This window comes from Thunnus maccoyii, chromosome 7 (assembly GCF_910596095.1).
Source record: "Thunnus maccoyii chromosome 7, fThuMac1.1, whole genome shotgun sequence".
NCBI classification, from domain to species: domain Eukaryota; kingdom Metazoa; phylum Chordata; class Actinopteri; order Scombriformes; family Scombridae; genus Thunnus; species Thunnus maccoyii.
The window spans coordinates 7540623-7748618 of NC_056539.1; the positions used below are offsets into that span (position 1 = coordinate 7540623).

Genomic DNA, 207996 nt, shown 5'->3' on the forward strand with positions numbered 1-207996 from the left:
TTTACACTGAATTTCTCACATTATGTGTAATTTGAGGTTGATTGGATTGATTTTTCGTGGAGGGTGAGCTGTCAAATGTAAACAACTGAGCCTAAGGCCGAATTCAGACCAAATCAGGTGGTGCGGCAAAAACGCCAGTCCTCCCCCTTCATTTGAATGGGGGTAGTGCATTTTGGCTGTGATGTTGAGTGTTGGTAGCTGCCTGCAGCCAGAAGTTGAGACAGAGTCAATTTTTGGAGAAACGCAACCTGACGTCACTGTGGCTGAAGGCTGCGGTGGCCAATCACAGCTGGAGATCAGACTGATCAGAGCTGTATAACTCTGCCATGAGGGAGTACAAAGACATTACTCGGAGGAGGGGAGGACATTTCTCTTAGTTTGATAATGTTAAAAGTAATGTAAGGCTTTTCTATCGGCTTCCACTCATTTTAAAAAAGACGAGAGAAAAAGTGAAAGAGAAGCTGTGATCAAGCAAGCTGAAGAGTGAATGAAGAGAGGGAACGGTGAGAAAGCCGGTGAATCAGATCAATAAAATGTTATTTTCTTATTGTTTCACAGCAGTTACATTTCAGAGTACAAATAAACACGCCCACACCCCCACACGCCTTCGCTCAACCCTGCACCACCTGATTTGGTCTGAATACGGCCTAATTCGCTATGACAAGGTGAGTCAACTCCACAGATTTAAGATGTAGAAAGGTCAGACAGGTCAGAGACTGCTAGGTTTCCTGGAAAACTTGAATCCTCAGGCTGAACTTTTAGAAAAAAATGTCCTTTTATTTTATTTTCTCTGTTGCTTATTTTGTATGACGTCTCTGAGTGATTTGAAAGCCGTGCAATTCTAAATATTCTGTACCTGCTTCAGCTGCTGGTAGGATTTTTTTGTGGCTAAATAGTTTTTAAGAAAATGATAATGAAATGATTTGCAGTCTTTGTGCAAATGCAAGCTCAAAGTGGGAGGTATGTGTGAGTGTGTCTGTGGAGCAGGGGAGTCAGGGAGCAGGCTAAGCCAGACTTCGTAAGAAAAAGGTCAGAGGTTCAGAGGGAATATTTGAAAATAACTTGTGAAAATGCCAAATGACATTAGTGGAGTACATTAGTATTCATTTGGAGTTATGTCTCTGGCATCCTGATGAATGTAAGTCCACTATTGACTCTCCTTTTAGCTCTGTTTTGTTCTCCACCAACACCTGAGGGAAATATCTGGCTCTTTAGCTACTAACAGCTCAGCTATACTCATTAGCTAGTCGCTAACTGTCTCTGTGGCTTGGCACTGGTTGGTTTTTAGAGCTGAGAGTGAATCAAAACAGTGAATTCAAAAAAAAACAAAACAACAAGCTTAAAGACACTATAATAGCTTGGTAGAAGAAAGAGGAACCACAGAGTCAGGTGGTGAATTTCTGTGATTCTGTCACCACAAGCACCTTCCTTTTCACATACAAGTAGTCATATGATCCATTGTCAACATGAAAAATATGATTATAGCAGTTTTAAAGTTAGTTTATTTGAATGGCTGAAGTGTGAATTCTGTTATTATATTTTTTACTTAATTAAAATGTCTTTGTCCGCTTAACAACTTTTATAACTTTTCTCATCGACTGATTGCAGTTATGTAATGAGTGAGATGAGTTAGAAGCACAAGTCTCTTGTCTTTACATCATTAACGTTCCTTTCACTGGGCAAAAAGGAACAAGTAGCTCTATTGTAGAGCAGAGACCCACCATCCTTTAGTGCTGATGGAGCCACAGGTCATAAAGATTATACAGGTTTTTTTTTTCAGTTACCGCAAAGTATAAAGCATATACTGCACGCGTGAAGGTATAGGACCTGGTTACAAATGTACTTTGTCACACAGTAATATAAATTCAACCGTTGTTGTTCCACAGTAACACAGAGGGAAGTTAACTTGCCCTATAACAGCTGAGTGATTCACAGCGCCTATAAGCACAGCATGAGGTCAGTGGATGAGGTCAGCTACAGTAGACTTGTGGTCCATGTTCACGCAAAGGCTGCATGAATTCAACCGGATTACTGCTCACATGTGAGTTTACAGGAACTCACATGTGATGTTTGAGCTCTCTGCATTAATACCTCTTTGAGGAGTGAGACTACAGTCCTGTCAAGAGCCGGCACAGGGTCAAACAACTGATCCTTCAAACAATTGCAGCAATATAAAAAAAAACCCTTAAGTGCTTTTCTCTGGTGGAAAGGGAACAAGGAGAGTTTTTTCTGGGCTTGTACCAGACATATTCAGGAAGGCATCAATTATATAGTCATTATAAACCATTTACACATAGTTCTGATTCATAGACACAAAAAACAAAACTCCTCTTAAGTTACTGAATGACGCACAGTTATTCTCAGATTCATATGTAACTTTTTTCTAATTCAAAACACTGTTTGTGTTCTGGTTGCTCATGCCATTTAGTTTTATTCCATCTCACATAATAGCCTTGTCCAATGCTTGTGACGTGCCTCATCAGAGAGAAGAATGATCCTTTTTACATGACATCCTGCCTGTGGGCTGTGTGAGACTAATAACACAAACTACTTTCTTAAGTTTTTCCACCCTTGTTCGCAGCAATTAAAAAGTCAAGATGAATGCCTTTAAACAAGTGCAGCAAGACTGAAACTACATCAGATTTAGTTAACCACAATGCTCAACACTACTGTAACAAAAGGATTATACGTGTCAGGTGTGAGCCACATCCCACATTATGAAGGCTTTTTTTTTTCTTTCAATATTCAGTATGAAAATATATAGCATAATACAAAATACAGTATTTAGGATACAGTAGATATGTCCTCTACCATTTTCGTGAATTTACATATTAGTAGAATGAAAGGGATTTTTACAAAGCTTTTGTACTGTATAGGAGTATTAGGACATAATGCTTAAACTCCTTAAAACAAAGCTCACTAGTGTAATACTGTGGAGCAAATCCACTTCACACAGAATGAAAAGAAACTGAAGCAAATGTCAGCCACTAACTTCTAAATTGAATTCTAAATTTAATTTTGAACAGGAGAGACAGAGATGAAAGTGATCAAACTTACCTCGACAAACGTTCTTCTAGATGATATGGTGAAAATGATGATGATGATGATGATGATGATGATGATGATGATGACAATGATGATTGATCAAGTTTGTGATGTTAAAACGATGAACATCCAACAGCAAAATCGCAAGAGATTCACGTTGACAATCCTGATGTTTGCTGCTGATGCTGGTGCAGATATTGGGATTGTTTCTCTGGTTTTTGCTGGTATGTTTGAGCACAAGGGTGTGATTGAAGAAGAGAGAGGTCAAGGTGTTTCTTCTCCTCTCTGGTGCTCCCCAGCAAAGGAGGAAGATGTTCCTGAGCAGTCTGCGTCTAGAGGAGCTCAAGGGTGGTGGGGTGGGGGAGGAGTGGCACAATTTGCTCTCCACTAATAGCAGCTTAACAGAAAACTTTCCCATTCAAACCCACACAACCAAACTCTCCACGCTGCTTAGCCGCCTCCCCCCACCACACTGCAAACCCCCTGCACTCCAAATCCACTGATGAAAAGAACTTTTCATCACAGTTTATTCACTAAATAAATGCCACACTAAATAAATACAAGTTTTAGTTCTGAATTGGGGTAAAATTTCACAATTGATGCAATTTTATTATAATTTCAAACCAGATTGTATTAAATTCTGATAGATAGACAGTTGAGGGCAGGGAAATTGTCATATAAATATGTTAAAGTTGTTGTCATGTTGTCATAGGGTTCCCAAAGCCTCCTAAGCTTGTAAACATGACTCAGATAGGTAATGATATGGTAATATTAAGCATTATTTGCAATGTTATTTTGTGACTTTACACTGAATTTCTCACATTATGTGTGATTTGAGATTGATTGGGTTGATTTTTCTTGGAGGGAGAGCTGTCAAATGTAAACAACTGAGCCTAACTCGCTATAACAAGGTGAGTCAACTCAGCAGATTTAAAGTGTTGAAAGGTCAGACAGGTCAGAGACAGAGAGGTTTCCTGGAAAACTTAAACCCTCAGGTTGCACTTTTAGAAAAGAACGTCCTTTTTTTGTTCCTCCATTGATTATTTTGTATGACGTCTGGCTGTATCTGCTTCAGCTGCTGGTAGGAATATTTTTGGGCTAAATAGTTTTTTGAAAAATGATAATGACATGATTTGCAGTCTTTGTGCAAATGTAAGTTTTAAGTGGGAGGTTTGTGTGAGTGTGTCTGTGGGGATTTACCAAGAGTCAGAGGGTCAGAGGGTCAGAGGGAATGTTCAAAAATAACTTGTGAAAACTGCCTAATTAAAGTTACAATTCTCATCCAAAAAGGTCCCTCTTGTATTAGAAAGTACTTGTATCGTAAGGTTAAATGTAATAGAGTCTCACATTTGAAATACGGTTACTGATTAGCTACCCATATGACCTTGACTTTAATCAGCAGAGAAAGTTAATGTTCAAGCCCAAATCCCCAAAGACCAGAAAGAATGAGTGTAAACCCGAAGCACTTCATACTTTCCAAATTCAGACTTCTGTTGATGCATCAGCACCAAAAATGTTTTAATTTTATAAAATAGTCAGGAAACACCCAGAGCTAACGCCACAGATGTATGGTTGAATTTAATAACGTGTAATTTTCTTCGTTTTTTGGACTTCCAATCTGGAAAATGTATCTTTAAAAATGCCTGCACCAATCACAGAGACAACTCGAACTGTTAAATTTGTAAAACACAAAAATAAACGTGGATAAAATTTGAGGATTTGGGGGATGCTATTTTAAAAAAATCAGTGAGTGTATCTTTAATTTAATCTCTTAATATATTTGCCTTTGACCCGACACAACTGAGCAGATTAGGATTTGAACATCCTGCCATTCATGAGTAAAAGCCAGTGAACCTGACTAACAGGATCAAAATAATTATAAACTCGCACCACTAAAACCTTCCCCTATGAAAATTATCTGTCCAGTCAACTGAATCAAATCAGTGACAAAAATATATTTTCATTAACTCTCCTTCCCAAATTAATCTACATGCAGCGATTACTGTCTGGAATTCCAGCATCTACCTGCTTCATTGTCAGAAGGTGTAGAAAGGTCAGACAGGTCAGAGACACAGATGTCAAGGAAAACTTAAACTCCCAGGCTGCAGAGTGTCGTAATTTTTTTCCATTGCTTATTTTGTATTACATCTCTGAGGGTATTTGGAAGCCATGCAAATCTTGATATATCTGCTTTAGCTGCTGGTATGATTTTTTTTTTTTTAGGTGCCTAAATAGCATATATAAATGTCAAAACTCTCCCCTATAAAAATGATCTGTGCAGTGAAGTGAATAAAGCCAGCGACAGAAATATATTTTCATCAGCTTTGCTTCCCAAAGTGATCTTTGCAGCCCAGCGATCACTGTGAGATTCCAGCATCTGCCCTCTTCATTCTCAGAAATCAGCGAAGACAATGTTTCCCATTGAGCAGATGGAGTCACCTGGTCTGGACTCACTGTTGCCTGTGACACCAGAAGATGAAAGCTACACAGAGAAGATGTCCAGGGGGGAGACTGCACACGGGTCTTGTGGGCTGATGTGTGATATAGTAAGAAGAACAGAGCAATCACATGTACAAGAAGGAGAGGAGAGCGAGCCAGTGGCTTTGAATGACGTTAGTGTCACTACGGCTCTGTGAGTCCACTGCTATTAATCTCATCCATAACAACAAAGTCATGTGACGTGGGATGACAGAGGACAGAAATAATCATCATCCTGAGGTGAATTTATAGTTCTTTGGGGAAAAAGTGTTGAATGCTGCATGTGCATGAATGCTGGTGGTCATCTAGAGCTGTAGTTACTCCTGTAACTCATAACCCATAAGACTGGATACTAAAGAACTCCTGCAGACATGTTTTGACTAATAATTTGTGTCCAAAAAAACCTTTTTAATTCATGAAATTACATCTACTCCTTCTCCCTCATTGAAAAACCTAGAATCTAAGAATATGCAAATATTTTTCATTGAAAAAGTTTAAACTGCTGGATACAAGATATCTCCACTGTAAAGTCCATTCTCAGTGTTTGTGCACTGGGTTTGATTAGATTTTAAAGCCCTTCTAAAGCTCTTCTTTCATTAATAATTTGTATCTGATATAGTTTTTCCGCAAAATATTCCGGTTATAGTCAAAAATTCTTAAAACTACATCTACTCCTTCTACCTCATTGAAAAATACAGAGGCTATGAATTTGTGAATGTGATTGCTTTTAAAAGTTTAACTACTACTACAACTGGACACAGGATGTCTCCAACTTGACTGAAATGTCCAGTCTCAGTATATGTGCACTGGAGGTTTCAAGTTTCTACATTTTATTTGTTATTTATGAAAAGTTTAACAGTCAAAAACTAGCTGGTAAACTAAGCTAATCTGCTTCATCAGGACTGTGTGGCTGCGGTTTGATCCAGTAAGAAAAACAAGTAAAAAACAAAACAAATGCAGAAACATCTCTTTGGGAGTTGCCTTAACTATTACCTAACTTTAAAGCCATTTATGCATTAAATTGTGAGTTAATGTGCAACCCCATCACTCATAGTAAGTAGTGAAAATGGCAAGAAGTCTTTAAAGAACCAGTGTGTAGGATTTAGTGGCATCTACTGGTGAGATTGCAGATTGCAACCAACTGAATATCCCTCCCCCCACCCACCCCTTCCAACTGTGTAGGAGAACCTGCGGCGGCCAGGAAAATTGCGAAAAACGCGAAAGGCCCTCTCTAGAGGCAGTGTTTGGTTTGTCCTTTCTGGGCTACTGTAGAAACATGGCGGTGCAAGATGGCAGCCTCCATGTAAGGGGACCCGCTCCCTATGTAGATATAAAGGGCTCATTCTAAGGTAACGAAAACACAATGATTCTTAATTTCAGGTGATTATACACTAAACATACTAATATTATATTCCATTTCTGCCAAGTCCGTTACACTAGATGCCACTAAATTCTACATACTGGTCCTTTAAAGCCCATGTGCTATGATCAAAAGCTCTAGAACAACTTCTAAACAGACCTTCTGGTAAGATTGTTTTCTCAACTGATATTTCCCAGGTCAAGAATGAACTTCGAGCCTCAGCTATCGCCAGACTCCTCATCAGACTGGTGAGAATCAGATGTTGGCTCAGTTATAAAGCTTAAGGGCCTTGACTGTAATCATTCTCTTCCCTCTCACTGTACTGTAGATGAGCAGGATCATGTGCCGCCAACTCAGTGGCCTCTTTGCCTCAACAGATAGCTAGCCAACTGTTTTGAGAGCATCAGTGAGCAAGTCCTTAGCCACCACTGCCAGTTCATCAGGGCTCTGGCACACATGGCTCACAGCCAAGCAAGTCATGGAGCAAATTCACATACATATTTCTCAAGCTACAGCCCGAAGAAAGCCGTCTTAAACTAAACGCCTCACTGCCCCAAGGGGACAGCTTCTATGAGAAAGTCCAATTAAGGAACTCACAGAGGTTGTGGGTTTTATGTTACTAGTCTTCCCTCCATTTGTTCCTGACTCCAACCTGTCAATTTGAACTGGTGCTTGTAACTTCAAGGCTAATCTGCTGTTGTCCATCAAAGACTGCAGTAATTGCACCATGCATCGTTTGGGCGACCCTTCATCTCTCTCACACCAACCACAACTTAATTCATCCTTTTTCACATACAGCAGCCTATTGAAACCTTCCACGTAAACATAAATTCAAAATCATCAAGACCACTAGTCCTTCAGTAGCAGCACAGATCCCCTTTTTTGTGAGAACAATCCTGGTCTCCAAGGTCAAGACATGTTTCTGCATCAAGGTTCATATATGGTAAAGGAAACAAGGTCATTCAAATCATCAGTAGCTGCCTTAGCCCTGTCAAAAAAGGCCATTTTGGGAGCTATTACTGTGCAGGATTTCCTCAGAAGGGAGGTCGTTATTCTGTTTTGGGGGAGACATGATGGAATTTGGATGATAGTCTGATCCCACTGAATATTTACAAGCCACCCTCAGAACAGCTGAAGTGCTTATCCGTTGGACAGTGTGGCAACTGCCCATGGGTCAATAGTTTAAGCTTCTCAGTAGCTGTGGTGGTGCTGGCATGAATTTCTTTTTAGGCTGCTTCGAGGCCTAAGGTCTTGCTCCCACGATCCTCTGATCCTTTAGGGGTGCAAAGAGCAGCTCTTTGCACCCCTAAAGGATCGGTCAAGTCACTCAGAAGACTGCAGACAGGACACGTTGTATGAAGCTTTGGGGATGAGGTTATTATGAGGTTGGATCTTACGTTAGTGATGTGACCCATGCAGCATGAAATTATTTGTTCACAGATCATTAGCAGCTGGTACAAGCCTTAAAGACTCCATGAAATTGTGTATGAAATGTGATGACATACCTGTTAGGACAATGACAAAGTAACAGATCAGTCTGCACTGTAAACCGATGGGATATCAGCTGAGGAAAGAAAGCCTGTTTGATCTGATATCTGTAGAAGAGAATGATTTCACTAACAAGTTCACAATGACAACACTACCATGCTGATGAATAGCAGGATTCATGTTTACCATGTTTGTTATCTTAGTTAAACCTGTTAGCATGCTAACAATTAGCATTAAACGATAACTGCAGCTGGGGATGATGTGATGTCATGTTTGCAGGTAGGTCAAACAGATAACTAATGAAATTTCCATCAGCCTCAGCTGTATTTTGTGTTCATGCTAACACGCTAAACAAAGATGATGAACATCAGAAATTGAAGCTGTAAACTTGAGTGTTTGTCCCTTAAAAATAACTGACAATGTTTAAATGAATATTTATGTTATATAGAAGATTTGAAACCAAGTCTTCAGGGACTTTAAACATTGTGTATTTGTGTACCTACTGTATAACAGACCTTATATATACTCAGTTTTGGGTGGTGAAGTCTCATTTCTCATCGCACCACTGAAGAGTTAATCCCTTACTCTGCCTTTCCAGGAATTCATACATAGTTCACTGGCCATCCTTCCTTTGGCCACAATATTATGCATACTTTGATCATGTAAGTTGTACTGCACTTATGACTGATCCACTCAGTCCAAAACCAATGTTCATAGTAACCCATGCAACATCTAAAACTGAGCTTCAGTTTATGGATATGAAAAATATTAGGCCAAAAGGAACAGAATTTCAGTGGTTTCAGTGGTTTTAAATACAGCTCGGACAGTATTTACTACATACTGTACATCAACGATTTCACTACTTATCTCTTTAAAATAGAAACGGTCCTCTCAGCCACAGATAGTAGTTACGACACTGATTTACAGGGCACATAAAAAGGAGAGGCATGAATAGAAGGACAAGGAAAGGCTTTCTGAAAGTTGCAGACAGGGTCATCATGCTCTTTTGTCTACCTCCCACATGCAGTCACATGCTGCTGCAGACCCAGAGAGCTGCCTACTCTCCCTGTGTCTGTCTGTCTGTCTCTCCCTCTATCTGTCTGTCTGTCTGTCTGTCTGTCTCTCCCTCTATCTGTCTGTCTGCCTATTTGGCTAAACCATCATGAGCCGAGCAGTACCCCTCACACCCGCCCTGCATGATCCAAACGGAGCAGCCTGAGACTTCTCAGTTACTTTCTAATACTATAATAAAGGGCAAAAAAGGAAGGTACACATTAAACATGAAGTATTTCATGTACTATGTTACATTCTCTGAATGTACAATATTGATAAATTAAAAAAGGAAGATTTCAAATCTGCATGATGTGTATCTATATTACCTACATATGAACCACAGGTTTATGCAGTAATATCACAGTTCTCTCCAGCAGTGTCTTCTATTAACTATATCAATTTTAACTTCCTGCATACAGTATAGTATAGTATATCAGTAGTACTTATCGTAATTTTTAAAAATAGCTTCACCTAGATGTAGGGGGCTGAGACACTGACCATGTGATCACATCCAGTTTGAGTTCCTGTTTGCATGTTGATCCCACCTCTCTATCATTCGCTCATTTCCTCTCAACCCCCTACTGCCTGCAATCAAAGAAGGGAAAAATGGCCCCCAAAATAGCTTCACCATCTAATTTTCCTTTGAGAATAAGTAAAATTTCAATGTGTTCATATCTGATGAACAAGCCAATCAATATCAACAAAATGTCTCTTCAAACAGCAGTGGTAACTTCTTGGAAGTGAATCTTTAAAGGCACGTTGACATTGTTTCAAGTCTGTCTTTAAACATTACTCACATGCCCATATGTACGTTGAGAGTTGCTGTGTGCCACGGTAACTTCAAACTAATGATAAGAGGTTATAAAAAAAAAAAACAAACACAAATGCAGAAATCTCTCATGTGAAACAACCGAAGCTGGTCTAACTTTGGCAGCAGGTTTTGTGTTCACGCATCGCTTGTACTGTAATAGGAAGCTGACAGAGAAAATAGGTTTTCAAGGCCTTTAAGGGGGTAAATTGCTACTGTGCTCATAAGCTTTGGTTAAAAACATGGTGACTGCAGGGTGGAAACAAACTAAATGTGTTTTTATTGTTATTTAAGGATGCAATGTGACATCCACTCACATTGTGGGCTTGCTGACTGGTTTTATTAACATACTATGTAACACAGCCACAGATGAAGGAGACTGTTCATTCCCAGTCTCCACTCTCCTCCCTCCCTGCCTTTAGCCTGGACTGTATTGAAAAGCACCTGACTCCCACCAGTGTAATGTACTTTGTGATTATTACTGGGGGAAAAAAGCACTAAGTCTACAAAGAATGCTAATGATTTTTAAGCCAAATCAAGCCTTCATAAAACAGAAGGGTTTTTTTTCCTTGTGCCTTTGAACTACAAAGAACTATGCATGATTTTACATGAGTGGAGAAGTAGACGCAGATGACACACACACACACACACACTTGAGGGAGCTCACTACAGCCAGCTACACTATGAGGAATGTGTAGTGGGGTCTGCACGAGTGAGTAGGGGTCTTAAGACCTACATCACATCACCATTTTTCCCAGCACGTGAGGGAGGCACGGCCCCTCATGATACTCAAGCGCTGCTGACAACAGCACGCCACAGAGGCAATTACTGGAGATTTCTTTAATCCCACAGACCTGCAGGCTAACAGCAATGTCCGACATCAGGGCAACACTCCGCCGCCATCCTGCTACAAGCTTTGTACCATGTATTAAAAAGGGACGGTCAAAGAGAGAAAAAAAAGAAAATCTGATTTGATTTTGGCTAAAGCACCGCCTGGTGAAAAGAGGGAAGAAAGCCAAAATGAACCTCTGACCTAGTTTGGAAAAATTCAGTACAATGGTTTCATGATGAGGAGCACAGCCTCTTAACCCTTTAACGCATTTAAATAATAACTTTAATCCAGACTGCAATGTCTGATAGAGCAAAAAAAGAAAAAGAAACCAGGAAATGGATATCATTTTGAAATCATTAACACGGCTTGTATCAATTTGTCTTACTTGCTGAATATTAGATTCTTAAAACAACAACACATAATCAATAGTCACTCCAGCACAGAAGATTTTCCATAATTTCAACAAAACAAAGAATGTTTCATTCTTTTTTCAGTTGAATTTATTAACAGAAATGTATTAACATTTAATATGCAGGAATGAGACCTGTGAATACATGGCACAATCATATTATATACATTCTTTAAGGAGACAGTGCACAAACATGGTGGGGGGAGGGGTAAATACAGGAATCTTAAAATGACCCTTCAGTGGGCTCTGACTGACGTGAGCCAAGTGAGAAACACTGACTTTTTAAGTTAAAAATGTTGTTTTTTTAATAATAAAGAAACATGGCTATTACCAACAAACAAAAAGTAATACTACTGTTTTGTTGCACATCAATTTCTATATACAAACTAGGGACAGGTAATTCACACAAACCAGAGGGAGAGATCTACCACAGTGCTAGGCTGGAGCCTTTTTTTTTTTTTAACTCTGTAACTATAATAATATACATAATTCCCATGTAACACAACAATCACATGTGCAGCTGATCACCCCACCTTTTTTAAAGAAACTAAATAAGAGCAAACCTGTCTTTGTTCCTCTCTTTAGCTTATAATGCTTTTAAAGCTCATTGCACATTTTCCCCCCACAGACGTTTGTGTCGTAGTAGAATGCCTGCATGAATGTGTGTATTAATAGGTGAGATTAACGCAGTCTCTGTGTGGCAGCACCTGTACTCTTCCTGGACTTGTTGTTCTGTAAAGGTCAGAGGTCAGTGTCCTGTTAAGTAGTCCTGGGTGGAGTCTGAAGCAAAGGAGTCGGCGTCCTCGTTGTCGGAGTCTTCGCTGCTGTCGTCAGCGGCGGGCTCCCCAGACAGGGCGATGCGGGCGTAGTCATCAGTGTCGATAGACTTGCAGAAATGAATGGCGTATTTCAGTTTCTCCTCCAGCACCTGTTTACATGAGTACCTGGGCAGCTTAAGCAGGAAGAAACATGTGTAGGACTCTGGCAGGAAGTGGTCAGGTGGGTTGTACTTGTCCAGCACCTAGAGACAGAGAAGATAAAGTTAGCAGGGTGATATTAGAGTGTCTAATGTCAATACACAACAAATAACTTTGAATTTAACGGAATAGTTTGACTTTGAGGGAAATATGCTTATTCAGTTTCTAACCAGAGTTACGTATCAAGATACCACTCTCATATCTTTATGATAAATAAAGCTACAACCAGCAGCTGGTTAGCTTAGCTTAGCATAAAGACTAGAAAGAGGAGGAAACATGGTTCCATCCAAAGGTATAAAAATCAAACTACCAGCACCTCTAAAAAGCTCACTTACATGTTTTATCTCCTTTGTTTAATACTACCAAAAACTGAAGTCTAAAAATGACAAGTTGCGCTTTTACTGGGAGTAATGTGCTGGATTATTTCTTGGCCCAGTGCAGTGACTGGTTGCTTGGCAACCTCACAGTAAGGACAAGCCTCTGAGAAGTCACTGCTCCCAGCTGAGAAGTAGTCCAGCACATAAACCCCCTGTAAATCCAAATTGTAGCTGGAAGGTGACAAAACCAGGCTAGCTATTTTCCCATCTTTCCAGTCTTTATGCTAAGCTAAGCTAACCAGCTTAGCTTCATATTTAGCAGACAGATACAAGTATGGTATCAATCTTCTCATCTGACTCTTGGCAAGAAAGCAAATATGCCCATTTCCTAAAATGTCAAACTATTCCTTTAAGCCGTTAGCTTTACACTTCTTACCTGCACGACAAAATCCCGTCCACGGAAGTCAGCGATGGTGCGAGGCAGACGTGTGCGACCCCAGACGAACCTAAGGAAGAGGGACCTCTCCGTGTTGGAGAAGGACTCCATCACTTCCCAGAACCACTGGATGAGAGGCGCTGTTGGCTCTACCCCCTTGTAGGTGGCCACTGACTTCAGCAGGTGGAGCGGGATGTCTGGGCTTCCACACACCTGAGGAGAAGGAAACATTTACTGTAAAAAATCTGCACATAGCCACAAGCGACTTCACAAGCTAAAACTCCGCTCACTCACCATAGTTTCAAGTTCGTAACCAGTGAAAAGTGACAGCAGGGGAACAGGAACCACTCGAGCCATTCCCTCGCGCACTGCAGATACCTGTTCATCAAATTCATGGAGCCTGCAGGGTTAGGGAAAAAACAAAAATAGAGAAGGGAGGGTAAACAAAAACACTAAAAACAAACATAAAATGTACTTTTTGTTCATTCAGTGTGTTTTCTCACCTGTAGTTAATTGCCAAGCGGACATATTCTGCACGGTTCTCCAGGGTGATGTGGGAGTACTTGGAGCTGAGCTGGATGTCCTGCCCGCTGGCGTTGGGCACTGTGAAAGGCAGGGTCATGGCCTCAAACTCCTCAGCTGTGGCCTCGTTGTCCCGGATGTACATCAAGCCGGGAATAAAATCCTTATCAACCTGAGAGGAGCAGAGCAGATCATCGCTACATAATTAAACAAGAGCAAATGGTAATTTCACCTGGTATATATATATATATTCTTCATAATGTGCGTATGTACAGCATGTGAGTGTGTGTACGTGAGCGTGCCCTTGCCCTCGTGCCCACAACACTGATTCCTGTGAGCTCCACAGCGATGCACTCTTTCTCAAGTCTTGTGCTGAATTCATTTCCCATCTAACCTTTCTAATATCTCAAGGGCAAAACCGCAAAACAAGAGGAGCTTTGTGAGGAAAAAGGATGCTTTTTTCTGCTCCAGTATTCTCCCGAAGATGGCTCAGGAGCTCATGATCACAGCGTGAGGGCAGGAGTAGACTCACGCCAACCCTTACACAAAAGCCGAGGTTGTGGCTCACAACTTCCACTAAAATGAATGTGGATGTTAACCTTTGAAGAACAGGTACATTATGAGTTTATATAAATGTTTCTTACTGTAGCATTCTGTACTTCATGCTGTACCATTCAGTCCCTTTACAGTGAGCAGGGAGCTGATGGGCTTAAGGTTTAATCCGAGAAGGAATGTATAGGAATGTGTTCTTTTTGGTGGTTATAATGCAGATCATGAGGGTTAGAGGTGTTACATAATATCTGACATAAAGAGAGGCATTCCTTTTCGTAGCTGGAGGGTGGCGATGTTAAATTGCACCGAGACAATAAGAGCTCATGTGATGTTTCTTGGGACTGTGAAGTAATAGGACGTTAAATAATTTTGCAAGTTTTATTTTAAGTTGATGAATGTCACCTGTTCATGAGAAGGTGCATGTTTGTGTTTCCATTTAAGGCTACTCTGCTCTGTTTGTGGGCAAGTTTCACAAAGAAAAAAAAAAGAAGTCAAACAAGAACAAAAAGAATAATTTCACACCAGGAAGTTTTAAGACCCGCTGCTGGAAATCAGCAGATGAAAACATAATGAATGTAACGGCGTCAGTAGTCATATTATGGGACCCTGAAATAATGAGAAAACTCTACTACGAATGTCAACAATGTGTCATCAGAGCAGCGCTGTACTGTGAGGGAAATCAAGAGGGAATGGTTCATGGTTGAAGTTAGATACTAAAAAACCTTCCATGACTTAGATGGGAGGAGCTCACAGGGACGTAACAGTCATGGAGGAAGATGAAAGAATATTACACAGTAGGGGATGTTACAGCACTGAGCGCAACAGAGGATGTTCACCTGGTCGGTGACTTGAATAAAGACCCCGAGGCAGCTGCTGTAGTGAGAAAAAAGTTCCTAACAGCTGTATACTGGAATTATAAATTGCCATGCCAAAATATGCTTAAAAAAAAGTTGTGACACTTCTCACTTAGTCGCCATGATGATAAGGATGATACAGTAAAGTTAACATTTTACTTAAAGTCCCCCTATTTAGCATTTATAAGGAGTATATCAACAATTAATAAAAGGTTTATAACACACTAATGTTCTAAGGAGCTCTGATTATTAATGTAGTTGTCAACATCTCTTAACTCCTCCTGTGGGCACCCACAGATGGGTGCTGGCATATAAACATATAATGAATGACAATATAGGAAAATACAGCTGTAATAATATCATAGGAGGAATAATATTTCATGCATTGGTAACATTATATTAATAAACACTGAAAAATGTCCTATATATTGGGTTATAACTACATTGTAGTCTTGTGTTATAAACTATTTATTACATGTTTATATACTGCTTATAAATGCAAAGTAGGAGGTTAAAGAAAAGTGTTCCCTGTGAACAGAACATTAAATTTGAATCAAGTTTATTTAAGTTATTACCATCATATTTACCATATTTAAACTACATATCTTGTACGACAAGCCTGGAGCATTCATGAATCTGTCTGTTCCAAAGAGAAAATTCTGAATATAAGAGAAGTGGTGACTACAACAAATTCTCTGAGATGACTTGTATGTCCCACTTAAGAACAAATCTGCACACGAGTGGTTCTCGCATGAGGTCCAGGGTTTGAAATGTTAGTTGTATTTTCAGACTCAATCAATCATCAGTTTGTACTAGATAAACACTGAGAGCCCCTTTGTGCACAGAGGAACCAGGCTGCATACGTACCTCACTGAGGTCAGCGATGGTCAGGTTCATGCCTGCCAGCTGTTTCCATACTGGCTCTGCCAGATTCAGACTAAGTGGACTTCCAGTGCGGATTGCAATGCCAAGGAGCACTCCTACAGACACAGCAAGGCAGAGCACATTACACACAGTTCAAACGTAAACAATCACTGTGTTGTGCAAAGTCTGTGCAGTGAGAAAATGAGAAATATCTATATTAAATGAAGCATGCTCAACAGATTGGGCCGGTTGTTTTATCAGCAAAAATGCACATGAAGCATTTGCACATTTTGAAATAAACATGCATATTTTCAGTTTTTGTTTATCTAGGATTAACACCCCAGAAGACCTGTCTGGGAGATTAACTGGATTATACCTAGGAAGCGGAACATGCTCATGTGAAGAGGGGACTTGGCTGCGGGGTTGAGCAGGAAACAGTCCCTGTTGGCGCCTGACTCGTCTCGGCCGTTGGGGGTGACTATGAGCAGCGGGGTCAGGGCGTTCTGCAGCTCTTCGCACATTTCAGCAATGGACTCGCTGTAGCCTCCGCCGCAGTCATCTACAGACTCCCCTGAGGACAAAAGTAGAGCAGAGTGTCCTGAAAATGCACACAGGCCTTGTTTTTCCTGATAATTAAGGGTTACTTTTAAAGAAAAATAGGTGCACACAGGAGACATTTGGGTAAGGGGAAGACATCGAGTTCCCTCCAATATCACAGTGTGGCCATGAACACCTACCCACAAATTTGACCTTCCAGACACGATGAGGGAGCAGCAGGCTGTCTGGGCTGAACGAACTCATTTTGGCACACATCTGACCAAATACAGACTTGGTTCCGTCAGGACCTGCCAGGCCCCCTTTGCTACGGGAACGCTTCACCTGCAGGGTGAAGAGAAAAAAGGAAAAAAAAAAAATCAAAAGAGATTATGGGTTGATGTGTTTCTATTCTGTGCTTAATAACTTCCTCCCAGATAGAAAGAAAACACTGACGGGCATGAATTCCTGGATATGACAGCTCTCTGCACCACAGATACAACTGGAGTTACACACTACAGGAGTGTGTGTGTGTGTGTCTGTGGAGAGGCAGTGGCCCGAACCAAGACTATGTGGAGTAAAGTCTAAGAGCTCAGACCAGGAACCCCTACAGACAGGCTGGAGCGCACACAGACGAGAGAAAAATCCCCTTATGAAAGACATCACATGTAATGCTCAGGAGCCTGTCTGGAACATAGCCTCACACTGAAAGGGGGCGGGGGGGGAGGGGGGTGCTACAGTAAGAGTGAGAGTAGAGGACTTGAAAAGTGTTGTGAGATAGATTATTAATGTTGTAGATGTTAAAAATGTTTGTTGCTCATGTGTTTTCTACCGTACCTGTATCCTGTTCAGCTCCACCACAGGTCCATGCTGTCTGTCCCTCACCATGGTAGCTTGAACCACCTTCCTGAAAGCCGCTTCCTGTTCACAGAACGGGAGAAAAAGTCCCAGCAGATAAAAACATTGCTGTGTACATTTCTCATGTATGTTTCTGGGTTTTAATTCTATATTATCCCCACCTTGCCCTGGGAGATGAGGATGCCCCTGAGTGTGTCAAAGCCCACTGAGGGTCCATGGCCTGTCTGGCCCAGCCGACCCTCCAGGTCAAACATGGGTATGCAGGGGCAGAAGAGCTCAGAGATGTGGTGCAGCAGCAGCAGCCTGTTTCTCAGAGCCATGATGGGGATCTCCTGCAGGTGGTTGTACTCCATGGGTACCTTTAAACACATCGCACAGTCAGAGATTGACACCTCGATAGGCATTTGTAGGTCTGTGAGGGAATAGCTTTACTGCCATCTTCTGGAAGCTCTGACCAGAGAACATTCTGCCTTCTCACATACAAGGGGTTCAGAAACATGCAAAAAAGTTCCTTGTGAAGCAGGGGTCAACACTGTACCTGTGCAGGCAGTTTCCCAGCGTTGGTGGGCTTGCTTGTGGACCAGGCGAGCGTGTGAGCGGATCCACAGGCCACCCTGTTGATTTTCTTGCCCTGCAGCGCAGCCACCAGTCGTGGCCTCTGGATGGCATTAGTGGTCCCGTCTCCAAGTTGGCCCTCGTCGTTGTCACCCCATGTGTACACTTCTCCTGAGCCAAACACAACAGCAAAGCTTTCTGTGAAGCTGCAATCCAACACGACTTAGCTCAACGTTTGGAGCTCATTGATAGTAAATGGAAAGATGGCAAAGACTACAATAAACTGATCCGAAATAAACAAATACATCTGTGGGGTGCGAGAGAAGGTGATTAACAACAAAACTCATGCATAAAATGGCCCTTCCTACCATCCTCTGTGCAGCAGACGCAGTGCAGTGACCCTGTGGCGATGGCGATGACCTTTTTCCCTTGTAGCCCCTGAACCTGTCTGGGTCGTCGAACGTGGTCATCAGAGCCGTGGCCCAGTCGATGGTAGTCCCCTTTCCCCCTTCGGATGACAAACATATACCTGAGTCTGCTCCTCATTTCTTATATTTGATAGTGATACAAGAGGCTGTGACAGATTCACTACTCTGTACTGTGCTGTACATACCACGTGTAGACTGCTCCAGACTTCGTGAGAGCCACAGAAAACTGAGAGCCACACTCTACTTTGACCACTCCGAGGCCAGTAAGAGAGTCGATCTGAGGACAAGAAATCAATTAATCAATTAATTAGTCATTTGATGAATAAACATGAAACGCATCATTTTCCTTTGAAACAGAGCAGAGTGAATAACTTTTGAACATATAAAGCATTTTCAGACTAGTCCTGTTGGAAATGTTTCCTAGAGATACTACAGTATCAGTCCAAAGAGAAGAAGTCCAAAGGTCTTATCTCTCATAAAAGCAAAATAGGAACTGAAAAGCAGAATAATAGAATAATAATAAGAAGAAGAAGAAGAAGAATTTTCTGGGGTTTTTTTGCATTTTTGTCTTCTGAGATCCTCATGATGATATTCAGTGACCCCAGTCTGTCGTTGGTGGACACATAAAACCTGTTTTTACTCATGTGTTTCTTCTTCAGTGGCAGCAACACCCCCTTACAAGAGCCCTCAGAAGCTTCCTGAACACTTTTAGGGATGACTAACTCTAAAAGACACACCATAAATGGACTTGAAAAAACTTGATAACCTAGCAACAGGGCTTACAAAGAACTCATAACGCAACAGTCTCTGTAGGAGTCAATGTTGAGCCGATACCCCCTGCATTCAAAAAGAATATCTAATGCTAAGAATATTAAATGGTCTTCTCCTGAATATAATACAAGCTCCATTTTTTCCAATTGTCAATTTCAGGGGAAAAATTGAATCTTAAATTTGTGCCAATACAGTAACAGTTATGGCTACTGATCTTACTATTTTAAGCATGTTACTCTTTTTCTTAGCTTGTAGTTTTCATGTCTCAGTGTTTCATTCCTGATATAAAATAAAGAAAGAGATTATAAAGTGACGCCTATGCTGACTTTAAGGGCGCTCTGCTGTGTAATTTGTCTTACCTTCATAGGTATTTTGCAGCCATCACTGCCTCCCCGACCTAATTTGCCGTAGTCTCCGTCTCCCCAGGACCAGACCATGTCATCATCTGTTAGACACAATGTCTGGGCGTCCCCGCTGCCACAGGCTACATCAATGACCCTGTGACCCTGTAGTGCATCCACCTGGATAAACCACACAGACACAAACATGAGCTTTACCTTGCCGTGATTGTCTGGGAGACCTTGTCAGAGGAAGGCAGAGCAAACGTTTTGAGTCTTGTCCAAACACTGAGACATACTGTCTGTCATAAAGGCTGAAAGAGAGTTATTTCTCAAGTCTGCCAAGTGTACTGACAAACCTGGAGTATGCTATGTATACAGTACAGTACATAGTGCTCACTGACCAGTTTGGGTTTGAGTTGGTCCTCGCTGTCTCCGTGACCCAGTCGTCCATAGCGACCCTTTCCCCAGGTGAACAGCTCTCCACTGGCGGTAATACAGGCACTGTGTGCTCCTCCAGCCGCAATATCCACCACTTCCACTCCTCTCAGGGACTCAATTACACGAGGACGATCACAGGGGCTAAAGTCAAAAGGAGTTACACTTAACTAAAAAGTACAACCCTTTACTAGGTCATGAGATGAGATGAGAAAACTTAATTGTCACTGTTCAAGCAGCACAATGACAATTAATCCTTCATTCTTACCATGAAATGGATCTGTATTGACAACGTGTGTTTTATAAACTGAAAACTGAAGGTGCAAAGTGTTATGATAGATGCAGTCCTGACCTTCTGTTCCCGTGGCCGAGTTTTCCATCCTCAGCCTCTCCCCATGAGTAGACTTCTCCCTCGGAGGACAGCGCCAGGCAGTGCTTTCCTCCAGAGTTCACAGCTACTTTTCTAATGAAGACGTGTTGGATGGACTCCAGCAGGGTGGGGGTGGACACAGATTCGGTGCCTCCGATACCCAGTCTGCCCCCAGCTCCATATCCTGTTGCGTACAGCTGAGGATCAAGATAAAATATATTAGAACAGCATTTTCCTGGAAGTCATCAAATTGCCGTTGTTGATCTATGGCCGAGCCAGGTTGTGTTACATAGTGTCTGAAAAAAGGAGACAGAGTGGAGTCCAACATTTGGACTCACCTTTCCATCAGCGGTGACAGCAAACAGAGTCTGCTCCCCTCCGATTAGCTGCACCGGGCGCAGTGTGGCGAGGGCTTCGGTGGGGGTGGGCACTTTGACCTTTGCCCCCTCGATTCCCCCTAGCTGACCTCTGTGATTGTGGCCCCAGCCGTAGATGGTGCCACTCCCCCCGGCGGAGAGGGTCCAGTCATCTGGCCGTCGGTTCATCCACTGTACAAGCTGCTCGTCGTGCTCACGCTTGAACAAGTCGTGACTCTCGTGGAGACCGTTCATGCTCTCGTGATCAGCCATAAGCTCGCGAATTTTCTTTGTCACCTTTAAAGGGGATAAGAATGATGGACGGCAACAGATTAAGGACAATTCTCAGGTCAAAGTGTTAGGAAGGAAAGTGAAGGCGAGCACAGACAGCACAGCCTGGCACACTCACCTCGTCCAGGAAGGGCCTTGGTAGCGAAGTCCTTTTGTCTAGTGCCACAGCCACTCTGGAGGCAGTGCAGTATCGGCGGAACCATGCCCATTTGTGGGTTTCAGCACAGCAGGGTAAGGTATCGAGCTCAAGGTCGCAGGCAAGAGCAACCAAGACCTGAAGGAAACATAAACATTAGCTTCTGACAGAAAATTGCATCTAATAATATGTGCCAATCCATCACACTCCACTGTGTAGATAACGACAGAATTGTGAGCATACCTTGAAAAATGGACTGTGAAGCAGCTGCTTCCCTCCTCTGACGATGGGGTCCTCGTACTCATATTGCCTCTGCAGAGCCTCTGGTAGCCCCTTCACTAGAGCAGCCAGCGCACTGCCTGTGAAACTCTGAGACAAAACAGATTATTTTATTATCATTAAAATGTGGGCTTCAATTTACTAATAAGGGACTTGGCTCTGCATTGAATATCCCTGTTTTTGTTCTTTGTTACATTTCTCAAAGAATTACACAAAGCATAATAGAAAGATGAAACACAAGGGGAAGGAAAGAAGGGTTATGCAGAGGAGGGGAAAACTAAATGCATAACAAAAAAGGTGCAATTGTAGGAGGGAATATGTAACCAATAAGACAAATAGACACAAATCCTATCATAAATCATAAAAATATAAATAATAATGAACAAGATCACTACTGAAGCGACAGACAGGGCCAGAGTAAACAACAATGGCAGTTCTACTACCACAACAACACTAAATCAATTGATAATCTGAATTAATCTGCTCGTGCATATGGTGGATCAACAGATATGAAATGTATACTGAAAAGTCAATAATGAAACACAGAGCTGCATCAAAATTAGTTGGAATGACACACTTCTGTTAAATATTTATTGTGTTTTTAAACATACACAACATATATCTCAGTTGAGCCGTTTGCCCAGTGTCTCCCATCTGTGCGATTAGACTGTACTCACCATAGAGCGAGCCTCGCCTTCACTGTCTCCCAGCAGCCTGTTTATGTTGATGGACTGACCATACTCTGTGGTAAGAAGCTTTCTTAGTCTCTGTAGAGCCCACATTCTGTGTCCAGCAGCTGTACAAACAGAAAGTAATGATTAAATCAGCATGAGGCGCAACCAAGATTACATTCTTAGTACACTGGTAAATTAAGTATGATGGTAAAACCTAATCATGGTTAAACAGGATGATCATACCTAATGCACTTAGCTGGGCACAAGCAGCAAGAGATGCAGCTAGACGAGGCACAATGCTCCTGTTAGAGGCAAAGTTGAGCCTGAAGTCCAGGAGACATGTAACCAAGTCCATGGAAGGGCAGGACAAGATACAGCGATCAGACAGCAAGTCTTTGGGACCTGAGGAAGGACACAAAAAGGTTCGGTGTCACAAGTCTAGACGGTGTTTGTCAGAATTGTGTGAGAGGTTCCATATCTGGTGTATATGTGCTATTTCAGATGATGATACATGGGGTTTCTCTTTTTCTATCACTCAGTGCAGTTTAATATCTACTGACAAGACTGGTGTCAGCATTGTGTTGTATGTGTTAGATGTGGCTCACCAGCAGCAGGCATGATGGGATAGACAGTGAAGCGCCAGCCCCAGCCATTCACCGAGCCATCACTAGTAAATTTCCATTTGAGCTCGTCTCCTGGAATCCTTAATTCACTGGACCAGTCGGACCACTCCCGACCTGAAACACACACACAGCATGCCACTACGTTAATTTTTGATCCCTTGGCTACATTTGATGACAATTTAGTTTTCCTCTCATCACCTGATCTGACAGAGACGATCCTGTTGGCTCCATCCATGATTGTAAGCGGGTCGTGGCGTCTTTCGGTTGAACACTGTCGGTCAAACTCTATCCTTAGACCTTCAGCACCTACAAAACAAAATAAGTTGAATTGAAGACACAACATCCTGAAAATGATCTTGCTCATTCAAGTTTCTCAGGAAGGTTTGTGCATTACTGTCCTTTTTTTTACCTGGGATTTTTACAGTGCCACTGGTAGAGGTGTCATCTGTATACGGATGGCTGCTCTCCACAACAACTGGCTGCGAGGAAAGACGGCCACTCTGCGAGTCGGTGGCAACGTCCTCAAGCTCAGTGACACACAATTCCAGCAGCATGTCAGCAACCTGCACACCACAGAGACCCCAACATGTCAAATGTTAATAAAAACACAGGCCTACATACACGTAGAATCTAACAGAGAATACAGTAAATTACCTGAGGATAAGCTGTACCCATGCCAGACAGCACAGCAGACAGCACCTCCTTGCCCTTCTCCCCAGAGCGACAAGACACTGCCAGCTTGAGCAGGTCCACCATTACTCGTGTGTCATCAGGCACAAGCAGACTTGTGAACTCATCCAGGTACTGAGGCTCTGGACCAACCACTTTGCTCTGGCTCTCAGAGTCCTTGAAGAAAAATGCGTAAAATAAGAAAATGTAACTGCTTTGACTGAGTCAGGTCCATAATGTCGGAGATAAAGACTTAACAACCCATTTTAATTTATGTGTTTTAATCATTGGACAGACTAACCTCTTTTGTTTTAGTCATAGTTTCAGCTATGATGCTGGCTGCTCCGGGGTCATCAGTGACAGGGATGAAAGGACGTGAGGAGGCACCGGAGGCAGAGGGAGTCACAGCTGATGATGGGGTGACAGCATCTTCTGATGAAGGAACCTGCTCACATACACAAAATAACACACATGGTAGGGTCATGATCACACAATAACATTTTGTTCTTAACTGCCAGAGCCTGTTAATGTAAACTAAAAACCTGTATGACAGTGTCAAATATACTTTTTGCTTGTTCTTGTTCTAAGATCTAAATTATTTTATATGGAGTTCTACATTGAGCTCTACATTTTTATAGCCAGAATTCATTTTCCATAGCTGGGAATACATTCTAGATGTCTTGTGCATTACACGCATTTCCATGGAATTCAAAATGTCGTATTTGGAATATTTGGAAATCCAACACTGTCTGTGGGATTGAGGAGAATTTGTACCAAGTGATGTTCCTGATGTTAAAAGCTTTTAAAGAGCACAATTAATATCTACCACAAAGAAGTTTCCCTGCTTCCCTGTGTAGTCAGCCAGCTGACATTTTATTACACCCAGAATGAAAATGGGAGAAAGTTGCAGGAGAAAACTTGTAGAAGAGTTGTAATTATGATCAAAGCTCTGTCTCGTTGTTTCCAACTTGGACCCAAATATAGTTTGCTGATGGCTGCAGCTGCACACCTGATTATTATGGAGAGGTCCACTGTTTTCCCGTAAATCAGCACAAAATGCACTTGAGGCAGCACTTTCATGACAAAAACGCCAAACAGCATGCGACCCCCCCCCTCACTGACGTTTATTAAATGATCAGCTTTTTCAGAGACGAAGTTGCCAGCACATATTGTGTTCCTTACCTCTCCCTTCTTGTCTTGCCAGGGATTAGGGCTGACCCGTTCCTCAGTTTCAGGAGGGACAGGAGGGCCTTCTTCATCGCTCACGCTGGATGAGGACGAGGAGTCTGATGGGGGAACAGGTGAGCTGGAAGGGCACTCTGCTGGCAGAATCATGCTGGCTGGCATCAGAGCACCAACCACTGCATCCCTGGGGGACACACAAAACATGTCCTGTCAACAGTAATAGCGACTAATGACAGTCAACAGATTCAATTATTTCGAGGTCGTACACACTTTGATCTCGTCCTGTTTAGAATTCCTGCCTCAACAGTACTTCACTCATCTCTAGTTTGTCTATGCAGCAATTAGGATTTTAACTAATGCTAAACAAACAAACTGTAATCCTATCCTGAATCTTTACATGTCTTAACTGGTTACATGTTTAGTTCAGAGACAGAAACTTTATGATCTTACTTATCACAATACAAGCACATGTATATGTAGCATCTAGCTACATTACAGACTTCTTTACTCTGGACATCTAGTATTATTATTATTATTATCCTGTATTCTCAGCCAAGGTTCCTTTACAGTCCGACACTCAAAATTAAAAGTAACATTGAGATTCCAAAGCACCTAAATAATACACACTTGAACAGATTCAATGATTGTTCCTACTTTAAATTCTGTAATATTTGGTGTTATTTGACTGTAATTCCTCTTTGTTATCCTTTTTACAGTATTTGCAAGGCTATTGTGTGCTTTGATGCCTTTCGCCACTCATTTTGTCATTATGTGTAATTTTTGTATTTTATTAGAGGGCTGAAGGGGAGGAATAGTTTTTATAGACCGATCTGATTCTCCTAAAAACTTACAATTGTCTGTTTTATTTCTTTTGTGTGGCTTTATCCTTTATGTTCATTTGACTGCATTCAGTTCAGACTTGTGCCATCTTAAAAGTGCTAGGAAATGTTAGTAGGTCCGACCTAATCAGATTGCAGGTGTGACTCGGGTGCTGATTCAGACCTGAGACCAACATGCTCAGTTCAGATTTATGTAAAGTGGTGCATGTCTGAAGGGGTCTTAAGTCCTTTGAGCCACCAGGATGGATATTTGGAATCCTGTGGATAACAAACCTTGCATGCATGATTTGGAGGGCTGACAGCACATGAGACAGAGCTTGCTGTTTGGCCAGGTTGCCGTCCAGACTGAGGAGAATCTTGGCCAGTGAGGGTCGATTAGGCTTCACGCTGCTCTGCCCGCTCATCTTGTTGCTCACAGCTGATGAGTCACTGTCTGACTGGACACCTGTGGTGTACAACACCAAAACAATGAGACACACTGTCAATGATGTGAAGTACCCTGAACCAGCCCCAACCATCATCAGCTAATTGCAGAGCTGCAGCGCCAGCAGATTGAGACCTGCAGTTCTAGTCCAACCTGTGCCACCTGTTGGTAGGAAAATCAACTGCAGCAGCAGTTTAGACCTACAGATGTAGACATGCCGATGTCTGCCATCTACAGGCAAGGAAAGAGACACCTTCTGCAACTTTGACAAAGGTGCCAGATCTAAAATGTTGCTGCTATTGCTTTTCTTTCCTGCACGTGGCACATGTTGGTATGTGTAGAACAGGCTGGACAATGACTGAACAGCTTCCCCCCCGGTGGACGCTCTGCAGCCGAGTTAGTGAGTAACTTACAAGCAGTTCCAAGAGCTGCTTCACATCTAAAAAAAACCCCCTATATTTATAACCTCTATCATCAGGTTTGACAAAGAATGTGTGAGTAAGTTGTGTTAACGTGGACAGGGAGGATTACCTAAATAGGATGCACCGAGGGAGTCCCTGGCAGTCTGGAAAAGGACTGGCTCGTGAACTGAGGGTGTGGTCACATCCACAGTGGTCCAGGCCACGCTGTGGGAGGAGCCGCAGGCCACTCGAGTGATCTTTTGTCCCTCCAGACCCTGCACCAGGGTGGGCTTCCTGTTAACTGTGGTGGTGCCGTTCCCCTGTTGTCCATGGTCATTGTCACCCCACGCAAACACCTGACAGAGAATCACAACTTGGATTAGAGTTAATTTTGGTCAGTGTTCAGTATAAAACACTGTTAGCTCATGTGTCTCAGAACAGCCCAAAGAAAACGTTAAATCACTGCTAAAACATGTAGGGACCCATGAGCTAGGGACTAAAGAAATGACACTGCTCCAAGCTCTCAATCTTAACAACCTCTTAAAGTACCTCAGCTGCTATTAAACATTCAGTAGCTGCCTCTCATCATAGTAATGATGTGTTAACATTATTAAATTTGTTCTGATGAAAGGTATTATACAATGTGAATGAAGCTCTCTAACAGCAAAGGTCAGAGGTGCCTGGAGAAGTAGTTTGAGAGTCGATAAATGAACTCTCAGGGCGGAAGGAGAAATTCACATATCTGGAACAGTGCCATGGCAGTAAGTGCAGAGTACTTGAACGATATGCTCTGTTGGTGGAGGTCAGTACAAACCTGTCCTGTATCTGTAACAGCTAAACAATGTAACGCTCCAACAGCAACATGGACAATCTTTTTGCCTCTCAGTCCCTCCACCATCTGAGGCTTCCGCACATGGACATCAGTGCCATGGCCCAGTCGGAAATAGTCACCTTTGCCCCTGTTTGGAAATACAAACAGTATATATATATATCCATACTATAGCTATAGATGGCAGATTCTGAATCATTGCGTAATTGTTCATTCATCCATCTTACCAGGTCCACACTACTCCAGATTTGGTAAGAGCCAAGGAGAACTGAGCTCCACATTCGATTTGGCAGACACCCTGCCCGTTGAGCCTCTCTATGTTCTGAGGGATGTTGCAGCCCTCGCTGCCTCCACGACCCAGCTTCCCAAAATCCCCATCACCCCAGGAGAACACCAACCCTGGGAAAACATAAAGAAAAAATACATTACCAACGAGAAAATGAAACATATCCATCAGCACCAAAACAAAACCATAGAAAACTTCTAACAAGTATTAGAGGTTTTGTTTATATTTAGGGTTTCTCACTAAAATGCCACAATGCCCTTTGTGTAATATTAAGGCATCAGACACATGTTGAATTTCTCTCTTGATAAAACAATTACAAAGCCTTTCTACATGTTTTAGAGCCTGCATTGTTTACACTGCGTTGCACCTCCATGCTTGGTCAAAAACTCCACAAAAGTACCTTTGAGTGCATTAATAGAAATACCTTCATCAGTGAGAGCTAGAGTTTGAGCATCCCTGCTCCCACAAGCCACCTGGATAACGCGGTGCCCCAGAAGCACTTTCACCTGGATGACGAAGACAAGGCAAGCAGCAGCAATCAGGAATGGAGGCAGCAAGGATTCATGGCAGTGAAATATCATTAACAAATCAAGTTCTACATAAAGTACATGTAAGTTATTGGATGTAAATATTTGCCTTTCTTGAAACGATGATGATATGAAGCAGCCAAAGTAAAATTACACTCTCCGAGCTTTCACTCAGTTCCTATTATAATGTCTAAGATCTAACTTCAAGCCGTCAGTGTTCCTGTGAAGTAAAGAAATGTTTGCGGTGGATCACACACATACCAGTTTAGGCCTCAGCTGAGTTGTGTTGTCCCCATGTCCGAGGCGGCCGTATTCCCCTAAACCCCAGCTATACAGCTCCCCACTGGAGGTGATCGCTGCACTGTGAGAGCTGCCGCAGGCGATGTCACGGATTCGTTTGGTCTTCAGTGCTTCAATCAACCGAGGCTTGTCACAGTTCCTAAGAGAAAAATCTTACTGTTCTTTAATTGTGAATAAAAAATTGTCCACAACACCATAACTATGGAGATGGATTCACATTCTGGACAATAATGACTGACATTATGATCTATCTAACCATTTAAAAAATACCCAAACTGAGATTCATACATTCTGCTGAAGTGTCCCAGTTTGCCATCGTCTCCCTCTCCCCAGGAGAAGACCTTCCCATCCACAGTCAGGGCCATGGCATGTCGCCCTCCTGAATGCACGGCGACCTTCTTCACCACATAGTTACTGAGAGCAGTGATCTGACGGGGGATCGGGATGGTCCCACTGGACAGTCCCAGGCCTAACCTGCCGTTCGTAGCCTCTCCACAAGCGTAAATCTTCCCCTCCACCGTCACTGAAACAGTGACACGTTGGTTACATACAATGTATGTGCATGTTGTATAACTACATACACTCCAAAAGCATTGCTCACCCACCTGCAAAGAGGCTTTTGGAACCACCAGCGACTTGTACCACATTGAGCGCAGAGAGAGTTTCAGAGAAGGAAGGCACCTTGATCTGTGAAGAACACAAACAAAAGTGATTAGAGAAAGCAGCAGCTTCTGAGCTTTTTACACAGGATGCATCTGGTCCCCTCTTCAGTATATTCTCTACAACGGTGGTTATACATGTTTGACACATCCTCAAATGTGTTTATCATACAGTAACCACAAACTGTTCAATAATCACAAGACAGAGCATGGGCCTGTGTGGCAGATTGGATACAATGGAGTCACTGGTGAAAAGTAAGTACATTTACTTAAGAACTGTACTCAAGTACAATTGAGTATTTCCATTTTATGCTACTTTATACTTTTCCTTCGCTACATTTTAGAGGAATATATTGTACTTTCAACTCCACTAGATTTACCTGACAGTAATAGTTACTCGTCACCTTACAGGTCCTTGCAAGATACGTGGTTATAGATTAAATTATCGAATAGTAGGTTAAATAGTTAAAATTACCTCCGGCTGGACCAGACATAACATCAATATGCTCCTTACATGTGAATACAGCAGGTATAATAATCCAATTATTTAACATAGAGTAATTTACTACTCTGAAAGGGGCTTTCTGCTGCATGAGGAAAACTTTTACTTTTGATAATAGAAGTACATTTTGCTGCTGAGACTTTAATACTCTTACTTGAATAAAAAATTCAATGGAGGACTTGTACTTGAAATGGAGTATTGTGTTCCAAACAGAACATATGGAAATTGACTTTGGGAGAAAGTACACTAATCAGAAGAATATATTTGTGCAAATTGTATTTTAAAAAAATAAAAAGCTAGTAAATATAATGACTGGCATCTAACTAGGAAACACTTAAACACTTGGTCATATCTGTTCAAGCCTTGAACTTGAATTATTTGATTTAGTGGCAGGCTGCACCTTAGAACCCTTCAGTCCGCCCAGCTGGTCCTTGTCATTCAGCCCCCAGACAAACACTTTGGTCCTGATGGTGGCTGCAGACTCCAATCCTGACGACTTCTTCCTAGCAAGACTGAGAAGGAAAACAAATGCACACTGAGGTCACGCATATGAGTTCACTACATTTTATTTTTTATTTCCTTGTCCTGATTGTTTTTCAAATGAAGAAAGAATACAACTGTGTCCTACTTAACTTAGCTGTATATTTATAGCACACAAACAAATCAAAGACACTCTTTTAGCAATGATGTACTTGATGCTTAATGTTCTTGTAATCTTTCAGCGAGGCAGTAAAGAAGGTATCTGAGTGCATATACTTAGAAACCCGTGAAAGTGTGTCAGCAGACACGTGCTCTACACCTTCACTTTATTGGTACACTGATAAAACTAAAATTTAGAATCAAATAAGGATGAGCAGGAGCAGCAGACACCTCCTGTCAGATTCCTCATGTTTTCTAAAGATAGGGAAAACATCCTGAATTTACAATATTCTTCAAATGTGAAGAGCATTGGACAATCAGCACTGAAAAATTAATCTGTTGGACCATACCTCCCAGTGACAGTTTTGTCATCGTCCTCCTCTTCATTGTCAGATGCCAGGAAAGGCACTGTAGCGAGGTCTTCGTCCTCTGCTCTGATGCGTCCCACAATGCCAAGTCCATGAATCTTGCAGTCTATCCCAGAGCTGCGGCACTGCTTGATTGCAATCTCAATATATCTGTGATACTGGAGGGAAGACATTCAAGTTATTACAATAATTATTACAATAATCAAAAAATAATTAATAGTTGATGTGAATTACAAAGTCTTGAGCCAACCAACCTCAGTGCAGTCACTAAGAAGAAGGACGGTGGTGTCTGTGGGGTTGATGTTAATCGTCTTCAGCTCAATTAAGTTGTTCAAAGAGCTTCCGCCTGTATATTAAGTGAAAAACGTTACTTCTGATGATTAAAAACTTCTTGCTCTTGTTCAAAACACCATGTTGAGAAAACATGATAAATGTAACTCACCTGACACCACCACTAGTGAGGGCATGTAGCTGCTGTCTGCTGGGTCGACAATCATCTTCAGCCTGTGCACAAGAACGTCTGGAAAGAGCTCAAGCCGAATCCAGTGCTGCAGAGAAAAGATGATGCATTACATTTTAATAAAGCAAAACTACAGTAAATTAACTGTCATTCAGGCTATTTAGGGGCGCAATTCTATCTCCCACCTTTCCCTGCGAGCCAGACGACTGCCAACACTGATCACTGCAGTCAATGAGGCGTGAGGCCTGGTTAACCGACGATGAGACATTGAGGCTCTTGACAGCACGAGACCAGTCGTCAATCAGCATCCCACGCTGGCTGCTGTGATGCTTCTTGAGCTGTTTTCCTGAGCGGCCGCAGAATGCTGGAGACTGGCCTAATTGCAAGGAAGATAAATATGAGGTTTTCCCATATGCATGCACATAGAACCATCAGGCATACTATCTGAGTGAATGTGTGACTAACCGGGTTCGTTGATTCTGCCAAAAGAATGCCTGGTGTTGTGTTTGCGAGTTTTGAAGCAGTTTTCACAGAAGTCGAAATCGTCACAATTCCTGCACTTGAACCTCGGGCCATTTATAGGGAACATCTGACAGCCATCACACCTTCAGGGAACATAAGAGTGTGCACATGAACAACATGTTGAGATACACAGCTAATTGGGCAGACAGGAACCTTAAACATATCCCTACCTCACTCCAGGGTGAACGCTTGGCACCAGTTCCATCTCAGACAACAAACCAGTCCAGTGGGACTGCTGTGGGAAGTCTACTATCACATCCTTTCCATTGGCACTGAAAGCTAAAACAAACAATTTAACTCCATTAGAACAGAAAACAGAGGATTCAGGTGACAGCATCTTTAATTGAGGTATTTGTTTAGTTTATAAACAGAATAAAAATTGGAAAGAATAATCAGTTTAAAGCCTAAAAAATCACTTACCTTTCACAACACCAACACTTCTGTGAGTGACAGAGCCCCATTTGTACTTTGGTGTTGTGACTGTGGGTTTCACTCTGACTTTGTCACCAATCTTTATATGGGAAGGAGAACTTTGTGGTGGGAATCCTGGAAAAGCAAATAATAACCAAAAAACATGTCAGAGTCACCAATTCCAGCATCAAGTCACTTCTCAATCATGTCAGCCATCGACAAAGCTTACCAAGCAGCTCGATGTGGATGTAGCGGACCCAGTAAGTTCCACCTTTTTGCTGCCAGTCACATTGCACATTTAAGTCATGAAGCCCATCTCTGTCCAGCTTAATCACTTTCCCGACATCTCCGTCATACACTTCCTCGTACGTTCTGCAGCACTTCACCATCATCCCCACCTGCGGAAGAGTCAGAACAGAAAATTAGTGATCCATCACTTGTGTCACACTTCTTTATGGCCGTTTCAGTCGATCCTGAAAGGCTCTTACCTGAATGTTCTCTCTCACATACACAGCATAATCATCGTTGCTCTGGAAATCTGATCTTTTCTTAAATGTCTGGCTTTCAGTCACCACTGCACCTGGAGGCTAAAGTAACATACAGGCAATATTATAATTGAGTTATTATTAATTATGTCATAAGAAGGATTTGACCAGCTGAGGGACAAATAACTTGGTCTACTACTGAGTGGGTTACATCAGAAATATAATGTGAAAGTGATGTACCACAGGGAATGTTGGCTCAGTCTCTTCCAGCTCCTCCAGAACCTCCTCATCAGAGTATTCATCTGACACAGTGTCTGCGTCCGACAGCTCGATGACATGAACGTCTGGATGGTCCAGCAGCCAGCTCACCAAAGCCTCCACACCTGATGTATACGCTCAATTAGTCTCTAAAAAGTATCTCTCAAAACATGATATCGCTTAGAACTGGGATATAAACTAGCAGACACATCGCTGCAGTGACAGCTACATAATTTAAGTGACAGTGTTTGTTTAGAGGGAGAAAGTGTCATTAAAAGTGTACTCAGGTTTATGTCCTACCTGGGACACCAGACGCACTGCCTGTAGTTCCAGACAGTGACTTCAAGGCAAACTCAATGTTTTTCCGTGGGAACCCCATCTCCATTAGCTGGAGGACTATGGGTAAAGGAGGCACAGGGGAGGTCTTCTGTTTTTTCTGTTTGGGTGGTCTGACATGCTGTATGGTCACGGGTGTGGTGGCCTCACTGGAGCTGCTCTCCTCAAACAGTGGAGAGGACGGGTGGGCGGATTCCACAGCCAGGTATTGACACACTGCCAGAGCTGCCGCCTATATACAACGATACGCAGATAACACTGAGGTCAAACTAAACACACCAGCTCTAATGTATGCAACACAACAACTAACACTGATGTAACACCAGCTTTCTAAAGTTTAGTCTGTCGCCTCACCTCCATCTCCTGTCTGTCAAAAATGGCTTTGATGGGGGAGGGCTGAGTGGCAGCGGACAGCAGCTGTTGCAGGAGGATCAGTGGAGGCAGGGGACCCTCAGGTGACAGGTCTCCCACGTCAGGAGAAGACACAACTGGATCCTCTGCAAACAAAAAAAGAAAGAGATACAAGATAACAGTCAACAAAGATACATTTCGTCCAAATCTAATGAAACATTATTGGCTAAGATAACAGCAGAATGGTGTTTCAAAGTTCTGTTAATAAAAGAATGTTTGTATAAACTCTTATCAGCAACTCAGTTTACATCCACCCACATGTAATCTCAGGGAAACCTCCAACCTGTGCAAGGTAAGCAGTCTCGTTAATCAAACACTGCAAAGTTTCTCTTCCCACACGGTAGCTATTGTGTTGTATCAAAAGAATTGGTATTTAATGTGTAAACACAGCTCTTCGTGACCAAACGCTCACCCAGTCTCACTGCACAGCAGACAGATGGGAGGGTCACTACACTTAATGAGCCCAAATTATTTGTACCTCATAAAAATGTTCTGACATAGGCAACACTCACAGGAAACATTTTTTGTTTCATAATTCCATAGTTTTTTCTTATCTCACTTTGTCTCACAGACAGCAGCCCTTTATTGGGGGAGATCTTACCACTGGGGTTGGGTCCTATGTCCGCAACCGCCGGCTGGGAGAGAATCTGCCTGAGTTTGTCCTGGTGAGAGAGCAGGGCCCGTGCTGCCTTTAAAATATACAGCCGCAGCTGCTGGCACCGCAGCAAATGGATGTCCACCTGGTCAGCTGGAAACACAATGGCTTTGATTAAATTAATTCAATATCAAAGCATCCTCCACAGCTTGAAACCGTTTTGTCGTGGTTATTATTTGTAAAGAAGAAATGAGACCAGCTATCATTTATCGTTAGAACAAAGTCTTGCTTATTGCCTGAACACTTCAGCAGCCATTAGTCTAAATACAGTAAACAGTATTTTATTTTCTATTATGTTTATGAGTCACATGTGAGTCCATCAAGTCTACAACATTTGTGTTGTGCTTCTCAGCAGTTTCTGTACCTGTAAGTCCTCGACTGAGGGACTTCTTCATGCGCTGTTTCTCCAATTTGCTTCCAGCCAGGCTGACCAGCTGGGCCCAAACTGCCAACATGGGCTCAGTGAAGGGCAGGTTCTGCACACTGAAGGATACTGCCGGCAGCTGAGGAAAATGACAACAAAAAAGATAATCAGTATTTTTGTCAAATGAATTTGCCTAAAGTGAAAGTAGAGCTAATTTGAAAGTTGTGTGTACACACATGGGCAACTAAACACTTCCATACCGGTTTGAGGTGGCTGAGTAAGCAAACCCTACAGGTCCTCATCTCATGAAACTGGACAGTGATGCGTCCTTTGGGAGTGATGCGAGTGACTGTTCCCTCTCCGTACTCCTCATGAACAACCTGACCTCCTAGCCTGAGGCGCCCATCAATCCCTCCAATCACTGCCAGCACTGCCATTAGACTGCCCACTCTAGGACCCTCAGAATCAGGAAAATACTCCTCCAGGAAACACTGAAATTAGGAAAGGGGGCTTTTATAATCACCATTAGAAGAGAATGAATTGTATAAATGTAGGCAGAATGAATGCATTAACACGCACAATAACTGGATCCATAATAATGCAATCATTCTTACTGCTTCAGACTGGCAGCTTGCCATAACATCTCCAATGGAACTCAGCTGAGTGTTGATGTAATCATTTATCAGGCTGTTCCACTGGCCAAGAGAGTGCAGAGTACGCAGGACAGCAACAATCTCTTCAGCCAGAGTGCTGCTGTGAGTGGCCGTAAGAGATGCTTGAGGGCGTGACTTCCTCCTTCGTAGGGAACCCTCTGCAAGGGGGAAGTGGCAAATTTAAAAATTCATACTACAGAGAAAACACCAGATTTTCACTTAAAGCCTGAGTGTGATTTGTAAGTGCACCTCTGAGAAGTGGCAGATCTGAGGAGCAGGTGCTTAGTAGGCTTCCCAAAAAGCTGAACAACTTCTCCACCAGGAACTTCATGTCCTGAGAGCGCTCCATCTTGTCCCACGAAGGCAGGACTGCCTGCAGGAGACGTAGGGCCAGGATCTGGAAATGCAGAGAATGCACAAGACAAGTAGGTGTTACTTCTAGAGATCATCCTCCTTTCTACAACATTATAAATAAATGAACACTGAAATTGCCAAAAGAATAAAGTATTTTAACTATTTTTCATCAAGAGAAGTTATGAAGAAATGCCATCTTTGGCCTCTTCAAGGAATTTTAAATGGATTTGGGGTGCTGGATTAGCTCCTCATCCTCCTTTTCCCTACAGAACCTCTATAGTAAAATTTGTCAATGTTTTCACAGAAACCGCATCATGACAGCAATACGACACGCAATCATGGTAACCCACCTGTCTCTGCAGAGTGATGGCATTGAAGGACTGGTGTCCCTCGACAATTCGGATGAGCAGGCTGATCCACGCAGAGGTGCTGAGGGTGCTGCACATTTGGGGCATGAGAGCGATGCTGCGTATGAAGCCCAGTGTACACCAGCTCCTGTGCTGCTCCCGCGACACCAGCCTGTGGGAGTGACAGCCTGAAGAAAAAAGATGGGTCACGTCAGATAATACCGAAATAAACGTGTTTTGTAAAAAAAAAAAAAAATGTCTTATTAAAATGGCAGTTCAGTTACCTGTCTTGTCATTAGCTCCACTTTCCACGAGCATCCTCAGCAGCCCACACAGAGTCCGTGTGGCGTCAGTTTGCACCACGTCTGCATAGATCCCAGACGATAGAGACAATGTCTTCAGCAGGTTGACGGTGCTGGTTAGCATCATAGCTGTCGGGTGGCTGCTCTTCTCCATCAGCTCACCTTCTGTAACAAGGAGGAGAGATTGTTGATGTCATTGCTCGAACCTCACATTTTGCTTGTACCTGTGGTGATTTGCACTAAAGCAGCGATGCGAACTGACCCGTGTCATCCTCTGTGTCTGAGTCCTCGGTGGGGGGCTGGGTGGCTGGTGGTGGCTCTGCCAGTTTTAGGTCATACTTGCCCTCTTTGCCCATCCTGTAGGAATTGGTGCTGCTTGTATCCCACTGGACCCTGATCCAACCATCCTCGCCCAGCTCTCCAATAACCCTGCCAAGACCTGGTGCTGGACCATCCTGCACAAAGCATGTAGAAGGTCACATACTGAACAGTGGGCTTTTTCACTCCACTTTAGTTTTACAAAACAGTAACCCATCAACTGTCAGAGTGACTGAAAAATGGATTCAGGTACCTGATCTCCCCATTTCCAGTCGACTCCCCTCATGACCCTGGTGCCTATCTTCATCATGGCAGCCAGCTCAGGGCCAGAGGCAGGTAGTGGGGTGGGGGCAGCCTCCTTTCTGGACTCCTCCAGTACTGTGGCTGAGCCTCCGTGTGCGCATAAACTCAGGTCCTCCTCACTGCTGTCTGTGCTCGGTCCTGGAAAATAAAAGACATTGAACACTTTAATATATTCTATTCATGAATGCGCACAGGTGTTCACTGTTTCTGTTCTGGCTATGACTGCTGAGCATTTGATTAGACAGCACTCACCTACAAGCCTGAGGATACTCTGTGTGAGGGCCAGGATGCCAGAATTGAGCAAGAGACTGAGACTGTTAGCCCCATGTTTGAGGGACAACATATGTATCATGGCCAGGAGGAAGCGGGCTTGTGGAATGGTTCCGAGGCTTGGTCCCGCTGGGTTCTCATTGGTGATGGTTTGCAAGGGAACAGGCTGCACACCTGGTTACGAGAAAAACAAGTTAATATAACTAGTTATAGAAATATATCACAATAGTAGCAATTTACCCCACGTCACTCACCAAGCTCTTTGAAGCGGGCGCTGGCCTCAAGCAGGATGTTGCGAACGTTCTGGATGGCCCAGGAATACAACTTGCCGAAGGTCACCTCCAAAAGCATACGGTTGAAGGGAGGGATCAGATCCACGTCCTTCAGGCAGTCAGACAGGGGCTCTCTGAAAAAGATAGTTGAAACATAACTAAAAATATCAACATCCAAGAGCTAATACACTTGTCATCATTTTAACATTATTAGTGGATGATTTGCTTTCACAGACACACAAGATCACATGAATTGCTTTTGTGATGTCCTTCGGTATAAAATCACTAGAATCCTTTTTACCAAAACTCCAAAAATGTTGACCTACCCAATGTTGGTCCCTTCTGGTATAACCCTTTGCCAGCCACAGAGCATTGCATACTGCACAGAAGGCAGCAGGAAGCTTTTGGAGGCCAACTTCAGCATGGTGTCGATGCCCTCCAGCCTCACCTCAGCCCTCTCCAGCTATAATGAAACAGAGTTAACATGTGTCATGCTTTGTCCAGTTTCCCAAAGTTGAGAATGACTTGTATCCCTGACAGTAATTTGCATACTTCTTTATTTGCCTCTATATGTTTTGATATAATATCACACTGACTACTTGAAGATAGTGATGATTTGTTGCTTTCCAGTCACCTGCTTAAGAAGACACTTCCTCATCTTCTCCACATCCAAGGGCTCCTCCTTCAGTGCAAACTCCACTATGGTGCCCATAAGGCTGGACTGAGAAAAGGCACCCTGAACACTGTGTTTCAGCCAACGGTACTTGTGGACACTGGTGACAGTGTTAAGAAGCGGCTGCCACTTGTCCTGCTGGAAAGGAATTAAACAATACAGGGATGTTAAAATATACAAACATAGCCACTGTGTTGTCTTTGCTATGATATTTTGACTGTATAAGGGAACAATCAAACACAAAGTTATCAGTTTATCATGCACAGTTAGCTCAAACTAATGCAGTCTAATACAGCAGCCCTGCATTATATTCTACCTTCATGGCTATAATCTTCAGTTTATATCGAAACTGATTTACAGAGGTGTTAATTCAACTTTATGGTCATTTTGGAGGCTGTTGGATTGTATAACTGTAGAGGTTTTTCTAATACTGTCTACCATAATTGATATAAATAAGGTGGATATATCTTTTTACATTTATATCTTTTCAATATCTTATGAAAAAAATGATGAAATGAAACTCAAGTACCTTGGATGTCTTGCTCATGGGTGATTTCCTATCAGCAGGTGTGGGGCTGATGTGAACATTAAGTTCTTCTTCATTGGTCCCTTCATTCTCCAGCTTTGGCTCTTCTATGTCAGCAGATTCTGACTTTTTAGGCACTAAAGAAAAAACAGATAACATACATACATTTCAATTCAGAAGTAATGAACACAAAAATAACACCCTATTACTATGGTTTATCTTCCTCTTTCTCTATACCTCTCCATCAACATTCTCAAAGCAAACATTGCATCTATAGTGCTCTTTGCTGGTATGAAACCATACTGCTGCTCACTAATCATCACCTCTCCTCTTAACCTTGCTTCCACTTCTCTTTCCCATAACTTCATGCTTGGCTGATCAACTTTATACCTCTGTAGTTACTACAGCGCTGCACATCACCCTTGTTCTTGAAAATCGGTAGCAGAACACTTCTTCTCCACTCCTCCGGTATCCTTTTACTTTTCAAAATTGTGTTACTATGGTTTATAAGTTTTCCAATAAAGCTAGTTTAGAATAGCCCACCTCTTTTTTTCCTGCGGTCCCTGATGAGTTTTTGGGTGATCCTCCTCCAGCGCGGCTGAGAGCTCAGCAGCTTCAGTTTGGACACTATAGACAGGTCGTTGCTTACAGCTGGACGCAGCTCATTAAACAGGAAGCGCAGACGCTCAATGACAGGAGCACACACCTCTTTGTAAGAGCGTCCTTGTTCTTGATGGGTCTAAAAATAAGCAGGACAAAGAATACAAGTCCAAATTTAAAGTCCCATTCCTCCTCATTTCCCCCTCCTATAACAAATTACCTTCTCAATATTTCATTATCATAATCAATGTCTATTTATTATAGTACACAAGTTAAAAGCAGGAATCATACCTTGATTAAAGAACACTTTGCCTGGTAGACCATGCGGCACACATCAATCACAGATTTAGGGAGGGACCTCTGTTTCCCTTGGTCCACACCCAAGGCACATTGACTGACAAGTGAGAGAGCAATGTGACCTGTGACAGGAAGAGATGTTATACTTAACTGCTATACAAGTGCAGGTCATTACAGATATAATGATTTTCTTTTGTTGGTAGTATAAGTGCTGGACATTGTGCAATTGCAAAAGAAAAAACGATGTAATTGCATCTTAGCATAACTAACAATTATGAAAAACCCATTTCAAAGCTCAAGTGAGCTAAAATTGCTCCTAATTCCTCCTCAAACAGCCTGTATGAGGCCAGTTGCTAGGTTACCGAGGTCTTGATGTTTGAGCAGGCAGCAGAGCAGCAGGCGGCCGACCTCCTCCACAGGGTGTTCCGGGGGGAAGGTGATGGGTGTAATAAGATGGTACTGCTTACAGCAACGCTCTATTTGGCATAGGAAGTCCTATAGTGTCACAAATAAAAACAAAACGTGAAATCATTTAGTTTCACACCCAGTGTGTGGCTACTATCTCCAATCTGGAGTCGTTCTTCTCATGCTTGTACCTTCACAGTGTGGTCCTGAGTGTTGTTGTCAGCAATGGCCTGCAGGAAAGGCTGTGCGTGGTCGCTGAGGGTTATTCTGCGGGAGTAGAGTTTGGCCTTATCTGGAGTGGTTGTACCCAGGGAGCTGCAGTGGTCTTCATCCTTCTCTTCATTGTAGTTATAGTGGATTTGACTGGTCTGCAAGCCCCCAGAGAATATAGAGGACTGGAGCCACTCTGTGCAAAGAGATAAAAATTTGATATTAAAATTAAAACCAATGCAGAGTCTGGGAAGGAGCAACACCTGGAATATGAAAATCATTGAACCCACTGGCACATTCAATTTCCATGGGGGACAGGGGGGTGCTCTTGGCTAGGTAGGAGGCATGGAGACCCAGCAGCAACCCCAGGTTTCTCTCTGTGTCAATGAGTGGGGAGGACAGACTGCTGAGGTCTGGAGTGGTGACTGTCTCCTGGTTAGGCTGTAAATGATAAACATTAAAATATCAAAGACTATAACCAATTACAAAGCAAGACATTTCATTTTCGAAAATGTATATTTGGATAGTTGGTACCTCCATATACTGGCCAACACAGAAGGCCTGCATAGACTCCCTGGTGTCCTCAAACTGCAGGGCAGCTTCCAAAGCAACCACAGGGTCCTCTCCTGCAAACTGAGCTGTAAAAGGAGATATTTTATTATACCATAGTACAAATTTATTCTGACTAATACATCACATTTCACTGCAAAAAATATTTTTTACCCTTACCCAGTATACTGTTTCCTGTTAATGACTGGGACTGAGCCTGGAAGTCCTTGATGTCATAGACCTTTCCGTCAATGACTGTCCAGAAACCACCATCTTTGTTGTGATTTTCCAGGTCAGCCTTGCGGATGAGGGACACCTCTTCATTGTTCTTGGAACTTTGCCCTGTGAAGAACGATCCTGCCACAGCAGAAAAGGAGCTAGTTACATTCTAAACCATACTGTGAAAAGCTTCTAGTCTTCACCCCTTATATTTATGATCTAAATACTAAAAAATCCTCTTCAATGACATTTTAAGACACAACTGGTGTCATACCCATAATACCCGGCCAGGCCAGATCTTCATTATCGTCCCTCTCATGTCCTGGAGCCAGGTGATTAAATCGGTCAAGATGCTCCAGGAGACCAGCCAGGAGAGGGATAGAACCTGTCTCCTGCATCAGACCAGCGTCAATGGTGAGGAGGAGGACGATAGACACCACCAACTCAGGCAGGAGCACTCCTGCAGGAGAGAAGACCGCAAGTCATCCACAATTTATGCTGCATATACACACTCAGCAACTTTTGAGAGAGGGAATTACCGGTTAGATCTCCTTCAATAACACGAGATACTTCAGCAAAGTGGCGGCGACCGGTAGAAGCAATACTTGTTGCCACTGGGAGGATGTCTCCAATGTGAGTGCACAGCAGGGCAATGTACTTTTTCAACAGGGAACCAACACCCAGAAGCTCAGGATCTACAAAACAGCAGACAAAACTGTCCATTTAGGAGTAATTTTCAAACTTGATCTCTAGTTACTCCAATCTGGAAGACTAGAAAGGTCATTTCAAAGTTGAAATACACAACTTACTGTATCCGTTGACATTCTCTGTGCCATTAACTCCGAGGTAGAGCTTGCTAACCAGCAGCCTCTGGAAGCGGAGCAGCAGGTCCAGAGATGCAGAGCGCTCCTTGCTCACATGCTCTGCCTCTAAATAGTTGGAGATACGCCGAGCTACGTCCTTCAGTCGTGCAATGGTCTGGGATGCGATATTCCTGCAGAAAACAAATCAATGTAAATCTGCTATAAGCTAATCATCCACAGTAGACAGCAAGGGGTTACTCTGTATAGTGGCATAAATGTAGCATAACCCAGGCAAAGTACAGGTACCTCAAAAGCTGCTGTACAAGCTGCACCAGAGGCAGGATTTGTTTCCCTGCTGACTCGTAGATGCCCGTGTTGATGAGGTCTTTATCTAGCATGGTACGACAACGGTGCATGGTGGAGGCATTGGCCTCTTGCTCATCTATCTCCTTCTCTTTCTGAGCCTCCTTCTTGGCCTCAATATCCTGTCAAGAAAAAAAAAAATACAAAGTGTGACCCCCTTGACCAGTGAGCAGGGTTATGTCAAGGGTTCGGGGATGCGGAGACCATTAATGTCTAATATTCTGTATTAGTTATCCTAATAGTTAAATAAATATGTCTTAAAATTGTCAGGAAGAAATCAAATTCAATCAATCACAAAGTTTATCTAAAGTTTCAGGCCGGTTCTGGGAAAAAGTATTTAAAACCAAGAGTACAAGTAATTTAATGCAGCCAGAACAAACAGTCTCGTAACAAGTAGTTTTATGACCCACTAGTCCAACAGGACCAACTAAAAAGATTTTGTATCCTGATAGTTGGGGACTCGGTAATTTTAAATTCAAGCGGAATCTTATTCCCAAAACAATTTTTATCTTCATTTTGTTACACAAACAGACGAGGCAGTTATGAATATATTATGTAAGAAAGGAGAGCGAAGTGGTGACTCATGCATTAAACACTGACCTGTATCTCAGCAGTAATGGCTGCATTCAGTGCAGATTCCAAACCTCCGTCAGCCATTAAGCTGCTGACCAAAAGGTCGATCATAAAGCGACGTCCTGGGCTCACACTCATCTCATTTCCGGATGCTGGGAGAAAAAGAAAATTAAAACCTATCTCCTTGGTCCAAACCATGTTTACAGTTCTATCAAAAGGAACAGGTTTAATGGACTATGAAGCGTCCATTATTGCATTTAGTCAGTGTGAGCAGATTTGCACTCACCAGCATTAGGCAGAAGTGAGGATAATGCCCTCGCCCTTTCCTCAGCAGTGGGCAGCAGCACTGACCAGCCACTTTGGAGGACAGCTTGAGCAGCTGCTTGGACAGTGTTGAGCACCCCAGCATTGCTAGCTAGCACAACCACTGTTTGTTTGAGGTTGTTAAGGAGGACACTGCCGAGCCCCAATCCCAGCTCCTCTGGATCCACCTGGTTACTAATGGCTGCATGGAGCTGAACACACATTCAGTAGAGAAGGTTTTAGAGATATGATGATGAGATTACAATCAGCTGTCCAATTAGTCCATAGTTGGAATTTTAAACTTGGCATAAAAGAAGGTGTGGCGATACCAAACGTTACTGTTGAGAAAATCGAGAGGTTCCAGGAGCATAAATAAGGGCCACATTTGCAATAAAACATCTGTTGAGAGACCGCTGCCTACCTGGAGCCTGAGCAGGTTGAGTGTGGCGACTACCATACACTCCTTCTCCTGTGGTGGAGGCCAGTCTGAGCTGCCATCCATGCCATCACTGACCTGCCGCAAGAGCAGGTCCAGCTGCTCAAAGGTCATGGGGCATACGTCCACAACAAAGGGCACACGCTGCCCAACAGACCACTCTGAGCACGAGGACCAGGCAAAGCTCTGAAAACATACAAAGTGTGTTAAATATATCTTCTATCATTGGGAGAATTTTAAAATCAACAATGACAGTTCTGTATGTTACCTGTCCTGGGCCACAGGAGATCCCCACTATGTGTTTGGAGTTGAACCCCGGGAGTGCTTTAGGTTGCTTCTTGTTAGAAAAGAGTGTATCAAAGTGTTGTAGTTTATCATTACTGCCCCAGCTGTGCACCTCTCCGTCGTCAGTGAGGGCTAGGCAATGTGTAGACCCCACAGCCACATCCACAACTTTCTTCCCTGTTTGCAAATATACCAGACAGAGATTAGTTTTTGTATTCTAAAAGCTTCTGAGGATATATCTTCACATAGTCAACTCACCCTGTAGACTGTCGAGCAACTTGGGATAGCGGACATGTTCATCAGTACCATGACCTAGGCGTTGATTGTCTCCCTTTCCCCAAGTGTACACTTGGCCATCTTTGGTAAGGGCCACTGAAAACTGGCTGCCGCAGCACACCTTCACTATGTCCAGATCCTGCAGTTTCTCTACCAGTTTGGGTGTCTTGCAGCCATCACTGCCTCCTCGGCCCAGTTTTCCATAGTCTCCGTCCCCCCAGGACCACACTTGACCTGTAGCGACACAGAGAAGGTGAATAAAAATGCTAATAGCTTCTATGGCCAGAATTCAAGCCAAAAAAGGATTCTTGTTCTTACCATTCTCCGTTACAGCAAGCGTCTGTGCATCACCACTCCCACATGCTACATCCATCACCTTTAGTCCTTTCAGTGCTGTCACCAGCATGGGTGTGGTCTGGTCCTCACTAGAGCCTAGAAACACAGTCAGAAGACATTTCATTTTCAGTGATAAAACAGACATAGATGAGACTGTGTCTGGCAGCTTTAAAGCAGATGGAGCTTACCGTGGCCCAGGCGACCATAGTTCCCTCTGCCCCATGTGTAGAGCTCGCCATCAGCTGTAATCGCAGCACTGTATGTGCTCCCACAAGCAATGTGCACCACATGCTTTCCTGTCTGTTTCCCATTGAAGGCTGCAATTATTGTAGGCTCTTCTAGATATCTGAAATAAAGTAAAAAGTAGTATTGATAATGGCATACAAAAATGCTTCTCTGACAGATTCAAGAATTAAAAAAAGAAGAAGCCTTTCAGGAACATTTCTGATCACGGTGAAAATTAATAATTTATGTTTTAAGCATTCTTTTAGGAAATATTAATGCTGCTGATTCTGTTTAAAAGAATTTGTTAAGGTTGGATGTTTTCATCTCTGCTAAAAATGCAGTCGGTGGCAGCTGAAGATCTGTGGTGTATTAGCATAAAACATTAAAAGGAATTTCCTCGATTTGGGAAATAATGCAGGGAATATTTCAGATCGATCATTTAATTTAACTAGATTTCCAGAAATTTGATTCTGTGTCCCAAATGCCATGATTGCCAAAGTCCTTCCACTTTGAAAGCACCAGAATTTCCAGGTAGCTTCATATTACAATATCATGATACAATGTGAAAATATCAAACTGGGTTGCCCAGAAATTGAATATCGGCTCGAGTCCAGTTACTTACGTGGTGTCTCCATGTCCAAGGCGGCCACCATCGCCACAGCCCCACGAGAACACTTCCCCGTTGGATGACAAGGCCAAGTAGTGCTGCCCATCTGGATGAGCTGCAAGCTTCATAATCTTTCTAGAGCTAAGACCGTGGATTAGCATGGGAGCCTGCAACAAAATAATTCAGTGGCTCAATTTACAGTATGACAGGAACTTCCATTCTCATCTTTTAATTATTTTATTAAACAATAAACAGAAAAAACTGTACAACAGAACTGACCAGGGTTGTGCTCTTGTAGTTTTGGGTGTAAACAGCACCACTGCTGGACAGAATGAGAAAGCCCTTTTCTGAACAGACTATTTGTGAGACGCCAAGGCTGGACAGGGCTTTACACTGAATGGGACCATTAACATTGGCATAAAGCTTCCAGCCCAACAGGCCCCAGGCAATCACCTCCTGCAGGGTTCCCTAAAACAAAAAGAGATGGACATGTTGACTTCTCACATTTCTTTAACAACTGTCCAAGTTTTTCTAATGGAGGAATCACATTTGTTAGGCCAAATGGCATGAGAGTTGGAGAGTTGGAAAAAAACTTCAGATTTAAGATATGTCTGAAGGAAGGAATAGCATTATTGACCTTTAAAAAGAAAAACCTAAAGCATTTCCAACTGACAGAATGAGTCATCACCTTGTGCGACGTTGGGGAGTTGCAGTGTGGAGGGCTGCAGGGAGAGGCCAAGCGGTCAAGGTGAGCCATGATCACCACAGCTGTTTGCCGAAGGTCAATGGCCAGGTCATTATCCTGAGGCAAGGTTAGGTAGCGCAGGAAACTCTCATTTGGACTCAGAGGAGCTGCAAGAATCTGTAAATCACAGCAATCAACCACAAAGTACTAATTAGCTTGATTCTCATTCAGGAGTAGGAGAACAGTGGTATTTTAAGGCAGGTGTTTCCAAACAACACACAAGGCAACGGACCTTCACTGGACAACATTTTGTCTGAGAGGATTCTTGATCCCTCATCTTCAAATGATATTAAAGTTAAATAGTTCAATTTCTCATATTTCCTATTCATTGGGTGCCACTGAATCACTGCTAACTTTGAGAAAGGCAATTTTCACCTCTGCTTCCTCTTCAGGGATGGGCTCTTCCTTGCTGCTGTGTATGTTTTGAAAGCGCTGCAAAAGGGGTAGGAGAGGAGCGCTGGTGCCCTGTGTGGAGCGCTCGTTGTCCATCTCTCTGGTGCCGCTTTCCCACAGACGCAGCAGCAGCAGAACAGCAGACAGCAACTGACTGGAGAGACAAAATGACGTAAAGGCCGAGTGAGCGGTGGGCAAGCGGTACATTTCAACTGCAATAGAATATCAAATAAGCAGCTTTAAAGGGTATCTGGGTACCTGAGTGTGCCCCTCTGCACAGCCAACTCTAGCAGGATGGCCAGGGCTAGGTGCTGGTCCTGAAGAGGAATGTTGCCTTTGGTGCTGGCACTTCCATGTACATCACTGTTCCCAAGGAAGACAAGGATTAGGAATCACACGATTATCCATCCAAAATACAGTATCTTGTAATGTATATAGGTAGCAGCTGATCAGTAAGCGACAAACCTGAGGAACTTGGTGGCCCTCTCAACGACCTCGAGCCACACTGATGATACAGTTCCCTCGTCAAACAGCGTGGCCTCTGGCAGAGCCCGCAGAGCATCCAGAGACTCCTGGAGAAGCTCACTGCAAAGATCTGCATCATCTCCTGTACCAAAGCACAAAGGTCATGTTTTATAAAAGAACTGCAGTGGCTACAGTACACTACACAGAGGGTATGCAAAATATACAATTTACAGTTTGCTCAGCCCAGCAATTGGAGGTTTCTGCTATTTTCTTGAATTCATAGTGAACAAAATCATGCAGCATACACTACTGCAATGCACATGAGCATATAAAGATATTAATAGTACAATACAAATTTTCCACAATCTGGTCAAACACAGACTTTCTTATTAACAAAACACCAATAATATTCAGAAAATGGGATCAGAGAAGTATTTTTACATCAGTTATTGATTCTGACATGGCTGATGAATATGAGCCCTGGTGTCAACCTTGCATGCACCAACAACCTTCAATCAACAATCTTTACTAGTAACCAAACAGACTGAATGCTCCTGGTCCAGGCCTTTGCAGGACCTGCAACAATAGAAAGTTCTATAATAACTATGATTCGTACATTTGTTCATTCAGCAGGTGGCGAGTGAAAGAACACACTGTTTCACCTCTGTTTTTCTTGCAGTGTATTCCAGGAACACAGCTAGAATGAGGATGAGAAGCTTAACTCTGTGTGTGTGTGTGTGTGTGTGTGTGTGTGTGTATGCTGCTCATGTTACAGAGGAGAGGGCTCTTTGTTCCCACCCAGTCCCTGTGGACAGGCAGCTCACTCTCAACATAAAAAACATTGAACACAACAGAAACAGCATCTTTACTTGCAAAGCTGAAAACAAAGAGCTTCTAAATGTGTACTGGATTGCACTCTGTTGAAATTTGTTCCATCATTATTTATAAAAATCAGGGGAACTGAATATTAAAATCATCTTTTGATACAATGCGGTCCATCAGAACAAAACCACAAACTACAGCCTCAAAATGACCACAGAGTTGAATCATCTCCTTTCTGATTATAACATTCCCAAAGTTAGGATTTATTGTTGTGCTATTGATATACTGCATTGATTTAGATCACAAAGGTCGCCTCAATAAACAAGAACCCAGTGTTTGATAACCAGACTGTAGAGTATAATATATAGCATTGAGATAGCTAGAAGTCTGGTTGTAGATTAGGGTTGATATGATTAGAGAAATAATAACAACTACTTTGGTCAACTCATCAACTCATTGTGTCAATCATCTATCACCTACAGATAGTGAAAAAATGTCAAATATATCTGATTCCAGACCCTAAAACGTGAGGATTTGCAACTTACCTTTGTCATATATCACTGTAAAGGGAATATCTTTAGGTTTTGGACTTTTTTGGTTGCACAAAACAAGACATTTAAAAATGTCACCTTGGTCAATGGGAAATAGCAATATATATTCACTATGTTTATTAAGACTAACGATTAATTGATTCATCAAAAAATTATTGGTAAATTAACAATACTGAAAATAATCATTAGTTGCAGCCCCATTATAGGTAACAGACAGTGGTTATAGCTAGTAATTACAAAACTGGACAGCTGAATGTTATTTTAAGGTAAGAGGAGGTGAGAAGTTTGTTCCAAATTCATCTGTCTATAGAGGGAACTTCTATATTTCAGTGGTGCTGATCAAGTGTCAGCCTCAATCCAGTCCAAATGGCCATTTTTAATGTTGGGTTTATCTTATCCCAAAATAGCAGGAATGATACCAACAAGTCTCCCTGGTCCTATCCCAAACACTCCTGCAGTCATTCATCTGGCAGACACCACTGGCTAAGGCTAAAAACATAGCATTGCGAAATGAGTTGGGTTGTTTACTTTGTTACTTCACTTGTAACATGGTGCAACACATCCATCAACAGCTGTTAAGCACAGTTCCATTACCATGACAGCAGCCATCATCACTGCCGCTGAGGGACAAAACGTCTTTACTGTTAGTATTCCAGGACATTCTTACCTGACCTCCAGGCCCGGCGCAGGAAAGCAAAGGCGAATGAGAGAGCTGCCCTGGAGCCGACTCTGGCCAGACCTTCAACACCTTTGCTGGCTGGACGAGGGCTGAAATAACAAAACCAAACACACAGGGAATCAATTAAATCTCCATGTCATCTCTTCAGTGACATTCAAAATAAAATATATTCATTGCTGGGAGACCATAGCCACGTCTTGGTTTGCCAAGTAAATGTCATTTGTTGCTTATTGTAAAGGGTTTTGTGCAAGGGATTACCAAAATGAGAGCCAAGTTCTGTGTGTTTGCTGGTTGGTTTGGTCATGCAAATTATCACCATTCCCTCAAAATTACGATAAACACACACTGTCACAAACAGGGTGTGCTGACTTGGCACACATATAAAAACTACAGTAAAAGATAACCATGCAGTCCTGGTAAGAAACTGAAGAAATTCGGATGCGTATGTAAGCAGTAAAAACCTTGAGGACAGATTTTTAAAACAAACCCTACTGAGGTGTATAAGTACAAGTTTGGAAGACAAATACAGAGTACAGTAGACTACAAGCAAGTGCAACATAGGTTATGCACACAAGAAGTGCGTGTTTGAGAGTGTTTAAGAGGCCTACATAAGGAAAGCTGTGTGCATTTATACACCAAGCTGTAGGGTTTAACTCAAACAAGCATGAACAATCAACATCAGTGTACTGTACAAACCAGGAGGAAACCATACAGAACTTTGTACTTTGTGACTGTACTCGCTCAATCTATAGATTCAAAAGATACCTTGTTCAGCAGCCTGTCAATATACATCTTCAGTAAAACTCAGTGGTCAGTGAACTCTTGCACAGGATTTTTGAGAGATCCATCCATTCATTGTCTATCTGCTTATCTTGTGCAGTGTTGTGAGGGGCTGAAGTCTGTTACAGCACACAATAGGCAAGAGGCTGGGTAAACCCACAACTTGTCCCCAGTCATCACGGGACTGACCACATGCACACTCACATTCACACCTCCAATTCACTTCATCTTTGAACTGTGGGAGAACCCTCCCGCAGGAGACGCATGCAGAAACAGGAATAACATGCACATTCCCCAAAGGGCTCAACTGAGCCAACAGATTTGAACCCTGGACCTTCTTGCCATGAGGTGACAGCACCATGCCAGCTTCAAATCATCTCTAGCTTTAGTATTCTTACCTTTTATTGTCAGCGGCAGGGAGTGGTGGGCTGGGAGGCGTCTTCCAGCGGACCTTGTACTTCTCCTCCATCATGCTGTGGCTGAGAGAGATGAGGTAGCGCTCCAGGATGACCAGGCGCTGGCGCAGACGCTGGGCTGACAGGGTGCTTTTGGCCATCTGAGCCGAGAGCTTCTGCTGGTCGTCAACCAGGACCATGAGACAGTCCTTCAACTCAGTCTCATCTGCACACACAAGGAATGTGCAAAGAAAACATTTATTTGTTGTCACAGATAATTACTACTCATAGAAAAACTGTAAAACATGAATATTCAACTTTGTTTAGAGCGCAAAATTGTTTAAAATAGAAATAAATAAATTGACCACTCTCATGTCATTTTCTTTATGAACAGACACACCAAATGCATTATAAATGTTTTATTAAGCATATATTATTTATGTTTCAAGTTGTTTCTTCGGCGATTCGAAACCAATTTCTGGCAGCTAAAGTCATCTTAAAATATATGTAAAAATGTAAATGCAGTTTATATTTTAATAAAATCACCAGAAATCTTGAAAGGAAAAGGAAAAGCCACAGCACTATGTGTGGCTCTGCTGACACAATGTTCACTGTAAGTTTAGAAAATATTTCATACTACTCATAAAAACTCACATTTTGATTTGAAAATCAATTTTAAAATATCAAAAAGCAGATGATACGGGACAAACAAAAAATGTCAAACAGTAAAATCATTTTCGCCATTCTGCAAAGATACTGCTGCTTTTTTAATAATTTATGTTGCAATCTCAAACAATCTTAAATTTTTAATATTTAACCTTCAAGGTTCTGTACATTTCTGTTTACCAATACTAAAAAACCACCAATAAAGAAAATATATATCTATCTACAATACGTTTCATTTCATGTCATCATTACGTCACAGCTCTTCATTACACTGGCAGAGATGTGTTTTGAGAAAGGGTCATGAGACTCTTCAGCATTACTTGTGCCCTTGACTGTTGTTTTTTTTTAATGTGAAGAAAAAAAAAATCCCCATATTCAGTATTTTCCCCCCAATGGCCTTCATCACTACAAATCCTTTATTCTGATTTGGTTCACGAGAAAAATGTCTTATTATGTTGCTATACAGCAGCGCTGCAGGGAAGACAAGATGGGCCAAAATAGCAGGTCTGAAATCCACTTAAGCTTTATGTAAGCCAGACTGGCCTGAGGTTGTATGAGCCACAATACAGTCAGCTGTGCATAGCTGTCAGCACAGATATGTATCCCAGTCAGACAAAGTCTCCTACTATTTATTATACATTACGCTTGGCTAAAAAGTAACTTGTACGGGAGAACTACCAAATTCATAAGGGTTGATCAATACTTAATAAAAGATCTAACATGGAGAAGAAAAAAAAATACATCCACTGCAAGGAAGCAGAGTAAATCTGTCATGCGTCCCCTGCATCAACCTGATCTGAAAACAATAGGTTGGGTCTGGGCCCTAACTGCTGACATCAACATGTTCCAGATATCGGACCACTCAATGGAAAAGCAGGAAGTATGCTGTTTGAACTTTAAGCATCAATGACAGAGAACTCGTCCATGTAGCGATCCGGTTACACTCGCTGTACAATCAGATCAGTATGTTTTCCTGGCTCAGTCAATTAAAAAAAAAACAGAGAGAAGCAGCCAATTAGCTACTAGCAAACCCTACATATGCTTGGCATGTCCCCCGACCCCCCCGCCCAAAAGCTTATCTCCCACCACCATAACACCGTCCCACCCAGTCCCTCTAGTAAACACAGCTTGGGTTAGAGACACTACCCCACACTGGACCGAAACTGTAACGCCTACCAAGATTACACTCCGGAGGGGTAAAAATAACCACTCAAACCTGCAGACTGCAAGTTGTCTTTTCCACACCTCACTTGCCAGCACATGCATACACCAGCAGGGCCTGACAGACATAAAATTGATAAACAGAGAGACTGGCCATGTGTCAAAATGGTCAGTATCACCGTATCTGGTCGACATTTCCGTGTTGTGAAACTGTCTGCTGACAGCAAGGTATTAAGTCATGTACTTGGAAACTGAAGGGTGTAAAATAACAGAGATAATAGATAAAATAAAGAGAAATAAGAGCCACAACAGGAGTAATAGTACGCCACAACAAGATATATTGTAGTGCGACACATCACAACCTTGTTCTGACAGTGCTCTCACCTGGTTGCCGCCCCCAGTCCCAGGTCTCAATGATGGAGTGATGTACTGATGTTGACGTCTCCTCCTCCTCTTTCTTCTCTTTGTCGTTCGGTTCATCCTTCTTTTGAGTTCCAAAGCAATCAGTGCAATCTTCTGAAAGAGTCAAAAGATATTCTGACATTAACGTTAAAATGCTACCCCCCCCCCCCCCCCCCCGGCTCAGGTATCATCCTTTGACAGTGTGTAGAAACGTAGCATGTTGTCCTAAACGAATGGCAGTGAAGTGTAACACAGGTAACACAGGAACACAGGTGGTAAATGAATGCAGTAATCTCACAGTGCCATACCTGGGTGAGCTGATTCTTCTCCGTTGAATGTTATCTCCTCATCTTTTACCATTTCATTCCACATCTCACTCAATCCCTCTGGAGAGAATGCCCGCTGCAAGAAGAAGGAAGAAATCAACATCACTTACCAAATTTCAAACATAAGTATGTCACAGACAAGCTTTTATCGCATTATGAGGGTTTTATAATTGCAGCTAAAAAAATCCAGGGTGACCAGTGGCTCAGCTTGTTTTTGTGCTACAGTATCAGCTCAGAATGTCTCCTCACACAGCTGCATTTTTGAATAATAATTTCAATGTGTGTTATCTTGCCTGTATATCATTCCTCTTTGAATTCTTCCATCTGTTTCATTTGATGAAAGAAATCTGTTGTGCAGTTTCATAACCCAGCTAAGGAAATGAATACTGACTAGACTAATATCAATAGTAAGTGAACGATTAAGACTTCAAAATAGCTGCATCATCTCCTAGTTTCCAACTGAATCAAGGAAACATCTGTAGTAAAGTTTGGGTCACAAGCCTGGTAGTAAACCATTGACGCACAGCTTTGCTTTGCTGAGAAATACACACAGATGGAAAGCCAACTCTTGCTTTCAAGGAATGTAATGTCTCGAATGTCAAAAACATGTTAGCTCAACAGACACAGCTGGACACCAGACCAGATACACAACACTAAAGCTGCCTTAAGCACCGGAGAGAGCTCTAACGATGAGAAAACTTGACACCCTTCTCCAATTTTAGTCCTGGTTTGGTAGTCCAAACCCATTTTCAAGTTCAGAGTGAGTCCAGACAAGCTTCAATTTAGGAAGGAGAAGCAGACAGCTCGCTGCACTGCCCATTTTGTAATATGAGACAGTCGAGTCAGTTTCTTGTGTCACCATCTTCTCTAAATCCATCCTATATTAACACGCTTTATAATTACTACCAACATGAGGTTGTTTTCACAACATAGACCTTTAAAAAAAAATACATTTTCCCTTAATTTACTGTGTTATTATAGGTTACACCTCTTTTCAGAAGCACACATGGAAAACAATAATCATCTGTGCAAAAGGCTTGATACAGCTTGCAGGTCAGTGGATTCAGATATGCCTGAAGAGATCTGTTGTGTCAGGTTATTGCAACAAATGTAGCCCCTATAGTTCAACTCTATGTTTGACTCTGACTATGTTATGATAGCAGAAGTCTGGATGTTTTTGCTGAATAGTTCTGAGATAGTGATAGATGTGACTCATTTAATCGATTCAGAAAAGAAGAATTGAATCGACATTCACCATCAGAGAGGAGGCAACATTTAGAGGTTTTGCAGTAGTCATATGTGACTGAGCCCACACAGTATCACGCTGTACTTTTAATCTGGAAAAGTATATATTTTCCTGGGATCCTCTTCTTTACTTGGGTACACATACCTGTAAGTCTATCTTCAGCCATTTGTCATGAAATCTCAGCTGAGCATCGAGGGTAAAAGATGGAGAAGGCATCTTCCCCTCTCCTCTCCTGGCTGCAAACGCAGCCAACCTGCAAGATAAAGAGATGAAAAGCTGTGTTACTAATACAAGTCAAACTTACAACGTCACCATTAGAGAAGAATCATAGTTACACAATTATATACCTAATAGTGTGAGGTTGGTTAACATCAGCATGCACTTATCATAGCATGTTTCCAGTTTGCTTTGAATTGCCACAAATGTCAACATCTATGTTTTACAATGGAAACTTACACTAACATAACCTCAAACTAGTGAACTGGCGGATTTACACAATCAGAGAAACCACAGACAGCTGATATTATAAACCAAATGTAAACAAAAGGGTTGCCCACCACTAATTTCAGAAGCATAGCACTGAACCACTCCCAAATTCAATGACAGGTGTTCAATACACAAGCTGACATGACACAGAAACTATGTTACGTCTAAATGTTGCTGCTTTCCATCATGCATGTTTCAGTTGCGAAGTTAAGTTACACAAACTGCTTTATCATTAGCTAGGTGAGCCATTTCAGTTATATGTGTGATCGTAACTATAATTATATGCTCATAAACTCACTACTATGACTTCATTTACATAAATAACGCTCGGGTTTAGGGCCAGAGATGTACCCTTAACTGTAACGTTAAATGACGTTGGGAGTATTAAAATGCTAGCAAGGGCACAGTCTCTCTTAACGTTGATACCGTAGTTACAACAAGGTTATCATACATGAACTAACATAGACACCACTTCAGCAGTTAATAACATACTGACACAGCATCAGTACGCTCATGAAGCAAAACATATTGCAAGGTAACGTTCACGTTAGCTTGGCGGCTAGGCTAACTAGCTTGCTAACGCTGAACCAGCTCTCATCATCCAGGCAGCGATGAACAAGCTTCTGTGACACTGAACCGAGAGAGGTGCAGCGTTTAGGAAAGTTCAACAACATAACGGATATCTGAATTTTAACGACAGATTTCTAAATTACCTGCGGTCTCTTCTTATGCTATTCTCGTCCCCTCAGCTGCTTTGCTGCATTAACAGGACGTGCATAATGGGCTTGATTGACAGGTCGCGGACTAGGGCACGAGGCATGGAAACAAATTACGTAGTCGTAACTGTGAGAGTCGAAGCGATGGATATGTTTCACCACATCCTGCGGAGGCGGGGTTTCACTGCACTGTGGTCGCTTGGACGGACTCTACTCCGCCCGCTCCTACTGACGGGTTTACTAAACGGGCGCTCCGTCTGTATCCGAGGCGGGACATAGGAGGGGCGGGGTTGGCCTGGAATGAAGGCCGCTAGGGGGCGGTTCGTCTCGAGGAAAAAGTGGGAGTATTTATTTGACAGTCAGGGCTGGCACTAAAACACTTAGTGGCCCCCCTCCGAAAACTTAGATAAATAGATGAATACATGTGCAGCAATGGTTCTGAAGACAGAATGATGCAATATTAACAATATTTACTAAAACAAAACTAATTACAATATGTTACTAAAAAACATGTCAAAATCAACAAAAACACAAGAACAACATGCAAAATTCACAAAGGGGAATCATAAATAGACAATATAGAATTTAAGTATAAATATAATTTAAATAGATCTTGAAACAGAACTGAAATGTACTTTGTTTGGAGACACAATATATACAAAAGATTCATGAGTAATAGCCAACACAGATACAAATACAGTCTCAAAATGTGTAGATTCTTTTGAAACAAATACACAACTAATAACTACAACCTCTCACATGACATAAATTAAAACCAAAACATATCAATGCCCTGGGCAGGCACCACAAAGCTAGTGCGCATGATAGGGGCACTGGGAGCATGTTAACTGCAGCTCATTCCAGTGCATAGTGAAACTGGCCCCCTATGCGGTTGCCTACATTGCCCACAGCTAGGACCGGGCCTGTTGACAGGTTACATATTTTATATAATTTTATGTATTATTCAGTTATAGTGATTATTATTTTAAAATGTGTTTGAATGTCTTTTTAAAATCATTACCATGCTTTGGAAACAAATGTAACATTTCATGTCAATAAAGCCAAAAAAAAAAAAAAAAAGAATGGGATGTTTTTGAATTGAATATTGTTTAATCTGCCTGTATAATTTGGCTTCACTTATGGTTTTATCTGAGCGTTTTGAGCATGGCTATATACTTGTGTACTCTTGTTATTTTCTCTATTAAATGTAATATGTTTTTAATGCTGTAGCACTCTGACATTCACTGTGAATGAAAAGTACAATACAAATTAAATAAATTTATTTATTATTAAATCTCAACCCAACCGGTCAAAGCAGATGGCCGCCCACCAAGAGCCGGGGTCTGCTTGAGGTTTCTACCCGTTAAAGGGGAGTTTTTCCTTACCGCTGTCGCCAAGTGCTTGCTCATGGGGGAATTGTTGGGTCTCTGTAAATTAAAGAGTACGGTCTTGACCTGCTCTATGTGAAAAGTGCCTTGAGATGACTTCTGTTGTGATATGGCGCTATATAAATAAAAATTGATTGATTGATTGATTGATTAAATGCATTGTTGTCACTATTATTATTATTACACAGTCATCAGAAATGTGGGTTCCTTGTCTAGTGTTTTTTGTTCCTATGAAAAGCAACACACCTGGGATCACCTTCCCCCATTGTCCACCTGGTTTAGTCTTCTGGATGTAGAACAATATTTTAAAAGGCAGATTAGCCAAATAGCTAAATCTGTTAACTCAAAATGTAATCAGTATTATTTCAGCAACCTAACCTAGACAGATTACTGAATGTGACAGAGGCCCAGTTGTCAGGGGACCAGTATGCCCAACCCCATGTGTGAAGATATCTCATTACAGACAGATACAGTAACATTTCCTTTTGACAAAATGAACAAATGGCATCAACATTTACTTTAATATTATGCTATCATGTCACATCAAGAAGGAGTGTTTATAACACTGAGGTTTCATGCAGAAAGTTAAGTTGGGGTTCAAGTTGTGTGAAGTTCAGTTAGGCTCAGAGTGACACTATACCATATGAGCTCCACATATTTGCTGGAAAAACTATATAACTCTGTTCTTGGGCATTTGGTGTCTTGCTCAAGGAGACTCTAGCAGCAAGGCGGACGCATGGGGAGAGATGTAAGAGTGTATATTCAGCTCAGTTCATACTGTGTTAGCTCAAGGGGATATTTTTGCTTCATCAGTCAGGAGGAAGACTGTAGGCAGCATTCCAGGATTAATAGCACAAAAGAGCACAGTGTGGTAGATGTTGTTTTAATGTGTTATCATTGAGATGGGTTTACAGTGAGATCTTGAGTCGCATTTAATTGATTAAAATGAATATATACGGATTGGCAATAATCAAAGAAGCTTTTCTATAAGTCGAAAATTTCAGAGGTGAAGAAAACATGCGCCTTGTATCAAACTGGATCTCATAGCAAAGGGGTATTTGCTGTTGAGACACCTTATTTGGTGTAAAAAGTGCCAAGCATGAGGGCTGCTGCAGCCGGGTGCCCCATAGAACGGCGCATGCGCAGTGTCACACTTCCCAATCCAAACAGTAACGGTGGGTTGTTGACTCTCAGTCATTCTGCTGTTGAACCAAATGAACTATAACCAGAAATGGCGTTTGACTCGGAACTAAACGCTGTCTCCTCGTTGCCAGTTGCTGGAATAGTAATAGCAGTAATATCAAGTTTCATCAACGGGTCGACATTTGTGCTGCAAAAGAAGGGAATATTACGCTCCCGCGACAGAGGTAGACTGAAACAGCAGATAAGTAGACCAACACAACATTTTCTTAAACAATGCTTATGTGAGAAGAAGTAGTAGAAGCATATCAATGATATCATGAAGTCGAGTAAAGCCCCACAAACTAAACTCTTCCTGTATTTTCTCCAGGAGGGTCGTACCTCGGGGATGCCGTGTGGTGGAGTGGCACACTGGCCAGTGAGTATAGCGCCATCTATTGACTCGGTCTGGATGTACATTTAATAAGAAATCAGCTTCATCATTAACAGAACCTTATATTTCGTGCATCTTTAAGGTAAAATGTAACAATGTAACGCTAACAGTCTGAACAAATGTACAATATGTGTATAATATTAACAAATGTGTCAAAAAATGTGTTTATGAATCTCATTAAGTGATCGTTGGTCAAATTGGGAATTTCCTGGCGTACAATGTGGCCCCTGCTGTGATAGTTACACCTCTAGGAGCCCTTGGAGTGTTATTTGGGTAAGTTTAAGACAGAATTGGATTCTCTTACATTGCTTTTATTAAGCGTTTAGCTTGACATTGTGATATATGGTTTGTCTAGACGAGAAACATCATTACATACAGCAACAGCATTTAAGACTTTAATCAGAATCTGTAAGTCACAGGCATTGGATTTTTTTTGCTTTATAGTTTATTTTTTAAAAAAATCCTATTTAATTTGTTTAAAACAAAACGAGAATGTGATTTGTCATCATTTTAGTGTTGGACAGTGAGTGGACAGGTTTGATACCTCAAACGCTGTAAAGTTATGGTTAATTATCAATCTTTTTCACTGTCATTTTAAAAACTAAAATTATTCATTTTTAATACAATTTTGTTGCCAAGACATTAGGTTTAGTTTAGTTTATTTGTTTGACACAAAAAACATAATTCATTGCAGGGGTACAAAGGATTGTGCAGGTGAGATAAAAAAAAAAAAAATCCTAAAGAATTGAAGACAAAAAAAAGAAAAACTGAAGCCTATCAAAGGAGAAAAAATATCAATACATGAGCACAAACAGAAGAAAAAAAATGAAAGCCATCATGAAGCGTTTTAACCTCATTGTGTCACTGTATCATTTCACATCAGCAAGCAGAAACGTGCTTAGTGAAGACATAAAACTGTTTGTATAAATACCTTCAGGACTATGAATTGCCTTGGGTGTGTTGATAAAAGAGGCTTTTTGTGTGATGCAGGGCTGTGCTGGCCTCTTGGATCTTGGATGAGCATTTAAATATCCTGGGGAAGCTTGGCTGTGTTTTATGTTGCTGCGGCTCTGTTGTGCTCATCATTCATGCCCCTAAAGCAGAGACTGTAACGTCGAGTCAGGAGCTAGAGGAGAGGATATCGGACCCAGGTGACTAAGTCAAGGTTTTTTTTTGCCTTTAGTTTACTTTAGTAACTGATAAATGTGGAATTATTAAAGATGAAGTACACTGTAGAGGTGCAAGCAGACAAGTAGTCCATGTGCAATCCAAGTAATATCAGTTCTTTCATTTTTATATTACTAAGTCAAAGTAAACATCTTTTACATATATAATCGAATGCTCTTATAAATGAAGATATCACTAAAAATGTCCATTCTCATCCTGCAGTGTTTGTAATTTATGCTCTCTTGGTGGTCCTGATGCTGGTCGTGCTAATCGTGTGGATGGCTCCAGCTCACGGCACATCAAACATCATGGTGTACGTCGCCATATGTTCCCTCTTGGGAAGCTTCACAGTTCCGAGCAGCAAAGGACTTGGCCTGGCAGCACAAGACGTCTTTGGTGAAGGGCCTTCAAGCAGCAGAGCGCTGGCTCTCTTCCTGGGCTTGCTGGGAACACTGGCTGTCAGCATCTTTATACAGTTCTACTTCATCAATAAGGCCTTGGAGTCCTTCAGCTCCAACATGTTCGAAGCCGTTTACTACGTGACGTTCACATCCACCGTGATTCTTGCTTCTGCTCTTCTCTTCAAAGAATGGACTGCACTAACTTTAACTGACAGCCTTGCCATGCTTTGTGGTCTGACAACAGTGTGCGTTGGGGTGGTTTTACTCCGCATATCCCAGGAGGCCTCGCTTACTTGGAAGCAGAAGGGCTTACGGGAAAAGACAGACTGATTCACATGCCTTTTCATAATTATATGACTTTTGTGCCATTCTGCATTTTTTTATAACACAGAGCCTATACTTGAATGACCAAAGTTACAATGTGTTTATATAACTGGTTTGACTTCACATTTACTTGAATCTTATTGCAGTTTCTAATGAAACAGTTCTTAGTTACTGTGTAACCCACTAACATAAGTCTTTTTTTTCTTTCCTTCTTTAATTACATTTATACTCGTGAGTACAACTGCCACATGACCTCTCACAGCTTTTAAACAGCATACTCAAATACAGGTCGGGGAACAATTAATTTGTCAACTTCATGTTTTTACTCATTTCAAAAAGACAATGTTCCTCTCAAGGGTTTAATAGGCCTCTTGAATGGTCTCCCTTTCTCCCAATGCAAGGCTGTCTCAATGTAGAATCACCTGCACTTTAACTTATTCATTGAGTCTCTGAATTATTCAGTGTAATTTCAGCAGCAGTCACTTTAGTGCAGGAGTTGTTTAGCAGATGAGTATCAATAATGACTAGGTGTTTTGGTCTAATGGGAAAATTTATAAAGCTGATATACCAAAAAAAAAAAAAAAAAGATCAGCTGTCTCACCATAAATCTTAAATTGTTTTGTCCAACTAAAGAGTGTAAGACACTGTTCTTACCAGATGTTTGATAAGTATTGATTTCCAAATAATAAAACTAAATCATAGTAGTTATATGTCAGCATTCCCTGAAAAATATTTTGGCTTTGCCTGTCCTCGTACAATGATTTTCTAGAGATCTTTAATAGACTTTCAGGTTTCTGGGGTAAGAACATCACAAAGAGATGCTGAAGACAAGGGCTGCAACTCGCCTTAAGTTTTTTCCATTGATTAATCTTTGATTAATTTGCCAATGATCTTTATCGAATTCTAGTCTGAAAAATGTCCATTATAATTTCTCAGAGCCCAAAGTGCCTCATTTTATTTTACCAACTGCCCACAACTCAAATATATTCAATTTACTGTCATAGATGATAAAGAAAAGCAGAAAACCCTCACATTGTAAAAGCTGAAACCAAGAGCTAACAGTTTAAATATTATGAATTGCAATCTCCAGTTTCCCAATGATACCTGCTGAATTTAAGACATTTTCTGTTAGACTAGAAAGCAGATTTAAAATAAATGCTTCCTTTAAATTATTTACTGAAACTTTGGGATACATAGGATTAAACTAAAGTTTTGGTTGTTGTGATGTTGTAGTCCTTATTATCAGTACTGTACATGATTTGCTTTTTAATAAACAAGGATTTTTAAGTCATACTACTACCTATAACTTTTGTGTTTTTATAAGTTATTGTGCATACATAACTCCAATAAAAAATCGTGTGATAAATACTACAAGAGTCGACTTTACATTGAGGTGCAGTATTTTATCTGAGAGATGAACATGCTGGACTTCTGCCTGCGGAGGGCACACAGCTCATCGGTCGCATCCCCGGTGATAAGCGGAAGAAGAGGCTCGCAGTGCGGCAGTCGTCCAGCGGAGTCGGTGTTGATAGGATGCGGAGAGCAGTATGTGATGGTTAGCCTCAGAGCCAGGAAGCAGCCGAGCTACTAGCCAACCTCCAGCTGCTACCGGAGTCTTCTTTTTGGGGGCAAAACCAAGCAGCTTTTGGACAGGTATTTAACTCACATTATTACTTCTCAAACCTCGCAAACAACCAGACACTCAGATTCTTAGTTAATGCTGATTGACTTCGCTAGCCAGCCAGCTAGCCGCCGCGCTAATAAGGAGGCTAATGTGGCTAACGAGCATATATAGTAGCTAGCAATTAGCTACTCGCAAAGTTATTGAAATGTACAATGTTGCCATAGTCACTGCTACTGTCTGAGTATAGCCTAGAGCAGTGTACTGACATATAATAGCCGGGTAATTATAAAACTACAACCCCGTTAGAGGGCGACTTTGGCTTCAGGCTAGCTCGTTAGCTGCACCTAGCGTGCCCAGGTTAACATTAACCTCATTGGTTGTAACTTCCTGAATTCCTTTCTTGACATGTGGATATTGACATAGCAGGGGAGCGTCCCAAGGCGTCAGTGTTATATACATGCAACACCCAGCAATAACCGGCTATCTATACAACAGTCACTCCTGTGCGTTTGTTTGGGAACAGCTGCTAGTGAAATTAGATGCACCTAAATGTGCTGTTACTCATGGATTCTTACTACTCATCAAGTTATGGTTTACCAGCCTGTACTGTCTCCTGTGGAAACGGTAAGGCATTGTTGTTAAATTGATGTTAAAGACGCGACTTTCTGACTTTTCACAACAGCTTATGAATGCCTTGTTGTGTTTCATGTGCTCTGCTCTCAGGTGTGTGGGCTGGCCAGAACTGCACTTTTGGTCAGCATCTGCACTGTTTGGTCGTAAATGTGACAGACCACACCAACACATCCAGCCTCACTATGGGTCAGGACAGGGGGAAGTATGATTTCTACATCGGTCTGGGATTGGCCATCAGCTCTAGCATCTTCATCGGAGGCAGTTTTATCCTCAAGAAGAAAGGACTTCTGAGGTTGGCGAGGAAGGGATCCATGCGGGCAGGTAATAACCTTCATGACCACCAAAGAACAAATGGTCCAACTTTGTCAGCTGAGTTGAGACACTCCCTGCTCTACTTGTGCAACACCAAAAGCCAGCTATGAAGTCGAACCAGTGGGGACTGCCAATTAGCACACCTTATTACACCTTCCTTACATTTCAGGCTTGCCCAGTTCTGCTCACGTGTTGGTGTTTGTGTGTGTGTGTTTGAGTTATCAGCACTTTCTTAACACCTTGTAATCATTAACTAGGATAATTATATCATTCAGACTTAACTCACACTCAAGTTCTATCATTCATATAAGTTCACATGTTCTAAAATATGTATTCTTTGCTCCTCAGGCCAGGGTGGTCATGCATATCTAAAAGAATGGCTGTGGTGGGCTGGTTTATTATCAAGTAAGTGATGACACTCTATGTAGTTGAATTAAATTAACTTTTGTTCAGCATCTTTTTAACTGATGAAATATATCAATTAAAATGTAGTTGAAACCATTATATGCAATCTTTACATCCAAAAAACTGATGCTGACAACCAGCTGTAATTCAGTTTAAACCTAGACTCCTACATGTTGTTTGACTTGCAAATTTCCAAACCCAGGTTTACATGGAAGGATGTCTTTGTACTCTGTGTTGCAACCCACTTAAACCTTAGGCAGTATTTCAGTGTTTACAAATACCTCTGCCTCCATTACAACATTAACTTTGCGCTTCTGTCCTTTATAGTGGGGGCTGGGGAAGCAGCCAACTTCGCAGCATATGCTTTCGCTCCTGCTACTCTCGTCACTCCACTGGGAGCCCTCAGTGTGCTTGTCAGGTACAGATTACTCACTGCATGAACTAGGCAGTTAAGCCTTGTCTGAAAGTACATTTCCCTCATATTTGTATCTAAATTTGTGGAGTGCAGTCACTGTGGCTGACCATTCTTTAAATGTATTACGTTGCAGTGCGGTGCTTTCATCGTATTTCCTGACAGAGCGGTTAAACCTGCATGGGAAGCTTGGTTGCCTGCTCAGCATCCTGGGCTCCACCACCATGGTAATTCATGCTCCACAAGAGGAAGAGATCAGCAGCCTTGAGCATATGGCCAGAAAACTGGTTGACCCAGGTAAACAACCAACTAAACATCAGAGATCCTGTCCAAATATATTTGCTTTACCTAGTTTAACTTCTTTGCCACACTTCATAACTTGAAGTATTGAAAGGTGGAAGTGAAATACATGAAATATAGCTGTTCCGTATCAGAGTGTTGCATGTTTTGTTTAAGACCAAATATTACCAATAAGTTCATATTTTATTCTTTTAAATTCATGTGAAGCCCAACTTGACACCCGCTTCCTCCCTTTTTCTTCTAGGGTTTTTCGTCTTTGCCACTCTTGTCATCATTGTGGCTCTCATCTTTATATTTGTTGTGGGTCCCCGCCACGGTCAGACCAATATCCTTGTGTACATCACCATCTGCTCAGTAATTGGGGCACTATCAGTGTCCTGCGTCAAAGGACTGGGCATTGCCATCAAGGAAGCAATCGCTGGGAAAAACATAGTTAGCAACCCGCTGGCATGGATCCTGCTTTTGGGTCTGGTGGCCTGCGTGAGCACTCAGATCAACTACTTGAACAAGGCTCTGGACATATTCAACACGTCCCTGGTGACTCCCATCTACTACGTGTTCTTCACTACATCTGTGCTCACCTGCTCCGCCATCCTCTTCAAGGAGTGGGAGCACATGGGCACGGACGACGTGATTGGCACCCTCAGTGGCTTCCTCACAATCATCGTGGGCATCTTCCTGCTCCATGCCTTCAAAGACATTAGCGTTAGCTTGGCTACTCTTGCTGTTTCCATGAGGAAGGAAGAACGGGCCTTTCCTGCGGCCAACGGCATGGCGTCCCACAGTACCTATGAACTACTACATAATGAGTCCACTGAGGACTTGGAGGACAGAGAAATGGGTTTGCCTTTCGATAGTGTTTCCAGAAGAAATGGGGCGATGACTTCTTCATAGGATGATCATGGAACTTTTTGCAGCCCCCTAATGACTCACCAACCATGGGATTGTTATAGGCACGGTGTATGAAAACAATAAGACAATCACCTGAAAGGGGGAAGTGACTCGGACAGACCAGTGGATTGTACTTAATGTTTTAATTTGCCTTACTTTTCTCAGAATATGACCCGGTCGTATTCAGTTAGTTAGAACTTTATTTCATTCCTCTGTAGCGCTGTAAATATGTTTTTTTTTAAAGAAATGTTTTGTTATATGTACATGCATATTCATGCACTGACTTACTTTATATAAATCAAATGTTTTAATATATATTCTATATGAGGTCCTGCTAAAAATGACTACATTTAAAAGGACTGTCACTATGATTTGAATTCTCGTGATACTTGAAAGTAACAACTATTTTAGTTGGAGGTCATTCCGAACTTTTTTTTGTAGTGTTTACATGAAAAGTTCTCGAGATGAACCAACAGATTTGTTACATATTTATTGAATTAAAATGATTAAAACATTCGAAACACAAGGCACAGTGAATAAATGCTTAACATGAGTATGAGCTTTGTTACATTTCCATTTCCTTTAAAATGTTTAGCATGCATGTTGAACAATATAGAAAATACAAATTTACCTTCACCCCCACTTAATAGGTTACTGTTCACCCTTAATATTCCACCACTGCAAAACCTTAAATATTTCTGATAAAAACTAATTTCCCCTCCCTGATCTATAGCTTTCTGCAAGTATAAAACAAAGAATAGTTCATCCGAAAAAGGGGGAAATATCTATTAATTTCCAATAAGGCACAAGTGAATACAAAAACAACTTATTCTGACAAATGTGGCCCAACTTCCTTACATTTAATGGTCCTTTGCTACTAAAGACCTAAAGTAAATGAAGAGGAATATTTGTGGATAGTCTGGTAATGCTGACAGTGTTTGGAACTTCACGCTGGTCTGCAGTATCGACGGTGGCTGCAGCACCTCAGCTGCTGGCAAGTGACTGGTGTATTGGTGGCTGGAAGCATCGGACGTGTTCCACCGGCATGTTCTCTCCGTCTCCGGACTTCAGGTACTTGTTCAGGATGGCAAAAATCTCATTGTTAAGGACTTGGAATTTACGGATTCTGTCCACCATCTTCTTCAGTGGCTAAAGAGAAAAAGAACAATGTTTGTGTCATTTAATTGTACTTAAGTTTTTTTTAAAATGGCTGGTCAGGGTTCTATGTATTAACTTGATATGGATTCTGGACTTTTAAGAGATAGTTTAACATTTTAGGAAGTACACTTATTGGCTTTCTTGCCAAGAGTTAAATAAGAAGATCAATACCACTCTCATTCATATTTAGCATCAATCTTCTCAACTGTCAACAAGAAAGAAAAGTGTAATTCCTAAAAAGTTCAAACATTTTTAAAACTATATCCCCTGTGTGTTTGTTCTGTATACAGCTGAGAACTGATAGCAGGTTTTTACCAAACATTTCATGAACTAAAGTTGACAACTCAGGGCTCAATATTTGTGGAATGCATTGCTTAAAAATTCCTGTGCTCATTTTCTTATTTTACTTTACAAAACGACCAACTCGGAGGTAATACTACTGGAAGGAACAATGTGAACTCAGTGCCACTTATTCACAGCGAGCACTTCCAGTCAGCCACACAGCGAAAAAATCTGCCCAGTCTGAACTTATTTGAGAGAGAAACAGTCCAGAAATAAGCACTCGTGTATCAGATTCATATCATATATCAATATATTAAATGGAATGGTTCAAAATAATGTGATACAGCTGATATGAAGTGATAAACACACTCTAGTTCCAATTTGAAGTCCCCAATTCTATGATAAAGTCGAAAAACATGAAATTTAACAATAAACATCAGCGGATTGTGAGAAAGCTGATATGCTCTGTTTCCCCTCTGCTCAATGACATTAAATATGAGGGTAATGACAATTAGAAAATGTAACATATCAAGCCTGTCGCCTGATCAAGTGACATTTTAGAGGCTGTGTGTCAGCACTGCTATTCCCTCGTCTCTCCGACTCACCACACTCTTGATGATCTCATCCTTTCCGTCGTGCTTCTGCACCTTGAGAAGGTGGTAGCTGAAGTCGAGAATGTCAAAGCGTCTCTGCTGTCCCAGTAGGGCGATGATCATGCAGCCCGCCCAGTGGAGGCCGTCCCCGAAGCACTGCCTGGAAAAGAGGAATGGCGTGCATGAGTAAAGACGTGGCAATGACAAATGACATGTGGTGAGAGTCTGTGGTTTTCTGCTGCACTCACTCCACTGTGAACTCGTGGGCTCCTACAGGGATGCAGTACACAAACTGCATGGCACTCCAGAGACGGTGGAACTCCACGCACTCGTCGACGTGCATCACGCCGTTGCTGGGCAGAGGGCCGCGCCAGATGGGGTCTTCCAGGAAGCCGCGTACACGTGTGAGGATGACCTCGAACATGGACAAACCGCAGCACAGCCTCTCTTTGGTTAGAAGGTCGCCCTCACGAGCGATGGCGATTTGCTGAAAGAAAAGTGAAGCAGGAGACATGTAGGAGGATTTAAGTCACAAATACTGAACCTTACTCGGTTAAAATCTTTTACTTGTAAGATCATATAACAACGCTGATTGTGTTGACAGCTTCCTGTCCTGGTATATTTGGACATGTCATACCTGTGGGGTGCCGAGGCGCTCAATCAGTGGAACCAGATGCAGCGCTGTGTATTTGGCTTCCAAGCGCTTCATCTTGGCATCAAGGCGCTCCCCCTCTGCATTATGAGGAAGAGAAATGTGTAAGAGCATATCTGGTGATATTCTATATTTGTATATTTGTCAACAAATCCCCTTAAAAAAAGACCAAAACCAAAAATTAATTTAGCCAAAGTGTCCAAAGCCTGATGTAGATTATTCTTCTGTGTCATAAAGCTGCATTGTTGACCAAAAACTGTTTAAAACACATCAATGCACAGCACTGTTGCCCTGGGTGACCTGTTCCGTCATTACCATAAACACGGGCACTGTGGTTTATCTTGACCCAATCCCACATACACAGTCATGCTGCTGTAAAAAAAATACTGGCGCAGCAAATGTGTATTAATCCATGGCTGAAAACAGTCCCCAACAAATGAACTATTTACTCCCATTTGAGTAACATTTGCTAAAAACTACAGTGACCAGCTGTTTTAGGAAATTATTTTATCTTTTCTAAATGTGAAAGCATATATTCATGACCTGTTTTTTAAGATTTACATCTTCAGTATGAACCAATAGCATGTGGGCTGTGATTCACAAACAGGATCAGGAAGTCAGAAAGTTGATTTTGGGATGTGTCTGCAATCAACTAATTTACTTCTTCCTTTACTTGATACTTGTCAATCATCATCATCGATTGTTCATTTTTGCATCTAAAAACTGTGGTGCCTTGAACTGTAGGATTAGCAGAAAGTAGTGTACATGCCATAGATACTAACTCTTGACATTAAATTGTGGGAATTTTTACAGTATTATAGAAAATATATGAACTAACACACCTAGAATTTGGACATTCAAATAAAATGGCAGACAGACAATATAGTGCACTAGACAGCAAATAGAGAGTGATTTCAGACAGCCTCGCAGCCTTAGGTGTTTTTCTTGAAATTTGTTGACAGACTTTTTTCCTTATAAATAATGTTTTTCTTGTATTTACCTTTGACATGGACTCTGGGAAGAATGTTCTGGAAAGGTGCAGCATGCAGCAAATCACAAACTTCTTCCTGTGACTGGGAGGAAGATACAGCAGAGGTTATAATTCCCATCTATCCTCGTTAATACCAGAAGACTGGTGTACAGACACCTGATGATTGTACCATGGATGTGATGTCAGTGCTTGACTAAGGATGGCACTCATAAACTACAGCATTAAATTCTGTATTTTACAAATGATGACCAAGAAGTATTTGTTAATCTGCAGGTATAATCTAAACAAGGTGTTGCTAGACTGTGACACATACCAGACTCTGCTCGCTCAGCAGACAGAAGAGGAGGGCATTGCCCACTTCCCTCAGGTTCTGGAAACACACCGTCTTGAGCTCGGCGTACTCAACAATGTCCTTCAGCTGGTGGTGAAAGAACTCCAGGATACCTGAAAGGAAATACAGCCCAATTATCTAATCTTCCAACCTCATTTCATTTCTGTCACACGGTTTAATAGCCCTCACCTGTCCATCGCAGCAGTAGGTATACCCTATTCAGTTAATAAGCACATGCACTGCTGATGTGGCAGCATGGCGAATTTTATTAGATGCCAGTTCTCTGTGTAAAATGAAGGCACTCAGTGTGACTCATTCCTGACTGTTCTCCTGCAGTTTTCTCCTCTGATTTAGAAAAAGCTGAATAGAAACAAATTGAGCCAAGCAAGTATAAACCATGGTATTTGTTCAGCTACTTCATGGTGATTTGATGCCACGTTATTTGCTGTAGCTCTAGTTTATAGTCTCCCCAATGTCGGAAAGCTTCAATTAAAACATTTTGCTTGGTGGCTGCAAAGCTTGGTCCTTTTAACTGGAGTGGTGCCTCCTCCCGGCTCACAGCATCTGTGGGACATTTTTGTGACCAATTCTTTTTGTAGTTTTTCATAACTCTACTGTAGTTAACAGACAGAGTGAGATCAAAATAAATGTTTGTACATTTCTTCAGGGAATTCAAATGGGAGCTGCCAATAAACTTGGAATTAAAAGAAAAAAAATCCTTTTCTTTTTTCTCTTTTTAAATTCAAATTAGATCAATAAACTGATTCATGTTAAATATATGCAGAGGTCAAATTTCCACTAACCTGGGGAGCCGTACTCGTGGCGGGGGAGTCGGCAGATCTTGGGCATCACCTCCATCAGGGTCTTCACATACTGCATTATAGTGCCCTGAAGCTATACACGAGAAGGAGAGCATTAACCTGAAGCGCGTATGATTAATCATTCAAGACACAAGAGAAACACATACAAACTGAACCAACAAATATTCGCATTTCTCTACTGTGTATTTGGTAGCAATGACATCACTCTGATTCATAACTAACAAAGAGAGCATCCTCTTTCAACCCCTCCACACAGTGACATCCTCTGTTTTGCAGCAGCAGTTCTAATTATGCCTCCCACACACTCTTACCGATTACTGTCCCACTCACCAGGCTTTTAACGACCTTCAGCAGCTCCTCCATCACCACAGCGATGCCTTGGTAGCCCAGAAGTCTGCACATGACCTTGATGTGCGGGGGACCCACGAAGTTCCTGTATGAGCTAAATATGCTGCTGTACGCCAGGTTCAAGGTCTACATTCAGAGGAGGAAAGGTGAGGACAAGAGAGAGTTCAACTCAGAGCATCAGCACTTTTTTAATTACTTAAATAAACACTGTAATTTTCAATCATCCATGATGCATCAGGGAGTGAGGATGAGTATTTGAAAGACAAATGACAAACAGATTGTGTTTTCTGTTAAAGCCACTGCTCACTACTATCCTCTCCCTCATGACCAAATGGGTTCTGAAGATAAATTCAGCCCCCATGAGTCTACTGGTGGCTACAGCAGGGCTGACTCACAGTGAACACTTTCAACACATTATCACCACAGGACACACCAAAAAACATTTTATGTTTGGGAAATCAAACGAAATACGTTTAACACACATTAGCACCCTGTAGAGGCTGCGACGCTCAAGAAACCCCCACTATACAGAAAGTACTGGGACAGAATGTACAACGTCCAGACAATTTTGTAATTCTTAGCGCTAGTGTGGATAAAAATGTCAATATTCTGCTACATGGGATAATTTATTAAAAATGGATAATCACGTCAGTGGCATGATTGTAGTTTGAGATATTTTCTGTGCAAAATGAGACTTTGACCTCAGGGTGCTGCTAGAGAAAAGCTAATGGAGACATTTTATACATGAAGTTCAGCTTTATTTACCACAAGAAATACTACTCAGTCTCTAAAAACTGTTGCATAATGTCTTCTGTGACTCTGGAGGGAGCTTTCCAAAGTTTGAAACAAGACTAAGAGTCTACAGCCAATGAAATGCTAACATGCTGAGGTTTAGGAGGTACAATGTTTATGTAACGTTTATCATGTTCACCATCTTAGTTTAGTGTGTTAGCATGTTAACATTTGCTAATTTACCCTGAACACAAACGTACAGCTGAGGCTGATGGGATTGACATAATGTTTGCAGTTGTTTGGTCATAAACAAAAGAATAAAAGTCAGGAGATCATCAAAGTCAAGAGGTTAGTTAGGATTCATCCTCTGGTGACCAAGAATGTCTACAAAATTTCATGGCAATCCATACAATAGTTGAGACATTTCAGTCAAGACCAATGTGGTAGAACAACTGACCGACCAACATCACTATTCCACTAACCTGGCAAAACAAGTCCTAACATGACATCCTCAATAAAAACGGGTTAATCACTTTAAATTTAATGGCAACCTCCCTGGTAGATTATGAGATAGATTGTGTGCAAAACTGAGATTTTGGCCTGAAAGAGGCCCAAGAGGAAAACTCATGGAGTGTCAAAGAAGCAATGGATACATTTCACAGCTTTCTGACATATTTTGGAAAAAGGACGTTTCTGAAAATGTCAGTGTAAGAGGATCACCAGAAACATCAGGAGTCATCCTCTGGGGACCATGAATATCCCACAGTAAATTTCATGACAATCTGGCCAGCATTGTTGAGAGATTTTGCTCTGGACCAAATGGTTTGACAGATGGAGAAACAAAATTTCAGCTCCCACCTCCCCTGACAGAAGGCGCACTGCGTTGCTAGTTTTCCGGATTGAAAACCATGGCATTCACCAAAGTGTTGCTCAAGGGTTTATGAATGATTAATCTCACCAGATGAAATATCGAGGCATATCAGATAATTTTTATAAAAATCAATTGATAAATAATAAGCCATTTGGATGTTGAACTGTTTCAACCCGATGCACTCTTTTCTAACATTCACTGCTGGAGATTTCAGCTCCCTCTCTCCCCTGTCGGCAGAGAGTTGAAGTCGCTGCTCTAATCCAGCAGCACTCCCACTAGTGTGGCAGCAGTGGAGACAAGGACACAACGATCTCTGGTCCACTCCTGAGGTTGAAAACCTACACAGCAGCAGCCTCCAGCATCAGAGCTGTTGATACAGTGACAGTGGAATAGATGCTAATATGACTCATGGGTAGCTGGAGCGCAGGATAATCTGAACACGTCAGGCACTACAGATCGGTATGTTCAACAAATACTGGCACCGTTTTCCCGGTAAGTCTTCCCTCCAATCATGCTTTGAATGGATGACCACTAATGACTATCTTAACATGGTTTATTACCATATAGACCAGTATGTTTTGTTGCTATGGGTTACTGCTGGTGCAACAAAAAAAACCTGTGAAGGGACGCATTTACTGAAATTAATTAGTGGAAAAAATAGAAGTATCTCTTAAGTGACTTGTGCTTTTTAACTCACATGTAAGCACTCTGGTTTGGTTTAAACTAAGAATTCTACAACGGACTTAAAACCTATTGTTCTTGTGAGACTATCTGTATCTGAAAAATGTATCTGCCTTATTCATTTCCATGATGGCTTAGTTAGAAAACCCTGTTGAAAAATAAGGACCATTTACTTTGAATGTGCACCACACCCACTCTGCATTACTTCATACGGGAGGAGGCAAAACTTGCATTATTATTATTATTTCACACCACTACTTGACAAATGACTTAGGTCATAACTGAGCTATTATTTTGTATTCCATAATAGAAAAAGCTAAGTTTCAATAGATATTACAAATAATGCTCAAATCAAAGCTAAAACCACACTGTTCAAACCTTTTAACTGCTCTTCAAGGTCAACAGATCGTCACCTTTCCTGTAACAGGTGACTTAACACCACAGATGAGCCTCGTCACAAATCATTCTGCATTATGTAATTTGCCGAACATCTGTACGTACGCACACGTCCCCTCCCACCACTGCACTTTGTCCCAGATAATCCTTTCTACAATGCTTATTATCTTCTGATGTTGTTATTTCTTCTTTTATGCTTGATGTAATGTGGGATGGGTGGGTGGCCATGATGTTTTTGATTAATTATGTTTAACATTATCCTCTCTGAGCGGGAGGTATAGGATGGAAGCAATTACATTTTTTAAAGGGAATCTGCTTTTATGTTTAGTTTGGCCACAGGCGAGTCTGGATTCTCATATTATTGTGCGTGTGCCATCAGAACAGAAAAGGTGCTGTAATCAAAGCGGTCAAAAGAGTCTGTAATCACATGAAACAAGCACCACAAGACCAACAAACCTGCTATTTTCATGCTGATTTGATGACAACTTGGTGGAGACTCAATGTAAACAGCCGGGTGGAAATAAACACAAAAAAATTATTGTGCTTAAAATGATCTTTTCTGTCTGTCTTACTTTGTTTATGTTATCTCTCTTTCCAGCCCAATTTAAATTGTGAGCTCACAAAGACTATATCTGAGGAAACACTTCCCTCATTAACACAGCTCCAGAAGCAGACAAACAGACAGACAGACAGACATCATGGGTATTGTGGTCTACAACATCTCCACCACCTCCGCTAGAGTGAGCTGGCCGTCGTTCCCCGGCTGCCTGGATACTTTCTACAGCGTCATGTACGACCCCAACTGGAACAGCCTGCTGATGGGCTACAAGCGCAAAACTTTCATGCACGAGGAACGCATCCCCGTCAGTCAGACCAGCACGCATCTGGCCAACCTCCTCCCACAGACCGCCTACTTCTTGTGCGTGACGTGTCAGGCCGCCAATCCTGTTCGCGACCAATGCCAGGTGTTCAGCACTCTGACTGAGAGCAGTGAAGGCCACGACAGGGCCGGCTGGGAGCTCGCCATGGGTGTCTGGCTGACCTGCTGCATCTTGCTCTTGCTCATTGCCAGCATCCTGTTGTGGGGATGTCTCCACAACATCTGCTCCATCCCCAGCCAGGCCGCCAACAGCTGCCCTGTGGTGGCCAACGCAGCCCGCCAAGACACCTCTGGATCCAGACACCTCTACACTGCCAGAGGAAGTAGCAACAACAGCGCCAAACATGCTGCCGTCATACAAACCCCGCTCCTTTCAGCTCAGACCACTGGCCACATAATTACCCAGGACCATGAGCTGAGAACACTTGCTAAGCTGTCTGGCAGCGAGCCAGTATGAATCAACTGGATTGAGGTCATCACAGTATTGTTCTGCATGGACTGAATTGTCTGTCGAGTATTTTTACCCACTGATGAATTCCTATTTGTGTTTAGGAGAAATAGAGTGTTTCCATTTAAAATTAAATCTTGCTGAACTAATTCAAAGTTTTCAATGATGTTCAAAATGTTTTGTAATTGCGCAAATAATCGATCCTGTCTGTATTTGTTTGTTCTATTGAATGTGAATGTTTCTCTCATAAATAACAAGAAGCTCATGAAGGACTTTTTGATTGATTATGTACTATGAATATGAATTGTTTTCCCTTTACTTTGCACACACAAGACATTTCACACATAGTTACCCATAATGATGCTTTTCTAGAAATCTATCAATACATATATCAATAAAGTAGTGAATCTGTGGCTGAAAATGTCGACCATAGGAGAGCTCATACACTGCCAGTCGAATCATGCCAAAAATCAATAAAGATCATCCACTAATGGAATAAGAGAAAATGAATTTAAAAAAGGACAATGTTCTCTCTGTGGGTGATGATGAAGAAAAGCGTACTGACCTTTGATCCGTACAGATAATGGGGTTGAGCATTGGGCGGTTTGTCCCTCTGGAACTCCTGAGAGAAGGGCAGGATGGTGCGCACAAACCTGAACACAGATAATGATTCTTCAAACATGTATCACTAACGTCACCAACATCAAGATGCACATGATCAGAAATAGTAGAAGGTTTAAAATACATCCAAACACTTGTAAATCTTTCCTCTCCAGTCCTGCTATAGATAACCTTGCTGGAGTATTGTGTTGGAGTGTTAACAGCGTTGACATCAGAGATACAACAAAACAAACAGCGGGAATAAAATATGAACAGACCAAACATGAGTATTTGCTTGTTTTCTTAGTCTCCTGTCTTTGGGTTTTGGCATGTTGGTTGGACAATACAAGCAATTAATGTAAACTTGGGCTTTTGGTAATTATGAAGGACTTTTTAATCATTTTCAGACATTTTGTACAATAAACGATTAATTGATTACTGAAGAAAATGATTGGCAGACTAATTAACAATAAAAATAATGTAAATTGATGTAACTACCACATGAACATTAATCTTGATCGCAGCATGCTGTCTGATGTTCATGTTTTGAAAAAATAATTGGTTTCCGTTCTATTTTGTGTTATATGTTTGTTAAACAAATGTCAGAATTAATTAGCTAGTTTACCACCAACAGTTCCTGTAATGTGACACAGACAGTGGTCCAAACTAACACACCTGTTGGTGGAGCCGTTGTAACAATAGTTGGGCAAGAAATCATAGTTGAGTTCCCAGAAGACGTGCAGTGTTATCCGTCCGTAGGGGGCCGACACGTTGTGGTTGGCCTCGCGGAACATGGCGTCAAAGCTGTCCAGAGTCAAGAACTTACTGAGGAGCTTGTGCGTCAATCGGTTGATGTCGAGAAGACCTTCCAGTTCCTTTAAGCAAGAAAGAGACATAAAAATAGTCAATACAACTGTGCACCAACACTCTGTTCCTACTCTCCAGGGACAAACTTTACATCATGAAAAGCTCACAAAGTCTGCCTCTAGAAACACACACAAAGAAGCAAAAGTAGCTAACACAAAAATACTGATAGAAAAAGAGAGGATATTGTTACTAAGACTAAAATGGCCGTACCATAATTGAAGTGAGGTCCTCACTCTCAAAGCGATTGATGGCCAGCTCTAGAGACTTGTAAAGGGCAGCTGAAACCCTCTGAGTGATGAGTCTGTTCAGATCAATGGAACGGCCTAGAAGCTGAAGTTCACAACCAGTTAGACAGGCAGAGACAACATGACGCCAAAATAATGGAAGTGGCAACAGAGAGGTACAGTATATGAGCATGACTGGTAAATACCTGGACGTGTCGCTGCTTCAGCAGAGTCTCGTAGCGGTTGGATGCCGGCCAGGGAATGTTAGCCCCTTGGTTCTTGCAGTCAGTTCTCAAACGTTTGTCAAGCAGAAGACTGAGGGGTTCAAATGAATACAGGAAGGGTCACGTACAGAGTGAAGTGTGAATTTGCATTTTAAAACTATTTGTTCTGAAATGAAGTGCATTACAGCAGTGGTTCCCAGTGTTTTTTACCTAATGTTACCCCACATCCCAATCAGATACTCACAAATGGATTTTCACTTACCTTCCTGCTAGAATCTTGTAGTAGGCAAATATTTGATCAGCCAGCTTGTAGACGAACTGATCAAAGCACAAGTTCACCTGAAATCACAGAAGTTCAAATTAACTCCACATATATACACACCACCTTTTTGGAACAATATTGGTTGCATTTATATTAACAGTTACATAACTAAGAAAGCACTGAAATAATAGCAAATACTATGGACATGTGACTGAAAATAAAATTGGATGCATAACATTTGTTTTTTGACAAATAGCATACACACAATACTTTCACATTAGAAAGGCTAACTTGTAAAATTACAACATGATAAAAGCCAAACACTCATGTTCATGCCAAATATTTGAATCTATTACCTCAGCTTCTATTTCATCGTAGAGGAACTGCTTCCTGAATTTGGTCAGGGCGTAGTGTGCACTGTCATTGTACAAATCCAGGGGATACAGCACGTACCTGGAGGGGATTCAGGCAAAAAAAAGCTTTATACCAACGTGTTTTCATTTGGATTCAAGAGTGAAGAAGATGTCTCTACAGATGAACTATGGATTTATTCAACAACACGAACACAGGCTGAGATGGGAATATAGCAACTTGGAAAAGAATAGACAGAAAAAAAGATGGAAGGCTAATGGAAGGAGACAGTAAGGCCTCTATATTGGGCACTGGGCAGAAACACAATTATATCTGTCAAACAGATAAACCCTATCCTGATGTGTCATTTAAGTCTTTTCAGACATAAGCACAGAAATGGAAAACTTAATTAAAATAAATGACAGGAGAGCACTGCTACACTGTCAATGTGATTCACATTAGCAGAACTCAACTGTTCCCATATCCTGTACAGTTAGCAGAGATATTTGGTCATAAATTTAATTTGATTTCATAAAATCATTACTGTCGCCATCACATATCTATATGGTTAAAATACAGACTTCTTAGCTATTTGGGGTAAATTAGTGTTTTAATTCCTGCTCATTTGTGTTTAATGGATTATGCAAAACCTGCCTCATCAAAATAATCCTGCAGCAAAGATTTAAAATAGACATGAAAACATTTAAGGCTCATCCCAATTTTTAGGATTTTACCTGGGGTCCTTTTTGAAAATATAAGGCAAGACGAAATAAGCACTGAAGTTGCTGAATGCCTCTGATCAGTCACAGCACTGATAATGTCACACAGCCAGAACTTTGGCTTAAATTTGGCTAGAAAAGGGCAAAAACACAGTATGGTGTCTTAGTTCACCCAAACTTTAAATTACACTACAGAGCACTTGTTTGTTTCATAGAGAAAACAAGCAGTGGTGCCATTTCTTGACACTGACATTTCTAAATCCATAGTTACTGCTTCACTAGATCCTAAAGTCTCATCCCAGAGTAAGACAACAGTTTCTCCAGACGTCTGTGAACTTTAAAAGACAGAGGTCTGATAACAGGAGACGCTCCAAGCATCCATCTAGCTTACCACTGCTAGGTGGATGATTCACATTAGATAATTGTGAAGAGCTAAAGAAAGGCTCCTAGAAAGAGTAACGTGTGTGGATGTCCAGAAAATAATGCGATGAAATTTGGGGTGAGAGGGTGACTGCAAGGCTGCATGATTCTAGACAAAATAAAGATCACAATTGTCTTCATGTAGACATAAACAATATGACCATTAGATACTGAAGGATACACAGCTCATATGCTGCTGCAACTTGCTACATTTAAGAATAATCAACCAAGTCTGTCATCTACTCTATAAAGAACACTTCTGAACAATGTTTTCCTGTGTTCATTTTTTAAAAAATTATAAAAATTGTAACTAGCACACAGCTCACCTTTAGCCAGGTGTAACATGTGCCTCAAAACACTGAGGCCTAGTCCAGTTATAAAAGGAGACTGCTTTCATAATGCTAGAGCAGTTGTTATGCAAACCATGTTTCCATCTTCAAACTCCAGCACTTATTAAGAGCCTGTTCATGATAAAGTCATTACTAATAAAAATGAATTGTCAGGCTCATGTTTGATTCCATAGTTCATCTGCTGTGGCCTCAGAATGATTCATCTTTTGTTTTCTGCCTCCACTGCTGCTCAACACCTAACGTTAGTTAACGTTGTTTCATCACATCAGGTAGCACAGCGTGAATTTGCAAAAAAGCAATGAGTAGAGTTTATCTCACAAAGCATTCATTTCCTGGTATTAGAATCCAGCTGAGCAGCCGGCGAGGATTTTTTACAGCAGTTTTCCTGCCTTCTTGTGACATTTCAGGTGGTTGTACAAGTTTGCGGAGTTACATTTACTTCCAAAGTAAAATATCTGCTTTTAACTGTCATCATCATCTTTGAATCTGGTTCCACACAGCACAACTTTTTACAGGCTCAGTGTTTTTGTCAGAACTGGGGGTGGAGGAATGTACTGTATTTGCTCTTCCTCACCATTGCTGGATTCTCACAACTCCTACCCCCTTTGTCCTGCACAGTTAGTCACATGGAGTAATGCACACTTGTCATTTGTTGATGCAACTTACAGAGAAATTAGGAGCGTTTGTTTTGATGCAATGAATCTCTAAGCTAATGCGAACACTGTAGAATCACTGTCATAAAAGATCAAAGATTGTAATTTTATTTTGATTAATTGTGCAGCCTCAGATGAAGATCTTTAATTATGTGAATTTAAAGTGTGACCCAGTTGAGAGTAATAGAAAAATAATGTTTCCCACACATTCCCTGCAAAAAAAGAAAAAAAGATAAGCATCCTTACTCCATCATGGAAGCTTCCTTGGTCTCCAGGATGTGGTCAGTGAGGATCCAGGGCATGGACATCTCAATGGGGAACTGGATCCTGCGGCCCATGGTAAGTTCCAGGAAGAACTCCCTGAACCAGAGCTGGGAGAGGTCGCAACACTGCTGCAAGGTTTCTGCATGGAAGAAGTGGGTGGACACAGGTTTTATTACAGATTTTACATCACAGAGCTGTTACACAGCACACAAAAGGCTCCCAGGAGCTACAGATTTCTCCTTACCACTGAAGTTTAACAGATGAGTATAAAAGAAGGACTCGCGGTGAAACTTCTCAATGTCCACGATGGTGGGACCTTCCAGACTGCTGCGCAGAGTCTTCTTAGAGCCACTTTTATCAGCGATGAGAGACTCCAGCATAGTCCTCACCATGTAGAGCTGCATATAAAACCAAAGCAAGCCCGGTAAGTGATTTTTTTTTTTTTTTTAAGAAGAGCCACAAGGGGACTGATATCTTATTAATGCCAGCACAGCGGTGGTTTTACTAGCCACATCAACCGCAAACATCACAGATCCTTCAAATACCGGTATTCTAATCTCATAGGTGGGTGGCTCGCATAAAAGCTCTCCTCTACATGTCACAGAAAACTATCTCATTAAAAAACCTGCACGTAAAATCTACCTGAATATTTACCAGGAGTGTGAAATGTCTTCTTTTTTTTCCTAGTCTTTCCACAACAGCACATACACATCAGCAGGGAGGCTGTAGTACATTTTACTTTTGATTATAGCTCAAAATAGGCTCTGACTTCACATCAGTGGGGAACATTTTCTTAGACCCATTTTCATAATCTCTATCATCTACTACTGAAAACACTGGAGTTGAAAAACTGTTGATTCACTGTAGATAAACACAGCGGGTGATTGTGTAGCTGGGCTTTATAGTCCTGTACCTGGAAACTAGATTAGTTCTTGGAACTGAGCACTAAGCTGATAAATCTGGTTGGTTCATGCAACATAAGGTATGCTAATACAAAATGAAAACGTGTGATATATAACATAATTGCACAGATGATTACTATTCAGTACTGTATGTAATTAATTAAAGGGATAGAGGGACAAGCTCTGAGAGAAAAGGCTTATTAATAGTCCTACAGAAACAATGCAGAATGCAAAACAGGCTGGTTTATGAGGCAGAACAGCCTTGCAAGCTCCTATTATCTGCTCTATCCAGAGGTGGTTGAGCTTTGGCCTGACATGTTGAAGACCTCAGCTCAAATCAGGTGTGCTACAGGGGCACTGTGAGCTTCATAAGCCCGATTACTGTTGACTGGCAGCTGCCTGGGTCACAGTGTGTAAGACTTCAGGGGTGTGGATAATGAGAGGAATGATAAAGCAAGTTGGGGTAGAGAACGTGTTCATCAGCAGAGGCGGGAAGGTGAGACCTGTGTACTGGAGGGCCCCACGGCACGGCGAGGAACCTTGATGTCAAAGCCACCCTTAGGATCCTTTTCCCCACGGAGGGCAGGATCGTTGTGCGGCTCCCGGCCGGTCTCCCAGTCGCAGATTGTCTTTCGGATGGCCTGGAGGACGCTGAAGTAAGAGAACAAATATGGTTATGACTAGTTGTATAAGCAGGAACGGGGTTGTGGGGCCGTCAAACATCGGCTAGGAGGTTTGGATACAAGCACAAACAGTTACGCACACAGGGATAGCTGCATTCAGCTTCCATTGTGAATAATGAATGGGATAAAGTATGCAGAACATGAAGGCTTTGCCACGAGGCCTTAACAGCTCAGTGGGGTTCAATCTATTATACACTACAGAGATTTAGCTGCACAGCAGTTTACTAGAGCTTTCAGGGAAATCTGCAGGAAAACAGATTCACAATCACATTTACAATAACCATACAGTGTCAAGCAGGAGGACATTTTCCAGTAAGTATGGTTATGAAAATACCGCAAAATACCAATTCTAATAAAATATCTTTTTATCATTCACTCCTCGGAGCCTGTAAAGGGACATAAAAGCTTGTATTCACATCTCTCACAGATAAATTAGCCTTTAAAAGTGGCAGAAATTCTGCAAAATATTCTTTAGTTGTTGACGTTTTAGGGCAAAAACAACTGTATTAATATGCACATATAGTCACACAGATTTAACAACAATGGGATTCATTATAAAATGAAACACTGTTGTCCAACACGCAAAAATATTCTAATTATTATTAATTATTGATAATCTAATATTCTAATTGTAACTACATTGTCATATTTGACTGTATTGCAACACAACATGTAAATATGTTCAGCCATCATGTCAAGGTTTTCCAAATGAATGTATATTTAATACATTGACTTTCTTTATGTAAAAGGACTTGTTTCCCCCCAAAAAACGAATGAGAATGTGGTACGGAGTGAACAAGGTATGTAGAAGTGATGTGCTGACTAGAAGGCTGATTTGTCATGTGATCTGTACCTCTGGATGACATTTTTCTTCTTCTTAATGGCCTGCCGCAGTGGGTCACGCAGAGTGACTTGAGAAAAGTCCTGCAGAGCCGAGTAGATGGTGTGACGGATGGCGTGGTTGAACACACTCTCCATGCGTCCCATCAGCACCTGCAGCCCCTTTATCATCGCCATCACCTGCCAAAAACAGAACGTTCACCGATGACGAGACTGCTAGTTGTTCAGAAATGTACGTATGTGGTCGAGTGATCGGATAATATCAAACTGAGGAGTCACCACTGACCTCCACGAGGGCAAACTTCTCCTCGCTCGTGTAGTTGTATCTGGTGGCTCTTTCGTATTCCTCAGCATTGTCAGGACACTCCTTGTTTGAGTACTTGTCTGTCGGATGAACCAGTTTCCAGGAGTACTGCGGGGAAAGTCAAAAAGTTTAAAAAATTTGATCAGACAAAATTTATTTAAAAAAATCAAGCAATCAAGGAGTGATGAGCTATTCATTAAAGCCACCGGTACAATATTTAACCTCTGCAGCTTTAATCAGTGGCAAAAAAAATTAGACAAAATAAAAATCAATACAGTCTCAACTAAATCAAAAGAAATCATTCACTCCATGTATTTTCTTCTCAGTATAATTCATCAGTCCTCACCACTTCCATGACGTGGGCGCTCCACTGGGAGAGCAGCTGCATGCCCTGCAGGGCCAAGTCAAACAGCTTCCTATACTCAGCATCTGTCTTCTGGGCTTCCTGACGCCCTGATCCGGTTACCACCTACATGGACACAAATTAACACACTTTTTCAGAACACAGAAGGCCCGCTCTATAAAATCCTGACTTACTCATAGTGCAAGTTAGATAATTAAACTATTCAGTGCCTTTAATGAAACAGACAGAGTGAGAAAACCCTGCACAAAATAGCACCATGGGAGATGTGATCATTAAAATGACTTTCCCCGTTCTAGACATTTCTGTTTCCAGCACATCAGTGATTCTGATCTGCGAGTCAGTCGGTTAAATTTCCAGTTGAACCACACTTGATTGTGACCCTTGAGCTTTGCCCTGAGCAGATGTCTTGTCCCCCCCCCCCCCCCCCACTGGGGCAGATGTCTTGGGGCAGATGCAACATCTGCTGAAATGTTTGTTACATCATCGCTGGGAATTCAAATGTCCCACACGTAAGAGGCCGCTTTTAAAGCCTACTATAGGTGATTGTGTGACAAAGCAGCCAGGTGTTGGATGTACTGTTCCCTTTTTTTTTCTCCTTTTTTTAACAAGAAAATATCTGAGTGCACATAATGTACTGATCCGCTCTTCAGCACTGTCAGCATGTGCTTGTTTTAAAGACAATCTAACACCTCACTGATAACCAATTTTCAGCAGCGGCGTACCTGGGTGTCTAATTTGAAACCTTATTACATACTAACCTCACTGTTACTGTAGCGAGCCAGCTCCGAGATGAAGCGCATATGATCCTCGCGGATCTGAATCATCTGCTCACAGATGTTGTACTGGGGGCTGCTGGATATAGATGTGCAAGTCCACCTGGGGGGTAAGACAAATGTGGATATGTTCTTGTTAAGAAAGAAGATGTGCTGACACTGATAGAAAGAAAAAACACCTGAGGATTTAAGGAGAAGAAGAAGAAGAAGCAGCAGGATGCTATTTAATCGCAAGATAAGGAAAGACGTGTTGGTTCAGTGTGGCTACACAGACAATACATGATAGTTGGATAAATTCATTGTTGTTTTTTGTCTCTCCAGGTGAGTTGTTTGTAATAATATTTTTTTGCCTAATTCTTTAAAAAGGTATGAAGTGGTTAAACAAAAGAAAAAACAAGACTTTCATTTCATTGGTAATTTGACAATCATATCAAAGATCATCTTTATTTATGAGGATATGACGGACAAATAGGTAGAAACATTCATCGTTCAACAGCCAGAAATAGTTTCAAGCTGAAATGTGGCCTTTAAAAGGACAGGTTGACAATTTATCAAGTCTGTCTTAAAACAACAGTCAGATGCCCAAATTAACATTGAAAGGTTTTTTTTTTGCTATAATCATTCCTCCTGTTCATACTGGTTATTAGAAGTTCCCTTCATGACGCACTTACAATGTAAGTGATGGGGGACAAAATCCACAGTCCTTGTTTTGAGAGAAGATATACTTAAAAGTTCATCTGCAGCTGATATGTAGTAGTAGAGGTAGATATCTTTCAATGTTATAGTCTTTTTAGTGCCAAAGTCACTCTTTTGTTTTTTGAAGAAACACAAAGAGGGAAGTTTATGCTAAAAAGACTGTCACTGTGGCAGATATCCACTTGATATGACAAACTCAGGCTGCTGAAGCTGCTGAGAGCACATTTGAAGTCGATCTTTTAACAGCCAGTATGAACAGGAGGATTACACTGTTCCTATGGACACCTGACTGTTGTTTTAAGACAGACTGGAAAAATTGTGAACCTACTCTTTGAGAGCAGGACAAGACAAAGTTTGAGCTTTATCAACATTATGATGACCACAAATCTTTTATCATTATCAATATGGATAATGCTCTAGCTTGAGTTTGAGATACTCTACATTCCACCTGAACAACAGAAAATGATTGATGGTGATTGATGATGATTTGCTCTTACCTGGATTTGTTCTCTTCAAAGTGAGCGCTGGTCTTGATGTACCTGGACAACTCAATCTGCATGTCACCGAACAGAGGAACCACCTGGAGTTGCTGTGAACACCAATGACATGAGGAATGTATGTTTAATACCATATTAAACAACAAAGTTCCAGGTCAAACTCACTGAAAAGGTGAAATGAATGAAAACAAGGACAAAAACACATTTTGGTTTCCAAAGAAGATAAATTCAGGGACTGATTAAGAGAAAAAAACCAAATGAAATGACATTAATTTCAAAGGAACACTCTGCTGTAAATCAAGCATTTAGAGTTGTAGGTGTAGGTAGGAGTTGTAAGACATAAAACTAAAACTGGAACTTGTGGTCATTAGTTTGTTTTTTTTTGTTCTATTAAATTCTGAGAAATTGCACAGGATGAATATTAAGGCCTGTCATGCAAGACTTAGCATTTCTAGAAATTCTTTCTTGGTGTGCAAAGCCTTATTTACCACAAAATGATTGTACATTTCTTTACCAAGTCATGATTTGCTGGACACCAACACTTCCTTCAGTTACTCAGCATTACTGTCAGGTTCAGGGTTATACTCCTCTAAATGGAAAATCTGGATCAACATGTAATAGTGAAGAGAGGGATTTTATGGATTCACTTCATGGCCACCAGACATTAGGTACACCCTGGGGTTACTGAGGATTCATATCATTTAAGAGGCAATTATAATCAAAAATCTCATTACATGGAGATTATAGTTTTTGCACGAAATACAGTAATGACCAAATGTGTCTAATGGTACTTGAGAAACACGGACATTTAGTGTTCTCATTCCCTTTTTTCTTTCTTTGCTGCATTATGGCTTCTTTAGTATCTCTCTTATTATTTGTATTATGATTATACTGCAATGTACTGTAATGTCATTAATTACACATGAACACATATATTTACCACATGTATACACCTCCATACCTTAAAAAACTTGTCTATCTTGGTGAGGTTAATTCTCTTCTTGGCATCTAGTTTGTAGATGTTGCTGCTGTTTCCGTCCATGAGGTACAAGCCAAAACCCATTACCTAAGAAGTGGAACAGTGGTTATATATAGGATGTCCATTACTGCCAACAATACTCTGGTAAATTGTTTAGAATGAGCAGGATCACACAGGCAATCATTAGCCAATCCACACTGGCAGGTGTGGGGCTTACTTACTTTGAGCAGCATGTGCTTCTCACTGGGAGTGAGGTACATCTTGTTCTCGTAGTAATCGACACACAGGTTGACAATGTCGGCCAGCAGCTCTTCGTATCCATTAATCACTTCCAGCTGCTGCTGCAAAGACTGGCAGACGGTACAGAACAGACAATTAAATGGTAAATCATAACACAACCAATCATTTGGTTTCAATCGATTCATTCCCCATTTTAATGTTCTGTACATTTACTTGCAAGTGTTTTAGGTTAAATGGTTTAATCATAAATGTTGAATGAACAGTGTGATACATATCTGACCAACCTGAGTGATTTTGTTGTGGTTTGCAAGGAACATGGACAGGTTCTGAGACTCCTGAATGGACGAGGGCTCAGACATTTTTCTGAGGAACTGAGCAGCACTGAACGAAGGCAAGACAGAGATTTTGTTTTAATAATTTAAAAAAAATAACACCACGCAGAATATAAGCATCTTTCATCAGTCAGTGAGGTAAAAGAGGGCAGATAAAGTATTCCTCAGGGATGCTGACTGATGCTGCCATCTAGTGTCTGGTAATTACAGTGCTAATATCTTGGGGGGGGGCAGGGGGGGTTTCATCAAAGTTTCTGAGTACCGTTTGTAGGCGGAGTGGTCATTCTTGACGCTGCATTTCATGTTCTTCAGCTCATCCAGCACAGCGAACATGTTGATGAACTTTCCCAGCGTTAGCAGGTACGCCTCGGAGACAAAGTCCTTTCTGCGCTCGGTGTGACAGAGACGACGCACCTCCCCGCAGAAACGGTCGATAGCTGTGCGCTGGAAGAGACAGAGAGGAAGAGAGAGAGAGAAGATTGTAGATTAGGTTGAGGCAGCGGTTAAGGAGAATCCCTGCTGCTGGTAAAGTGACATTACCTGGAAGTACATGAAATTCATCAGCTTGGTGACTTCAGGCTCCAGGACCTCCACTGTCTTCTCATAGATCTCCACTCTGTTGGGCTGTTCGTTGCATTTTACCTACAGAAAGAGAGAAAGACATAAAGAATTGCTAAGGTAAAGTGAACGAAAGAGAACTTTTGTTCACAGAGATATTATCACATTAAAACACACAATGGTACCAGAAAACCATGACTACCTGTGGTATCGCACGCGAGCAGCTCCTCCAGGTGTAGAGCATGATGGCGTACCCCTGCCCCTCCTCCAACATTTCATTCTAATGCAAGAAACAAAACTTAAGTTAATACTCAGTCACATAACTGTGCTGCCACCAGTAAAATGTCCAAACTGGCTCACATTTAACCCCCCCAAAAAAATCTAAAACACAAAACCACACACATACGGTAAACATGCATGCACTGTTGCTTCTTTTGTAAGTCATTTATTCCCAGTGGGTGGCAGCGAGAGCGAGTTGCTTTCAAGCCAGCCCTGCCTCCGCACAAAAAGTGCTGTTTGATTCAGACCCCCAATAATTATCCCTCACTAATTAGACACAAAGCCTCACTATTCCTGCTAGAGATGGCCCCAAAAGCATCCGTTTGTCCTCGGGCCATTTGAGAGTCTCGCTCCTGGCCCCAGATCCTATGAGCTGCCTGCTAAACAATGCCAAATGCTCTGGTGGGACAGGCAAGTCCCTTACCAGGCCTCGTTTTCAACGAGCCTTTGACCCCATTCTGGTGAATTTATTCTCTCCATCAAGTCATTACTGAGGTGAGAGAGACAACTGACACTCGAGAGGAAGCGCTAATCAGTCACTTCTCATATATGCGACCCTGCTACTGTACCATGCTGGAGTGGACGGTGGCCTGCTCGATGTATCTGGCGATGCCTGTGACGAACGCATTTCGGTCCTCAAAGTTGGTGTTGAAGTTGGGCTGTGGGAAGAAAAATGACGTTTATGTAAATGACAGTGGTACAGATATTAAGCATATAACAGATGAAATATAGTAATGCTTACATTAATGCTACAAGTGATGCCAAAAATATAACACATGATTATAATACTATGCTCATATCTTTTTAATGTTGCCTATCCAAATATTTGCATTCATTGTTTCTTGCTTTAAGAATCTAGCATGGAGATGATGGGTGTTAACTAATTGAACAGTTGTTCATAATGAAACTGCTGTATCGAGAGTCAGTTCGAAAAGAAAAACAATGTCTCTGACTAGAACAATCATTATGAAATAATTGCATGCCCCAGAGGAAGTGTGCTCTACAAGTCTGCATGGATGAGAGGTTGGACAGCTGCAAAACACAGCCATCAGAACTGACCTGGTACATGACCGAGGAGGGGAGAGGCTCGATGCATGGCTGCTGGTCCGGGAGTGGCAGCTCCTCCAGCAGGTCCACGTTGGAGAGAGCATCCTCTAAGGTCACAGTGGACGTCATGCTGCTGAAAAGGTCAAAAAAAAGAATCATGTTTACAACTTTTGTCGCAAAACGCAGGACCTACAGTTCATGTAATACTATAGAGCAGAAGAGTTCATGCCATACCACAAATATGAATAGTGTTCATCCTCTGGGTACCATGAATGTCTGTACAAAACTTAATGGCAATCCATTCAGTCATTTTTGAAATATTGATGAATAATCACCATATCATTTTGGTTAAATAAACAATTGAGATATAGCAATAGAGATCCAATGTTACTATCCAGTAGAGTAGAGGGATATCTTACAATATGGATAAAAACCTCCAGTATCATGTTTCATCTTTTCAGGAGGGCTGATAAAACAAACTCTTCCTTAGAAATTAACTGAGTTGGAGATGTTAGTGGATTAAAGGCAAGTTAGGCAAGGACATGGGACTTCAGCTCCCTATACTACGACTTTAGTAGTCGTTCTTGAAATATTTCAGTCTGGATGTTGGTGGCCAACCAACCAACCGACACAGATGAAATCCCTTGAGCCAGGCCGCTAGCACGCCTAAAAACAGCATAATGCATTTTTTTGGTTTGATAATATGAGACAGTGTAGGAGGGGGCAGAGAGACTTTTTTTGGGGGGAGAAGGAGGAGGCTCGGGTGTCAAGCATTAATCAGCCTGGAGGCAGCAGCAGAGCAGAGGATGGGTGGGGGAATTAAACTGAACTTCATGCTAAAAACCCGCCACAGACAGAACATCTTTATCTCTGAAAAATCACCCATATTCTCTGCACTGTGCTCATGTACAGACAAGCATGTCAAGAAACTGCTCAATGTACAGTTATTAGTGTGAATATGACAGGAATTTCCCCAAAAGTCATGAGTATGATTGTGTCATCAATTTGTATACTAAATGCTAATAAACCGATAAACCATTTCAGAGCAGGAATGATGGTGAAGAGTCACTCTTCAGTTCTTTAGGGAAAACCCTGATTACAGCAATTAAATCACTGAAAAAAAACACCTTTCTCCCATTTATTAACCGCTATCAACAAGATCATGTTTGAAGTCAATAAAAATCAGTTAAATGCGAAAAGATTAGCGCAGTATCAGTCAGAGGCGTGGTATGCTTTGGTTTGCATTCTCACGCTGCTGCTGCTGACTGCTGACAATCAAAAAACCTATTGCTATCAGAACTGACAGTGAGTCAAACAATCCACAGTGACTATCCACCGACACAAAAGCCTGGCAGTCACTGCGTGCACAGACCCGGGGTCAGAGGAGGTCACTGACCTCCTGCTCTGTAGATGGAAGTACGGCACAGAGCACAAAGAGGAGAAAGGATCCATATAATTGAAGAACTACTACAGGATACTGCATTTTAAAATTCAGCCTAATATTACACCTGACACACTGACAAAGTGGCTTTCATGTCTCTTATAAAACATTCACAGCAGATTACTTGTACAGGAGGTCATCTGAGAAAAGAAATGACAGTTGCCATGGTACTTTCAGTTTGGAGATTGCAATGGCAAATACAGAGTCTCAGTCCCACCCATGTGACTCAAGGGATGTGGCTGTTGAATAATCACTGCATCATTTTGTTTAAATAAACAACTGAGATATAACAATAGAGATCCAATTTTTACTATCCAGTAGAGTAGAGGGATATCTTATAATATGCATATAAAAAACTCCAGTATCATGTTTCAGCTTTTCAGCAAGGCTGATAAAAACAAAGTCTTCCTTAGAAATAAATTGAGTGAGAGATGTTAGTGGAACAAAGGCCAGCTAGGTGAGGACATGGGACTTCAGCTCCTTATAATATAACGTTAGTAGATTTTATGCAAAGAATACAGAAGACAGTAACTGCAAGCCCGAGCGTGCAATCTACAAAGATCTCTACAAAGTGCACAGTGACCACAGCAAACTGCATCCCATTACAAAAGCAGCTGTAAGCTTTTGATGATGAAAATGAACCTTTACCTCTACCTTTAGGACCTCCATGCATTAATGAGATTACATAAATTAAGTTATTTCAAATGCCAAAAAGATGTATAGTCAAATTAGTTAGTCAAGTTACTTTTTGAGAGACTAATAGTTTCACATGATTTCACTGATCTACCAGTGGCTGTGGCAGAGAAGAAGAAGGCTGCAAGCTAGTGAACATGGATGTAAACAATGTAGGATTTAAAATACTTTTTTTTTTTTTTTTTTAAATTGGCAAAAAAATCCACGGGGTACCTTTAAGGGCATTTCTTAGTACATTAGGCCATGTTACATTAAATGTATAATTCTGAAAATGACTTTTTAATAGTACAACACCATTCCATCATTTTTTTAAAGCACAAGAAGGTCTACTGGGGGTCAATAAAGCATCTTGCTCTGAACAACAGTATCATATACCTGACAAGTAGATTTATCACCTCATAAACGTATAAACAATGAAATGCAGTTCCTATTTTGGACAATGACACATTATTCCAGCGTGATGAACTTGAAATGACACAATGACTGTACATATTGGGTGAAAAGTGTAGGAACTGCAACCTTTTTAATACATGTCACAGTTCCTCCACTGTTCACTCAATAACCTTTAAATTAAAGCTGTAAGTCAGAACTTGATCCTCATAGTGCTGCATTTCATATCCAATGTGTTGGAGTACAAAGCCAACGAAACTAAAACCGTGTCATAATAAACTTAGAGAGTAAATATAGCTGTGGTTAATTGCAAAATGCAGCTTATGAAAGAGGGAAGGAAGTCAAATGGGAAGATCTATGTAAAGCGGTACTCAGAGTGGGCTATGTCTCATTAATGACTTAGCCAAACATCTTTTTTTAGGTTGCCAAACTGAACGGCAAACAGTCAAGCAAGCAGCATGGAAGACTGCAGATCAGTCATCTCAGCAACAAAACAGGGAAGTATGAGTCCCAGACAATGAGAGCATGTGATGTGGGGTCTTCTTCACGACAGGGGAAGGACTGAAAAACTGACGTCCAAGAAACTGAAAGTAGCCGATGAGATATAAAATAAATGTTGTGCTTGGATACTGTTTGTCAGAAAATACACAGAAAATAAAATACATACAGTAGATTTGACGAAAGGTCTTACCGCAGCAAGGACAACTATTGTTGAGCCTTTCGGTTTTCTTTAACTGAACAAAGAAACCACGTCCATTATCAAAAAAAAAGGGAACCCTGGTGGCTTTTGCTTTAGAGCACAGTTCCTCTTAAGACTGCAGCCTCTCGAGCTGTCTCCTCTTGTAAAACTAAGAGCCAGACAAGAGACAAATTAGAAAAGTCATGCCTCTTAAAAGAGTTAATTTAGCCTGCCAGGTTGTTGGCCATTACGCCCACTGCTGAAGTTGCACACCATGTGTTTGTTGCGCTCCCTCAGTAATTACACGGTAAGGAGCTTAAACCAGCCTCAAGTAGGTAACCTAGGTGTGCGAAGCGGAGGGCATACACAAGGCACCACCACACAACAGTAACAATGATACCACTAATAGTTGATTTAAGCTTCTTGTCACTTGTGTGAAATCACACAGTTTTATCAGACAAGATAAAATTACAAAATTGACCAAGAGACATAAAGTAAAGTCAGATGAGTGACGAGACTACTGTCTGCCATATGAAACTGCCACTCTATGTGGTAGAATTATGTAGGGCTGCAACTAACAATTTTCATTATTGATTCATCTATCATTTATTTTCTCCTTTGTCTGGTCGATAAAATGTCAGAAAATGGTGAAAATGTCAGCTGTTTCATAAAGCTCAAGGTGCATCCTAAAATGTTTCATTTTGTCCTGACCAACAGCCCACAAGCCAAAGATATTCAGTTTACTGTCATAGAAGGCTAAAAAAACCCAGAAAATATTCACATTCAAGAAGCTGCAAACAGAAGATGCTTGCATTTTTGCTTTCAAAATTACAGATTTATTTTCTGTCGATTAATCGCTACAATTGTTGCAGCTGTAAAAGTATGAATGCAAACTTGTCCAAACCAACCTAAACTCTGACTGTGCAATATCCACTTTTATCTAATGAATAGCATAATAATCTGACATGGAGGTATGGTAGACAATAAAGGTCGGGAACCACTGATCTAGACTAACGAGGACATTGTTCCTTAAGACGTGCTGCTGTTTAGTCTTTCAAATGTCCTTTTTTCTATGCTGTCAGTGACACAAATAGAACTCCATTCACCTTCATTGTAGTAGAGTGGCAGCAGGAATGTTAAAGACCGATAGCTCAAAACCTCTGAACCTATCAGCATGGCTGGATATCCTCACAAGTACGAAGAAAATATGGGGTTTTTGTCATTTGTGTAACTGACCTTTTAAAAAGGTAGATACTGTAGGAAAACAGCAGTCACGCAGCATTCTTTTCAAAAAAGGAAACGTCAAACTGTAGTACAGTATGACTTGCACCTGCGTCATGTCTGACAGGGCTGAATAATTTGACACTTTAGCAGGTTCTGCTACAAACAAATACCAGCACATCACACATTCATAGGTCCTTTCACATCTGAAGATGCAGAGGAAGCCACACATACAATACAGTCCTTTCAAGTGAGAAACAGAAGCAACAGCCACAAGCTGCACAACATTTAGCTTTCCTCAGAAGGTGGCAAATAATTGCACCGAAAAACACAAAACGTGACTTCATCAGCTAGTTGCCGTGTGCCAGCCACACAGTCCTCTGAAGAAGTTTGTTTGTTTATTTAGACCGAGGTGTGATAATAATTTTAACACCCTGACTTTAAACACGCATTTAGGAGGATGTCGCATCATAGTTACTTCCCTATCAAAGCAAAATAAATCCAGATGCAGTCTAGATTTGGTTTGTCTTGATATATTTGGTATAGAAGGCAAACAGGGGAAATTGACAACATATTTTCTTTGGACTCATATCTATTAAAAAGGAAACTCTAAATGCATTCTCTACACAAGTATAGAGTGCTGTTCGATACTTAAAACTTAAAACTTTCAAGCCTACTTAGTAAAGTATTCAGTAAAGCCCTCCAAACAAGCATTAGTTGAGCCCTCTTAAGAGATTTGACCAATCTACATTCTCACAAAAGTTTAATTAGTGATCAATACAGAACAACTGTGGGAAATGGGAACCTATTATTCAATTTCAGTGTTATCATCGCTCTGTTATAAACAGTACACTGTAGCTCATCACCTGCTAAAATTGACGTCACTGCATCCTTGAAGTAGAGGTTCAACCGCAAAGAGAGAAAAACACCACGCTCACCAAAGTAACATCAGATGTGGCTTTACCAACAGTATCTTCATTTCATATTACCCTCCTTCCTTCCTTCCCTTGTATCCTCCCAGCTAACAATGATAAGAGAGCAGTAAAAGTAACAGAGCAGCAAATGTTGCATGTTTGACTCCTCATTTTACCGTACAGGCACACACGTTTCCAAGTGTTTTTGATGGACATTCAACTCAACAGTTGCCACAATTTGCCCCTAAAATGACGATATATTCTTAAGATATCACTAAAAAGAAATGTCTCCAAATATCAAAGTGACGTACATTTTTAGAAATGTTTGAAACTGCTCCGGTATTTACAGTGAATAGCTGTGCCGTGAATGCAACATCAAGAAGAGGGTGCGGAGCGCAGTCGGGGTTCCTGAACACAACATCTGTCCTGCTTACTGTCATTCTCAAAACAACAAACAAAATAGAAAGAGACAGCATTCCCAGCAAAATCATAAAATGTTGAGTTTCACATCTTTTCAGTCGCTGACAGTGAAAAGTTTTTACTACTGAGAAGTTGGAGTCTCTTTGTCCCTGTTGCGGCTATCACACCTGGCGGACACTGCTCACTTCTAACACTAGTTCAGATAAATTCACCTAAAACGAACTTCTGAGCGAGAAAGTTGACCTAATTTGGAGCCTTTGATGTGGAAAAGGTGTGGGAGGACCTGCCTCCAACATGTAGCCGTGGTATGGCTAGTTACAGGCTCGGTGCCGTGGCCTGAGATTAGTCACAGCTCGGGCCTGTGAGCCAGGAAAATGGCTTGGCAAAGCAACAAGCTGTTAACCCCCTCAAGCTTTTAATTCTGCCAAACATTTGATAAGAGTTAGTTGTTTTTTTAACGGACAACTTAACCAAAACGACGTTAGGAAGACTACACCCAAAGCAACGCCGCACAGCTTTTTTTTCCTCCTCCGTGGGGGAGTTAACTAGCTGGATATACACTCTGAAACCAACTTGACGATGAATCACTCCTACTCACCCGGAGCTGTTGGTTATCAGGGAAAACTTGTGCGTTTATTGACCCGATTAGAGAGCCATTTGGCCGGATAGTTGACTCCTTCCAGCGGCTGCTAAGTCCCGTCTTCGGAAGTCTTCAACTCCAAGTTTTTCCAGTCGTCGGCCAGCGGAGTGTTTCCTCGGTGGGTGTTATTATCATGGGCGGGGGAGAGAAGTCGAGCAGGGAGTTCCTGTCCCTCAAACAGGGAAACTCAACAGGAAACTCTGCTGAGAGCTGCGGTGCTGGCCTCCTCCACTAGGGCTGGGACGCGGAGGATAAGAGCTAAAGTCACAGGAATGTACAGTAGGAACGTGCCCGGGGGTATGGAGGGTTATTAGTGCCCCCTCCCCCCCCCCAAAAAAACTATCCCCATCAAACACAGCGTAGCATGTGGAATCATGGCAAAACCTTTAATTAAACCAATTCAAGCTTTTTTAGTAGCCTAATGACCCGAAAACAATGAGAATTAAATTAAATATTTATTAGATTACAACGTTTGGGTCTGTCCGAACTTTTAATCAGGTATATGGGCATCACAACAGTCCCTATATATATACACACACAGAAGCTGCCGCAATCATCCAATCAGAGCACCTTAAATTTACTCATTGCGTCACCAGTCAGAAAATAACATTAAAAAGATTAGAAAGATACGAAATGACGCAATATAATGATAGCAATAAATCTAAAGCAACATCCATGTAACCGCAAACCACTCCAAAGGTTAAAAAATAGAAAAGAACAAGTAAATTAATAACAAACATTCTAATATGTATTATGAATCTTAGTGTTATTCAACCTATTAAATCCATTCTATAAAAAAAGGCAAAGGGGAAGGTAAATTAGGGACAAAAGTCTCAATTTGTCAAAAAAAAACCCAAAACTTTTTCAATGTCATCACAAATTAAATATATCTACCCCCAAATGGCATTAGTCATAGTTCAAGGATGTACAATAACATACATAAATAACATAATTAAGTGCATGAATGCCAATTTGTCAGTGAATCTATATAGTAACATCCTTATAATTTAAATAGAAAAAGAAACATTATAGAGGATAGGGATAAAATAGTGCAGAGAACCAACAGACTTGATCAATGCATATATGTTATTCAAAAAACACTGTAAGGATAAGAAAAAGACATGAATCTAGACATATTAATAAATGTATTGCAGAACAGGGAAGACTAAATTATGATTTTTTGTTAATACCTAGCTCCAGAATAGGTATTTGTCTAATAAATATAGCAACACATTTCATTTGTACCACACTTTTCATTCATAGTGAAACTCAAAGTATAAATAACATAGAACATACAACATAAAGAAAATATTAATAAGAGTTAAGATGAAAAAGCCTTCCTGAATAGAAAAGTTTTTAGGTCTTTTTTAAAAGAGTCTAGGGTCTGTGCTGCCCTCAGATGGTTAGGAAAGCTGTTCCACAAGCGTGGTGCAGTAGAGCAGAAGGCTCAATCACCCATCGTGCAAATTGTTGCAATTGTTGAATTTATGAACTAGTTGATAAATTAGATTTTTACCAGTTAGATCATCAATTTATTAGTTTATCTTAATTGTTGTTGGAGCCATGTTTGTATCATGTTCATTATGTATATGCAGCAGTATGTTTTCACCTGTAGTAATTCCCTTTTTGCACAGTTGCTGGTACGTGGAGTATGAGGAAGGTACACATAGGTGAGGCAGTAATCACAGAGCAGGTGTGTTGTTTGCTGGATGAGACAGTTTTTTGACCTTACAGGTGTAGCATGCCATTGAGTCATATTTGTTGTTTGCACACAAATTGTTAATTGATATTAATTGTGTGTGGTTCACAGTCTACACTGTGGATGGACCTGATTGTGTACAATAAATACTCTTAAGTATGGCTAAAATATGGATGTTTGAATAGTAGTAGGTAGATGCTATTGTCATTATAATCATTCTTTCTCCATTCATTAAAAATGCCAAAATGTGACCATACCAAGGGCTTGTTTTGTATTATTGTATCAAATAAAGAAAATTGACGTTAATATAACAATAGGCATTAATATAACAATGTAATTTAAAGTTACTAATATTATAGTAACCTGCCAAAGAATTATACTATTACTGTATAAAGAAGGAAAATCACTTTCAATAACTTAATTTTCAAAAAGGATAAAAGGCAAATACATTTTTAATACAACGTTCAAGAATACACACATACATACACTTCCATTATTAGTTAAAAATACATCCATCCATCAGTTTGTCAAATCATGTACATGTAGTTCAAGGTTGTGGAGTTGAAGCGTATCACAGGACACAAAGGGCAACAGGCTGATACACACAAACATATTTAGAAATGTTTTTGTTTTTGGGCTATGGGAGAAAACTTGAGCACCCATCACAGGACACTCACACACAAAGACATGTAAACTCTAAATGCCATACAGCTGATGATCCACTGCGCCATCCTTTTTAAAACTATAACCATTGAAATAAGATAAATAAGAACAGGATAAAGATAATTTCCCTTTTATACTAGACATACTAGATGAAAAAGAAAGAATGAGAAAATTCCATGTTGTGCATATTTACCTAAGGTTATCAATTTGATTTAAGCCATACAGCAACACAGGTTGTGCAATAAGGAATTGTAATTTGCGGCTATGAAACGTCATCAGGTCTACCTGGAGCGAGGTCTGGAAAGGTCACTTTAAAAAAGCCTAAAATCACAGCTTACAGTAGACTGCTGCAAGAGAAAGACCACATTTTATCAATGTCCTGTGCATTCTGCAATACCTCAAATGTCTGTTGCCCTGAATCACAACGTCAGGAGAAATGACCCTCAGTGTGCTGATGACAAGCAATTTTGTTAGGCCCTTTGATGGGCTCATTGGTAGCATGCCATCTCCTGCTTACAGTAGAGACAACTGAGTTCTGATTACAATAGATAGAATTCCTCCTGGCACAAAGTATTTCACTTTAATTTGTAAAGCAAAGGAATTATACACACTGTAGGAGTTGATAACAAGAAAGTTTGGAAACCTCTGGCAACAGACCTGCTGATGGATATTTATTAAACTTTTAATACTATTTTTCACCTGCAAAAGAAAATTGTTAATTTTAATGAACACATTTTATTTGTTAGTAGAGCTATATTACTACTTGCAGCTGAATTTTCACTTACTGACCAATAAATACCCTTACTTACACTAGCATGTTCATGCAGTGTGCATACATACGAGTATATTATATCTTGGTTATCCAATTCAATTTTAATTCAATGAATAAACAGTTGGTCCCCGTATGTGTGCAGCGTAGCAGAGGAGAGACAGACAGCGGTGGAGAGTTGGAGGGTTGACGACTACACTCATTATGTTACTGTAAGTGCAATAAAAGCTTTGTGAGTAAAAAGCCAAGAGGAGTAATTTATCAATGCAATCTGCAAAAGATGGACAGAGTCCAATTCTGAAAAATATTGCCGTAAGGAGTGTGATTTGTGTCATGATATAAACGAGAGCATAATATGAAATGATATGTTTTTCTGCCGTCATACGATGTATATCGTCATATCGCACAGCCCTAAAGCAAGGTTGAACTATGTTAAATATTAAACATGACATATACACCTACATCATAGCGCAAGATTTATTGTGCTTCATATATATATAACACATTATTAACAATCAACATGACAGCTCGTAGAAAAAGACCTTTACAAAAAGTACAATTTTTTCAATATTTACAATAAGTTGATGTGTGGTGCTGTGTGTTCACAAGCAGCTTGTTTGACTACGGCCCCAAAAAGACACATATTGTCCTCCAATGCCATGCAGTCCGAGTCCGTCTCCGACAGTCTGATCAGATAGTGACATCATATGTTGCACATCATCACAGGACAATGACAGCAGTCAGAGAACAGACAGTAACGAGACAAAGAAACAAACAGTGGACTTCAGTCCGATCGCGCCAAAGCAGACGCATTCTTCAGCACTGCTCGAACCCTGCCATCAGAGAGAGCGCGAGGGACTCCACTGTACACGAAGGAAAAGAAAAGAAACATCATATTACCTCCATGTTAACCAATAACAACGTTTCAAAATGTGCTTGCAGAGCATAAATCTAACATGTAGTTCATTAAAAATCAAAGGTCTGTATTAATTCAACCGAGAACCAGTGTTTTACTTACGATGAGGAAAGGAGCCACGACATACAGCCTTATTGAGTATCGTCACAAGGAACATGTGACAGTTTTTGAAATCTGACTCCATTTTATCAATGGACTCAATCCTGCAATCAAAAGATAAACACAACATTTAGTCACAAAAGGCCTGCCAAGAAAGCTACAGCAGCACAGATTTGATACACGGTTTCTGGCTTGTTCTTCTGTGATAGTTTTTAAATGGTTTGGAATTAAAACATAAATCATGAACACCTTGTCATCTTTAAACTACTTCACCACAAATATACTGACATTATATATATATATATAGATATATGTGTGTACGTTTATTGCTCACAGATGCAATAAACACTATAAATGACAGCTTGTTATTTCTCTTCTGTCTACATGAGAGCTCTTACTTCCAGGCTCCAAATCCAGCTTGCCATCGTTCAGAGAAGATGAGGACTAGATTGAGAACCTTCATTATTGCCTCCTTCACAAAGCTGACCTGAGAGAACACGAGAGCAGAGGATAACAGTGGATGAATGAACTGTTGTAAATGCATGTATGGAGCCACACACACTACTACCCTTACGTGAACAGGGAGTACAATGAGTGAAGTGATGTTTACCTTCTCCCTCAGTAAACAGCGGTCATGAATGGTTGCTAAATATCTGTAATGGATCTTGATCAGCTGGTCCAGGTCCTTTGCTTCCTGTACTTGGTGCTGAAACTCCAGTCCCGTGCTGTGCAGAATCTGTCAAGAAACAGCATAGACAAGTAAAAGATTATATGAAAATCATTCAGTTCAATTTAAAGGCAGTTGTGTATAAATTAGCCTCTGACCATTTTCCAAAGCATACCATATGTTTTTAGATTGATTTCCTACCTTCCAGACAGCTTTGTTTTCTATGAAGAGCATGATACAAATTTGGTAATTTCTTGTTTTAACAAGTTACTGTTTGACAGTTTAATCTAAAATCTGGTAAATTGGACTGTCCTCCTATAATATGTAACTATTTCACATTAAAATGTCTAAAAACAACTAGACCTACGTTATATATTTTGTTGAGTTGTATACTGACAGTATCCCAACTGTCTCCAACCATTTTCAAACCCAGAGAAATCTGTAATTTTAATCAAAGTAACGGTCGGTTTCATTTGGTTGCTTGCCAATGGCGTCGTGCCCCTCTACCAAAGAGTATACGCACACAAGTTGCATGTGTCAGCGTTGTGGTTGTTCGCCACAATGGCGTCTACAAAAGAGTATACACATACAAGATTATACATTGGCATTGTGTTTGTCATAAAGCTGACTTTTTTCAGTTTTAAGCCACATTTTTATGGTAAACTTCTTAGATCTTGGTTGTTTTTAACTATACCTTTTAACTAGATGAAGGATTTCTGGTTCCAGAGAAACAAGTTGAGCAAATGTTTATAGCCGCTCGGCCAGCAGCCCCTCCCTGACGTCCTGTGCCTGCCGAACACCGTTGGAGAAGCACTGATTTTTTTACGTGAAACCGCTTTATTCAGTGTTTTTACCAGTTTTAATCCCCTTTTATGTTTGTTCTAGAGAGGAGGAGACCCCTACCAGTAAAAACCTCCTGAATGATGAACACTGAAGGAATCATAACAGGGAGAGGCTGGTTGTTTAACAATGAAGACAACAACTCCCATGATCCCACACTACTTCACAACATCATCATCCAACTCCATCTTTTGTTATTGTTTTGATTGATAGTACAACATACAGTCAGAACAATATACTTTGGAAAATGGTGGGTCAGTAATAAACAGTACACATCATTTCTAAAAAAAAAAAAAATGGTTGAAACATTTGAAACCACATGTATGATCCTTCAAATACAGTGCAAGACTGATGATAAAACAATGGAAAAGCACAGGTGTAAATAATAAAATTAATGGCTGAATTCCATTTAGCTGCTTCAGTTTCAGGGTCCTGGTGACACTTGAACATAACGGAGCCATCGTTAATGTTATTAGGAACACCTGTGCTTTTCCTGCCATGACAAGTCAAAATGCTCAGTGCTCGTCTCACCCTGGTCATGATGTAGTTGTGAAGGCTGTTGACAAAGTGCATCAGTTTGACCCGCAACAGACACATCCGATGAATCTGTTGATTTATAGGTTCTTTGACTTTTACTTCCTCAGCCAAAGCTCCCTCCAGTTTCTTAGTGATGTTTGTGAACTCTATGAGAATTAAACATATTTCATATATTAGAGAAACCCTCAGCATAAATGCAAGGGGGGAGATTCTCCACATACTGAAGATATTCATGCATCATAAACAACTGACTTGTTTTCATACATATATATCACTGAACTGAGCCCTATTGTGGAGAATACAGTATTATAAATACTGATTTTTAAGTGCCATCCTAAGTCATACCATTGAATCGAAGTGTGTCCAAACTGTATTTGGCCCATTTGATCTGCAGCAGGAGGAGAAACACTTGATTGTAGATCTTCTGACACTCTGAGCTGATCACAATGTCAACAGGCCAGGGAACCTGTGAGAAAAATAACCAAATGTCAGTATGGCATTAAAAAAAAAAAACATTGATAAAATCTAAACAAACACATTCAAATTGTTTACCTTGTAACTGAGGGTAAGCACTTCTAGATTATTTACAGGGTGTTTTTTCCTAGCAGGGTCGATGGTCTCCAAGAATATTGACAATCTGAGAAAATATGAAATAATGGAAAAATAGACATTTTTAATAATACAAGAAAACACTGTCCTGTGACATTATTCTTCAAATAATCAGTCTAATTCTTCACACACAAATACATGCAGTACCTGCTGCTGTCCTCAGGGTAGCGCTGTCCAACTGCCTCCTGCAGCTGAACGTTGAGAAAAGACAGCTGCTGCCAGCTCTCCTTCTCCTGCACCTTGTCAAAGATGGCGGTGTAAAAGTCGTACATGGTGTCTCCGGCTTCCAGCAGGAAATAGTTCCTCATAGCTTGGAGGTACTCCAGCAGCCTGTGGAGATATCAAGGGACTCAAATTCTCTATATGCAGTAACGAAAAAAAGTAATTATTTAAATCATGTAACCCCAAACATGATGCTTACTTGTAGTCTTTCTTCAGAGTCTTCATTAGGTTCCCACAGCACTCGATATACCGTCTTTCGATGTGCGGGTAGAGGCAAGAGCGCAGCGTGAGCTCAAACGTCTGGCAGGTGACAGACTGAGAAGAGCGGTCCACGATGAAATCACCTCCGGAGAAGCGCTCATGGAAGTCACTCTGCTCCAAGTAGAGTCTGAAGGAAAACACATGACATTTAAGATTTTAAAACTCTGAGTTTATCCATGCAGGTCTCGCACAAAAAAAATATAATCCATTTGAAAATCATATCTTTAGACAGAGCCTTTTGTGAGATTATGAAACCAGCAGCTGCAAAAAGGCATTACATAATGTTTTTTATAAATGACAAATTCATGAAATTAAATGAATGCTTTCACAGAGCTAGTATTAGCTAGTATTCAATAGGTAGTTTAAATGCTGTGATTAATGCTTACCTGGCAAAGTTGATGGCCAGCAATGGATCATGGACATGATCGATCGCCAGATGCTGTGCAATGATGGACTGCATCTTTATAAGGCTCCTCTTAGTGGCCAGTTCTTCAGTCACTGTGTCTGTCGGAGATTCCTCTTGGCTGCAGAGGCGTGACTGCACTGACTCCAGAAACAGTGCGTATAAACTCTTCCTCTCTGCATCTGCAATGTAACATGTTGTACGTTTTTCAAGAAATTGTTCAAGCTCTGTTCTGTTCAGCAAAAAAAGCTGAAACTTAAAAAACTGTTTCAAGCCCACAAATTAAATACAGTAACATTTGCAGGGAAAACACTGACCTCTGGAGGATCTCTCTGACTGCTCAACCTCCTTACAGTCCAGATTTTTGAGCAGCTGCATGGACTTCCCAGCCATGATGATCTGCTTGAGGACAGGCTTGAGGAAGGACACCATGGTGAGCTGCTTGTTGCCCTGATCGCCTCCAGAGCTGCCGCTGGCTGCATCGCTCAGCTTCTCCTCGTTCTCCACCGTCTCAGACACGCTGTACAGTGTGTAGGTGGCGTACCAGAAGTCTCTGTGGTTCACCGGGACATCTTTGTTCCTGGGCAATAATAAGAGCGGGTGTTTTCAAATTCAGCAAATCAAATGTAATTTAGTGTAGTATAACAGCCAAAATGTTAGGTTAAAAAGTCATGATAGAATAGATGTTTTAAGGTTCTTGGGGTCCAAACCTCTGGATGATGAACTCTTTGGCAGGATCAAACAGGTGGCCATGAACAATCCATTCATCCACAATCTCCAGATATGGTCTGACTGTCTCTGTCCATAGTGAAAACAATAAAGCCACCTAGAATAAGAAAAGATGACACACAGGAATGATCACACACACAGATTTGTTTCCTTAAGATCCATGAACTCTCTCTTGTGTTGAATTCACTGAACAAAGCACTCAAGACAAAACTCACAGCTTGCTCTGAAGCTTCCCCGACACTGTCATATTCAATGATTGCCTTGTACAGGGTGTTGAGCAAGTGCGAAGCCCGCACGACATTCGGAGTCTCGGGGGGGACTTCAGCGACCCCGGTGCAAAAGACTTTGTGCAGCACTTTGATCTGTGCTAGGTGAGGGCTGAGCCGCTCCAGAACTACAGACAGAGTCACCGTCTCATCTGCAAAAAAAGAGGATGACTCATCAAATACCGGCTGATGCAAGCGAGAAACCTCTATTATCTATTCAAGTGTGCCAGTAAGTCATGACAGTTAGCCAGCATGAATAGCTAAATGGAATCCAGCCATCATTCATTTTTAGCATTAACACCAGTGTTTCTCATACCGTGACATGTCGAAATGTCGTCCATGAAGAATGCCTGTTGCATTATTCATTAAACAGCCATAAATACACAGTGAGAGGTGTTTCTTGCTCACCAGTGTTTGCACAAAACTATCCTTCACCTTATTAAAAATCCAGGGCCAGATCTGACCACATCACTACATGCTAATAGCTAATTATGGATGACATGGGTGTTTCCTTCACGGGTTGTTTAACATTTTTCATGCATTACTTATAAGATTTGTACAGTACATTCTTTTACAGTTGGATTGAAACACGGGCATCGATATCACGATATGCAAACCTGAAGCCTGCATTATCATCGTTTTAACTGGACTTTGAAACTGTCCAGCTTTTTATCATTTCAGCCATCTGCCAGTTTATTGCTGTTCCACTGACATGATGGCACATACAGTACATGCTGATGTGTGTATTAATAAGGTTAAGATTCTTCATACTATACACACATGACACAAACTGTGTCATCATATTTCACCAGATCACTTGTGTTGTGATGCCAGCTTTATCTTAAGCCAGTATTACTGTGAATGGAGTTATACTATCTTACCGAATGGTTTTCAATCCCATAACCATACTTGTACTTGCCATTGCATATGATCTCTCTCTCAATTGTGGTCAGCTCCTCTTTAAAGCTGGTAAAGTACTTGTTGAGCGCCCAGACAAAGGCCTGATAGGTCCTGAAGGGAGGCTCGGAGCCCTTCTTGGAGCTGTAGGAGGAACTGGAGCCGGGTGGGCAAGGCTCTGAACTATACCCCGTCACCTCATCTATGAACTTCTGCAACCTGAACACCGCCTGGCCGTACACGGCGATATGCTCCAGCACAGATCGCAGACAGTTCTGCAGCACAGAGGGAGATAAGGTCGTTTCCTTCAGCAAACAGAGGACACATTTATTAAGATATAATACAAGGAATTTTCAGATTTTTAACTTACACTGGTCAGATGAGTTACGACCACGTTATTCCTTACTGACACTTTTCCATCATGATGTTGGAATATAAAATGTTTCTTAACTCCAGACAGAAGCCTGCAACACAACAGCATGTAAAGGACACGATCATTTCCCTTATAATCCAACAATGACTCAAATGTTGAGGGATTTACTTGATTATAAAAAGGTATAACGTGAGACAGTAGGAGATACATTTCTCAGAGTTTGAACAAGGAACACAGTCACACACCAGCATCATTACATCTTACCACAGTGTCTCCCGTATTACTTGGGTCTCTGTGACAAAGGCTTTTTCTTCTGGTAGATACAATGGATCAGTGTTGTACAAGTGTTGATCCCTGTGAAGAGAAACGCTGAGCATAAACATTTGAAATCTTTTCAATTCACAAATAACCTAAACTGCTACATTTGCCAACACTGTAGTTTATAAAAATAAACTATTAGTCTTAGCTGCTATCAACTATTTTGTTATTTATGGAATTTGCATTTTTGTGATGTTTTTTCTTTCTTTTCAACTGCAACAAAGCAACAAAATCATCATTGAAAGTGCAGTATTATGGTATTTTTCATTATATTTTTAAAGCATTAAATTTTCTTCAAAGAGGCAAAATACTGGATATTGGTATCAGCTTTAAAAAACTACGATGTAGTATTATGACCATTATTGAAGAAAAAAATGAGTTCTGTAAAAATTCTAAAAAATATACTTTTCTTAAAATATTATGAGCATATTCTCCTAATATAATGGCTTTGTTTATAATAGTTATTTCTTATAATTAATGTAACTGATTTATGACTTTATTCTCATAATATTACTTTGTTTTCTCAGTGTTATTGCCTTAATATTCTATATCTATAATAATACTATTGTTTCTTGAGATTATGACTTTATACTTATAATGTGACTTTTTCATCAAGACTATTACATTTTAATTCTCAAAATGTGAGCAAGTGTGTAAGTGTGACCCTACTGCTATATCCTAAAGTAAAACATTTACAAATGTTGGAGTCTTACCACACATTGAGCAAGTTGGAGTGTAAATGCAAGCTGTGAGGAAAGCGAGGCGCGTGAGCCACCCAGTATGGTGTCACTACATGCTGTTCGAGCCAGGCCCGGGCATCAGGCTCACCCACTGGAAAGACACAAACTGGAATTATTTTCACATTCCTGTGTCCTGTGTCTGTTTCACATTATCGCAATATTAATGTGCGTTTCATTATCTGAAATTCTATTCTCCGTTAAATATAATATGATTGGTTCCCACCCGTCCATGTGACTGCAACTGTCTTGTTAGGGTTGTCCTGGTCTTCCTGGGGTGTTCTGTCCAACTGGATCCCAGAATCCTCCCTGCTGATTGGCTGCTGGCTGTCCTCATCCTCACTCTCCTCCTCAGACCATTCCTAAAAAAATACATAACACTTGATATTTCATAAATAACATTTCAAATACATTCATCAGCAGCCAAAAAAGACAACTCAAGTGAGAATGCTTAACTTCAGCTGGATTAATGTGTACTGAGGTCCTCTCTATTTTTTTAGAGCACAAATATCTTGAATGACAGGTTGGTTATGATTTACTCACAGGGGTATCTGGATATGGTCCAAGGTCTATGTCCTCACCCTCCATCAGATATTTAGCCCAGTCAAAGTTGTCCTCTTGTTCTGAAGAGACACCAGTTGAAGAAATAATGATAAACTTGACAGGTGAGCATTTAACAGGATTCATCAACATTACACATGAAATTAAACATTAGTGAAACATCAGCTCACCGGCCTCCTTCACCCTGGGTCTCTCAGTGAAGTTTGTGTTGGAGGGGGACTCCGACAAGGAGAGGAGCAGTGACAGTATGCCGTGGTGCACATCAGTCTGCAAAAACAAATAAAGCCAAAGGAAACGTGAACGACGAAGAAAAGTATCTAGTGCTGCAACAATTAGTCAATTTATTTATTGACAGAAAATGAATCAGCAACGATTTTGATAATCAATCAATAATTGTTTAAGTCATTTTTTAAGGAAAAATGCAAGAAATTAGATGGTTGTAGCTTCTCAAATGTCAGAATTTTAAGCTTTTTGTGACATACATGATATATATACATGTCTTTGGATTTTGGATTGTTGATCGGACAAAACAAAACATGTGAAGACATCACCTTGGGCTCTAAGAAATCATAACAGGCGTTTTTCATTATTTTCTGACATTTTATAAACAAAGCAATTAATTGATAAAATAAGTATCTGATTAATTGATAATGAAAATAATCGTTAGTTGCAGCCCTGAAAGTATCTACTAGGGATTTGTCTTTAGGGCAGTTTTAGATCATAGACCCTCACTCTATTAATGAGAATATTTTCTGTGCCATACCTTTGTTCCATCTGTATTAGGTAAAGGTGAGTTCAGGAACTCATTAGTGAGCCTCCTCCAGCTTTCTGCTTTACTCAAGTCTGAGTGGACCATGAGCTTTTCATAGATTCTGAAAAACACAGCAGATTACGCATAAGAGTGTCATCTGAAATATCTATATATTTTAATGAGGGGGGGGGGGGGGGCGGGTTGTATGGCTAAATCAGTCAGATTAACAAAATTGTGGAGGCTTAACCCAAGTCTTTCTTTATGTTTTTGTCATGAGAACATCTTTCAAACATGCAAACCATGGATCCATGGTACAGCATGAAGAATATCAGGCAATGCAGGGACATTAGAGAAACTTTCTGAGGGGACCCCTATAGACCCCTTGAATTACAAAATAACTCTTACGCCCCTGCAAAAGACACAGGCAGAGTAACAAGCACCACACAGACACACTCACCCATTTATACTGCGTTGGACTTTATGGCTGTCCACGTCCAGGTAACGATGAAACCTGACAAGACAACAGACTATTAGCCCACTAACATCACCGTATGATGTAAACACTGGGTTACAAGTTAGCAGCTGACAAGCTAGCTCCCAATCCTGTCAGTGACCAACCTTCACTCACCTAAAATTTGACCAGGCGAATTTCAATGCCAGCTGAAAATTCTGGTCCTCCTCATCCTCAATCCCGCTGATACAACTGATCAACTTCTTGATTTCTCTCTCTGTCTCCTTTTCGAAGGTGCTCCAGTGTGCCATACTGATGTTGACAGTGCTGCTGCTGCTGCTGTTAGCTTTACGTTATATGCATGTAGCTGTCTTTCTGTCAAGGCTTGCGACAGACCTAGTGGAAGCTAAAGTGCTAGCACAAACAAGAAAATGTTAGCTAAATGTCCTTTGTTGCAAACGGCAGGACAGCTTCAGCGTTATCTATTCATTGATTCATCGAGCTAATGCCGCGCTGCTGCGTTTGCCTCCTACAACAGACGAGTGCGCATGCGCGACTTCAAAATCGATTTAAAAAGTGTTTATATGATATTTAATTTTCTTTGGAAATGAAGAACTGTCAACTTGTGCGGCCAAGAAGTTCAATATCTTGAATAAACTACTTAAAGACGACGCTGAAGTTAGCTTCAGATTCGGAGTAAAGGGGAAAGTTAAGGGAAACAATGATATTTAGCGTCTGATTCTCAGTTTTTTCACCATTTATACTCATGAAAAAGAAATGAAGATTTGTGAAACCTTTATTTTGCTCATGAAAACACAAAAAGGGCGCTTTCACTGTTTTTCCCATCCAGACCACATTCAAAAACCACTATATTTAGACTCTGGACTAGATTGCCTAGGAGACTCCAGAGACTCATTAAAACACTGTTTCAGTTGTGAAACCTTTATTCTATTTATGAAAAATGAGAAAAAAAAATGGCGATCCATACTGCTTTCTCCCATCCAGGACACATTAGACCAGGTCCAAAAATCATATACTTAGACCTATCAAATCTGGACCAGATTATTATTATTTTTATAATGACAACTCCAGCTATAAGGTTTGTTTTTTTTATCCGGACCGTGTCTAATGTGGTCTGGGTGGGAACAAGCAATAAAATGGCCGCTTCCTTTTTTTTCACAAGGAAAATAAAGGTTTCACAAATCTGAAAATGGTTAAAACAGCGTTTAATCCCACATGAATCGGGCTTTTTGCTGCGATGTCTAACACTATTTCATAAGTAAGAGTAGTGAAAGTGACTCTTAACTTTCCCTTTTCCTCCGAATCGAAAGCTGCGAATCTAAAGACATTACCGAAACGTTGTTGTCATAGGCGCAGAGAAACAGGAGAGTGCCTGGTCAGCAGAATAAGCCTGGGACACACAAAATTTAATTTATCTCTAAACCTCATCGGGAAGCATCTAACCGGAACAAGGCAATAACAGCTGTTAAACAATGAACTGGAACATGAAGGGATTGAGCACATGGACTTGAACACACTCTTTACAAATTACTCTGGAAACTCTATTTTAAAACATAATTTAAGAAGCTATAACTATTTGAAGGAATTAAGAACTATGTAATTCAACAGTTGGTGGCGATAGTGCTCCGAATGGTGGCAATTCGCCATTAGACAGGAAGAAGAAGAAGAAAGTGGGAACACTTCTCCCATAATGCATTGCAGTCCGTTACGACAGGTGGTAGCCGTTGGAGCCTCTCGCCTTCAAGGCTTTTAGATTGGATTATGGCGCTCCTCCCCCGAGAAGCACCGAACTATTCTTTTGAGTGTTCCCCAAAGAAAGAAAGAAAAACTACATATTGTGTAATGGTTTTGTGATACTTATTTTACCAAGCAGCGTTAACAGACTGAGTTTCTGTGAGAAATAATGGATATATATAAAGGAGAGATAATGTTATTTTGTCTTTAATGGGGCGTGGCTAGCACCCTCTCCTCCTCTCACGCATAACTTTAGAGTCGCCACAGCAGTGCTGTTCATATCGCTGTGCCGATCCATCAGAGAAGCAGCTAACCCAGCCCCCTCACGGCAAAAGGAAATGAAGAGGCGGCTACATAAGAAATACCTAATCTTGATTCTGGCATATTCAGGTTTACTTCTGCTAATCCCCTATGTGTTAGATTACCGGGACAAATCCGTCCAACACTCGAAACACGGACTGCCGCAACAACAGCCCAGATGCCCAGATTTGGAGAACACGGTGGCGCTGCTGTGGGATAACGGTTACAAACTAAACGGTAGCGACGCGGCGGAGTACGCCGTCAACCGGAGCCAGTCTCGGATACACATCTACCTGCACGCCACCTGGAGGACGGGTTCGTCATTTTTGGGGGAGCTGTTCAACCAGCACCCCGATGTTTTCTACCTGTACGAGCCAATGTGGCATATATGGCAGGCTCTGTACCCTGGGGATGCAGCCAGTCTGCAGGGTGCAGTGCGGGACATGATGAACGCCTTGTACCGCTGCGATTTCTCCGTCCTCAAACTTTACGCAGGCTCGCAAAACATCACTACGTCGTTCATCTTCGGTTGGAAAATGAACAAGGTGATATGCTCGGAGCCGCTGTGTGATGCACACAAGCGGCACGAGATAGGGCTGGTGAAAGAGGACCAGTGCGCGAAATGCCAAAAGAGGGACATTAGGGAGCTGGAGAGGGAGTGTAAAAAGTACAAGGTGGTGGTGATCAAAGGAGTCCGTGTTTTGGACCTAAGCACGCTGGTTCCTTTGATGAAAGACCCGGCGATAAACCTCCAGATCATTCAGCTCTTCAGAGACCCAAGGGCCGTGCACAACTCGCGGCTGAAGTCCAAGCAGGCCCTGGTGAAGGAGAGCATCCAGGTGCTGAGGAGCAAGAAGCAGAACGACAAGTATAAGCGTCTGCTGGTGCCGAACAACAGGGTGAACCGGGCTGAGAGCTACGTCTCCAGCGCCATGGAGCTCATCTGTGACAACTGGCTCAGTGACATGATGCTGGTGGTGAACTCCCCTCCCTGGGTGAAAAGGAACTATCTCCGCATCCGCTACGAGGACCTGGTCCTGCACCCCATGGAGGAGCTCCAGAGGTTGTTCCGCTTCTCCAACCTCTCCAGCTCTCCTGCTTTGGAGAGGTTTGCTCTGAACATGACGCACGGCCAGGGCTATTCCTCAGACAAACCCTTCTTGATATCGTCTAGGGATGCTAAAGAGGCCATATATGCTTGGAGGGAGCGACTCAATGTTGAGCAGATAAATCAGGTGGAGGCCTACTGCAGCGAGGTCATGAGACAGCTGGGGTATCAGAAGAATAGCATGGACAAAACCACATGAGCACGAGCCATGAAGAATCATTAAGGTATGTGAGATCACATGAAGGGGGGGGGTGGTTTAAGAGTGTTTGATGGTGAACATAGTGTCCTAGATGCTGCCCACGCTCATCTTGTTTTCAAATCTGCACTTCTACCAATACAGGAAGTTAGTGGTTTGACAGAAACCATCCAGCTCTAGGACTGCTGCTGTTTACTGTCTGATCCTTGACTTTTGACCTCCCTCTGACCTGAGTCATATTGAAAACAGAGCGTCTATCTGGGGATCAGTAGAGTATCACATTTTTATTCCACTAGCTCTGCAAGCACAGACAAGCAATGATGATTGATTCGATGCATTTACAGTCCCCCTTCACTTAAAAATGTGTTGATTGTTATTGTCGTTGGATGTTTGAGCTTCACTGTGCAGAATGACGTATGTAGAGTTGAACTAGAGAAGGCCGTCTTCACTTTAGGGAAGTTTAGGGTTTAAGTTTGCTCTTACATGCAGGATTTTGTGACATTACAGGTAGTTTGGAAATGAGTCTTGTGACAAGCGTGATGTGGAAACCTGAAACATGCAGTGCACATACATGTAACTGCAATCGAGCAATTTTGTGGAAAGAGTTTTTATATGTCTTAAAACATGTCTGGAGGGGAGTCTGTAACAAAATCCACCTGTTGATTGTATTTTGTCATTTTCACTATTGTAGTCTGTCCTCACATGATCTGTCTGCTGTGTTGATCAGATACAGACTCTGCTCTCTGTGTTGTAGATAATAGCTCTGTCGGAGCCTCATAATCTATTAATATGTAAAGGTGTTGCTATCTCACATCAAGTGTGGTTTCACTTACTACTGTACTATGCAACAAACCACACTTTACAGACTTAACCTACCACCTGAACAACAACAACAAACTAATGTTGCAGTTGAATGAACAAAATGTATTTGTGTGCTCCAAAGGCTAAACCTTAAGCTTAATAATCCAGCAATGGCATTTGAGAACAAGTGACACCGCTGTGACTGATTTTTGTAGCCATCAGAGCGGGACAGTCAGAAATATTTCTCCCTCCTTAATGAGCGACTGATCTGCTGTTTAATAGAGGCCTCATTGTTTTCTCCCTGGCATTGCCGGGTCCTCTCATGGATAGCGGGGGGCTGGCAGAGAGTCACTGGGCCTCAGACTGTGCTGTCGAGAAGGGGATCATTGTATACGGCTGTCCGTGACGGCATAGAGCTCCCAGGGTTACCACCGGCCTGTCACCACCAGCTCTCACAAGCAGACCCTTTAGGGCTGTGCAGCCTGCAAGCCATCAGCGATGGAGCAAGACACAGGGTGGTGGTAGTGGGTGCCCCTTATCTCACTGCCTCCAGCGTAGCACTGCTCTATATCTAGTGCGATTAAAAGAGCTCACCAGCATTATTAATCCTATTGAATGCAGCCCTTATGCTCCAGTATCTGTTTCTGTATGCAGCTGTGTCATAATGCTTTCATTTTAATACTCAGCTGACTATTTTCCTCAACATTTCCTCTCTTCCAGGGGCCTGGTATTCAAGGCAGAAGGCAAAAGGTGGAATAACAACGCAAGAAGCTGGAATATGGTCCACTGGGAGCTGCAAGCATGGCTCTTGGGTTGTTTTTTTTTCAGCCGAGGCGGGTCGATGAACTGGAGAGAATCCAAGTGGAAAGAGCAGCCAGTCAGAGACGGATGAAATTGAAACGGGGAGCCGGCAGCTTATTTTTACGGTGATACCTGTTCAACACCAGTGAGGTCTATGCAGATAGAGAAGATATGGGGAGGGGGAAATAAACAAGAAGAGAGAGACAGATGAGGCTGGTTTGTGCCGCCACTGTGCTCACCAGTCTCTATCCTTCTGTCCTTTTTAGTAGCACTAATCCTTCCTCAAATCCCCTGCAGGCGAGGGCCATAAAAAGCAAGAGATGGGTCCTTCTTGGGAGACGACTGCCAGGATCCAGGGTGGCAGCGTTGGGTTGGTTAGCTCTCACCTGACTGACTTATCCGTCCAGCCTATGACTAAGCGTGGCAGTAATCTCGAGCATTACTGATACTTAACTGCAGTTGGCTCACTAACAATGCTAATGTAGAACTTTGAAAGGAGAAACTACAGTATTTTCTTTAAAAGAGGCCTGACTGAGGAACTATTGTTCCACCCCCCCGGCCCCTCAGGAATCTGGACAGCTGCAGCGCCCCACTGACAAAACACTCACATGGGTGTGAAATTTTCTAATATCCCACGGACGTGTCTTGGAAAGCTGTCTCTGTCCTTTGCCAATGAACTTTTTAGCAAGTTTTCACCACAGATGGTACTGATTCATTTTATCTACCGTTTTTATTGTTTTATAGTTTTTGTCTAAACTATTGTTAAAATGCTGTGATATCCCTCCGGTTAAGAATGTGTTGTGTGTTGAGGAGGGGTAAAATGTTTACCAGCATCCACATGTTCAACTTTAGAAGTTGGTTCTTTAATATTTGTTGAGGGTGGAATACCTGAAGAAGTTCTCTTGTCAAAGAAAGAAATAACATTTAGACGATTCAAACTGACTTCAATAAACAGTGAAAACTAGAGAAGCATGTCCTGAACAACGTGCGTGTTATTGCTGTGCGACGTTTGGATGATAGATGCAACGAATATGGACTTTAAAACACTTCAGCATTAGAATTTGATGCGTTACGGTATTCAACTGAAACTGTACATGTGACCACAATGAGCTTTTGATCAGTGTGCAACAGTGAGCATGTTAAAATTTGAATGGAGTTTATACTTCATACCAGTACATTAAGTAAGTTATAGATACAATGGTAGCAAATGGGCCACCACAGATTGTAATGTATTTTGTAAATTATTACTCAAACTGTACATCTCATCATAATGAGTTTATGTACAGTTGATTAGTGGGTGATAATGACCAGTTGACATTTGAATGGACTTTATGCAGGTCCTGAGTTTTAAATACTATGGGACTGAATGGGCCTCCATGTTTTTACAAGTCAGGATCAAATGAAGTCAGTCAGGTGTCCAAATGAACATTAAAGCAGGTTTTCCTTGCTGTGATCATTCCTCCTGTTCATGCTGACCACTAGAAGATCCCCTTCAAATGCAGTTACAATGTAAGAGATGGAGGATACAAGAGGGACTTTGGCACTAAAAAGACTAACTTTGAAAGATATCTACTTGATTTGACTCATTTGGACGCTGAAGCTTCAAATTAGCTTCAGCTAAACTTTTAAACACATTTTAGCACAGAGGGACGACTGGATTTTATCCTCCATCACTTACATTGTAAGTGCATTATGAAGGATCTTCTAATGGTCAGTATGAACGGGAGATTACAACAAGAAAAACACATTTCAGTGTTCATTTGGGTTCCTGACTGTTTTAAGACAGACTTGGGGGGGAAAAAAAATTGTGAATCCGTCCTTGAAATGCCATAATAACTCACAGACTGTACATGTCATCAGATGATCAACACAGAGTTGATCATCTGGCAATAATTATCTTTTTGAAACATCAGTGCAGTTACTGGCTGAAATGTAAATCCAATAGATGTCAGTGGGGATTGAATTTTAATATTAATAACTCCAAGTAAAAGTTATCAAAAAGAAAAGTCATAACAGACAGCTACAAAAAAAATCACTCACATTTTGACATGAATCACCATGAATCAGCATATAAACTGTGACTTTTGACTTTTAAAAAACTTGTTTTTCCAGGATCATTTCATTCAATATGCAAATAACATTTGATCAAACTGCATGAAATTGCAAGCTTTAATTGAGGGGGAAAAAAGCACAAAAGAATAAGAAAAAGTATGCAAGACAGTGATGTAATCTGATGCATTTAACCCTGATGTTAACCCTAAACAATGCAAACTTCATGTGATGGCTTCTTAGACCTAAATAAAAGACAACTGGGTGACTTATAGTTTAACAATTTTTATTAACATGTTGACATGCAAACCATGGCAGGTAGAACCAGGCAGCCAGTTGCTACTAGAAACAACAGGTGCACATATTGACAACTGAGCTACATCTCATATTTCTCAGGTACAGAGAGCAAGTAAATATAGCCAGCAAGACAACTGACAGCACAACAGTCTGGAGAGAGATGAGTGCGCATGAAGGTTATATAAGAGTCCCGCGAGTGTCCTCTGCTCGAGGTAAAGTGCCAAACTCTGCTAATGTCTTCGCCAACATTTAAGTTTTACATGAAGTCCATAAAGTTCTCCAACATCTCAAAGAAAAACTCAAAGTCAGTTTGAACTCAGTGTGTTAACATACAGGAGCTATGTTGCCTTTTTATGCACTTTTGTTAGTAAGTACAGCCGGAATCATACAGAAATCCACTACAGATATGATCAACAGTCAGTTTTCACATTCATACCATGATCATATGGTATGAAGAATGCAAATCTTCAGGCTGTGTGACCTTTCCATATAACAGAAGAGAGATTAACGATCACAGAATCTAACAATAATGGCTTGTTGAGACAAAATGAATGTGATTATTTTAATGCCCTTGATACAGACAAACTTCCCTATCATCAGACTGCAGAGATGTTCGTCAGAGAGCACAGTGCTATGCTTCACATTACTTCTCACTCCAGCTAGAGTTTAAATGACCCACAGTCCATCCTGCTTGGCAACAGCTTACATAACTAGATTCATTTCCTCTTGGAAGTCCTCAGTGCATCATAAAATTTGTGCGTGCCTTCTCCCTTGTGCGAAAGCCTCAGATTCAACTTACACAATCATGCCTTTCACACCTGCCCTTGTGTACTCATACATAAATGCAGGAGCCACCGTGTGCAGTCGAAGGAGAAAACAAAGGCGACACGTGCTGCATGGTGAATTCAAAATGGGGAGAGGCTCAGATGTCTAGACGTGGTAAAGGGAACACAAAAAAGAAGCAACAGAGTAACATCTTCCTACTCCCAGAACAACTATGTTGGTTCAATCAGAGGCTCCTCCAGCCTAAAGGGCCTGGATACATGTATATAATGTGCCAGATAATGTGCTAGTATTTACATTTGTAGGAAAAGAGCTAAACGTAACATCTTGAAGGCAAATGACCAAATATTTCCCCTCATAATCATGCTGCGTGGGAGGAAATTCCAAAGAGTGCACTACAAACAGTGAGGATATGTAATTAGAAGGTCAACGAGTAACTGATGCATTATAAATAATGAAACATTTCTATAGTTTATGTGGAGTGAGACAAATCACCATGTAGAAAAAAAACAATAGGGCTCAGTGTTCTACTGTGGATAAATGGCAGCCAACAGAGATTTGCTTGGCAAGCGAAATTCAGAAGCTCAGAATCAGTTATGAAGGATTTGCATGCTGGAGTTGAGCCTCTTACCAGTTAAACTGTTCTGTGTAGATGGTAACTGGGCCACAGGTGAAATGATGTCATGTACTGTATGCTGTATTTGATGTTATCCACCTGCTGAACACATGAATCTATCCACAGTTGGGACGACATGCATTCATTTGGTACCAAAAGAGAAACCATAACAGCAGGAGGTTCACATCATTTTCTGTAACAATGCAGGATGCCATCAGCCCACTAAAGGTACAATCACAGTGATAGGATTACATTTCACTGTGATTGTACCTTATATGATTACATGTGACAAATAAACTTGATTGATTGATTGATTAAAGGGAACAACATGTGTTCCTATTTATTATCAGCCAATGTTAGTCCAATTTCAGGAAATAAGGGAATTCAGGTTACTTAAAATCAATGCTTAGGGAAGTTTCTGCATTACTATTATTTATGTGCAGTGACTTCCAGAGAACTAATAAGCAACTTCACTTTTACATTTTTTGGCAGTGAGTTAAATGAAGCTACAGCCAGCAGCCAGTTAGCTTAGCTTAGCTGGAAATGGGGGATAACAGCTAGCCAAAGGTGTCCAAAATCAAAAAAAAAGCAAAATCTGCCTAATAGTAGCCTAATTCAAAATAATTCAGCACATGACTCGACATGTAAAACTGTAAATTGCCATTTTTACTCTGCAGTTTTTGTGCAGATTAAACAAACAAGATATAATGTGCTAGTTGGTGAGCTTTATAGGTACTGGCAGGCAGATTTGTTACCATCAGACAGCGCTAGGCTAGCTGTTTCCCCCTGTTTTTCTTTGTGCTAAACTAAGCTAACTGGCTGCTGGCTGTAGCTTCACATTTAAAGGAAAGATATAAGAGTGGCATTGATTTTTATCTAACTAAGTGAAGAAGCGCACTTCCCAAAATGTCAAACTATTACTTTTAGATCATCTCATCCAAATGATGTTCAAAATCATTGCATCATGTTCTACGAAAATCAGTCTTCTGATTGGATTTTTTTTTTCCCCGCAAAATGGAAATGTGTGTTAAGAAATTGTCTCCGAACAAGAACAGGACAACACAAATTAGAAACTTATGTGTGTTAATATATATTGCAGTTAACCCAGGAACTAAGGTTTAAGACCAACAGGCGAGACGCTAGTTTTACAAAATCTTCCATTAAAATACTTGATATTAGTGATTTATGAGACCAACTCACTTCATAGTTCAGTTAAAGTGCTAACAAGTTCAACAAGCATTTGATGTGAGTATATAGGGTAAACAGTCCAGAGACACCACAGTTTAAGAATATACACGATGCTGATGCAGGTAAAAGGTGAGTTCTGCTTTGTCAGGGTATGTGTAAGCACTAATCCTGGGTGGTAAGCGTTTGGTATTCAGACCTTCTCCTTTTTTTCTACTTTAAAATGTCTAAGCACTGTGAGGTTGTCAGATGAAATCTTGTGGTGTTTGAAGAACTATTCCATCCTCAAACTTTGCTGTACTGCTCTAATGAAGACTCAAAAATCTAACCTGTGCAAACATGTCATTGCATTTTATAATTTTAAACATTTTTCAATCTGCAAACAATGTAGCAATAGTGCAAAGTAATCAGAATTATTATATTATAAGGCCTGCCTTTTATTTGACAGTGTTAAAATTCCTTTTTAACTATTTAAGACTTTATAATTCATGATGATATTTTAAGTTTTGGGAAATCATCATCTCAGGAGAAACAATGTAATTAGCATCAAAACACTTCTGTTGCTTGTTCATATTATTGTTGTGAAAGCCAGCCCTTAACACAGATAATGATCCAGGCCAGCTCAAAGACAAGATACACAGATGCTATTTGTAACAGTCATGGGATGTAATGCACTGAAAGGAGCGGTCGCTCTGAGGAGAAACAAAGCTCAGCATTGTAGCTATTTACATGCTCGTATTCTTCACCCCTGTTACTTCACCCATGACGAGCTGTGGTGGTGGTGGAGAGAGCAAAACGTTCGCTGTCCCTCTCTGTGCTACTCACATGCCAGAATCTCCTCCACACAGATGCTTTTGTGTGAAACTGCAGAAAGCTTCACTGACAAACTGAACAGATGAATAGTACAAATTAACCAGAGAAGCCATGTTTAATCTATAAACCATTAACATTTGTTTTGTTTGGACTTGTTTTAGCATCTAGATGGGGTGTGATGGCAAAGAAGTCACTTAGCATCATCTCAGTGCTAACTAATGTACTGTGAAGACAGAAAACTGGTCAGATGACATGATGAGAGAGTGCTGCTGGGCAATATTTCATTTTTCTACTACTTTTCCACGCCAGCTGAACACACAAAGTGTCACAGTTTCAGCAGTGCAGATTGAGTCTCGCATCTTGTCCCCATATCCTGCATAAAGGTTTCAATCCTGTTTATGCAGAGGAAACAAAACAAAACAAAAAAAAAAGAATCAGTAAAACTGAATCACAGTATAACAGCGTGGAGAGTTAGTCTCCTGATGCACAAGAGGACACATGTCTCCTGGAGGATAAACTCCGTCTCTGTGATGAGGATGAAATGCTCCTTGAACTCTGCTCTCGGGCCTGGAGCTCAGAGTCACTCTGAACCCTCCCCTCTTGTCTACTCCCATATCTCCACTTTGTCTTATCTCTGAAGGACTGGACGCTCTGCCCGCAGGATGAGAAGAGAGCCGAGGGCGAGGCGGTCTAGGGGTGAGGTCAGGGAGGTTTGACAGCACAGGCGGAAGGAAAGGAGGGTCAGACGTGATCCTCGATGGGGAAAACCAGGCGTGTGCCGCGGCTCAGCAGCTCCTGCTCCCTGGAGTCCAGCTCACGTTCCAGCGCCTCCTCTGAGGTGCTGCCGCTCCTTTTTCCATTGGCGCTCCAGCCTGACCCCCCGGCACCGTCCACCCCACCACCGGACGCCCCGTTGGCTGTGATGGAGGTGTCACCAAACATGAAGGTCAGGTCGCCGTCGTTACGAATGAGGTCAGAGTCGTGGTCTCTCAGCTGCTCGTGGTTCTGCAAACACATCCACAATGGAACATGAGGGGAAGGATGGCGTGACAGATGCAGGACGCACAGTGCGGATGAATGTGGTGTGAAGAAATGAACAGACTGACATTAACAGTGCAAAGGCTCATAAAGGACACTATGGATTTACATAAGGGAAGGAGGGAGACTTTCACTTAGCAGCCTGCAATGCATCCGCTTCATTAAAGAGCGGTAACACAGGAAACCACAGGCTGCTCATAAACATGTACACCATCCTTACAGTGATGAAAGATATGTGCAGTAATGACACACATTTCAAGTCTACAAGTTAGACACTTAATTTAAAAGCACATATTGCATTCTGAGTATGTAATAGCTCTCAAACTGTGGCATGAGGCCTTCACAGCTCTAATTGACTGACTGACAATCAATATCGCCCATGTCCCCGGGGAGAAGAGAATGAGTTAACATCAGGTCAACACGGGGATTACTCAGATGAAGGGATCAGAAAAAAAACAACACAATTACATAACCTCTTCTCTCCAACAATTATATAGGCAGGGAAAAAAAAAACTCACAATTAATCCATCAGGCATTTTATGTAGTTAAAAAGGGTTATGAGTCATGTTCAAATTGAAATAGTGATTATACTAGGACAAAGAAAAAATAAATATATTCATTTTAATAAGCTAGTGTAAAAGTGTAAAAGAATAAAGACAGAGGGGAAAAAAATCTGCAGTTAAAAATAAATGCACTTCCTGTTTGAGTACCATTTGCTAAAAAAAACTACAGCACCCACATCCTTTATGGTATTATTAATTACCCATTTTAAAATATTAACAACTTAGGGACCAATGGGCTTGTGTGTCACAGACAGTACTGAAACTATTGAGACTAACGCATTTCTGGTTCTTTAGACAGAATTGTTAAATCTGTGTTATTACGTATTTTTTTCAGAACTATCTAGCTTGGGAAGAACATCTATAATCACATTTTAAATGTTATACAATATGGGGTCAGTGGGAACCAAAAATCTCCTTTGTTTGTGGGGCATTTTATTCCCTCCAGATTTCATAATATCCATAACCGAAGAAGAACCAGGCAGGGAGCTTTATTTAATCCTGTTTCTCCCTGCTTGGCAACACAGAGCACTGGACGGTCCTGATTATATGAACAACCAGCTAAATTCATGGCTCGCCTGCCAGCCAGCCCTGTGCTGGCATACCAACAGCAGCAAACCGGAGAGACAAATATTTAGGGATACAGAACAGAAGACAGAACTAAACTTTCAGAGAATTTAATTTAAAGAGGAAAAACTCTCACAGTGAAGAGATGCAGTTTAGATTTTGTATCCTCACTGTGACAGGCTCTGTGGGTTGCTGTGAAAGGAGGCTATAATAGCCAAAAGCCCCCACATGAAAGTATGTCACATGAAAAGAAAAGGAAAACTAGCAAGAGTGAATCCAAGTGTGACTGCCTTGTCAATGGGTGTTTGTGTGTTTAAAATATCGGAGCGCAATGTCTTTCAGAACCCGATCATCATTGAGGTGGCGCTGAAAAGGGCCTTTTGTGCCCACTGAATGCAAAAAGGCTTCTTGACCGTCCATTTTCTCTCTTGCTGAAGGCCCCGGTGCTTTGTACATTTACTGGCAGGCACCGAGAATACTTTGACGATATTACAATTCTCCTGAGAGAAAAACCTTCAGTATTCAAAGAGAGCCTTCCTGAGGGCTCAGGTCTGAACACAGGAAAATAACTCATGCTTATAGCTGATGTGAACAATGGTTAAGATCAATCTTTTTTATTTATTCAGCATCATAGGCTACTTTTAGGCGGATTTTGTTACCTTCAGACAGAGCCAGGCTAGCTGTTTCCCCCTGTTTCCAGTCTTTATGCTAAGCTAAGATAACCAGCAGCCGGCTGCATATTTAATATATATTATATATATATATATTAATATATACAATATACAATATTCTCATCTAACTCTCAGCTAGAAAGTGAATGAAGTGTAGTTCCCAAAATGTCAAACTATCCCTTTAAAAAACCTCTGACCGCACATTGTGCAGTGAATAGACTTTCTGCAGTTTCTACAGCGTGAACATGTATTTTTCACGGATCAGTGGTCATGGAGGAGTGTCACTGCGTATTTGCGGTGTGCCTGCTGTTTATTTGTGGATGTGCATGTGGACACTCACCTCGTATGCCTGGGGGCTGGTCAGACAGCTCGCCAGAGGGCCGCAGTAGCTGGGCAGAGTGGAGGTGAGCGGCGGGCCGCTGTGTGTCAGGATCGGTTTAAGGTAACTGGGCAGTTATTAAGGAGAGTGACTCAAAGAGTATGAGCAGTTATAAAAGTTAGTAAGTCATTAATTAGGGGTACTGAGATTCTCAATTACTCTCACAGAGTTCTGCAGATGTAAATGTTTATAAGTTGTTAATAAATAGATTTTGATCCAGATGACCCTGCAGCTTTTTTCCAGAAGGTAAGTGGCCGAACAGTTCTGATGAACTAAAGAGCTAAAAACACAAAAGCAAGTGTCTGGAGGAGGATTTTCCACAATCTGGCATCCCAAAAGTTGCCCTTTTTAATGGCTTATAACTGTCTAACTAACTTTATTTATTATTCATTTATTAACCATTAATGAAACTATTGGTTACAGGTAGTAAACCCTTTATAAAGGATGCCTTACTGGAAAGCAGTAGCCAAAAATCTGACAAAACACAGTTTACACAAGCTTATTCCAGTATAAAACAGTTTAAACTATCTTTATATTTTAATTAAAACACATCTCGAGGTCATTCATTTCCTACGAGAAGTTCTTTCCTGCAGAAAAACAAATACATTTCAGCAGATGAATTATGGCTTAATATTGTGGAGGCTGTCTGCCAGCAAGATATATTTGGAGTTTAAATCTGCAAGGAATTCTGTGAGCAGCTGAGGATAAAGTAATTTTGTGATGCTTGGCTGCAGTAGAGAGTGAAACAGCGGGCTTCTCTGCCTCTTGTTTATAATTAGACAGGCTGTATTGCACTCTGATGCACTGTTCAACTGGTCAGGTCACTGGTCTCTTTGTGTAGAGAGGCAGTCTGCTCCCTGTCAGAACATTTATATTGTTTAAACCGAAATCAAAAGCGTTGCTGCAAATGAAAAACCACCGGCTGAGGTGCACAGTCAGCTACAGCCCTTACATGTCACCAGGGCACAAAATTAGCACCAACCAAATGCTAGGAAGATATGTAAGCAGCTGGTAGATTTTCCTCACTCACAAGCCAAAAAAAAAAGGTTATCTATTGAGTGGCTGGTAAAATTTGAACATTCACTAGTCATTTGGCCAGTGGACAAAAAAAAAAATTAATTTTGCACCCTGCATGTCACCACAAGTCACTGAACTCCCCACACCAAAGCCCTGAGTCATGTATGTTTATCTCAGCTTCTGCAGTCAAAATGTGAGAGAAATCCACCCTGCTCGCTTCAGCTGCCTCTAGCATGTGTCACCAGGGAGAAAGTCTCCACTGTCTGCCACAGCTGCTCCGCTCACAAGCAGCTACACAATCAGCCACCTGGGGAGGCAGTTGTTCCCCAGAAAGGGAAGGACGGAGGAGAGCTGCTAAACACATTTACTCGGCTCTGTTTTTGCAGCCAGAGTAAGAGGAGATGGTAAAGGTGGTTCGACGAGATATCAGTTAGTTTGAACAATTAATAAACTTGTGGTCTGAAGGCAAACGATAGTCATACTTTCATTGTTTCTGTAAAGCAGGGCGCACAAAGGATACTTGTGATCAAAGGTGTACCACATTCTGAACAGCCAGGCACTCTCCTGTTTGGTTTTACTTTGTCCCTCACCTTGGGGGCCATCCTGAGGAAAAACATGGAAAAGTCATTATATTCTCATCTTCTACACATGCTGCATACAAAGATCTGGATCCATAAGCGCTTGGGGCCCTACAGATGTAAATGATGTTTGGAATTATAATAACTCTGTGACAAACAAGCCTGAAAACTTATTTTCTCAATCAGCCATTTGGGTTATTTCACATGAGAGATTTCGTGTGTGTGTTTTTGACTGTGCTGATGTTTCACTGGTTTGAAGTGGATCCAGGCTAGTAGCTGTAGTTGTTTTCAGTCTTTATGCTAAACTACACTAACCGTCTGCTGGCTTTTCGCTTCATATCGAACGGACAGACATGAGAGTGGTATCCATCTTCTCATCTAACTCTCAGCAAGATGGTGAACAAAATATTGACCAACACTATTTTTTCTGATCTTTAACTTTTGCACATTTGGTACTGAATATGTAATGTCACACTTAAGGGGGAACTGCACTAATTTTACACATCAAAGTCTGTTCAGCATCTTTTTTCTTTTAAACTGTCCATCGTGAGCACAACAGTGTTATAGGAGTGTGAAGCTACATCAGTGCAGTACTCTTCTAAGATCTGACACCATGTTTTCAGTGGCTTTAAAGTAAATATAAAATGCTATTCACAATACAGAGAACAAACTAAAACACCTCACTTTAATAATAATGTAAGTCTGTAGCAATCTGAGCAGTGTAAGTACTAACATCACATCCTAGCTCCATGGTAACCTGCACCCACCCCCATGGGCATAATCCCAAGCCTTGGCTCACAGTAATACTATAACTACATGGGACAGTGGGATGCAATTTAACAGGGTAGATAACACTCAACCAGCAATAACTTTGTACAAATTATTCATCATCATAATCATCATCATCTACTGAAAAATAATTCCAAGCATATTGTACACCACAACTAATCGTGCCATTCTGCTTCCGCTGTCTCTTCCAGCAAATTCGCCTCCATTTTTCATGACAAACGGATCTATTTAAGTGTCTTCAGACTTGCTGACTGTGCTCTGCATCGACATAAAATTGCAGAAGTGGAAGAGTATCAGCTGTGAGAGCAGGACTAGCAAAAATAAATGAGTTCTGAGTGGGATCCTCACCCCCTGTAAGACCTGGAAGCTATCTGCAGAGGGCTGCAGGTCTTGATCTGGATCCACACCGACCCTGCAACACAGGAGGAAAGTAGAAAGACAATATTAACAACTAATAAAAAAAGCTATTTAACTTTGGACAAGCTAAATCACTGCAAGCGCTGTTACAGATGTGGCTCATATTTGGTTAGATGTGGTTACGGTAGCAGCATTTGTCAGCCCCATTTTATGCTGTTTGTAGGTAATTTCCCTACCTGTGACATCTGTTCTATGTTTTCAGACTGTTTCCTTTAACACAGAAGTACTGTGTTTTTTTAGGCTACTGCACCTGCAGAAGTCAGATTTGGCCTCTTTGCTGTGTCTGGAGTTGATTTAAAAACCCACATCAAAGCACTTTTTGGTTGACCTTTTGGGGGGCTGAGAAATGCGAAATGAGAAATAATTCCTAGAAAAGGAGATGAAAGAAAGATTAGAAATCACAAATACCTTTATGGGTCATGACCCAAATCAGAAAACCGCAACCTTATAAAAAAAAAGCCCATGCAGTCACCACTGACCCCGTGATAGAGAGACATGCATGCAGGGACCAAGAAAAAGTTAATGTGATAGAGCTAGTTATGTGTGTCTGTGTTTAACATCAAACACATGCTGTGTTTTCATATTTGTCTCTTAAACCAGGCAAGCAGAACTAATAAACTACCATATTTAAACTATTACAATTTAAAAGGACAAACTGCTTGTTTGCTTTCATGGAGAGAGTTAGATGAGAAGATCTATACGGCTCTTAGCTACTGTCAGCAGCCGGTTAGCACCATACCAGAGCTGCTGACAGCAGCTTCATTTTTACCATACACACTTGAGAGTGGTATAAATCTCATATAACTCTCAGCAAGAAAGAAAATGAGCAGATTTCTCAAACTATACCACTGAAATTACGACAGCACATATTTATAGTTTTCATAGCTGGGCATAAGTAATTTCCACCTGGTGTCTCTTACCAGCAGAGAGGGATTAAAACTGAACACAAGCAGATTTTAAAGGGGCACTTTTAATTCACATAAGCTCTGGAGCAGTTGAGTGTAATCCTTGTGGACAGAAGCCAAGGAGGAGAAGTGTAGCCTTTCATGGTTACGTCTGAACTTACAACTGGCACAGTGCAGGTGACGGTTCAGCTAATGTGAATGGTTATCTTTAGACTTTTCCATGACAGCTGTACAAAAATATCACTTCTGAGTGATTGAGGAACAGCATTTTTCCTTCCGTTTTCCACCCCAGCTGCTTGAGAAGGAGCAGGCTAAGAGTGTCTGACTGCTCAAAAACCTTGAGCCTTGAAGAACTTGCTTCCTTCTAAACTACACGCACACACACACACACACACACAGAGGATCTTCAGGGGGTAGAGGCTGCACAGAGGTCAAAGAGCCTTCAAAAACAAAGAGGTGCAAACTCTGGCGGCGCCGTGTCAGGAAGTATCTGAGAGAAATCACATTAAGACACACTGCTGGGGCCCCAAGAAGAGAAAGGCTCAGCCTAACGCACGTTTCCTCCGATAAGAAACAATACAGAACAGTCACACGTGCTCATATACACACCCATACTTATATAAGAGAGCATTCCACTGGTTTCAATTCTCCCACTAACCTTTAATCCTAATCCTGAAACCATCCCCTTCTCTACTTAAATCTATCAAATGTTCCTCACAAGCAATTTTGTTTGCTGGGTTTCTGTCTTCCAGGGAAGATGTGCAACCCTGAACGGAGTATAAATGGAAGAACCATCATGAGACGGCTCTTATTACTTTCCTCTTTTACAAATACTTTTAACATCAGTTCACACAGGTCTGTCAAGGTGCTTCTGCGGAACGAGATGTGTGATTTGTTCTTCACATTGCTGTGTGATAAACTTGTGCACAGTCCACAGAGGTACAAGAGAAAACAAACTCCAGTTTTCACACCATCCAGAGAAAACCTTGAACAAAGCACTTGATCATGCTACAGTAACCAGCATTAGCTCCACCAGAGATGGGCTGCTGCGTGACACAGTGGTTTTCTGTCTGTGAAAAACCACTGTTTTCTTTCTTAAAAGATTATATCTCAATAATCAATTTCATTTTTTTAAATTCTGACACCAACCTCTCCAGTCGGTCTGTGAAATATTTATTATATTCTTGAGAGTTCCAACTTCTCTTTCGGCTCTGATATTTATACCCCATAGTACCCGTCACCAGAAAAATAGAAGTAAACAGTGAAAAGAATTTCCATCTTAAGCAACTGCACGCTTCCCCAACACCACTTACTGTCAAAGAGTTCACACTCAGATACAGCACCTGACGTACTCCCACAATCCAAGCTGACGTCGCGGCTCCTGCAATGCCGCGCTGTTCCCAACTCTGTCACATCATAAACACGTACACTCAGTATCAAGCACATTAGAGCAGAAAAAAAGGCTCATTAAAGTTGAAGAGAAAAGTATTAAGAGGTATATTTAGCTTTTTTGTGGGACTTTATCTACGTATAAAAAATAGCCATCTCATGTATTAAGATTCTCATAGGAGGAACTGTATTGACACACATCTCTGATCTCTCCAATTTGATCTTAACATTAGATACAGACGAGAACTTCTATTAACTACTTTTAACTGAGAAATGTTTTTTTCTCAAGAATCAAAGTGTTTTTTTGTGCATGAAAAGCTTCTATATTCTGTCACACTGGTTAAAAAGGAATCATCCGTATCATTTTGAAGTTCAAAGTTACGTCACGGTCAGTGTTGGTTTAATGGAGGGCTAAGTATAAATGAGAGTTTAAGCAGTTAACAGTGACCACTCAGTGTTTTAAAAACAGTAAGTGGCAACAGTCTCAGCCAAATATGATCCTCTGTTTTGGGGACATGCACTAATCCTCCAACTTGGCACAGAGGCTGAGCAGATGTTCAGGCATACACATCATAAAATAACAAAAAACCGCTGGATGAAAGAACTGGAGTTCCTCAACTAACAATTCAACTGCTTTCAGCGCTTACATGTCAACCAACAGTTCCGCTGCTTTCATCTCTTTCACCTGTTTTCAGTGGTTACACCTCAGGTGATACTTCCTGGTGAATTCATCTCACTTCTCAGTCTTCTCAGTGCTTGAACTTCATTTGAACTCCTTTCAGCATTGTCATGTAATTTTTCAGTGCTTAAACTTACAGACCCCCTCCAGACATTTTCAGGACATAGAAAAATCCTTTACTTGGAATAATAAATTGTGTCTGACATGTTTTTATTCCTCAAAAAATGTTCAGTCACCTTGTTAAAAATCCTTAAATTATATCTATTTCTTCTCCCTCGTGGAAAAATTCAGAATCTCTGAATACGCAAATATTTTTCATTTCAAAAATTTAACTGCTGGACACAAAATGTCTTTCTCAGTGTACGTGCACCGGAGGCTTCAAGTTTCCACATCTCATTTTGTGTAAGTTGTTTACTGGTCCTCAATTGGCTCCAAACTGTTTGTGGTTGTGATGCAAATCATGCTCATATGTACATGCCTTTTGTGTTCAACTGCAAATTTTCAGCTGCGAGCACGCTTCAAGTCAGAAAATGTAGCCTTTTCGAGATTATACAGTAATATTCCACCACAATCAAATCTAAAGGACGAAAGCAATTATTGACCGAGTGTGAGCACAGAGCAATCTCCCTCTGTCTCGATGACTGCTCTGCCGGGGCTTGGTGATAAGCTGCATGCCTTCCTGCTAACAGACCATCCATCAAAACCCAATAACAGAAACCAGCAGCGTCTCCTCTCACATCAGACACTTTCTATCCCAGCAGCAGTCCTCCATCATGTCCTGCTCATCATCATCATGCCTCACAGTGAATGCTTCTTTCTGGCTCCCCGGGCAAGAGGAGTCATAAAAAAAATAGCAAATGCCATCTTGAAAATTTAATCTTCAGTATTAAATGAAGGGGAAAACACGATTCAATAACAGATTGGTTATATTGTAAGTATGCATGTTGTCATATTTTTTTAATGTCCGATCACTCCTCAGTGTTTAAAGTACTTCCCATACAGAGCCTAAAAATGTGTAAATTTATGCACATATACAGAGGATGATACAAGGATCACAGAGGAGCATGGCTGATATCCTCCTGCCGTATGCCGCATGTCCCAGTTACCATGGCGACAAGTTCACAGGGGAGATTTTGGCAGCGCTCTAAACAGCCACCAAACACAATAGTTCCTGCTCGGACTGAGGAGGCATTACTCATATTAAACAGAGCCTGTTCACTCAGGCTGTTGCTGCTGTCACACACACACACACACACCACCGACACATAATCCGCTTTATCATGACAAATAGAGCCTCCCAGTGCATCATGGTCAGGCAAAAATATTTGAGGCTGCGCTCCAAATAAACAAGCACCACCCCTAACTAATAACATGTGTGGTTGGGAATGCTCATGTTGTGGCAGAATGGTGAGAAAATACCTGATATAACTGTAGATTCAGTATCACCTCTGTCTCAGGAATGACCTCATTTTCAAGAGTTTGTGTTCAAGAGTTCAATCTGAGAGCGGAGAACTAATAGTGAGGTCTACAGTAGAAAACGCAGGGAATTCCTTCAAAGATGCAACATACAGTAAGTCTGAGTGACTATAAGCTCTGAGAGGAAGAAATGAAAGATGGGAAGTCAGCAGCAGTGGAGCACTCTGGCCCCATCTCCTGGCAACACAAGATAAATCTAATAATGTCGATGGCAACTGAACTACATGTCACAGGAGAAATCAGCCATGCTTAATTAAAGCTCAACATATTACTGTATGAAAGTAGAGAAGCAGTGAAATTGAGACACAAAAGGGTTTAACGCTTAACGGCTGGCAGGTAAACTCCGTAACTGATAGAAAAGCTGTAATGGCTTCATTTTATGTCTTTTTAGGCTGATTATTTTAACCCAAAAAAAAAAAAATCACTTCCATTGAGCCTACATAATACATAATACATAATTCCCTTTGGATAATCTTCAGGGAATGCAATCAGAAATAAATAATAATAAATTCACTTTATTTTGATTATTTATAGGAATTAAATTTGGCTCAGTTTTTCGAGGGTCTGACAATCTATTGTTAACATTTATAATGTAGGTTATAGAAGACATTGATTCATATTTTCATACAACTGAATTTGTGATTTAAATGTGGCTGCTAGTTACCCTCAGCAGGAGTTTATCTGGGTTTTTTGGCCATTTTACTCTATGTCTGTATAATTTAAGTGCCATACTCAATTTAGAAAACAGAATATGTAGAATACTAAATATGATTAGTTATTTTGCAAAGAGAGGCAGAACTCTGCATATTTTTGAAGATTTTTATGACACTTTTCTTTCATATTTGAAAAATGTTCGGTTGAGACGACATGTGGATTCATCCAAATATAGAGGGAATGTTGAATAGTTCATCTGACTTTGTTCTAGGATACAAAATAGTTTTTTCTTTTAAGGATTTGTACTCTACACAATTTTGCTACCAGTTTTTTTCTAAAAAAAGAATCTGAGTGTTGCTGTACTTCTGATGAACTGGGAAATGTTGGGTAGATGTATTTGGGTTTCTTTGCATTTCAATCTTGAGAGCTGTATTTCTTGACTTATGGAGGATGAATTATGTCTCGTTCATAAATCAACAAATGGCAAAAAAAAAGGTTAATGTAATGGTCATTTTACCTGATGTGTAGCCAAGACAGCATGGGTGTGGTCCCACCACCAAACACCCAGACAGTGAAGAAGACAATGAGCAGCGTTGTGGTGAACATCATCTGCCGGGCGTACGTGGCTGTGTCCCTGATGGCTAAGGCGAAAGCCATCGCCCCGCGCAGACCTGTAGAGAGTCACATCCAGGAAAATCAAATCATGGAACCAAACCACGTTCAAACCTGACGTGATGAGGAAAAAAATAATGTGGCTTTTCCATACCAGCAAACATCATCATGTGCTGGAAGTTTCCTTTGATCTTGTGCCTTCGACCAAGGTTGAGCAGGAAGGAGAGCGGGTAAATGTTGAAGGCTCTTCCAATGAATATAGAGAGCTGGCAGACAGGGAGCGGTCAAGAAATTTGTAACTGTACAGTGTTACATAACATGTAATACATTAAAGTTTTCTCTGAATTATCTGATTTTTAGTGGTACAAAAATAAATATTCTCCACAGGGGACCTTGACTTTGGGCTTAACAGGCTGGAACTTCAACCAAAACTCTGGCCTGTCGGCAGGGACATCATAGCAAGTCATCAACTATGGCCCATTTATGCAGATGTGGAGAATTCGTACTCTATGAAAGGCTTAATCCCAACTGGAAACAGAAAAATGCATGCTTTGAAAAAGGATACAAAAGCCCCGATGATGAAGATGGGGCTGAAAATGTGGTTCTGGAAGGTGAACAGAGCCAAGCCCATGTAGGAGAAGATGAAATTCTCAGCCAGGAAATGAAGGACCTCAAAGAGCTGCATGGAAAACATCACAATATGTCATGATTTCAATTTACAAATGTATTTTTAAAAAAATCTCAGAAAAAGCCTTAAAAAGGTTCGGGTTCATGAGGGAGCTCATTTTGCTTTTCTCTCTCAGGCTGACAGAGCGGCAGGCTCCCTGGCAGCCATGATGATTACAGAGCTGACTGCGTCTACTCCGAGTGGGAGGCACGGTACAAGGGCAGACACACCAACATGTAGACAGAATAATCTTGTTTTAATCTACATGTACTTTGCCATTACACTGCGAGTGTGCCGCTTTCTTTGAAACTGAATAACAAGATACTTGGAGCTCTGATCCGAAATGTGTCACGCTGTGTGTTGTCTATGTGCTAATCTGTACCCTGTCCTCAAGACTGAACCCCCCCTGGGAAACTAAACACTCAGGAGGGATGTCCTCAGACAGCCCCGATTAAGGTCACAGCAGGCTGATCATTGAGCCATCTGGCATCAGGTTCATACTATCAGGGGGTTCAAAACAGTCCAAACTAAAACAGGGCGACATGTGCAGGAAGTGGCCAGATGCTACCTGCTTGGTGCGTTTTGTGGACTCTTCAGAGAGGTTGTTGTAGGTATAGTGAGCCTGCGTGATGCCACAGAAGAGCACGGCCACGACGCCTGTAAGAGACAACACACAAACATTTAGAGGGCTCGATACAATGACTCCAACAAACAGAGTGTACTGCAGAGGCTGGGCTGAATAATTTGAATATCCAATGGGACAATTTACCGATTTGGACACATGATCATTAAAGATTAGCTTTTCAATCCTCTTGTTGCTGCGCTGTGTATTCTGCTGTCTGCTCATTTCATCTGCTGCACATCTGCTGTGTAATCTGTATTCAAGTCCCTGTCACATTTCATTTGTACGACAGACAGATCCAGCTCTCCGAGGATGGTTTACCATCAGTTAGCATAAATGGCTCATAATTATGTTATTCAACATAATCATGAATTTAATTGTAATTAAAGAGGCTCTATCTGGGTAGAGTTGTGATTGAGAACAAGAAAATTCACAGTCTATCTTTAGTATGTAAGCATTTTTTACATATTAAAGGTTCTGTTGAAAGTCCAAAGTTTTCTTTTTAATGATCAGTCATGTAGAAGAAAGAACTAGAAGGATCTTCTTGGCCAAAAAGTGTCAAAATACCCAAATGGTCACATAAATGCAACATTCCTGGTTTGATTATAATAAGTAAAAGAATAAAATTTGTATCTATCAAAAACCTTCTATTTTCATAGTTTGTCACCTTTTGGATATGTTATAAATGTATCTTATTTTTCCTTTGAAAATCCTCTGGCTTTATTTTTTTCACCTTGCCTGCATATGCCAGATGCCACTTTTTCGTAAGCCTGGGATCATGAGCTTTTTTTCCTTTTCAAAATGTCAAATTTTGATAGTTTCAGGTCAGATAGGAGTCTGACAGATGCTGAACATGTAAGCTTTTACTGTTTCGCATCCTGACCACAGATGTCTAGTGCCTACTTCCCAAATTGAAAGCATTTCCTTCAAAGCCATGTCCTGGAACAGCTCACCTGTGAACCCGCAGGCCTCTGCCAGCAGGAACGTGCTCCAGGACATGAGGAAGAAGAGGGCCGTCTCCAGCAGCGGGAAGCAGTGCAGCTTGGTAAACTTGGTGACGTAGGAGTGGAGTTAAAGAACAACACTATTCAGGGACTTTATTAACCACAACTAGATCATAGCTACTTGCCAAAGGCTGATGTCACTCTAAACATCAGACCTTATACCACTCATTTCATTTCAAAGCAGAAGGATATGAGAGCAGTGACCACTCCTGTGGCTGCACCCATCACAAAGGAGCCACTGAAAATACCCAGGAAAACCCCCACTGACTTGAAAAAGGCCGAGGCATCAAACATGTGTGTGTTTGCTCCACTTGGCTGATAAGCCACAATAGACCTGAAATGCAAATAAAAAAACAGGATGAGGCTGTTATTTTCATTATTAATAATACATTTTTCATCTCATTTTGGCTTTTTTGAAAATTAATTGTGCCTCTGTGTCCATGATATTGTTAATTTTCTTATAAATCTACCGAACTGTATGAAAAGAATTGGTCATAAAATCCTTTCACATTCCAGTAGGAGGTGACTTGCAATCTTCCAGCAGAGGGAGGCAGAGAGCTGTCTGCTCTGTCTCACACTTCAGTTTTGTATTTCAACATCAGGAGGGAAAAGGAGCTTAGAATCCTTATCGGTATAAAGACCTTTATCTGGTGCAGAGGGAAGGAAAGCGTGACAGAAATGAGACTTACGAGGAAAGCACAATGGCCACTGCGTCATTCATAACGCTTTCTCCAAACAGCAGAGCGTAGAGATCCCCGTCTGCGTGCAGCTCATTAAAGATGGCCAACACGGTCACTACACGCAGAAATAGCATCATTTAATTTCAGATACGTAAACTGCATCACATTTTCTTGGCTGATTGTCAGCACGTATGTGTCATACCTGGGTCTGTGGCAGAGATGATGGCACCAAAGAAAAGGCAGTCAGTGTAGTAGAACTTGTCGGTCAGCTGTCCGACCACTTGCATCAGTTTGACCACACCGTACATCAGATTCCTGGAGATGGAAAACCAGAGAGGAGAGGAGAAAAAAAATGTGTGTTTCAGTCAAGCGAGAAGTAACCTGAGCTCACAACAGACGAATATTCAGTAAGTTCCTGATTTTAAACTGACATTTCATGAACAGAAAGCAGACACTCACCCGATAACAAAGCATGAGATAGCAGTGCCGAGAAACGCGTACGTTATGATGGAGCCCAGGTTCCTGAAGAAGTGTCTCTGGAAGAGAAAAAAGGAGAATAAGATGAGGAAAGAAAAACAAAAGAAAGGAAAGAGAAGTGTAACAATTGTGTACAAAGTTTCAGCTGTTTGACTGGTTGTACAACAAACAAACAGCACAACTCAAAGGCCTCTACGGATCACCTCCATAGCTGAGCTCCACCCAAAATCCATCAATGTCTGTATGAAACAAAAAATTCTAATTGAGATTTCTCTAGGAAACGTGTCTTTTCCTTGACTGTGACTGCCAGGAATGATATTTTGATGAAAGAAAGAAAATACTGTGATGATTACTTGATTATTCGCACACGAGTTACAATCCTGCTGGTTTTGCTGAGATGATCTAAACCAGATAATTAACTGAATCGACAAGGTAAGAACCAAAGAAGCACACAAGTATTGAAGACATTCAGTGAACATCTCTCTTTGTAAAAAAAAAAAAAAAAAAGTGTACTTTAAGGCTGACATGACCTCCTGCTTCCTATTTCCTGAGGCCAGATGTTTGACTCAGCAAATTCTTGAATGGCAGTTTCTCTAGAAAAACAGAAAAGCCATTGAAGACAGGATTCTTTGTTGCTTTAGTGGGTAAAACCCATTATAGAGACTGGTTTTTCTAAACATATTAGAGAACAATTTCGGCTTCACTCATACATTATTTTATATTGGACATCTTTACATTTTGGATTGTTGGTCGGATAAAACAAGCAATTTGAAGATGTTGTGTTGGGCTCTGGAAAACAGTGATGAGTATTTGTCACTTTATAGGATGAACTGTTAATTAAAGAAATGATAGATGAACTAATAATGAAAATAATCATTAGCTGCAGCCCTAAAAAACATTAAGTATGGATAAAAACGGAATTAAAACTAAACCACCACACAACCACTTCTGCACAGTAGCAAAGCACAAGGCCATTTCCCCTCATCCCCCCTACTCCTTGATGTTATCTGTCACAGTATAATTGGCTGAGTTACGCTCTCACACTACGACCACAGATCAGATGTCACCAGCTGTTTAAACACATTTCACTCTCCATTATCTCAAGGTTGAGACACTTAAGCACCTCTACTGGAGATCTGCAACCCACAGTTCTCATTCATTGTGCCAAAACCTGAATTTTTACATAAATATGGTGATGAAGTACTAATAAACAGTGCTAAGCCATCTCAAGATTTCCCCAGAACAAAACAAATCAATTTTAAGAGCGCGCTCTACAACAGTCAAAAGGACAAATTGCTCATATTGTCAGCGTCAGCCGTTTTTTTTGTGCCAGCCCAAATACCAGAGAGGAAACGAAAGACATCTGCTCTGGACTTCCCCTCAAAAGGGCCACTTATGTACAGTAAACACTGAACGCTCTCACAGTTTGGCCAATGAGAGCTTTTCTTAGCTAACCATCTGTCCAATGAGACAGCAGTTTGTGGCAGCAGATACAGTGCATCCACCTGCCCCAACAACATCATCGCATGTTAATGTGTCACATACAAATGCAGCCTTTGACTAAAGATTTGAATTAGTCACAAAATGTTACGTCTCACCTTCTTTAGACTGTAGCCAGCGTGGAAAATAATCGGAGGCAGCAATATGTTGAAGAACACTTCAGGGTCAAATGTCACCTGGAGGAGAAAAGAAAAGGTTAATTGAATAAATGTGAGGAATGCAGAAGTGAAGAATTGATGGGGTTTTTTGTCTTACTTTGCGCAGCATATCATTCTGCTCCACATTGTGAATCTCGCGGGAGTTGATCTCTCCTTTGAGGGTGTACTCAAAGAACTTGCCGCTGACATTGAGCAGCAGGGTGCTGACAGGCCCTTCCTTCAGAGAGCAGCTCGGTGGTGTTTTGTTGTTGTAGCTGGTGGCGGGGATGCCGTAACGCAGAATCACACCTACCAGCAAACCTGAGAAAATCAGAAGAGAGAGAAGAATGCATAAATTTGAGCTTTTTCAATGATTATAACCTTTTCAATTACACAGATAATAACAACAGGAAAACGCATCTACAATTATCCAAAACTAAATGCCACTGAGGCAAACTCATCAAGTGTTCAGTGCTAAATTATTCTCTGGGTGCTTCTGCTTTACAAGCCCGCAGGTTCAGCCTGAACCCCACAGGTTCAGGCTGTGACAACGCAGAAAGCAGCAGAGCAAGGAAGAAAAATGGGGAGACGGTAAGCGGGAGCTTGTGGGGAGAGCTAAAGCCAGGAGGAAGAGATGAGGCAGGCAGTCAGAGAACATAAATCCTCTGGCAAAGCTGCCAGCACTGCGTTCACTCTTCCTACCAGAGGGTTAACCATGTACATAACACTGGCTTTGGCCTAACCACACACACACACACACACACACATGATGACAGTTTTGCTGCAGGCATAAGCATATCAGCATAGTGTTGACTTTGGGTAATATTTGAGAATAAACCCCCTGTTGTGTCAATTACGTTCAAAAGATACTCAAATTTCCCAGTCAAGAATTTTAGGTTCTTTCCAGCTGGGGGACTTTTCATGTTTTTGAACTGGGAACCACCATAAAAGGATAATGAGCATTTAAAAAGATGTTTGTCCTGCAACATGTCATGTTTTCTCTCAGAGTTGACACCACAGACTTCTGAATATGTGCTTATAGCTACTCCACAGTAATCAACTGAAAAGAAGGATTTCTTTAGAGGTTGCTCTTTATTCACCAAATCAATATTGTGACAAGGTGCCCACTTGGCAGCACATTCATCCTGGTGACAGTCCAACAGATATAAACAGTCTGATCTAACACAAGTTTAAACTTCATAATATCAAACTGAACTAACCAAAGCTATATTTCTGAGAGCTTGAGATTTTGAAAAACAGCTTGAGAGAAATAATGATATGAAAGTAATACACTAATAGAAGCTGTACTATTGATGTATATGACACATACTGCATAGGCACATAAGCCCTACACCTAAACCAGAAGGAGGATTATTTCACCATCTCTGAAAATAGTAAATCTCAACAATAATGTTACTCTCAATTTCTGTTTCTGATTTAGTATTAGATGATAACTACCATGTGAAGAACTGAAGCTGGTTTTAATTAAACCATGAAGGCCAACTAACTGGAAAAACTCAACAAAGCACTTGCAAAAGACAAACCAAAGTCTGTCGTTCTCATCTGATATCTGGTTAATAAGTGACATTTGCAGCACCGACTGGAATCATTCCAGAGAAACGCAACACAGATGTGTCACTACTACATTCTCTACCTTGTTCCCACCTTGTTTAGCTCAGCATGACTTGCCACATATTGTGGCAGACAGCAGTCGCTGACTCTGACCATGTTTTTGTTTTCATAAATTCAGAAGATAAAGACAGACTTTGATTTGTTAATTGAAGACTTTCTTCTCTTAAATTTCACTGCTGCTCAGAAAGATTGTTTCCTGAGCAGCTTTACACTGTATGTGGCATCAGTCTATCCAGTCAATATTCTGTGTTTATGTAGATGTCCCAGTAGAAATCAACATAAACTCACTGATGACAGCCCTGCACACTGATGAATATGAGGAACAAGCATACACTCAGCATGGATGATGCAGATGTTGGTTAGATATAGGCTTTTACTGGCTGCAATCTGAGCAGGCAATGAGGGTTACTACATACAACACATGCAAAACTGTATCTTTTTCTATCATCTATCCCTTTTCTTTTCCCCCTGTGAAGCACTTAGAAAGCTTTTAAGAGGCTATATCAAACATTTGTATTAAAAAACAAGTCAAGAGGATATTCTACTAAAAAAAAAGTGTATGAGATATATTTTTAGGATAGTATAATGGAATCACAGGGGATAAAATAATATAAAATACATCAGGGTCACTGTAATCTAATTCATGATAGCACAGGCATTGCATAAGTGCCTTCAGATACTGATCCCCGGTCAGTCAGGGATAAAGCTGCACAAGCAGCAGCCTGGTGGAGAGTAGACGAGGCTGAGCAGCCGAAAGCACCTTCTAGAATTAAATTAGCACCGGGCCGGACAATTAGGAGCAATGTGAGCGGGTGGAAATGCGGAGGCGCGTCGGTGCATTTATTCAGACTTAAATGATCTGTTCAGGTTTGTCTCCTCATCGCCTATGTGCAGCCTCTGTGCAACCACCAGGGAGACTGAATCATGCAAAGCCTGCGGGAAGGTGGTGGTAGTTGTGAAGGAGAGCGTGTGTGCACTCAACATATAACCTAGTATAAGACTCACCGTAAATCATTGCCAGTCCGGTTTCGTGAAGGAAACGGACCCGTCTGTGCTTGAAGAGCCATATGGTGAGAATCGTTAAGGTCAGCAGTAAAATGAATGTCAGCAAATTAACGCTGTCCTGTCGGTGACTTTCCTCCGCCTCCTTCTCGGTGGCAAGTTCTTCCATTCCGGCGCCCTCCGCCTTCAGTCCGGACATCGTGTTCAGTAATATCCAAGCCGGCATCATCGTCTCCAGCGCGGCGCGGACTCCGCTCCGCTTCGGCTGTCGGAGAGCGTCCATTGCGCAGGATGCTGCTGCTGCTGCTGCTGCTGACAGCACACCGCCTCTATGCCATGTCACTGTTGGAAGGTACACACAGCTGAGCCGAGTGGGAAAACAATCCAGTGCTCACAGATCGTAGACCGGCGAGGTCAACCTTTTAAAGGTACACTGCGCGATGTAAAAAAGGCGAGGAAACCGTTCCGGAGGGAGACTGCGCTGCCCTTGTGGAGGAGACCAAATCACACAGGCACACACCAAGTCGGCCGATATGAAGCTACTGAGTCATTGTCCTGGGATTTTGATGATTTTGCAATTCAGTGCTTGGTCCTCCTCAAAACAGGAAATTGACACTTGCTGTGCTTGGACGTTAAAACTTGCCCCTTTGCAAGAAAAGTAAAAGCAAATATCCGCTTTGGATGATGTGGCCTTGGTAGTGACACTAGTGGGGGTGAGAGGTAGTGATGATTGGGGGTCGCAGCAGCTGGAAAGGCTGGATTTCAACTGGGCAAAGCCCCAAAAATATCAGATTCCTGTTTGTCAGTTGCACATAATGTAACTATTTGCAAATTTGTTGAGGAATTTGCTGAAAAAATGTACATGTGCACGTTTATTCTGTTGGACCAGTTTCAATATCTAGTGTTAAGACTTTAGAGCTGCACTAATCAATATTTTTATATTAAAAATAGATCAAATGACTTGTGTAAAGTGAAAGGTAGGGTATTACTTGTGAAGACCCACAGACAATCATCACCGTACTCAACAACATCGGCTCTTAGGCTCCAAAGTAGAAATGTTAGTTGGCCCCTCTAGCTTAGCAGATATGTGACACTGTTATTGTTTACTTGCAGTAAATCCATGTAACCTTAAAGTTGCTCTGATCAATATTTTTAATTTAAGAATGGATCAAATGACTGTGAGTAACGTGAGGGAGGTGGCTAATATTGTCAAACCTACAGAGGATTATGACCAGTTTCCACTCAGCTCTACAGAGGGTTTCAGCTTCCTTCAGTTCACTATTTTAGTGTTACAGCCCACCACCTTCCTGTTTTGATTCACCCTTACTGCTCTCATTAACCTCATTTCCAGCAGCAGCAGCAACAGATAGCTATTTTCAGCGAATAAGCTCAGATATGGTACTTGCACAGCAGCAAATGGCAGTAGGACAAAGTTAGCAACTAACTTGTAAATGTAGCGGAGCCACATATTTCAGTCATGAATTGTTTGGGACAAAGCAGAGTTAAATGAAGATTATTAATTGGAATATTGAATTTACATTAGTCAGGTGAACGTGACTCTAGCATTGTGTGTGCATGTGTTGTGTGTGTGTGTGTGTGTGTGTGTGTGTGTGTGTGTGTGTGTGTGTTTGTTTGTTTGGAGGAGGCGGGCGCGAATATTTGTCCTTAGGCCACCTAACAGGTTAATCCGGCCATGACCTGCAGCCATGACTGCAAGATGTTTGCAGTCATTGAGAAATAAAGTGTTGTGGGAGTGAGAAAAGGGCAAGTTTCATCAACTAAATTCAAAACGGATGCAATAATAACACCTGATAATACATTTCATGCAGGCACTCACCACACTGACGCATGTTTTCTCATAGTGAGTGTTTTCTGATATCATAATGAGTGACAGGCAGAATTAGTTATTAGAGGGAAAGAAAAATTGTATTGTATGTGTACCGCTGTTCACAAGACTCCTCCACCAAAATCCCTCCACTTTAGCAGTAATTTAATTTTTAATCCTGACAGTGGACTATTTCCTGTCCTGCGTCTCACCCAGCAACTCTTGTATCCTTCACACTTTATGAAATGTAATACTCAGAATCTCATTTAATAGAGCTTTTACCATTCACCATCCACACGTGAGTTAAAGTATACACACATTACTTAAATGTGTGTATACTGTCATTTCTGAGGAGTTAAACACACCCTGAAGGTTTTGGTTTTAAGTCCCCCTCCACTCAAAAAAATATTTTGCTTACAGTTGGATGTGTTAGCTTCACCGTGCAAAATGATTTATATGCAGAGTTTGACAATAGCAGGCTGTTTCCGTCAGCGGAAGGAGGAAAGTTTCTCTGTGCTCACTTTAAATCTGAGGTCAACGCATGTACTTGAGCATGATTTGTGACATAAGAACTAGTTTGGAGCCAATCGTGGTCCATTATGCAATTGCACGACAGTGATGAGAATGGATTTTTCAGAGAAGTAGGAGACATCTTACAGTTAAACTTTAGACATGAAAAATATTTGCATAGTCATAGAGTCTGGATCTTTCAATGAGGAAGAATGAGATGGTATTTTAAGGATTTTAATGAGGTAATTGAACTTCTGGAAAAACCATGTCAGACATGTACTTTTATAGGTCTTAAAACATCCCTTCTTCTGTATTTCAACTGCACCTATGTCACATTATGGTTATGAATGAAAAGGGGATGTACAGAAAGGCCAGGCCTTAGAGCATCTTTCACAGAGGAACCATGGGGGATTATTACCTATTATTAGAGTGGCCTTGTGGCTTAAGTTGCAAGGTAATCTGATCTAATTGGGCACGGTTACATGTCGTTTGTGTCGTAGGATTGTGTGCTTTTTCACTATAGCTCAAACTTCATAACAACATTACAAATATAGACTTTCCCTGACTGGTAAAAACAAATAAACAAACAAAAAAACACCGACATCTCGGCACATTTGCATGATCTTACATGATTCGCTACTTTTCAGTCATTTAACTTCATCGCATGGTATTATTATTATTTTATATAAGATATTTCCACATTGTACAGTAAGCAGCTTGTTGTGGGAACAAGACAACACCCAGTTGGAGAGGTGTGTCCAATGTGTAGATGACGATGCGTTCGTGGTAGTCTGGTAAATTCAAGCTTATACGATTTTGGTTCTTCTCATCTAAGCGGTGACGTCAGTCTACTTTGAGGGCTGCCTACTTTGTAAAGCACAACGTTATTACTATTACTATACTATTACTATTACTATTTATAGTAGACCAACACAGTTTTAATAGATTGAACTCATATATATCAGTTTAGTACCCACGTCATTAAAATATGTCTATATATTATAATACACTCAGAATTTGCAGGTGTGAGGTGTGCAACTGACCCCATACTTTGAGACAGGGATGGTTGCAAGATACATTTAAATGAATTATTAATGATTAACTTAGTTTTTATTTTACCTATCATATTAGTCTTAATTTTTGATTTTGTTTTCCAAACAACGCACTATATTTATGAAAATCGCAGTTATTTTGTTTTGTTTGGGCAAAGAGAAGGCCTGTCCTATGCGCGGCTGTTGACGGGCAGGCAAACTGAATTAAACTTGGAAAAAAATATGCCAGAAGGTTTTCATTTTATGCAAAGGCAAACGCATTAAAATGTATTAAAATAAAAACTGATTGCGTAAATTCTCATTTGCAGTTTTACATGAACATAGCATGAGTGCACGCCTCTTCTGCGTGACTTTCGTCATTCTGTCCAGGTCTGTGATTGGCTGTTATAACAACTAGTACGGTACCGATTGGTTGCGAAACAACCCTGGGAAACGGGAAGCAAAAAAAAAAATCTTGTCAACTAAAAGTGCACGTAAGCTTCTGCCTCACACATCTCGGGCTCTCCTAGCTAACGTTACTGTTAGAAAACAGGTCTCATCTCGTCACCAGTGAAATAGCAAAATGGGGTGCTTCTTTTCGAAAAAATCCAAAAGAAAGTCGTCCGAAAAAGAGGAACGTGAGCCGACAACAACGACGGTCGAAACTACGACAAGCAACGCGGTTCCCCTTGGCAACAACACCGACGAGGCACCGAAGCAGTACAGCTGGGATAAGAGAGAAAAGGTAACGCTCGTAGGACCGGTGAAACAGAAAATAAAAAGATAAAATGAAATAAACTCATATCCGAATGGCAAATGAGGGTCTTAACCAGCTAACTTAAGCTTGTCTGCACGCTTAAAACGTCTCTTAACGTGTGTGCCAGCAGCTTTCAGGTGGCTGGTTACTGTGTATTCCCCAAGAGGTGCAGTTAATGTGAGCTACATTTATAGATAAAAAGGCAAATTAGTGTAAATGCTAGCAGCCCTGTACTTTGCTGACATCCAAAAAGTGTCAGTGACTCTGTTATGCCAACGAGCACCGTTAAGTCACCTGTCGACATTTGCTCTAACGAGATTTCCTCGGTGCTGCAACATGCTTAGATTCATTGTGCGGTCTCCAGATACTCAACTGTTACCTAACCAGCCAGGAGATGCGTGTAATGCTCATTATACGTTGACAACACTCTTTGAGTTTTAGGCTCAAAGCCTCTTCCTCTCTTCCTCTCTGTCTCCGTGTATCCCGCGTTATCTCATTATCGGATTACTACACAACACTGTATGGTTCACTGTTCCGCAGCTGACCACACTTTTACATGGCTTGTTCAGACACTGGGCGTTGACTAAGCGGTGGTTCAACTTCCGTTTTGACTCATGGGATGTTGCACCTTAAAAATGGTATACCAAACAATACATGACATCACGTAGTATCCGGTTGTGAGGTCTCAAAATAGTTTTATAAATAACTGCAAGCTAATGCGGTCAAATCAAATATCAGTCATGCATGCGACCTAGTTGTAAGAGAAATGGATATAGTGCATTATTGGTATATGCATGTCTGAGAAGCTTAAAAGTTTCCGCAGCAATGTTTCTAGAAGTTTAGACATTTCCAAAAATATCAGTATTGTTATTGGATGACAGACGTGCAGATACTGGCACAGTTCAAAGAAGGCATATCTGTGCATCTCTAAATATATATTATTTGAATACTCATCTATTCAACTTTCTCTTTGCACAGGTTGATCCTAAAGACTACATGCTGACAGGGCTCAAAGATGTGACGGTGGGCCGCCTGCCTGGCAAACTGAACGGGCAACAGTTTGTCATCCAGGAGTGTGAGAACTGCAACATCTACGTGTTCGACCACTCAGCAACTATCACCATCGACGACTGCGTCAATTGCCGCATTGTTCTCGGACCTGTCAAGGGCAGTGTGTTTTTCAGAGACTGTAAAGACATCAAGTGCGTGGTGGCCTGTCAGCAGTTTCGCACACGGGACTGTAAAAAGATGGAAGTGTTCTTGTGCTGCGCCACTCAGCCCATCATTGAGTCATCTACAGGTATGAAATTCGGCTGCTTTCAGTACTTCTACCCCGAGCTGGCCTTCCACTTCAAGGACGCCGGGCTCAGCATATTCAACAACAACTGGAGCAACATACACGACTTCACGCCGGTGTCCGGAGAGAACAACTGGAGCTTGTTGCCAGAGACTTCAGCGGTTCTGGATTTTGTGCCGGCCCCAGACTCTGAGTCTGAGTTCAAGTCAGTTCGAGTCTCCACCGACCCCGCACGCAGCATTGTGCCTTTGACAAAAGGAGGGAGGCGTAAGGACAGTGAAGAGTCCTGCCTCTTTGTTTTCTTTGCTGGAGAGTACACCACTGCAAACGCCCGCAAACTGATAGATGAGGTGAGGAGGATTCAAAGTGAAAGGAGAGTGTGAGGAAGTTTCGCTTAATATAATACCACAATCTGTTACAAAGTCCTAGTAAAAGGAAGAAGTCTTTAGTATGTGAATGGAAAAATGGTGGTGATAATGATGTATCAAAGCTTTCTGGTAATGCACTGATATAACTTAAAGAGCAGTCAGTCTTACTGTGCTTTGAATAGTTGTAGATTGAATCGAAAGAAAAGCAAAACCACAGTTTTAACTGACAGAACCTGCAGTTTTCTGACGTCATCCTAAATGAAGTTACAAATTGTGACTTTTAATCCAGCATCAGCACCTGTCCTTACTGGAGTAAAATAAAACATTTAGAGGAATCTGAAGCTGGTTGTCAGCCAAATCAGATAAGTTGCATTATCACAGAAGCTCAGCGGATATTTCTTTCATCTCAAACCACTAAATAATTTCATGTGAAATATAGAACTTGCTTAAAATGATGGCTTCTCCTGAGGCAGATGCACTTCATTGTGTCTTTTTAGCTCACCAGCTATGTTGAGTACACACCTCAGCATTCCTTTAATATCTGGGACGTATTCCATTCATGAATTGTGCATATAAACATTATAAAGCTTTTTTTATTCTTAGTATTCTGTCAGTACAAGACAGATTTATTCCAAATAATATGATTTTCAGAACCAAACATCGGTAGTCTGAGTGAAGTCAGTCACATTTCTTTTTGACTCTGACAACTTGTAGAATATCTGAAATGCTAAGCTAACATGCTAAGCTGGCTGCGTTGCCAGTTAAACATTCCAGTTATGTTGGTGTTGTTGCCAAAATATGCATTACTCCATCACACAAGCATGAGACTGGATCCACATGTGGGACAGTTACAACATCTTGTTGCAAGCACTATGCAGACACACTTATACATATATACAGTATATACAGTTAATCTTCTCTGTGTGCAGGCATTCTTTAAATGCTTGGTGGATCAATGCAAACCTTGAATGTTTATTATCTCATTTACACAGGCAACTGCTAAAGGTTTCATGCTGATCCAGACAAAGGAAGTCTCAATGCGACCTGAAGATGTGAAGAGAGTGTTTCAGAGTAACGCAGAGGAACTGGTGGAGTGGATCACCAAAGGTAATTTTCATCTTCTGCAATCTTTTTTTTGTCTCTGTGTGATGTTGGTCCACAATATCTCTAAAATAAAAGCTGCTCAGGAGCTCGGCCCGGCGTACCAGATCTTATCTAGTAGATTATGAAGATTTTTCATAAGTCTAAAAGATACAACATGTGTACATACTCTAAAGTATCAAGTACATATAACAGCAGAGCAGAACGAAACTATCACACTGTCTTAACAGGTCTAAACTGACAAACAGGGTTAGTTTCCAGTCTTCAAATAGCACAAGACTTTGTCACGTACTTGCTTGTACATATTAGTCATATTAGTCATATCTTTATGTTTACATATCTTTGTTGAGCTTTGTTGTCTTTGTTTTGGCTGCATGTCCATGTGCTTTTCCTGAACATTGTTGTGTGTAAGCAGACAGCCACTAAAAACCAGAGCCAAATTCCGTGTACTTGTTAACATACTTGGCCAATAAAGCTGATACAGATTCTGGAATAATGCTACTAATAATGCAGTTTTTTAGCTGTTATAACAAGATCAGTTTGTTTGATTTGGGTTCCTGTTTTACACCCAAATACTGTCCCCTCTCAGGCTACAGTATATGCCATTTCTGCCATTTCTCAGAAGTTGAAAGTGACTTGTGGCCTATAAGCTCACATGATTTTTACGATGACGACACTGCTGACTGCTAGCTTTCCACTGCCAATCTGGGGCACATTGCAAAAATCAAATGAATCAGCACTCAGATTTGGTAATTATACTTGAAAATGTCAGCATCCCTATTTTGGTTCTAGAAAGTTTTATAACCAAACTGTGTGTGTAGCTGTGCAGTCATAGAGCAGTTGGAAATGTTTTGAAGTCATTGTTTGAGTTGGACCGTTGTAGTGTAGGATTGTGACTTTTGTATCTTATTACTAATAAAGGTCCCGTCATCGCCCTGGAGCTGAACGGTGACGGAGTTGTGGAAGCCTGCAAGAACACAGCAAATGAAGTGTTCAGCGGGACCAAGGTAAGCAGACTGTATTTACTGCATCTGTCTTTTCTAGTTTTACCCATATAGGTTCACTTTCTCTAGTAAAATACCTCCATCAAGCCTAGAACATCTCATGTTTGTTTTCCTCACAGGTTTTTGTCTCTGATAATAAGAACACATCTTCTCGAGACGTGGACAGCTTCTTCAACTTCGCTGACATGCAGATGGGCTTGTGAATGATTAAGTATCGAGACAAACCTCTCATCAGACTTTGATTCAGATTGTCTAAACCCCTGCCGTCCAGTTTGGGTTGATTTATAAGTAGCATTTGATTATTTGCCTCTTTTATGGATTATTATTTTTATCCTAAAAAAAAAAATAGGTAGAAGTGGAAACTATTAAGGACTGTGAATGACAAAGCCTTGGATAGAACAATTCAGTCGTCCCAGTATCATCTAAAAATTAGGAGAATAAAACATTTGCTGTAAAACACGTAACATCCATTAGTTGCTAACTAAGCGTGCTGTGAATATTTATATTTCTATGAATGTATTTGGTCATTCTGTTGCTTTTATCAATTGTGAATGTAGCTCTTTGCTGTAAATGTAATTCATTTTAATTTAAAGCTTTGTTTTTCTGTGCTGCCTGAAACAATCTCTGCAGTGGAAAAGACCATGAGCACAAGAATGCCTGAGGAAATATATTTTATATATAAATCATATTTTTATTTCTTATAATGACTTGTGTGTGTGTGTATGTGGTTTAGATAATGGATTTTGTTCAAGTTGTGTATATTTGAAACAAGCTGTGTAGGTGATAACTACGTCTCTATTTGTATTTGTTAGGCCAAAGTTTAATCGTGAAAGGTTGAGTGTCTCTTGCGGTTCATTCAGATGAACTGATCTGTTTATACTGAATGGGAATCAGTGTGAACACGTGTATAATTGCTGGGTTTTTGATGTAGGCAATTCATGTGATAAGTTGTTTTTTTTTATTTTGTAATATTTGTTTTATACTCTACTGAATGTTTTTGTATAGACACAAATTGATGTTCTTCATTATAATTTTTAGTAAAAGTTTCCTTTTGTGTGACTTCATTTTGTTTGTTTTATACCTGTACTCAATGAGATGAATGAAAGAAAGCAGTATGTGACTGTGATAATGCTTGTAGGCAATGAAGGTAACGACAGTCTATAATCACAATGTCGTAAATGATCGTCCTCCTGATTTAGTAAAGTTTCTATAGTCACCATCACCAGCACATCCACATGGTTTGAAGGTTGTCATTTACAAAACAATTGATATATAAGAAACTTCCAATAAGGTAAAGGGAAACTTTCTGGTTCTGTTTTGTAACCAGATCAACCTGACATTTTGTAAAACACAATTTGAGCAGTTTTACATTTTTGAACAACCTCTAAATGAACTCTTGTCTTACTGTCTTGTATGTTGTGTAAAACTGGTAAAAAAAGAAGGTGATTCACTAATATGACTCATCAAATTAGTGAATTATTTTCTGTGGTGTTTTAAGAAACACAGTGCTTGGATATTAGAGATCAGTGTCATTACTTTAATGGAAAAACACTCATGCCAGAATTTCCCTAAAGCGAAATGAATCATTGGTTTTGCATTGATGACTTCAGTAACAATGTGCTGTCTTGTTTTCATCTACAGCTCAGTGAATCCCAGTTAGCAGCTTTCACTTCAGCTATTTGACTTCCACCTACTTAAACAGTGTGTCCATCATTCGCTAACAGCGTGACTACACCCAGACTGTGTCGGGGACTTTCATTTATTCATTTATCGATGATGAAACACATGCAGCACATTGCAGGTTTAGTTAGAAGTCCCCCTCCACTCAAAAATATGTTTTTCTTCTCGTTCCTATAGCTGAATGTTTGAGCTTCACTGTGCAGAACGATGTATGCGCAGAGTTTGTTTTCACATTCATCTGCTGAAAGTGGAACGTTTCTCTGTGCTCATTGAAAATCCAATTTTAAGGGGTGAGTATATGAGCAGGATTTGGGTCATCACAAATAGTAGAGTATTTTATGTACATCTTAAAATGTGTCTGGAGGGGATCTTAAAGATAAATTTAGCCAACAGCTTTGTACAGTTGCCTTTAAGAAAAATATACATAAGGACTTACTGTGATGTACTTTTGTATTTGTAAACCTTTTGTATTTGAGCTTAGTTTTTTTTAAAGCAACAATACACATTTGTCTGTAATTTGTTGCTTCTACATTTAAATGTGTAGTCACATTAAAAGCTGTAGAATATCTGAAAGCACACAGATGACTGCTGGACTGTTTTTGTTTTTAATCAGTGTGTTACAGTTGTGAAGGAGTTGTGTCTAGAGTTAGTGTTTCGAGCTAAACGCCGGTGCACAAATCGAGCGCACCCAGCGTGGAGGGGAAGCGGCGGGGTTTAGGACCCGGAGGGACGCGCGGTACAATAGAGCTGTTGTGCCGTGGTGGTGGACAGATTGCAGCCCAGGAGGTTCCCACTGTGGTGGGACACAAAAAAACATCAAATGAATGCGCAGATAGCGGGTCTGGCTCTGTGTTTATAGGTGTATGTTGAGGATTGAGTTGTATGGTTGGAATAAAGCGGACAGCACAGCGAGGACTGGAGGTAAGACGGGAGGAATGAGAACACAGTGGGGCTCAGTGTGCCAGGATTTGCCCTGGATGGTGTTTCCAGGCCACGGGGCCTGCTCCTTTTCTGGGACTCTTTCTGCCTCTTGACTACATTAGTGTTAGCGACCATTGAGTAAACGTTGCTGATAATTCACTGCTCCCAGCACTGTATAATTAACCCAGTTGAGCTACATAGATATTCGTCTTTAATGTCTCTAGGAAGTGACATCTTTGTACGACGGTGGCGCTCATGTTTGATTTCTCCACAGCCTGCAGCCCGCTAACAGGCCTGTGTGTGTGTGTGTGTGTATGTGTGTGTGTGGGTTTGGCGCCAAGGCTCTTTGGGCAGGGCACTTTGTGTAGTTGTTACAAGGGTTTGTTTTTCTAAAAGCCCCCCGACGTCCCTGTAGCTAAGCACAAAGTCATAGCTACCCACACATTAATACATACAGGACACAACGAGGAGGGAAATGTATAGATCATTGTTTAATTTCTCACCCAGTAACCTCATATCAGTGTGATGTCATATCCGTCCACTTTGTACTATATGTGGGGAGCTTCCTGATCTCAGACTGTGATGACAGTAACATTAAGAGTGTAAGGAAGGCTGGAGTAGAGTTATGACACATGTGTCTGTCTCATTATATTTAACACAGTTGTCTCATTCAGACCATAAAGTACTTGTTGGGTGTAGTAGATGATAAAACATCTTAAACTCAGTGCAAAATGCTGTGAAGTACGTTATGGAGACAGAAGTCAGTAAGGGCAGGAACTTTTTTATTTCATAAAAGACAACTTAATCTGTGTTTTGTGGCTTCACGCTGATTTAGAGCTGCAATGATTAGTTGAGTAATCGATTAGTCACCAACTTTTGAATTAATCACCGTCAACTGTTTTGATAATTGTTTAATCATTTTGAGTCATTTTTAAGAAGATAATTGCCAAATTCTCTGATTTCACTTTCTCAAATGTGATTTTTCTCTATGACAGTAAAGTGAATATCTTTGGGTTGTGGACTGTTGGTCGGGACAAAACAAGACATTTTAGGTTGTATCTTGGGCTTTGTGAAACAGTGATCGAATTTTCCACAGAGGAAATGATCAGCAGATTAATCAATAATGCAAATAATCGTTAGTTGCAGCTCTGCCCTGAGTACTCACCTCCTACATCATTGGCAGTTTAACTATGTTATCCCACCCTCAGATTATAGCCAGCCTATCATTTATCTGAATATTACTCATCTAATAAGTTTCATCCAGTTCTTCACCTCAGTTAACATTCTAACTTTATACTTAAGATGGCCCGAACTTCACGTTATTCATAATATCTTATAGCTGTTATAATATTTTTTTGTTTATGTGTGCTGCGTTCAGAGACGGGAACGCTGGTGTCAGTAGCAGCTGGCAGGCGTTTAGAGTGCAGCTACAACAACAGGCTCTGCTGTAGAGGTGGACACACTGTTTACTATGCTGTGTTTGTGTTTTTGGATTTCACTCTTTGAAACAGCACCAAGTTTTAAGTCAATAAAGATCTCGGAACAACTGATAAAGTTATGACATCATAATTTCACCACTGATTTATACCCCAAGGATTTTTTATTTTCTTGTTTTCAGCCAGATTAAATTTTGATCCTTTTCGGGTATCGCTCGTCTCTTGTGATTTTACAGACTAAATGCACAACTACAGGTCTAGTTTGGACTTTGTAACTAGTTTAAAACTATCTATGCACTTTCCTCAGCAGTTGGCATCAGTGTATTTGACTTATACTTCAGTATAGAGTGGAGTGAGTTTCATGCTCCCCCCACCCCTCCTGTCCTCATGGGGAATGTGAGGCATGTCCTGTCTGTTGAAACAGCGTACTGTATGTGGGGGCGACTCCGGGTTTGAGTCCCTCACTTTTTTGAGACCTTAATGAATCGTCCCAGCGGTTCAGTAGGTTAAAGGCAGATACTGTGAACCTGCGGTGTCTGTGTGCTCTATGTCACCCTCGCTATAAACTGTCCAATATACTTTTTTTTTAAAAAGAAAGGAAAAGCTAACAAGAATCAGAGAAATGCAACTTGTGACACAGTGATCTTTTGCATCTTTTAAATCTTTTTACACCTTTTGCTTATTGCACTGACATATTTCTTAACACTGTATTTTTTTATTTGCAGGTATGAAATTAAGTGTTTAAGGGTTTATCAGAGGAATCCACTAGCATGCTTTTCAATTTGAAATTTATGGTGAGTAGCTATCTCCTGTATACACATGCTGTTGGTTTTCACCTCAGCTGGTTGTCGCTTGAATTTTATAATAATTTAAACACTCACTTCTATTTCTAAACAATCATTAATTCCTTTTTTCCTGATGTGTTTTAATGCCGCTCTTCTTGTCTTCTGCAGGATGTTACAGGATGAAACGTCTCAGGTCCTCAAGCAGCAGCGACAGTTCTGACAATGAGAGTGAGTCGCCTGCTATGACCTAACACAGACTCTGTTTTTATATATATATATATATATATATATATATTCTGTCGCTTTTTTAATTCACACCCTCTGTCTTAATTTAGGTCCCTCAACCTCCTTCTGCTCCTCCAACAAATATGGCAGTAAATCTGGAACCCCCGCCTCCGACCCGAAGAAACCGGCTGAAGTAAGTTAACCTCCACATCAGGCGCTGCGCTGCTAAACATCAGGACCGGTGTCTGACTATCTGTGTGCCTCGTCTCCTCCCGCAGGTGTTCAGAAAAGACCTGATCAGTGCCATGAAGCTGCCGGACTCCCACCACGTCTCCCCAGAGGACTACTACCTGCTGGCGGACACCTGGAAGCAGGAGTGGGAGAAGGGAGTCCAGGTGCCAGCGAGTCCAGACACCATCCCACAGCCGTCAGTCAGGTAACGCTGCTCGAAAAGCTCCGACTCTGTTATCAGATATATTATAACTTCATACAGCCTCCAATGAGCTCTGTAGCACTGACAGATTTTGATCTTGTGTGTTCAGAATTATTGCGGAGAAGTCCAAGGAAGTGCTTTACTCCCACCAGAGGAAGTACGTCCAGTGCTCGAGCCAGGAGTCAATGGAACCAGGTTACGTCAACATCAAAGAGCTGGCGGAGGCCATGTGTCGCTACGATCTGGACGACATGGATCTCTACTGGCTGCGCACGCTGAACAGAGAGCTAGACTGCATGGGTGAGGAGCAGGATTGCAAAGGGATAATCCACCATAAAATTCCCATTGTGCACATCTTGTGGTCGATATCTGCAACTGCGGACATCTGTCTCCCTAAACTGGAAATAAGAGCATTAAGATTTTGACTGATGTGGTCCTGATAGTCCGCCAGGGTTTCTCTTACCATCTGGGGTTTTGTCCCTGTCTGTCTTTCAGGGGAGGAGCCCATAGACGAGCTGACAATGGAGCGCGCCATGGAGGCCCTGGAGAGTCAGTGCCATGACAACATGAAGCACGCCATCGAGACGGTGGAGGGCCTGGGGATCGAGTACGATGAGGACGTCATCTGCGATGTGTGCCGCTCGCCCGACAGCGAGGAAGGGAACGACATGGTGTTCTGTGACAAGTGCAACATCTGTGTGCACCAGGTAGAGATGAGCACACTTCAAACATTTAGTTATGTGACTGAAAATGTATTGATCTATCTCTAAACCTCTAGACATGGCCACCGTTATTTGTAGACAAGTGTTTTTTCTGTTTCATTATTTGATATAAAGATACATTTTTGACTATTTGACTTAATTTTTAATCAGAATTTCTTGTCTCCTGTATGTTAATAATAAATGTGCCAGTTACACATTGACTTACTTTAAGTAGCTCATTAATCACTGAACGTCTCAACCCGCCTCTCTCCCAACAGGCCTGCTATGGCATAGTCAAAGTGCCTGTTGGAAACTGGCTGTGCAGGACGTGCGTCCTCAGCATCGACCCGCAGTGCCTTCTGTGTCCCCTGAAGGGCGGCGCTATGAAGGCCACACGGGCAGGCACCAAGTGGGCACATGTAAGCTGCGCCCTGTGGATACCGGAGGTAAATTATCAAACACTTAATATCTTCTGTTTGCTCTCTATATCAATGCACAGTGAACGTTGAATAACGTCTCATCGTGTAAATGTCACTCCTCTGTAGGTGAGCATCGCTTGTCCCGAGAGGATGGAGCCCATCACCAAAGTCTCCCATATCCCACCCAGCCGCTGGTCTCTCATCTGCAGTCTGTGTAAAGTGAAGACAGGCGCATGTATCCAGGTGAGTGAGGATCTTAGTTATAAAAAACCTGACTGAGGTTATCTTTATTGAATTAAAGGGATACTCCACCCTAAATCCACCCTTTGAGTATCAAAATCTCACATTCAGGAAAGTTGAAAAGTGATTAAAAAAAAAAAGTGTGGAAGTTTGTGGCTTGTTCCTTTAAGGAGGCAGTATGCAGATTTGATTCATAGTGGATACAACAAAGTTCAGTATTGACCAGTTTTCTGGTTGTATGTTATTTCTTCTCAAATCACTTGTGTGCACTGATATTTGTTCATGCATCTTTCCATTTTCTGTACCTGCTTATCCTGTCAGGTTTTCAGAGGGCATTTGTTGTTAAATGCTACAAAAGGTGTTCAAATGTACTATCCATACAGTGATATATATATTAGATAGAATATAGTAGAAGATTTAGCTTATGGACAGAAAACCCCAGCCGTGCAGTTAGAGGACACTGTTTGAAATCAACCCTCAAAATATAAAAGTGAGAGGGACAAAAATATAACTTTGGAAAATTAAAGTTTCCACTGTGAAATCACACCCATGGTTAGACTAGCATAGAGGCTGGAAATAAGGGGAGTCTTGTTGTCAGCTTGAGGTTGCCAGGCAACCAGAGGACACATTCAGTGCATCCAGCCAAGATACAGTCCAGCACAGTCCACCCCCTGTGAAATAACAAGTTGCCTTTTTACACTGATTTTTTTTTTTAACGGTCTAAACTAATGAGATATAAGGTGTTAATTAGTGAGCTTTGGTGCTGGCTGGCTAGTTGTTTTATCTCACAGATATGAGACTGGTATTAATCTTTTCATCGAACTCTTGGAAGAAAAGCTAATACACATATTTCCCAAAATGTCAAACTATTCCTTTACAGTGTTATGCAAATGTAGCTGAGTAACAAATGGCCTCCAAAGTGCCTCCATTTTCCTTCTTTTACTTAACAGCACTAATGAGATGCTATTTGTAGGCCACAGCACAACTTTCCACACAATAATCCAATTATGAAACAAATCATGTAAACTCAGGTTAGTGGGGAAATTGGGTTTCTGCAAAATATGTAAAAGCTTAAATCCTACTCTTACCATAATCCTGTTATTCTCAGTAATTGGGTTACGGAGTCCATGTAAATAATGTACCTGTTTCTGTCTCTGCTCACAGTGCTCCGTAAAGAACTGCACCACTCCCTTCCATGTGACATGTGCCTTTGAGCACAGCTTGGAGATGAAGACCATCCTGGATGAAGGGGATGAAGTCAAGTTCAAGTCTTACTGCCTGAAACACAGCAAGTCCAAATCTGGTGAAGCTGGCCTGAGCCCAGCTCGCTCTAAACCGTCCGGTGAGTCGGTGAAGGTGGGCCAGCGGGCGCAGAGACTACAGGAGCTGGAGGAGGAGTTCTTCACTCTAATCCAGCTGGGAGAACTGGCCCGGGCCCTCGGACTCTCTGAGCACCTGGCAGACTTCATCTATCAGTACTGGAAGCTGAAGAGGAAAGCTAACTTTAACAAAGCTCTGCTGCCTCCTAAAGAGGAGGAGGAGAATCTGGTGCTGCAGCCTCAGGAGGACACCATCCACACACGCATGCGGATGTTCATGCACCTGCGACAGGATTTAGAGAGGGTAGGTGCTTCTTTTTTTTTTTTTTTTTACACTGCAGTGTGTGAGTCTTTACTGCTGAGTCTTGTTTTTTTTTCTATTTACAGAGCAAGTGCAGAGCATTTTGCAGAATTTCATAGTTTCACCGTGTTTGATAACTTAATTTTATTCATGATATGATGATGATTGCTTAGTGGGCATTCTTTACGCCAGAGATTCTGTGTGTTAGAATTCACAATTTGGCCTGTAAACTCAAATTAGTGAGATAACTGTGGTGCTTCTGCTCCTCGATTCACGTTCTAGTTTGAGTTTAACACATTCTTACTATATTTCAAACATATTCAATGTGTTTACATTAATAATTCTCAGAAATCTCCTGTGAACCACTGAGCAGATAAATCCAACCCAGGCATTTTTTATTTGGGTCTGTTGGGCCGAGACCCAGGGGTGTGTATGTGTGTGTGTTAGTGTTAGAGATGCACCGATACTGATATTGGATATTGGTTTGATACTGACTCAAATAGCTGGATCAGGTACTCTGCATTGGCTGATACCCAAAGCCCAGGTATCGGTATCAGGACTGAAAAAGTTGGATCGGTGCATCCCTAGTGTGTATGTGTGTGTATGTGTGTGTTACTGTTTTACAACATGGAATCACTGTAAATCAAATCTCTACAAATCAATCCACACACATCAGCAGAAAAACTCTGCAGGGGCTGGAAGGCTTGTGAAGGTAGACCGTAAAATGGACGGTAGAAACTAGAAATATGCTGAAGGGAAAACCTGCTGCAGTCTGTAAGAGAACTACTACACAGGAAAAGATTTACATTTACTTTCCAGCAAGACAAACGACCCCGTAAAGACATAAAGCCGAAGCAAGGCAGGAACAGCTTCAAAACGACACTGTTAATGTCCTCAAGTGGCCAAGTCAGAGTCCAGATCTCAAACCAGTCCAAGATTTATGGAAGAAAAACTGAAGAAGTCTCAAATATGTATACTGTCAGAACAGCTTAGAAATAAAATGATGAATCAGTATTACTATCATTTTTAAATTGACACCATTTTTTCATTCTGCAGGTGAGGAACTTGTGCTACATGGTGAGCCGGCGGGAGAAGCTGAAGCTGTTGCAGAGTAAAGCTCAGGAGCAGATGTTCAACTTGCACGTGAAGCTCTTAAACCAGGAACTCTCTGCTGGTGAGACCATCTGTTGTGTTTCAGCTTGCCGGTCACTTTGTCACCACAAGCACACATTTTACTATTATAACAGATGATTCTGATGATATTCTGGCTTTTTTTAGTAATGTTAGTAACATGTTTGTGTTTCTTTGTGGGAAGGTCTTCCTGCTTCATTTCCTGTGGAGGGTATGCTGTTTCGTCCTCCTCCGAGGATAACTCTCAAGCTGAAAATGCCCAAAGCCTCCAGTCTTGGAAATGGGAATCCCAGTTCCAAATCTGGTAATGGGCCGCTCTGCCCGGACAACAGTGGGAACGTTACTGACCATGCTGGTGAAGGGTTAGGTCAGGGGAAGCCTCAGCTGCACAGTCGTAGCCGGAGAGAGGAGCGCCCCAATGGCCGGCTGTCTGCCTCAAGCCACTCCAGCAGCTCGGCGTTACTGGTTAAACCCACCGGGAAACCGTTAGCCCTGCACGCCGCGCTCCACGGGCACTCGTCCAACAGCAATGGCAAACTTGACCAAGAGCGAGCCAAATCTAACGGTCTCTTAGAGAAGTTTGTGGCTCAGAAGGATAGTTCTTGCCAGACACCCAGCAACCAGGACGCTTCAAACGAGGCTTTGGACAAGAGCAGCTTTCGCAAGTCTGCCATGGAGCACTTTGGCAGATCCTTCAAAGAGGCGACTATTAACTTAGTACGGACCACAGAGGACCTGCGGGCCTCAGACAAACTGTCCCGTAAGGGCTCAGCCAAGGAGAGACTATGGGTTAAGCCCGTATCTGAACACAAAGCAAAAAGCACGCGCTCGTACCAGGACAGTGACGGATACTGTCCTGACCTGGAGCTCAGTGACTCAGAGCCAGAGGCCAAAGGGAGGCACCGGCGGCAGGTCGGGCTGCCACAGCCAGACGCTCCGAGGCGGGACTGTCAGAAAGGGATCAGTAGAGGGAAGCAGTCGCTGGGCTCCAGACACCCTATGCAGAGGTGACAGCTGTTTGTCGACTCCACCCACTGCCGCTGTTCTCTGCGCACTCTCTGGCAGTCTTCCTAAGTGCCAGGCCGTCTCTCTGAACACGTCTCCATCAGGGACCAGATCAAGCCACAGTGCCAACGGCTGTACACATGAAGCAGAAGTTACAGGAGGAGAAGATGCATGAAGGATATTGTCGTCAAGTAGCGTGTCAGTGTTAGTTTGAGAGGAACAAATATGTCAGTCTTCTGAGATTATCATTCCTGCCTTTCATTTGTGGCTAGCGTTACATTTGTACTCTGCACAACTTTGTATTAAACAGCCCTGTTCCCCTACAAACAGGTTTAATTTGCCTTTTGACTAAAACATTTGTACGTACGACGTTGAAATTGGCGTGTAAATAACATGTAACTGAATCACAAATGTTCCACTCTATCGATGCTTCAACATCACTGCGGCCACAAATTAAACTGACATGCCAGATGGAAGTGAATCCTAGCATCTCCTGCACCTGTTTGTTGCACACTGTCTGTTACAGTTAACCAGTTTACCCACAGCTGATAACCCAGCTCGATGAACCTTTTTATATTTGTAATACAGTAGTGGAGTCTTTTTTTTTTTTTTAAAACATGCCTTTTGTGTGTAGGAATGCAGTTTTCTCAATATTAGTACCATAAGGTTTGCAGGTATGTGGTGTCCTGGTTAGATTTAAGGATCATGTGAAGATTCAAGAATAGGAAGAAATATGTTTTAAGAAATTATAACATTCCCCGACGTATCCTTCAGTAACTGGATGCGTAAAGGCAAAGACTCAGATCGTCACACGATGAGCCTTCATTTTCACAGACTATTATTTGAAAATGAACTTTCATATTTGCAGTCTTTGCTTTTAATTGTTTCCCTGATTTGATAATAAACAACCTGGCACGGCTGGGTCACTAGGGCTGGATATTGTTATAATTTTTTTGATACAGATGCCAATTCAATTACTTTGCCAAGTAAGAAATCCATTTTTATTTCATTAAACCAAAAAGGCCGAACTTCTCAAATGCAAGTCTTTAATTGTGTCTTAATACAAACAGCTCTACAAGAATTTTGCCTAAATAGAATATATCATGAAATTAACAAAATTGTGATTTGAAGTCATCTGACCAGCGTTTGGTGTGAGTTTTCACTGATTTGTCATCCACATTTCAGTTGGTTGGTGCTTAAAGAGTATAGTACTGTTGTAGTTTCATAAATAGTGCAAATATTCACATAGAATTACTTTAGAGCATCTTCCAGTGCACACTTAACAGTCATAAAACCCTGAACACAGACCCTCAACCTCAGCTGACCACTCAGAACAAGACAAATGAGGTCAGAGAAGGCAGACGATATCCAATCTGTTGCCTCGCTAGTCTAGACTGGTGAAAGCAGACAGAGGTGGCACCACTACAAGCCTCTAAAAAGCAGCACTACATACATTTTTATGAGCCAGAAATGTCACGCCAAAGTCAAACGTGGCTGTCACGCCTGACCTACATCACTGTAACCATTTTACAAATGCACGCTCTACGTTACACATGCTGCGATGGAGGGTTTGTGGTTACTGAGTGGTCACTCTGCTAAGAACTGGTCAGGGGAATCACTAAGTAGAGCATTGCAGTCAACTGTGCACCCCCCTACCCCCACCCCGTGCAGCATGAATGAACACTGTCTGATGCATTTTTGTTCTGTTTGGACTTTTCAACTTTTATTTATGTTGCGTGATTGGCCAATGACAGCCAACGACAAACACTGTTCTGGACTGAAGTTGGTTGTAAATGGCTAAAACAGGTGCACACACTGAATCATGTTTTACAGTGAAATGATAAGGACCCAGATATGCATTTCCACATACGGTATGTTTCTCCTTTGGAAAGTACGTTTTAAAAATAAACTTTTAAAATTAAAATTGTGCTCTTTGTGTGGATAGATGATGGGCAGTTTTAGGGAAGACCTTGGCATATAAAACTATTTAAAGCTGTAAATAGCAATAAGGTCTTAGTCAAAATTTTGCAGCGCCAAATATTTTGTTTTTGTTTGCGGGAAGGTAGTATTAGTAGGAGGGAGGACATAAAGAATGAATGAAAACTGGCAAAAACAGTAACCTACTTAAAACAATGCCAACCATTTCATTCTTTGTATCAATTATTTGGATGGAAAGCTAGATGGCAGCATTGCTACACTCTAATCTACCAAAACCATCACTGTACACAGCTTGTTTTAAGTCAGCGAGGCTGTTTTCAGTATATGTGCGCAGGCCTGTCTCGCAGCAGACATGTTGCCCTTGTACAGCAGGGAAAGCACAGACGCAACTAATAACATTAATTAATAATGGCTGTACTCAGTGTCTGTGTGTAAACGTGGCAGCATGAAGAATACCAAGAGCCTGTAAGCAGCATACCTAAATGGAATGCAGCCATCATTAATTTTACATGGTTTAACCGCTACGATATGTGAAAAAGGCCTTTACAGTGAGACGTACAGAAGGGAAAGCTGTTGTGGTTAAATCTAAAGTCAGCAAGGCACTGAAGCAGTTTGTCTAGTTTGCTTCACTATGTTGGTTAGTGCTGTTTCAGAGTTTATTGACCTGCTGAAGAAGCTGAGAAAGACCTGACCAACCAAATTATCACAAGCAAACAGACGACTTAATCAATGTCCTCTCTGGAAGCCCATTTTAGTGCAAAGGTCAACTCTCGCCTCAATTTAAACTTTGAGGTACATTTCAAGGCATTTTAAGAATCACTGTGTAATGTGTGGCAGCAGTTTTGAGCAGTCGAAAAACACATATGAACATCTGAAAGATAGTTGGTATATAGGATGAAAAGGGTGATACTGCCTGTACACATCTCACTCACATTTTACAGAATGGACAACCACCTTTCTTCTCAGACAGACTTCATGATGTAGGTCAGCAGTTCCTAATCTTTTGGTTTGTGGCCTTTCAAAGCAAAGCAACGTGTTATTAAGACCTCTTGTCACAGGTTACATATGTCCAAGTCACGAGCTGTTCAGTTCAATAAGCAATGTTTCCTTTTCAGATTGTTTAATTTGAATTTAGAGACCTCCAATGTTTCACAATGGATGAGAAGGTAGCCTGTGGAGTTTTTCACCACTAGCAGCACTACAGAGCAATATTTTCATGAGTGTATCCTCCTTTTGTTTTTATTATTCACAAGTAGTAGGACACATGCGTGTGAGCACACTGTTGACAAAGTACACATTCCTGCTGCCAGTTTCACCACAGTGGTGGTAAGAAACGCAAAAAAAAACTTAGCAATGTGCCCACAAAGGCAAGGAAGAAGGAGACTGTAAGCTAGCTAACATGGATGTAAACATTGGGTGTTTTAATACACTAAATGTAAACATAACTCCACAGGGCAGCTTTAATTATCTGGTGACCCCTGGGAGGGTCCCAAACCCCAGGTTGGGAACCACAGACCTTTTTCAAAAAAAGAAAAAAAAAAAGAAAATTTAAAATCCAATCAATCAATACTGGACCAATACTTGTATATATATATAGTATGTTGTACTTTTGGCCACACCCCATCAGTGACGTAAACCAGGTGTGGGAAAACACCTGCTGAGACACGTACAGGTGTGGGCAGAGCTACAGTGTGTCTGGGAGTTTAAGGAGTTTCCAGCCAGACATCAGCATCACTGTTGTGTCCTGTCTGGTTCAACACGGAACTCTCATCTCAACATTTCAGCGGGCTCTTTAAGAAGAGAGCCTCTCTACATCTGCTGATCTGTCAGCAGGCGCGGTGCCGCCGCCCGTCCTCCCCGCACATCCCGCATCACCGCAGGGCACAGAGGGGACCCACTTTGTGTTCATGCACATGAGCAGCCAGCAGATCGCACGTGGATAATCGATCAGTTCATCGCTATGGCTGATCAATAATTGAACTCAAAATGCGCCGGGCCCACCGTCTTCGCCATCCCGGGCTATGCAGGTGTAAAAGGTAACTAGACGGAGCTGCTGGGGAGCGACACGGCCACGCTTTATCTCCTGGACCTCATCATGCATGTTTTATGTACAGCCATGACATTTTTTAAAGCGTTGGGATGGACGACTTCCTCTGGCACACGTCTTTAATTGTAGTCATCATCGTGTTTGTCCTGTGTGGTGGTTTGTCTGGTTCAGCTGGTTTGGCGACTGGAGGAAGCTGCAGCAGCAGTTTGATCAAGTAAGTGTGATATTAACTGGACACATGACTGAGTGTGATAGTGAACACGATGCACAAGTTTCTATACATGCACATCTATTTGAATTAACCCTCCATACAAACAAGACTGCCCTCATGTAGTTTCAGTTGAACACAATAGCAGCTTCCGGATCTGGAAACATAATGTAGAGATCTCACTTCTACAAGCGCTCTATAGGCTACCATTAAATGCAGTGCTGGAAAGTAACGGAGTACATTTACTCAAGTACTGTACTTAAGTACAATTTTGAGGTACTTTACTTGAGTATTTCCATTTGATGCTACTTTATACTTCCACACCACCACATTTCAGAGGAAAATATTGTACTTTCTACATTTACATTACATTTATTACATTATTTACACTACATTTATTTGACAGCTTTAGTTACTTTTCAGATGAAGATTTGACACAAATGATAATATCACAAGCTTTTAAAATACAACATACTGTTAAAGATGAAACCAGTGGTTTCCAAACTTTTTGGCTTTTGACGTCTTACAAAAAGCAGTGTGTAGTCGGGGTCATATTTCAGATATCTATGAGTTGTTAACAGCTCCACCAAATAGTGATTTTTCCCTCTAAACATCTCACATGGTTTCATTTCAAAAACTGTTCAAATGATCCAAAGTTTCAACAAAAATCAAAGATTAGAGAAAAAGTCCAAACACTGAACACAGATTTGTGTATCAGAACTTTGTTTTATCTTCTTTTCTCTCCCATTAATCATCTCACGACCCCTCAGATTTATCTGGTGACCCTTTGGAGGGGCCCGACCCCTAGGTTGGGAACCACTGGACTAAAATAGCTAAATGTATATAAAGTAGTTGAAACTAGCTCCACCTCCAGCAGCTACAACAGTAACACGCTGCTCTAACACTGATGCTTCACTATTAATAATCTAATGATGTCATATATAATAATATCAGTCAGAGAGACCAAACCACTACTTTTACTGCAATACTTTAATTACATAAAACTGATAATACTTATGTACTTTTATTTAAATAAGGGATCTGAGTACTTCTTCCACCACTGATTAAATGTGTGTTCACTGACGGGCTGCAGACGCCGGAGCTCAGAATGTCCTCGGTTGTGGTGTCCGGAGTGAGAGAGCTGAGACTGGGAGAGCTGCCCATGGACAGCTGGATGACTCACCTGCCGTGCGCTCTGTGGGACATCCCTCTGTACCACCTGGCCATCCCAGGTAGGCTGACGTTAGCTGTTGGTAGTTGCATTATGTCTAGACCATCCTAGATGTTAATGCATATAATAATAATTAGATGTCTTATGATGATTGTATTGATCTTCTCTCCACTCAGGCAGCCACAATGCGATTACTTACTGTCTGGATATGAATGACAGATCCCCTGTTGACCTCACCCAGCCAGACATGCTTCAAAAGCTGGATAAATACATGAAGCCCCTTATTCGCCCCTTTGTGTACAAATGGGCAAAAACCCAGGTAATAAATCACAAAAAAAGCCATACAAGTTACTCTTTGTTAATAAAAATGGATTCAATAATATTTTATGCTGTGTCTTGTAATGTATTCTGCATTCTGTGTCTCGCAGGACTACTCTATAAAGCAGCAGCTGGACTGTGGGGTCAGATACTGTGACCTGAGAATTGCACACAGACCCAATGACAGCTCCACAGATCTGTACTTCTACCACGGTGTTTACACCACACTCACTGTGGAGGTGAAGTAATGGCACACAGACACAAATGTCCACAAGATGTTTCCACACTGAGAGTTATGCTCCTGTAAAGACCCATCTGCACTGAGAACAATAACCAGAAAGATAAACTTAAAGAACAACAACACACTCATTCTCCAGTGAGATATTAAATCCTCCTGTCTCTGCTCTTTATTGTGCTCAAAAAATCAGCATTATGGTCGCAATTGTGGATGTTTATATTTTATTGTAGTGGGAATACAGCCATTTTATTTAGAGTCCTGTTCTTCAGCCCTTTTCTTAAACACACCTTAACACATCAATTCTTTGGCAAGTATGAAAGAGTATTAGATGCTCTAGAAAATTATCCGCTTAGGAATTCATCAGATTTCTGTAAATCTTTCACCACGCTTGATGCTTTTCACCTAAGCAACGTTATCTGTGATGCTACAAAGAAATAATGCAGAAAATATAAAGCATTTCTAAGACACTTCTGTTGTACTCAACATATCTGCAAGAAGAATAAGAATGCTCTTCACTCACCTCTACTCTCCAGCAGAGCTGCCAGGTGGTGAGTGGGAAAAAAAACTTCTTTATCCAGAGCAGATCTGGCAGATCGAACACACTTGACACGCTCCATTAGTAAACCCATGTATGAAAGCCAAAAATCACGTCCTACCACCTAATGGATCCTGGCATTATATGTCGCCAGTTATCATTTGTGCAAAGCTGTAAATTTTTTACTAGATGGCGTCCTGCTGTAAACTGAATGGCATCTTGTGTTTTCCTTTATAGACTGTTCTTATTGAGATAAGAGAGTGGCTGGACGCTCATCCCAGAGAAGTGGTCATCCTCTCCTTCAGCCACTTCCTCGGCCTGAGCCAGGAGCTCCACATGAGGCTGCTCAGAACCATACGCAACATATTCACCTCCAAGCTCTGTCCCAAAATGGTATGGCTTCTCTTGGCGATGTTCTATATTTTTCATATTGTCAATAAATCCCATGAAAAGACTTAAATAAACAATAAATTTATCCTAACAAGTATTGTATGTATAGCCAAAGACTGATATATCCTGTTCCACTGTGCCATAGAGCTCCATTGTTGTCCAACAAATGAAACACACTGTAAATTCTAGTTTATTTTAGCTAATCTATCAAATGTGTATTAATCCGCAGCTGAAAATAGTCCCCAACAAATGCACTATTTACTTCTGTTTGAGTAATATTTGCCAAAAACTACAATGCCCAACTGAAACTACTATGATAATGACCCATTTTTAAAGATTTACATCACAAGATTTCATCCTACTTCAATAGGAACAAACATAGTCTGGAGAAGTCTGAAAGCATTGAGAGACAGAGACGGTTTATGTCTTTTCATGGGGTTTTTTGACAGTAAGAATAACACAAGCCTCGTCCTTTAAATTATAATAAAAAAATCATCAAAAAATGCAACTCAGCCCATTATTCTTTTGATTTCAGGAAGTGTTAAGTCTTCGAAACCTCTGGGCTTTAGGCTACCAAGTGATTGTGTCCTATGAACACAACATTGTCAGCTATCACAGTGACCTGTGGCCACATATTCCTTACTGGTGGGCCAACAAATGCAAAGCTGAGGCTCTTATTGAGGAGTTTGAACACAGGAAACAACGCGGCAGACCAGGTAATGTACCAACGACACAGGCTAGGGACAAAATTATTATTACTTTATTACTTACTACTGTCACTTGTACAATCCCATGTGTGTACTTTGTGTTTCAGGAGGTTTCTTCGTCACAGGAATTAATCTGACAGAGGACCTGAAATACATCTGCACACACCCGACAGAGTCCCTGAAAGACTTGGTGATGTCCACGTACCCGACGCTGCTCAGCTGGGTGAAGGAGCAGACTCCCGGCTCCAAAGTGGACTCTCTCAATATTATTGCTGGGGACTTTATCACAGAGAGCCAGTTTGTACCAGCTGTTGTTACATTGAATGAGAAACTACTGAAATGGTCCTCATGACTTTTACCGATATGCATTATTCTACAAAAAAAAAATGTGAATCACAGCATGAAATACACATGAGCTTGTTTTGTTGAGAAAAATACTCAAGTACTTGAATTATTCATTTAAATATAAATGCACTTATTGGAGGCAGTGAATTGTATATTTCAGTCTTAAAGCTGCTTGGAAACAGACTTTTGGTATATTGAGCTGCACTTGTTTGTTTACATTCAGTTCACTATTTATGCAATGTACTGTATCAGTTGTCACACATCAGCAAGGTGGCCAGCTTAATGTTACGGTGACCGAAGCAATAATGATACAACTAATGTCACCTTAATGTATGCATTTTAGATGAGTAAGCACAAACAATGTATTCACTGACCACATATGACTTATTGTAGGGCACATGTTTTATAAATACGACATGTGGGCAGCAAGTTTAAGAAGTAGCTAAACTGTAAGACGTGTATTTACCCATAGAGAATGTAGAGAAGAAACTTATGCAAAATGCATGGAGAAAAAAAAGTTATTTGCATGAACCCAACCTTGACTGTTCTATTAAGAATTGACTTTATTCAGCAGGTTAGGCCTTGATTTTAAAATAATGCTGCACCACTGTGCCTGTGAAGATACGCTTTTCCAATAAACATGAGCATTTTGAAGAAAATAATCTCACTTTATTCACGGACCATTCAGAAGTACAAATACAATTAAAAATGTTTCCACTTTATGAGCAAAAAATGATTTACTTACTTAAAAGAAGTGACCATGTCTTTGGTATTTTCAGCCACAGAGAATGTCAAACTACTGTACGGTGTCCCTAAAGGGCCACAGTAGGAAAAAAGCTTGTTCCCCTACGTTCCTTTACAATGCTTGCAATTCCCTCATGATAGAACATCACAATTTGTGTTACCTTGCAAAAACTTAATTCTACAATTATTAATTAGCACAGAATGTAATTGACTTTTTTAAACCTTTTAAACGTAAGCTATTAGTTTACTCTAATTCAAATACGTTAATTCATTGCTTAAATAGTAGGCTGCTCACTTCAAAGGTTCTGTTAAAGTCACCATAACAGTCAACATGATGACAAACAGGGAAATAAGAGAGTAACATTAGAGCCACAAAACAGACTTGTTCCTCTTGTTCCTTTTTGTAAAATGTGAAAATGACCTTTAAAAAGGCCTTTGTTCAGATAGTGTACATATGTTTCTACTGTTAGTTTGGGGTTTAAAGCCTCATACAGGGTAAAGAGGATTCATGAATTGTGCATTTACATTTTGTCCATGCTTGTAGGGAGGATAAAAAATTCCCTACCCGCCAGTTCAAAGCAGATTCAGGATTTTAAAACGTTTTCTACAACATTCAAGAGCCAGAACTGTAATCATGACACCAACTAGTGTACTTGAGTTTGTGCTATGAATGTTTTTTGTTTTGTATTGTTTTATTTGTCTGTTTGTATTTTTGCTGTCATGGATGGTTGTTGTTCTTGTTTTATTATTATATGCACTGATTTTAAACTATAATGTAATTTTAATGATAGCTTGAACCATCAATACCCATCAAGGGACTGATGTTGGAAATTAGCTTCGGCTATTTACACATGTACAGTATGTCAGACTCTGGTCCTGAAACTGTCGCTGTTCTCTGTACTTGTCTCTTAGAAATAAACTAATAAACTAAAAACTAAAGAGTGTGCATGCTTCTTCCATAATCATTTTTTTCTGTGATTAATTAGAATAATTAACTTAATTGTTGCATTTAGAGACAGTTAATGAATGAGTTACATTTAAATTATGGAATTACAATCTTAAAAAGTTAAAATGGTGTTGTTGAAAACATTGATTAAATGAAATGAATGATTTAATTATTCTGCCATTAGATTAGTGTGTATTATGTATATATTCTTAAATGTACAGTTTCTGTTTCACCTACAGGTCAATCTAAAGATCCTCTCTATAATAAACAGAGTAACAAGAGCTCCCATTGGCCAGCACTTGTGTGGCAAAGGCAAAAAGAAGTGTCTTATGAAGGTGGCCATTATGTTCTGAATGTATCAACTGCAGTAATCAATAATAAATAACCACAGAAAAATCTAGAATTATACCAGCAGCTCTGTCCAGCCTTAATTAGTTGAAGAAAAGAATGTCAGGATTTTTATTCATACTGTCCTCATTTAATCAGGGACTTTGCTTTGGTCTGCTTCCTTGTTTTGTTGTTTTCCTACTTCCTGTTGGTTGCTGCCTTCTATGTGAGATGGCTTATTGATATGTTGATGAGTTACATCTAGGAAGGGTTGTCTGCTTATGTAATGGAAAGATATGTAAATAAACTTGACATGAACACTTTGTCCTGACTCATTTTGTTCTTTTAAAAGACAGTAGTAATATTTCTCTTTTTTAAACTCAGAAATTGATGATCCAATAAAAAAATATAGATTTAGTAGTTATGAGGTAGATTTAAAAACAAACCAGACCATTCATGACAAATAAGCCTCAAAAACTTTAAATGTTTTGCAAGTAAAAAGAAAATGGAAGCACCATTATCACTGATAACAAGTTCCTCAGCACATGATGAAACATTTGGTGATACAAAGATTTTATAAATGAAATAAAATCACATGACGATAACAGTAGAAAATAAGCCAGTACATAACTGAGGGAACAATAAACCCTTCTGACCTCTCAATCTCATTTCTAAAATATAACTTTTTAAATTATTTCTGTGAAGAGCATACATCATTTACATAATTACATTGCAAGTTGATGAAATAATTCATCTTAGCTCAATGTTTTTATATGCAATTCTATAAAATGTTGGAGTTTTCTGCAGGAATTTATTTATTTATTTTAATGATTTCACGAACATTTCAGCACCAACATATAGGCATTACATCTCTTTTGCATCAAACATACAAGAAATAATCCAAGCAGCAGTAACCTATCATAAATATAACGTAAAAAGATAACAAACAATAAAAGCAAAATAGAGTAAAAAATGAATACATAAAACACACACAAAAAAATTAAATAAATAAAAATAATGCAGGTTGCAAAATGTATTGAAGATGGTCATGTCTAGACAGTTACCCTAGATTTGCGGAACTCTCGCGAGATATGTACGCGTTGTTTCTTCATTTTGCGCGTTGTACAAAGTAATGATGTTTCATGATGTGACAGCGCTGTGGTTAAGGTCTGGTTATGTTTAGGCACAAAAAAACCCCACTTGGTTAGGGTTAGGGAAAGACCATTGTTTGGGTTAAAACGATCACTCTCGCGAGATCTTTCTCACCTTCTTGTTTGACACTTGCTTGCCCCGCCTCCTCCGACACGTCACAGCAACGAAGCACCGGGCTGTTGTGAAAAAGCAGTTTGTCTTCTTTGAGGAGAAATGTGTCAAGTGTGAATGAAGTGTGACATCACTTGCCTTGGCATTTTTCAGACATAGGACACTGTTGCCTTTTACGTCGCAGGGCGTGAACGCGAACTTATAAGTCCTTAAAAATGCAGTTGTTGTTATTAGGACGGAGCCAACAACGCAGATGAATCAGGAAACACAAAGTTTAGTCTCCCCCCTCCTCCTTTGTTCAATTTGTGGTCGATCATTTAAAGGAATTGGATAAAGGAAGTGGTATTGATCATATGATGACTTGCGCGAACAGGATTCTCAGATCCATAAGTTCAGTTTTCAGTGAGTCTCCTGAAGGTCTGTGACTGACTTGTCCGACATGGATTACAGCTGCCAGGACTGGATGTCATCTCTACCCGAGGAGCTGTGGGACGTTCCTCTGACAGACCTGGCCATACCTGGTACAGATAACTCCTCTTCTCTTCCCGTGTGTTTGCACCGTACCTTTGTAAAATGAATCAACCTGCGCAGAATATTCATCCTATACAGCACAGAGGAGCACAGATCAGCCAGTATAGACATTCAAGTACTACAGGACAGTCAGACTAATGATATATATACGGTTGAATTATGTTAATTATAGCTGAAACAACTGATAAACTGGTTAGTTGATCGACAGATTCAGTTTTTTCAGCAAAAATGTCAAAATTCACTGATTCGAGCTTCTTAAATGTGAATATTTGCTGCTTTTACGATAGTAAACTGAATATCTCTGTGTTTAGACTATTTACATTCTTTACAAGCAATTTGAATAAAAAGTGGACTTTGGCTCTGGAGAAAAATAATTTTAGTGAATACAACAATAAAGACTCAGTCTCTGACTTCAATTGGTTTTGCATTTTAGTCTTGTAGAAAGGTAAACCAGTTTCCCCAGTTCAGAGTTCTGAAGAACATGTAAAGCTTTAATTTGCTTTTTCATCCAGGGAGCCATGATGCCATGAGCTACTGTCTGGATATAAACTCCCCCTTGGTCAGGTCTGAATCAGACTGCTTCAGGCTCCTGGATGGAGTTTTCTACTGCTTTACAAGACCTGCCATTTTTAAATGGGCTACAACACAGGTATGTATGGTGGAAGAGTATAAATAGCATCAGCTGGACAACTTGTTCTGATTATAATGTAGTTGACAAAGTGGTTTGAGGACCCCTATGGGACTGAGACGTTATTGCTGTGGGGGGTTTTGCACACACCACTTCCCAGACATCACCTGGAAGTGAAGCTACAAGATTGTCCAGTCATACCCCCCCCCCCTCTATCTGTTTTGGGTGGGAGAACTAACATGTCTATTATTCTAATTGGTACATGGAGTTTGCTGATCTCACATAATTCCCATTTGGATCAAATGTAAGTAAATTAAATTAGTAAAACAAGGAACCAACGAACCAATGATTTTCTGCAGTAACTGATTTATTTTGGCCACTGGAAGACAGCAGACATAAGCTGTAAAGCCAAACATATTATCATATTGACATATGACAAACTTGTTAGCAAAAGTTGCTTATTTACACATCCAGCAGTTACAAAGCAACATTATAATTCATTTGGAGTCGTGTTTCTGTTCACCTGACACATGTAAGTCCAATATTCACTCTCCTTTTAGCTCTGTTTTAGTCTCCTCCTGCAACTCCTGAGGGAAATATCTGGCTCTTCAGCTGTTAAATGCTTCACTATGTTCACCAGCTAGTTGCTAACTGTGTCTGTCTGCGGTTTGGTGCAGAGCAGGTAGTGTACAGTCAGTTTTCATTTTTACTGATAACAGCTTCCTGCTGCGTCTGGAAACGGTGCCGATGAGAACAGTGAGAGCCAAAACAGTAAAGTTGTGAGCTGGAAAACAAAAACAATGAGCTGAAAGTTACTGAAAGGCACCATAGAGCTGCAGAACTGCAGGGTCAGGTGATAATTATCTGTGGGTTTTCGTCACTACGAGCGATTCCTGTTACATATGCAGAGTCATTTGATCCATTTTTAACAAAAAAATATTGATTATAGCAGCTTTAAGTAATGGAAAAGCATTTTTTATATGCTACATGAGAAAGACAGGTGCAAGTGCAGGGACCAATCACATTTCTTGGCTTTGTGAATGGAGGTTTTCTGACTATTGATACATTTTTTTATCAATAACTGTAACATAATATATCTAATTTTCATATAACATACTTGCATATGTAGTATCCAAACATGTATTATGTCAGTATTGTGATAACATGGCTCCTCCCCTCAGGACAAAAGCATTGAGGAGCAACTTTCGATGGGCATTCGGTTCTTTGATCTCCGCATTGCACACAAGCCTGACGACATCTCCAATGACCTGTATTTCACACACGTCATATACACACATTTAACAGTCTTGGTTAGTATAACCATCTTAATTAAACTGCCCTTAGTTTGGGCTTTTGGGGAATATGTATGTATTGTTTATGCATCAATCCCTCCTTTACAGGAAACACTGTCATCTGTTGCCACGTGGCTGAAGTCTCACCCAAAGGAGATTGTTATCCTTGCTTGCAGCCATTTTGAGGGAATCAGCGACGGACTCCACGAATCATTCATTTTATCCCTGAAGAAGCTGTTCGGCTCAAAACTTTGCCCCCGAAAGGTTAGTTTTCTCCTCATACAGCTGATTGACTGTATAAAAACCACCCTGTGCCTGACAAAGCCTAACCTGCCTCACACAGGAGTCAGTCCTGACCTTGCGCAGTCTGTGGGCATCTGGTTACCAGGTCCTGCTGTCCTATGAATCCCAAACTGCAGTGAGACATCAGGAGCTGTGGCCTGCCATCCCCTACTTGTGGGCCAATAAGCGCACAGCTCAAGGAGTGATCAGTTACCTGGAGTGGAACAAAGACCTCGGGCGTCCAGGTGAGTTTCAGTTACTCTCTTCTTTCCTGACATTCACTACACTGACTTGGGAGCACAAAGAGTAGAGTTCATGACATTAGAGACTTCTTTGAAGACTAAATTGACAAGTGTGTACTAATTATTAATGTTTTTTTTTCTCAGATGGCTTCTTCATCTCTGGCCTGAACCTGACAGCTGATAGGAATTACATCACCATGAACCCAAAGCAGTCCCTGCGGACGCTGACCTTCAGTAATTGGGAGTATTTGAGGAAATGGCTGGAGGAGCAGATACCTGGGTCGGACCCCAAGAGCCTCAACATCATTGCAGGAGACTTTGTGGGTCCACTTCCACTCTGTTCTCTGGTCATTGCACTGAACCAAAAACTTCTACGAAAGAACAGCAGTCAGAATAAAAAGTGTTATTAGCTGCTGTGGATGTGTAATTCCATGGGGACTGATCCCAAGATAGCTACTGAAACATATACCTCATTGCCACTTTTCTATATTTCTGTCAATTTAAATGTCTACTTTGTGAGTTTTAACTGAAAGAGATGGTTTGAAAGAAATCTATATCTACCAATCTGAGTTTCTGTATTTCTTACACTAACTTAAGGTTGTTTTTTTACCCAGAAACCTTTATATATGTTTACAAGAATGCACATCGTTCCGTTTGTAAACTGTATTTTCTAATATTTTAATATACTCTTTGTTACATACAATCTTTTTTTTTACAACGATTGTGGTGCAGTCTATCTGTCCCACGGCTGCTGTCGTGCAGCAGAAAAGGATTTCTCTCCTCCCAGCGTTGTTATCTGCCTGTGAACAGTTTCTTGTAGCGTCCATAAGCAGCCGTGCTGATGATGACCTTGACAACAGCCGAGCCCTCATCTGCATTCACGTGCACGTCCTGAACGGCGGCCTCTTTGTACAGCCAACTGTGGATGAAGATGCACATTTACTACGGATGCTCTGTTATTTCTAAATATAACACAGTGGGAAAAAACAGCTCACCTTAACTGAGGAGTGCTGAGGTCTACTTTGAGATTCAGAATTTGTTTTCCTGTAGAGTTCACGATCTCTTCCTCCACTGCTTTCTTCAGCACATCCAGGCCTCGCTCTTCCAAAGCAGATATGGGCAGTGTGTTGGGCTCTGCAGACTGATAGCTGAGAGGGACGATGAAAGATTGTTAAGATTCATTTCTTCTTAAGACTGAATCCTGGAAAAATATTATAATGTCTGCAATCCTTTTATCTAAATCCAAATCATTATATTGCTTTGGGTACAGTTAAATATGCTATTTTATGACATAAATTCAGTTGTATAAGTAAAATTGTGTGTTTCTGTGATGCAAGGTCTTGTTTGGAGAGATGCAACCTGTCATAAAATCTTCCAGATCTTGTACAGTAGTCAACAGATGCCTGTATTTTCCTTTTTTTCCTCTAGGGATAAACATGGTCTTATTTTTAGTCTAAATAGACTTTAAAAGATCTTTCAAACAAGCAGGTAACCTACAGTATATCAGGATGTTTGCTCTTACTTGTCAACAAGGTCTATTTTATTGTGGACCTCAATCATGGAGCTCATCAGCCTGTCGGGGATTTGTAGGTTCTTCAAAACACTGAGTACGTTCACCTTCTGATTCACCGTCTCTGGATGGCTGATGTCTCTGACATGAATCAGCAGATCCTGGAAGTGCAAGAAAGACAACACACTTTACTCTGATGTATTCTTTTTCAAAAACCAGTTACATCAGAACTTTGAAACCAAACACACCACATTTACACTCTGTGTGAAAGCAAAAGAATTTCTGATAATCTTTGATATGAGCGGAAGGTACGTACAGAGTGTTTAATATCTTCCAGGGTGGCAGAAAAGGAGTCGATGAGCTGGTGGGGCAGCTGGGACAGGAAGCCGATGGTGTCCACGTACAGCACAGTCATGCGACTGGGCAACTGGCCGGCGTGGACGGTGACGTCCAGGGTGGCGAAGAGCTGGTTTCTGGGCTGGAGACCGCTGTCACCAGTCAGTGCTTTGATCAGAGTCGTTTTTCCTGATGAGGGAAATAAATGAATAAAGTCACTGTCATCGAACTGAAACTCTGAATATTGCAAATATCAAGACTGGTGTTGTGTGTTTCCAGTCTCTCACCACAGTTTGTATATCCCAGCACAGAGACGATGGGGAACTCCTTGTGTTTGCGCTGAGATCGCAGCAGATTCCTCTTTTTACGCAGCTTCTCCAGCGCTGAGCGAATCTTCATCTCCCGCTCCTTCAACAGTCTCTGCTGGACCTCCATCAGCGTCTCACCTGTAAGGACCAAGCTGAAGCTAGAGTCCATCAGGGAAGCTTAAAGGACGGGTTCACCATTTTTCAAGTCTGTCTTAAATCTCTTAATCTTTTAACAGCCAGTATGAACAGGAGGATTGATTACAGCGAGGAAAACCTTTTTCAATGTTCGTATGGACACCTGACTGTTGTTTTAAGACAGACTTGAAAAACTGTGGACCTATCCTCAAACATCCATGCAGACATGTGTACACTGTGGTCGACCACTCAGGTGTAATGGTGTTACCTGAACCTCCGATGTATCTCGCCCCTCCACCCTGCTGATCCAAGTTTGCGATTTCATTTTTCAGACGAGACCTGAAACCAGCATTAAAAAAAGTATTGTACATCAGTAGGAATTCATCTTGGTATCAGACTTATTCAAAATCCCAGAGGGTAGAAATGTGACCAAAAACAAAGGCTGAAATTGCAAAATGTTTTCAATGATGCAACCTTAACAAGGGAATCTCTGCCAGAGAGATCTGTAACTTGGCCTCTTTAGTTCTGGCATTGCAGCGGAAGATGTGGAGGACCACAGAGTATCTGTCAAACACTTTCACCGCCCAGGCTTCCTCAAGCTCCCTCTGAAAAGATTTTTTTTTTAAAGTCTCAGTGCATGAAACATTTCTATACATGAACAGAAAGCGACTGTCAGACAATCTCACCTCAGACAAAGGGGACAGACGCTCCACATTGACAAAAACAGCTGTGATTCCTGCTGTTCGCCTGATTTTCTCTGGAGTGGAAACAGCACAGATGAGTCATATTACAACATACATGTGCAGATTCACAGGTGGGAACTGAAAGAGGATCATACCTGTGAGAGACTGGAAATTGCCTTTTCCAAATATCCTCTTCTTTTCTGGCGTCTTGGTCGAGAGGATGATCTTGTCCACCACTCTCCAGTTATCTAAGGTGTTTACAAGCCCTTCAGCCTCGGCCATCATCAGCTCAGCTGCAAAGGAAGCCATTAAAAGAGTGAAATAACACCTCTAAGCATCACTCACACGCTCATATCTTAATGATTGTGTTGTTACCGGTGGTCAGATACTGCTTCCTGCTTCCCCACTTGACATCAGGGTGAACGATGAAGACCCTGTGATGGCCCTCGATGCCTGTAGGAACCTGCTGCTGGAACAGCTCCTCCACCTCGCTGTCCTCGATGAAATCTTCACCCTCATCATCCTCCAGTGTGGAATCAAAGTGCTGCTGTCCACCTTTGAGGTCATCTGTGCTCTTGAAAGTGCGTGTAGAGAGTGCAAAGGCTCTGGACTGCAGGGTGGAGACAGCTCTCAGCCAGTGTTGGTGACAGTATATCACTGCAGCTGCATGGTGAGAGGTGAGGAGGGGTCTGCAGGTTGTTGAGGCTGCTCTCTGCCCGCTGTGTGTGCAGGGTCGCTGCAGCAGGGGGAACCATGAGTGAATCCTCCTCAGTGCTGTCATGTTGTTTCAGGAAGCTGTCTTACTGGTGGCATCGGGACCGCAGTTAGATGTCACTCTCACCTCTGATCAGACAGTATAAACTGTCTCACATGTGACAGAACCTGCAGGTCACCCACCAGCACTGTGTACGTCTTCTTCTTCTTCTTCTTCTTGCTCACTGAAGCATCACAAACCAGCCTGAGACTCTCACGCTGCCACTGTCTTTATTTCAAACTATAAATATATTCAGAAATAGAGTCTAACTGTTTGAAAGAAGGTATATTATCTAATAACACATGCGCTATCAGGGTTGTGAGCTTCAGATTTAGAGGTGTAGTTTTTTTCGCCCCGAGTTTGGTCTTCCAGGCAGCGTTTTTTTTTTTTTTCCGTGCTGTGTACTTTGGTAAAACACTGAGGGTTCAGTACCTGTCACATGCTGTCAGATACAGGCTCTCAGTGTATGAGATTCAGCCCTGAGTGGAGTTTGTGTTTGCATGTGAATTCTATTGTCCAAATTGTACCCAATTTGGACGGAAGAATCTGCCTGCAAGTCCAAACTCAGGGACTAAAATTAGCTACGTGCATGCCGTTGTTGTGTTCGTTCCTGTTTACGTCACTTCCGCTGTAGTTTCGCAGATTTATAAAAAAAACCAAACAAACAAAAAAGCACTACTGAAAAATTAACGAGAAACACTGAAACTAGTGTAAAGCACATTACATTTTCTGACACAAACGTACAAAACAGAGTTTAAAATGTTTCATTTGTTCTGCTTTTACTTTTTAATGTAATTTTATTGAGTTAATGTTCAAACTGCTTGATATTCTGGTTTACAGTATCCTGATAGCTCAGAATTTGTATTTATATGAATTTTGACAGGAATACATTTTAATGCTTTGGGTCCATTTTAGATTCATTTTCATTACAGCTGGTTAAATATTAAGCAATTAGTGGGAACTAGTTTTAGCAGTTTTAGTTTCAGTATGAGTATTAAAGCCATCATCTTGTTGTACAGAGTATTATGAATCCCAGAGTTAATTTATTTATTTGTTGAATACAAAGTTCAAAGACTCACACCAACTGAGAAAATGACTAAATATGACAAATAAACTGAATCATATGATTAATATGAAGTGAACTTTGAAGTGAAGTAAGTGAATATTAAGCAAATAATAATAAGATTATATAAATTAATAGGCTAAAAACTGGAATGAGGTTAAGTGTCATTTCTGTCTGAGAGTTACTTTACTTAAAATTAATAAACAGGAAAAGTTTAATATTTGGTTCCTCTTTTGACAACATCACTTTTAGAGTACCGCTGCCATTTGCCTACATCACTGTGTAGTGTGTTTGTGTGTGTGTGTGTGTGTGTGTGTGTGTGTGTGTGTGTGTGTGTGTGTGTGTGTGTGTGTGTGTGTGTGTGTCTGATGGGTGGGTGGGTGTGTTTGACATATAGTAAAAAGAAGTCAAACAGGTCGCACCACTCTGCACACAGACGGGATATAGTCAGATGGAAACTCAGTAGCAGCTATTAATCCTGCGTGTTAATGTTTTATTTTAACAACCATCGACGTTGGAAAAGATAAGAGAGAGAGAGAGACCAGGTAGCACAACAAGCCGCAACATGACTGACAATGAATTCCTTCAGAGTGAATAAAGGTGTGCTGTGACAAGGAGTTGTTAAAGGAAACGAGTCGAGGGGAGGATTTAAACCGGCATATAAATCAGTGGTGGACCTGTCTTCGTTTCCCAGATTAAAGAGTGAAATATCTTTGGATTATTTTTGCGTCTTGCGTGCGCAAACTTGCCCTCAGCGGGCGATGCCGGTGTCACTGTGGCGGACAGGACTGCTGCTCAGCTTCCTCACTTTGTGCGCCAGTGTGGGTGAGATAACTCTGTCTGTTCATGTAGCTAGATTACATACTGAGATAACTCTTTACACTGAACCCTACTGATGATTTACCTGTGCTGTTTCACTTCTTTCCTTACAGAGGAAGAGTGCGTCCTTGGCATAGTCGGACGGCCTGTCTCACTGCCTTGCTTTTACCCGGAATTAATAACCTTTGTGAATATTTCCATTGAGTGGAGGAGAGACAGTGAAGTGGTGCTCAGATCAGTGTGGGCAGAGGATGGAAATGTGGAGATATGCAGTAAGAACAGCGTCACAATCTCAGCTGATGCTCCAATGACTGGAAACTTGTCTCTGAAGCTGCCCAATGTTGATGTCAAAGAGGACAAAACCTATTATAGTCTGTTCCTCATATCACCAGGAAATCAAAGTGCTCCGCTGTGCACCGTGTGCCTCAGGACAGCAGGTCAGTGTCAAACACATAGGCTGTTATCAGAAGAATAAGATCCCCTTGATTAACAATTTGTGTCTGATTTGTTTTTTTTCCACAAAAAAGTATAATTACCTCGTTAAAATCCTTAAAATGACATCTACTACCTTCTCCCCCATTAAATATTACGGAATCTGGAAATATGCAATAAATTTCATTTCAGCAGGTAGTGAAGATGGCTCAGTGGATTGTTTTCCTGAGCTAATTGGATCACTTCCAAAACTGACAGACATCCACTCGAGCTGTCTTCACAGATGTGCAGACAACATCAGGAGAGACCCTTCACTCCCTGGTCACTGCATGTTCACCACCCTCCCCTCAGACAAGGTCATAAGGGTCATGAGGGCACTGGCCAACTGTCTGAAAAACAGCTTTTTCCCTAGAGCTGTGGACAAGCTGTTGACTCCCCCCCTTGCAATAACTGCAATAACTTCTCTTACAGTTGCAGTTAGATATTTGTATATGTATAATATTATTGTACTGACTGTAAAGGAACTAACTCCTCTCATTGTTGGTTGTTCACAGCAAGTTACAGTTCCCCGTTGCTGCTGAGGGAGGAAGCAGCGCAGGGTGATGAGACATTCTTCTTGTGTCAGTCCAGCGGCGGCTTTCCTGAACCTGCTGTTTACTGGCTCATCAACGACACACAGGAGCCCCCCGAAGGCTCAGTGAGGACCCTGGCGGCATCACTCCCAGACTCCCGTCTCTACAACGTCACAAGCCACCTGACGGCCAACATTTCCAAAGATTCCAGCGTGTCGTGCATCATAGAGAACCCGTCCATGAAGGAAACCTTGTCGTCCACAAGCTGTGAGTGATTCATTCAGTTTATCAGGCCTCAAACACACCAGCAGGTCACCACTTGGTCACTAATGTCTGGTTCTTGTTGGAGCTCAGATGGAGATCAGGGAGGCCCGGTGGTGAGTCGAGCATCACAGGCCATGTGGATGTTCAGCACGGCTCTCTGTGTGGTGGTTGGGGTCATGGTGGCGGCAGGAGTGGCCTATCAGATCCACCTGGACAGGATGAGTAAGAAGAAGAAGGAACAATACCAACACAGCCGTCCAGGCAGAGGTAGGCATCTGCTGCTGGAGACGTTTTATTTTTAATAACATTACAAGAGAGATCAGTAGTCACAGTGTGAGAAAGAAATTCAAGAATCTGTTTAGAACTGATCAAACAATACAGAAACTCACCTTCTCTAAAATAAACGACACAAATCTGTGTGGAGGTTTCTCACCTGTGACAACTTTAAAACACAGATTTTCAATCTGTTATAAAATTCAAGCCTTTTGGTCTGACGTTTTAGACATGATGCTTTACTGATCATCCTCAGCTCCTCTGAATCAACAGTGAACCTTTTTCCTTCTTATTCCTGAAACAAAAATTACTGTCTCGACCATCAACATCTGACATTTAAAGAAGATAAAACAAACTCTCTGGATTTGATAAAAGTTGGCAGCATCTTTTTAAGTAACTTGAAACTTGAAATTTAGAATCTAAATTTTATACTTCATCAATATTTCATAGTATCATCAGGCTGCAACTAATGGTTATTTTCATTGTCGATTAATCTGTCCATTATTTTCTTGATTAATCGATTAGTTGTTTGGTTGTTTAAATGTCAGAAAATGGTGAAAAATGTTGATCACTTTTTTCCAAAACCCAAAATGCAACCTCAGCACAGTCCACAACTCAAACATATTCAGTTTACTGTCATTAAAGACTGAAGAAACCAGAAAATATTCACATTTGAGAGACTGGAATGAGAGAATTTTAGTATTTTTTCTATAATAAATGACTCAAAACAATTATCTAAATAGTTACCGATTAATTTTCTGTCAATTGACTAATTGTTGCAGCTCTAGTAGGGACACAAGGTGAAATTGTCTAGGCTCTTTGTTGCATTTACTCCCTTTTTTCCCCTTTTATTTATTTTTTATCATCTGTATGTGAAGAAACTGTTCAATAAATATATGTGTGGCTGAAAGAGCAAGCCGAGTTTGAAAGTTTCAGTCCAAATACAATCAGTGCAGCAGCAGGTTTCTGTGTAGATTATTGTTTAAACTGAAACATCTGGATTCTTCTGAATGTCATTTTTACAAAGATTTTCTGATGTACTGGTAGGTGGCAGGTGAAGGAAACAGGGAGGAATATACAGGATGATAAATAACATCATGACACGGACTCATTAGTGCAGTGGTTGTGAAACTCTGAATAAAGTTATGTGTACTTGTGATGCCTCACTTTAGACGTGTTCAACCAGGAGACACAAAAAGGTGGTATTCCGTATTTCACAAGAAGAAAAGCGAAAATGAGAGAAAAATCTGAAAACCTACATATATTTTGTGTAACCACAGTATCTGGTGACCCCTGACTTTTTAGAACCCCCCTTCAAAATCAAGACCAGTTTTTCCATCTGGTCGAATTATTGGACATCTACTTGTCACACCCTTTTGTAGAATTTATTATCATGTTGTCTAAAGCACAATTTGAACCAACTGCACAAACTATACTGACACTCGGTGTGATCAGACTAGTGGCTCATTAATAATATTAAACAAGTCACCTCAAATAATCTGTTTTATTTAAAACGAGTTGGAAATCAAATGTATTTACTATTTAAGTAACTATTTACTGGAGAAATCAAACAACCTGCAGTGAAGGAAATGTCACAGAGATGTTTCTTAAGCTTTATTCATTTGCAGGAACTGGAACTCAAATGCTTCACTTCAGTAGAAAGTATTAATTGTCTCAATTCAGGTGTTGAAATGACATAAAATGTATCCTATCAAGAAGACCTGGTAGACCTTGTAATGTGCTTTTGGTTTTGTTCTAACTGAAATGACTGTTTGTCATCATCAGGATACAGAAGGCGAAATCTGTACATGGAGGAAACGGAGGCGATGAAGTCGGAACCAAAGGAGACTGATGTGTAATTTTTTAACTGGCGGGTTTCAATCTGACACAACAGAGCACTGATTTGTAAATATATATATATATATATTTGTTGTGGTTCACTACTTAAGTATTCCGTCTTGAGCTTTGGCTTTTTAAACAGAACCTGCCGATAATAAGTATAGTCACTGTAAATTAAACTGTTGACATGTTTCATCTCATCCCCTATCTTCATTGTTTACTGGAAACTCCCTTCCATTTCTCAGAGTGGAGTCTTTGTGTTTCAAGGTTTAATAAAAGACACTCAAAACAAGTCTTGCAACTGTTTTATTTCACTTTCTGTTTTATTTCACTTTGTGCAGATCTGTTAGAGTTTTTCCATCAGGACAGAAAATGTGACATAGATGGATAGAATTTTTTTGAATATTTGAAATAAATTAAATCTTCAATGAGATAAAAAAAATGGATGACAGACCAAAAAAAGACAAAATAATTATTAGTCTTTACTGCAATGAATATGATTTCAATAAGAACAGTTTTGCTTTTTTGATATTAGCATCTTTTTTTGGCAAAGCAAAGGTTCATTTACCAATAATCTGAAACAGACTAAATAAAACGTACATTTTCACATTAGACAAGCTGTAACCAGAAATGACTAAACAGTTCATTCTTCACCAAAACTGTCTGCAATTTTCTATTGATCGACTAATCGTTTCAGCACCAGACATTACACAGATGCAATCACTGTTCCATTCTCCGCATGAAGTGAGCAGTTAGTGCTCCATGCATGTTGGCATCAGTCATTTAGTGACTTCTGACTCTCGTTTCCACAATTAAGAGTCTGGTGCTTCTGGTGCAGGAAGAGAAGACGACGTCGTATCAGAAGGATGTTCTGACGTGTTCGTATCGACACCTCGTCTCTCTCTCAGTAAACAGAGTTCAGCTTGATCCTCCCTGCACAGACGTCACCGTGTAGAGGTCGTCCCGACGCTGAACTGTGATCGGAATCTGCTGCCGGATGTCGGCTAAGTACTGCAAGTCTGGTGACAGGAGGATACAGAGAAGTGATTAACCAGAGTGATGTGAGCGTGTAGTGCAAAATATACAGAGGATGGACACAATAACAGCAATATGTGTGTGATTAACCTTTGTGAAGCAGACTCTCAGAGAAATGCTTCTATTTTAGTCATTTTTGTTGCACTGTATTGTACCACAGAGGAGAAATCAACTTTGCACAGTCTCTATAAAAACTGAATATTATGATCTTCACAAACGTAGCATCATCATCAAAAACACGTCATAAAACTTGAGTGTATGTTTGTCAGTTTTAGTCTGAACAGAAATCACTGATTGATACAGTCTGCAGAGACAAGCTACTCACCAATATCAGCGTAAATAATGGCCTCCTCTGCTCCAGCCTTGGAGATAACTTCACCCCTGCATCCACAGAATGAAAAAAAAACAAACTGAAATCTGCACAATTTAAGATTAAAAGTATCCACAGACAGACAATTCAAGATGCAGTTGGTTATTATTGGATAACTTAGGAGAAGAAGAGACATCACTGATTTTAGTGGTAGAAAGTAACAAAGTACATTAACTCAACTACTAGTACAATGTTGAGGTACTTTTACTTCAGTATTTCCATTTTATGCATTTTATATTTCACCACATTTTAGAGGGAAATATTGTACTTTTCACTTCACTACAAGTACGTGGCAGCTGGTTACTTTGCATATTAAAATTCTGCAAATAAAATGTGATAAATGTGATGCAGAGTTATAGATACATATGTAACACTCAACAGTGAATGACTTCTACATTATGAAAACCATGACTTTTTATACCTAAAAGTACATTTTGCAGGTGATACTTCTGTACTTTTGCATACAGAACGCATTTTAACGGTAATGAAGTATTTTTACTTTGTTGTATTCCTGCTTTCTGATCTGATCTAAAGGTCTGAATAATTCTTTCACTTACTTACTTCCTGTACAAATTAATCCCTTCCTCTGTCGCTGTCACTCAACTTCATCTTCACCTTTCCTTCCTCAACCTCATTTTCTCTCACCTCTTAATTCATTTATTGGACAATCACATGCAGCCGTTCTCTCTTGTTCACCTTCAGGGTAGTTTCACTCACTACTGCCTCCCTCTCTTCTTGTTGACTGCACGTCAAACAGTCACACATACACACATATGATTCCTGGTTCTTACCATGGGTTTACAACAGTGCTGTGACCCCAGGCCACATAAGAGGCAGTTTCATCTCTGGCAGGTGATGCTGTGGCCACGTATACTTGGTTATCAATCGCCCTGCATAAGAGAAGGGAAAGTACAGACACTGATGATTTATGCCAAATTATAGAACATTTAATTACAGCCTAAAAATCACTGGTTCAAAATTCCCATAAAACACTTCTAGTTGATTGTAAAAAAAACAATTGCTCAGTAACAACAACAACAACGTATTTTTTTGTCATTTAGCTATAAACATAATCAAAATTAATTCAGGATTTAAAAATGATTGAATGTTATTTATGTCAACCTTGGATAATAATAATAATAATAATAATAATAATAATAATAATAAAAATTTATTTACATTACAAACTGCATCACATTGGGCAGCAAATTAAAAAAATATTAATTAAATTATGAAAACATGACATTTGACACTAAAGAAAATAACTAAATAAATACATAAAACAGGTTCAAAGAAAATAAAAACTCAAGTAAAATCAGGAAAGATTCTCTGATAAAAGTATGTTTCAAGAAGAGATCTGAGAGTTGTGCCTCTGATTTTCTTACATATAACAAGATTGATCTTGTTGTTATGTACACTCTTCTATACAGTATGTAATGTCTCTGTATAAACAAAAAAAGCTAAATGAGACATGTATTATATAGTGATGCTGTTATGAGCATTTGAGTAAGATAATATCAGCAGTTTATATGATAGAATAGTTTAACTTTCAGCTATAGTTAAAATGATTTAGTCACTTTGTTACACTCAGTCATATTTCATGATGAAGGAAGATCTCAGTTAAATAGTTTCAAACTACAAGTGAGACGAGTCAACCCTGTCAGGAGATACAGGGTTTAAATATTTTTCAACAGAACATGGAGTCAGTCTGACCTCCCCCTCTGCAGCAGCTCCCAGTGGGCCGGACCAGTGGTCATGTTGAAGGCTCCGGGGTAAACCAGCAGCTGACAGCCTGAGAACAAAAAGGACGACGTCATCAACTGTCCTACATGCCATTTAAAAACAGCCCAGCTGATACAAACAGTCACTTCAGCTGCTTACCTTTCCTGCTGTAGAGCTGTGCGAGCTCTGCAAACCTCATATCGTAGCAAATCCCCACACCCACTTTACAGAACGCTGTAAGACAGAGAGAGAAAACAAGTCAACGTGATGCTCGTCCAGCCGCAGGGAAACAAAGCATGACTCAGGAAACGTCACTTACGTGTTTCAAACACTGACAGACTGTTGCCTGGGCTCAGCGTCTCCGACTCTTGGAAGCGGATTTTCCCGGGAACGTCGATGTCAAAGAGGTGAATCTTGAAGAAAGACAAACACATTGATGTTGGTATAATGATTAACGTATATAAAATATTCAACAAAACTGGTTTCACTAATGAGGTGATGCGTACGTACCTTCCTGTGCTTCAGAATCAGCTCTCCATCAGGCCCGAACACTGTACAGCTGTTATACAACTTCCCACCGTCCTCCTCAGGGATGGATCCTGGTGAACAAGAAGTCACATGGTGAACTTCCCAACTGCACAAAAACATATTAAGATTTTTTTGTGTTTTTTTAGTTCTTTGACATCACTTCCTCTGCTGTGCTCAGCCCCCCAAAACTGCTTCATTAGCACCAGGTGACTGTAATCAGTAACAACCAAGCTGAAAAGAGTGTCAATCAGTCCAAGAAAAGCAAAAGATGTAATAAATTAGGTTCAAGTTATAAGAAAAGATATCTGAACAAATAAGATTCAACTCAGTGTATTCTGTGAGTTCTTCTTTGTTGTGCCAGCTCTCTTTAATTAGCTTCATTTACATGTATTATTGATTTCCCGCACTTCACAAAACAATTCTCAACAACCCTCTGAGAACCCTTTATTAATTTTTAACAGTATTATGACGTGTCACAGCAGGAGAAGCAATTAACAACACTTAACGATGTCTGAATGTATTTAAGGATTCTGCTGAGAGGCTTCAGTGGAACAGAGATCATTAATGATGTTTGTTACAGCTGCTTTTCCAGTAAACTGTCTGTGGTGAAAAAATGGGTTTCACACTACCAGAGCAAAGTTTGATTGATAAATGTTGTTAACACTGGTGGTTGTAGATGCTTCATCTTTCAGTTATCACACATGTACTCATTTCTGTGGTTCATTCATTTATTTAATTGCTATTAAAATACATACAATAAATGACATGGAAGGAAGAGTAGGCTTGTACCCTTGTTTTAAAGCTGTTACTACTAGTTAAAAAGTGAGAGTTTTTCCACTCACTGAAATCAAAACACATCATGTGGCTGCACTGAGTTGATCTATTAACTCTGCTGTTGGTGGAGAAACGTGTTAGCCTTTAACTCTGAGGCACAAACACCAAAACCTGATGTACAGGGTTGATATTCTAGACGGGCAGAGGATGGTCTTGACCTGCTCTATGTGAAAAGTGCCCTGAGATAACTTTGTGATGATTTGGCGCAATATAAATAAAACTGAAATTGAATTGAATTGAATACTGGTGTGATGTGACATGTTTCTACATTTGAACAGTTATTAACAGAAAGAAGATAAATATGATCTAAAATTATACTTGAATGTCAAGTTCAAGTTGTTTCCTTCTCTCAAGTCTACTTCCAGTGATCAGCAGCTCACTACAACACCTGACGTGTGTTACTCCTCCATTATAACTGGAGGAAACAACCTTATGTTTTCCCAAGATAATGAGCTAATTAACCTGTCACACAGGAAATATAATACACCTTTAGTAGTATTAGAACTATTCAACACTCAAGTTAAGGAACAAAAGGTGAAACATCTGTAAAACACGGCCATAAAATAATACTGCTTATGAATATATTCAGAAGACTTCCACCTTTCAATATATTGAGTAATCGATTAAAATGTCTATTTACAATGGAGAAAAATACATGGACCTCTTTATGCAGGTCACTACAGCCACAGAAGCCTCCTTACCTCCCACTAGATACACTTTATTCTCCTTTGCTGCCTCTGACAACACCTGGGTGGATTCTCCTGGGATCCTCTCAGCATACGTAGAGAAGAAGCCGGTTCCATACGGAGAATTGAAGCATTCCTGTGTTAGAGACAGATGAGAAAACATCAGTTTACAGCAGATGATGAGCTGTGACTTGAATCTTGGACTCATCCACCCCTTAACCCCCCCCCCCCCCCCCCCCCCCCCCAGTGGTGGACAGTAACCCCACTCCACTACATTTCAGAGGGAAATATTGTACTTTATTGTACTACAGCTCCACCAAATAGTGATTTTTCCCTCTAAACTTCTCACATGGTTTCGTTTCAATAAATGTTGAAATGATCCAAAGTTTCACCAAAAATCAAAGATTAGAGAAAAAGTCCAAACACTGAAAACAGATTTGTGTATCAGAACTTTGTTTTTTCTTCTTTTCTCTCCCATTAATCATCTCACAACCCCTCAGATTCATCTGGTGACCCTTTGGAGGGGCCTGACCCCTAGGTTGGGAACCACTGGACTGAACTAGCTAACCGTATGTAAAGTAGTTAAAACTAGCTCCACCTCCAGCAGCTACAACAGTAACATGCTGCTCTAACACTGATGCTTCATTATTAATAATCTAATGATGTCATATATAATAATATATCAGTCAGAGGAACCAAACCACTACTTTTACTACATCAAACTGATAATATTTATGTACTTTTACTGTGTTAGGATTTTTCATACAGGACTTTTACATGTAATGGAGTATTTTTACACTGCAGTATTGGTACTTGTACTGAAGGAAAGTATCTGAATACTTCCTCACCGGCAGCAGCACCACTTTGCTGCCCTGTCCTGCCGCCTCTTGGACCAGCCTCCGGGCCCGGCTCAGGTTGTCCGCCTTGACGCTCGTCACCTGTAGCTGCACCACAGCCAGACGGAACTCTGCAGCAAACAGGAGACCCTCAGTGTAAGTTTGGTTGTAGCTACAACTTAAAAACTGTGCAGTGTCAACAGTAAGAGGAGACAGGCTCGGTACTACAGCTGATATTATTAAACTGTTCATGCACTCAGTTAGCTGCACCTTCAGTAAAATACATTATACACACAAGAAGCTCACAGAAGACAGCTTTGTACTTACTAGCCATTGCTTTTGCTAAAGTAGACATGAATGCAAGACAGTGTTGTTTGGCTGTCACAAAGTGCAAAGCAGACGGCGCGTGATTCCGGTTGGTTGTCCGGTTTTCAGAAGAAAAGCCTACAGTTCTAGTTAATAAAGCTAACTCGTCTTTTTTTACTTTAGGAAGGTTGAAGAACTGCAACGATACAATAAAAATGCATGTTTGCAGATGCACATTGATTGTCCTTCTTTCTTAAAGTGACTCTACTACACGGGTTTGAGCTTATTTAAACTTCACAACATTTAATGTGAAGTTTAGAGACGAAGTGACGTCACAGGGGTGGATGTTTTCCTGCCAATCCAGTTTCAGTGCGAGATTACACTCCCGTCCTCATTGGGTAAAAGATCAGTAATTTATTAGATGAAATTACATAAAATCAACATACCTGATGCTTGATGCAGGAGTTAGCCGATATAAACAATTATAGAGTGTATTTATATTGTATATTTGAACTAAATAGAATGATCTCTGCATTAATATTATGAATATGTTGCCTTTATGACAACTCATATGCATGAAATTGAGAGTAAGGACACACAACTATAAAGGAGACCAAACTTTACATATTGTCACTACTCCTTTGCTTTTAGTAGGTGTTTGCATAGTCATCTGTCCTTCAATGTGGCCACCACTTGTGAAGAAGCGGGTAAACATAGAAAACATGATATTCTTGTTTCATTGTTTGCAGAAACAGGACACCAGTGTGTGTATTTCCTCTCTAATATTTGAGCTCTACAAATATGGCACATAGCTACTTTTTTCCTTTTCCAAACGGAGAGAAAAATGCATTAATACTGTGAAAGGCCTCTGTCATTCTGGTGATTTTTTCTCAAGTACACAACAAAAAACAACAGTTTTAATGTACATGTATATCAAATGACAATGCATGAATGACTATATTTCCACTGGTGCAGTCGAATAATTTCCATTTATTAAAAACAGAAACGCTTAGAAAATAATAGCAGTACAGTAAGGTGCAAATTACACTTGAGACATGTTGCATTTTCGACTAGTGGTGACATCCTTTGCCAGTGATGTTAACAGAGTAATCAAGGATGTTCCAGTCAGTTGAATACTGAAAAATATCACAAAATTACAAATTACAACACAATGCATGGGTTACACAGGAATGCTATGAAAGACTGGAGTGAAGAAAGACCAGATTTGTGAGTCTTTAATTCAAGTTTTGGTTTTTTGTTGCCCATATTATAAATGTGCCTTAATGTTTTAGTCAGGATGAGTTCTCCCTGCATTCAATTTTTTTTTTTTGATGATAAAAGGGATAAACCCCCTCTGGACTGAAATTTCAACAGGAGCTGTCAGTTCAGAGGCTTCGCTTGACAATTAATACCCAGGCTGCCTACACAACTAGACTTCAACGCAAATGAATAAGTAAGCGAGGAAAGCGAGGAAAAGTCTGAAATAGAGTTAAAGGTTAGAGGAAGAAGCAGCAATATACTGTGATATGTTGCCACTGCTGGTGCCAATATCACACATCACAGGCATGAGGCCGAAGGCAACAGTGGCAAGCGAACTAAAGCTGCTTAGTTAGATTAATACACTGGACAAGACAGATTTGAAACCATAGATATATAATGACTTTGCTTTTTTTTTTTTTTTTTAATCACATTATCTTTTCATTCCTCTCAAAGCTGTATACAGCACAGTCCTTGTTACAGCAATCTTTCAAAATAGTTAGCAGTTAGCAGGATGTTGCTTCAATGACAGTGACAGCCTTCCTGATGAGAGGACTCAACAGTCACATATTTCATCTGGACATTTTCATCCATTTAACTTGGGAAAAAAAAAAAAAAAAAAAAAAATCAGTGACATACTGTATCTGAATGAAATGAAAAAAAAAATACTGAGGTGCTCAGGCTCTCGATAACTACAATCACTGAGCCTCCTTTTGTAATACTAATGTAGTCCAGAGGGGCTTATGAACGATGCTTTTTGAGAGCTACATCACACTGCTATGAGATGAGGTTAATTCATTCTTAAATTAGAAACTCTGTAAAAGGCTTATTTACTTACTGCTTGCTCTAGAAAGAAGGGGGAACTTCAAACCATGTGAGCTGGTTTTAGAAGCCACGTAAAGTTTCACCGCATATTCTAACCACTAGGATATGCTTTCAAAATGACATTGCAAACGTCTGTGCTGATATAGAGCAGTTTACACAATATATACATTACATATTTATAAACATCCTCAAATAATTCCTATTTAAGGCTGTCTGCTGGAAAATAAAAGTTATCAAAACAGTTGTTGCGGTAGGAAACCTGCCTCATGTGCCAGCACTGCTTTTTTTTTTTTCTTTAAATGGGATGTGCATCTTCTGTTTGAGCTGGCGGTACTTGACTCATGCTCACTTCCTGACCTGAACAATGACCATGAAACCAACTGTCGACACGTGAAAAAGGAAATTAAGAGACTGAAATGCAACAGTGTTCGCTACAAAAAAAATGGGGTCAGAACCGTGATGTTTAAGTGAAAAGAAAAGGTCAGTCATGTGGTTATTGAACAGGTTTGCCATTGGTCAGTTAGTACGCTACGTTAAGGCCAGAGGGAAGTTTCCAAAGTGGAACTGCACTGTAATGATGTTTTATCAATAGCAAAGAAAAACATACAGTATAACCAATATATATATATTTTTTTTAACTTAGTGTAAGAGGATGGTTGGATGACTGCGGAGCACCTAAGTATTTCAACACACACAGCCTGTCCCACAGCTCTGCAGTCAGCGGTGTGCCCCCGTGTCCTCAAACGCAGACACACGGGGCTTCACAGTCAACACTGCGCTGGATCTGTCCAGGAAGGAGGACAGCCGAGGGAGAGAGCGGGAGAAGGTTTCACTCTTGGCAGACAGAGACTCTTCTAACAGTTTGTGTTTACGGCTGGCCGTCATGATACCCCATCATGACCCCGTCTCCCTTTACGAGCTCTCCAGAGCATCTAGGACTTTCATGATCTGCTGCTTGATGACCTTGGTGGCATCGCCTGCGTTGGGTATCAAATATCTGAGAGGAGGGACGGGAAAAAAAAACATTAGAAGAGGAGGAAACATTTGAAAACAGGGAAATAACATTGGATTTAAATAAAATATTCTCTTGTGTTCACAAGAACAAAATTAAACCCTTTATCACCCAGGGGGATCTCTAAAGGTGTCCTGTACGAATCTGTTCATGTCATTTTAAAATTTAGTTTTTAAGAGATCTTCAGTTAGGTTAATAGGAATAGTTTGACATTTTGGGAAACGAGAGTTAGATGAGAAGATCACTCTCATGTCTGTACAGTAAATATGAAGCTACAGCCAGGAGACTGTTAGCTTAGCTTAGCACAAAGACAGTGTACTTCCCAAAATGTGACAAAATTATTAAAGAATCTGATTTTTGTCCTCAATTTAAACCAAACCAAAAAAAACTTTTTTCTCGTCCAAAAAGTTCTATAATATTGGCACCCATACTGGACTTTGCTACCATTTTACCTTTGCTCTGAGGTTGATAAGTTATATTTTTTTAAATTACAGCTTAAATAACCTGACAGGCTTGAATGAAATCCAAAACAGAGTCAGAAATAACACCAAATGACCATATTAGATTATACATGACAATATTTTTTGAAAGACTGGGGGTCATACTATAATCGGGGTCATCTGAACAATCCAATTCAATACTGGACATTCCAGTTAACAGGAGTCCTGTGTGAATGCAGCCTAACAAGAAGGGTGTCCTCTATCACTACTTTCAAAATCACAACCAATTAGGGTGTTTTCTGATCATTAGGATGTTAAATTTTCACAACAATCTGTGTTTGTAGACAGTCACCTTTCAACTGCCAATATCTCCACTCCAGCTGAGTTGTTGCTGCCAAACTTGAACGTGATCAGTTCTGGGTGCTTCTTTTTGGATGTGATCTTCACCACAGAGTTTAGTGCTTGTCTGGACTGGATGTAGGCAAAGCCTTTCCTTGAGGCGATCTCCCTCAGGCAGTACATGTGAGTGGCTGTGATTAACAGGTGGCTGCGAAGACAACAGAATACCAGACAGAGTGAGTGCTCCGAATAACTCATTCATGAGTCATTTCAATGCTTCTTGTTCATTCATTTTTAAAGAAGTGGGGATTAGTCATGTTTAGGTGCAACTTCCCCTACTGCTTGCCCAATTCGGACTCCTACGCCCATAACAGTTAGGGAAGATGGGTGTGGGGGAGTCATGTGAGGAATAATTTATACACACATTACTTTTATGAAACACTATGTCATTTCTGATGACTGAAACACAGCCTGAAAGTTTCAGTGTAACATTTAGTAATCAAATTCACTGGGGCAGTTAGTCGTCCGACTCACCTCGGGAACATGTGACCGGTTTCTTTCACCTCATTGCACGGAATGTGATGCTTTACATCTGGTTTGTTTATCCAGGTCTGAATGTTGACAATCTCCTTCCTGTCATCGTCTGACATGGATGAGCTGTCAATCTCATCTATTGAGGGAGGCAGACATTAGATAGTGGTGAATCAAAACTGTATCACATAGCAATATGGTGCTGCAATGTATGTTCTTTCATAAATAATTTAATTTTCCGACTGCAGCTGCGTTCAGAAAGACTTTACCTGTGTCATACTCCTCCTCGTCACCGATACTGAAAACAGGCTTCACCCCCCGGTAAGGTTTACCAACACGGTCGCTGCTGCTTACATGCCTACAGACAGGAAGCAAACAGGGCGACTTTAGAGCTTCACATCAGCACTGAGTGAAAAAAGTGAAGAAATATCAATGCCTGCGACTGAAAAGTCACATTAAATACACATAACAGCAAGGCTGCACACAAATAGCAATGACATGAAGACCTCCAGGCTGCAGTGAAAAAACCTTCTTAGACATGTAAGCCCACTACTGCCACAGGTTATGCTGTTAAATATAAAGACAGAGGTTAAATGAGACATTTCTACTTGGATATTAGAAGAGTTACGGGTAAGTCATTGTATGATATTCAGGGCTATTTGCAGCAAATCATAGTGTTGTTTTTATTTTTTTTCATTGAGGATTCAAGTTTTCTGCATAGCCCTGGCTATCATCTAAAAAGAACAACAATGAAATGAAAAGACAGACTGTTAAAAGTGCATCTCTAAGCAAACAGCAGTGAAGCTGAGGTTCTCCCTAAAACGCCTCAGCTGTTCAGACTAGAAAGAGACGAACGGACTCAGTGGGTTGTGGATGTAAAGATGACTCAATGCTCCCTGAGAGGCGACAGCGGCTTCAGCGGTGCAAACTAAACAGCAGTGTTGGATGTTGTTAGTGAAAGCATGAAGACAGATCTCAAGAAAAAAACCCTTGTCTTGTACACAGGGAACGTGTAGTGTTATATCATATGAGTGAGCGGTGTGAGGCAGGGGATGCTGACACTAAGGCATGCGTTAATGTGACACAGACTAAGTCTCCTACAGTCCCAGGGAGGGGGACTGGTGGGTCTGCAGCCAGTGGACATGCTGGTGACAAACAGCTTGATGTTAGCTCTTACCGATCAGGAATCACCTTCTCTGGCCAGGGCAGATTGAAAGATATTCTAGCGTGGGATAAGGCACAAGGTATGGTGAACATAAATTAAAATACAAAAAAGACTGTTATAGGAGATAGTTGCCTGATTTTGATAGCCCAGTGTACATACTGTGTAAGAAGCGTGTAGAAATCGAAACATTTTTACTGGCTACATATGTCACAATTGCTCACATATTAAGCCAAGCGTACAGATAATAAAAATAATACATTTTGGTTGAATTGTTAATCCCAGCAAAGCTCAACATTTACACCACTATTAACCAAGAAGTGAAGTGTAAGAGTGTGTTGTAGCATGAGTTCCCCAGAGGGATATAATTGGATGTTCACCTGTCTACAGGAGTGGAGGTGTTCTCAATGAAGCTGATCATCTTCTCCTTTACGTTTACCGACTTGGACTTGAGAGCAAACGTCATTTTGTTGACCAAAGACTTGACGCCTTTACCGTCTCCAGGGCTGCTCAGAGAATCTCCCTGCATTGTCACGAAAAGAAAACGATCCATGTTAAGAAGGAGAAACATTCGAAATGCATCGCAGAGCTAAAAGATTCTCTTTAAGGTCAACGTGTTTCAACATCCGTGGACACTTACATCCGCAGAGCTGAGGCTGCTGTGAGATCCCGACGTGCTGACAATCCAGTGGACGTACGAGGAGTCGAGGCCCTCGACGTTCATGTCTACCAGATGCTGCTGGAGAGCTGAAATCACACAAATCTCGAGTGAGTTTTCAGTTCTTATCCAAATCCAAACTGCATTTGTGACATTCTCAAAATATTCACCCACTCACCCATGAAACCTCCTTTAGCAATGCTGACGTATTCTTTGTTTTTCTGTAACAGAAAGCCTTTAATTAGCAAAGATATTATATAATTGGTAAACATGGTAACAATATGTGTTTTCTAGCGATGATGTTAACTCTTTTCATCATCTAGTCCCTCACCTGCAGGAAATGGGCCAACACCATGTTCATGTACATGTCCTCCTCCTCTCTCCCACTGCCCATGAAGCACAAGTGCTCTCCGCTGGCGATGGAGCCTGACTCCAAAGACTGCTTCTGTGCCTCCAAGAGCGACTTCACAGAGAGAGCAAACTCAGATGGGTTCTGGAGCATCTGTGGGAGAAATGACACATTTATTACATTATTCACATTTGTCATTTACTGTCATTTCACTCTACTAATGGATGTAGTGACATTTACGCTCACCAGATCAGAGTCCAGGTGAAAGGCAGTGGACAGGTGCCCCGCGTTGTACTGCTCAGCGGGCCGACAATCCACCACGAAGAAGCGTACCCCATCCTGAAAATCCATTATTATCACATCAGACATCATCTTCTCTTAGTTACTATTTTTCCACGTTATCAGAAGCTAATCAAAGGTCAGCTGAGTGTTACTGACCTGCTGCTGCTGGTTGGCCTGCAGAATCTCGGGGACAGACACGGGGAGACACAATGCCTGACTCAGGTCTGTGTCCTCTTCTTTCAGAGCCACCAGGCTGCTACCAAACAGATTCTGGTTCATCTACCAGGGCAGAAAAAAACAACACACAATAATGGTTTTTAAACAATGCATTCTCTTGTGCAGCGTCCTCCATCTCTGTTAGCAGTCTTGGTTCTACTCAGCGCAACTCCATGTTCAACATCCGTATGTAGTGCCTTACCTTTCTGAGAGACAAAGGGGTCTTGCTCTGGTAATACTGCGCCAGAGAAAACAAATCTTCAATGTCTTCACCTTCCAGAAGGGATGGAGATGCTTCCAGCATTTCTGTGACAGAGAAAGCCTTGATTATGCCCGATGTTTAACGTGATATTGAACAAATCAAAAGACAGGAAGTCAAACTTACTGATGATGTCCTCTTTGCTGTCTCCTTCTTGTGCAAGGATGGTCTCTCTGAGGGTCAAACAAAGACAAATCAAATCTAGGTTCGAATTTCCTCAGTATGAACATGTTTTTCTGTATAGCTTCCATGAGCGGCTGCCTACTTGGCATTGACGAGGATGATGAGCATGAGGAAGAAGATGAAGAAAGGGTCAGCCTGCTGGAGGTAGGAGTCCCACAAGGCCTGGGTGACGTCAGGAAGGCAGTGGCTGGAAAACAGACTGCCCATCTGTTGAGGCAAAATAAACAATACATTTAGCATTTAACAAATACATGAACTGTCTGAATCAACGAGCAGTAACATTTCAACAAACCCAGTTGATGGCGTAGGAGTCAGGTGTGATCTTTTTGGTGTCCAAGAAGGAGCAGAGCTCTGGCTCGTGGTACTGCAGCAGTAGTCTGTATAGGTGGAAGGGGCGGCCGTTTGGCACACAGTCCCTGAAATGGACACATTTTGCAGGCATTATAATCAAAGCCACTATATGAGCGGGACCAACAGGACAAGGAGTGCTCAGACGACTCACCTGGGGATGTATTTGTTCATGATGGCGTAGAAGCAGTTGTAGAGGTCGCTGCGGGGAAGCTGAAGCCCCAGTAGTGGTTTGAGCAGGTGCGGCCAGCTCAGCTCCGGGGTGAAGGTAATGTTGCGGGACTTGCAGTAGAAAGTGATGACTGACTCAACATCGGACACCATGTCGCTCCTCTCTTCCTCTGATACTTCCAGCTGGTCTAAACATGTGGACAAGGAAGTGTTAGTAGTGTTTTTCTATAAATATCTTTGTAAAAATGAAATGTTGAATTCACGCTGACAAAACAAACCTACTCAGTGTGACGAACCTGAGAGGTTAAGCACAAAAATAGCACTTTTTCTGCATGCCTTGTTGCTTCCTATTTTGAGCCACAATAGATCTTGTCAAAGGAGCAGACTGTTGTTTCTTCCTATTAAATCCTGACAATCTTCTTTAGATACTGGCAGACTAAGTGAGATCCAAAATTAAAATAACCTTTTCTCCCTTCCTGTCACTTACAGAGGTGTGCATCTGTCTATTTGTGTCGTGTATACTGCCTCAACTTGAGACACAAGGTTCTGGAAAGTCCTGAGGATGCTTTGGTATTTAAGTTATCTGCTACCATGAAAGGGTTCTTACTGAGGCTAAATGATTTGTCTAATGTTGGCTTGGTTAGTTTTTCTTTCAGCATTTTACAAGCAAAATACTAGTAGAGATTCTGCCTATAAATGGTACAAGCCAGATCATCCTTCCAGTTTTCACTCAGGATAAATCCTCCTCATAAAATATACAGAACGGTTTGTTTTAATTATGACTGGTGCTTCTCACATCCTGCACCTGCACAAACTGCAAGTGATTAAATTCATCCTGTCCATATTTTGGTGCTACTGATTCCTAAATTCAGGATTGTGTCATGAAATTAGAGGCATGTGTATTTTACTCACCAATCAGCTGCTGGCTGCGGTTGTGAATGAGGGTCTGTTCGGGTAAATCGAGGACACCATCCCAGGGAGACAGACTGTCTCCTTTGCCGGAGACATTTAGAGCGATCTGCCAACAAAAAAAACAAGGAATCATTGCTAAAAATGCAGCTACTGAGTGATAAAGGGACACTTGATAGATACACATGAAAGACTGAGTCTGGTCTGTCAACAGCTGCTCCACTAAGAAACAGTGTTACTCAAAGATTAAAAAAAAAACCCAAAAAACAGGCCGAGTAAGGAGAAATTCCTAAAAATAAGGGAAGAGTTTGTCTTTACTTTAGGACTCCTATGTTTCTTGCTCTAAGAGCTATTCATGAAACATTTTAGCACTAAAAGTATCTTTTAAGTCTCAAAGAGGTAAATGTGAGAGGTGATGTGGCTCCTCGCATCAGGATTTTATCAAAACAAAACAGTAACACCAGTGAAAAATGCAGTTTGAAGCAATGATGAACTTAGAATATAACCTGTCAAAAGAATATAAGTCTATCAGAATTATTCATCAAGCCCGTTTTGTTCCGACAGTTGGAGTGCACATTAAATAATCACCAACTGCCATAAATAATTGAGTAAAGCTGATTTCATGGCCATCGCTGGATTACCCCGTAAAATAGGCACAATATGTAGAGTAAAGGGCCTTCCACACCAACAATAACTATAACAACAAATATAGTTTTGGAAATCGTTCTAACTCAAGTGGATGACGGAGTCCACGCCACAACTATAATGACAACGACAGTGGCGAACGATATCATAGGGATCACATTCAGAGAGATTTGATGAACGATAGAAACACTGACAGCCAATCAAAATCCATCCCCTGAACCATACGACACCACAAAATCTCCATCTAGTCAAATCAGTGCAATTTGGTCTGTAAATACTGGAACATCACACCAACTAGTGTCCCAAAATACTTATGAGCAACACACTGAATCACCACCAGCCTGTGAACACAAACCCTTCTGGTTTTCTTTTTTTTCTCTGTGAAACATACAACAGTAACAAGTCATCAATATCCATTTTCTTAAGCTGCCGACACAGCTGGAGCATGTGACGTGTGCTTGGCACCGCTGTTTACAGATGCTCACATCGCTATCGTTATAGTTGTTGTTGTTATGGTTATAGTCCTTGGTGTGGACAGCCTTCATCCTATCAAAGGATAAATATTTGTTCAGTCAACTGAAAAAAAATATCTGAGTATCAATGTGTGGATACAATCTACTGGACAAATTAATATTTCACATTGTTTCATGTATGAAACTTATGACTGTTTATAAAATATTTAAAATATTTGTTGATGAAATCTATCCATCCCTCCGCACCCTGTTGTTTAATGTTTTAAAGTAATTAGATGAAGTCAACAGGCCAATATACAAGTACCAACAAATTTATTTCTAGTATTACTATGTTCGTTTTATAATTATTTTGAATATATTCATAATATTTTAAAGCATATTTATTGATCCTATACAATCCAACACTGTCAACTGTATCAAAGTTTTGATGTAAAATGAAATGAAGACTCTGTGAGTGCTAACTTACATAGAATGTAGGGTAGCGCTGTTGTAAAGTAATTGTCAATGTATTGAAATGACATCGTAGGTATGTGGTTTCAAACACTACTGAAACTCCAGCTGTGGGTGTGTCATGAAGTAGTAACAGCCTTCATATCATTTGCGTATGTGATGCTTGTCTTTCCAGTTTGTTGGCTTCTGTCTGAGGACGATAACCATCAGCGAGTGGACTCTAATAGTAGAAGTGTTACTCACTTCTATTTATATCCATACACATGATCTTGTACATGGATAACAATGAACTGATGAATGAATTCTATGCTTTAAACTACAACTGTCACATTATAAGTTTCTTATAGATAGTCATTTTAGCTTCAGACAAATGACTATCTTGCAGACTTCACTGCTGTCCTAACCCTCTCTGTAGTGGTCACAGTGTGTAAACATGCTCCTCACCTTCCACATCTTGGCTCTGTGTTGAGCTGAAGACTCCTGGACCTGGATGATGCTTCTCTCCATCTCCATGTCAGAGCCGCCAGAGTCCAGAGCCTCAGCTAGATCCTGGTCCCTGAGGAGGCGCGCAGAGAACAAATGAAGTTCATTTCCACAACATAACAAAGATTTCTTATGTGTTAAATGTGTCCATAGTTCCTAAAGAAATTGAGTTATTGCAGCAAATGTATCATTTTTCACTGCGATAATGATACACAATCTTATTGAGCAGTAGTGATTAGTGGCTTCACTGATTAGTCAGTCTACATAAAAGAAAGCAAATATCATTTTCATATTATTTTTAAATCAATGCCTTCAAGTTGCTTGATTTACTCCACCAACAGCACAAATATATTAACTTTGCTATCATAAATGACAAAGAAAAGCATCAAATCCTCACATTTGAGAAGCATGAACTAGTGAATATTTAGTGTTTTGGCTTGAAAAAGAAAATCCACACAAACAAACAAACAAAAAAGGATTCTTCGATTACCAAAATAGTTTTGGATTAATTTTCTGTCAGTAAACTAATCAATGAATCATATTGTTGCAGCTCTTGTTTTAAATTAAATAAATTTAGGGATTTTCAATGTTTACTATAATTGCAAAATGAATGCCTTTCAGTTTTTTATGTTTGGTCAAACAAAATTAGCAGTTTTATTTGGTCTTTGGTAACTTCTAATGGCCACCTATCATCAACAAATTGATTTAAAATGTATTGATAAACTAAGATAATATTTAGTTATCATCCTGTCTAATTAAACCCAAACACATTCAGTTTATTATCATAAAAAACCAAAACATGTTCACATTTAAGAGGCTGGAATCAGAGAATTTGGACATTTTTTCTTAAAATATGACTCCAAACGATTAATCAATTATCAAAATAGCTGGTGATTCATTTAATAGTTGACAACTAATCGATTAAATGACCAATCATTGCAGCTCTATTATAGCTATGTACGATAATTAATACTAATCTGCAGATGATTTTGATTTGACTCTTCATTATCATGCAGTCAAACGTGTTGAAAAACCTGCTGGACCCAACAGGTCATTGTGTCACATCTCAGGAAGATGAGATGAAACACTGGCGATATGAGAGTTTGGTTAAAACAGACCTGGATTGGGGTTTGAGCTCAGGGTTTGGTTCTAGTTGAGCTGAAACATATCCGACAAACACCGGCTGTCTGGCTAGATATTGTTAGCTTTCTGGCTAACAAGCTTTGCCCCTGAAATTGTCAAAGTGAGGAAGAAAGTGATGAAACGATAAAGACTTTTCACACAAGCTCTTTGGTTATTCGTGTCCGTGTTAATGGCTCGACTCTTGATTTATCAGAACCAACTTGGTTAAATAATATTAGCTGTTAGCTGCCGAGCAGTAACGGTGCCAAACTGGCTCGATAAGACAAACATCGACCGTCAGCAGAGCAAATTAACCACACAAACTCTTTTTTAGTGACTACACACTAAATTCTGTCAGATGAAGCTAACACAACTGTTTGACAGTCGAAGAAAAACCCCTCTTCTTTAATGTAAAACCGTCTCACCAGCTGCCTTGAAGAGCTTCCTCCACCGCATCCGCCATTGTTGTGTTGACGGAGACACGTCACATGCCGTCAACACGGCCCGTCTGTCGCGCGATGCTGTCATTGATTAATTAGATTGTCTGATCAATTATCCTTCAACTAGATTGTAACACTTCAAGCTGTTCGGCGATGAATGAGCTAACAATAATTAAAAGACTTTATAGGCTCTACTTTAGTATTTGTGAGTGATATTTGTAATTTTAACAGGAGGATATAAAACAGACCTATTTCTTCATGTTATGATCAAGAAGGCTAAATGTCCCCTAAATTTCCCCTTATTTTTATTTCTCATTTCTCTCCACAGTTTATTGTTTTTTCTCACAGTACTTGTAGCTAATTCTGTTTGCCCAGATTTTGTTTTCTTCTGTTTGTTCTGTTACTTATTTTTCACTGATTTACTGTAATGTGTTTTTTTGCTTCATTATGTTTTGTATATTTTGAAAAGTTAACAAAAAAAGGCTAAATGCTACATTTTGACACACTACGTCATGTAATATCAAATCCTCTTTCTGAATGACCTCTAGCCTCAAGGTGTTAATAGGATTAAAACTAAGTCGCTTTGTTCACTCTTGAATCATTGTTCGTGATCAACACCAGTAGTTAGTCCTGGACAGATGACTGTTTCTGCTGATTATGGGCTTTTTTCTAAGCAGACACTTTGCAGTAGTCATGCTATGGAAAGCACGTGTTACTAATAACATTAACGATGGTGTCTGTGTACTAGTAAACCATGACAGTGTCAGCCAGCACACACATTATCAGGACCCTGAAACTGAAGCAGCTGAATGGAATTCAGCAATCATTCATTTTCTTATTTATATCTGTGCTTCTCCCACTTTACCACTGTAACAGGTGATAGTCTTACTTGTCCAAAGGTCAACCTCCTGATAAATTTTATATTAACCCTGGGTCATTTAGAATTGGAGAGAAATATAACAAAATCTTCAAAAGCTATATCTATTGCAATGTTAAATGTCCACTTAAGGTTAGTGTGATGTTCCATTTTTACAAATTATTTTATCTGTGAAACCTCAAGAACACACACATAAACAATATCAGATATATAAAAAGACCATTATTAATCAAGCAATACTATTAAGCCAACAAGTTAAGTTTCACCAGTTTATGAAAATGCTGCCATGACATCACTTTGGTTACTGAGGAATAATAAACTCCTTCAATTTGGGGATTTATCTGGTTTCAGCAACATTTCAAAGGACAAACAAATAATGAGGTCTCCAACCATTAAAAGTCAAAGAGTTCTCAGAGCATTAACATAGAGCTAAAGAGTACAAGACTACGTGCACAGACTGGAAGAAAACTTGCAAAGATGAAATTCATTCCAGGAATTATAACTTTATTAGGATTCTTTCACTTTGGTCACCATACATATTGTTGATGAAGAATGTCAGTGTAGTTTGTCAGTCAGAATTTAGTGGATATCTGAAGCTGAATGTCACATCCATTTCTCTGAGGTTAACCCATGTTTGAAGATGATTTCTGAGTAATTCCCACCAGCTGCAGCTGGAATGCATGATTTGGTTCTTTCAATGACACACCTTCAATGAAATGTTGCCAATAATGCTGCTACATGCATGAAAATATCTTTTAGCAGTTGTGGCTCATTTCTTTTTTATAGATGACTGTACAGGTGCTACTTGAGAACCAAATCATACACTGTACCAAGAGATTCTCAGTGCTGCATGTAGGCTGGAAACACTAAGGCCTGTGTTGTGGGAGGATACATTTAAAAGGAGGGCACGTAGAGAAAAAAAAAAAAAAAAAAAAAATCAAACCACTGTCTTTTTACTCTGTCAAAAGATGAAACCAAATGTAGCATGAAAAATAAACATTTTACAATAGTATAGAAAATAAATCATGTTTATCAATTTAAGTGAGCTAGGAAAACAAACACTGAATATCCAATCCCTTGTGACATCTTCTGACACTAGAGGCAGTTCAAAAAATAACATTTTCAAAAAACTAAAGACATAAAGTTGGTTACATTTTCCTAATCCAAAGTGTTTTGCCCAGTCTCTTATCGTTAGGGTGTTCCTAGTGTTCAAACAGCACGAGCATTGCATTTACATTTATTTATAAAGTGAACATGCTGCACAAAAAATATATATTTAAAAAAACAAAAAAAGAAAAACAGGCAATCCTGTAATTAAAAAAAAAAAAAAACAGAACAAAAAAAAAAAACACTTCAGGATCCTAAACTAACTCCTCTGTATGCCCTTATCCCTTATGGGATCAATTCCAGGATTACAAACACAGACATTACACATGTGACTATAATTTTAATCTTGCATTCGGAACTGATACTGTATGTTACATATGGAAGGTAGCTGGACAAAAACCCTTTTAGATCAGCTTAAATTAAGAGGTGAACAGTCCATTAGAACTATATAAAGCTCTCACAGTATTTTCTGTAGATCTAAGTGTCACATAAACCGTAGTCAGTAAATGGTTCAGACTGAGCACATTTCCATTCTCTTACATTTCACATCATTACTTGTAATTTGGACAAGTATACATGAGCATTCATGTATGATTTTTCCTCTCAAGATGACACAATCTTTCTTTACTCTGAGCAAAAAAAAAAAAAAAAATGTTGATGTTATTGTGGTTGAAATAAGTGTCAAAGGGCTGTGTTGTTAAAGACCCCCCCACCCAAAACAACCTACCAAGTACACCAGAAGCCCCGATCACAGCCTTGGCTTGATTGGGAATAGATATCCATCTTTTCCATGACAGCAAACCCCTTTAATGTGATGTAAACACGGTATGTTATTCAGGGTGCTTCCTTTTATCTTTTATGATCCAGTACTCATTTTTATACAAATCAAAGTAAGTCAGACAGTTGCACTTTTAACATAGTTAGGTTCAGCAATGAAGACTGAGATTGGCAATCAATAGGCCGAGAAGTTACAGCGTCGGAGGTTTCAGCCCGTACTTCCTCGCCACTTCTGTCTGGGCGTATGCGGCATCGCATAACGAGTACAAATGGGCCATCTCCATCTCTGACTTGGCTAGGTTAATCGCCTTGTTGAACATTTCTATCGCCTTGTCCAGATTGCCCCTGGAAGGAAAATGCTCGTGTTATTTGAAGCACTTTGAGAAAGACACAATATGAGGTTTGGGTCAAACTTTTAATCTCACCTTTGAACTTCGATGGTTCCCATGGTTTCATAAGCAAAGTCACATTTGTTGTCAATCTCAATCGCCTTGCTGATGAGCTCTAGACCCAAATCAAGGTCCTGTTTCCACTGCAGCTGTAACAAACTGGACATATATTGAAGAATTACCGACTGATATCTAATTTACACTTATGAATCAGATCTTATTTTAACAATATGCATAACTGAAGGGGGAAAAAAAGCTTACCCCTTGTGGACATATGTGGTAGCATTGTCTGGTTCCAGTTCGATACACTTGTCATACATCTCATCTGCTTTTCCAAACTGCTGCTGATCAGTCAAAGCCTGAAAAATAAACAAAAACACTTGCGTTGTAAGGTCTGTTGAACATGTCAACAACATCTGAAGCTGACATTTTCTGTCTGAATTTTAATAAAATATTTTATAAATGCCATTTAAATAAGAAAAAGCAACCACTGATCACTGTTGGAATAGAAATTCACATTTTTGGTTATATACCTGAGCGTAGAGAGCGTAGCCTTCAGCACACTTTGGGAACCTTCTGATAACATCTTCAAAGCCGTCCATGGCGGTCTGTACTTGTGACGGGTTGTTTCCAGTATATGCTTGTCTATACTGAAGTACATAGCAAAAACAAACTCACCAGCTAATCTCAGCAAATAGGATGAAAAGTTAACTCACTCATTAGATAGTGAAGTTAATGTCAGACAATCTCTCTTTTTAAAGTGTTTAGATGAAAACTTACAAGAGCAAAGCATTTCTGTGCCTGGGCCAGAGCCGAGTCAGGCCTGAGCAGGATGCACTCATCGAAGTCTCCCACGGCCTCGTCCACCTGGTCCAGCAGAATCTTCAGCTGAGAGGAAATACAGAGGACTTCGTCTTACACTACAGCATATACCAGGATCCATTCACAAACTGGCACCTAATGAGCTATGTTAAAGAGACCAGTTCATCCAGACTCCTACCTGACCCCTGTGGTGATACACGTCAGGGTTGCGTGTATCGATGTCAGCTGCCATGTTGAAGTCTTGTGTCGAGAGCAGAGGCTGCTGCTGCTGCATGTACATGCTTCCACGCTTGATCAAAGCATTGGCTCGTAGCTGTGAAAAATTAGACGACACAACAGAGAGAGATCCTGTGATGTTGTAGCCACCAGCTCATCTTTCAAAAGTCTTTATTTATATATAAACATCATAAGGTAAGCTGTGAAAAAATGGCATGCATTAAAATAAGATTAAACCTGGAAAACATGTCCGTACCTTCACATTGGCATCATGCATGTTGATTACTCGATCCAGATCAGGTTGAGCAGCAGTAGCGTTGCCAATCAGCAGGTAGAATGTAGCACGCAGCAGCAGGGCCTCAGCAGTGTATCGTCCGCCTGACTCGATCTCCTTGGTGCATTCGCTGATGATTTTGTCATAGTTCTCCTCCTCCATGTACTGCTTTGCCTTCAGGTAGCCAGAGCTAAGGACGTGAAAAAGACCAGATGAGAAAAACTATTAATCTACTAGGTAATAATTCACAGTTTTGCAAAAAATTATTTCACTTAATACACTTTAAACTGCAAGTAAACATTTGACCTCAGAAGATATCTTCAATGTGCCCCTCTGCACTAAAACAGACTTCAATGTATTGTAATGCTGAAACAGATTAACAATGCACTGTTTAGTACTTGATTAATAGGCATATATTGTTGTGCAAACTCAAAATATTAGAGGTTTCCATAAAATATCAATGACATGCACATTTTCTTTACTACACAAAAATGTGTTTGATTGTGACCCTCCAGGTTTACTTCTGGATCCACAGCTAGTACTACATATTTGTTTTGACTTTGTGAATCCCTTTACTTTTCAGTTTGTCAATATTTCTAGTTGTTCAACACCCTCTGCACAAGATATCAAAAAAAAAAAAAAAAAAAAAAAAAAAAAAATTGTGTCCCAGCAGATGAATCATAATGATTTTAGTCATCCCCTGACATTTACTCTAAACAGTAGGGCAGTAATTCTCAGGCGTACATCAACATCTAAAGCCATGACATTTTCAGAATACATTCATGTTCTCCTGAGGATGCATCATTTGGATTTTATCTAGTGCAAACCTCAAGTTTTAACTAGTAACATTTTGAAATTCTATATGGAAGATAGCGACACTCCCCCGAAAAAACGTTCTGCTTAGTTCCCATTAAGCACATTTACACCCACACTCCTGCATCTCATCACTGTCACTGTCACTGATAGTGGAAAGGTCGTAGGATCATAAAAACCAAATGAGTTTCTTCCGTTGGAAGCATGAATATGTTCAGAGCTTTAATGGCAACCTCCCCATTTCATTTAAATATTCTTGGAAATTATGTGACTGTTAAGTCAACACAGGGACAAAGATACCTGTAGAACATTTCCAGCATCTTGCTCTATGCCACCAGCTCGTCCGCAGTGTTGGACAAGTTAACTTGAAATTACTGATGACATATTACTCATTGTAAAAGTAATTACATGACTTTATTTCTCAGCAGCAGAAGTAATGCGTTTTATTACTCATTACTTTACGTTTTTAATCAGCTGTCAGCTCCAATCCTCCACACCCACATGTAATATGTATTGTATTTGTGTTTAAGAAGCAGGCAGGATACAATTTTGAAGAATTTACTGACCATCCAACAGCTAGTGTTAGCGTAGCCTCAGTGACTGCACAAAGCACTCCAGAAGTCCCGACCTCAGCTGCATGATTCATGGATTTAGTTCTCTGAACTGAACCAGCGCCAGGTGATTCCTGAACGCAGGCGTACCCGTGGCTAACGATAGCGAGCCAGCTAAGCTACGACCCAACTTTGGAATTACTGCGAGTTGCATTTGTCCTCCAGAGAGGTCTGCCAGCTGAACGCAGAGACCACATTGATATCAACCCTCCATCAATCCAGTAAGACAGCGAGCACGTTGACCCCCAAGTGTAAAAGTAATGGAGCGTTACTGGGATTAGTAACTGTAATATAATTATTGAATTTCAAACCGTAATCCATTAAAAGTAATAATATTACACGGTGACTAAGTAATGCGTTACTGCCCAACACTGCTCCTCTGTCCATCCTGGTAAAACCTAAATGAACCAGTTAAGTTGATAATAAGCAAATGTTCTCTGACCTCTCAGTGACTTCAGCTGCCTCGCCCTCCTTGTCCTTGTCTTCATCTTTCTTCTCCCCCTTCTGCAGGGGCTGCGAGATGATGTCATCAGTGAATGAACTAAAGTAGGACTTGATGAACTGAGGAGAAGGCATCATGGGTTCACGGTTCTGCAGAGGGAGGGTTAAAAAATATATGTTTACTGTGACAATTCAGGGAAATGAAACTGAAACAAAATGTCTCTAGAAGTGTACAAATACCTTGTATTTCTCTTTGGCCTTCTCTTTTCCCAGCTGTTTCAGCACCTTGTCTGCTAGCAGCATGCTCTGTTGGTTCTGGAAGGCCTCGAGAATACACACCGCTGTGACATCTGGAGGATTAAAAGGAAACAATAGCAAATCAACTTGTCTTTGTCACAACAACAGTTACACATTTTAAAAGACACATTTGTAAAAGGATAATTTTAAAAGAAAAGGGGTCTGGTCTCACCTTCCAAGCATTCCTTCTTGTTGTCTAGTTTTTCCAGAGCTTTAGCCCTCCTGAACAGAGCCTTGACATAGCGTGGATTAAGTTCCACAGCCTGAGAGCAGTCCTGCACCACTTCTGTCCATTTCAGCTGAAATTAAAGTTATAAACTTTGACATTTTCCAAAAATATCTGTATGAGAATTCAGTAGAGTCCCAGAGTGTGTCCACTATCCAGAGAGGCTTACAAGTGCAGTGGAGATGCAGACCTGTATGTAGCAAACTCTTTCCTTTGTTGAAGTACGTTTTTTATTAACTAGGACACAGATTTGCCTGAAAGGTAATAGTTCTCTATGAGTAAATGTCACTTCTGCTCATGCTTTATCTTTGTTAAAAGAGTTTATTTTTTCCCTGTGCATATTGATGTTGAGACATTTCATAAAGCTTACAGTCCAAACTAAGTCTGTACAAAAATGTCAGTGCAGCAGAACTGAAAAATACTGCAGACTGTTAAAGAGATCATTTCACCACAATAAGATCAAGAGATCTATAGTGATCATGACATCTCAAGACCAACATATATGATGACAGTATCTGTAACCAACACAACCAGTTACGCCCGGCAGACTGCAGCCTAAATTGAAGGGAGTGGTTTACAAACCATTTCTTAAGTGACAAAACTAGTCTACATGATTAGCGTTGTCCAAACACATCAAACATTTAACTGCTGGCAGCTGGGATGGAATCTTCTTCACTGATTAATCACCTCAACATCACACTTTCAGCCAGAGAGCATATGTGAACAGAATGTAAGATTAATACAACACTCAGTTTCAGTGTTGATGTTTCACTTGGTGTGTTGCTACACATTGACCAAAGATCTAAAACCTCTGTTCCTCTGGTTTTAAGGTATAAGAAGAGGACAGTAACATGCACTGAAGCTCTTTCATGCCTATTTTAAGTTCAAGGAAGAGTCAGGAGTACTGACTTGTATGACTTTCCTTCTACAAGCATCTCAACCCAGTGAATATCTCTGGAGACAAAGTGTACCATACTGCAACATGCAAGACACTCGCCAGGATCTTCTAAAAACAAACTACAATGACTGCATGTTATTGTACGTAATTTCTTCAAAAGAATGAATGAAGAATTGATGCCAGACAGAGGCAACAGTGTCATTGCAGCAAAAGGTTGACATAACAGTGAGAAATTCACTTTGTCTGGACACACTTTCTCATTCAAGTTAATGGGACAGTGTGTTCAAACTTTTGACTGGTACTGTGCGTCACTCATAAGATGTGTTTCTGACACTGTTTCAGCTTTTTTTTTTTTTTTTTTACATTGTTGAATATCACAATAATCTCATTAAAATTTACAAGAAGATTGTACCAACCTGCTGTTCGTAGGCTGCTGCTCTGTTCTGGTAAAACGTTGACAAATCAGTCTTTTGCTCTGTGGGGCACAGAGCAATGGCTTCTGTGTAGCACTGGATGGCGTTCTCATACTTTCCAGCCTTGAAGTACTTGTTGCCCTTGTTCTTTGCTGCTTGGGCCCGATCCAAAGGGCTCTAAACGAGACAGAGAAAAGATGGTGTTTATGGGTTGAATGGTGTCTTCTGCATCTCAGTAGACTAGATCAAGGACTGAAGAGCCAAAGGGTTATTTAACATAATTAAATATCTCTCAGCAACCCATTAGAGCTGCAACTAGTCGACTGACAGAAAATAAACTGGTAACTCCCTTTCATCGTCTTCACATAGGAAAGTGAATATCTAATGTTTAGACTGTGATAAGACAAAGCCAGACATTTGATGACATTGCATTGGGCTCAGGGAAATCGTGATGGTATTTTTCACAGTTTTCTGGTGTATTATTGGTGATCTAGAAAATAATTGTCAGATTAAAACAATCATAGAAGAGCCAAAATTGCAAAAGGACCATTTATAACAACTATGCCGACACCAACACTGATTCTAGGATAACAACTGTAATAGTAGGCTGCAAATGATGATTATTTTAATTATTGATTAATCTGTCAGCCATTTTCTTACTTAATCGTTTGGTCAATAAAATGTCAGAAAAAAGTGAAAATTGCAGTTTGGCATTTTTTCAAGAGAAAACAACTTAATGATTAATGGATTTCATCCTGTGGATACATTTTCTGACCACTGACGAATCGATTAATTGTGCATTAACTCAAAACCCTGCTTTCAGATTTCTATAAATAAATAAGCTCAATGATGGATAAGAAAAGCACATTTCACTGACATTAGCAAACACTGCAGGAACAAAGAGACTTAAACCATTTGATGTTTGTGTTTGAAATGTGAAATGGTTTATAACGGTTGAATGTTTGTCTTAATCCACGTGCATTACTTCGCATTAATATCACACAATACCTTAAATGAATCCTGTCTGTGTCACGTCACACATGAACAGAATCTGTTTATTAGCCAAGTATGCAGCACGCAAAGAATGTGTCTGACTAAAAATATAGCAAGATTAAAGTGATAATGATTATGTACTACTACAATAAACAAAGTGGTGCTAAAATTAAATGACAAATTTTAAATCTATTTACAGAATGGGATAATAATAGTTTTGAAATGGAATATAAAACTTGAAATGATATATTGACTGTACACAGCTGTGTTATGGCCAAAGAAATTGTGACAAGAGCAAAAATTAAATGTGACATGTGCAATAAATAATTTAATTATGTAACAGTGGAGGTTGGATGCAATGTACAATGTAAAGTCCAGTTTGATGAAATATATGAAAGTGACCAGAGCAGGGATTGAAAGAGGGATGTGAGATGTAAAGTCCAGTTTGATATCAGTTCACCTATTTAACAGGGCAACAACTTCTGGAAATAATGACTTAACATTTTACCTTTATCACACTTATTACTCAATGACATCCTATTTATAGGATCGGTTTCATATTTGCGAGCTAACAATCTCATACTAATGATATTGTATTCTATAATTACACAAAGCTGCTTCATGTAACTTAGCTCATGGACGCCATAATATCGATAGCATGACTGAATGAACGATCATGGGGGAAACATGAGTGAGGTGTCCATTACGCATGCATGTTACCACGAAATGAAAGCTATGACAGCCAGCAACAGCCTGTCACACTGTATAATGAAACCAACGCAGCCTGGTTCAAATGACATTTGCAAAACATAAAAATTACAAAGCTGTGCTTGTGGCTCCAAATAAAAAGCCTCGTGTCGTTTTGTTCCCACATGTTTTAACTCGTCAGCCGCACTTACATGTTCTGTAAAGTCAATGGTTGCTTTTAAAGGCGTGCAGGCATTTGCAACCAGGCTAAATTAACCTAGCCGGCATATTAACACGGGCTAATCCAGCGCCGCTGAGCCGGTTGCTAATGGCCTTGCTCTCCTGAAGGTAGCTGCCACCGACGCTCGGTAACGTCAGGTGTCCTTGACTGTACTTTCACGGCAATGACGCATGTAGTAAGAAAGGTGTACGCACAGCTCAAAGGCATACACAGCTATCGTGATAATGGTGAATTAAACGCAGTCTCAGGGCATCAGTTACCATGTCCTCCTGTTCTCGGCTGGCCCGGGCTGCGCCGTCTTGGCCCTGCACCGGACTGGCGCTGCCTTCCGGTGTTTTCCGCTCCCCGCTCCCTTTCCCTCGCCTTTCCTTCGTCCGGCTGCGATTCCAGAGGTAAACCGCCCCGACCCCCAGCACTATGGGAGTCCCGACCAACAGTGCCAGCTGCCAGCGGGGTAGTCCAGTCCCGGACTGCGGCTCGACTGGCTTTGAAGCAGCCATGATCAACAACCGAGCAGTGGCTAACCAGCAGCGAGTACCTGCGTGCGTCAGACAGCGTGAGCAGGCGCCACTTCTTCTTCCCGTGTGCTGCGAGGTCACAGACACACCGAGGAATCATGGGATACTGCGGGACTGTGTGTAGTTGTAGTACGTAGTGACATTTTGTAGTCCAATCATAATCTCAGAGAAACTGTGGAGTTTGAGCCTTTAGAAATAGTGGCAACAAACCATTTTAGTAGTTCTCCGGAATTGAACCAGTAGTCTGTTGTAGTCTCAGTTATAGTTTGCAGTGAAGGGCAGTGTAAAAAAAAGCCAAATAAGCAAACACATTTGAATTTTGCTTCAGTATAATGCACCAGTACACCACCACCATCCACTACGACCTCAATAATAAATATAAAGTAGAATTATCATCATCAAGCTTCGTAAAAAATAGACTTTATGGCAGAGCTGTTGTATTGGACTGCATTAGACTGCACAGGTGTTCATTACAAAAGTGCTTGGTGAGTGTATATCAGTACTTTCAGGAAACATGACCCCCACCTGTCACTGTCACAATAACATTATCCACTCTGTGGCCTACTTTATCATGCATGTACTGGACTGAACAGTTTGTACAGTATCTGAATCATTGTCATAGGGAAGACATGTTATAATGTTATACATAAGAGACAAATAGGCCTATGCTGGAACACTGTTTGCCACCAGATTTACCATTTGTCAGTAATTTGAATAAATACCATTTTCATGAGAGATGTGATCCAGAGACTATATGGACCAAGCACAATGTTGGCTGAAATTATAAGGAACTTAAAATCAGATATGAACATAGTGCTCTCATATAGCACCTATGATTTAACATGTCCAGGACACTGCAGCAGTTCCTTGCTTCACCTGGTCAAAACTCCAGCCTCGGTGAGAAAGGCACTGATGATATGCTTTCTACCCATCTAGTATTTCTACTTAATCCAAGGTACACTACACAGATAGATAAAGCCACATTACAACTGGGGTGAGTTTTATTTGTGATGTGGAT

General features: G+C 40.8%; 17 protein-coding genes across 24 annotated transcripts; 9 read left to right on the forward strand and 8 right to left on the reverse strand.

Moving 5' to 3' along the window:
• Positions 1-11541: 11541 nt before the first annotated feature.
• herc2 (HECT and RLD domain containing E3 ubiquitin protein ligase 2) lies at positions 11542-54748 on the reverse strand. Of its 3 annotated transcripts, none has more exons than XM_042415962.1 (91): positions 54512-54748; positions 53457-53565; positions 52049-52142; positions 51723-51854; positions 49515-49737; positions 48325-48425; positions 46285-46426; positions 46078-46182; positions 45802-45973; positions 45370-45543; positions 44961-45149; positions 44697-44848; positions 44038-44195; positions 43832-43945; positions 43496-43747; positions 43221-43414; positions 42938-43138; positions 42500-42728; positions 42241-42365; positions 41584-41762; positions 41284-41468; positions 41014-41169; positions 40749-40934; positions 40436-40597; positions 40241-40344; positions 39997-40147; positions 39688-39902; positions 39454-39586; positions 39086-39213; positions 38738-38933; positions 38198-38331; positions 37630-37806; positions 37322-37458; positions 36978-37129; positions 36706-36897; positions 36404-36591; positions 36095-36287; positions 35815-35997; positions 35534-35718; positions 35079-35226; positions 34791-34987; positions 34437-34667; positions 34177-34315; positions 33759-33905; positions 33101-33243; positions 32711-32978; positions 32393-32535; positions 32156-32254; positions 31897-32065; positions 31677-31802; positions 31427-31535; positions 31200-31339; positions 30920-31110; positions 30717-30822; positions 30529-30620; positions 30257-30432; positions 29668-29779; positions 28712-28793; positions 28395-28629; positions 28068-28245; positions 27704-27785; positions 27221-27392; positions 26979-27123; positions 26295-26520; positions 25613-25784; positions 24498-24684; positions 23617-23760; positions 23301-23492; positions 23056-23209; positions 22845-22952; positions 22629-22760; positions 22267-22425; positions 22027-22145; positions 21314-21439; positions 21053-21208; positions 20626-20940; positions 20270-20484; positions 19884-20061; positions 19501-19662; positions 18556-18647; positions 18311-18450; positions 17926-18113; positions 17549-17746; positions 17367-17450; positions 16733-16874; positions 16372-16566; positions 15999-16111; positions 13707-13897; positions 13498-13603; positions 13204-13416; positions 11542-12494 (listed from the first exon to the last, which is right to left on the reverse strand). In XM_042415962.1, the coding sequence occupies exons 2-91, from the start codon at positions 53526-53528 to the stop codon at positions 12222-12224; spliced, it is 14475 nt and encodes a 4824-aa protein (XP_042271896.1). In that variant the 5' UTR covers positions 53529-53565; positions 54512-54748; the 3' UTR covers positions 11542-12221. The 3 variants fall into 3 exon arrangements, with proteins under 3 accessions (XP_042271896.1, XP_042271895.1, XP_042271894.1); XM_042415961.1 differs by having other exon boundaries at positions 37630-37803; positions 40436-40612; XM_042415960.1 differs by having other exon boundaries at positions 40436-40612.
• Positions 54749-57040: 2292 nt separating this feature from the next.
• On the forward strand, positions 57041-60658 carry nipa1 (NIPA magnesium transporter 1). The gene is made up of 5 exons (XM_042415983.1): positions 57041-57269; positions 57413-57460; positions 57658-57748; positions 58466-58626; positions 58865-60658. Exons 1-5 carry the CDS (start codon positions 57134-57136, stop codon positions 59371-59373), a joined length of 945 nt encoding a protein of 314 aa, XP_042271917.1. The 5' UTR covers positions 57041-57133; the 3' UTR covers positions 59374-60658.
• Positions 60659-60927: 269 nt separating this feature from the next.
• nipa2 (NIPA magnesium transporter 2) lies at positions 60928-64111 on the forward strand. The gene is made up of 6 exons (XM_042415984.1): positions 60928-61020; positions 61715-61945; positions 62285-62341; positions 62669-62759; positions 62890-63050; positions 63298-64111. Exons 2-6 carry the CDS (start codon positions 61807-61809, stop codon positions 63945-63947), a joined length of 1098 nt encoding a protein of 365 aa, XP_042271918.1. The 5' UTR covers positions 60928-61020; positions 61715-61806; the 3' UTR covers positions 63948-64111.
• Positions 64112-64419: 308 nt separating this feature from the next.
• On the reverse strand, positions 64420-93212 carry cyfip1 (cytoplasmic FMR1 interacting protein 1). Of its 2 annotated transcripts, none has more exons than XM_042415982.1 (31): positions 92913-93212; positions 86569-86686; positions 86079-86168; positions 85433-85510; positions 85213-85314; positions 84935-85116; positions 84625-84721; positions 84322-84450; positions 84083-84187; positions 83122-83213; positions 81914-82031; positions 81138-81260; positions 80774-80899; positions 80501-80667; positions 79468-79615; positions 78307-78460; positions 78045-78201; positions 75662-75758; positions 75306-75382; positions 75026-75134; positions 74806-74925; positions 74404-74603; positions 73694-73781; positions 69103-69246; positions 68755-68845; positions 67934-68064; positions 67630-67702; positions 66615-66709; positions 66226-66464; positions 65990-66137; positions 64420-65093 (listed from the first exon to the last, which is right to left on the reverse strand). In XM_042415982.1, the coding sequence occupies exons 2-31, from the start codon at positions 86683-86685 to the stop codon at positions 64929-64931; spliced, it is 3762 nt and encodes a 1253-aa protein (XP_042271916.1). In that variant the 5' UTR covers position 86686; positions 92913-93212; the 3' UTR covers positions 64420-64928. The 2 variants fall into 2 exon arrangements, with proteins under 2 accessions (XP_042271916.1, XP_042271915.1); XM_042415981.1 differs by having other exon boundaries at positions 86569-86689.
• LOC121900061 (fibronectin type III domain-containing protein 9) lies at positions 69184-73678 on the forward strand. 2 transcript variants are annotated; one of them, XM_042415986.1, is made up of 2 exons: positions 69184-69266; positions 70961-73678. In XM_042415986.1, the coding sequence occupies exon 2, from the start codon at positions 72499-72501 to the stop codon at positions 73135-73137; it is 639 nt and encodes a 212-aa protein (XP_042271920.1). In that variant the 5' UTR covers positions 69184-69266; positions 70961-72498; the 3' UTR covers positions 73138-73678. The 2 variants fall into 2 exon arrangements, with proteins under 2 accessions (XP_042271920.1, XP_042271919.1); XM_042415985.1 differs by having other exon boundaries at positions 69253-71215; positions 72399-73678.
• Positions 93213-96548: 3336 nt separating the features above from the next.
• tubgcp5 (tubulin, gamma complex associated protein 5) lies at positions 96549-106253 on the reverse strand. The gene is made up of 23 exons (XM_042415860.1): positions 105900-106253; positions 105729-105782; positions 105284-105392; positions 104691-104787; positions 104503-104582; positions 104186-104321; positions 103936-104053; positions 103169-103258; positions 102902-102995; positions 102554-102806; positions 101584-101786; positions 101350-101465; positions 100957-101219; positions 100623-100821; positions 100175-100363; positions 99901-100083; positions 99697-99781; positions 99490-99610; positions 99139-99290; positions 97711-97836; positions 97499-97587; positions 97104-97204; positions 96549-96948 (listed from the first exon to the last, which is right to left on the reverse strand). Exons 1-23 carry the CDS (start codon positions 106031-106033, stop codon positions 96902-96904), a joined length of 3039 nt encoding a protein of 1012 aa, XP_042271794.1. The 5' UTR covers positions 106034-106253; the 3' UTR covers positions 96549-96901.
• A 1282-nt stretch (positions 106254-107535) lies between these two features.
• Positions 107536-111649, forward strand: chst7 (carbohydrate (N-acetylglucosamine 6-O) sulfotransferase 7). The gene is made up of 2 exons (XM_042415863.1): positions 107536-109109; positions 110603-111649. The coding sequence occupies exon 1, from the start codon at positions 107816-107818 to the stop codon at positions 109082-109084; it is 1269 nt and encodes a 422-aa protein (XP_042271797.1). The 5' UTR covers positions 107536-107815; the 3' UTR covers positions 109085-109109; positions 110603-111649.
• A 1355-nt stretch (positions 111650-113004) lies between these two features.
• slc9a7 (solute carrier family 9 member 7) lies at positions 113005-136998 on the reverse strand. Its single transcript, XM_042415862.1, is given in 18 exon segments — positions 113005-117172; positions 117174-117431; positions 119603-119708; positions 121179-121261; positions 122374-122437; positions 124691-124753; positions 128063-128216; positions 128312-128423; positions 128723-128836; positions 129393-129481; positions 130400-130505; positions 130643-130784; positions 131140-131245; positions 131333-131445; positions 131590-131666; positions 133206-133283; positions 133363-133565; positions 135882-136998. Coding segments are annotated over 18 exon segments (2460 nt in total). The 5' UTR covers positions 136162-136998; the 3' UTR covers positions 113005-116860.
• A 2681-nt stretch (positions 136999-139679) lies between these two features.
• Positions 139680-144835, forward strand: rp2 (RP2 activator of ARL3 GTPase). Its single transcript, XM_042416746.1, has 5 exons — positions 139680-139989; positions 140980-141648; positions 142659-142773; positions 143689-143774; positions 143891-144835. Exons 1-5 carry the CDS (start codon positions 139828-139830, stop codon positions 143972-143974), a joined length of 1116 nt encoding a protein of 371 aa, XP_042272680.1. The 5' UTR covers positions 139680-139827; the 3' UTR covers positions 143975-144835.
• Positions 144836-146172: 1337 nt separating this feature from the next.
• jade3 (jade family PHD finger 3) lies at positions 146173-155404 on the forward strand. The gene is made up of 12 exons (XM_042417449.1): positions 146173-146372; positions 148534-148602; positions 148762-148821; positions 148929-149011; positions 149097-149254; positions 149361-149551; positions 149747-149958; positions 150231-150398; positions 150498-150614; positions 151776-152234; positions 153288-153405; positions 153547-155404. The coding sequence occupies exons 3-12, from the start codon at positions 148773-148775 to the stop codon at positions 154371-154373; spliced, it is 2382 nt and encodes a 793-aa protein (XP_042273383.1). The 5' UTR covers positions 146173-146372; positions 148534-148602; positions 148762-148772; the 3' UTR covers positions 154374-155404.
• Positions 155405-157997: 2593 nt separating this feature from the next.
• plcxd1 (phosphatidylinositol-specific phospholipase C, X domain containing 1) lies at positions 157998-163899 on the forward strand. 2 transcript variants are annotated; one of them, XM_042416914.1, is made up of 8 exons: positions 157998-158341; positions 158524-158566; positions 159654-159792; positions 159908-160050; positions 160160-160288; positions 161060-161215; positions 161748-161928; positions 162027-163899. In XM_042416914.1, the coding sequence occupies exons 1-8, from the start codon at positions 158292-158294 to the stop codon at positions 162269-162271; spliced, it is 1086 nt and encodes a 361-aa protein (XP_042272848.1). In that variant the 5' UTR covers positions 157998-158291; the 3' UTR covers positions 162272-163899. The 2 variants fall into 2 exon arrangements, with proteins under 2 accessions (XP_042272848.1, XP_042272849.1); XM_042416915.1 differs by having other exon boundaries at positions 157998-158566; positions 159598-159792.
• Positions 163900-165536: 1637 nt separating this feature from the next.
• Positions 165537-169073, forward strand: si:dkey-66a8.7 (PI-PLC X domain-containing protein 1). Its single transcript, XM_042416838.1, has 6 exons — positions 165537-166065; positions 166588-166724; positions 167885-168013; positions 168104-168259; positions 168339-168522; positions 168664-169073. Exons 1-6 carry the CDS (start codon positions 165984-165986, stop codon positions 168927-168929), a joined length of 954 nt encoding a protein of 317 aa, XP_042272772.1. The 5' UTR covers positions 165537-165983; the 3' UTR covers positions 168930-169073.
• A 108-nt stretch (positions 169074-169181) lies between these two features.
• On the reverse strand, positions 169182-172620 carry gtpbp6 (GTP binding protein 6 (putative)). Its single transcript, XM_042416836.1, has 10 exons — positions 171867-172620; positions 171647-171784; positions 171495-171565; positions 171283-171413; positions 171077-171147; positions 170653-170811; positions 170346-170554; positions 170042-170190; positions 169515-169667; positions 169182-169438 (listed from the first exon to the last, which is right to left on the reverse strand). Exons 1-10 carry the CDS (start codon positions 172270-172272, stop codon positions 169312-169314), a joined length of 1614 nt encoding a protein of 537 aa, XP_042272770.1. The 5' UTR covers positions 172273-172620; the 3' UTR covers positions 169182-169311.
• Positions 172621-173659: 1039 nt separating this feature from the next.
• Positions 173660-177775, forward strand: LOC121900472 (T-lymphocyte activation antigen CD80-like). Its single transcript, XM_042416839.1, has 5 exons — positions 173660-174133; positions 174241-174564; positions 175114-175398; positions 175486-175662; positions 177454-177775. Exons 1-5 carry the CDS (start codon positions 174070-174072, stop codon positions 177525-177527), a joined length of 924 nt encoding a protein of 307 aa, XP_042272773.1. The 5' UTR covers positions 173660-174069; the 3' UTR covers positions 177528-177775.
• A 21-nt stretch (positions 177776-177796) lies between these two features.
• Positions 177797-183953, reverse strand: nit2 (nitrilase family, member 2). The gene is made up of 10 exons (XM_042416840.1): positions 183846-183953; positions 183531-183649; positions 182698-182818; positions 181145-181233; positions 180954-181047; positions 180794-180868; positions 180626-180704; positions 179704-179802; positions 178868-178923; positions 177797-178526 (listed from the first exon to the last, which is right to left on the reverse strand). Exons 1-10 carry the CDS (start codon positions 183871-183873, stop codon positions 178426-178428), a joined length of 861 nt encoding a protein of 286 aa, XP_042272774.1. The 5' UTR covers positions 183874-183953; the 3' UTR covers positions 177797-178425.
• An 841-nt stretch (positions 183954-184794) lies between these two features.
• tbc1d23 (TBC1 domain family, member 23) lies at positions 184795-196463 on the reverse strand. Of its 3 annotated transcripts, none has more exons than XM_042417520.1 (19): positions 196364-196463; positions 194778-194889; positions 192769-192874; positions 191840-192044; positions 191630-191753; positions 191420-191544; positions 191281-191327; positions 191098-191201; positions 190836-190958; positions 190644-190736; positions 190380-190550; positions 190227-190269; positions 190031-190137; positions 189771-189913; positions 189406-189450; positions 188498-188586; positions 188232-188367; positions 187711-187905; positions 184795-186903 (listed from the first exon to the last, which is right to left on the reverse strand). In XM_042417520.1, the coding sequence occupies exons 1-19, from the start codon at positions 196399-196401 to the stop codon at positions 186819-186821; spliced, it is 2091 nt and encodes a 696-aa protein (XP_042273454.1). In that variant the 5' UTR covers positions 196402-196463; the 3' UTR covers positions 184795-186818. The 3 variants fall into 3 exon arrangements, with proteins under 3 accessions (XP_042273454.1, XP_042273456.1, XP_042273455.1); XM_042417522.1 differs by lacking the exon at positions 196364-196463 and adding an exon at positions 195935-196064; XM_042417521.1 differs by lacking the exon at positions 189406-189450.
• A 1275-nt stretch (positions 196464-197738) lies between these two features.
• On the reverse strand, positions 197739-207066 carry tomm70a (translocase of outer mitochondrial membrane 70 homolog A (S. cerevisiae)). The gene is made up of 12 exons (XM_042417900.1): positions 206721-207066; positions 204543-204716; positions 203175-203301; positions 202946-203055; positions 202707-202855; positions 200823-201030; positions 200529-200663; positions 200309-200416; positions 200062-200178; positions 199790-199887; positions 199565-199687; positions 197739-199484 (listed from the first exon to the last, which is right to left on the reverse strand). The coding sequence occupies exons 1-12, from the start codon at positions 206958-206960 to the stop codon at positions 199331-199333; spliced, it is 1743 nt and encodes a 580-aa protein (XP_042273834.1). The 5' UTR covers positions 206961-207066; the 3' UTR covers positions 197739-199330.
• Between the last annotated feature and the right edge of the window lie 930 nt (positions 207067-207996).

What these genes read in the sequence shown, in the direction of transcription:
- cyfip1 (XM_042415982.1), bottom strand. Translation starts at nt 86,685, where the DNA reads ATGACGTCCACTGTGACCTTAGAGGATGCTCTCTCCAACGTGGACCTG. An exon ending in CCACCGTCCACTCCAGCATG is followed by an intron (nt 85,511 to 86,078) that starts GTACAGTAGCAG and finishes TTCTTGCATTAG; the next exon opens with AATGAAATGTTGGAGGAGGG. An exon ending in TCATCTGTTAAACTTCAGTG is followed by an intron (nt 78,202 to 78,306) that starts GTAAGGAGAAAT and finishes TCTTCCATGCAG; the next exon opens with AAACCTTGCAGCAGTGTTGC.
- chst7 (XM_042415863.1), top strand. Translation starts at nt 107,816, where the DNA reads ATGAAGAGGCGGCTACATAAGAAATACCTAATCTTGATTCTGGCATAT.
- nipa2 (XM_042415984.1), top strand. Translation starts at nt 61,807, where the DNA reads ATGGGTCAGGACAGGGGGAAGTATGATTTCTACATCGGTCTGGGATTG. An exon ending in GTGGGCTGGTTTATTATCAA is followed by an intron (nt 62,342 to 62,668) that starts GTAAGTGATGAC and finishes TGTCCTTTATAG; the next exon opens with TGGGGGCTGGGGAAGCAGCC. An exon ending in GCCCTCAGTGTGCTTGTCAG is followed by an intron (nt 62,760 to 62,889) that starts GTACAGATTACT and finishes ATTACGTTGCAG; the next exon opens with TGCGGTGCTTTCATCGTATT.
- si:dkey-66a8.7 (XM_042416838.1), top strand. Translation starts at nt 165,984, where the DNA reads ATGGATTACAGCTGCCAGGACTGGATGTCATCTCTACCCGAGGAGCTG. An exon ending in TTAAATGGGCTACAACACAG is followed by an intron (nt 166,725 to 167,884) that starts GTATGTATGGTG and finishes TCCTCCCCTCAG; the next exon opens with GACAAAAGCATTGAGGAGCA. An exon ending in CAAAGACCTCGGGCGTCCAG is followed by an intron (nt 168,523 to 168,663) that starts GTGAGTTTCAGT and finishes TTTTTTTCTCAG; the next exon opens with ATGGCTTCTTCATCTCTGGC.
- tomm70a (XM_042417900.1), bottom strand. Translation starts at nt 206,960, where the DNA reads ATGGCTGCTTCAAAGCCAGTCGAGCCGCAGTCCGGGACTGGACTACCC. An exon ending in AGGCCAAAGAGAAATACAAG is followed by an intron (nt 202,856 to 202,945) that starts GTATTTGTACAC and finishes CTCCCTCTGCAG; the next exon opens with AACCGTGAACCCATGATGCC. An exon ending in ACCACATATGTCCACAAGGG is followed by an intron (nt 199,688 to 199,789) that starts GTAAGCTTTTTT and finishes ATATATGTCCAG; the next exon opens with TTTGTTACAGCTGCAGTGGA.
- nit2 (XM_042416840.1), bottom strand. Translation starts at nt 183,873, where the DNA reads ATGTCTACTTTAGCAAAAGCAATGGCTA. An exon ending in GAGCTGCTGCAGAGGGGGAG is followed by an intron (nt 179,803 to 180,625) that starts GTCAGACTGACT and finishes TCTCTTATGCAG; the next exon opens with GGCGATTGATAACCAAGTAT. An exon ending in CATTATTTACGCTGATATTG is followed by an intron (nt 178,527 to 178,867) that starts GTGAGTAGCTTG and finishes TCCTGTCACCAG; the next exon opens with ACTTGCAGTACTTAGCCGAC.
- nipa1 (XM_042415983.1), top strand. Translation starts at nt 57,134, where the DNA reads ATGGCGTTTGACTCGGAACTAAACGCTGTCTCCTCGTTGCCAGTTGCT. An exon ending in GCCCTTGGAGTGTTATTTGG is followed by an intron (nt 57,749 to 58,465) that starts GTAAGTTTAAGA and finishes TGTGTGATGCAG; the next exon opens with GGCTGTGCTGGCCTCTTGGA. An exon ending in GGAGAGGATATCGGACCCAG is followed by an intron (nt 58,627 to 58,864) that starts GTGACTAAGTCA and finishes CTCATCCTGCAG; the next exon opens with TGTTTGTAATTTATGCTCTC.
- rp2 (XM_042416746.1), top strand. Translation starts at nt 139,828, where the DNA reads ATGGGGTGCTTCTTTTCGAAAAAATCCAAAAGAAAGTCGTCCGAAAAA. An exon ending in GCTGGGATAAGAGAGAAAAG is followed by an intron (nt 139,990 to 140,979) that starts GTAACGCTCGTA and finishes CTCTTTGCACAG; the next exon opens with GTTGATCCTAAAGACTACAT. An exon ending in AAGTGTTCAGCGGGACCAAG is followed by an intron (nt 143,775 to 143,890) that starts GTAAGCAGACTG and finishes TTTTCCTCACAG; the next exon opens with GTTTTTGTCTCTGATAATAA.
- herc2 (XM_042415960.1), bottom strand. Translation starts at nt 53,528, where the DNA reads ATGCCTTCTCCATCTTTTACCCTCGATGCTCAGCTGAGATTTCATGAC. An exon ending in AGAGAATGTCAACGGATACA is followed by an intron (nt 41,170 to 41,283) that starts GTAAGTTGTGTA and finishes GCTGTTTTGTAG; the next exon opens with ATCCTGAGCTTCTGGGTGTT. An exon ending in AAGTGTTGGTGTTGTGAAAG is followed by an intron (nt 31,536 to 31,676) that starts GTAAGTGATTTT and finishes TGTTTGTTTTAG; the next exon opens with CTTTCAGTGCCAATGGAAAG.
- jade3 (XM_042417449.1), top strand. Translation starts at nt 148,773, where the DNA reads ATGAAACGTCTCAGGTCCTCAAGCAGCAGCGACAGTTCTGACAATGAG. An exon ending in GCGCCCTGTGGATACCGGAG is followed by an intron (nt 150,399 to 150,497) that starts GTAAATTATCAA and finishes ACTCCTCTGTAG; the next exon opens with GTGAGCATCGCTTGTCCCGA. An exon ending in AAACCAGGAACTCTCTGCTG is followed by an intron (nt 153,406 to 153,546) that starts GTGAGACCATCT and finishes CTTTGTGGGAAG; the next exon opens with GTCTTCCTGCTTCATTTCCT.
- plcxd1 (XM_042416914.1), top strand. Translation starts at nt 158,292, where the DNA reads ATGCGCCGGGCCCACCGTCTTCGCCATCCCGGGCTATGCAGGTGTAAA. An exon ending in GTACCACCTGGCCATCCCAG is followed by an intron (nt 159,793 to 159,907) that starts GTAGGCTGACGT and finishes CTCTCCACTCAG; the next exon opens with GCAGCCACAATGCGATTACT. An exon ending in ACAAATGGGCAAAAACCCAG is followed by an intron (nt 160,051 to 160,159) that starts GTAATAAATCAC and finishes TGTGTCTCGCAG; the next exon opens with GACTACTCTATAAAGCAGCA.
- LOC121900472 (XM_042416839.1), top strand. Translation starts at nt 174,070, where the DNA reads ATGCCGGTGTCACTGTGGCGGACAGGACTGCTGCTCAGCTTCCTCACT. An exon ending in CACTTTGTGCGCCAGTGTGG is followed by an intron (nt 174,134 to 174,240) that starts GTGAGATAACTC and finishes CTTTCCTTACAG; the next exon opens with AGGAAGAGTGCGTCCTTGGC. An exon ending in ACACAGCCGTCCAGGCAGAG is followed by an intron (nt 175,663 to 177,453) that starts GTAGGCATCTGC and finishes TGTCATCATCAG; the next exon opens with GATACAGAAGGCGAAATCTG.
- tubgcp5 (XM_042415860.1), bottom strand. Translation starts at nt 106,033, where the DNA reads ATGGCACACTGGAGCACCTTCGAAAAGGAGACAGAGAGAGAAATCAAG. An exon ending in AAAGAGTTCATCATCCAGAG is followed by an intron (nt 101,220 to 101,349) that starts GTTTGGACCCCA and finishes ATTATTGCCCAG; the next exon opens with GAACAAAGATGTCCCGGTGA. An exon ending in GCTGTTTACTGAGGGAGAAG is followed by an intron (nt 97,588 to 97,710) that starts GTAAACATCACT and finishes GTGTTCTCTCAG; the next exon opens with GTCAGCTTTGTGAAGGAGGC.
- LOC121900061 (XM_042415986.1), top strand. Translation starts at nt 72,499, where the DNA reads ATGGGTATTGTGGTCTACAACATCTCCACCACCTCCGCTAGAGTGAGC.
- gtpbp6 (XM_042416836.1), bottom strand. Translation starts at nt 172,272, where the DNA reads ATGACAGCACTGAGGAGGATTCACTCATGGTTCCCCCTGCTGCAGCGA. An exon ending in GAGATACATCGGAGGTTCAG is followed by an intron (nt 170,812 to 171,076) that starts GTAACACCATTA and finishes TGGTCCTTACAG; the next exon opens with GTGAGACGCTGATGGAGGTC. An exon ending in AAAATAGACCTTGTTGACAA is followed by an intron (nt 169,668 to 170,041) that starts GTAAGAGCAAAC and finishes CGTCCCTCTCAG; the next exon opens with CTATCAGTCTGCAGAGCCCA.
- tbc1d23 (XM_042417520.1), bottom strand. Translation starts at nt 196,401, where the DNA reads ATGGCGGATGCGGTGGAGGAAGCTCTTCAAGGCAGCTG. An exon ending in ACAGAGCCAAGATGTGGAAG is followed by an intron (nt 192,875 to 194,777) that starts GTGAGGAGCATG and finishes TTTTGTTGGCAG; the next exon opens with ATCGCTCTAAATGTCTCCGG. An exon ending in TTCACCTGGACTCTGATCTG is followed by an intron (nt 190,551 to 190,643) that starts GTGAGCGTAAAT and finishes TTTCTCCCACAG; the next exon opens with ATGCTCCAGAACCCATCTGA.